This window comes from Micrasema longulum, unplaced genomic scaffold, assembly GCF_059751315.1.
Source record: "Micrasema longulum isolate JH-2025_06_02 unplaced genomic scaffold, ASM5975131v1 h1tg000056l, whole genome shotgun sequence".
Taxonomy (NCBI): Eukaryota; Metazoa; Arthropoda; class Insecta; order Trichoptera; family Brachycentridae; genus Micrasema; species Micrasema longulum.
Window position 1 is genome coordinate 1 of NW_028277263.1, and position 250,124 is coordinate 250,124.

General features: G+C 32.1%; 8 protein-coding genes and 1 long non-coding RNA gene across 15 annotated transcripts; 3 read left to right on the forward strand and 6 right to left on the reverse strand.

Annotated features, from left to right (window-relative positions):
- Positions 1-26,897: 26,897 nt before the first annotated feature.
- Positions 26,898-91,152, forward strand: Mct1 (Monocarboxylate transporter 1). Its single transcript, XM_088229821.1, has 5 exons — positions 26,898-27,493; positions 75,648-75,767; positions 85,557-86,723; positions 87,492-87,692; positions 89,115-91,152. The coding sequence occupies exons 1-5, from the start codon at positions 27,367-27,369 to the stop codon at positions 89,279-89,281; spliced, it is 1,782 nt and encodes a 593-aa protein (XP_088085947.1). The 5' UTR covers positions 26,898-27,366; the 3' UTR covers positions 89,282-91,152.
- Positions 91,153-94,940: 3,788 nt separating this feature from the next.
- LOC148285128 (visual pigment-like receptor peropsin) lies at positions 94,941-117,165 on the reverse strand. The gene is made up of 7 exons (XM_088229804.1): positions 117,030-117,165; positions 114,134-114,299; positions 113,071-113,198; positions 104,692-104,908; positions 102,321-102,405; positions 97,840-97,995; positions 94,941-96,533 (listed from the first exon to the last, which is right to left on the reverse strand). The coding sequence occupies exons 1-7, from the start codon at positions 117,109-117,111 to the stop codon at positions 96,393-96,395; spliced, it is 975 nt and encodes a 324-aa protein (XP_088085930.1). The 5' UTR covers positions 117,112-117,165; the 3' UTR covers positions 94,941-96,392.
- Positions 117,166-125,568: 8,403 nt separating this feature from the next.
- Positions 125,569-135,529, reverse strand: LOC148285129 (uncharacterized). 3 transcript variants are annotated; one of them, XM_088229754.1, is made up of 3 exons: positions 135,418-135,529; positions 128,307-128,491; positions 125,569-125,777 (listed from the first exon to the last, which is right to left on the reverse strand). In XM_088229754.1, exons 1-3 carry the CDS (start codon positions 135,512-135,514, stop codon positions 125,631-125,633), a joined length of 429 nt encoding a protein of 142 aa, XP_088085880.1. In that variant the 5' UTR covers positions 135,515-135,529; the 3' UTR covers positions 125,569-125,630. The 3 variants fall into 3 exon arrangements, 2 of the variants coding, with proteins under 2 accessions (XP_088085880.1, XP_088085888.1); XM_088229762.1 differs by lacking the exon at positions 135,418-135,529 and adding an exon at positions 133,863-133,973; XR_015822837.1 differs by lacking the exons at positions 125,569-125,777; positions 135,418-135,529 and adding an exon at positions 134,723-135,005 and having other exon boundaries at positions 128,350-128,491.
- A 6,417-nt stretch (positions 135,530-141,946) lies between these two features.
- On the reverse strand, positions 141,947-144,661 carry LOC148285130 (SET domain-containing protein SmydA-8-like). The gene is made up of 2 exons (XM_088229812.1): positions 143,491-144,661; positions 141,947-141,957 (listed from the first exon to the last, which is right to left on the reverse strand). The coding sequence occupies exons 1-2, from the start codon at positions 144,656-144,658 to the stop codon at positions 141,947-141,949; spliced, it is 1,179 nt and encodes a 392-aa protein (XP_088085938.1). The 5' UTR covers positions 144,659-144,661.
- A 6,643-nt stretch (positions 144,662-151,304) lies between these two features.
- Positions 151,305-165,234, forward strand: LOC148285131 (uncharacterized). Of its 3 annotated transcripts, XM_088229847.1 has the most exons (11): positions 151,305-151,570; positions 151,713-151,961; positions 152,664-154,129; positions 157,269-157,471; positions 159,497-159,590; positions 159,861-160,114; positions 160,271-160,387; positions 162,066-162,155; positions 162,557-162,689; positions 163,966-164,264; positions 164,368-165,234. In XM_088229847.1, the coding sequence occupies exons 1-11, from the start codon at positions 151,542-151,544 to the stop codon at positions 164,569-164,571; spliced, it is 3,138 nt and encodes a 1,045-aa protein (XP_088085973.1). In that variant the 5' UTR covers positions 151,305-151,541; the 3' UTR covers positions 164,572-165,234. The 3 variants fall into 3 exon arrangements, with proteins under 3 accessions (XP_088085973.1, XP_088085959.1, XP_088085965.1); XM_088229833.1 differs by having other exon boundaries at positions 151,305-151,961; XM_088229839.1 differs by lacking the exon at positions 160,271-160,387 and having other exon boundaries at positions 151,305-151,961.
- LOC148285132 (uncharacterized) lies at positions 157,504-158,905 on the reverse strand. The gene is made up of 2 exons (XR_015822868.1): positions 158,266-158,905; positions 157,504-158,156 (listed from the first exon to the last, which is right to left on the reverse strand). It is a non-coding gene; the product is annotated as an uncharacterized LOC148285132 (long non-coding RNA).
- Positions 165,235-165,390: 156 nt separating the features above from the next.
- LOC148285133 (putative alpha-aspartyl dipeptidase) lies at positions 165,391-168,831 on the reverse strand. Its single transcript, XM_088229856.1, has 3 exons — positions 168,126-168,831; positions 166,147-166,710; positions 165,391-165,610 (listed from the first exon to the last, which is right to left on the reverse strand). Exons 1-3 carry the CDS (start codon positions 168,224-168,226, stop codon positions 165,550-165,552), a joined length of 726 nt encoding a protein of 241 aa, XP_088085982.1. The 5' UTR covers positions 168,227-168,831; the 3' UTR covers positions 165,391-165,549.
- A 1,703-nt stretch (positions 168,832-170,534) lies between these two features.
- On the forward strand, positions 170,535-174,146 carry LOC148285134 (uncharacterized). Of its 3 annotated transcripts, XM_088229776.1 has the most exons (5): positions 170,541-170,570; positions 170,601-170,818; positions 170,904-171,145; positions 172,919-173,065; positions 173,891-174,146. In XM_088229776.1, the coding sequence occupies exons 2-5, from the start codon at positions 170,729-170,731 to the stop codon at positions 174,033-174,035; spliced, it is 624 nt and encodes a 207-aa protein (XP_088085902.1). In that variant the 5' UTR covers positions 170,541-170,570; positions 170,601-170,728; the 3' UTR covers positions 174,036-174,146. The 3 variants fall into 3 exon arrangements, 2 of the variants coding, with proteins under 2 accessions (XP_088085910.1, XP_088085902.1); XR_015822844.1 differs by having other exon boundaries at positions 170,535-170,818; positions 170,904-171,077; XM_088229784.1 differs by lacking the exon at positions 170,904-171,145 and having other exon boundaries at positions 170,535-170,818.
- A 24,008-nt stretch (positions 174,147-198,154) lies between these two features.
- Positions 198,155-204,286, reverse strand: LOC148285135 (uncharacterized). Its single transcript, XM_088229736.1, has 2 exons — positions 203,620-204,286; positions 198,155-203,217 (listed from the first exon to the last, which is right to left on the reverse strand). Exons 1-2 carry the CDS (start codon positions 204,284-204,286, stop codon positions 198,155-198,157), a joined length of 5,730 nt encoding a protein of 1,909 aa, XP_088085862.1.
- Between the last annotated feature and the right edge of the window lie 45,838 nt (positions 204,287-250,124).

A 250,124-nucleotide genomic window follows, 5' to 3' on the forward strand; every position in this document is an offset into this window, starting at 1 on the left:
TACGTGTTTTTATCTACCGCAAACATGAACTATTGTATTTTACAAAATTCATTTCGTATAACATCATTTTATTTTTATGGCATCTCAAACAAATTAATGAAATATTTATTCAAATAGAAACAACTTTTCTGTCACTATAATTAGGGTGATTCCTAAACTGTGTATTTGTTGAAAATGGTGTCGATGATGGGCAGTACCTATCTTTGTGAAAGTGCGTATTCGACAGTGAATTTTGAAAAATCTGTATAATATACAGGTCTTCACTGTCAAATAAGTCACTAACACACGCACTGCGTCTGGCAACACCTAATATTCATGTTGATATTGACAGAATTGTAAAAAAATGTTAATGTAGAAGTAATCAAATTAATTATATGAAAACAATGACATCCATTTTTTTTTGTTTTTTCTACAAAAAGTTGAAGTGTTTGTTTCTGCCGCCCTCCAATTTAGGTATTTAGTTATTTGGATTAGCCCGAAATCGTATCTGGTTTAGACAACCCTGTTTTACGGTGTCAATTTCGTGAAAAGCCTTTTCATTAATTAGTGCGAAAATTGTGAGGTTTGTGTTTCAATTCAATATACACAATTCAAGCAATTCAAGATACTTTGGCAAAATGTACTGTTTTTATGTATTTTGTCTTTTAAAATTAATTTAATGACAAACCTGTACATGTAATTAACTATGACCATCAAAAATGTTTTTGTGCTTCGTTTTTAATTTAAAGTCATGGTTCTAATCATCTAGTGGTAAAAAATGTATTTTCTAATGTTTAATTTACACGTGCATAAAAAAATATTAATGAAAAAATAATTGTTGTACAGTATGTGGTAGGTATGCTCAAAGTAACAAGGTTATAATGTTACTTTATCTTGTCGCTCTTTGGTTGTGAGCTCAGCGATAAGTTTTCATGTAAATTATTCAAATATGCGTACTTTTACTAGCAAAAATTGTCTGTTTTCTTGGTTCACAGACAAACACTAATAAATTGAAAAAAAAAATTAAACGTTCAAACGCACTGTTTATTCAACATTTTTTGTAAATTTTGACGAAAATACAGTAAAATTTTTAAACTTTTTTGGTGCAACTAGCCCTTAAGGTCCTAAAAGAAAGTCTTACAAGTCTTACAAGTCTTACAAAAGTTTCAAATTTCACAAATTAATATGGTGAATGAAAAAATTGACATTTAAACAATAATTAAGGTAATACACAGTGAGGTATATAACTTGACTAAACATATATGTTCCCTCAACCTGCGGCCAATAGGAATATATTTAATAGAACGGACCTTAGTCTCTTAAGAGCGTTCGCCGGCTACTTTTCTCCTCGAAATTACAAAAATGCCCGTTTAATGTACGCTAAGATACTGCACAAATCGATCTGGAAAAGCGACGCTTTCACCTTTTATTGGCAAGTAATATTCTTATCTTAATCAAAACATGTTTAAAATAGTTATTTCAATGTAAAAAAACGTCTTATTAATATGTTACAATTCGTGAGTTATCTCTTGTCTCCGTCCTGCTAAGTTAGTCGGGCGTAAAGCAAAACGACAAACTAAAGTGACGCGTATGCGGAAGGAAGCGATACATTGAATAGAACTTACGGTAGACAGATGTAAACAGTCCGTGATTTTTACTTTACTACTTGTTTTGCTTGTCAAATTCAACGTGATGATACTTGCTATCTCCGCTGGTCATTCCCTGTCTTTTGGGGACGACTTTTTATCTTGGATTTGTATGGGGTGTTATCTCTATATATTATATCTCAATGGTAATACAATATGTTTTAAACGCATATTTTTATGAGTAGGAAGATGTATGATTTGATTACAAGTTCTAAATGTAAGTATGACCTAATTCAGTGTATCGTGTTTGTTTGTCACAGCATGTTATGTCTCCGTCAGACATTATCGATCTTATCTTGTATTAGTAATCACAATACACTTTAATCAACAGGATGCTCATAGTTGGATATTAAATACGCCAACGTATTTAGTTCGATTACAGACGAAGGGTGCAAAATTACGAAATCGCGAAATAAGAGATCTTTTTTGATACTCAAAAGAATTTTAAAAACTCCTTTAAACAAGCTAATTTTATAATTTTATTTCATCTAAGTTATACCTGCTTTCAAATTAGTCTCCGAATATTTTAATTGTGACAACATCGTATCAATTTTGACGAAATCAATTTAACGCCAATATTTTTAATTAAAAATACAGTTATGTTGCTATTAAAAAAAAGGAAATTTACTATTTTCAAATCTCCGTTTCCTACTGACATTTTTGCTGTATTGAAGATGACATCGGAAAATAATCAATGTGTAAAAATTTTAGTAATTTTATGACTGCCATGCGTAGAAAAATGGTTTGCTTTCCTGCCAGTCTGTATTGATGCAAGCTTATGATCAAATGTTTTTTTACTTGTGATGTAAGAATTTTTGGTAACTTCACGATCTGATATCAGTAGAGCTGTATTAAAGATTATTGAGGTTATCATAAAATGTGTGCTTGGTTCAATTACTGAAGATACAAGTTATCAGATTTTATGATGAAAATGGAGTTGTAGTCATTTTTTGGCCCCGATTCTTACCGATAAAAAATCACAAACATAAACAATTTGATGTTTAAAATTTCCGGACATGGTCATTAACACGTTATATGTACATGACATATCAAAATGTATCATTATTTTATTAAAAGGTTAACGTTAAAAAAAAAAACATTATATCACTACATGGGCTATCTCTTTGTTTTTGTACCGAGATAATCCTTTTGATATTTTTCTTGCTTCTTTTTTCAGCTCAGTTGTGAAATAATCCATTCGCACATTTTAACAGGAATTAAAATGACACTATCTGAATATTGGAGTTTTTCCTTTTCTCTCCTCCTTTTCTAATCACTTTTGCTCTCTCATCTACTCATAACATAGTGTAGATTTAAGGTTTTTTTTTTTTTTTTTAATCTTTATTTTGTTTTTCAATAAGATAAAAATTAAAACTGTAAAAATTTTATGTCAAGCATTTTCAAGCCCTCCTTCTTTTTGCGTTTAGTTGAGGTAATAAAACTGCCAAATCTGCCCGCGATATGATGAAGATACTTTGAATAATTGACTTATTTGTTGTAAAATAATGAAGCAGAATACATTATTGATATTTTTTTTGTAGCGTCCTCGTGTTCTCCTTATTTGAAAAAAAACAGACACAACTTATGTTAACACCCAATATATCAATATTTAAAAAACATGGTAAATTTTGCTGGCGAATCATAAAAAAGAAAAGTTCAAACGAAAAATTACCTCAATAAAAGTAAGTTTTAGGTCGTTAGTAAAAAAATCACTTTTATTAATTATTTCAGTGGTGATTATTTTAGGTACCATTTAATAAATAACTTCATAGGTACAAAATCTAGATTTTGGTAGAAATCGTTAAAGGGGTATAGTTTTTATATTCTCAAGTAGAGACCAAAATACAGAAAAATATGAAATAGATAAAACGCAATATCTTGAGCCCATCTGACATTACAATTTTTGATCAAGAATTTTCAAAATGCCATTTATATTCAAACGTAAATACGCAACGTAAACCAAAAATCTCACCACATGTTTTAATGCGTCTTAAAAACTTATAGGTGCCACTGCTCATGATTTCCGTACTACATAGGTTAAATTTGAAAACTTTATGAATACCAAAAAGGTTATATATATTATTATATTAGGTTTCGGTTGGAAGAAAGAAATTGTTATGTGGCAAGAAACCCGCCACGTAAATAGGTTATTTCCACAAATCAAGAATAACGTTAAAAATATGTTAAATATTCAGAAAGAATTTTTACTTTTCTAATGATATGACATTCATCACCATTCATCAGTAGCGCTACAGCCCGTTGTGGGCCCTGGCCTCCTCCAGAGTTTGTCTTCATTCGTTCCTGCAACATGCGGCCCTTCTTCAGTTCGTCTGGCCAATCGCTCTATTGTCACTTTCCACACTATCCAGCCATCTTAATTTTGGTCTGCCTCTGCTTCGTATGCCTTCCGGGTGGTATAAAGAATCTTTTTTGGGGTACGGTTATCATTCATTCTGTGCACATGGCCCAACCATTATAATCTTATTATTTTGTTGAACTGTGCAATGTTGGGTTTGCCGTACAGTGCCTCTAATTCATGATTAAACCGTCTCCTTCACACTCCGTTTTGGTTGACAGCACCAAATATCTTCCTTAATATTTTTCTTTCGAATACTTATACCATATTTCATCTCTTCTAGTCATAACCCAGCATTCGGCACCATATGTAATGACCGGTCTGAAGAGAGTTTTGTAAATAATAGTCTTTGTTTTTCTAGTGAGCAATTGGATCCTAGATGTTTAAATAGGCCTTAATAGTATCTGTTTGCTGCCGATAGCCGTGCTCTAATCTTGGTACTATAATTGTTATCATTAATCATTTCAGTATCTAAATATTTAAAGGAATTGACAATGTCTATGTGGTGTGACCCAACGTCGATTGCCTGTTGTACATAGTTTATTTGTGACTTTCTTGCAAACATATATTTAGTCTTAGATGTATTTATTTTAAGACGATGATATGACAATCAATATATAAAAAACCAGTTTTCATTCATAATTTTCGGGTTTAAAAACGAGTTTACACAAAAATGGTAACAGTTGGCGTCATGTCACTATGATGTCACACGTAGTGCCCGCCGAGTGTCCTTCTAACATACGTTGTGTTCAAGTATGGCGCGGTAAAGTAATCCATGCCATCTTGAAAGAATGTACAGAATTGTTGTCAAATTAAATTTAATGTTTTGTCCAGGTAGCCCGATATCTCTGGATATTAATTGAATCAATATTTCGTGCCATCCTTTTCCATCGAAGGGAAGTAGTATTGCTAACCCTTGGTGTTGAAATTGTCAAATGTAGTATCTACTTACTAACAATCCTTTCACTGTGGCTTGATTAAATTGATGCAGTTAATAATCTTTATTATGCGGTGTTACGTGTACGATTATGGGATTTACCTTTTGGTGACCTATGTATAAGAAAGGCGTCGAAGTAAAGAAATTTTTAATTAATGATAATAGTAATCTAATTTGATATTATCAAACTTATAAAATTACTATAATGGACATAGACTATTGCAGTACAAGTAAATACAGTTTTTGCTATCGAATGATGAACAAGAATTTGTTTGCAATATGCTCATTAGGATGAATGACAATATCCGACAAAGGCCCGCTATATAATTTGCCAAACTCGGAGTAAACGGAACAGTGACAGTAGTAGAGTTGAAATCAATTAAAATTGCGATATATATATTTTTTAAAAGAGTAACTCGTTTGTTTGCAAAAAAAATGTTTCTTTGTACGAGTAAAACCGATAGAAAGACTCAAGGTCTTTAAAACGGTTTTCGGGTAAGTAGAGGAAGTACTTTTGCATGCCTTTTGTCCCATAAAGCACACAATATTTTGATTGCAGGTTATTCAAAATATGGATATTTTTAACCATTGTAGAAAATTTATCCGACGTCACGTCGTACGGAAAAAAAATAATACCGTATTCATTGTATTTTTCGGCTTTTTTAAAAAAGAACTTGTTGAACAATTTTTTTTTTTTAATCAATACAAATAAGCGGTTATGTTACAAACTACGTAATTTAATTATCTTAATGATTTTTAAATAACCATTTTTTTTCGGGATAAACTCATCAGTATACTGACTCGATTTGATTTCAGTTAGTAGTTAGTACATAAATATATTTAGGAAATGTAATAACAAATTCTTAAATAAACACGAAAAAAAATATTTGGTAAAACAGAGAGAAAAAAATATTTTTGAGAACGGATACGCCTACTATGCCTAGAATAATAAAAAATACGTATGTTTTGTACATTGCTTCAATTAAGACTCAATCTTTATTGTGCTAAATAAAATTTTGAGGAACCAAAGTTATTTAAATTATTGTCTTTTTAATAATTAATATAAGCAAATTTTAACTCTCACGGTACGCGTGTAGGTATTGATTCATTCGGCTGTGGTCTGATTTTTATAGATAATGTAATATTGATCCGTGCTTGAAATATAAGACGAAAGCTTTTGAGTAAAGAGATACTCACACACAAAAAAAAGATTAACAGTTTCTACCCCGTTTATATGACATTGACCGATTCTCGAAAAAACATATCGTTTCTCCCTTTATTGAAGAAATTTTTTGTGAGAGTTTTCTCTTTTTTATTTGTATTCCGATATACAAAATAGTACATATAAAAAAACATTTTCGGATATTATGCTTTACTAGAAATATATAACTTAACTATATTAAATTTTCTTTTTTAATTTTAAGGTCTATAATTTTTCTTCTTTTTTTTAATTTAAACAATTTTTTTTTACAAAAAATCCTAATTACTATAATTCATGACAATTCCCAAGTTTAAAATTTATGTGCCTTAAGATTTTTTTTCGGACTCTTTCTAGAATTTTTTTGTGACATTTATAGTATAGAGGTTATATTATAGAGTTATACTCTAACTTGCTTTTCACTAATGAAGTATACATCAACTTCAAAGTGCCTATGTTTTTGAATTCCTTAGTCACACGTAACACGAAACCCAACATATTCAGGGAGTTACTAGTTTGTTGTTTATGTGACCAATGAAGGATAATTTTTGTTCGAAACGAAACTCGAGTCGCGCACCTCAGAAGTTGAGAATAATGTTATATTACCCATCAGATAACCCATTGTTTCCTAGGAACTCTATCATAGACCCAAAGAGATTGTAAAATCGAGTCAAACAAGTACATTTTGACATCCAGCCACCTCTAGGTGAAGCAGGTCTCGGTTGAAATCTTTAACATTGAAAATGCAAAGCTGACTGAATAATCTAACATACTTCTGATTTTATTAACTTAACTATGATAACATATTGCAGTGATGTATGGAGGCTTTTACTCAGATTTTTCGCAACCAAATGCTGGCGATGTATAACGCAATGCACAGCAAAGCACGTCTAATTTTTAAGCACGCCATGAAACCTTTGTGACGCCCTGTTTTAGCCGGTGCGCTATCCGTAGCAACTGACAAAATAAAATTAAATGGAATTTCCGTTTCGTCACAAAACTTTTCCAGCGCAGCGTATTAAATATAGTTTCTCGTTTTGCGTATGTTTCCAAATTTGTAGTTAACAATAGTTCTTGGCATATTTTATCATCTTTGACGAACCTTACGCATGACAATAACAATGCTTCATTAGTTGATAAAGTTGCATTTTTTATCCAGCTGAATTAAAAATTGGCAAGTCTGCAGATGATTGCACAAGGATTAGGCAATGTTTTCAGCTATCTCGTAAATTCGCTTTTGCGCATAACTATTGCTAAAAAGTTTTTTTTGTATAATATTCAGATACCAACATAATATTATAATTCCTTAATTCCATACAAGTCATGGTCAAAATAGCTTTGTCTTCAAAGGTGTAAAAAATTCCAATTAACTAAAAACTATTAATAATAATACATCAATAAATAAATTTAAAGTAAATCTGAAGGAATTTTTTGAACACGTGTAAAAACAACATTGAATTTTAATTAGTATGAATGTATTATTGTTTTATGTTTTTTCTTTATATATCCTATGTTTTTCTTTTTCATTTTCTTTTTCATTTTCTTTAAATAAACAACTACAACAGTGTAAGTCACTCTCTAAGCACAAGAGTAAAAGTCTTTTTTTGGAGAGTTACAGCGTAACATTTACTAGATGTGTAAATGTAGACATGTTTAGAATTTTACAAAAACATGTACTTTTCATGAAATTTATTAATAAAAAATAAAAAATTTATAATAATAATAGCAGCTGGTTTATGAAGCACGGTGATTATTACTTATTTAACTGCTGGTAAAATTAAATCTTCCCCAATTGTATGTGGTTTGGTTGGCCTATTTTAGCAATCAACAACGAACCAAAAATAAAGCTGAACATTCATATTCTCGGCTACCAAATTTATGTAACATGATTGCTCTACCATTTTTTATTTTTTTACCCTGAATGTCTGACTATCCTGTGTAAATAACTAAAATAATCCTTAATTTTAAATGTGATGAAATTTTTTATATATTTTCCACTACTGACATGCAAGTACATTTTATAAGCGGAATTTTTTTTCCACACGAAAAACTGTGATTGATAATAAAAAATAATGTGACGTCATTTTGGATACCCGTACCGAGGACCCTTGACTTTCACTTTTACTTTTCAAATATTTTTACATATGGGAATATACAAAGAAGACTTAATATACTAACATAAGATAATCAACAAAACGTTCAGACACTTTTATTCAATACGTATTTATATTAATATTTCATTTATGTATACCTATATTTTTCGGACTCGTGGTGTAATGGTCAGCGCATTTGCCAACCATGCAAGAGGTCTCGGATTCAATTCCTGATATGGTTTAAAAGGGTTTTTACACTACAATAGTACTTGAAGCGTAAGACTGATCAACTTACCTTTATGTAATAAAAATGATCAAGATATGCTGCGATTGTTGTATCAATGCAGTGCCCTATGCACTATTAGGTGCGGAAAGGAAATGATGATAATGATGATACTATTTATACTAAAAAACGCACAATAAAAGAACAAAAACTTAACATAAACTATACATTTGTAGAGCAGTTGATTAAATATGAAGGTTTTGAAAAAAAAGGACAAAATTTTTGGTTTCTTTTATTAATAATTATATATATGTACGCGAATGTATGTACGTATGTGCATTTGTGTATGTACATATGTTCATGTGCGTATATGTACATATAAATATGGATGTGTGTGTGTATGTATATGTATATATTTATGTCAGTATGTTGTATGTGTACAATTTTATTAATTTTTGTTTCTTTTTGCATTTTTTGACTTACTGTTTCTTCTTCCTTTTTCTCTTCCTTCCCTATTTTCCCATCCCACTTCCTTTCACCCCTAGCGAACTGTACGTTTTATTTTTTATATTTTTCTTCCTATTTGAAACCCGTTATTGGTCTTGTTATTTGTTGTTATTATGTATGTGTTGTTTATAACTATGACTGTTGGTTTTAAAAATACAAAATATATATTTAAAAAATTAATAAAATTTCTGTGATTTGGAAAATACATTCGTCCATTTGAAAATTTGATTATTGTGGGATAATAATATTATCATTGGGTTCCTAAAAATCTTAAAATACACTATCCAAACAATGATAATATCACTTAAATATTGATAAACGATAAGAATTGTTTAAAAAAACAGAATTTGCATTTGGGTTTTTATCTTATCTTTTACGGTAAGCGAAATAAACATTTATGTTTTTTACTGCATTATTTGTAGAAATATTGTGTTATTTTAGTATATACGTATTTATATCGCCAGCTATTTTAACAATTTATTTTTAAAAACAAAGTCTTATTTTTAACAGGACTTTATTCTTAATTTTAAGAACTTCAGATGTGAAATATAAATTTAAACAAATAAAGCATCGATGATTTTAAGACAAGTCATGGTATACCTTATATATTTTAAAATTTTTCCATATTTTTATATCACAAATACGTAATTAAATGAATTTTTAAACTAAATAAACAAGAGCAACTTTGTTATTAACCACTTATTTTTTATTTCATCTACTGACCGGTTTCAAAGCTATACAAGCTTCTTTATCAAGGTATACTTAACAAATTGATTATTTCCTATTTTATTTTAACAAAATAGGATATAATTAATTGGGTCAATGTTTCATCTACCGTAAACCAATATATACACTCTACACAATTATTCATAATTCGTTCAATCATCTAATTGCCCATAAACATTCCGCATTCCATTTAATGATACATAGGTAAATCAACGTTACACTAAATAATACTCATTCAAAAAAATAACTTAATGCAATTAAACAGATTGCTAACAATAATAAATATGATTTAGATAAAATAATCAACAAAAATATCAATACAATTTAGGTTTGATTCGACTTTGTATTTTATTTTGACCAACGAGGGCTTTCGCCTAAGAAGGCATCTTCAGGACTGGTAAATTGTTTACAACATTTTGAATTTTCATAATATTTGTTATAAGTTTTGGGTGCAGGAAGATCACATTAGTATTTTAAAAAGCGACAGACAACATAAATATTATTACTGCTGGTTTGCAAAAACTGTTTATTTTTCGGAAAGTTTTAGACCGAAATTTGGATTAAGTCCTTGTAATTTTTATAATTCTTATTTAAAAAGTTAAAAAGGAACATATGGAATACGTAACATAATAGAATATCCACTTTTTAGCAGATTAACTTGGCACAGTACCTTGATTTTACTATAGGGAAGTTTATTTTTTAGAAACATGAACTAAATAAATTACTATTTTGATAATAATTTGTTGTTTTCTTGTTAATAAATAAAATAACTATATATTTGAGGCTCGAACTAAATAATATTAAAATATCGATAGAGAAAACACTTGTGAGATTAAAATCGAATGTAACAATATTAAATTAAATTAAAGGTATAAGTAAAGGGGAGTTCATACATTCTAATTGTTGGTAAATAAAAGCAATAATAATTAACCTATTCTATTCTACTTCCACAATAAATAAAGCTAATTACAAATAAGAAAAATTACAGTTATAACATTAACTAAAAATATAAAAGTACATTGTTATAGGAAAAAAAACATGTATACTTTATGTAAATATATTAATTCGTGAAAAATAAAAGATAAAAGATTTTTTGAAGTATTTCTCATTAAAATCAGATCATATAATATTTATTTGAGATTTGTAAAATTAATATAATAACCAAAACTGTTTAAATAATCACCAAATAACTTATTTGGTTAGCAAATTGACGATTATCCTAGATTCAGCTCTGATTCGATTATTTTATTTTAAAAATAAAATAACAATATTTTGAGGGTGCCCAAATCTTTATAGACAAATACTAGACTCCCCCTGATGGATCGATATAAATATATGTATGTTTAAGGTATCTCAAAAGGGGTGCAGAAATTTTATGAGATAGAAATATGGAACTCACTGCATTTACAGGGTTTACGACCTGTCGTAATATATAAAAAAAACGGATCTCAATGTGATGTTTTGTTATTTTGCGGCTTTTTTGAGACTTGGCTTCAGACCACAATTTTCATGTTTTTGGTATCGGCGTTTTAAATTCTATCACTTTTTGTATAATGTTTGAGTTATGATAAAAACATTATAAGTATGATTGACATCGTTTCGTGAATATTAAAGTGATATAAAAATCGATAAAAGAATGATTCCAAAAAAGCAATTATTTATGTTTTGTTTAGTTAACTATCGTACTTAATGAGGAATACTTAAAAATACTTTCGTTTTTATCATTACCAAGAAAAAGTTTTTTATTTCAAAACATGTTACAATAGTCGCAAGCACAGATATATTATATATATTCAGTGGTCGTAAGTAAGGAAAAATATCAGTACGCTAATGAATAACATAGTTTTAAAAATATTTTTGTCGACTGCTAAGCTAGTGCATAAAATAGCCTCGAGGGTGAATCGTTTGTTTTCTAGTGATTAGGGTTGGGATTCGAGTCCTTAAGATTTCCGATTTTTTGCAATTACTTTTTTTTATATATATTTTTTTGGTTGTATGCAAATACTACGGACGGATCAAAGAGATATTAAATAACTACAGTATCTCCAAAAACTCATATTTTCAAGGCCATTTCCAACTAGTTATTAAAATATAGATGGAAAATGGGAATCAAGGCAAGGTAAAACGAGGAGTGAACCACGGACATTTTGTTTTTATGTATTATAAGAATAAAATTTCCTTTAACCTTTCAATATTGTTTAATGAAAACCAAAAAGATTCCTTTTATATTTTAAGCAATCATAACCCGCCTTGATAAAACATTACGTTATTCATTTTCATTTCCTTAGTATTTTGACAGAAAAATTATTACCCGAGGATAAATTTATCAAACTGGTTTTCTTTTCATCAAAACTGACAAACCCTTTGTTGAGTATAACAAGAGTTTTGAAGAAATGACAGGATAAAAGAATTCCTATGACACTTCGATTCTTTTTTGTCATTTTAACAACACGTGTCACTTGAAGAATGCTAATATATCACGAATCACGAGACATGGAAACTTGTCAAACAAAGCCGTCTGTCCGAGCAAACAAAGACGTGTGTTGTTTTAATGGCATAAATTCGCATGTAATTTGACTTGCACTAATCATACTGATTTAGACGAAAATAGAATCTTTGTTAAAGTGTACGAAATATCATTTTATATGAACGAGGCATGCTAGGATTTATTGGGGTAAATATGTTGGGATCCCTGGTACCTATACTTATCTTTTTTTTTTGTTCCGCATTAGGAATATTTTTGCAATTACCATTGACACATTAGGTAAAACATTATCAACCCAAAATGTGATTTTAATCATCAATTCCTTGTTCGCTCCTTAAGAGGTTATACAGAGTTATGTTTTTTTTAATCCATGTTTAATTTTCTATGTACAAACACAGAAAATTTCAAGTTGATCTGGCGATTGTTTTCGAAGTTACATGCATATTAGTAAAGACGTGTCGTGTTTACCTGCCTATTTAAAGCACACGAGAGGGAAAAATGGTCCGCAGACAATACCAACTCGAGTTATTAGAAGCTGCCGAAGGGGTGAAGAATTTCTTATATGGCCCTGAAAAATTTAATCCATGTAAAGTGCTTTTAAAATTTTAAACGCGTTTTTCTCAAAACTGTGTTTTTAAAGTCGGTGATCAAGATTTCTCGGAAACGGCTTAACCGATCAGTCTCAAATTTTAATACAAGCTTTTAAAGTTCATTTTTTAGTAATTAATAAAAGGTTTTTTCTCACCGATATTATTTTTTATAAACAATTTCAGACCAAAATTTGGTGAAAAATTGTATTTTTTTGAAAAACCGCCATTTTGCCAAAAAAAATTTTTGCTTATTCCTTCAATTAATTAGAAAATTATATATATTAATTATGTACATTACTTTAGCGAAATCCGTTTGGTTTTTTTATTTTAGATGATCCAGACTAAATATAACGTGGTAAAGCTAGGGTTTCCTAGGACAGCGGTGACCGTATCTTAGCGGCCGTAGTGAACGGTGATGCAGTGGACAGCCGTCGTTACGGTGACTAGAGAGTGGTTTCTTAGGAAAACGGCGTTGTTAAATGTTATCAAAACCGTTTTCCTGGGAAACCACTCTCTAGTCACCGTTACGACGGCTGTCCACCGCATCACCGTTCACTACGGCCGTTAAGATACGGTCACCGCTGTCCTAGGAAACCCTAGCTTTACCGCAAGGCACCTTTCTTGAGAGGATCTCCCGGAGATCAGCTATAGCAGCTTTCAAAATTATTATTTTTACCAATAAAAAATGTTGAAATGTAGTAAAAAGTTTTTGAATTCAAAAGTCTTCTGAGGAAAAATTCTTGAAAAATCGCCTTTTTTGGGCCTCTTGACTGTATATAACCCCTTAAGATGCATAGGGAACAACAAAAGTAAACTAATTACAGGATTTATTTTATCTGTGTCCAGGCGGACGAAGAATACAGTTCTCTGAGCGAAATAGACCCAGAATTCTGGACAAGTATTTTTTACATAATGACTTGTTTCGAGTAAAGTTAAGTCCACCTCGTTGTGTAGTGGTTGGCGCGTTCGCCTACCATTCTCGAGGTCCTGGGTTCGATATCTGGCAGGGTGGAAGTAAAATTTTTTTTTAGGTTTTTTGAACTGCAATATTTCATTGTTTCTGGACATGCACCTAAAGCGTTAGACCGATCACCTAACCTTCATGTAACAGATGATTGCACTACGCTGCATTTGGTTTACCTATGCAGTCCCATATGCACCTCTTGGTGCGGATAGGGGGAAAATAATGATGATGATGTTATATGAAAGCAATAATTTTAGCCTTATGCTTCTGATGTCCATTCAGACATAGGACTAAATAAATTATATTTCTGTAAAAAGACAAGTACTAAAGAAATAAAAAACTAATACAGTTTTCATGTCGATCATGCCGGAAGTCAAACTCAGCACCTCAGCACGGTAGGAAAGTGTGATTCTTGCTACATTATAAGACAATAAAATGGTTTGATTTAAACAGGATTTTTATTCTTATCATTTAAAAAACATACAATCTAAAAAATCGCAGTAAATACGATTTCTGACAGGTAATAATAACTTCCGCTCCAAGGCGCACCCTTATGAATGCGGGTCAAGTGTTTTTACACCGACCCGAACAGACAACTACTGCCAACTAAAAATCAATAAATATCTTTCATTATAAAATTTCAAGAGCCTTTTATCATCCACTATATTTTTTTTTTCATTCAATCTAACATACCTATACAAGTAAAGAACCCTTTGGTATATAGGTAACACATAATGTAGGGTAACGAGAATGCCCGTTCTAGAAAACCTTCTTAAAATTGTGTTTATTTTATTTTCTTTTATATTACTTATTAGGGATATCAACAGAAATACATGTAAAAAAATATAACAAACAAAATATTCGAAGAATAAAATCAATGACAGATATCGACAGAAATACATGAAATACTCGTACAATACATGTTAGTGTGTTTGTGTGAGTGTAAGTGAGTGAGTGGGTGGGTGAGTGGGTGTTTTAATGAAGTGAGGGTGGACCTGTGTGTAAATATTATTGCACAATTTAGGACGAGTCCAACAGCAACAAACTATAAAGCCGTTTTTTTTAAGGATAGGCAGAGATGATAGAACGACATATCACTTAGTCTTTGCGTATTGATTTTGCTTCTCCTACATTCATACATCTTCTCATGCACGCCGACTTTTGACATGTCCATCTTAAAGTGTTTGTTGGATCTGGTCATGCCATGTATTTTTCTGTCTTGCTCTTTTTCTGCATCCATCAATATTCGCATGGTAAATATTTTAAGCCGTTCTTTCGCTGTCCAATCGCTCTACATGTCCAAACCTACCCAGAGTTCGTTTCTTCATTTTGTCGATGATGCTTATCTCAGTCTTACATAAAATACGGATCTCTGCATTGGTATTTTATAATAATAAAATGAAACGCCATGGTAAACACATTGAACTCAATAATAAATACAATGAAATTAATAGTGTCTAAAGTGAAAATATACGAATCTACAGAAACAAAATCAAACCAATTAATTGGATAAACAATTGTTTTCTTGAATGGGGATCCGGCAAATTAAAACTCCGCTTCATTTGCGTTGAAAAATATTTTTATATTATCTTGATAGAAAAATAACCGACAAAATGATAACACAACATCAATAAGAAATTGCAAGATGGTTTCCCTAGAATTGCTATCAGAAATAACTTTGATTTTACAAAGCTTCAATCGATGAAACATGTATGTATTATACTCGTAGAAGCAGTATTGCTTTACATTTATATTGATGCTTCTTTTTATTATAAATAATGCACCGATAACATTTCTTACTTTCACTTGCATATACATATTAAAATACAATTATTACTCATTCATTATACGCAAAACATCATACTTTGCACACACGAACATTGTTTTAAAATTCTGATGAGCTTGCCTTTATTATTTATTTCAATTTCTGAAATCATGCATTATTCTTTGTTTATTTATAACAAAACCTAAAATAAAATGACTTTCAAAATGCGAGGTCTAAAATTAATACTTAACACTAGTCTTTAAGTCTTTGGTGATATTTCACATTGATTATGATCGTTCACGTTTTCTACTCTGTAAAACATTCTTAAAATGTCTTAATTTAGCAGTTATATAATGTTTACAAATACTAACAAAATTGATATTTATTCACATATACATACACCCTCTCCCTCACTTTTACATCCTAACACATGCCCTCATACACGCACACAACCTCACCCAACCTCCTCTCTTCTATACCTACTTGTTGATGAAGAATGTGTTTTTGTGGATATCTATTATTTTATTTTGTTTTATTGAAATGAAGGGCACTTAGTGCCTTTTACATATTAGTTACAAATACAGTTAAATATACATACATGTAAGTATAATTATAAGTAATACAGAGCATTTTAAACAATATTATTAGATAACAAATTAAGAAAGTCTAAAAAAGATAAGCTAGATAAAAAAATTTAATATTACCAGTTTTAGAATTATCGAAGAAAAATTGTAATTTGGTATTGGAAATACTTTTAATCAGTTAAAAAAAAAACTAAGAAAACAATTTTGAATAACATTAAACGATAAAAAATAAATAAATTGTATGTATTATTATTTAAAACTAATACCTAGGTAAATAGTATATATTTATGTATAATGATGTAAAAATAAAATAAAAAATGATAAATATGATGTTATTGGTTTTATTTTTATTTTTTTTGTTTGTACATGTATATTTGTTGTATTGGCGATATACCAAATAAGTAAAATAAATAAATTAAAAAAATTAAAATATTAAAATTATCGTCCTATTTTCAAACAGATCTGAAAATTTCATATATGGCACTTATATTATTAGTTTTGTTGAGTTTTTTGTCCCTCGTGTCTACCAAAAAATATATCTTTTCGTGCCTTAAAAACACCGAGAAAATTAAAATTAAAGATTTGCTTTTCCACATCCAAATGCCTTGAGAAGCTTCTCATATTCATCTTTTATGGTAATGGTTAAATCTACTTTATCTGTCAAGTGACAGAACGTCATCCCTTGAGAGAAACCTTAAAGAATTGGGTTAGAAGGTTTTAACGATGACATTTCATGATTAATCTTGAGATGCTACAAGATTTTGGTTTCAAGTGATATAACGAACCACCATTGAAATACCTTTTAGTATTATTTGAATTAAATTAAGCAAAATATTCGTCAAACATTAATTTGATGAATTGAGTAATTTTTTATTTGGGCTTTAATCTAACTAATATGGCTAATCGGTATGTTATTAGAGTATGAAACGCGTGGCAGAAAAATTTGTTCCAAAGTTTTGAATATCTAACAAAAACAGCAACGAATGTAAATTGCTCAGGTGTCACTAAATGAAGTCAACGACAATGATTACTACGTGTTATAACAGGTGACGAAACCTGAGTTTACGGATTTCATGTCGAAATTGAGGCTTAATCGTCCCAGTGGAGGTATTCTGGATTGCCAAGACAAAAATTGCCGAGCGCGCCGAACATGTCTAACTTTAACGGCTGCCACAGACAAAGTAATCAATGAATACAGCTGAAAAATTTAGCATACTTCACGAGCATATATACCAACCATATAATAAGGAATAGTCCAGAAACTTCATACGCGCATCAAATAGAAGGCGACTAAACTACAATTAAAGAAGTTGTTTTACGTTTTAACCCATTAATTTCTTTGTAGGCGTCGCTCAGTACGCAACTCCCGATTTAAATTCAACTATGCCGTGTTGTGTCGTTTTAAAGAGTAGAAATACTGCTGAGATCTTAAAGAAACAGGATGGGATAACATTTTTTCATGTGTAAGTCGCAAGTGCACATGTAAGTAGGAAATGCATTACATAAAATATGAATTATTTTTCCATCTGTCAGATTATCAAATAAAACAAAATTGACGTTTTGTTTGTGTTGCCAGAGTAGTTAAATTTTTTATGCTATATTGCTCATCTAACGAGGAAAGTAATAAAAATTTGACCCCTCAGATTAAACAACGCCGTGGTGGACATTTGACCGAATTTATCTTTAAAACATCCAATATTATTTAACATGACATAAAAATATCCGTTTTATGTCAAATAAAAATTGTTATATTTTTTAAGTTCAAAGTTCATTAATTAAACTACTCTAATTAAAGGACCCTTTACTTATCTACTTTGATGTGTGAATCAATGTTTCCGAGTGTACAATAAAATTTTAGAGATATTAACAAATTGCTCTTTTTTATATGATTATCTTACATTTTTGGTTTATGATTATATTTTTTGCGATCTGGCAATATTACGCGGTGACTTCACGCGTTCGCTCTGCAAAAGTGAGGCAAATTAGGGGGTATTTCGGACACAGTCCGATGTATTCAAATATGATTCTACGATCCTTCTGGACTATTCTTAATTCTATGATACAAACATAAGAAAAAAAAATTGACAATCGGACTCTCCAAACCCACGAAATTAAAAAATTCCCTTTATTTTCTGAACACAACTCGTACGTATTGTATTATAGAATAATGGAAATAGTTTTTTTTTGATTTTTGAAAAATTCGACTTTAAATGAATTTACAGTTTCAGTAATCAAAAAAAAATCAGTAACATTAAAAATGGATGTAGATGACGTAGCACAAACACGTATTTCTTACTTATAAACATATAAAATACTGGCAAAAGCGTTACCGCATTATACAGGATGTTCTTTAAACCCTGTCACATCCGAAACCACGATGATCAGTATGGACAAAAAGACACATTAAAATATTGAAAAAAATATTTAGATCAATTTTTTTAAAAATAAAATTTAAAAAAAAACAAAAGGTTGCTTACTTCTTCAGGAGAGAAGTGAGGGAAGCTCGGTTGTCGTGGTATCATGCTCCCTCCTCCCCCTCTTGTTTCTCCCCTGCAGAAGTAAGAGTCCATTTGCTTTTTTGATATTTTATTTTTTAAATTTTACATGTTCTAAGAATTTATTTTAATGTGTCGATATGTCTTCTTGCTCATACTGATCATCGTAATTTCGGATGTTACAGGGTTTAATAAACCCCCTGTATATTTCTAGCTTGTAAAAAAGGTAACATTGAACAAATAAACACGTTGGTGTTAGCTTATAATACTATGTGTCCGGTCAACACGTTTAAACACTTAAAAAAGTATTTTTTTACCTTTGATTTTTGCTGTGAACATTTTCATTATGTGTTTTACTTATTAGATTTCCTTTTACCAGGTTTACATTAAGAAATAACTTTACCCGGTTTAACTATTTATAACCGATATAAAAAAAGCTTACTTTCAAAAATATTTATTACCTGGAATAACAATTCACAGGTTATTTCATGCTTATTTTTTTCAAACAGTCAACACTGATATGTGCGCGTGCGCAGTAATTTTTATTACAACAACAAACAAACGTCAAAGTCAAATCGAGACTACTGTCAGTGTAATGGAGAACATAGAGAGTACTACTATATCTTACTACTTGAAAACTTTTACTGGAGTCAAATTTAAAATCAATCTGAAAAAGCACATGATGACTGAACTAACTAGACTAGACGAGACATAAAATGACTAGATAATATTACATTTCTAATGTAACCCTAACGGGTTTTTTAAAATTGTAAATAAATAAAAAATAAAAAAAACATTTCAGATATTATTAAAACAAATTATCAAAAATCACTTGATTCGCATTGAGAAGGTTGCCGGACTTTAAAGTTGAAAAAAAGTCTGATAAACTATCCATTTTGACTACCGAAAAATATGACTTTTGACAGATCGCGTGCTTATTCCAGCGTTGTACCACATAATACGCAGGTATAAGTATAAGATTTAAACCGAGTTTAACTCTATGCGAGGTTTATAACTAATATTTTTTGCTATACCATCATAATTCTACTTCTATTCTCAATCTTAACTTTATACCCGATTTATAAGTAAGGCCCTATGAGTCCAGGCAGGTGAAAAATATCGTTAGAACCTGAACCACGGACGAATGTTTTCGACTCGATGGCTACACTGAGGTAAAAATCCAGAAAAAGAAAATCGAGCTAAAATCCATAGACCACCTCGTTGAGTAGTGGATAGCGCGATCGCCTACCTATGAGGTGCTGGGTTCAATTACTGACAGGATGGACTTGTTCCCGGACTAGCTGAAGCGTAAACATAACAAAACTGATAATGATGCACTGCAATTTATTTATTTATACTTTTGCATTGTATGTATTCTTTTTTGTCTACAGAATAATGTTACCTCACTGGCGAGTCCCGTGCCGAGGGAAACACTTTTAAAAATGTGAAACATGCCTAAGATTAGCTATTTAACAAAGTTAATATAATAATAACAATAAAAAAACGTAAATTATCCAATTAACCTAATTATCATTAACAAAATAAAAAATAAAAAAACTAAAACAATTATAAAAAATACAACCAATTGTATCAATGTATTACCCTTTGCACAACCTACTGGGTGTGAATAGGGAAATAATCAAAAAATTGTTTTAGTAATTTTTTTTTTTTAATAATGGATCACATGCCTTAACCTGTTATTAAGTTAAAACGCAATATTTTAGTACGATAAATATATGTACTCAAAATACTTCTTATCTTATTAGTAAAAGTTAAATATATTATCTTAATTAGATCCGATAAGATGTTCGTACCCTTAAACGCCGTTTACACGTAGACAATACAATATTTTTTTGTCCCAGGACTCGACTATTGTCCACACGTAAACAGCAATTTGTAGGCCGAAAATTGGCCCGAGACATTGCCACTGACACAGACGGGTATGCTATCTCCACGGAACAACGATTACCCCTACCACCGCGCGTGGTCGCCAGAGGTCACATTATCCTCGTATGAACACGCACAGACAGGACCTTGTGATAATAGCGATTTGCTCAACACCAACATGATCGTTTCTGTACATTTTTTCTGCCGAAAACGGAAGGCAGAATTTTTTTATTTGATTAAGTTCATTCTTTAGCAATTCTCATATGTCTTGGTAAAAAAATAATCATTTTTCGTGAACTCGCTCGTAACAAACGCCGTCGTGTATTCATTTTCACAGCGCTCACGTGTGAAGTGCGGAGGTTTTTTTGTATTCTCTCACCGTTTTGTCCCGCACGGACGAGGCTGTTCACGGAGCTAGGACAAGACAATATTGTCATATTAATTGTATTATTCACATGTTAACGGCCCTTTAAGTAGGTACTCCTGCGTTCATGCTTTAAATTAAATGAATAAATAGCTTATATTTCTAGTTCAAGCGAGAACATGTTAGAATGATTTTAATAAAAGCTACCTATTCTTTACTCTTAAATAAAATGGTATTATATCAAAGTCGTAAAATGACGACCCTGCTGATATTACGCAACGTATTTTAATTTAAAATCAGCGAGCAATAATAATTATTAGTATCTTAATTATTTTTTTATACTTCATAAAGAACAAACTATATTTATTTTTCAACCGAAAAACTGTTATTTCGACGATTTATTTAAGAACATTATATAGTTGTGTTTTTTAGCGTCACAGTTTGAGAAATCAAAAGTTACAAATATTGTATGTGCGTTCCAATAAACGGAAAATTTTAACAAAACAGATTTGTATTGACGCACGTTGACACTGTTGACCCAGATGTATGATAACTTAGCCGTTGACATGTATTCTAATAATATTATATTTTGTATATGACTATTTGGTACAATGGTGACATAATTTTAACTTTATATCAAGACGCAAGTGGATCGATTTCTAAAAATGATTTATTTGTATAAATATTTTAATAAATTGATTGTCTTCAAACGATTCTATTCTTGTTAGTGAAAAATTTACCACTCCATACAATTTGCTCAATTTTTTAAATTATTTACCGCCTAATTTACTAAAAACGATTTTTTTCAGTTTTTTTTATTTGGCAACATAATTATGCTCGCATTCATATTACAAGAAAATTTTATTCATGTACCACCAAAGAGACAAGCGATATTTATAAAAATTAACATAATTTTATAACAATCAAATAAACACACATTTTATCAACTTTATGACGAATCTGACTCCTTAGCATGTCATGCCCTCGGTACGTAAGTTCGTTCGTATCCCATATATCTATTTCACTTTAACGGAATCCAAATTTAATTTCGCTTTCGTTTTTACAATTTACAATATACAAACGAACAATCTGTGACTCTTGTGCTAACTACTCTGCCATGTAGGATAGTGGTTGGTATGTTAGACTACCTAGTATAAAAAAAAAACGTTCAAGGTTGTTAGTGCAAAAGTGAAAAGTACTTTGTAATTTATTATAAAAGACGAGTGATACTTAAATCCATATAATTGGAATAACCAGTAACCGGTTTTATGGCTTTCGCGACATATTTGAGACTGGTCAAGACCTAACCTAAAGACCAATCCACCAGACTGTAATTAAACAACCTCAGAGTGGATATTACTCATAAAAAAACCTTTTGTTAGTTCCGACGTTTGATTACCCATTAGTTTTTTATAACACATTTTTTATTTTGTTTGTAGTTTTAGATGGATACCTGAATATCATAAATCATATAAAAATGATGGGCTCTGTTTTTTTATAAGGCAATTAATGAAATATTTATACAAACTTGAAAACATACAATTTGTAGGTATCAGTTGAAACTATTTCACATGCATATAATGTATACAAATCTATAATTTAATATATCTTTATATAGAATCACACAAAATAAACGGACTTATATGCGTTGTTTTTTTATTTTTTTATGTTCTTATACAAGTTAGAAAACAATTAAAAATAAGTTGTAGATGGGTACTTGTTAATTAAAATTTATTCCTAAGATATTATTTCGCAAATTTTGGAGAGTATTTTAGTTATTATATATATAGTATTTTGTTATTTCGTCAGTATATGTTATAATCCCAACATATAATGGAATATTGCATTGCTCGAAAAAAAGACGGTTTAAATATGTCCGTATATTATCTGAGCATTTTCAATAAATGTATTTTATTAGCGAGGTTAAAATCTACTAGATATTTTACTATTTTATATCGAAAACAACGCGGCGTTTTATATAATAATGACACTAAGTACAATCAAATAAACTTCTAATAATATTTCATATTAAATTAGTAAGAATCAAGCCTTTGACCTTGATCATCGTAGCACAAAGCCATTACACTGCGATGTAAACAGGAAGTATTAGAAAATTAATTAATTTTGACTGAAAACCAGTTTATATTAAAATTTTGATAACTACCTAGTACCTAGGCAAGTGTTCATATTTTTATTGGTGTGGACTATTAAGTAAAAAAGCATATAGAACTGCGCTAACGATTATTACTACGTTTTGTAGGAATCTAATTTTAAGTTGATGTAACTACTTTTGATAGTACAATTTGATAGTAACTACCAGAAAAGGTATTTACATTCACATAATATGTACCAGGCTAGCACAACGTGAAAGGTTGTCAGTACAGAGGTTTGTAAACAAGTATGGCCAAAGAACACTTCATTATACAATTACTAAAATTTTTAATAAGATTCCTAAATTGGTTTTAAAAGAAAATGTTGGCAAAGCTTTTAAGAAAAAAATAATAAAATGATTAATGTGTAACAAAGCTTTGTATTGATTATCGTTTAATGTCGTCTATTTTAATTTTTATTAGTAAATTATATGTAAAAATTAGGTATTCTTTTAGTTATTAATAATGTTTATATTACTTTTTAAATTTATATAATTTCACTAACGTTTCTCTTTGTAAAGGAAAAATAAGAAACCTGCTGACAAGCCGATTTCGCGTTTTAGTGGGTTTCATTATTTTTCCTTTTATATTTTCTGCTCATGTTTTTACCTTCTTTAATAATAATTAAAAAAATAATTGAACTTTCAATCCAATTTCACTTTATATTTACACCTTGGGATTTCAGCAAATAATATCAGACTAGCGGGCAACAGGCGATTGTTTCATGCTAAGGAGTTCGGTCCTTCGGGCCTTGCTTTATCGTCCCTGCGGGCCTCAGTTGATGGGCCCTTCGAGCCTCATTAGAACTCGAACCTCTTTGTCACTCAAAATAACGCTGAGACAACAAATATTTATTAAAAAAATAATTGAAAAATCTGTCACTCAAAATAACGCTTTAAAAACCACACAGTTATAATATATTAAATATCCCGGCAGCCTCAATGGTGAAGTGTTTAAGACGCTTGACTCACGCATGGAAGGTTTCGGGTTCGATTGTTGGTGAGAACACAAACATCAAATATGATTAAAGCTAATTTTTTTTTTTTTTTTTTAATTACACCAAATGCCTTATTTAGATATAATTTAAAAGCAAAATTAAAACATTAAAATAACTGCTTTTAATAATGCCATCTAGCGGCTTATTTGTGAAACGTTAAAATATATAAGCTGAGATTTATATTAGCTAAGATTTAATATTATTTTATTTTTGATTATGAATTGAAACGAAAAACTATTTCCTAGAATTTATATAAATATTTTATCTGCCATTTGAAAGATGAAAAAAAATTACACGTCGTCATCGCTAGGCGTTTCATGCCTTTATACAATCTAGCGGCCGATCTGTGAAACGTTAAAATAAGTTCGGTAAGATTTTGGTTTTTATTATTATTTTATTATTTTATTTTTTTATTAAATGAAAAAAAAAGGTTTTTACGAAAATTTATACAAATATTTTATCTGCCATTTGAAACATGTGTAGGATCCCATCGCTATGCGTTTTATGCCTATATACAATCTAGCGGCCGATCTGTGAAACGTCAAAATATACACGCTAAAATTTTTATTAGTATTATTGATTGAAAAAAAAAATTGTTTTATCGGGATTTTTATAAATATTTTATCTGCCAATTAAAAAAAAAAAAAAATCATGGGTGAGGACTCGGTCGATATACACCTTATACAGGATGTTCTTTAAACCCTGTCACATCCGAAACCACGATGATCAGTTAGAGAAAGCAGACATATTGGCACATTAAAATATTTTTTTAGAACGACTAAAATCTTAAAAAATAAAATACAGAGAAAAAACAAATGGTTGCTCACTTCTGCAGGGGGGAAACGAAGGGGGGGGGAGGGGGAGTCTGAACTGCACGGCCGCGCCCCCTTCGCTAAATATTTTAATGTGCCAATATGTCTGCTTTCTCATACTAATCAACGTGGTTTCGGATGTGACATGGTTTAAAGAACACCTGTTTATACTAAGTTTTTGGCGACCGCATGAACTGGAAGCGTGGCGACTTCTGTAATCTGGCTACTCGTTGGTCGGGTGAGGTGGAGGTGGAGGTCTAAGGTCGAGGGTCCTGCAGCTGAGTTTTGCGGGCAGAATGGGCCCATACGGAGGACAGACGCAATCAATTATTTCTAGTCTTAGAGTAATAATATATAAGATTACGGAATGATAAATTATCGTTATTACTGTGCTTTAATTGCGCAGGTAAGAGGTACATGCTAATTTCGTAAAAAAAATTGTTTATTTAGCATTGTTATTTATATATAAAAATGAGGCGAACCCATAAAAAAGTCTTTTTTATAAATATCTCATCACAAAAAAAAAAAAATCTCCCCTTTAATTTGATCGTTCAATCGATCTAAAAAATGCAGTTGAATTTATATATTTAACAGATAAACTAAAATAGGTATAGAGTAATAATACAAATAGATTAGCATCTTAATTAACGACAAAGATCTTTGATGGAATAACAATATTGTATTATTTAAAATTAAATATCTCAATCATAAACAGAAATTGTTATTGCTTGGATATTTTTTAAACTTAAATCGGAAACCATACATATTTGCAAAATATCTTAATGTCAACTGGAGCAGTAATGTTTTAATTTTATATATTAGTCTGTTGTTTGTTATTATCATTTTGATTTCGTAAAAATGACTACGGTATGTACGCATCTTGTTTTTTTTTTAAACATTTATGCAATTCGTTTATTTGACGTTTGTCAATTTTTGCTTTTCGGAATAAAAAAAATACAGTTATAAATCATTTAAAAGGGTACGGTGAGCCCTTTCAAAGGGTTCAATAAAAGCAGGTTTAAGTAAGTGTATCCAAATGGATAAATACATAAGATGCATTTTACTAGTATTATTAATATTATTACAAAGAAAAAATGGTTATTTATGCCGGTTAACAGCGTAAAAATTTGGCACTATTAAATTAATAAAGTTGACATTTAATTGCACGTTGCACGATTGATATAATCAGTTTATTTTCAAACTAAAGTCACCCGTGTGTTAAAATACATATTGCTTTTTAAATTTATTTTATTTTGTAAACACTATTTACTATTTTGTTTTTTCAACGCATATTCTTTGTATAAAACTGTTGTGATGTAATTTGTTATTCCTTTTTTTATTTTTTTATTAATATTTAAAATGCTCATTTCTACCCAACATGTTATTTTAATTTGAAGGTAAAAAAATGTTATCCAGCATATATTAATAAAATAAAATAAATCCACTACATAATTAAAATATTATAAATACATTCAGGTAAAACAAGAAGCTCACAACTTTTAAACTACAATTATTATTGAAAATTCCCTTAAAATACACAATTGACGCCAATAAAATACAAAAATACATAATATAAATAATACATTTTTTTGACAACTTCGAAATTGGAAAAATATCATTTGACTAGATGTTTCCGTATTTAAATTTAATATCCGTTTCACGTTCAAATAAATAAAAAGAAGCCTCTTTCCCTTTGACTGAGTAGAATTTAAATGTAAAAATATATTTTATTTCACACGTCAATACGAGTCTAAGTTTTGAAACGAGAAAGTAGAGAACTTTATCGGAACAGTTAGACTCAACTATGTTTATGTTGCTTGCAAACCCGACGCCGACGGTTGGGCCTGGTTGCTGGTTGCGTACTGCGAATCAACACCATTTTATTAAAAAAAACTACTAGTGTAACAAAAGTTATTTTAATGAAAATTGGTTATTTCAATAACATAAAACTACAAAATGCACTTAGTGAATCAACATTATGATATTGCTAATTTACTTAATTATTATTCAATGGTGGTGATACGAGTAGTTGCCTTGCGCTGTTAATCTTTTCAACTGTACATTACCGTTTACTTGCAAAATTTCTTGTTACAAAGTAATCGTGACAATCTAAGTAATTATTATTTCCTTTCATTACAGGTTGCAGAATCGTTCGATCACCTGACGGCTGGAAAAACTACACATAATCTCACATCAGATCGCAGCAACACAGTCGATAGAACGCGCTTGAATGGATAAATCAAGCCGAGAAAATAATTCAAAGTGCACTTGCTCCGCGGATTGCCAAATGCGTCAATTCGTAAAACAAACGAAAATAAATTATTTTAAATAATAATATAATTATCACGCGATAATAAACAATGTGCAATGTGAACAGATAACCCACGGGGTAAAAAATATGTTTTTGTTTTTTTTTTACTTTAATTTTTTTGTTGCGTTTTAATCGCTATTTGATAAAATTAGTTTATTATTTAGTGTAGTTTTTGTGTAATCATTCAAATCTGCTCGTTGATCGATAAGTTGTACAGTTCTTAGCGGTGAATTTAAGTCAGTATAATCGATTTCGTAACCGTGATTTTGTGATTGTTATATTTGTGTGAGTGGCAATATGTCTCATGGAGTTATGGAGAAGAAGAGGGGGGAGGGAGAGAACGGGAGATGCTCCCCGCCCCCTCCCCCGGACGGGGGTTGGGGGTGGGTTGTCGTACTTGCATCCTTCATGATACACATCGTTAGTAAGTATTCAACGCGATTTTTTACCCTTTACATACCCTTTGACGACCTATTATTTCCCTTCGCGGTAAAAAACATTTTTGTTCTGAAGGTAATTATTTAGTACATATTTATTCATCTATGGTATAAATATTTACTTTTTGCATGTCATAAATGATATAAAATATGCAAAACAGAAACTATGGAAAAATATGGGACCTTTCGAAAAAAATGCGAAAAGATTTTTTTAATAAGAATATTACTGTTTTAAATTATCTACAAAATAAAATATATAATGTGCATCGGTTTGTATCAACATGCATGAAAAAGAAAAAAAATACTAATAGGGAAAACATGTTTTTTAAATATTATTAACGTTATTTTACCCAATAACCCGAAACATTTTATTTTTCATTTATTAAATTCTTGTAAAATTTTATTTAAAATATTATTTAATCAACAATATTTTGAGATTGTCTAAATTTTTGAAGACAAGCTCTTTAACTTCACAAACATTAACAGATGAAAGAATTGAAGGAATATAGATGTTCAAATATGGGCAGAATGGTGAATGTTACACTGTGTATAAAGTGGCCACTTAAAATAAACCTAATACTGCAATATAATTTACAAAGTACTAGCACTGAGTTTAAAGCCTTTTGTTATTGGATCCGAGATTTTATATATGTAATTGAAATTGCATCTCTAAGCGCCATGATGCTGATATAAATTAAAGTTTTATCAATTCGTAAAACCAAGAAACATAGACAGATTTTTTGGTCGACTTTCATATTTTTGGTTGGATACAAGATTTTTTATATCAAATTTGCACCTCTCAGCAAAATCATGTAAACTAGTTATAAAAAAAAAAAATTACGGCAGGTATGCAAGTTTCCTTATCAAGGTATAATTTACAAATAAGATATTTAATATTCAATAAAAAACATATTTTTTTAAGAATCTTGTGTAGTTTTTAAACAAGTAGGTAAAAAGGGGGTAATAAACATAGTTATTTATTTTATTTTTAACCCTACATAACCATTTGATTCAATGTGCTTAATTACATCAGAAACAAGCCGAAACAATTTTTTTTATGCATTAACGTTTGAAAGATTATATTATCTAATCAATCGTTACTATCTCGTTGACCTTATTTATAACATACTTAAAACATTATTCGTGATGATTTTAAAAACAAAGCAAGTAGCCAGTTATTGGCCTTCGCTATAACGCTATAAAACACATCGAGATAACCTCTAAAACTAGTTATATTACGTGTGTTGTTTATTTAATTATATATTTAAACAAAAAAAAAGAATAATAAAATAAATAAAGAATTAAAACGAAGACCTGTTGCGATAAATTCAATGAAAAATTAAAATTATCGTACAAAACCAATAGAATAAAGAATATACTTAATCTTGAAATATTATTATCCAAACATGGCTAATGGTCAATTATTTACTGTAAGTAAAGTGATATTTTTTTCGTTAGCACATTTTAATTGAGTATATATGCATTTGTCACATGTCATTGTGAAAAATCAGATTTAATAGATTATAAAAAAACAGATATTATACAAAACCTGTTCAGAAAATAAATGATCTATTTTTTTTTTTGTTGGAAAAAGTGTATTTGAAAAAAAACAGGATAATGTTAATACACGTGTTGACCATTTTTCCACATAATTGCCATCCCGTTTAATGCATGTGGCGAGCCGTGGCACAAGCTTTTTTATGCCCTCCTCGAAGACCAGCTTCTTGCCCCACTTCAGACCTCTTTCTGCACCTGCTTGTCTGTTGAAAATTTATTTCCACCCATGTGTGCGTTCAGGGAAGCCCGTCCTCACTTAGCCTTAGCCACCAAAGCGGTCATGGACTCATTTGGATGGGATGTTTAGAATCGCCCCCCTCATTCTCCTGAATTTGCGCCTTCAGATTATCACTGACTAAAACGGGATTCCCATGTCAAGGATATCTACCGCCAGGCAAAAATACTTCCTTTCAAGGTGATGCCACTGCATGACATAACCGATACTATTTTGAATATCATAATTTTTTCTGCTCACACAAATTTAAAATACACATTTGGTCATGATATTTACAACAATAATACGCCTGACTCGGGGAATCTTCATGTATCCAAGTTTCGCTCTACGAAGTTCGGCATAAAGTCTTAGGAAAATATTGGTTATTCCGAATTTAATAAAACTTGATGAGCTAAAACACGAAAAGTCGAATAGCAAATCCAAAAGTGTCAGAATGAAAAAATATACTTAAATCTTTTTGAGAGTGATAGTTATTAATGTAATTTATGTAGATGGTGTTCTGTATTTTATGTTTCTTTTATTACGTTTTCTTACTATTTCGGATGTATTAACTACGTGTGATATTACGTTTTGTCAAAAAAATGTTTTCTTTTTATGTACGGTCCCAAATATTTATTTCAATAATTTCTGGGAGTATAATATCTGCTACATGTATTATGTGATTTATAAATTATAAAATAAATGAAAAATATTTTTACCTCCCTGAAGACACAATAGGTGGAATTAAATTCTCAACCGACAAGCAAGTGCAGGTTTAAAAGTGGAGGAAGGAGCTCGCGGGAGAGTTCTTCGAAGAAGGCATAAAGCAGCTTGTGCCACGGCTCACCATACGCATTGAACGGGATACTTCGTTTTAATATAGTATAAAATAGAACTAGAATCCTGGATAAGTGCTTTTGAATCGATGACTACTATCTGGTACAAATCCTGATAAAGGAAATCGAGTTTGAAACAAGTCCTTCTCGTAATGCAGTAGTTTGTCACTAGCCTATCTTGCCTGAGGTTTGATTCATGCAAGGTACCTGAAGCGGAAGATTTATCACCTTACCTTCTATGTAACTAAAATGATCAAGATACGTTAAATTTGGAGCACCAATTCAATTCCAGTGCCCAATGCACGACTGAGTGTGGACAGAAAAATGATGATGAAAATTGAAAAAAATCTTTGTAGATTTTTTAAAGATTGCATCAAATGAACTTGATTAACGTTTTTATATCGTGTAAAAATAATATTGTTAAATGTGTAACAAGGTAATCGCATTATGTACTATATAATTAGCTTGTGTATTTCAATATAAATAAAATGCTTTTGTAAAGAATAAAATGAATACTAAGTCAATAATTTATCAATACTTATAAATTATTCATTCAACGCTTGAAATGCGATAAATAACTTCGAAGATTAATAACTATTTAATACACGTTATGCATATTTTATAAATAGTTATTTCTTGCTTGTAATTCATTTAAAAAGAGATAAAAACAGTTAGTATGTCACCACAACCTAAATCAATTGTTTTTTTTTTTTTGCGGTCAGTGTTTAATATTGTAGGTAATGTTTTAAACTAAAATTTATAATAAAACTTGAGTTTATTATTTGTTTAATTGCTTTTATATGTAAACTTATTGTATATTACAATTACTGAAATAAAAATCTCCGAACACTAATCACATATTTCTGTGGCTTCGGTCTAAAAGGGCCAATGTTGTAAATCACAACGTTACAGGAGAGTATTTTATCGCGATTTTCTGACGTTATAATGGACTGTTTGAGACGTTTGAAACTAGTATCAATAAAAAAAAAACCCATACGACATGTGAGTGTGTATATGAATTTGTTAAATATGTGTATTTTTTAATTGACGTAAACGCCCGACAAATTGATTGCATGAAATAAATGAAATCCGACATTGGCCCTTTTAGACCCAGGACACAGATTTTATAGTTACGTAAATGTAATCTACCCGGAAGAACTAAAGACTGCAAGAATAACTCCTATATTTAAAGGTGGAGATCGAACGGAACCTAGTAACTATAGACCTATAGCAAATTTAACTGTATTTAATAAAATCTTTGAAAAATGTATTCATAAACGATTAATGGGACATATTAAAAATCTTAATATAATATGCTTAAACCAACATGGTTTTCAAGAAAAAAAAGGAACTGGAACCGCTCTAGTAAATTTGATTAATTATATTCAAACAAATATGGATGCTAAAATTCCAACCACAGGAGTAATATTAAATTTTAAAAAAGCTTTTGATACGGTTCACATTGAGACCATGATAAAAAAATTAAATGATATAGGAGTAAAATCTCAAGAATACAAACTATTAAAATCATACTTAACTAATCGGAAGCAGTATACCTTTGTAAATGAAAAAAAAAGTAAAATACAAACAGTAAATTTTGGAGTCCCACAAGGATCTATTTTGGGTCCACTGTTATATATTTTATATATTAATGACTTATCACTGTATAATTTTAAAGGGAAAATTATTATGTATGCCGACGACATTGGACTTTTTTATAAAAATCAAACAGACGTATTAACAAACAATGACATAAACGAAGACCTTACTATATTGACTAAATGGACAAACACAAACTTACTTACACTTAATGAAAAAAAATGCAATATTATCCATTTTGAATCTAGAAAAAAATGTCACAAAGTAGATGCTTACATAAATAATGAACGATTAACTGAAATTGAACATGTTAAATACTTAGGACTAACAATAGACAGACAATTGACATGGACAATTCATATCAACAATTTAATTAGCAAAGTGGCAACTTTATCGAGTCTATTTTTTAAAATCAAAAACTTTGTTCCAATAAAGGAAAAAATTTTAATGTTTGAAGCATACGTTAAAACTAAAATATGTTATATGCAACTACTATGGGGAACAGGATATCAAAATGACATAAACAGACTACAAAGACAGCAAAATAAAATATTAAAGTTAGTATATGACCTTCCCTATCTAACAGCAACTAAAGAACTTTTTGAACAAACTAAACAATTAAATGTAACTGAACTCTTTGAACTAGAATCTTTAAAATTTATTCATAAATTAGCCACTGATGTAATTGTAGACGAAGAATTAAAACTTGAAAAAAATTGTAGTAAACATGAACACAATACGAGAATTTCAGAAAAATATCATATACAATCTTTTAAAACGAGAAAAGGACAATCGAGACTTATAAACCATGGACTGAAATTATACAATAAACTACCAGACAAAACTAAACAAAAGACTCAGGCAACCTTTACAGAAGATGTTAAAAATATTATTATTAACAGTAGAATTTGAATTTTTAAAAGTGAAAACCTTTTGTTAAATGTATGTAACCCGTAAGGGTTTATCAATAAAATTTAAATAAAAAAAAAAAAATAAAATAAAAAAATAAAAAAAAACATTTAAAATTTACATAAAACAGGATACACAAAAAAATATACAGAGAAAAATTATTACTTATTTATATTTTGTTGTATGTCATTATTATTTTTTTATTTACTGACCATAACTATTATAATTATAATATTACCCAATATAATTTTATTCTTACAAAAAAAAATATATATATATATTGGGTATGTAGAATATAGATACTTTATTAAAAATAACGTTTCTACCCCTCTCATAGAGAAATAATTTGTTTTTAGAGAGAGAGAGAGAGTGTAACATTAATTTGTATTATTTTAACAAGCTCCTCAAAATAAGACATACTCTAAAATAAACATCAACTTATTCTATGTGGAGTTCAAGATAGGGTGATTCTCATCATCTTTTGAAATTTAGATTAGTATAAATCATCATCATCCTCTTTTTGCACCCTGAGGTGCCAAACGGTACTGCATTTTTAAATTAAATGCCGTATAGTTCTATCAAAACACAAAAAAAATAAGGTAAGGTAATCAGCCTTACGCTTTAGGTGCCAGTCTAGAAACAATGAAATATTGCCGTTCAATAAATTTAAAAAAAATCTATATTTCACGTTCACCCCGCCAAAAAACGACCCTAGGACTTAATGAACGAAAAGCGAACGCGTCAACCACTATATAACAAGGTGGATTTATCTCCACTAGATTTCCTTAATGAAGATTTTAACCTGAGAGCAGTCATCAAGTCGAAACAGCTCGTCCGGGAATTTTGCTTTAATTTTTCACATGGAAATGTATTTTTCGTCTGCCTGGACACTGAGTAAATTATACAAAACCGTTTCATTCATTAACAATTTTAATCATTTTCATTTTCAAAATTACTTTAACCAAATAATTTATTCCTAAATTTTAATTATCCTTTCTCGTTTCAAAACAATATTTCTGCAAGAAAAAAAAAACAAATGTCGAAATTAAATGTTAAATATACATTTTTTAAGTTACCTACGAGTATATTGGTTTTAATTAAGGAATGATGACTATTGTCCATGCGATGATATTTCTTCAGAGAGTATCAAACATCTGTTTTTTCAGTGCCCATTTTTCAGTTGACAACGCCAAAATATTGAAGCAGAATTTAGGAAAGATTGAATATCCTGAACAGATATTCACATAGTCGTTTGAGTATTTATCACCGCCATTGTTCTTAGACTTTGCGACAGTGGCGATTGGACTCATAAACCCAATAAACCAAAATCAGTTATCAAACATCCCATTCCCAAGACAGAAAATAACGAATTTTCCCGAGTACCTTAGCTTTGTACATGACACGTTAATAAATACAGGGGTCCAATCATATTTTTTTTTTACAAAAACAGATCAGTCTTACGATTCAGGTGCCAGGACAACAATTGGACTGTTTTTTTTCAGTACGTTTAATATTAATAGAAATCGATTTCATGGCTGGATTTAAGGTAAAATCGAAGTCAAATATTCAGTTTAATTTTAACAAGTGCCACGGTGCAGTTGATAAAACGACCGACCTGACTGAGAAGTAGATGTCACGGATTATATTTCCAAGACAAGGTAGAAAGAAACAATAAATGAAGATTTCACTCAATGGGGAACTTTAGTCCTACGAGAAATTGGAAACAAAAAATGATTTCTTTTACGCTATAAAGTATTAAACTATATGGCAAGTTTCTAGAAAAATGTACGAATTTTTTTTTACAATATTTTAATAACCAGCGGGTTCGTGAACCTGGAACTAGTAGACATAAACAATCACATTATTTGCATAAGCGAATTATTCGATTATACACATAATCATAACCGTTAAGATACACCGATTATATATCGATAATAAGTCGTTAACAGTGATGCTCATAATGAGGAAGATTAGCCCTTCGGAAAATTGGATATAAAAGATGTTTAGCGCGGGAAAAAATAGAGCATTAAATTTCATGGCGAAATTTCTTGAAAATATATGAAAAAACAATAAAAAATATTTTAATAACGACGTCGCTAGTTTATATGAATCAACTAATGATAAAAGAGTTGAAAGAAGTTAAAAGAAGAAGAGGAAGAGAACTTTAGATAAACAAAACTTTAAAAAATCATAGCACTGATAATACGATGAATATATTTTATTTTTTTTATATTTGCAATATTTAATAGTCTTTGAAATTAAAAAAAAAAAAAAAACTACTGAACTTCTTCATTGATCTAAGTGTTGTGGTGCATATTTTACATCATCATCATTTCCTTTTCCGCACCTAGTGGTCCATGGGGCGATGCATTGGTACTCCAATAATGCAGCGTATTTCGATCATCTATTACATGAAGGTAAGGTGATCAGTTTTACGCTTTAGGTGCCAGAAATATTGTAATGAATCACTATTAACAAAAGAAACCTAACTTCCTTCTATTTCCTCTCTTTCTCACACCTGCTGACAAGCCTCTAAAATGGAGACTGAGCAGGTAACCATTTTTCAATGTTTTAAATTTAATTTCAGTCCAAATCTAGATTTTGAAGCTATCGGTTTGAATATGATAAATACGAGTATTGTATGTCCAACGAAACTTTACAAAATTTCACGAAAAAAAGTTTGAAATTAAACATATTTCCAAGGCACGTTTTAAGCGCCATTTGGTCTTAATAGCCAAATCATAAACTCGGCAAATGATGACAAATTCTCATACTCTGACGTCACCAGTCTTCGTAGCAACTCCGTAACAACGTCAATCTTATATACATCGTGGTACCTTTAGAATAACAAATATATGTACTCAAATATTGAAGATTTTTTATATTTTTTTAAACACAAAACCGGTGTAACAATCAATAATACACAATGTCAAAAAAACAAAACAACAACGCCAGATATGTTATTAATCATTAAATGTTAATATTTTTACGATATGCAGTATGAATACATAAATAAATGCAAAAAGAAGATAATAAAAAAGGAAAGAAATAAACGAAATCTTACTGTGAGCAAAACATATTAAATATGCCGGATTGAAGGTTATATCTTTATAAAAGATGACATGAAATATGTATTTAACAATGTGTTTTTACACTAAAATATTTTATGGTCCCTCCCTGGACATGAAGACTGATCATCTTACCTTCATGTAACAAAAATGATCAAGATACTCTCTGCGATTTATATACGAATCCAGTGCCCTATGCACTATTAGGTGCGGAAAGAGAGTGATGATGATGAAAGTTATAGTTTCAACCGAAAAATAACAATAAGCGTAATAACTGAGATGATGTTCTTTTTTTATAATTTTTATATAAATTTAAGCCTTTCAATACTGAATTAATTTCGGTGATTTTAAAAAATATTTTACAATTTGAATGAACACTTTATCTTAAACGAAGTGTTATTATCTAACAATATATGTTTATTAAATTAAATTGCAAGATTTTGGTTATTTGGGCTCATATATCTCTGGGGGTCAAAAGGTGCTTGCACAAAATAAATTAAAAAGCGCATCTAAATTGCAAAACAATGCGATGACTCGACTGGCCAAAAGTTGACAAGATTGAGGCGCACCTCAAAGGTAACAAAACTGTTAATAGTACATTTTTACAGTTGTGTTTCCAATATTCTCATATGGCGCAGAAACGTGGACAATTACAGACATACGCAGGAGAGAATAGATAGCATCGAGATGTAGTGTGGGCGTCAAATGTCAAAGATCCCATGGGATTTCTTCAAAACATAGTCAGACGTGACTCAGAAATTCCGGAGAAAATAATAATCACGGACAGTGTGCCAGGACGAAGAAGCAGAGACAAATCTACAATGCACTGCGATACGTGCGGCTGTAGAAAAGGGCGCAGAGTCCTGAAGGGTGGAGATGCACTGTCAATCGAATAGTTTGGGAAAGTAGCTTCATGACCCTTAGAACTGAGAAACGACAAAGAAGAACTTTAATTTAAGTGAAATATATTTAAATCTTGCCTCAAAAACCATTTAAAAGGACGAAAGGAATTCGTTTCGACGAACAAACGAGCCAGAAGCCAGGTGTCAAAAAAACGAACGTTTCTGTGTAATACCAACTACTAACAAAAGCAGAAAAAATAGAAATGTAGTTAGGGATACCAATAACAAAAAATGAAATTCGTCGTTTTTTATTTCCCGTAGGTACGACAGTAAATAAATCTTGTGTTTGAGTGAACACTCGGTCCGGTAGGGTTAAAATGTCTTAAAGTGGTCTTAAACAAAAAAGGTTTCAAGGTGACATGCAGATTTTAAGTGATAAGAAGTTTCTTTCAAAAGCAGAGTTCTGCAGAAAGGGGAAAATCTACACTGTAGCGCTGCCGTCAGAGAATTTTTAATTACCTTGACGGCACTTTTACAGAAATTCAATGTAAAAATTTATTACGATAGAAATTGAGAATATTTCCAGAAAAGTAAATTAGTAAGTCTAGGCATTTAATTGGATTGTAACCTTAAATAATACTCCTAAGGTTAAATAAGTTTTTTTTATACGTGAAAAAGATTTTTTGTAGGTACGTATTTTGGAAACGAACATGTTAGGCACAAACACAATACATGGTGGAATATTATATTTCCTTTAAGTAAAATAAAATTTAGTTTCCCCATAATTTCATTTATTGTTAACACGACCTTCCGCGTTCATATTTTGAAACTCTTACAAAATTAATCAAACGTAATTAAAATAGGTATCGAGGGTGAGTTTCGTACGTTTTGTCAAAACTGCTTACCAATTGAACGTAGTTATGCAGAAAGCAGCCAGTCCACAATTTTAAAAAATGAGATATTGATGTTATCGTGTGCAATCAGGTCAATTCTATGTTCTGCTAAAAACAGCCGGACCGCTTTCATACAAAAAACCGTAAAAATCACCGTCTGAAAATAGTGAATTTCTCAATTTGCAGAAAACACCCACAGGACTGGAAAAGTTCTTGCTTGTAATACCAAAAAACTAATGTATTCATTGTTAATCATTTGTCAAAGTCAAAAATATTCCAACTGTTGTGTAGATTTGATAATTCACTCTTCTCAAAAAGGTGCTATTATCTCAGTTTCACTTTTCTGGCTGCTTTCTGTATAACTACGTTCAATTATTGTAAGCCGCCATTATTAATTTACGATTTTTTTAAAGATACTTGGTTATTAAACAAGCAAAAAAAAAACGGTTTTCTAAATGGGGTCTAGAGTTCCAACCGTCCAAGCGCTCTGCAGCTGCAGAAAGTGTTGTAATCTGACTCCTATTTTAATAAACGTTTTAAAATAAAAAAAAATTAAAGTCTTTTCATTGTCAATTAAAAAATAATGTAAACGGGGCTAGATTTCTTAGCGTCTGTGTGCTCAGTAGCTGCCAAACTTACTGTAATCTAGCTCCCATCTGTTATTTAAATTGATCATAATGAAGACGTTCAGTGCTACGGGAAATAGGAAATAAAAATGTTTTCTTAAAAAAAATTAAAACATTAAATTGTACCGCGGAGATTTTTAAAAATGTATGAAAAATATTAATAAAAATGAAAAAAAATAAACAGTAATGGTGTCACTTGTTCTTCAAAATCAACCGATGATAGAGTGTTGTAATAAATTTGCGGTTTCCGGGAAGCCACTCCACCAATCACTAGAACTTACCGAAGAGAACTTGTGATTTTTCCATTTTGAAATTACTTAACTTTAAACAATCATAGCGCTGATAAATATTATATAGATACATACATAAATGTAATCATTATATGTATGAGTGTATGTGAGTGCTGATTCTTATTCTCAGAGGTGGGGGTCAGTGCTTTTCAAGCTCCCGACGTCACTGCGACCTGTGAATATCTATTGTGACAGATCCCTGTGAATAATAAGTACTGACAAATATATTTGATTTTTATTACTTTTTAATTTTTTTAACATATTTTTAAATTTGGATTTAAGGCCGGAGCCTTCTTAACAATCTTAACAATTTTACATCGATCGATGAGGTGGTTGATGGGTTTCCTCATTAAGGTTTTAAAAAAAAACTGATATTTTTTAAAAATCATTGTTCAATAAATCCACTTATATTCACTACACACTCTCGCATACATACAATACTCAAACACACCCATACACATATACACACACCTTAAATATATATACTCACCCTCACTAACTTGTACAATAATAAAACGGATACACTAAATTTTTAGTGACTAAAACTAGTACTTAGAGTAAATATTATTATGTTGTAATAAAAGTTATACTCATAATGTAATTGAGACACATTTAATGTAAATATATTTCCACCAACATATTGTAACCATTGTATAAATTCCATAATTTTTTTTCGTACAATTTTTTCTCTGTTTTTGATGAGTAATATTATTTATGATTATCTTATTCTGAAATTAATGTATCAAATGTTTTTGTGTACCAGATATTATGTTATTATCCTTAAATACTTACTGTAAACTAATTTTTATTATTTGTTTTAAACAATAATTTGTTAATACCATTTTTTATGCGTATAAGTATATGTATATTGATATTGTTTTTTTTTCAAATTCTTTACAAGTTATTTACAATTTGCTTTTTAATTCAATTAGTTTTCTTATATCCATATATTTTTTTCTTTTTTACTATATAAAGTTTCACTTTTTATTTTGCATGGCAGTATGCTTCTTATTGTTTCTACATGTATACGAAAAAGCGTTGTTTATTTTTAAAATTATTAATTACTATGTTTGTACTTACCTGTATATTTTTTGTAAATTCCCCTTGGGCGTATTGTAAAATTAATTAAATGAACAAATAATGTGTTTTGTTTTTACGAGAAAAATAAAATTAAAATAATACCATCGATTTTTTTTTATTTTGGCTTAGTTTAATAGTCTATAAACCAAAAAACATTATGAAAAAACAACTCAACTTCCTCAATGGAAACGCAGAACTAGAATCTATACCGTTCGTGCCCTCTGTACCAGAAAGACGTGTTGAGGTATTTATTGATCAGCACCCTTGAGGTGACTTTCACGTTAATGGCGCTAAATACTAAATTATCAAATTATCAAAGTGCATATATACGAGTACGTATACATAAAGCAGTCTGCATTCAATTATCGGTTTTCACAAATTACGTATATACGATCAGAACAGCATGCTTCTACTTTTTATTATTTGAACTCAGTGCTCTTGGCATCATAGAGTTAGAGACACGCTTTTTTTTGTAAAATGTATCTTTGTATGAATAGTGAATTTTTTTAATGCAAAAAAATCGTAAATGAGTAGAAAAAATATAAGTGAGATAATATGACAAACGAAAGAGAGTTTTAACAATATTTATAAGGGGTTTTATGTAAACAAAATAGAGGTTTTTTTAAAAGAAATTACCAGTGAAACCTCTATTTTAGAGGCTTGTCAGCAGGTAGGAAAGAAAGGATATGGAAAGAATTTTAAAATGAAATCACAACACTCAGACCAATTAAGAAAAAATATTGATAAGATTTTTTCTTGCAACTGGCGGGAATCGAACCCGCGACGCCAGTTTCACGATTGGCCGTCTAACCAACTTCTCCACGACGCCTGCCTTAAACATCTATTAAATAATAAAATTTATGTTTAATATATTTAATAAAATAATATGCCTGGTAATAGAAAAGTGCAAATTATTTTTATATGGGTTGTAGTTAGCGCAATTAGTGTTGTTTACATTTTGAAAAATACTGTGGATTGTGGCATGCACATCTAATACAGAGTATTTTGTATTCGTTTGATCTGTTATTTGAATTTAAATATTACATAATAGTGCGAGCCTTATATTTGTATCAATCTTGACTTCACCAATATGTATTTTCAGTTGCGAAACTAAAATGATTTAATTGATAATTATGTTTTACTATAAGTAATGATAATCCTTAACTAAGAACTTATACTCTGTGTAAACATTTCTGTGAAGTGAACATAACCTAGATATTCTATCAAGATAATTGAAATGAGTTTTAGTACATACCTTAGATTGGCATTTGTAATTCAATTACGTATTTCAAAGGAGAACGTAATTACGCATACATAATATCTAAAGAACGGATTTTTTTTTCAATTTATTTATATAAATCTTCATGTACAAAGAAAAAATACTGAGGTAGAATTATTGTTAAAAGCAATACGTCGGTCGGCGAGCATTAGCACCAATCTTCTAAATCATTTTTTTCCAGGAGACAGTAAAAACTGTTTTTAAAATCCAATCCAACACATTGTTTATTCCGATCCGTAGAATTGTTTTTCTTCAGAAAGGTTGCCTACTTTTGGACCCACGCGTATCGTATGATTTGTGCACATCCAATAACAGTGAATGCGGGCAACAAAATAAACGGAGCACTAAGCACAGTAATTTCTAATAAAAATATGTCAATCGAAGCTAAACTGGCAGTGCACAACGGAGTTTTAGTCCCAACACTTATGTATGGAAGTGAAACATGGAACTGGCAGAGGAAGGATGAAAGCCGAGTGAACGCGGTTGAAATACGATCTCTTAGACGAATGTGTGGGAAATCAATGTATGACAGGGTTACGAATGATGAAATCAGGCGAGAGTGTAAATGGTGTAGTGGTCAAGACGCTTGACTCACGCACGGAAGGTTCCGGGTTCGATTCCCGGTGAGAACACAAAAATTAAAAATGTGATTTTTCTCAAGCCTGGGTGCTCTGTGATGTAATTCATCACTGTAATTAGGCCTCCTGGCCTGTTGTGGTGCAAAAAAAAAAAAAAAAAATGTAAAATGTAAAAAAAAAAAATCTGAGACAAGTATAATTGATAAGATTAAGAAACGGTCTCTGAAATGGTTTGGTCACGTAGAACGAATGGACGACGAGAGAATGGTAAAACAAGTATATATGGCAAAAATGAACGGCAACGTTAGACGAGGACGACCAAGGAAGACGTGGCATGATCAGATAAACCAAAATCTTAAGTCTGGTCATGTCAAAAGCAGACAGAACCGAAGGGCATGTATGACAAGATGTATGAATGTGGAAGAGGCTAGGATTGTATGCCAGGATAGACGTGTGTGGCGGTCCATTCTCTCTGCCTACCCCTACGGGGAAATGGCGTGATGGTAGTAGTAGTAGTAGTAGTAGCAATAACAGTTATAAATCCCTCAATATGAAAGTATTATTTTGCCAAAATTGTAGGATGACGGTTATGCACACCAGCCGACGAATATTTTCCAGCTAACCAAAAAACAGACAAAATAATAGCAGGTCAAAAATTTGCACTAAAAAGTACATCAAAAACAAAGCAAACAAACAAACCATCACCCCGTTTTTCCGTAAGAGTAGGCAGACCACAGAAAGCCACATCACTCTATCTTTGCATACAGATCTCGTTTCGTCTACATGCGTAGATCTTCTCATGCACGCGCGCCGATTATTCCGACTTATGACATGTACATCTTCAAGAATTTGTTGAATTTGGTCATGCCATGTCTTTCTCGGTCTTCCTCTATTTCTGCATCCATCAACATTCACATTGTAAATATTCTTAGCCGTTCTTTCGCTGTCCATTCGCTCTACATGTCCAAACCAGCGCAGAACTCCTCTCTTGATTTTGTCGATAATGCTTATCTCAGCCTTACATAGTGTACGGATCTCTACATTAGTGCATCTATCGTACATAGCTTTACCACACATTCGTCTGAGAGATCGCATTTCTACAGCATTCAGCCTACTTTCATCCCTGTTTTTTCAAGTCCATACTTTGCTCCCAAACATCAGGGTCGGGAGCAGGACTCCATTGTGAACTGCTAATTTTGCCTTTTGCAACAAACATTTATTTGCCAAGGTTGATTTGTTCATATTTTAACTGAGACGGAGAAATCGATTCTAAAATTTATATTTTTGTATTAACCTATTTGTAAATGGCTCCATCAATTTTCGTTTGAAAAGCAAAAAAGTATACATGTGTTGCATTTTTCTCGGATCAATGAGTGATCTACAAATTGTTGACACTTACCTTTAATTTTTATAACAAATCATAATGAATTTTCACCTAGAATTTCACAAACAAACTTGAATGTTTAAAAACACTTTTAGAGTAACGCTCACGATTTTGCATTTATTTCAACTACTAAGAACCCATTTATTTTAGAATTCAATCTTTTAAAACCAGTTATTTTAACACGCAATATTTTGAATGTGTTCAAACTATTTATGTAAAGAATTTCTTTATCTTCGTTAAGCTTCGTCTACGATTATACGTAATACGACTACGTAATATTCAGAGTTAAGCACTTTCCTCGAGTAAAGGATATTATAATCCCCTCTGTCGTATGTGCCTTGTGCTCTGTGTAGGCAGTACAATAAGTTTCACAAGCGAAATGCGAAGATATTGATATTTCTGGTAATTTACTCAGAGAATTCTATTAGAGTGCATAGGTCTACTTTTATAATTTATTACTCTTCCCAACGCTTTTTTTGCTTTTTAAAATTAACGTTCTTAAAATTTTTCTATTCTTACAACTTCCGGTTTCTCTTTTCATTTTTATTATATTTGAACTAATTTCTTTAGCTCTACAAATTTATTCTTATTTTTATTAAATTATTAGCATTGCAATGGTATGCTGTGAACAATTTTATTATAAAGGGGGGTGGGTCAAGCAACGTTATATGTCTTGTGTACACTAGTGAAATTCAAGAAAAAGTTCTAATTTTAAAAAAATATAAATTTTATTATATTAAAATTAATTAATTATTTTATTATATTATTGAGACTAAGCCAATTTTATTTTTTATTTTTATGTATAGTATTATCAGCGCTATGATTTTATTTTTTTTAAGTTTTGTATTTCTGAAATTACTCCGCGTGCGACGTCTCAAGTTCTCTTCCGCTTCTTCTCGGTCAGTTCTGCCGATTGGTCCGCGAACGGTAAGTAAACCAGAAATCTTTCACAACTCTCTTATCATTGGTTGATTCATATAAACTAGTGACGTCGTTCAAAAGAGGTTCGCGTTTATTAAAAATAATTTTTTGAAATACTTTGCAGAGTAATTTAATGGTCTAATTTTTACCGCGCGTAAGAAAACATTTTTTGTATCCAATTTCCCGTAGGGCTGAAGTTTCTCACTGTGGAAACTTTGGTTTTAACTGTGATTTAATTGTAATAATACTCTAAAATGTCTGTTCTGGTATGGTTAATCCACACATTTGCGTTTCTTAATTATTTAATGCCATATTTGCATACTTATAGTTATATATAACATATTTTAAATATATAACATATTTATTTATTTAAAGCAGAATGAATCAGTAACACAAATATGTTGCCAGAATGACTTGTTAAATATTTTTGGTACAATTTTTGAAATTCGGCAAAACTGTTAGTAACATTCTGACGGGTATATCTTAGATTTAATTACTGCTTCGATTTTTCGAGGTATTGTGCCTTTCAAATGCCGGAGATCTTTGGGTATGAAAACCCTGAACCACGAGTGGATAATTGCCTAGATTTACTCCGTTTTTATTGCTTGGTTTCCGACGCGACACCAGTACTTTTAATTTCAACTACAAATTTTCAATAGGATTGTGGTCAGGACTATTGCCAGGCCATGGCAGGATAATTATATGACGGTTACTGAACCACCTATGGTTGCTTCGTGCGGTGTGACATGGCGTACCATCCTGCTGAAAGATGCACTGCTTAGAACCCCCTTCGAACAAATCACCGATAGTAGGCAGCAGTTTTGACTTTTTGAATTTATATATTTTTTGGCATTGCCTCAATGAGTGTCAGACATCCAACACCATGCCTTGCCATGCTGGCCAACACCATAATACTCACGGGGCGTTTTATGATGGCCGTGGTCGGCGTGGTGAACTCAGGCAACAAATCTTCGCCCGGTCGATGACGAACAAAACTGAAGGCATTACTATCGAAGATGCAGATTTTAGTTTTGTCATTGAAAATTTTCAAATCATCAAAACTTTACTAAGCTGTGTTGATAATCTAATTACCCAATTACCTACTGTCAACACAAGAGTTAAATGCAGAGCTAAGGAATGCGATAGTGCTGTGTACCAATTTAGAAATATTGATATCGATAATGAGTATGTCGATTAATTTCAACGTTGTTTTAAATTTTACAATTTATATCTTGGTTTACATAATGAACATGCAAAGTGATAATTATGGCACATTTTTTTATTAATTATTTCAAATATAAAAATCAAACTTGCGCGCGGCGCGGCGGGGGGAGATGCTCTTGCTCCTCACCTCAGTCCCCGATTGCATTCAACTCGCGCGCTATCTGTACACATCCACAACTAGCAAATGTGTGTGTATTTGCACAGTTCAATATGTATTTATTACGCAATGTTTATCATACGTTATCATTATTGTGATTTGATTAAAAAATAAGATCAGTAGGTTCTGTAATTAACCTATTTGCAAAATACATTTTTGATGTTTCTATTAAAAAAAACATCATAATAATCATACCTTATCACGCGCAAAATGCAGTGTATCTCGATCATAATATTATCGAGATACACTACATACATATTAAGTTATATGAAGGTCAGTCTTATGCTTCAGATGCCAGTCCAGGGACAGTGAAAGCACTCTTCGCATATCCGAAAACCGTTTTAAAAACTGAGTCTTCCTAACGGTTACGCTCCGCTCCTACTTTCAAAACTTTTGTTGTCAAAAATGTAGTTTTTAAAAATAATTGTAATTTTATAAACCACAATTTCAATGAAATTTAACTCAACTGCTTTCTTTCACTTGCATAATCCAGTTACAGTATTCTTTAATTAAATTGTTTTCTTATCGCCAATTTATTTTTTTTAGCAAAAATAATTTTTAGTTTTTCAATAAAATATTATGTTCACAATATAAAACACAATCAAATTTGTACCGTAAAATAATATTTACTCTACTTGTTTTAGGATAAGATTAACCAATATCTTCAGGATTATTATTTCAATAATGTACACAGGATCTTTTAAAATGAATGTATGCCCAATATTTTTATGGTTTTAAAAACCATTGACATTCTGTAGTTTATTTATTTTTTAATTTTTTTTATTTATTAAGAAGAAACAACAGTTTTTATATAGGAATAGAAAATATAAACAAAATAGTACATACATCCAGTTAAAGTTTTTCACAAATATAATGAGAGAACATGTTACACAGTAAAGTGAAAAATAATATATTATATAAGACATAAGAAAAAAAGGGAGGAGAGGGATTTTCATAATAAAGTTGACCAATTCAAAATGTTGATATTATAATAAAATAAACATAATAAAAGGAAAATAATCTTTTTACATACTGACAAATGTTTTATTTTACAGTGTTTCAAAAAATGTTTTTTTAAAGTCACAAAATTTTGTATTAAAAATATCTAAATGAGGACAAAGTGAATTAAATTTGAAGCAGTTACGATAAATAAACGATTATGATTTGATCATGTTGTCCTCAACTCAAATACTATGCAAAAAAGGCAATTGCACGTCTTGCTGATTATGCTTAGCTAAAATCGACCAAAATTCAGGTCTCGCTTTCCTGTTTTTTTTATCCCAAAACTAAGAAAGTAATCTCAAATAAAATCGAAAGAAATCAGAAAGAAGTATTCTGTATCGGCAAGTTTTGTTTGTTATTTTAATAGTTATTATATTTGTATACCTACTATACATACGACTGAAGATGGCAGATAAAACTAGGTGCCGTTAAGGGTTTTTAAATGGTCCTACCTCATATTAAAGACAATTTATCGATTAAAAAAAAATGAATGATAAAGACACGCCGACGGTAAAAATCTACTATAGTGTTTAAAAAATCATTGCGCTAGTGCCATAAACCTGGGAGAAAATACGGGAGTATGTTTTTATGAAGAAAAGACAGACCGCGTATCCTCTTAATACACCTTGTCTCTGGAAACGTCGTATACTAAAAGTTAACATATTACAACAGAGATGAAGAACATTTAAGAGAAGGTAATATTAAAGTCCAGGCATCTACAGGGCTTATGACCTGCCAATGGCTGGTTTAAGTGGCCACTTTACACACTGTGTAACATTCACCGTTCTGCCTATATTTGAACATCTATATTCCTTAAATTCTTTCATCTGTTGATGTTTGTGAAGTTAAAGAGCTGAAACCTTTTTTTATGCGGGTGAGATTCATTTAATTGAATTATTTCACCTACATACTAGGCAACGCCTGAAAATATTATTTTTTCAATTTCTATACTTCTTCATGGACCAGGTAATTTATCAACAATATTTTGAGTTTGTCCAAATTTTTGTACAAACTCAAAATATTGTATACTAAATGTGTAAGATCTTAATACTGCAATCTGCAATCATCTAGTTTAAAGTGCTATCGCGATGCGTACATTGTTTTTATAAGAATAACAAAATTAATAATTATTGAAAATTGAAATAGCTCGTAACGGTCCAAATGTCAAAGTTTGTGTACGTAATAGAACTCATAGATATTATGTTATATTTTTGACAAAATATAACAACAGTATTTGCAAAGTTGATGAATGAAGTTTCTAGCACAATATATGATAGCGTTATCAAGTTAATTTAATACGTATGTTAGAATCTACACACTTTATACATAATATATGGACGTATATTAAAATATATTATCTCATAGCAAACATGCGACCCACACTATTTATTCACAATCAAACAAAGATACATGATACATCTGTTGGCGAAAGTAACTCGCTCGTGACCGATGAGTGTCAACAGACATAATATATAATATAATATTATACATTTTATATGAGAGTGAATGTATAATATAGTATCGGATAATATAATTTTATCAAATAATACAAGATAGCATAGTAAAAATTAATTTATTTTCATTTATTTATTTAATCCAATATAAAATACAAATACATAGTTTACAAAAATGTTTTTACAATAGGTAGGTACATTCAATATGTATATTTATTTTTTATGGATATAGCCACTCCACTGGCCCACAGGCACGTTCCGGAGTGTCAGTGTATTATTTATTTTTACATAATTTCACATCAATTTTGTAAAAATTCAAAAGAAATATAAAAAAATAAAAAATTAAAACATACCTACACCAATAAAACGAAAAAGGATTTTCAAGAAACTAAAATTATATTCTTATTTATGAAACATATTCTTCAGCTTCCTGTCTAGTCTTTTTAGCAATCCATTTATGTACTCTAGCTTTGAAAATATTGTTTTTCATTTTGTTCGCCTATATGTACTTGCTTAAAAAGTAGTATAGCTTAGGGGCCAGAAAAGTATAATTTATTTATTTATTTATTTATTTCATTTTATTTGGGATTTTTACAGCTATTACATAAACAAAATAATTAGAAAAATCTTAAAAATACTAAAGCCAATTAAAAAAATCCACTGTAAATATAATGACACATAATATATAAGAAAAGAAGTTTAGTAATTGTATTTGTGTGACGTTTGTATTCATGTGTATGTGAATGTGTGTATGCGTGAATGAATGAGGGAGAGGATACATGTGCGTGTGGGAATGAAAGAGGGAGAGGGTGCGTTTGTATGGGTGCGTAAGTATGAAAATAATATATTTGCTTAAAACTTGTAAATTGTATTAAAAATGGTACAATAAAGAGCTTAGTAAAAAGTTAGAAACCTTTTTGTTAAAATTCAAATGACGAAATGATATAAATTGTTTTTTTTTATTTTTTTTAAGTATGTTAAATTTCAAAACCGTATTCTGAAGAAAAAAAAAGCATTTTATTTTTTAAATTTAACTGATACACATCGAATGAATAATGTGGGACGAGTCCTATACAATACAGTAGGTAATCACAAAATGCAGTAAATACGAAATAATGACAACAATAAAATAAGGATTGACAATACGCGAACGTTGATTCAAAACGAACACACAAATGCATATTTTATGCACCTACATAATATAAAAATAAGAATAACATATAAGTTTAATAGAAATGATTCGGATTATAAAAATCAGGTGTCACAAACAGTTGGCCCGCAGTACGGGGATACATAATTATATTAAAAGATCTTCTCACTATAAAACTTATATATGTTCAGGGATAGAGAGCAACGGAGAGGAGGATGCGGACAAAGACAATTTATTACCTATGGCAGTTTTGATAAATTTAATATTTTTGGTAAATATATCTATTTCGTTAAATTTCCTGTTATACGTATCCATAATACGGTTAATCGTAGCGTTTTTTGACGAATTTGTTCTGCATTTAGGTATGTGGAAAAGTTGTGTATAACGCGTTTGTCTCTGTGGTACCTTAAGATGAATGCGGTTAACCAATTCGGGGGAATCTATTTTATCAGATATTATGTTGGTGAGTAACACTATATCAGCTGTGGTTCGTCTATCAGCGAGAGTTTGGATATTATGAAAAACGCACGCTTGGCGATAATCTGGAAAATTGAGATGTAATCTACGGTTTAAGTTTTTTATAAACATTTTTTGAATTCTTTCAATTTTGCAGGAATGAATTTTATAATAAGGAGACCAGACAGGTGAAGAAAATTCTAGTAAACTACGAACATAAGAAAAATATAATTTTTTAAGAGTATCGGTATTTTGAAACGGTTTGCCTGTGCGTAGTATAAATCCTAGTGTTCTAAAAGATTTTTCAGTAATACCATCGATGTGACGATTAAAAGTTAATTTTTCATCTAAGAGGATACCTAAATCACGGACTGTTTCGACAGATTTAATATTTGTATTATTTAATTTGTAATTAAAATCGATGGCACGGGTCTTTCTTTTGAATGTTATTTTTAGGCATTTTTCAGGGTTAAGCGATAGTTTATTATTTAAACAATAAACCGACAGTCTAGTGAGGTCCTCCTGCATTTTATGACAGTCATTAGTATTTTCAATATTTAAGTATACCTTCATGTCGTCTGCATACATAATGTATTTAGAGTTATTAAAACAATCGCCTATATCATGAACATATACATTGAATAAAAGGGGTCCTAAATGGCTACCTTGAGGGACACCAGATGGAAGCAAGGAAAAGTCAGAAGAGTGCCCGCCAACGACGACTGCCTGACTCCTTTGACTGATGTAAGAACCAAGCCAACATAAGAGATCTCTATTAATTCCGATTGCTATTAACTTTTTTAAGAGGATTGAATGATCAACACGATCAAACGCCTTTGAATAATCAGTGTAAATAACATCAGATTGTAATCCCTTGGCCATATACTCAGCAATATCGGTTGTGAAGAGCGTTAAATTAGAAACTACTGATCGTTTCCGCATAAAACCGTGCTGTTCATTTGGGATGTGTAAAGCAACTTCAGATAAAAGGTGATTATAAACTAACATTTCAAATATTTTGCCAAACACTGGTAAGATTGAGACCGGTCGATAATTCTCAACTTTATTTTTGAGGCCACTTTTATGAATGGGAATGATAAGTGCTCTTTTCCAGTGACTCGGAAAGACTCCATCTTTTAATGAGCGATTGAATATAATTGTTAGAGGTTTGGCAAGTTGATTTGCACATTTGATTGCGAATAATGGAGGAATGTCATCGCTTCCAGCGCCTTTGCTAGAATCTAATTTAGTAAGAATTTTACGGACATCGTCGTAAGAAAAGTTAATTGAAGATGTAGCAACATTGCGTGTGCTTTGATGGAGTGGGGAGGTTATGCAGGCTTCATCGATCAAATTGCTTTGAGTATAGACCGAATTAAAATAATTAGAGAAGTGGTCGACTACTTCTTGGGCATTATTAGACACTTGGTTTTTATACTGCATATTCAAGGGAATGTTGTTAGAGTTACGTTTACTTTTAATAAAAGACCAAAAATATTTAGGATCGTTCACAATAGCTTTCTCACTTTCGAGTATGAATTTTTTAAAACATTCTTTTTGTAATTTTTTTTGCCTGGCCCGGAGCAAAACAAATGTATCATAATCACGTGGATTATTGTATTTCTTCCATTTTTTATGATATTTGGATTTCTCCTTAATAATTTTTATGAGAGATGAGCTGTACCAGCGAGGATATGAGTTATTTTTCAGTGTTTTTAGAGGTACAAACTCACTGAGAACATTTTTTAACTCTAAATAAAATTTCCGTGTTGCAGAATTCACACAATCACAATTAGAAAATTTTGTTTCCCAATCAATAGTCGAAAGAAAGGAATTAATACATTCAAATTCCGCGCGCTTAAAATTAAACGCAACACGCTCCACTTCAGGTAGTGTCCGGGCGTTTAAAATATTCAATTCAACAAGAAGTGCTGGATGATGACTATCCTCTTTTACCAATGTAATATCACAACGTTGAACCCTTAATTCTACGTTACTAAGCATTAAATCAAGCAACCTGCCATTTAAGTTCACTGTACCGTTATACTGGTGCAAGTCAGAAAATGACATGCACTCACTCAAAATATAATCTGTGCTACCTATGATATGAGGTTTAAGAGGTAGCGAAACAGGATCTCGTTCCCAAGTCATGTGTGGTAGATTAAAATCTCCCATTATTAGGAATTTGTCGTCAGGATTGTCGATGGAGAGCTGGTCTACTAAATCACAGAAATTTTGTAACTGAGAGGTGTGATTGGGGCCACCAGGTATATATACACATGCTACGTGAAGTTGATTGTTATGGTTAAAGTTACCTGAAGGAATGGTGACCCAAGTGCAGTCAGCCTCGCACTGCCAGTTGATATTGTGCTGGGTGCGTAGTGTACGTCGTGCTGCAATAAAGACACCACCTCCGCGAGATCGGCCGGTACTGGATATATCACGGTCACATCGAAACAGATCATATCGATCGTCTATTATTTCGGGGCCAGCTATACCATCAGTAAGCCAGCTCTCCGTGACAGCAATTATATCAAAGTCGTTATTAAGTACACTTTGTGAAAATTTCAGTAGCTTTGTTCTTAAACCCCGCACATTTTGATAGTATACGCTTAACTCGCCGGTGATGGGTAACTCAATAGTTTAAATAAACAGAAGTCAGCATAAAATATAAAATGAGAAATTACAAGTATTATATAGGTGTCGCACATTAAACATTCCATGTATATCAATAATATACCAAGTGTAAGCATTAGAGTAACATAGGCAAAATATAGGATGGTAGACCACTGGTAAATATTAGAGGTATAAAAAAGAAAAGGTATTGAAGTGGTTCTACTAGGAAAAGAAAAAGTAAGAGAATCGAAATAAAATTTTTGCAAAAATAGGATTAAGCATATTATGTATGAGTATGCGTGTGTTTGTGTTAATGTATGTGTGAAGTATAGTATGTAAACAAATATTAAACTATTTTTTTTTAAGTCGTTCTCCTCGCTGATTAGTATGGGTGGCGATTCTTCGTTCAATAATGCCTTTGTCCGTAATTTGTTTTTTTCTTTGGGAGCAGAAGTATTGTCTTTTGTCTTTGCCTAGTGTCGTAAATTTGTTGTCCGTCATTATGTCTGTCAGGGTTTTGATGGAAATGTCTTAAAATTGTCTTTACGTATATTTGTCTTATGTCTAGTACTGGAAATTCTGTAAAAAGTCTTTCTATAAAGTATTGGTAAGGCTTTTTGTTGGCTACTCTTAGTAAGGTTTTTTAGGCTTTTATTAATGGCTCTAATGTAGTTTTATTTCTTCCTCCCCATCCTATTATTCCGTAACTAGTAGTTGATTGTGCTAGAACATAGTATACAATTATTAAAGTTGCTTTGTTTAAGATGTTTCTAATGTTTTTACATAAATATATATAAATACATTGTCAATATCACCATTCATATCATTTCAGGTAAATAACTATAACTGATTAAATTTCATAGATTTTCACCACGACATGCACAGCACAATGAGTTAATATGCCGTATGTTCGCACTATTTCCCGACGCACCGGATCGCAAATAGCAACGAATGCAATATGGTACAAATTCTAAATAAATAACTTAATACATATAATACATATCTGCAAAGTCCATCAGAGATTTAAGAGTTGTTTTGGACTATAAACTGACATACAACGAGCATATAGATAATACAGTAAATAAATCACTAAAATTACTCTGCTTCATTAACAGAATATCCTCTGATTTTACTAATGTCCGTACAATCAAAACTCTTTATTGCTCAACTGTTCACCCTATTCTAGAATATGCCTCCGTGGTCTGGTCTTCATTCTATGTCAAAATCACATTTAATCGGTCCAACATTGCTTGCTTCAAAAAGTAGCGTGGATGCTTGGACTAGAGAGAGGTTATTATCCTTATGCTGAAATAGAGTCAATGTTAAATATTTCTAGTCTACAAAAACGTAGAACTAATATTGACTCCATATATATGTTCGGCATACTAAATGGTATAATCGATGTTCCATGGGACAAGTAAAATTCAATATTCCGATTCGTAGATTGAGAAACAATGAAGTATTGTTCATCGATCAGCATAGAACAAACTATGGCTTTAATTCTCTAATGACCCGTCTTTGTCGTATTGTTAACTCAAGACAAGATCTGGATTTTTTTGGTTTAAGTTTATAACGATTTAAACGAGCACTAAATAAATAGTCCAGATCTTGTCTCGATGTCCCTTATGTTTGTCAATGCTTCCTTTCTTTTTTTAATGTTTTAAACTATTCTTTTATTGAAATTTTTAAACCCTATAAATTGTATACATGGACAATGTCCGTTAATAAATAAATAAATTAGTATACCCACGAACAGGCTATGCCTTTGTGGGATATTTTTTTTGTTTACTTTTTTTACCGTTAATAAATAAATTTCAAATTTTACTGATAGCAGGATATGATATTTTATGTAGTTTCGATTGTCATACAGTTTGAAATGACGCAAGAAAAATGACAAAAAAGCGCAAAAAAAAATATCTTGATCATCCGTTAACCGAGGTTGAAATTAATTTTAACTGGACTAAAATATTTTATTTATTTATTTTATGCTATTTAACACTTTATATACATATACTATACATATAAGCGCGGTCTTAAGGAAATTTCTTCCTACCTACCCAAACCGTTCAATTTGAGAAAATTACAAGTACATGGACATATTGAATCTTACGATTTTATACAAAATTAAAAACAAAGATTAACAAAATAAAAATAAAATAACACTATACTATGAAGAGAGAAGAAGGGGTGGGAAGAAAAGAAGAAAGATAAAGGAACAACTTAAATATTTAGATATTGACATTTCAATCTTAAATTAAATGTACATTAGTGGGTATTCCACAATTGAGAAGCTACTACTGTGAAAGAGGAGGCGAGAAAATGAGAGCGACAAAAGGGTATTAAATGAGTTCTTTCGTTACTAGAACGAAGAGATAGCCTGTGTTGTTATAGAGGTTCAAAGAGCTCTCTAACATAAACAGGTGAAGTGGGATTATTTTAAATATTGTGAAGAAGTGATAAAATGCGAATGTTTCTTCTATGACTGATACTGAGCCTGTGTAGTTGCGTGCGGTATTCGGTTATGTGGTCGAATTTGCGAAGATCAAAGATATAACGTATACTAACATTTGGATAACGTACATCGCATAGTCAAGGAGTGGAAGAAGTAAGCTCTGAACAAATGTTTGCTTAACATTAATTGACAAGAAATTCTGTAATCTTTTAAGTGAGTGCAAACTGCTATAAAGTTTACGACTAACTTTGTTAACCTGATCGCGCCCTCCTAAATGCTTATGAACGATAATACCTAAGTTTTTGACTGGAGTCATGAATGGAATTTCTGTACCATCTATTTTAAAATGAGGAAGTGTGGAAAAATTCACTTTTGAATACATTTTTTTTACTACCAACAAGTATAATTTGGGTTTTTGTTGGATTTATGAGGAGTCCAAATAAAATAACAAACAAGCGGCAACATATACAGCCAGGAAACCTTAATGGCTAGATATTATGAAGACATAATAACTCAGTCGATATCAAAAGTGATCATGTTTACCTGCCTGACAGCTTTTTCTATCGGTATAGCCAGAGACTGGTTGGTTGGGAAGCAAAACAGTCTGTGCTGACGCTGTTGGAGATATTCATCAGGAACATCAAAATTGATACTCCGTAATGGTTCCCTAATAGAAATCAAGGCGGGAACCTCAAGCATGGCAGGGGAAAGCGCTAACCACCATACAAAGAGGTGAATTTATCACCACTTGATTATGTTTTTAGGGGTTTTTACCTTATGACGGATAATAGATAGACTAACCATACAAAAAATACTGTTACTCAAGCGATTGAATGAATGCCCCGAATAACAATAAATAAAAGAGAGAATCATTAATATTTAAGGCGGTCAAACATTTGACTCAATGTTTTTAAATATTTGTATGTGACCATTTACCGACTTTTCTATGTCTACCGGTTTCAAGACGTGTCCGTCTCTTCGTCAGCCATTTAAAGAAGACACCATTTAAACCAGCATGCAAGACCCTAGTTAGAAAGGACCATCATCAGCATTCCCTTTCCGTACCTAATGGTGCATAGGGCACTGCATTGGTACACCAATCGCAGCGTATCTTGATCATTTTTGTTACATGAAGGTGATGTGATCAGTCTTACGCTTTAGGTACCAGTCCAGAGACTATGAAATATTCTAGTGTAAAAACACTTTTTAAAATAATTTTATATATTAACCGGTTTTGATTTTGGGACATTGGACATAATTTTATATATTAACCGGTTGTTATTTCGGATTTTGAATCGGGTTGTGGTCCTGTGGCTAGTGTCTCGGACTCACGGATCAAAGGTCTGTGGTTCGAATCCCACTCTACCCCAACTTGATTCCCATTTTCTAATAGTGAGTTATTTACAACTCGTTGAAAATGGCCCTCAAAATTAAATATTTGGGTAAATCATAAGAACGCAAATATTTATTTTTATTTAAAAAATTTTTTTAAAAAAAACCATGCCGGGAATCGAACCTGAGATCTCTTGCATGGTAGGCAAACGCGCTGACCATTACACCACGAGACGATATTGGTACAAATAATAAAGGATTAAAAGGAAATAATTTGGAAATATTTTACATTAAGAAGCCTTTATAAAATAATGTTCCTTTGATCAATAATCGAACAACCTTTCAATATAGGTCATTATACGATGTTTCTTTGTTATAATGGTCACCTTATACCAATTGAACTCACGCCCCTCCCTTCATCCTCTCCTTCTTCTTTCAACTGTTTCTCCCACAACATCGAACCATTTCATAACCTAATAAGTGCATGTAAGGGTTGCCTACTAAATGCATGACATGTTGGTTTTATATTTTTGTGCAACAACTATGGTAAAGGTGTGTAATGGGTTTTGCATGCTGATTTAATTGGTGTCCTGACTATGAGACGGGTACGTCTCAAAACCGGTAGACATGGACAAGTTGGTAAGTAATTATATACAAATACTTAATCACATTTAGTGAAAGAGAGTAGTTCATATCGGTCAATAAACAATAATTTCACACATATGATAGCAGTGGAATAAACAGTCGATAAGAAAAATCAATTACACGTATCGTAAACTAATTCAAAGTATGTAGTCGATAGTTACATGTTTAAATCAGTGAACTTTATTATTACGAAACGTCACATGCAACAATGAATGTCTAAAGTTAAGTACTTAAAACAAGTGAGAGCGAAAAACATACAAACGCTATCATTGGTTCGGAGTTCAAATCACATCAATCAAAAATAATTAACATAAATTCTTGGCCAATGTCCCAAAATTAAAACAAATTCAACATACAGCATGCATGTAGTTAGAAATTGTCCGGCCAGAAAGTTCCCCAATCAATTACTGATCAAACATTGTGAACCATATTGAAGCGCGTTATCAATAATTGATTATGATTGTAAAATAATAATTATTGCTTTATTAATTATCTACTAGCTATTACCCGCTGATTTTCTCGCGTGGTTTTGAGAAGAAGTTTATTTTGTCGTTTAACAATAAGAATTTTCCGATGAAATGATTTCTTTTTTCATGATAAAAAGTAGCCAGTATCGATTGCCGGTCCTACAACTATCATTTTACAAAAAAAAACGACTATCCCTTAGTCTATGGCAACTTGGAATGGTAATTCAGTTTTAATATATATATTTATTTTCACTAAAAATTTTCTGGAGTGATAGGTATTTTTTCGGGATAAAAATACATAACTTGTGACACTTGTCAGCTCTTTGGCTATCCTTATGTATGTTTTTTTGGGATGAAATGTAGCCTTTGACACTTTTCGGGCCTTCGGCTATTCTTATGCAAAAAATTGCGTTACTTGGTTGCTCCATTGTGACGTAAAAGAAACACAAGAATCAGACAAATACACTTCCACAGTTATAATATTCGTGTGGATAACTAATAAAAATATATACATAAGGCTTATTTAGTAAATATATATTATATTTCATGTTTTTATTGAAGGTTATTTCAAATAGCCAACCACATAAAACTCTTTTGAACAATAATCTTTTGGGACCCGTGTCGGTAGAAATTAAATAGATATATGTTTGGTAATTCTACAGTATCTGATTGTTTCTTTAAAAATATAAAGCTTTGATTTTGCTTTTCTGTAAACTTCGCAAAATGCAGTTTCGATAGTATACGCGGGGACTGCTAAAACGTCTTTAAGTTTATATCTAATCGCCTCTTCTAAGCCAGGTGAGTGAATGCAAGTTGTTTATTTCCAAAATCCAAACCTGTCTTCGGGTCGTGAGCCGCGCCGCGGTGCCCGGCGTCCGGACGTCGACCCGCAACGCTATTTCGAACTGAACGCAGACTACAAAAGGTCTCCTAACTGCAGGCGGAAGTTGCAATAAATTCTCAAAGTTTGCCTAGAGTCCTATGCACCAACTCATTGAAAAGCTTATGGAAGATTTAATGAATCTACGAGGCAATTGAACGAGAAAGAAATTCTAGTAAAATATTATTATATTTGTCGTTTGGAAAACATTTTTTCTAAAACTAGTGTTTCAAATAAAATAATACAAGTTTTGATCTCTTCATTTCTTTTAAACCTGTTTAATGTCATATTTTATTTAACGCCAGGAAAGTTTGGAACAAAACTCTTGCTACACATAGGATTTCAACAGTTGCCAAACCTACCTATTTCCACATAAAAGAACAGCACTTATGAAATAAATCAATATTTTATGAAAAAATATTTTCAAATAAATATTATTTAACTTGATTGAGAGTTGTCAAGCCAAAATTTATTATCAGTACTTATTTTGATACGTTTTATCTGCGAAATCAAAATTGTTTGGTGTTAATATTATTTTATAATCCTATTACTCGTAATTCAGTTTTTTTGCACATTATCATTACTATCTATCTTGATATGATGATGCAGCGAATCTTGTTTTTTTTTTGTTTTACGAAGGTCATTAGTCTTACGTATCAGTCCAGGAACAATGAAATATTTTACAGTAAAAATATTTTTCAAATAAAATTTTATATCAATTCAAGTCACCGTGTCGGGAATTAAATCCGAGATCATTTGTATGGTAGGTAAACGCGCTGACCTTACGAGCACGATGTACATAATTGTATTAAAAGTGTAAATACGACTTCATGAAAATGGCGTTATATGCTCGTCTCTAAGTAGTTTTATGACGAAATTTCTTGGGGAGTGTACATGAAAATCTTAAATTTTCCCTATCCGCGCCCGTTTTTGTATGGACTTCTGTTTTAGAAATCAAATGTAGGATATTTCGATCACCTATTACGTGAAGATAAGGTAATCAGCCTTAAGCTGCAGCTGCTAGTCCAAGAACAATAAAGTATTCCAGTTTAGAACCACCTTCAAAACAAATATTTCATGTCAGGAGTTAAACCCAGGACCTCTAGCAAACTGGGCGAACGCACCGACAATTACACTACAAGATGGACATAACGTATTAAATAGACTTCATGAACTCGGAAATAGTTATTCCCACGTATCTGATATATTTAGTGTAGGGTATTGTTCCTATAGAACAAAACTTTAGAACTTTTTCAAAGATGGTTAGTGGTAATTTCTTAATATATATATTTACAGTTTTTTGTTCACTTTGCCTAGCTGTGTGAAACAGTACTTTTGGTTTTCTTGTTGTTTTACTGTAGAATGTTTTATTATTTAAACTTTCTACTGAATATGCTGTATACATTTAAGGTTAATTTTTTTAATATAAATCTTGTATAATTATTGGTTTAATTTTTTTTTTATAAAAATCTTGGGTATAAGGAAATTCATGTTTTTAAAAAATAAAAAAATAATATTAAGCCAAATATGTTAATATTATAATGTTTGTAAAAGAAAGATTTGCCGTGTATGTCAATAAAATAAAAATAAATAAAATAAAATAACGTCAGTAGATTCTCCTTAAGGATTTTTTCTTGATTGAAGCCGTCAAGTCGAAAACACTCGTCCAGAGTTTTGGTTCTATTTCATACACAAAACTGTATTCTTAATCTGATTTTTATTAAATTGTGTATTTTATTATATGTAATTTAATAAAATCTCTGAAATAAATTAAACAATTTTATGCCTTTAAGTGCTTGTAGAGGTCATAATGTGGTAAGTTAATTTGGTTATAAATATTTCTATACCTTTAGGTAGTAATATTCCACCAAAAATTTCTCTTTTCCCTGATCTCTCAAGGTTGGTTCACTTTGTTATCTTCGGAATTCCATCCGGGCATATTAAAATGATTTAACTGCCAATGACGTCAAAGGATTACTCTCATAAAAAGTATGAGGTATGCATGCCCTAGCTAAATTAGTAGGAAGTATATGAATAATTTAGGTTAATAGTAGTTTTTATTTCCTAATATTGATAATTATCAACTCTGATAATATTGACCCCAGCGCCGCATAATAATTAACATAAAGTTCAGTGATGGTAATCGTTAATAGCTCTGTTACAAATTAGTTTACGGTACTTACCTTTTTATCGAATTATTAATTAAGGTGCCTACTGCCTACAAAGCTACTCGATATTTTGCCGTCCACACATAAATATTGTCAAATAATGTCGATCTTAATATTTGGTAGCAACTTGCGACATTTGGCGATCAAAATTTGTTTCGCTTAACGATCGTCAAAAATGTTGAGTTCGTGTCGTTTTTTGAGTATGTTTCGAGATAAGGGAAAGTGATAAATGGTATTCTGGGGCTTTATATGTAGGTTTACCTTCATATTTTTAACGCCGCAACGAGACGACGCGACTTGTTATTTCTACACGTTAAATATGAAATAAATGTTTAAAACCCTCCAGTGGGTTGCAAGTTATTTAGAAAACAAGTAGGTATCTTTTTATGCTTGCTTTGATATTGTTGCCTATTTTATTAAGTATATTAATAATATTCAATAAAATTTCATTACACTGTTTTTAGGAATAATTCCACTTTTTAAAAATAATTTAATTTTCTCTCGTATATATGCCATTTGAATAGGAAAAACGTCATCAAGGTAACTTAGAAAAAAATAACGTAAATCCGAATTTTTTGTTTTCAAATTGTGACTTTATATTATAACATATTAAACATTTTTAATTTTAAAAAAGCGTGTTAAAAAATAATTATATTTATCAAAAACATTTTTTAACTGCAGAATTAAAATAATTATTTCTAATATTTTTTACATTTTACTAACTCTTATAGCTTGCAATGTCCAGATTATAAATAAGCAAACGACATTGAACTCAATTTTAGCCACTTTACCTCATTAAACACTTTCCAGATATTTAAAAATGTATCAGAAGGAAAAAGTTACCAATTAAATTGATTAAAAAGATACGAAAAAATAATATGGTATACAAAAACCTCAAAAACACAAATATCAGATTTTTCCTTGATCTTCAAACTTTTAAATTGCGATTTTTCAAAATGATGTTTTTAAGGATTATGAATTTTGCCTGACTGTGACTGTGACGATTTACCAGTTTACTTTGAAATAAATATAATATTTTTAATTGTAGTTATCAAAGTTATTTATTCAATTTCATGATAATCACACTCAACGTCTTAGAATTTCAATGAAATCGACTTAATCAAATATCTTTTATAGATTGCCATATGATATTAAAAGTTCTTAAAGACGAGTTTTTTACAAAACGTGCAAAAAGGTTTTTTTTGTAAAATTATTCAGGAAAAAACTGCTTACTGAATTTTAATGCCTTTTTTCTTCAGTTCCTATTCTTTCCAGACGACTTACCTTTTCTTTCTAACTTAATAAAAATTGGCTTACGCCTACGTGTTGTGTGGCCAAAATATTACGGGTTCCTCATGTTTCGTCAGCTTTATTTGATCTTATTGCCTTATACACTTGTAGGCACATCTCTTTTACTCAGGCTTTTCTTTTCTCTATTATTAAATTCCCCAACTGAGAGGGAAACACGTAAAACAAACGTGTTAAAGCATCGAATTATAAGGATTTTGTGAGTTATTTGATACTATATTACTTGTAAAGGTAACATACTGAAGTTTATTTTCATGTTAAATCGTAAAATAAAATAATAATAACTCTCTTCATATTTTTTTAATAAAATATTTGCGTTTTTATATTCCAATATTGGTTTCTTTTTCAACGAGTTATAAATAACTTACAATTAGAAAATGGGAATTCAGTTAGGATGGACAGGGGTTCGAACTTTGGACCTATGATCTGTGAGTCCGCAATACTAGCCTTGTTTTCTTATTTTTAATTTCTTAACTTATAACTCAGGTTTGTTTGGAATAAACATTGTTCAATCGAGTATTTTTTGGCATGGCCTATTAGGTGAAACAATTCAGTTATATGAATACCACCCATATCAATAAACGTTTCAGCTCTTTCACTTTATAAGTCAACAGATGGAAAAGTTGAGGAAAAGTGGATGTTCAAACGGTACGTAAAGTGGCCACTTACACCAGTTAATGACAGGTCATAAGCCTTGTAAGTTTCCAGAATTCCATACTCCCTTCTCAAAAATGTTTCCCCCTCAGTTTTGGGTTTTAGGATCTAGCAGGATAATCGACTGTGGTCTTTTTAAGGTACTTCTCTGCATTTGATTATGGTACAGAGGAAACCACGGAAAATAATTTCAGGAAAAAGCGGACTATTGGCCGACATCAACAAACTTTCTTTTCCATTTTTAGAGTGTTTGGCATTTATCGTATTTTTTTATATTTATTTCCATAATTACCATCACTATTTTTACCATAAATATATGATATAACCTCATGACTTAAACTCACGGTGGCCTTCTCCGTTGCAATGAATTTTAATCTTTATTTTTCCCTGGGGAGTGAAATATAATCTATTTTAGGAGCATTTTAACATACTCAAAATATTCTTGGTAAATTTTTTGTTGAAATAAAAATTTCAATTTAATTCCTGAATTCGATAGGTCAATATCACAAACATGAATTGAACTTCAGATGGAATTGATTTTATAACAAGAGTTTTCAATTAACCCGATTCCATCACTCAATATTGTGAAATGGTAGGGGAAATATTCAATTATATTTCTCACAAGTTTTGCCAAACGCGAGTTAAAATAAAAAAATTAATATTAGTATTTACTTATGAAAGGGATTCTAGAAAATTGTTAAAGCTTGCGAAAAATCCCCTTTAATGAAATTTAAGTCAGTATTTATTTAGTGTATAACCATTTATCGACTTTTCTACGTCTATCGGTTTCGAAACGTACCCGTCTCTTTGTCTGAAAAATAATTAAACCAACATAAAAGTCCAAATAATACTTATGATAAATGATTTTTCTTACATATAAAAAAATATAGACTTAAAAGTAAATAATAAAGAAATGTATTACATTAGGTGGGCTTTGAAAAAGAATGTCGCTTTAATCAAAAATACAATAACCTTATATAGCCCATTGTACAATTTTATATTGTATAAGTCACCTTATGCCTGGTAAATATTATACACTCCTTTCTTCTTCCCCTCCCTTTTCCCAACTATTATTTCCACAAGATAAAACATTTTTTTTACTGTAATTAAACACGTTTATGTTAGCTTTTTAGTAAATTTTTGTGCAGCTGCCCGTACAATGGTGAAGGTGTATAGGAGGATTTGCATGTTAGTGTAATAAGGAAGTTCTGGGGTACGGGAAATCGAATACAATAAATGTTTTCTTATATGCGGTAAAAATTAGAGCATTTAATTGTATTGACCGACCGAAGTTTCGGTTTCGGCCAATAAAACGAGTTTCGGTTACGGTTTTAGCCAATGATTGTCGGAAACTTCGGCTCAGCCGAAGCCTGCGGTTGGGATGTGTCGGATTACGTTCGGCTGCACTCGGGCGCATCTTATGGCTCGTGAATCTAGTGAGTTCTAAGATCTTTTATATTTCCAATTTTGTAATTCTGTAAGTTAATAAGTTAAAGTTTCTATAGCGTACATTGAAGAACTGTTACATATTAGTTACATGTATAACGAATCGAAAAGCGCTAAAAATAAACAAATTTACTTATTTATTCATTCGATGTGTATCAGTTAAATTTTTAAATAAAATGCTTTTTTTTCAGAATGCGGTTTTGAAATTTAACATACTTAAAAAAAAAATACAATTTATATCATTTCGTCATTTGAATTTTAACAAAAAGGTTTCAAACTTTTTACTAAGCTCTTTATTGTACCATTTTTAAAACAATTTACAAGTTGTAAACAATAATTTTTTTCATACTTACGCACCCACACACACGCACCCTCTCCCTCATTCATTTCCACACGCACATGTATCCTCTCCCTCATACATTCACGCATAAACACATTCACATACACATAAATACAAATGTCACAGAAATACAATTACTAAACTTCTTTTCTAATATATTATGTGTCATTATATTTACAGTGGATTTTTTAAAGATTTTTCTAATTATTTTGTTTATGTAATAGCTGTAAAAATCCCAAATAAAATAAAATAAAATAAATTAAATTTATGTCATTTATTTTATTGTTTATTTTAAGGACCTCTTAAAATAAAATAATGAAAATGCCTAATTTTTGGCGCTTTGGAGTGAGTTTAAACATTGAATAAGTTTCAGTTGAAATTCTTGTTTCAGTCGGTCACTATTTTATTGTACGGCGAAGTTTTACGAAAATGTGTGAACAAATTAACTGCTTTGAAGGACGTCACAAGTTCTAGTCAATGAAACAATTAATTATAGCATCGACATGAGGTGTGATTGATTTCTGGTTTCCGAGAGACCATTTTTTTCAACGTTTAGTCTATTTCGACAGCTACAAGCATCGGCAACTTACCGATGCCGATGAGAACTAGTGACGTCGAGTAATTTCAAAATTAGAAATCTTAAAAAAATCAAAACGATGAGAATACAATGCATAAAAATACATATTTTTTCATTTTGTCTGAGTTTGATAGTCTATCAACAAGTTGAAAAAGCCACTGAACTTCTTCATCAGTGTCCTGGCGAAGAACCCGTTAGTATTTGCCAAACCTTAAAACATACGGTTGAAATACATAGAAAAGTCGGTAAGTGGTCATATACAAATATTTACTAACTTTTATCGAAACCTTTGACCGCAAAGTTAATGCTTTAAATAATAATAATATCTTCTTTTGATTTCGTACTATTAATCAGAATAACAATAAATTAAAAATAAATCGGTGACACAGTAGGATATTGATATCTTAAGATATATCGTGCGATAATTACTTCAACTAGGTAGTGTCAGACAGAAACAAGATTTTCAGCCAAAACCGAAACTGAATTTCGGCTTATGTTATAATTTCATCAGAAACCGAAAACAAAAATTATTTAAATTAGTGAAAAGTTATTTAAAAACACCCAAAATCAGGCGTTTTTATTCTTAAATCATACGAGTTTATTAAAATAAGTGTTAAATAAAATACACAATTAAATGAAAGGCATACATTTAATGGATATTAGTTATGTCATACATATAACTTATTTAAAACATTTAAGTTTGTAAGTGAAAATTCTTGATTGAAATTCATTGTATTTTATTATATAAATAAAAAACGAGTGATACTTTAAACAAATTTGAACAAATTTGTGGATTAAAGTATCACTCGTCTTTTGTTTACATGATAAATGTAACTTTTTTGTAAAAGAACTTTAACTTATTCAATAAAAAGGAATTACTAAAATATAAATACGAAATATTTTGAACCAACTAACAATAGTCAACAAATCAAAAAATACATGTAGTTTTTATTTTTTTATGTAAGACAATAGCAATATTGTAACTAGTTATTTGAATGGACAACAATCCAATATCTCAATTTTTTCTCATTACATTGAAAGCCATCCCCGAATTCGTTTTTAAGAATAAATGTCTTTCTTTGGATCCACTCATTTTTTTTAGAATTTCGTATTTATTATATTTCTTCCTCTTCTAACCAAATTCAGTTACATAAAACGTGAACAAATATTTGTATTCACAACTTTTAATGTCCCTTTCACTGTCGCTCTAAACCCCCCCTCCCCCCCTCATCGCCTACAAAGTTGGGACAACGGGAAGTATAAATAAATCAATTAAAAAAACCATCATCCAGTTCAAGCCCTTTGAAGTCGACAGTGATAGGAAACGTCAGTAACTACTCTTTGGAGCACCAGAACGCCCCCAGGTGACCCTCAAGGCCGGTCACCGGCGGCGCACCCAAAAGCAGCAGACTTACCCAAAGACTACTGGTTGCAAACCAACTTTTGCCACCATTCATACCTACTCAATCTGTAATTAATTACCCGAGTACAGCTGAATGTAATCCGACACTTCCCGATTGCAGGTTTTAGCTGAAACGAAGTTTCGGTCAATTTTTGTCCGAAACCGAAACCGCAGCTGAAACGAATTTTATTGGTTAAAACTGGCCGGAACCGAAACTGAAACTTCGGTGTAACACTACAACTAGGTAATTTCAAGATCAGCATTTTTGAGATAACCACTAACAACACATATTTTTATCCTCTTTCACGAATGCTACAAAAGTCGTGATACATTAAAATCATATTATGATTTCCTTAAAACATTCAAGTTTACTAGTGAAAGTTCATGAAAGTATATGGATTTTTTTTTTTTTCAATCCATTTGAAATCCACAAATTTGGAATAATGGTTATTATGGTTGGATCATTCGTCTTTTATTTCCATAACAAAATATTTTTTGACTTCCTACAAATTTAAGAAAATTTTGATAAAATGTTTATTTTATTATTTAATTGAGTCATGAAAACCTGTAAACAGGTGGAATCGTAGTTTATTTTGACATTTCAGCCACAAAATATCCATTATGCTTGTCGTGACATAAATAACACCAAAAAATGATTGACGTGACATTGAAAGTTTGCCAACTAGACTAATCTGTACCTTGGAGGATAAAACACGGAGTCCACTTTTTGCCGTTTTAAAGTTAAAAATGCAGAAATTATTGCAATAAGAAATTTGCAACTTTTTTATTTTAGGATGTTTTTATTTAGAGTCTTTTTATTTGAGAGTTTTGTGTGTTTTTATTATGTTTTAAATGCATTTGATTTAATTTATTTATTTATTAACGGACCTTGTCCATTTATACAATTCATAGGGTTTTAATATTACAAAAAAATAATAGTTAAAAACGTTTTTTAAAAAAAAGAAGAAGCATTGACAAACATAAGGTGCATCAAGACAAGATCTGGGCTACTTGTCCCAGTAATAATGGAACATAGATTATACCATTTAGTATGCCGAACGTATGTTTGGAATCAATATTAGTTTATTGAATTATGTTCAATAAAGCATGTTTCAAAATTATATAAAATGTCTCCCTTGGCACGGGACACCCCAGTGAGGGGAACATTATCAATATTGTTAAAAAAGTCATACATAATTTGGAAAAGAACAAATAAATAAAAACATAGGGAATAAAATACCAAAATCCACTTTCGTTTTAAAAATGCTCTTTGAAGTCGAAATCTGACGTCCAATTTGTTTTAATGCAAAAAACCTCAGTAGTCACTATTTTAATATGCACTATTATTTTTTTTTTAAACATATATTTTACATTAAAAGTTCTTTACAGTTTCGACTTATCTCATTTGGTTCAAAAGTTGTCATGTTTTGGAAATCGCACAATCACAAAATCTTGTTTCTGAACATTTAATGTAACTTCCGTAGTTTATCCTTTAAGGTACAGCTATTCCCTAGGCGTTCCTAATAATCTTCAGGTGGTTCTAACTTTTCAGCAACGAAACATTTTTAGTATATACACGGAGAGATTTTATAATTACTTGTTCAATGTATAAACCACTCATGTTTTTGCTGGAAATTACGGTCTAGTCTAGATTACTAAAATTTACTGTCGGCACATATTTTTTTCTCGTTTGATTTGTACATATTTCCTTTATACTTCCCAGTTTAAGTTTTCTTATTACTTACATAAACTAGTTGTCATATTTTTACTCATTATACTTAATCTATTTATCAACAGTATTTTGAAATATATACAAATCTTTGTAGACCAGTAGATAGATACTGGATTCTAATCCCTGAGCAGTTAAATTTTTCTCATGTGAATTGTCAAAATTTACATGTATTTCAACAGATTTTTGAGAACGGAATACTGAAGTCTGGGCATTTGCAGGGATTGTGATTAATCGTTGACTGGTTAAAGTGGACACATTACTCACTGAGTAAAGATAAACATTTTACCTATGCTTGAACATCCGTATGTCTACAATTCTTAAATTCGCGATATAAAAGAGCTGAAACTTGTATTGATGTGGGTAAAACTGCAGAGTTATTTGATAAATTAGAATGGTGAATATTGCACAGTCTATAAAGTAGCAACATAAACCAGTCAACAACAATTCATTCATCCCCTGAATACCTTTTATAAGCTATAAAAACTTTACCTGGCAACATCTAAATTTTCTGCCTCCATCTTAGGTTGTTATAAATTATTATATCTAGGTTATATTTGATATTTGTGTCCGTTACACCTTGTAAACGAATACATTAGTTAATTATTTCACTCATACACATAAATAAATAAATGTTTTACTATCTTTTTACCCGACTCTGGCTTTGCTTGGTATCGAGTTTAAATAAATTTTCATCGCTTATAAAAAAAATATAATACCAGTTATGCATTCTTTGTTGTCTTAACCTTTTTTAAAATTTTTCAATTGAAATATTTAAAGTTAGGCGGCCTCCGTGGTGTAGTGGTCAAGACGCTTGACTCACTCACGGAAGGTTCTGGGTTCTATTCCTAGTGAGAACACATAAAAATTAAATAAAAAAATTCTCAAGCCTGAGTATTCTGTGATGTAATTCATCACTGTAATTGGGCCTCCTGGCCTGTTGTGGTGCAAAAATAAATAAATTAACTAAAATAATCTATGTTGTAAATTTTGTAAATTTTTATGTCATATCATGTCGACCTTTCTAGGTATCTAAAAAGGAATCTCAAGCATCTAACACAACACACATTGAGAGGCGGACTTATGCCTTTTCGATTTCCTTTTTTCAGGAGTTTTACCTGAGAGTAGCAATTAAAAAATATATAAAATTTAAATATTAAAAAATATATAAAATTTAAATTTAAAAAAAACACAAGTCTGGGATTATGGTTCTATTTCACACATATAACATCCGCTCGGACAAGGAAACATCTCTCTAACATTCGTCTTATTTAAATTTTATTTATTATATATACGGCATAAGCCAATTACAAAAGTTACATGAAGAAACATAAATGTAAGAAACTGAACAAAAAGAACATAAAACTATGTAACAAAGACAAACAAAGGCAAAACAATATTGGTATACAATAAATTCATAAAAACGAAAGACATAAGACTTCGAGCTAAACCATGCCAATCCAACTTCATCCCACACTGTTTAGTCACGAAGAGATCTACGAAAAGCCGGAAGATCTATCCCAAAGAATTCCAAGTCGTGTGATGACTTGACTAATCTACACATTCTGGACATTGGGGCATAAAAACAAAAGTTGCTCTTAGAAGATTTTATAAATAGCAGATTTTGACTTCTAGTGACATGGTTGGGAACATGAAAAAAAATTGATTGCAACAGAGATGGGACATCACTTATAGCAATCAGTATTTTGAAAATGCATATTAGGTCCATCTCAGTTCTACGTCTCTCCAATGAAGATAGATCAAGAGATTGCTCTATTTCAAAATAGGAATAATTACCCCTTTGCAACCCGAGCAACCATGCCACTTTTCTTAGAAAACGGTGTTGGACAGACTGAATATGGTCAATATGAGTCCTGTAGAATGGAGACCAAATAGGAGAAGCGTATTCTAGATGGGGTCGAACTAGTGAGCAATAAAGAGTTTTGATGGTATTAATATTTTTGAAGTCCGTCGTCACTCTATTGATAAAACCGAGAAGTTTGAGAGATTTGTTTAATACTGATTTGTTAATGCGGTTAACATACATGAGATATTGTTGACGGTATAAATTATTCAAATATATTTTTTTCAATATTTGTACGTGTTATGTTCACATAATATAATTGATGAACAATATATAAACGTAAGAAATTGTGAGTATTATACTTATGTTTTATGAATTGTTTGTGAACCATAAAAAAAAAAAAAATTAACCACTATACAGTATGAAATATGCTGAAGTCATATCCAAATTTCTAGTTTTAATGAAGCAACGAGGACATAATACGAGTATTTCAAAATCCACACTGATTTAATTTTAAAGGCACGCAAAGCTGAATAAAATATGAACGTTGAAACTGTTTTATGTAACTAGGATTTCTGAAAGATTTTACGAGGAAACTTTACTGTGAGTTTAAAGCCACGGCAAAATAAACACGAGTGGTGGGTATTTTACTATTTTCGGATAAAGAATTAATCTTGCCTTGACAAACAATTTTAAAATTGGACTAGTCCAACTTGGCTCTAGGGTAGCATCCAAAATCTTTTTTTTTCAATTATTTTTACAGATGCAAAAAATTACGATTGTAATGGCTCCGTGAGACCTCGTATTTTAAATAACCTGAAAACGGGATTTCTCGAAAACAGGAAAAACGGCACGTATTACGTTACCGTGTTATACTTAGCACGAATTGTTTTTAGAAACGCAATCAGAGGGCATAACATGAGACGTCAAAGTGAAGTGGCACTAACTGCGAGCCGTTTTTATGTGTTCTTTTTTAATAGTGAAAATCATGAATTAAAAATATTTTTTTAACTGACAGCTACATCATTGGAATCTGTGAATATTTAATAAAGCTTTAATGTTATTCCCGATTTGTTAAAAAGCCATATTTATTTTAAAACATACATTTTTATAATCGTTAGGTATTTTTTTCTTGGCAAGTCGGTGGTTATTTTTATTTTGTAAAAAAGTTAATCAACCTATAAAGTAAACAATGTTTTCAAAAAATATATATTACAACAGAAATGCAAAACATTTTCGAGAAGAGAAAACATAAGTCTAGGCATCTAGAGAGCTTATGCCCTGTTATTGGTTGATTTAGGTGGCCACTTTACACACTGTAACACTCACCATTTTGCCTATATTTAAACATGTGTAATTTTTAATTTTTCCATCTGCTGATGTTTGTGTAGCTGAAACCTTTAATGATGCAGGTGAGATTTATTTACATACTAGGCGACGCCTAAAATTATTTAAATGTTTTTATATTGAAAAATATTTTATTGAAATTTTAAAAAATATAAAAAAAAATCCCTTCTCCGAAATGTTCTTCATCTCGGTTGTAATATGCAATAATTTAAAATAAAGATTTAGATTACTTAAAACTCTAAGAATAAAAAAATGGAAGAATAAAAGGTTATTCCGAAATCGCGAGTGCGAACAGATGAAGATAAATAACGAATTAAGAATAAATGAATAGAAATGGGGGTGTAAAGTACAACTTCTAAATAATACATACAAATTACGGGTTAAAGTACCAGAGATTTATTTTATACCTGAAATATTTTTTTTAGTTAAATGGCACAGAGTTATTTTATTATTGTACATTCGAGTTCACACACAAATGCCTACTTATTTTAAAAATAAAAATAGTAATCGAAATTGCAATAATGTTAAGATAATATTTTTAACCAATAGCCTGATCTCTGTGTCCAAGCAGATAAGGAATATAGTGCTGACTTGATGACTGCTCTCAGGTAAAAAAACTAACGAAGGAAATCGAGTGTAGATAAGTTTTATTTTTTATTTAAGGAATAATCCGCTAAGCTTCTATTTTGTAGCTTTGTCAGCAGGTGGAAAAGAGAGGATATGGGAGGAACTGAAAGAAAATTACACCACAACACCCAGATCAGTTAAAAAAAATCTGTCTTATATTTGTTCTCGCAACTGGCAGGAATCGAACCCGCGACGTCAGTTTCACAGTCGGCATTCTAACCAACTACGCCACGGCGCTTGTCTGCATCTTTGTGTACTGGTTGACCCGTTCGCCTTCTATTCTTGAGGTCCTGGGTTCGATTCCAGGCAAGTGGATGTGAAAATATTGATTGATAAGGTTTTTTTTGAAATGCTGTTTCTCATTGTTCCTAGTCTGGCACATAGAGCATGAAACGATGATCAAACTACACTGGCTGTACCTTATGCACTACTTTGTTCAATAGTAATTTAAATAATAATAATCAATAAAACTGACTGATCATAGCCTGATACGCAGCAAGGACAAGGAAATAACTACTTAACCGATTTACTCGTACATGTTGTTTTTTGGGAAATGGCGAGCTTTGGTATGGGCATGCTTGTGATTCTTAGAATCTTCAATTGGTTAATTAGAAAAAAATTAGGACCGTTAATGTTTTATTCATCGTTCACCAGGGCTGAATTCGATGAGAATGCATATTATACTAAAAAAATCAAAAGATCTTACTTTTTATATAAAAAAAGTTTGTTTTTGAATTTTTAAAAACAACGTTCGTTTTTTATGGCTCCCGATCAGTCTCTCCCTAAATTCCTTTTAATTTGATGGATTTTTTTTTTGGACTATTGGTAATATCAACTGACATTTAATCCTTTTTTTATATCGTATTTCTACATAAAGAGCACCTCTGTTAGTAGAAGAGTAGAGTTCGACATTTATAAAAGGAATTCTATATTTGAAAAATGTTTATTTTATATTTTAGAATTCAATCATTTACAAGTACCTAGGTATCTACTTACCAATGAAAAGTTACACTATCTTTTTTACGTTTATCCGAACGGTTTTTACACGCTTTCACGGCACAAAAAGGTGTTTTGGTTTTGAAATAAATGTCAAGCTTAAGTCAAAACCCAGATGGCGGTTAAAGAACGACTAAATACGCGTTGGGCATGATGGAATGTTTGGGCATGATGGAATGTTTGGGCATGACTGAGGTTAAGGGTGCGTCTATGTGTTTTAATAGATTGATGATTATATTAAAAAACATCAATCCTGTTTTTATGTTACGTAAAATAATTATAAAGTAAAGTTTTAAAAAAAAAACTGAATAATGTTTAATCTTAAGAGAAAACTCGGTTTTACTTTTCTTCATACAAACGTATTTTCTCCCTGGATTATGGTACTAGAGCATTGATTTTTTTACACAATAAAGGTTTTTACTATTTACCATTGACGTGTTCCTGTTGCTTTGTTTTTTTTAACTAAATTCTAAATTATGGGAACTAAAATCATCCGAAAACTCTTAATTTGTCCGCTGTCTTCGGGCGCGCGTTACAAAAATATGATAAATGTTTTTGAAAAACAAAAGACGTACCAATACTGAAAACTTTCTTTTTTACTCTACTTTAGAAAAAGAACAAAATCAGTTTATTTATGAGGTGTGGAAAAGGGAACAACATAACGTTGATTGTGTCTATTTTAGTGGGGCATATGATATTATAAATATTGTTGATATGATATGATATGATGATTCATATGATATTATAAATATTGTTTATAAATCCACCTGGTATAAAATATAGAAAATGAGAACAAATGTCCAGGCGTTGCCTAGTATGTAGGTGAAATAATTCAATCAGATGAATCTCTTCGCAACAATGAAGGTTTCAGCTCTTTAACTTCACTAATATCAACGGATGGAAGAATTTAAGAAATTTGGATTTTCAAACATATCTAAAATTGGGAATGTTTTATAGTGTGTAAAGTGGCCACTCAAACAAGCTAATGACAGGTCATAAGCCTAGACTTCTATTTTACCTTCTCTAAAATGTTCTTCAAATCTGTTGTAATATGTTAAAAAAAACATTTGTAATTACTAAAATTAAATTTAAAAGAACGATTTCAAACAAAGACAGAAATTTAGTCCTGGTATAAAGTCACGTCTAGGCATAGTGGTAGAATACGGATGGGAATACCATCTTTATTCAGTATGCCTAGGCGTAACTTCATACCAAGTTTATAAGTAAAGTCCACTATTTCGTGCGACATAACCAACTTCCAGAGCCAACAATATCCTGAATTGATCGTTCTCACGATTGAAATAATTGCAACTGATTTCCGGGTAATTTAATAAGTGTTGTGGAGACTTGTTAATAATTGCAGTGTAGCCTTGTGTTCCCAAATAATTACTGTGCACATTTGCACATGTAAGAAAATTGTGAACGATTTGGCGGAGATTTGAAATATATATTTTAAATGACAGCAGATTGTGACAAGGCAATCATGCGAAACCATAACACTAATTCAGAGCTTATTATGTGTCTTATTATATGTTTACGAGTATTAAATCATTCAAAACACCCACAGAGTGTTATAATATTTACTCAGTGTTATAGAATGACGTTTCGAAATCAACGTACATATTCTGACATAATATAACATACGAGATGGTGTTATGGAAAAATCTTACACGAACCTCAAACTGAGATAATTGATGTTTAAAATCAGGCAAACTTATTTAGCTTGGCTGTTACGTTTAATACATAAAAAATACAAAAAATGTGATAATTTTTTAAAATTTATTATTTTGAAATATAAAAGTTGAACAAAAAGAGGGAAAACACATTTTTATAGAACATCTGTTACCTTTGTAATTAGAATAACGCAAAAATGTTTTAAACAATATTATTTCTTTCAAAAAAAAAATATCATTAATCCATATTTATTTTTAATTATCTAAAGTGAATATTTTATTATGATGAAAAATTTTGTGTCAAAAATAAAATAACATTTAAATAGGAGCTTCGTGTTCTAAACTAGACGTTAAAATACCTTGGGATTTACTACCAATATGAATTCCCAAATTACAAAAAGTTAATTGCTGTTTGTAATAAACAAAGCTTGTCGGCAATTTTGTCAAAGAGAGCGTGTTTTGCGGGGTTAAAACAGTTTTGCTATGTTATTATCAGGTTTGCCAAATATTAATCTAAGTTCACAACAATACGTTGTTGTAAGTTCAGTTGTGTGGTTTTTGGTTTGACACATCAATGTTACAGATAATTTATAAGTTTAAACTCATCAAACTATTTTTTCGAAGTAAGAATATCACTTTTATATTATGATTCTGACATTAACTTATTGACCTAACCGCAACTGGAAAACTTTTTATACAAACTAAGCAATTAAATATAACTGAACTCTTTCAACTAGAATCATTAAATTTTATCCATTAACTATCCGCTAATGTAATTGTAGACGAAGAACTAAAACTTGTTAAAAATTGTAGTAAACATGGACATAATAAGAGAATAACAGAAAAATATCATACACAACTCTCTAAAACAAAACAAGGACAGTCGAGACTAATAAACCAGGGACTGAAATTATACAATAAACAACCAAACAAAACTAAACAAAAGACTCAGACGAATTTTTTCAAAGATTAAAAAAAAATATATTTTGAACAACACAGTATGAATAAAAAATGTATTTATTATTTTTATACAATGAATGTAATAATCCGTAAGGGTAAGTAAATAAATTTACAAAAAAATTAAATAAATTAGATCATCTTTGAATCATTGTTTTGATATTTACGCACATTTATATAGGTAAGATGATCGATTTTACACAAGTGGTGCAATATCAAGCTGTAAAATTAACAACAAAAAGTACAGTTGTTTTTAATTTTTTTTTTCTTTAGTTAGTTTAAATAACATAATATTTATACTATAAACATTAAATTTTTAAATTACTACTTAAAAAATTAAACTATTCAATTAATTTATAATCCCTTCGCTTTCAGAAATTTCAACGAACATTTTCATTCTTTTATACATTGAAGAATTTTGAAATGATATATTTTTACAATATGGGAGTCTTTTTTTTATTTAATTTTAATAAATACACGTATATTTCTACTAAAAATTACAATATTTGTTTATGGGAGTTTCTCTTTTACCGTTTTGAAGTTAAAAATTAAGAAATGATCGCAATAAGCTGTTTTATACCGAAGTCCATTTTCGTCGTAAAAATGCTTTTTTAAGTTGTAACAAAATTTGAAGGCCACATTGTTTTAATGCAATTAACTTTAGTAGTCCCATACTATTTAAATATATTCTGTTTTTATTAAAATAATCATTGTATTACATTGAAGGTTTTTTATATATTGAAATTATCTCATTAAAGTTATAATGTTTTGGAAATTGCACAATCATATAATCTAGTTTTCTGAACATTTTGTTCAATGTGACTCCTGTGGTTTATCGATCGTTAAAAGTATAAAATATATTCTAACACATACAGATATTAAGGCTGTCTGGTAAAACGCACGCAAAATAAGGAAATCATACGATTTTGCCAATTTAAAACGAAGGTTTTTTTTAAATAGCGCAATAATAAAAAAATAACACCAAAATTAAAAAACCATTGCCGTATTTTCCAGTATTAACAAATAAAAAATAAATTAAATCATAAATTATTGAAAATGTATTTTTTTAAATCAAGGCGACCTCATTCTAAATGTTTGGTTAAATTAACGAATATTTTGTTAACAAATCTTTCTTATGTTCATGAAGTCCAAAATAACGAAGTTCTAGCAATAAATTTTAATATTCCCCTTTTTTGTTTCAGCTGATGGAATGACATATTCCTTTGGGATCTTTTACGTGGAGTTTCTGGAATATTTTCAAGAGGGAAAGGGAAAGACAGCGTGGATCGTTTCCATCCTAGTCGGTGTGACGTTATGTTCAGGTAATTTATCGAAGTTTTACCAACTTTATATTGAAAATAACCAAGTTAGAAAAGTTAGCACAAACCACTTTGCTTAATGTAAAAAAGAATGCCTGAAACCACAGGTTACTTGGTAATTTATAATCCCATTATCCGAAAGAAAATTCGAAGTTGTTGGAAAAAAGTCAATTAAAAAAAATATAAAACACTAATTCATTGAAATTAATTCCTAAGTGACTAATTACTTGAAAAGGTTGTTTATCAAATGATTCAACTGGTAATCACTTTTGATATTCAATTTTCGTAGAGTTCAAAAGAGTTTTGAAATATAAGCATAAATACGTTGATGGGGAAAGCGATTTTTGCCTGCGCTTTCGGGGCGCGAAATCTCGGAGGCGAAGTCATAGGGCTCCTACGATATTATTGAGTGGGTGGACTATAATTTAATGGAAATTAGTTAGTGTTCTCATGGCGAAGCCTCTAACAAGGACGGTTTACTAAAAGGGAAGCCATTTACCTGTTCCAGTCGTTTTTCGTTTCTGCAGCCGTTGAGTCCAGACACTTGGCACTATGGATGCGCCACCAAATTTGCGTAACGCAGAAGGCCTTCTGCAGCGAGCTTCTGGCACTACACTGGCGTGATTGGATGGACAATAAATATAAAACGGCGCGGCGATTAACGCGAAATAATCACGTGGACGCTCACAAGGTCCGGTTATTGCGGGTTATGAAGGAATACTGAGTTAGAGTAAGCAAAGGTTATAGGTAGATTAGATTCTGAAATTGTGACAATAATCGACACTACAACGTTAATGTAAAAATATGTATTTAATTAATGCAAAAATTGTATTTGGTAGTAATATTGTATTTTTATTTGTTATCTAGATAATTTTATTTTTTTTAAATAACAAAGAACAAGTTTCTTATTTAAAGCATTAACTTTGTGGTCAAACATTTTACTAAATGTTATTAAGTATTTGTTTATAACCACATACCGACTTTTCTATGTCTACCAGCTTAGAGTCCGTCTCTTCATCAGGACACCAATTAAACCAACATGCAAACCAACATGCAAAACCCACCATCCACCTTCACCATAGTTGTTGCACAAATAAAACCAACACGACATGCATTTTAAAAAGCACATGCACTGATTAGGACAAACATGAACTGATTAAATTTTACAAAATATTATATTTTGTTTGAAAAAAATAGTTGAAAAAAGGTAGAATCGATGGAGGAAGGGGGTGAGCTTTATAGGTTTAGTGTGACCATTACACTGGAACATCGTTTTAAGGGTTGTTTGATTATTGATCAAAGAAAAATAATATTTTAAAGCTTTCTTAATGTGAAATATTTCCATTATATTTACTTTTAACCCTGTATTATTTGTATGTAAGATTTCAACTCCTGTATTTTTATTAAAATCGTGATTTAAATTCATCAGGTAATTTGCGAATTGAGAGAAATTATTATTGTGAAGACACCTCATATGTTATTTAACACGAATATCAAGTTTCTTCATTACCTCTACATGAGAGAGTACGGATACTACCTATTGCAGTACTCATCATCGTTCCTTTTAGGTATGCTTGGTATCAAAAGTTTGCGGGCCAGAACGAGCATTGCCTAGCTAATGATGGTCTTTAAACTTCTGAATGGGTCAATTTATAATCCCAACATTTTGGAGCGCATAAACTTATATTTACCGAGCAATATCTAAGAGTTAAGCAACACAGACCATTTGTTCTTCCTGATTGCAGGACAAATTTAGCGTTTATATTAGAATGTTTGTTGAACAGCCTACCGAGAGAGGTGGATCTTTTCCATGCACATTAAATTGGCAGTAGTGCGGTATTGTACATTGAAATAAATTAGTAAATATATGCGCCACCATACACAATATTTAATAGTTTCAAATAGTATATAGTGTAAGTTCTTCTGTACTTTAGGAAGTGTTTTTTACATGGAATACTCAACAAAATATTGGTTAAGTATTTAAAAATGTTAATGTAAAACCTTAATTCTTGTATTTAAAGTTAGTAATTAAATGAAACGGTTTCAACCAAAAAAATAATGTAATTTTTTTTTTTAAGCAATCCATTCCAAGAAGGACGTTACTCTAAATTAATTACTACTGTTTTCTTTAAATTCATTTTCATGGAAGATGTTTTTTAAAGTTTATGAAATTTTCCTATTATTGTGAGATCGTTTTAAATTAAATTAAAGTGGGGAAAAAAATCAAATCGTTTGTTGTTTATTAACATTTTTTTTTACCTTGAATGCTATTATTTAAAAGATCATAATAGTGGAATGTATAAACACTAGTGTAGAACGTTTCAAAAATATTTTTCTTAACTATTATAAGTTATTTTAACTTTTTTTCATTTCACATTATTTATTTAGACAGTTGACTGCTTAGTCAACCGGTTTGTATTAGCCAACCCCAATCTTCAGGTCTCATCTTCACCGTCAAAACCTAATCAGCACACGATAGTGCATAAGCCTCTGCATTGACAAAATGGAGTGTAACTTGATTATCTATTACAGAGGATGGTAAAGTGATCAATATTACGCTTCAGGTTTCAGTCTAAGGAAAATTAAATACTTAATCGTAAAACCACATTTAAAACCAATATTTCAGGCTGACCTTCCCAGGAATCGAACACGGGACCTCGAGCATGGTAGGCGAATGCGCTAACCACTACAGTACATTTCTCCATTTGATCGAAAAAAACTCGTCTAAGATTCTGATAACATTACATAAATAATTGTTAACAAATTACAACAGGGATGGAGAATACCTTAAATAAGGGAATATGGAAGTCTAGGCATTTACAGGGCTGAAACCAACTAGTCCAAGAAGAAGTTTAAAAATTGAAAAAATATTTTCAGGCGTTGCCTAGTATGTGAAATAATTCAGTCAGATGAATCTCTTCACAACAATAAACGTTTCAGCTCTTTAACTTCACTAAAATTAACAAACGGAAGAATTGAAGAATTTGGATGTTCAAACATAGGCAAAATGGTGAATGTTACACAGTGTGTAAAGTGGCTACTTAAACCAGCCAATATATATATATATATATATATATAGTTGGATAATTTATATAGCGCCATTTTTGTGAAAATCACCTCAAGGGCGCTGTACAATTAATAAATATCCCAGTACGTCTTGCAGCTACAGACCGCATGGACGGTTGGGATTCTAGTTCCTCGTTTTCAATTAAGATCAATAAAAAAATATAACAGATAGGAGCTAGATTACAGGACGTCTTGCAGCTACAGAGCGCATAGACAGTTAGAAATTTAGCCCCCATTTACACATTTTAAAAATTGACAAATAAATTGAGTGTATTAATGATACTAAAAAAAAATAAAATAATATGAATAATAAAAAGGAGTAAGATTACAACACGTCTTGCAGCTACTAAGCGCATAGACGATTGGAATTCTAGACCCCATTTATAAAATTTAGGTATTTTTAAGTTGGTATATGAAAGCTAGATAACCAATCATCGTGCAGCTACAAAGCGCATGGACGAGTGGAATTCTAGCAAAGTTAGAATGATATCAATAAATTTATAAAAAATAAAGCATAGTAGTAAGTTTGTCAAGTGTTCATGCCAAGAACTAAGCAATAAAAAACTAAATAAATAAAGCACTGTATCAACTCCATGACAGGTCATAAGCCCTGTAAATGCCTAGTCTTCCATATTCCCTTATTTAAGGTATTCTCCATCCCTGTTGTAATTTGTTAATCTTAATGACTCCCAAAGGGGTTAAATCCAGTCTTTTGTCTACGATCATTTGGACAAACTCAAATATTGTTAAAAATAACTGTATTTCTAATCCGCTCGAACACAAATCATCTTTAGGTCTGGATTGAAAAAATCGCTAGAAAACCTTTTAAGTTCTGGGCTATTATAGGAAACATGCTAATAAAATCATTGTTTTTTTATTTTGTAAGCAATTTTTTTATGCATGAATCAAACGGTCAATGGTTTAAGCTAAGTTATTTTAAAACAGGTTTCATTTGCGTCAAATACCTTAATAAATTGACTATATATTATCATCAAATGTAATTAAATACATAATGAATATTTATAACTAAGCTACTTATTCAAATTTTCTAATTAACCGAAACATGACTGATATTTGAGTACTTAATAATCCTCCTGATTAACAGCGCAAAGCCTAAATTATTACTCTTACAATTACTCCAAATCATTAAACCTAAGTTCTATATAATGACTTCGTAAAAGGGCTTGAAACAATGTAGTTACTTTAAAGATACTAGAAATAGAGATAATATTTAATTAATAAATACAGTTGGTATAAAAAACATGTATTTGTTTGAAAAATTAGTGTGGTTGAGTTCGACAATATCAGTTTTATGTGGTGTTAAAAAAGGCTGGATGATTAGTCCCGCGCTTTCGAGGCCTGGGCTGCAAGGGCCCTTAGGGTCGGCTCGACCCAGTTTTTTGGTCGAGGTTTTCCTTCCCTTAGCCAAGTGGAGATTGGTTTTGAGGCGCCGAAGACTCGCCTTCACCCTTTGCCGTTTGCTACAGTTAATGCTGCATTGCCCGGTGGCCGCCACGAGGAGGTCGACTTGCAGGATGGAGTATTTGTGCAGTATTTAATAGATACACCTTATTGGCGTCGGTGTATCCGCTACTACCTAGCATGCCGTTGACCACCAATGCCAGTTCTCCTATATGGGTGCGAATCTTGGCACCTTACCAAAGCTCAAAACACCAAATTTCTGAGTTTTGAGAGTAAGTGCTTGAGAAGAATATTAGGCATAAGGTGTTTCGATTTTACAACTAACATTGAAGTCCGAGAACGGACGCAGCAGCCTCCTACAACGAGCGTCTTGAGGATGCGGTGGTGGACCTGGCTTGGACACGTGCTGCGCATGCCTCAGGAGAACCTAAACCCACGTTGCCTTTTTTTTAAGCCTGCGGGATCACGCCGTCCTGGAAGGACGTCAATGACGATCTTTAGACTTTATTCGGCGGAATTTAGGGACGCTGGATTGACAGGGGAAGAAGTGAGAGTGTTGGCTGGCGATAGGGTCTCCTGGAGGCAACTGGTGATGTCCACATGCCCCACTTAGGAGCGGATGTGGAAAAGAAGAAGTATTTCATAGACCTTTATTACTTCAAAAATGTAAAAAAAAGTGACATTTCCCTATTAGTTGGAGAAAGCCATACTTCTCATTACCAAATATGTAAAGTGTGTGGCTTTTATTATTTTGGTAGAAACTCCCTCTTTTTATGCATGATGCTTAAAACTACTTCGTTGGAGATTCGGTCAGCCCATGAGATTCGCAGCATTATTCTGCACAACCATAGTTCGTTGCCCTCAATTTCGTTTATCCTTGAAACTTTGTGAGTCTTCCTTCCTCCACTCCATACAGTAGCACCGGCAAAACGTAGGCTTTGATTGCTCTCTGTCTTGTTCTAAGACTCAGATCTTATATTATTTAAGGGTATTTATAACATTTGCTTATTTAGATGGATTTGCTTATGAATGTTGATAAATCGAAAGTGATGGTTTTCGAAAGGGATGAAAATATAACTAAATGTGAGATCAGCGTGAACGGAGATATTCTCAATCAAGTAGAAGAATTTATGTATCTGGGAAGTATGTTTACTGAGGATGGAAAGACCGAGAAAGATATTGAAAGGAGGGTGAGTGCCGGGAACAGGGTGAAAGGTGCGCTGAAATCTACTTTAACAAACAAATGTTTATCGCAGGAGGCTAAACTAGCAGTTCACAACGGAGTTCTAGTGCCAACTCTAATGTGTGGGAGCGATGTATAGAATTGAAAAAATTAAGATTACAGTGGGTTAAATGCTGTCGAAATGCGATCCCTTAGGCGAATGTGTGGAAAAAGATGTATGATCGGTGCACAAATGTCGAGACCCGTAAACTGTGTAAGGCTGAGATATGCATTATCGACAGAATCAAGAAAGGGGTGCTGCGTTGGTTTGGACATGTAGAGCGAATGGACAACGAAAGAACGGCTAAAAGGATCTACGATGCGAATGTTGATGGATGTAGAAAACGAGGAAGGTCGAGAAAGTCAAGTCCATCAAATACTTGAAGATGGACATGTCAAAAGTATGAATAATCGTCGTGAGTGCATGAGAAGATGTATGAATGTAGATGAAGCGAGGTCTGTATGTCAAGATAGGGTGATACGGCGTTCTATCCTCTCTGCCTATCCCTACGGGGAAACGGCGTGATGGTTTGTTTGTTTTGTTTGTTTGTATTTTTAATTTTTATAGTAAGTGCATTTGATTCTCAATTTCGCTTTAAATTTATTTATTTCGTATTTATGCAATTAAATTAAATAAATAAATCCAGTATGTTCAAATTCTACGGTTCGATTCCCAGCTAGATCAAAATTAAAATATTTGTTGACTGATATCATAACTAATATAGACAGATGCCACCATTTTAAAGCAATAATTCACAGACAGTATATATCTACATGTGACGCCGTATTAAATAGACTCCGGGAACTCGGCAATAGTTATTCCCACGTATCGGATATATTTAGTGCATTGTTCTTGTAGAACAAACCTATTGAACTTTTTCAAAGATGGTGAATGGTAATTTAACCTCTAGTATAATTATTACACTTATGAAACTATGCTTTATGATTTTCTTGTTATATTAATCCTTCAAAATATTTTATCATTTAATTTGTTTTTTACATTTTCTTAAAAATTGTTTTAAACTTCTACTGAATGTTCTAAATCATATTTTTTGTAAAAGCCATTTTTGCCGTATATGTTAGTAAAATAAATTTATATTAAAGATAGCTTGTTTTAAAAGGAATAAGGAAATGTTGGTATTTACGAAGCAAGTAGTCAACAAGAGTAAAGGGGAATATATAAGGTTTTTTTTTTTTCTTTATTATGGCTTTTACCATTCTTGGTAATACTAGCCAGAAACAAATATGTAAGGTATATAAATTTGTAATGTAAGGTTTACTTAAGTTTTAAATTTGGCGGGAAGCATTAGAGAAAGGAATTTATCTGATCGATGTGTTATTTCTATACAAAAACTTGGAATTTAAAGAATTCGAATGTCAATTTTACTAGACATTTATGTGCGGTAACGTGCGATACACTAAACATTACACATAAAATCAATACAATTTGATTACATAGCTCAAACCCAAAATATAATATTCTTATCTTGTTTCAATGATTGAATAGTTCATGTATGCATTTAGTATTTAGATATCGGAAAACATTAAAGCGTTTATATAAGCAGCTTAGATCATACTCAATAATCCAATACGCCTTTTTAGTGGTGCGCTGTGTCTAAATAAACCAATTGACTTTGTTATTAGATATACGATATACCTATTTATTATTAATTTGATACGGACCATCAGACGATAGAAAATATGTAAAGATTAATTTATTACCTATTTTGAGTCAATATTGCCGAAACCAAGTGAGAATTATTACTAGGGCCATCACAAATAAACACCTTGCGAGAATTTATCTCACATAAACTTCTAAATGTAGGTTCTGCAGTGCAGATGATAAAACACATTTACGTTGATATGTGAATGTAATCCTTCATATCTTAAATGAAGCTGCATCTTCGGTGGACCATTAGTTAAACCTGAGGATGAGTGTGTTCGCCCTCTACCTAATAGCACGATACTTTAAGGCTGTAGTCGGGTAAAACGCATGAAACATGCGAAAATCATACGATTTTGCTAGTTTAAAACGAATGTTTTTTAAAATCACTCAATAATAAAAAAGCATAAATGAAATAAAAACCATATTTTTAAAGATATTTCTTTTAAAAAATATTCTTAAAAGTTTAATGTGACTAAAATATAATTACTTTTCGACCGGCAAATTACGCCATTCCAAATTTAGCCTAAACTTAGGTATCTCGATTCTCATTATATAGACTAAGTATTGAACCAAAAAAAAACTAATTATTTAAAGATAATAAATTGAATATTAAAATAGCGGAAAAAAATCTTAATTTATCTGTTTTTGAAAAGAAATACAAGCATTTTAAATCACATAAATTTTTGTGTGATTTTTCTTTATTTCTACGTAAAATTGTGCCTTCGATAATAATACTTGTACTTGAAAAAAATAAATATTGAAATATTTTAGTTGAAACCTTTTTTTATAGAATGATATTATCTTTTTTTTCAAGAAGATAATTCTGGTTGTAATATTCAATTTCAAACCACATCTTATTTAGGTTTTTATTACCTTCATACCGGTACCGGCAAAATCGTATGATTTCCTCATTTTTCGTGCGTTTTACCTGACTTTAGCCTTAAGTACCTGGGCTTAGAGAAAGAGATTTTTAGCCTTAGATATGAAAGCACTTACTTACCCTCAACTTAGTAGCCTGGCTCTTTAAAAGATTAGAGGAAAGAATTAATCTATGGGGCCCCGTCACAATGCATCTATCTACACAAGCGCGATGACGTAAGGAGGTTATTCATACCTACACGAATAATAATAATACATCATTTGTAAATACTGGTAAACTAGGGTTTTCTGAGAGATATTTAAACAAATTCAAAACCACTTTGAGAAGAAAACGCAGAAGTTTAGTCACTTACGGGGTTTTAGCCTTGTCAACTGTTGGTTTAAGTGATCGCTTTACGCATTCACCATTTTTTTTAATATCCCTGCCAAAAAATCAACAGTTGAAAGACCTATGCAAATAACAGTCCTGGATTTTTATCAATTACGCTGTTGCTAAATGGATTAACTTTTTATTATTATTTTCAGACTTTCAATATATTTAAAGAGAAAAAAAGATATTGCGTCAGATTTTTTAAAAGCTTGATTATTTTAAATACTTTTATCTCCGAGAGCAATGGAAAAATTCGATCTGAGATCTAAAATATAATCTTACGCAAACTTATTTACGTACATACATATAAATATTATCGAGAATGAAGTGGGAGTATTGTCAGTACAATTCGATTAATTTACAGCTTATGTACTAGCTAAACCCCGAAAATATAAATACTTATTTTCTTCAGCTTTCTTTGTGCGCAATTATTGTGTTCTGAGAGAAGTATTATTCACTCCGTTTATAAAATGAACGAAATAAAATATAATTCACAAAAATGAATCAGCTAGACTTCGTTTCCTTTATACTAATTTTTGAAATATAATTAAATGTTCATATACATGAATTTATGTGCTTTTCTTATGCTTTTTACTTTATATATATATATATTTACTGATTTAGCTGCTGATTTTTTTCGTCCGTCTTCTGTAACCTCAAATTTGAATTGTCCACTCCATAGTGTATTGTAGAGTTGCAGTAAAAACGACTAAAATAATTCATAGGGAATTATTAAGATTTCACAGGACATCAAACCCGAAGTCCTATGCGAGTAGTCATTGTGTTGGCCTTTGTCAAAAAGAAGCCGTTGTTGCCATTTTAATATCATCCGTCACGTCGTATTAAAATTATATGTTTGTGAATGACATACTATGTCAAGCATTAAGCTAGTTATTTCTAGATAAAATATTAAAATAAACAATGCATGTATGAATTTATTTTTGGCATGCTTGACAACAGCGCTGTGATATTTTCAAACATAAACAAAGTTGTATTTACAGAATCATTAAACAAAAATGTTTAATGTTTACTCGCAAAATACTATTTTCGTAAAAAAATTACCGACAGCTTGTTTGCAGAGATGAGTGTGATAGCCGTTACTATTTTGGTTACGATTTGTGGAGTAAAATATTTACAATTCACTGATCACGTGCTTTTCATTTTCAGGGCCGATATCGAGCGTGTTCGTGAACTGGTATGGGTGCCGACTGGTGGCGATGTGGGGAGCGGTACTGGCATCCATATGTGTCATCATCAGTGTGTTCGCTGCCAACGTCGTCACTCTCTTTATCACCATCGGAGTAGGGGCTGGATTCGGCTTCGGCCTCATCTACCTCCCAGCCATTGTCTGCGTCACGGTGTACTTCGAAAAGTACCGATCCCTCGCTACCGGGATAGCTGTTTGTGGCTCCGGAGTAGGAACTTTTGTGTTCGCTCCTTTGACGGAGATGCTCATCTCTGAATATGGATGGAGAGGAGCCATGTTAATTATAGGAGCGATCATTCTCAACTGCGTGATATTTGGAGCGCTTTTCCGACCTCTAGAAACAGAGATCCCGGATGACTTCATAGAACCACCAACAGAAATGACTCTACTGAGCACAGAAAAAGTTCACGAACTCTCTCGTGGATCGCACTTAGACGTCACTCCGATCGTGATAAACGGAGACTCGATACAGCGATCTCATAGTACAGACCACATGAGAAACCATTTGAGGGTCCAAGGTAATGGACGACCGAATGGCCAGATGCCTACAAATGGAAAGCTCAAAAATGAAAACGACACGGCGCGGCTGGCACTCAGCCAACCTATGCTTAACATGACAGTCGATAACAGAGCAAACAGAAGCCAGTCCCTGAGACGGGCTGGAAGTGGGGTAATGTACAGACCAGATATCTTGTACCAAGGGAGCCTCGTGCACCTCGCGAGTCACAGAAGGGGAAGTTTGACCCCGGAGGAAAAAAATCTTGTTGGTAAATATGGCTCTAGGTCGAGCGTGAGGTCACACGTACCCCCACCTGCTGGAATACCAACAACTAAAGATTTTAAAGACACCATTCAGACTCTGATAGATTTCTCATTACTAACAGATCCAGTATTTATAATCTTCACGATATCAAACTTCCTAACGAGTATTGGTTTCTACATTCCTTATGTGTATATAATAGCGCAATCTGATGAGTTAGGAATCCCAAAACACCTCTCGTCATATCTACTGAGCATTATTGGTATAGCTAACACATTAGGAAGAATCATATTAGGATACTTGTCAGATAAGCCGTGGATCAATAGATTGGCCATTTACAACTCATCGCTAACAATTTGCGGTTTAAGTATGTATTTTTCAATATTTAATCCTTATTATTTGTATATGTCAATTGACTTAAAAACGTGAATTTAAGGGTGCATGGAAATTTAATATATTTTAATTCTTTAAATGAATCCACCAAATATCATAATATTAAGTACATTTATTACTGTTTTCTGTAGATATTTCTTGTTAAAGTCCATAGTTAATGATAAAATCAAGGTATTGTTCTAAGTTAATCTGCTAAAAAGTGTATTGTCCACTCTGTTACTTCTTCAATATGTTCTTTCCTTAACCTTTAAATAATATGAAATATTAAAATTACTAGGACTTTATCCCAATTAACTATCCGAAAAATGAACTGTTTTTGCAAACCAGTCGTAATAGTATTTATGTTGTCTGTCACTTAATAAAATACTTATGTGATCTTCTTATACCTAAACAAATATTACAGAAGTGCAACATGTTGTAAACAATTTACCAGTTCTGAAGACGCTTTCTTAGGTGAAAGCGCTCGTTGGTCAAGATGAAATAAAAGTAAAACTGTTCCGAGAAGCTTCATTGATAATTGTATTTATAATTTTATCTAAATCATTAAATAAACGTACATGGCATTACATCTACATTTATTTTTATCAATCTCCAGCTTACCATAATTATGCTAGATTTTAGTCACACGAACATTTCATTAGTTGATTGGTCAATTCTAAACAAATATTTTTAAAATAAATAAGTATAATTAGGTATTACAAAAATAAAGGACAAATAATTCAACAAATTTATTTTTTTTCAGGCACCTTATTGAGCGTCTTTTGCCTCGACTTTTATTCGCTAGCGGTGTATGCCTCCGTATTCGGGTTCACCATCGGGGCCTATGTTGGCCTTACTTCTGTGATCCTGGTGGATCTCTTGGGGCTGGAAAGGTTAACTGACGCATTTGGAATGCTGCTCCTCTTCCAGGGAGTCGCATCCGCACTAGGATCTCCTGTTGCAGGTATTCGCTTCCTTCGTATTTTCCTAATTCGAGCACTGGGTACATCACTCATGCAGTGTGACTTCGTCGTTTTTATTTTTACAAAATTGTATATGAAAAGTCATATATTTGAAATACTGCATTACAAAATAAAACGGGAAAAAGCACTATTGATATTATAGGGTTGACCCAGTCGGAAACCTAATCCTGTATTGATAACACGGTTGCCCAATGCCCTAATACCAACTGAAAATAAAATTAAATACGTATAGTATTATGAAAATAATTAATTACCTTCTATTACTGCTACGTAAACATTTATGAATTACTTCTTAATTTGCTAATATAAAAATATAAGCCAAACTCTCAATTGGTAATATTATTATTTATTTTATTAATGGGTTTTGTAAATTTTTTACATGGAATGTATTATCAAAATAAATGGAATAATAATTAAAGAAACAGTATAAATAACCGATATTGTTTAAATGCCGAACGATGTGTTTTAATAATACGTCACTCGTCGAATATCATGCAAAACCCGTTGATTATTTTGATTTTTGGAAGCTTTTTTACATTTTAGAAATCCGTCATATGGAATAAAAAAATGTATTTCATCGTGTGTTCATAGCTCTGAAAACTTTTGAATGAAAACCCTTTCATACGGTATAACACCGATTCAAACTAAAGAGTACCCAAAATAATATTGAATAGATCCATTAGTAAAACCCTGCGTCATCTTTTTACAGTCATCCGTTTAGTTTTTTATGATTCTAGGCTGTCCTCTGTACTCGGTTAATTTGCCCTCCTCATTTCTCCCTTTGTAATTTTATAATAACGGTTTTGGAAACACAAACTCATCGTAAAAATAGTTCATCTATAATTCTTAGAAGGATATTTGTCAACGTGGGTTTTTAAAGTTTTTATGTTTATGTATTTTTTAATGAAATAATAATTACAATTTTAAATAAACACAAAAAAAAATAGACAAAGTGTAAAAAAATGTTATTTCATATTACGTTATTTTAAAAATGGTATAAAGAACTTATATTAATTTACATCGTTACATTAAGTTTCAGGTAAAAACATAGTTTTGGAGTAAATTCCAGGGTTGAAAAGTTGTAATATTCTGTAAAACAAGTAACGTTCTACAATGAATTTAAATATTATTTTTTCATTTCATCAATTTTATGATTTAATTTTTATTCTTATCAAAATGAAAAATACCTTACTATTATTTGATAAGTTCATTTGTTAGTTTCGATAAAGTACCTATTTTTTTAATGTATTTTTGTGAGTATATTTTTAATTGATTTTCGATAGTCAAACTCAGAACTTTATGATTCTCAAAAGGTTGCCCGATTGCTAGACACTTTGAGACGAACAAACTCTAAATAGTTTTTACATTAATATTTGTTAAATCAATTTGTTGTTATTTTTCAGGTATGCTTTATGATGCTCTGCAATCCTATGATCCTGGCTTTTACGTAGCTGGGATCGCCATAACAATAAGTGGTGTTATGCTGTTTGCCATCCCCCCTTTGCAGAAATTACAGTTGAAAAAGGCAAGAAGAATAGAAGTCGTGGAAGATGGACCGGAAGTTATGTAGAAGGAAAATTAAAATAAGTACTTAATAAGGACCAAACATAAAGTGCCACGATTTTCCCACCATAGAACTGTGCTGAAAACAATTCATAAAAATGTGACTATGAATAGATTAATGATAAAATCTTCGTATATTTTTGTGAAATTATATCGTCGTATAAAAACAATGTTTAAGTTAAGTTTTTTTTATTTCTAAAAAATAGCATTAACGCGTCCTTTTTCTATTCCATATTATCTACTTCAATTTCCTACGCCATGTTTGAGATTGATTTCAAAGACTGAAGCTTTTATTGGGATGAACGAAAAGTCTTATTTGTACACAATATGCTATTTGCTTTATAAACATTTGTTGGAAGAATTGAAATTCTAGTGTCAAGGAAACTTTTTATTTTGTAAGTTTTAAAGTGTTTTAACGAAAGTGCCTTGAAAATAAAAGGATAAACTAACTCGGGACCGAATTATTAAGAAGAATTGCAGCGTAAAAAATGTTTAAGTTGAAAAGAAGTTTTTTTTCATAAAAACATGTTTAAAAGTGATAGACCAGCATATTCACCAGGGGAAAATATGAAAAATGAAGGATCGATAAATAAAAATAATACATTTTGTATTTTTTAAACTTTATTATTTTATGTACTTTTTTCTAAGAATTCGTGCTAATTGCTTTTTTTTAGTAATGCTAACCATCCCTTAATTTATTTTTTTTCCATTGGTATTATAAAAAATACTTTTACATTTGAAGGTATCCTTTGACTTTCCATTGTGCATTATCTAAAAAAAAAAGTTTTTTGCAGTAAAATTTTAATTGTAACGATTAACCATAAAGTCAGTGCCTCAAATATAAATTCTACTATTTAAAAACTCTTTATTTTGTTTTTAACAGCTCACAAAGTGGAAACAGTATTTCACATATTTGGATTAAAAATAAATAAAATATGTATGATTTCAAACCTATTAAAATTATTTCGTTTCAGGTATTTTTCGAAAAAAGCCTTCGTTTATTAATTAAAATACCTGTTTTTCACATGCGTTTTTTAATTTAAAAAAATATATATTCTGTGGTCCAATTTCATATCACCTTTACTATTTGTTTAGACATTATAATGTTCACTGACAGTTTTACAAGTCAAAAAAATGTATCATATTTGTAATCTTTTTCGGTACTAATAATTTAAATTTAAAATCATCATGGTATTAAATATATTGTATGTACACGCTTTTGAAAAAAGAATACGTACTTACCTTTACAGTTTTTAAGCTTTATTTATAAAAGAGTTTGTTAATAATGTTTCCAGTAATATACAAAAAAAAGGTTTTGGCAGTAATTTAAAAAATACCCATATGATTTGCAACCTTAAGAAAATATTTATGAAGTGTTTTAATATTTTTTTTCAAGATTTGGATTTGGAAAACATTTGGCAATAATTTTAAAATTCTATTAATTTGGATTAATTATAACGAATATAACATTTTAAACATCCTATTTTCCGATTTTAATATTAACATATACCTCATTTTTTTTGCATGCAAATATTAATTTTCCCTTAAATATTACATTTCTTATAAATAGAAAACTTAAAAATCTTTTTTCTCTAAAAAAATTAAAACATGTATTACTTATTCAATTTAAATACACATTCTCAACTATTGCAAAACGATTATTCTTGCCTTTTACGAGTAGACTTCAAACGGAAAAATAATTAGATGAATTCCTTACTAGGAAACAGTAACAATAACAAACCATTTTATTATACATACATAATATTTATACATAAAAAAATGCCTTCAATGTATCACGATGGTATTTTATTTAATTTTACGTATTATAATACGAAATATGTACAAATCTGTAAAATAAAAACTGTTTATTTTAATGAATAACGTATTTTATTTTGGCTGGCTAAAATCAGTTTTAAAATATCGTCGCCTTATTAATATAGTTTCCCTAGTGAAAAACATTCCATAATACCTCTTTTACAAAATACCCTTTCTTAAGAATATCCTTTAAAATTTGTTGTTTGTCTGTTAATTGATATTTCCAAAAAGTTTCATTCACCTAGCTGAAAAAATGTTGATACTATGGCGACGCAAATATATACTCGTATTTTTAGCAGAAGGAATTACAACCAACTCACTGTGGATAGCAAACTCATTTTATAATTTAAAATTTTTAATTTCCTGAAAATGAGACGTTTCGCGCCTTGTTGGAAAAACGGCATGTATTACGTTATCGCCTTACGCTTGTACATAATACTTGTTAAAAGCCCACTTGGCGGGCATGACGTGACACCAACTGCGAGCATATTGTGTGTTTTTTTTTAAACTCAAAAATTATCAATAGTTTTTTTATACATTGATACCTAGTTATATCAAAACGTGTAGTTGTAAAAATCGACTCTTAACATTCAATATCTTTTTAACGTTATTCCCCGTTAATGTAAATGATATGTTATGTTTTTTTTTTTAAATACTGCTTTTAAGCAAACATAACAGCTTTATTTACTTCATAGGCATAGTTCAATTGATTTCGTGAAATCACGTACAGCCGTTTCCGCATAAGGGTAGGAAAAAAGAATAGCACAAAATATTACTCTTTATTTGCAGATAGTCCTCGCTTCCTCTTCATTAATACGTTTTCTCATGCATGCACATGAAGAACGTCCTAAATTGTAAAGCAGATATTCCATATATAGGTGGAATTATTAATTACTAATAAACAATTACTAACACCATGTAAATGTATAAATTCATATTATAGGTGGCTCTTGACCAATGACCCTGACAGTGCATTTCTTAACATGTAAACCTATAATATCTGTATGTATATAAAGTGCAATATTTGTACGTATGTTGAACCCATTAACGTGCAATATTTGTACGTATGTTGAACCCATTAACGTGCAATATTTTGCAAAATAGTGAGCTTTACACTGGGCATTTTTAAAGCTCCTTATATCTTAGATTTCATAATTGGAAAAAAAGTTAGAAGCACTTTTATTCATCCGTCACCTTGGCTATATTCTATGAGAATGCATATACCAAAAAATGGAAGGATGTTATTTTTTAGTACACAAAAAATGTGTTTAAATGTGTACAAACAACATTCGCTTTTTGTGGATCCCAATTAGATTTTAAACTCAATATAATTTTTCCACATTTATTTATTTTTAATGAATTTTTTGGGAATACTGAAATGATTTTGACTGACATGTAATACAGATTTGAAAATAGTACTTCAACATAAAGTGCACTCTTGTTTTTTTTCCCCTTTATTAGGATTTTCTATCAAAACATGATAATATTACCAAAAACAAATTACATGAATTTATAAATTATAATAAACATAACAACAACACAAACAGAAAAGAATAACAATACGAACACAAACAATAGAAAACAAAAATATATTTACAAGCATAACATAAAATGATAATTGTAATAAAAATCGTATAACTAAACTAACAGAATTCTATCAAAGAGTTGGTGAGAAGAGCAGAGTTTGACATTTGTAAAAAAAGTCCATATTGGAAATGGAATTATTTGAATTGAAATTCAACCATAAACAAATACCTAGGTACCTACTTATATCTACTTACCAATGAAAAGTTTCACCGTCTTTTTCACGTTTTCTGAACGGCTTTTACACGCTTTTACGACACAATCAAGCATTTTGGTTTCGAAATGAATATCAAGCTCACGTTAAAATTCGGCTGGCAGTTAAAGCACTTTACGGATTATGTGTATTGTCTTCTCCCTCTAACGCGTGATTTATCGCCATAAAACAAAGTCAATTTCGCTCAATCCACGATTTCTCAAAACTCAAACTTTATATGGATGCCTAGTGCGGCCCCGACATATTGCACGTAATCAACTGTAATTATCAACAGTAAGCATACTTTAATTCACAAATTTATCTCCTAAATTGAGAAAAAATAGTATCTGAAGTAAATATTTTGATATAAGGAATGTTTTTAAGCAACATAATACACGTGTCGGGACAATAAATGCCAAAAATAAATGTAAATCATGTCAAAATATTCGAAATCAAATACCTGTGAAAACTGTCTCCTTTAACACCTTTGACGCTTCTACTGCTGCAACCAAATATACTGCAATTCACCATGGTGGATTTTTATTTAAATTAACGTAAATATCCAAGTAATTTACAGACGAAGCTAAGCACAGCTACAAAAGCATCCGATCGAACCGTTTTGTTTATGTTGTCAAATAAAACAAAATGGCCACCAATTGGTTGCTAGCCAACAAACCAACATTGCTTGCGTTCTATGAAACATAGTGTTAGGGCTTCTCTCGAACTCGGAGGATTGTTGTAAACTTTTTTCACGATGTTTCGTGATATACGAGTATACCGTGAAACGTTAGTTAATTAACAGACAAAAATGAAATAAATTGTGCAACCGACTTTATGTAGCATCTATGATATTTTTAAGATCGTTGTCGTTAATAATTCAATTAGGAAACGTTATTTTCATCTCCAATTAGAACAAATGTTCATAACTTTAATATTTTGGAAGAACATTTTAAAAAGGAGCATGTTTTGGTTAGTGGTTAGAGCAGGCAAATCCTTTCGGCCCTGTGACAAGAAAAGAAAGTCGTCTGATAGAGTCGATCTCGCTAGATTTTTTGATACACGTATTGAGTAAAATATACATACAATGTTGCGATGAATCCCGGTTTTTTGCATTACATATTTTAAATATATATAATTCGCAGTGCATTGCACTTATGCAAAAAATAAAGACACTGCCTTTGAATAATATCACATTGTTATGGTATTTTAATTGAAATATCTCTTGAATAAAAATGCATTTTAGCTTTTGACAAGTGTTACGAGTGTTACCCTATCCTTGTCCGAAGAATTATATTGCCCAGTGGAATATAAACTCGACTACGCAGCATGACTTCGTAATAGAAAACACCCGAGAGGATATATTTTACCTTTGTGCTTACCTCTTAAAATAGAAACATGCATTATAAATTATACTATCCAAACAAATAAATAAATAAATTTGTATCTATATTTATTCTTTATAATTCGTAGAACGTTGTATCGTTGGAATCAAAAGACTTGATGTTATATTATAATGCAAATGTTGTTTATTGACAAACTCAAAGTCGGTGATGCAATTCAATCATGATCTACGATTGCCTTGATCCGGGAAGAAAGTATACTCTTCCAAAGGTCGGTTTACTGGGGCCCGATTACAATAAGAGTCATAAATTTTATCAAAACCAAAATATGTATACAATTTTTTTTCTAAACATGTTTAATTATAGGTTACAGACAAAGACATTTTAAATGTTCATGCAAATATACTCATTTTCGTACACAAATATCGGTTTTCTTTATACAGTTAAAGATAACTCTGTTAACTTCCCATTGTAATCGGGGCCCTGGATTTGGTTCCTGGCACCATGGCGGACATCAATCACCCTGATTTTTCTTTTGAAACTATTCTTAAAGGTGTCAACTTGGACGAGAGGAAACTTAGTTTTAATGTTTGTGTTAAGTGTTTGGTGACGTCCTTCACTAGAGCCAAAAAAAACCTTTTTTTAGCTAGAAGATGAATGACCAGAATCTGATGCGAACATTAAATGCGGGATCTGGGCGTTAGATTTGTGAGCATCCTGACATTTCATGATCTCATAGTGGCAATCGGTGGTAAAGCATTGAAGATGTTAGGTTTCGTTCGGCGTACGACCAGGATTTTCGAAAATACCCGCCTACTGAGAACTCGTCACAACTCCTTGGTGCAAAGTAGGCTCGAGAGTGGCTCGATAATTTAGAGGCCACATGAACTGAAGTATTCTTTTATGAGAGAGACAATCCAAAATAAGTTTCTCAGATATCTCTACATGAGAGAGTGCGGGTATTATCCTTGGCTCTACCCGACTAGTTCCTCCAGGGTATGCCTGGCTATAAGAGACTAAAAGAAATGTGTATTTTACTAGACAATTTTATCGATGGTTACTCGGAATGGTCGACAATTCTAAGAGCATTGGTTTGCATGTTCCTGATAATTGCATGAGATAACGTCATCATAGATTGTTTCATATTCTAATATACAGAATTAATCTGCCAAAGATTATGCCTGTTGGAAGCGCTACTGCAATGCTGAACAACATCGCTTTGTATGATGATCTATCCCACGTATCCGAAGGGGTTTTCCGGAGCAGGATTCTCCTACTACTTTGACAAGAGCCTCGTTTATGTTTTTTTTTTCTATTTATAATACGTACATCTTGAATTTATGTTTGTAAAGTATACGCAATTTTTTTTAATAAATCAATCGATTTGATTAATGTCAACATGTTACGAATTAATGTAGTAGAAATTGTATAACATTGAAGGTCACACCGCACTAGAATGTCACTGCGCGGCACGTCGCAGTGACGGTTAGGTAATCATTGTTGCTAGGAGTGTAAATTGATAAGGGTTATTTATTTATTAAAACATAATTGAATACAGATTTACATCGTGTGTATAATCACAGTAAGTGCTTCTAATATTAATTGTTTTTTCAGCCAGATTTAAAAAAAAATATATTATGATCAATTCACTCCTTAGCAAAAACAATGGCACAAATCAAAAATGGTCGTTTCGACTTATGTGTTCTATCTGTGGCTTTATTATGTAACTAATTCGTTTCGTAAATTCATTTGTATCGTATAAGAGGAAACGAGAGCGGAATACGACTTTGATTGCGTTAGAATGAGATGGATACATGACGAACAAACGAACTTACGAAACCAAATTGTGACAGAATAAGCCTGCTGTATAATTAACGACACAATTCTTTAAAATATTGATATGGCCATAATAAAATAAATGTCAATGTAATATTTTTGAAGATATAATAGTGCACAGTGATTATTACGCCATTGTTATTTCTGAAAAACATTTAAAACTAGATGCCACAAGTGAGAGAAGTTGTACTTTTGTTTTTGGGGATGAATGTTAATTTACTTATACGGAGGATGTATGCGTAACTTCTCTCCTGTAAAGATGAGTGTTTTGAGTTATGCCACTGTTATTCTCGGGGTTTGAATTGATTAAGTAGTTTTTTAGTGACATTATGAGTTTTTTTAAATATGTTTTACTCAGATATAGGCCGGAAGCCGTTCGTCTTTCTTGTGCCTCTGATTATTCCATAATCTTTCTTACACCGCCCAAGAAGAGAAGTTCTTATCCGAGGTTCACTCGCTAAGTAACATAGAACTGGTACCACAGTAGAGGCCTAAAAGATTACAAATAAATAAGTAATCAAGCATATCAATATTAATTTAATCGAACTATCGAAAGATTTTCATTGAATTATTTTAAAGTTTAGTTCAATATAATATGTATGTACATTAGCGGGCTTAATACTATAATCAATATCTTCCAACCATCCAAAAATAGACTGGTGTTAGTTGACACATTACAACAGAGATGGAAAACATTTTAGAGAAGGTAATATAGAAGTCTATGCATCTACAGGGCTTATGAGGTGTCATTGGCTGGTTTAAGTGGCCACTTTACAAACTGTTTAACATTCACCGGGGAGTTAAATCCAGTCTTTGTCTACGAAAATTTCGACAAACTCAAAATATTGTTGATATATTCACCTGGTTCATTAAGAAGTACAGAAATTGAAAAAAATATTTTTTTTCAGGCGTTCCTAGTATGTAGGTGAAATAATTCAATTAGATGAATCTCACCCGCATAAATAAAGGTTTAAGCTCTTTAACCTCACAAACATCAACAGATGAAATAATTAAAGGCATAAAGATGTTCAAATATTCAGAATGGTGAATGGTGAACACAGTGTGTAAAGTGGCCACTTAAACCAGCCAATGACAGGTTATAAGCCCTGTAGACGCTTAGACTTCTATATTACCTTCTGTAAAATATTCTTCATCTCTGTTGTAATAAGTTAATATTAACAGCTCCCCAGGGAGTTGAATCCAGTCCTTGTCTACAAAAATTTGGACAAACTCAAAATTTGTTGGTATAAGTTGGTCAATATTTGTAAATATGGTTTTTCACAGCTTTTTGTTAGTGGGCAGACAGTGGTGGACTATTTAGAAATGCTTATATAACATTATGAAGAGGCATGCATTGGTTATGGGATTAGGTAAGGAGTTTGGAAGGAGACAGGAAGACAATCCAGGAATGAAGAGTAAAAATAAGATTGAAAATTTGTTTTTTTGAGGGGACCAGAGAAGTCGTTCTTTTTTTCTGTCTCCGTGGAGATGGAAAATAAATAATAATTTCGGGAAAAAAAAATCTATTAATATTCAACATGGTTTTCGATAGTTTTTCTTTTACTTCTGGATTACTTTTGTTTAGCACAAAGGTGTCAAGGCTAGGATAAAATACATAATCAACGGATTGAAGAATTGAAGAAAACCAGACAAAATGGTAAAAGTTACAGTTTGTAAAGGGAACACTTAACGTCATCCAATTACAGGTCATTTGCCCTGTAAATGCGCAGACTTCCACATTCCTTTCGCAAATCTGTTCTGCATTCCTGCTTTTCAATTTGTATTTTTAAAAAATACCTCTGCTCCTAGAGGTGCTAAGAGGGCCAGGGCTGCAGGAGGAGAGCTGGATAACCAATTCCCCCAAGCGTATCCTCCTCCTCCTCCCACCCACACTGCCAGAACAGCCTGTGGAGTCCAGAGAAGCAGCATCAGGCACGTCAGACCAATTGTGCTCTAAACGAAAAAAAATGTCATGTATGCACAATGAGATTCATTTTACCGTAAATTTAATGTACAATAATCATAATACAGAAAACATTCAAGTTTGTTAGTGAAAGTTCTTGGGGAAAATTCATTACTTTTTATTATAATAGAAAAAAAAGACAAGTGATTCTTTAATCCACAAATTTGGCATCTTAATTCTGTGACCGATTTAATTGCTACGCAACATACTTGAGTTTTTTTAAATTCCGAAATAAATTGTAATACAGGTAGATAAAATTAAAGTAAAAACCCTTATAAAATTTAAGTTTGTAAGTGAAAATTCTTGATGGAAGTTCATTGTAATTTATTACAGAAAATAAAAGACGAGTGATACTTTAATCCACAAATTTGGAATATCCGGAATGTTTGGAATATCAAATTTGAAATATAACAGAAAATTCTCGAAATTAATAGATTAAAAAATAAACCCGACGTAGAATTACTTAATGAACAGCTTACACACGTGTATTCCCCATTACTAAACCCATTGTAATAATTTTACTAATAACTTTTTACAGTTTGTTTTCCATAAATTGACAGAAATCAGACTCATGAAGGATGGGACAATTAAAAATAATACATATGCAATACTTAAACTCATTAGAAATATCATTATATATCCGGATAAATCATATTGAATCGGTGCAACATCGTTTGCTAAGAAAAGTAGCATGGATGATTGGCCTCGAGGGGGGAGACTACACTTACGGAGAAATGGAGTCAATGTTAAAAATCTCAAGTCTACAAAAACGTAGAAATAACATTGACTCCATATTTATGTTTGATTTGCTGAATGGCCTAATTGATGTACCATCGTTACTGGAACAAGTGGCATTCAATGTTCCGATCCGCCGGTTGCGAAATAATAATGTGCTGTTCCTCGATCAACACAGCACAAACTATGGCTCGCATGCACCAATGTCCTGATTGTGTCCGGATAGACCGGATCTTGTCTTGAGGTAGTAATTTTTTTTTCGTCCTAGCTTTAATTTGATTTATTTATATTTTATTTTATTAGTGCCTGTATTTATTATAAGAAATTGTATTTACCATTGTTAGAATGGACTGCACAAGTCCATCAAATAAATAAATAAATGTCAACTCATTAGTTAACCTAAAACACTTTGTAAATGATCTTTAAGACAAAAATAATTTTATTTACTCTCATGTAATTTTTAATTCTCTATCCTTGCTCTCTGTTTTGTTTAAATACATGGAATTTCTTAATAAAGATACCAGTCTCGAAGATGTCGCGAAAGCGATGAAACTGGTCACTAGATATTCCAAATTCATGGATTAAAGTATCACTCGTCTTTTATTTTCTATAACAAACTTATTAAATTTATTACAGACCGGTTTCTGAGCTACTACGCGCTCATACATTACATCGCATACAATGTACATATATATTTTATTTTTTTCGTACCACAACAGGTCAGGATGCTTATGATGCTGAATTACAGTACAGAACACTCAGGCTCAAGAAAAATCAGAATTAGATTTTTGTGTTCTCATCGGGAATCGAACCCGGAACCTTCCGTGCGTGACTCAAGTGTCTTAACCACTACACCACGGAGGCCGCCTTAGGTGCACACTGTTACTTTCGTAAATCAGGATGGTATTCATTTGTTAATAATTATACCATGTTGAAGAAGCGCGTAATAGCTCAGAAACTGGTATGTTATAAAATAAATAATAAGTGGTTAGAACTAGTGTGTTTTTATTTTTATCCTTATTATGTAATAAATAAGTAATTTAGGATTTTACGTAGATATATTTTATTGAAAAAATAAAGCATACTTTAACAAACTGTTTTAATACTGAGTTAAATAACTTTGATGCATTAACAAACAGTATTTTGAACAAGTACGTCTAAATCTTTGTAGACTAATACTGGAATTAAACCCTTTAAATGATCTTAACATAGACGAAGAAATTATCATTGATGGACAACACGACTGAAATTAAGGAAACATTAGGGAGTGGAAATCTTGGCATTTACAGGGTTTATCTATATCTAAATCACATGCGTTTTTTAAGTGATCAATTTAAGCACTGCGTAACATTCACCATTCTGTCTAGTGTTTTTTTTAATTTTGTTTACATTTTTAATACAACGGTAAAGATATTTTATAAAATAGTTATGTATCCTAAACTCCATAATACCAAGAGACTGCGTTGAGTTCGGATACAACATAATGGAAAGTGGAAGGATACATAATATTTAAAAAATAAATTATGAAATTACAACGTAAACATTATGCGCAAATTGCAAAGCGTGGCTCTCAAGGCCCTCTACCTAAACCTTTTCTATGAAGATCTGAGTGAAAATTATTTCTGAAAGCGTATTCTTCTTCGTCTTTTCGGTTAAGATCGATTAATCAGGTATCAGCTAAAAGCTAACTCCTGAGACTTTGAGTTTCAGTTGTTCTTCCCTCTCCTTGGTGGTCTTCCGGGCAGACGGCAAACGGCCGGGATTTCGTAAGCAATGGTATAGCGGATTTTGGAGCTGTCCATTAATGGAATTACTGACGTAATCTCTCCAAAATTTATTTACTATGCACTGGGTATCGCAATCCCGTCTAAGTTCTTGGCTCTAGATTCTACCTCTTTGGGTTTCCCTGCGATTGCCTTTAGTACTTTCATCTCTGATGTTCTGAGCAGTTATTTGGTTTTTCTATTTAGTTTTCTATTTAGTTTTTCTACTTGGTTTTTCGTATTTTTTTATTTTCTCTCTATCTATCCGCGCCTCTATTGTATACACCATAATCGGTCTGACACACGTTTTGTATAACCGAATTATGTTTCCAATAATCATGTGTTAATTGTAATATATGACATTTCTTAGGCATCCAGATGTTTACTAACTGAGATGGATATGTTCTCATCATCACTATGGCTGCATCACTTGCCTGGCATATGATGTTAATGCCCTTATCTTCCTTAGTAGATTCACTACTTTTTTCATTCTTAAAAGCGTTTTTTTTATATATCTATTCTGCTTGTGTAAGAAAAGGTTTTTGGCGTATATATTGTTGTGCTACATTTAGTTATAAAGGTGCAAAACTTGCTTTGTTTTTTGTTGTTTTCAATGTGTGTTATTTTTTTAATGTTAATATTACTTATGTCTCGAATCGAGTTCTTGTAACTCCTGGGAAGGTAAATCAACGTATAATACTTGTAAAATACTTTGTGTTTTATGATTTAAAAATAAAAAAAATCGTTTTTATATTATCATAAACAACAGGCAGTATCATGCGTGCACCATATTATTAGTAAATGATTTTGTCGGTAACATAATTGGTACTATTTTAATAATATTTTGAGCTTGTCCAAATTTTGGTAGACAAAGACTGGATTCAACCCTCTGGGAGCTGTTAATATCAACATTTTACATCAGCGATGAATAATATTTTAGAGAAAAAACAAACAAAAAAACAGATCAAACAGAAAACATCAACAGATGAAAGAATTGAAGGAATATAGATGTTTAAATATGGGCAGAATAGTGACCGTTACAAAGTGTGTAAAGTGACCTCTTAAACCAGCCAATGACAGGTCATAAGCCCTGTAGATGCCTAGACTTTTATATTACTTTCTCTAAAATATTCTTCATCGCTGTTGTAAAATGTTGATGGTACTTTATTTATAGTCGAGAAAGGCAAGTGCGGAGTTTTAGTCCTAACACTTATGTATGGAAGTAAAACATGGAACTGGCAGAGGAAGAATGAAAGCCGAGTGAACGCGATTAAATAGCGATCTCTTAGACAAATGTGTGGGAAATCGATGTGTGACAGGTTACGAATGATGAAATCAGGTGAAAGTTTAAATTTGAGTCAGGTATAATTGATAAGATTAAGAAAGGGTCTCAGAGATGGTTTGATCATGTAGAAAAAATGGATGACTAAAGAATGGTAAAACAAGTAAATATGGCGAAAATTTACGGTAACGTGAGACGAGGACGACCAAGGAAGACGTGGCATTATCAGATAAACTAAAATCTTAAGTCTGGTCATGTCAAAAGCAGGCTGAACCGAAGGGCATGTATGACAAAATGTGTGAATGTGGAAGAGGCTAGAAATGTATGCCAGGATAGACATGTGTGGCGGTCTATTCTCTCTGCCTACCTCTAAGGGGAAATGGCGTGATGGTAGTAGTAGTAGTAGAGGCAGGCAACTAAAAAAATACACAAACATACTAATTTTGAGATAACAATCTTTTTTTTCATTGTAATCGGTAGCCTGAATCGTAAATCATTATTATACGAGTATTTACCTACTTATATTTATATTTACCTTAGTTATAGACCACTGTTCCCATTCTATCTCCGAACTTCTTATTATTCTGTTCAGATTAATTGCCTTCCATAGTGAAATGAACCTAAAAAGGAAATAAAATCAGAAGAAATAATTATTTTTTAAATCTCAGAATTTTTTCAATGCCGCAATAAAAACTGAAGGAGTTTAAATACCGTAGTTAATTTATTTTTGATGTCTGTGATGCCAAAAAACAGGATATATTTTTTAATTAACTTACTTTTTGCTTTTACATTTTGTTTCGCTAATTTATTGAAAACTGAGGGTTGTACAATCTTTTTACAAGTACACGATCATTGATCACATGTATTTATGTAGGCAATTAATACAAGGCAGCAGCGTTAATTACATACGTCATAACGCACGTGTTTCGAAAATAATTTAAGTTTACAATTTACACCATTTAATTACTTATGTTTGATTACCGATTACGGATTGATGAACCCGTATTTAGAATGAATATATTATGAATATGATGTGTTTTTAATAATTGTACCACCATGAGGGCTAACGCAAGTGGTGAATTGCTACGCTTAAGAAAACAACCCCTCGATTTCGCCGATTTTCCGCTCAGTTTTGCCAAAAGGAAAATAAGAAGCAGGACCCTTCAACTCTGGAACGATCGCTATTTGAGTGAGACAACCGAAAGTGTAACTAAAATGTTTTTCCCTACAATTTTTCATGCCTATGATTTCAGAAAAATGCAAAATGCTGGCTACGAGCTCACCCAGATGCTTACGGGTCATGGTGGCTTCATGAGCTACCTGCATCGCTTCAAGCTCTCAGAGATCGACAGCTGCCCATGCGACGATGAAACTCCTCAAGATGTCCCTCACCTGTTGATGCATTGCCCCTTTTTCAGCTTTCAAAGACAACAGCTGGAGGCGCGATGCAGAAGCTTGAGTGAAGATCTATGCGACATCCCATCGGTGATAGGTAATAAAGAACTCACACGAGAGGTAGTATTATACATGATCAATAAAGTGCAGACTATTGGTAAAATAAACCAAAGTAGGGAAGAAAATGCCAAACACTCCTCTAGTGGAACGAAAGGCCTGTTGACTACTGCCAACAGGCCGGCTTCTCCTGAAGAGTTTTAAGTGGTTTCCTCTCCACGTGAGCAAATGCTGAAAAGTTCCTGATTAGCCCACATTAATGTATCCCTCCTGATCTCAATAGTTTATATAAATTTTAAGATATTTGATTGCAGAAAAATCCACTTTTTGAAATATAAACCTTGTATATTATAAGCAAGGTAAATAATAAAGCAACTCCCATATAAAAATATAAATAAAAAAGTGGTGAATTGACTTGTTTGTAAGCTACTTGCACCGTTTTATACTTTCCGGCATCATCAGTTGTCATTGTGATGATAAAACCCTTTAAGATGTTCCCTACTTGTTGATGCATTGCCCGCTTTTCAGCCTTAAAAGACATAACCCGGGGGCGCGATGCTGAAGCGTCAGTGAGGATTTAAGGCGCACTCATTCCGTCGTCAGTCGCATTGACTTATCACAAGAGGTAGGATCTTACGAAGTTAGAAAAGTACGGGTAATAATGACATCGGATGACAGGATGCATAAGAGAATAACAGTATAGTGATAAAAGGACACAAAATGCCGTGATCTTTTCAAGTGAAACGGAAAAACGGCTTCAAAAGTCTATTAATCCGGATTATATCTACCAAATCGTTAAGATACGCTAAGATTGGAATATGAATTCAGTGAACTATTCATTATTACAGTGCGGATAAGAATTTTTTTTGTGTTTTGTATATAATAAAATAAGCAAGGCAAAAAATAAACAAGTCCCATATAAAAAATGGGGTTCAAACTGCCAGTAGAGTCGCAATAAGTCACATCTTGCTGGAGGGTGTCGTTAGCATCCACGTCGCGAACCCCGGGCAATTTTATTTTTTTAAATTTATTTATTTACATACATAAGTTTACTGTACATTATTTGAGACATAAGTCCCAACTCCATGTGTTGAGATGGGACGATGGGATCACACTCCTAACTGTGTGATCACAGCAAATAACGAAAGGATGAAAAGCGAGTTTCTGGCGCCTCCAAACCAGAACCAACCAGCTAAGGGAAGGTAACCTCGATAGAAAAATCCACCAGAAAAGGCAACGGAAAACCACTCTGGTCATCTTTTCCCAGGAATTACTATGGCGAGTACATCCAACAAGCAGTTGTCTGGGTCTCGGAGTAGCGCAAGACCGAGATGCGTTCGCTGAAGCGATCGCCAACATCGCGTCGGGGAGACCTGATAAGGCACCGCAAGATAAAAGAGATTTCACAAAATGGGAATGCTGATAAAAAATATTTATGAACATGTTTTACTTACATAATAAAAACGGGAAGTACACCAGCAAACAGGACTAGAGGGATGTTGAAAGCAGCTTGTTTTTTGCTGCTGAGTCTCCAATCTAATGAGCACGATGTACCACTAACATCACAACCAAAAGCCCCATAGTTCAGTAATGGTGGTATAGAAAATCCGACGGATAAGATCCAACACAGGCTTATACAAAAGACGTAGAATTTCACACTCAATTCTTTCCCTGTAAATATAAATATTTTACAGTCAACAATAATAAAACAATGCCTGTCACTCGTGATACATCTGGTGTTCCAATGCAATGTCCTATACAAAATCAAGTGAACATTAATGACAATAATGATGCCTGTGACTATGTTTAAATGTTTTTGGACTCGTAGGTAAAAGATTTTGCAATATTTTTTGTCCTTAGCCTGGCACCTGAAGGGTAAAACTGGTTACATTATCTTCGTGAAACAAATGGTAGAAGAACAGTGCATTTGGTGTAGTGATGTAACAAATGTGCGACTTTGGATATTCGCAAATACGAATACAAATATTTGTTGCCGACATTCGTTGCAAATGCGATATTGACTTGCACGAGCCCGTCGGTGCTGGCTGTTGCCGGTTGGCCTGCGAGTAAGTTTGTTTCAAAGTTCTGTAAAATAATCAAAGACTTTATATTTTAGTTATCTATCAAAAGCTAAATGTTGAAACGTCAGTTTATTCTTCCTTCTGTCTGAAATATTAGTAGTTAAATATAAGCATGTTATTTATTTTATTATTTTAGTCAGAGAGTAGGAGAAATAAGATAATTTTGTTTGCATTTATTTTATTACGGAGTTTCATGAAAATTGTTTAAAGACTTTGTTTATTTGTTATTCAGAGATAAATATGAAATACTGTGAGTAGAAAAATACAATATTTAATAATTTCAACTCAAGAAGACTGCTGAATGGTTAAGTTCCTATCCTAGTCAAATAAGATCTACGTCAATTTGTGTAAGTAAAATACTTATGTTTTTGGGTTTTCGTCAGCAAAATTATTAATACATTGTAAATTAAGGCTGGACAACTTAATAAAAGAAAATTATTGAATTGTCTAGTTTTTTTTACAATATTTTTTCCTCCAAAGAGATAAACTTTTAGTAAAATAATATTCGAAAATCATTCGCATATTTTCTGCGGATTCGAATGCGAATGCGAATACTTTGAAATCAGCAAATATTCGCAAACGCGAACGCGAATACGAATATTCGTTCCATCATTAATTTTGTGTATTTATACAGTATTCAATGGACCGATGGCTTAGTATAGAAAAACGATGAATAATTAGTAGATTTTATCAAGATTGTTTAATAAATTAATCAAAATATCACTAGCTAAATCAGCTGTTCTAAGAAATACTAAAAAACTTGAGTAGTTTTTCAGGCGTTTACTAGTAGGTTAAATAATTAGGTAGAATATGTTTAACCTACATGAGTAAGGATTTTATCTTTTTTACCTAGCAAAAATCTACAGATGGAAGAAATATAAATGTTCAAAGATAAATACGAAAAGGATTTAATACTCTCCTTTCAAAAATAGTATCCATCTCTATTGTGATAGTTAGGTATACATTTTCTTCGGTATTAACTAAATAAAAAATCAATGGTGGTACATATCGTCAATAGCCTATGACGCACAAAATCTCTTAGACATTTTGAACAAAATATTTTTGTTTAATCTGAACAGCAAACTTTCTGAGAAAAACACGCTTAAGTCGCTTAATCACTTCCTTGTAAATGTTGTTTTCCAGTTCGCTGGATAGAAAAATATTAAAACGAATTGATGAACTTATTTTAAGCACGATTAAATGTGTTCGGCTATGATTCTTAGGGGAATAAATAGACGCTAAAAAATATGAAAAGCTTCCTTCGTCAAAGCCAGCAACAGTTGTTTTGACATACCCTCGAGAAGAGGGATAATATATTTATTTATTCAACCTTCGATAATAATGTATTCTGATGAAATGATATTACAGTCCTCCGGTCCTGTGATATAACTTTACTGACCTGTTGTATAATTTTCTCATACGTGAAGTATATTAAGAGGACCTTACGAATCAAAAAGTAGAATTTTTATGAAAAATTATGAAAAATTATTTTTATAAAAAATCTAATAATACTACAAACGAGTAATATAAAATAAGTTTTTTTACATGCGGGCTTTGATGGTATTATGTTACTTGCATTATAATAAAAATAAAAATACAATTTCTAGCTAACCATTGACTAAAACAACTCGTTTCAGCAATTCTTAGATGCTACTTATGATGCTTAATACATCAACTACAAGGTCATTATAATTAAGGAAAAAAGCTTTTAAATCGTAATGTACTGTATTATTCTTTTTTTTTGAAGAGAGAAAAACTTGAGTTCTTATTACTTACTCAAATATTTAAATTTTCAGACCATTTCCTAAAAGTAGTAAATAACTTGTGCTGGAAAAATGGAAATCACGTTGTGGTAGAGTGGGATTTGAACCTCGGACCTTTGGCATTTGAGTCCATAATACTACCATGGGACCACAACCCCGTATGAGTATTATTTCATTGAATAGTTTTTCTTTTTTTCTCCCTTTTTAAAAATGTTTTTTTTTAAATTTCAAACCATTTTATCTGGTTTGGTAGAGTTTTTAGTTCTTCTTAATACTATTTTTTTATTTTCGAACTATCAAAAACAAAATTAATATCTGTTCATTATTTTACATGTGTGTACAATATTATGCATGTACTCTTTTATTTGAATCTTAATGAGGAAGTACAAAAGTTTTCTTTAGTTTTTTTTGTCAATGGACTATTAAACTAAGCTAGAATTATATTTTTTGCATTTTTATACATCGTATTATTAGCGCTCTGGTTTTTTTAAGTTTTGTATTTTTGAAATTACTCCGCTTGTGATGTATCCAGTCTTCTCCCCCTTGGCCAGAATGGCCAGTTGACTTACCGTAAACCGGAAATCCCCACTCTCTTATCATTGGTTAATTCGGAAGAACTAGTGACGCCGTTAACAGTAGTTCGGTTTCATTAGGGTATTTTTTTTCAGACATTTTTAAGAAACCTTGTCATACAATGCTCTTATTTTTACCGCGCCTAAAAATTCATTTTATAAATTAAATTTTCCGTAGGGCTGAACTTCCTCATTAACACTAATGTCTTATAACCCGATGACTTACTATTATTTTATATTTATGTTTTACAACAGAGATGAAGAACATTTAATAAAATGGAATATAAAGGTCCAGGCAATAACAGGGTTTATGACCTGTCATTGGCTGGTTTAAGTGGCCACTTTGTACATTGTCTAACATTCACCATTAATATTTAATAGTTTATCAGGAAAAATATGTTTTACTCGGTTACGTTTTTTTTTATTTATATAATTAATATTGTAATACATAACTTGTGTTTAATAATTGCCCGGATAAAAATATATTAAACAATCAGGTAACACACGTTCATTTTCCTTTATTGTATCCATTAAAATACAAACAATGAAACTAATCGATAAGAATTATCTGCCGGGATTTTTTGCTTTCAGAGAATTACTTCATTACCCCCGGGCCCGGGGACACAGCTGTCGATGGAACTACCAACCAGCGGCCCTTATTATAGTTTTAATAAAATTTAAATACATGTAATTCAAATACATTTTCATTATAAAACTTCATAAAAATATTAAATTTTCACTGGTTTTTATTATCTGTATTCAAACAAAACTTAAATTGATACAAATATTATTACTTTATACTTAAATTATTTTAATTTTAACTCTTTTATTTTTGTTCCAATACATGAAAGTGCTGGATATGAGACAACTGTTCCTAAAATAAGCACTTACACACTTCTAGTCGAACAATATTGAGAGGTATCAGCTAAATGTCCGTACGAGGTTTTTCCAGAGCATGAATTATGTCTTACCCAAAACCTGTACGACTTTTTCTCAGAGACATCTCTCATTTAACGCACAGAGAGTGTTCAATATTTTGGAAGAGCGTATTGAGGTCTCAATGACAAAAACTATTTTTAATTAAGGACTGGATTTCTCTTAGTGGGAGGGATTTGCGTAAGAAACTCAAAAATATTCGCCATATTCGTTATGAGTCAATTAAATTATGTTATGTACTCGTATCGTAGTTACATTTTTATGACAAAAAATATTCAAGTGATCCCAGATTTGAAGTCGTATCATGGTAAACAATATACCCAACTTACATAGTTACCCATCAAAGAATTTTGTAATGAATTTCTAAATAGTAAAAGCGTCAAATTTTTCTTTCATTACGATATTCGAAAAAAAGGGAAAGATAAATTCGATTATACATGAAAAACAAGCTTTCTAGAAATTACTCTTAGAGCTTTCTTTATTCAAATCCTTATTCCAAGGTTATGAAAATAATCCTTTAAAAATACATTTTGTTCCTACAAACGGTTTGACATAATTTGAATCAAAGAAATGGAATGGTTTCTAGAGAAGTAAAAACTTAATTATATTTACGCTGCAAATTTAAAAAGAAAAAGGAAAAATGTTCAATTCAGGGAATAAAAATAAAATCAGTCACTTAATATGTCAGCATAGATCATAGGAAAACTTAAGAAAACAAATTATTATTTACGAGGTGGGTTTTACATACATTCTCTTCTTATGTTTTTCGCACAAAGCAAACGTAATAATGTCAATAGGTATTGCTCTGATAAAAATACATTTGAACTTGGGAATTACGTATAGACGCCATAAGCGACTATCACTACTTACTACAAACTATTCTTCTTCATACATAATATCTTAATCTTATAATTAAGATAAAGAGCAATAAGTCAGAGAATGTATATATTACAATATTATGTCCCTGTTAATACTTTACGAATTATTTATTTATTTCTCTCTGAATCAATTATACGATACGCCATAACTTCCTGGGGGTTATCAAGTGAAACTAAAATTAATTTTATTCAAATTTTGAAAAATGCAATAATCAAATTGCTACTATATAAAGATGTATACCGCCAGAGGCACAATATTTCAAATCATTGATGTAATAATCTGTAAATAAATTATCTGTTAGGGCTCTACTTTGGTACTTAATTTGTCAGCATGCGTCGCACTCCGAGTATAAACACAAGTTGGTACATGATTACAACACCAGGTTCACTAGTATGGAAGGGCTAGCTGTTCCTAGATATTGCAATAAATATGGCAAAAGGACACTGCAATACTAAAAATACTGAGTTAAATACAGGAGCGAGACGTTTGGTCAAATTATGGTTAATAGAAAAAAGTTTTTTGTATTAGTGATAGTTTTTAATTTTTGATATTGTTATATGTTTTTCAAGTAAAATTTTTATTAATGTAGGTTAAGTGTGAATAATCGATGCAATTTATAAGAACCTGCTGACGAGTTATATGTATGCAACTCAGCAGGACTTTAATTTAAGACTATTTTGTAAATATTTTTGAAAAATTAATAAATAAATAAATAAATAAAAATGACAGGTACATAAATCACAATGGGAAAATAATAACTAAATGAAGAAGTTTAGTGGTCAACAATGTTTTGAGTATGACCAAATGCTTGCAGACTGGCTGGATTTCCGCCTTAGGAAGTTATTCATATTTAATTTAGTTGCAACAGAGAAGGAAATCATTGTCATTGGCGTTGCCTAGTAGGTGAAACGGTTCAGCTGGATGAATTTAACCCACATGATAAAGGTTTCAGCTCTTTTACTTCACAAAAGTCAACTGATACAAAAGTTCAGGAAGTGTGGATGTTCAAAAATAGGCAGAATGGTGAATGTTACGCAGTGTATGAATTGACCACTTAAACCAGCCAATGACAAGTGATAAGCCCTGTAAATGCCTTGACTTTCCTTTCTCAAAAATTTTAGAGATTCATAAGAAAGTGGGAAAGGGAAAATTTGGAAGAAAGTTATGAAAAATTCACCACAACACCCAGACCAATTTATGAAGAAAAAAATTCTCGGATCTTTCACTAGGGGGAATAGCTTTTTGTAACTAGCGGGAATTAAACCCACAACGCCAGTTTCACAGTTGGCTGTTCAACCAACTAAGCCACGACGCATGTCATGTGTTGTGATTTTGAAATTACTCCACCTGTGACGTCACAAGTTCTCTTCGCTGAGTTCTGCTGTTTGGTGGGTTGGCTTCCCGTAATCCGGAAACCTATCACAACACTCTCATCATCGGTTGATTCGGAAGAACGAGTGACGTCGTTCAAAGTAGTTCATTTTCATTGATTTTTTCATACATTATCGAAAAACTACGCCATACAATTAAATCCTTTATTAGTAAACGCGCTTAAGAAATCCATTTTTATGTCCAATTTCTCGTAGCACTCAACTTCCACATTGTAAAATAATCGTACGTGCGAATGAAAAGTGACTGAATTAATGGATATAGAATTTTTTCGTTAGGACATATAAATACTTCGTTTCTTTTTATTAATTTTGTTTTTTTTTTTTTAAAGTTCATGTTAAATACATTTATAAAATAGTTAATGTGTATTCAAATTGAGAAAGGAGATAATAACGTTTAAGTTAAACAAGTTTTCCTGTGTTCGGGCGAAATAAAGAATATGTTTCTGTGTATGAAATAGAAATACAACCCCAGACGCGTGCTTTTGACTCTATGACTACTCTCAAGGAAAAATCTTGAGGGTAAGGAGTAGAAATTAGTCCGCCTCGTGAGTGAATGAGCTTTTGCCTACTATGCCTAGGATCCTAGGATGCCGGGTTCGCTTTCATGATACTTATTAGGTGTTAAAATCCCTGTATTTTTTATTAAAAAATAAACACCAGAAACACAAAAATATGGTAAAGGTTCGATATTTAAAGTAATTTTTCGGTTTTACAAGATATTCTGTTTGATTTAACGTGATGTATATTATTTAGATTATAAGCCATCAAAATGAAATGTCAAGTTGACGAAAGTGAGCATTTTCAACACCTCCCTCTGTTCGGGTTCAATCGAGGGAATAAAGCTGCCAAAGCTGCTAGCGATATTTGCACATTTTAAGGTGAAGATGCCACGAATTACTGACTAATTTGTTGCAAAATAATACATTATTGACTAAATTGTTGTATTTTTTTGTTGTTTCTTCTTGTTTTCTTCATTTGGCAAAAACAAATATCCAATTTATTTTCCTGAACTTGATTTGAAGCGTGTTACTGATCATCCTCCATGTATCAAATAATCAAAATATGAAATATCATCGATCTTTTACCGCATAGGTTCTCGTAATACTCCATAAAGAACTCGCACAAGAGGTAGTATCTAACATGGTCAAGTTAGTGCAGGACATTGTTAAAATTAATTACCAGGACATTGGTGACTCATTTCACATGAAATTTATTACATATAGAACGGCTCTTCTTCTTTATTTTATTGGTAATAGTTCTAGGTAACTATTTATTACTTTTGTTAAAAATTTGTTTTAAACTTCTTTTTTAGTGTTTTTTTTTCTTTTTTCGTTTCTTTTCTTAATTAATTTATAATTAAAAAATATTACTCTTTATCATTTTTTTTACATCATTGTTTATTTTTCTACATAAACATGTACTATTTACCTAAATATTAGTTTTCAATAATAATACATATATAAATATATATTTTTTAATGTTATTCAAAATTGTCTTCTTTGTTATTTTTTTTAACTGGTTCAAAGTATTTCTAATACAAAATTATTTTTTTTATCGATAATTCTATAACTGGTAATATTTTATTCTTTTATATAGTTTATATTTCGTAGACTTTCTAAATTAATAATATTGTTTTAAATGCTCTGTATTACTTAAATTAAGCTTACATGTATGTATATTTAATTGTATTTGTAACTAATATGTAAAAGGCACTAAGTGCCGTTTATTTCAATAAAAAATAAAATAAAAAAATAAACCAATGAAGGAACCGAAATGCCGAACACTCTTCTAGTGGAAGGGAAAGCCTTTCGATGACCGTCAGCAGGCCGGCTTCTTCTGAAGAGTTTTAAGTAATTTCCTCTTCACTAGACCAAATACTAGAGAAGTTCCTGATTGGTCCACTATGGAATACCCCTCCTGATTCCGACATTTATAAAATAGAAGCTTATTTAAAGCAGAAAAATCTTTGTTTTTATATTATAAACCTTTTACATAATAAGCAAGGTAAATAATAAATGCAACTCCCATATAAAAATATAAAAAATAATTAAAGATACGCTACAGTTGAAATACCAATGAAATGTTCGATATGTGGAGAACAATGTTCTATAAGCAATGTTCTCTATGAAACCTTGGTCCAAATTCGCTGAACTGCACTATAAGTTATTTTAAATTGTTAATTAAGTTGTTTCAATCTGATATATTTCTTACCGTATTTCATTTTCCTGGCGAGGAAAAATCTCTCAAAGCACAGTAGAGTTAAGGCTGCCATTTGGAAGACTCCCAGAAGTTGATGCATAAATGCATATAGCTGACAGCACGATTGTCCAAATAACCATCTAAATAATAATGCACTTTCGTTTATATTAATCACTGATAAATGAAAGTTCGCTTTTATTTTATTGTCTCACTTTTTATAAAATAACTTAGTACACTTTCTGGATTACTTTTGTAAAAAAAAGCATTACTTTTTTTTGTAATTTATTGACAATTCCTAACGGAATTATTTATTCACCCTCTAACGAGCTTATTTCTTAGTAAAAATAATTCAGTGTTAAAATCATTCATACGACACATTAAAAAATAAATCGAAAGCGGAACACTTGTTATTTTGGATGGATACAGAAAATTGCTGTAAGAAAAAAAAACTAATTCAGTCGAACTGGGTAGTGCCCAAACAGCAAACATAAAAAAACCTACATCTTCAGCAATTATCTCGCCATTTTCTTTGCAAAAAAAGTTATATCATAGTAATTTATAATTTCAAAGGTCATTATTATTATTTTTTTTAAAGATGTTTATTTATTTAAATGCCCCGTGCCTTTTTACATTTATTAGTATGAATTAGGAACGTAAATATATAAATAAAGTTAAAAGTGAGAATTACATAAGAAAGACTAAAACAAAGATGTACATTATATACACACACATTTTCTTACATAATCACACACACACAACCTTCACCATATAAACACACATAGCACCCCCACTACACACCCCCGTAAAAAGTCATTATTTTTTATTTGACGGTAGTTTTTTATTATTATTTCAAAGGCGGTTTTTTTAGGAAAAAAAATATTAAAGTTTTTAATATTAATCCAAATATTATTTTTTAGACTATTTGAAGTGGTAAAATGGGAATCAAATAATGGCAGTGTTGGATTTGAACCTAGAATCTTTTGATCCACGAGTCCACAACACTACCACCTAAACGAAAAAAAAATGGATACATTAAAATATTAAAACCTAATAAAATATGTACATATTTTCTTACCTTCCACTAATTGCAGAAGGCCCCGCAAAAGAAAATCCTCCCAAGATGCCTCTAGCCAGACACGCCGTGCATAAATTAAGTACTAAAAGGTGACTCTTGAACGAGAGTAGGTGGCTTTGCACAAAAGTTATGATCATCCAGCTATTTAATAGAAAACCGCAAAGACCTACAAATATTAAAACATTTTATTCGCCTGAAACAAAAATAAAATTTATATTTAAAGCGCTCAGTTTGTGATTTTACATGTTAAATACTTTAACAACGTATTTTATTTTACGTAAAACCTTTCATTTAATACGCGTTCTTTTGTCGAGGCTTTATCAAACGAATTATTTTTAATCTTATCAAAGCTTACACCAAATTAGTACCTTAAATACACCTGTGTTCGCTGTTTCACTTTTAGACTACCGATTTATTGAAAAAGGATAAGAGGAACATAGGAAACATTTGAGGACACATTTCTTATAATTGTTATGGATAACTCGTGTAACGTTATTTTCATAAGACGAGGTCGTTTTGTAAAAGTAATTGAATTTGACTTAAATTTAAAATAAACTTTTCAGTTAAACAATTTATTATATCCTACAGATTTATTAATATGATTCTGATTATTTAACATATGTAGTAAACTAATGTTATTTTAATAATTAATTTGGTAATAAATTAAGGTAAAATAACTATGAACCGTTTCTAGAATTTTTAATTTTTCAATAAACATCACATTTTAGGGCAACAGCGGAAATATTTATTTTACTTATGTCATGATAGAATTGGTGTTTAAAATGAAATAATAATTCAATAAAATCTTCTTTTAAACAAAAAAGTTTTTTTTTTCATTTTAAAATGTTCACTAAAAATCTTTCCCTATAATAATTGTAACTCAGGAAAAACATATTCTACAGGACTTTAAAATGTAGCCTGATTGCTTAGTAGGCGTTTTTTTTAAATAATGATAAGGAATTATTTTTAACAGAAAAAACTATAAGTATTTATTTTATATAAGTTCAGTTAGTTAGTTCATAACGTCTGAAGAACAAATATAAACTTTTAAAAACATTTCTAAAGAACATTTAAAAAAAAAATAATTTGAAATATATGCTTACCATAATAATAAAAACTTAAACAATTAAAAATATTTCCTTATCCTTCTTTCGATTTGTTTTAATTTGATAATTTATCATAACCAGAAACCGAATATTAAAAACCATTCAGTAACTATATGAAAAATACAAAGAAACCCCCCCGGTGATTTAAAGGAAAAGAATTAAAACAATCCTGAGATAATTTAAAAAAATATATTTTACAATACCTCAGTCTTTTGAAAGTAAAAATCAAAAAAACATTTTTACAATTCACATTTTTACCTCTCGTTAAAACACGCCAATTTTCCGCAAATTTATTTCACTCGTGAATGAAAGAAGTTTCCTAATATTTTGAAACAATATGTAAGATTGTTTCTCAGAAAATCGAGAAGTTGAGTGAACTTACAAATTTTAAATTTAAGCAGCCAAGTTCTGTCATGACTAGAATAAATGATAATATTCAGTTCATTATTTCATGAGTTTTACATAAAATCTTTTTTCTTATCTTTAGCTTTAGATATGATATTTAAAAAGAAAAAAGAATCTTACAAAAATGTGGAAATTAAAATGCTTCTAGCGATCACTTTTGTAAAGTGTATTTAAAATTAAAATAAAATAAAACACAACGTTATTTTCATAAGTTTGCTAGTTCAAGTTTTTTTGCACAAGATTTCTTTTCATTTTACATGTGCATCCGATGGTATCTTTAAAAAAAAGTATTTTACTCTCTACTATCCTCAAAGATGTGAAACTGCATTTTTGTTTAACAAAAGCTATTTATATTTTTTCTTTCACTTGTTTAGGAACTGTTGGCCTGTTACTCTCTGCATCAAGTTTCCCTATTAAGAGGCGGACTGCCAGCTGTCTTTTCGTCTTTTTGGAGGTCGTCCTTGAGGTCTGCTTTCTCAAGGTAAATTATTAATTGTTATTCTTAAGGTCCTTGATTATGCCATTCTGGTCACACGATCTTTCCAGAAACTTCTTCTCTGCTGTCCCCATATTACATTATCCTCGACATGGCATATCTTGTGAATTTCCTCATTTTGCTAATTCGAAGGATATAGAATTTACACTTCAATTTAATTTAATTTGTCCCATGCAAGATTGTCCAAAATATAAATGTTGATTGGTATTAGTTTATGTTAATTTTTTTTTTTTTTTTAACCCAAAGTTCTGATACGCAACAATTGAAAACGCATGACAGCTTGCCCACAACATACCGCATATCTCATCTAAGGACGTAAGTCTCCTTGGAGGTGTCCACATACACAGAAAAATTGCTTGTTGCCGAACGAGAAAAGCTGCCCTAGGGACCTCTCTGTAATCTGGTAACCTTAGCACTTTTGTGCTGAAAGAAGGTAATCCAGAAGTAGATAATATGCTCTTGATTAGATTGTGGAAAAAGGGGAAGTGAATTTTTCACTGATAGGAATTAAATTGGTTGCACACGATTATTTCGCTGAAATTATTACACTTTGTAAAAGCCTTGAAATTGTTTTTGGAAGCCACCAGATTTGTATATCCGACAGGGCCTATAACAGCGTGACGGATAGTAGCGAGAAGCTCCATTCAGTATTCGTATAGAGGGAAAGGGACAAGACCACAGGATGTGTTCAGAAATTTGATTAGGATATCCGCAGCAGCACGAAGGTGAATATTTTTTTTTTTAAACGCATGACAGTATTTTTTTATTAGTCGTGAATTGTTCATCACTATGACTTCCTTGATATACAAATTAACTTAAAATAAGCCTACACCGCATACGACGAGACGCGCAACGTTACAAATAAAATACAAATCAGTTTGTTTCTTACCAAATACTATAAGGCACGCTCCCAAAAGAGTTTTATGAGAGTTATCTAACACAAACCACGGACACTCGAAATAAGGAATCATTTTTTTATCTATCTAATTCAGGGCGCCGAAGACTTTTCGATGCCCCATATGCTGTCTGTGTCCTCAACTAAACTATACTGAAAGAGTCATCGTTCCATGTATCACTGTTTCTCCATTGCTCACACTTAAAACGCTCGAAAATGTTAGCAGATGAAAAAGTTAAATATTTGAATATATATATGCAATTTCATTATGGCACAATTATTAGTGACCGACCGAAACAAGATTTTCAGCCGAATCCGAAACTTATTTCAATAAGTTAAAAGTTATTTAAAAATCCCCAAAATTAGAGGTTTTTATTGTTAAACCTTACGAGCTCATTAAAGTAAGTGTTAAATAAAATACGCAATGAAATAAAAGGTATAAATTTAATGCGTAAATTTGTACATTTTTAGCACGTTTTGGTTCGTTTTTATGTTATAGTAGTATGGTACACTAGTGAACCTGACAGGCGTTGTCCTGCCCAAACATTGGCTTGTCTGCTATTAGCTGGTTCAGGAAACGTTTTTTCGATATTCAAATTTTCGATAAAGTATATACTAAGTGACATTTAACATTGAGATCTCAGTGCCACCTACCGGGTCCAATTGTGAACCTAAACCATTCAAAGACCCACACAGACACACAAAAAAACAAAATCGGTCCAGCCGCTTAGGAGTTCAGTGACATACACACGTACAGATGAATTATATATATGTAACAGTTTTTCAGTGTACGCTATGCGATGTTTAAGTTATTATCTAAAGGGGAATTACAAAAAATATAAATACGAAAGACCTTAGAACTGACGAGAACTTAGAGTCACGAGCCATAAGATGCACCCGAGTAGAGCCTAACGCAATTTGACACATCTTGACCGCAGGTTTCGGCTGAGCCGACGTTTCGGCCAATTTTTTGCTGAAACTGAAACCTCTGCCGTACCCCATTTTATTGGCTGAAACTGGCCGAAACCAAAACATAGGTAGGTCACTAACAATTATTCATTTTTTAATCCCGACTTGCTAGAAAGTTCCATGTTAAGTAGGGACTCTTACATACATTAATTTAAATCATATACAGCTGGCTGTATTAATATTTTGATATACCTACATATTAATACAAAAGATACGCGACAAAAATAAATAGGTATTTAATATAATATAAAAATACAATACACTTAAGTAATTTAATAATAAAGAGATGTAGCAACATGTAACTAAAATTTGAAATTCGATTCTTTGATAATTCTATAATTCAATTCAGAGGTAGGCGCCGCGGGCTGTGGCGCAGTTGGTTAAGCCGCCAACTGTGAAACTGGCGTCGCGGGCTCGGTTCCCGCCAGTTGCAAGAAAAAAATCCAACAAAGATTTTTTCTCAATTAGTCCGAGTGTCGTGGTGTATTATTCATAACTTTTCTCCGTATATTTTCTTTCCTACCTGCTGAGAAGCCTCGAGAATAGAGGCTCAGCGGGTTATTCCTTAGAAATAATAAAAAAATGCCAAAAACAATTATTTAAAAAAAAATTAGTCTTCCTTAAAACAAAACAGTGAGGATGAAATGAAAATCAAAAATATCGTAAGTGTAGAGGTAAGTTAGTAAAAAAAAAAACAAAACAAGAATTATTGAATTCAGTTTTTTGTAAAGTAATTGAAAAGTACCTTAAAGACAATTTTCTTTATTTGTCCGAGTTGTCCGTTAGTTTGTTTCATTAAATTTTTTCTTGCCTTTTCCTAGTGGCTTTTTTTTTCGTTCTAACGCAGTTTAAAGCCAATCTTTTTACGTCAGAAAGATACGAAAAATTTCATTTCTGTTTGAGAATATATTTTAATTCGTCTTTCTCCTTGGAATAATACTTTGAATTAAAACCATTTTACATTTATTAAAAATACGTTTTCTTAGTCATTATGACTAGCAGAATAATTAATTTTACTATTTCAAATATTCCGAATTGAAATAAAATTAATGTGGTTACACAAAAAATATAGTTAGCTAGGTATACTACATCTTTTGAAAAATATTGAATTTCTGATCAAACAGTTGTAACGACTTTCGAAATATACAGTTTATAGTTCGAAGGTTCGAGGTTACTCTTATTTTGTAACTCACTTTTTACGAAGAGTTGGGTCGAAAATATCTTCATTTTTTTGTTTGTGTTTTTAAAATGTATGCATGTGTGGTTTTTCTAGAAATTTATAAATGGCAGGGTACTTTTTTGTCCAACTTTTTGTTATTTTCTTTGTAAATTGATTATAAATAACAAATAAATTTATTTGATAAAATTTGTATTTAAAGCACCTAACTTTGTGGTTATTTATTATAATATAATAAATTTAAAACAACTTTGTTTTTAACCACTTATTTTTTCTACCGATCGGTTTTAAAGCTACACAAAGTTCTTTATCAAGGTATACTTAACTTATGAATTCTATCGTATTTTATTTTTACAGTGATAACTAAATATTACATTATTGATACATATTATGGAGCTAATAAGTCAAGTGTTTTTGTCATATTATTTTTTTAATGACGGGAATTGTGAAGGATTTAATATTAGTTATCACTGTAAAATTAAAAGGGATAGAATTCATTCTTTGATACCGGTCAGCAGAAAAAAAATACGTGGTTAAAAACAAAGAAGCTTTGTATTTATTTTATTAAATTTAGTTTGACATATCCTGACAAGCTTTTTCCACGATAGTCTTTATAAGACTTACCAACTAGAAGGAGCAGCCAAACCTAAGAATAAACAATTATAGTATTTACATAATCTGGGGTTTTCACTTTTAAGCTACAAACATCAAAGATACTTTTAGATACAAGACAAATATTTTGTTTTCAATGTTTAAAATATATATTTAAGAACCAAAATGTATTTACAAGTAATTCAAATAGATCAAGTTAAAGAAGGAATCTTGTGTTAGAAATACTACATTGTAAAACGAGGCTAGCACAGGGACATGCATATTTTATGGGCCCAAAATTTTTAAATTATTTTTTTACTGATAATATTTCATTGATCCCAATCTTTCAAAAATTTTCTACTTTTAAAAGACACGCACTATCCTGGATTCAAACTAAAGATATGAACTCTTTTTTTCTATAATGTATTTTTTTGCCCTTTAATAATAAGGAATACTTGCATGTTTTTTTATATTTTTTCATTTCCTTATTTATTTATTTTTTTATTACTATAAAAATAAAAATAAATACCTTATAATCTTTTACAGAATATTTTCTTTTTTCTTTTTTATGTCACACAAAAATATTATAATTGTCTATTTATTATACGAGTGAAAATTCACAAACATTTCTTGTATACCCACGAACAGGCCATACCTATATGGTTTACCTCTTCGTTCTAATTCTCAAGGCACTCTCTTAATACCCATCCACAATTTCTCTTTCTTCTCTAACTCATAGTGTCAATGCGGCTCAACTGTGGAATCATCTCCCATCCACCATCAAAGATGTTACTACATTATCTCTGTTTAAATCACGTCTGAAGAAACATCTCCTTTCTCTTACTTAATCTCCCCTCCTTCCCTCTTTCCACTTTTTTCCCTTTTCTCATTTTGTAATAGTTTTGATTTAAGGTAATTTATAAACAAATACGTTTATTTCTATTTTTATATATCTTTAGCATGTTAATCTTTATTTTCTATTGATTGTGTTATGCAACTTGAATTATAAAAATAAATCTATAATTTTAGTGGTTGGTTGGAAGAAATTGCCATTTGGCAATAAGCCCGCCAATATACAAAAAACATTATTTACAAAAAGTTAAATAAACATCTTTGTGGGATTTTTTGTTAACTATTTTATTTCCTTTATTTTTTTGATACTCATTTTTACCTTTTATGGATATTGTAAAAAAAAATAAAATTTAATACATATTTTTTTAAAGTACCCTATCTTACAACAGCTAATGATTTATTTGACAATCACTGGTTTATCTAAACCTGTCTCGACTTTATAAAGGTTCTAGGATACTCAACGTGAAGAAGACAATAGGAAGTAATCTGAGAACAGGAGGGAAAGACAAAGAACTGGAAACCGCAGTAGTATCTACGGTAAGCGAAACGAACTTCATTATTTGACGCTGCTGGAGATTTATTTACTTTGTCACAAAATGAATTAATTAAATTAGGTACTATGCGCCATGCGGATTACTCTTTCTGAAGTTCTAATTACAATAATTTGGAAACGCACTCAATAATTGGCAGGTCCTGTGGTGTAATGGGTAAGACGTTCTAGCGCACGGAGGGTGCCGGGTTCGAATCCTCAAAATAGTAACCTTGAGAGCATTTTATTTCTGCCTATAAATTATAAGTGATTATCATTGAATACGAAACTTGAATCAGCTTGCCCACCACAAAGCACAGATAGGAATTGAAATCAATAAAAATTACAGTAATGTAGTGAAAATGAAATTTAAGATATTAATTTGGTATTGTATTGATTTTTTATCTTATAATTTCGATATCATTTACTTATTTTTTGTTTGTTTTTTATACATTTTAGATATTATACATCTAAATACTATTTTAAAACATAAATTATATGATTTTTTTATTTTCGGTCCTTATATTTAAGTTAGTAGTAATTATTATTATACAAGTATGTAGTGTTATCATATGTTTTAATGTAAAGGATCTTTACTGATAAGCCATATTAGTTGGCTTGGTGAGTCTTAAAAAATAATAAAAATGTAATATTTTATGTAAATAATAAATAAATAAAAAAATCATGAAACACGCCATATCGTCGAAACTGCGTTTGGTTCACCAATGCCTTTGGACCATTGCATCGGGTGCAAGTTGGGGTATGATATTGTGTAAATACTATATATTTATGTGAAAAAAATATTGTCAATTTTTGGTTAAACAAAAAAAATAGGGAAATCGATCAACTGGCTCTGTTGTTATACATACTATTTTTTGAACATCAGATTACATCCATTTGCGTTGGCAAGTGCATATAATCCACTTTTCGTGACTTTATTGCATATGACGGCAATTTTCCGTTTATGGTGCATATTTAAGCATAAAAAGAACGATTAGTTCTTTGACAAAAGACAACATTTTGACATTTCTTCGTCACAAAAGAATTTCAGTGAACTCTTTCATAAGAAAAAAATGTAACATTAATTATAACACGCTTTAGTGAAATATCAGGGCCCCGATTACAAAGGAAAATTAACAGAAATATCTTCAACTGTACATAAAGAAAAACCAATATTTGTCGTTGAAAATTAGTATATTTGCAAGAACACATATGTATTCATTTTAGTTTATTTGAGATTTTTACAGCTATAACATTAAAAACTTAGTAGAAATATATTAACAATACTAGAGCCAATTAAAAAAATCCACTGTAAATCTAATAATACATAATATATAAGATAAGAGTTTTCGTAAATGTATGCGTGTGACGTTTGTATTCATGTGTGTGTATGTGACTGTGTGTATCTGTGAATGAATGAATGAGGGTGAATGTGCATGAGCGTGTTTGGATGATTAAGGGAGGGATTAAAACTTGTAATTATATTGACAAGGGTACAGGAAAGAGCTTGGTTATATGTTTGATTATAAAAAAATAAAAATAAAATGTTTAAACTTACTTACTTTTGAAACTTTTTGTAAATATTATAATCAAGAAATGTTTTAATTGTATTTTTAAAAGTATGGTAAATTTCAAAACCTTATTCTGAAAAAAAAAAAACATTTTATTTTAAAACAAAATTGATACACACTGAATGAATAATAGAACCTTCGTCGGTACCCTATAATTGAACATGTTTAGAAGTAAAAGTTGTATGCATATTCTGCTTTTCATACAAAAAACTTAATTTTACTTTTTAGATAAAATTAAAGATAAATGTTAACTTCCCATTGTAATCGAAGCTCTGAAGTAATTAAAGCTGTAGAAAGGAAATCTTCCTTTGTGCAATTCAACAGCAATAATAGAAAAATGTTTGGGCTAATTTGCGCACTTCCGCACTCGTTTTCTGTCAGTGTCAGGAATAAGCTAGGCGCGATTTTAATAAAAAATCCGGGGTTTGAAGCGATAAAGAAGATTAATACTTTCATTAACAGCGCAGACCGAAATTTCCCTGAGGCGATTACGGCAGATACGGAACAAAATTTTAGATGCTGCCCTGTGACATCAGTAGACATAAAAAGACCAAAATTATTAATAAATATTCATGAGAGCTTTTTAATTAATAAATAATAATTCAAATTAAAATACACGGTCTTTTTATTATTTTACGGATTGGGAAATTTGGTTATTAGAATCTGTTTCACTAAAAATAGTAATAATACTATTTGGGTAACGTTTTTTCTTAAACCTATAAATTGTATAATTTATTTCAATTGTTTATCCTTAAAATATCAGAGTAATAACGTGCTATAGCTATAAAGATGTTATTGAAATGTTTAGAGCTGGACGAATAAACACCTTCGCTGCCCTACTTCGCCAAAGAGCCTGGAGCCTATGGGAACGCCTGAAAAGCTCTAATAACGAAATTCTCCAAGCCACTGCAGGGTGGATATGCTAAGACCACCATAAGTGCTGCATATACAAAATTTTATTTTATGTTTATATTTATGTTTATTGTTTTTTTTTGTTTAAATTTATAATTATGTTCATGTTCATATGGTAGAATTGGCTATGCACTATATAGCCATTTTACTGGAATAAAATAATAATAATAATAATAATAGAACAAAGGCGTTGTATGGTTTGGTTTTTGGTTCATTTTTTTGCTGTAAAAGCTAACTTCGTGATGATATCTGTTCTCATAAATTGAGAATAGTCCAGAAATCGTATACGCACATCAAACAGAAGGCGACTAAACTACTTATAAATGAGTAGGTTCACATTTTGACCCATTAGTTTCTTTGTAGACGTCGCTCAGTACGCAACTCCTGATTTGAATTCAACTATGCCGTGTTGTGTTCTTTTAAAGAGTAGAAATACTTCTAGGACCTTAATGAAACAGGATGGTATCACATTTCATGTGTAATTAGCGAACGAATGTTTAAGCAGCAAATGCATTACTTAAAAAATTATTTGTTTTTCCATCTGTCATCTGTCGGAAATTTCATCAGTGTAGCCAGGGTAATAAATTTATTTACCCTACTTTGCTCATCTAATAAGAGAAATAATGAAAATTGGGCCTCGGATTAAACAACTCTGTGGTGGACATTTGACCGACATTATTTTCAAAACATCAAATATTATTTAACATGATATAAAAATATCAATTTTATGTAAAATAAAATTATTAAATGACCCTTTACTTATCTACTCTATTGTGTCAAGCAATATATAATAAAAAAAATTTAGAGAAATTAACAGATTGCTTTTTTTTACCTTACTCATTTACGTGTTATGATTATTTTTTTCCCATCGTGCAACATTACGCCGTGACATCACGAATGCGCGCGTTGAAAGTGGGGCATAGTGGAAGGATTATTGGACACAGTCCGATGTATTCAAATATGATTCTACGCTCCTTCTGGACTATTCTTAATTCTATGTCTGTACCTCAAAGGATATAACACGAAAGTCCAATTTTTGCCGTTTAGAAGTTAAAAATTCAGAAATTATCGCAATAAACTATTTTATACATGAATAAAACACCAAAGTCTACTTACGTCGTAAAATTTTTTTTTAGGCTGAAATGAAAATGTGATGTCCATTTGGTTTTAATGCATAAAACATTAGTAGTTCCAGATACACTATTTTTATTTGTAGGTGCTGGTATTATAAAAAAAAAAACATTATTTTACATGAAAAGTTCTTTATAGATTGAAATTATCTCATTTGGTTCAAAAGTTATGATGTTTTGGAAATTGCATAAACCCAAAATCTTATTTTGTGAACATTTCGTTCAGTGTGACTTTCGTGGTTTATCCTTTCAGGCAGAGGTCGGCAGACTGCGGCTCGCGAGCCACATGCAGCTCTTTAGCAGGGGCGAATCGTGTATAGATTCGACTATGCGCAGCTTACTATTATATTTGACAATCTTTATTATTTTACTGACTTTACTTGACTTTATTTACAGAAAAACAAACAAATAATTTTTGTTTCCTATAAATCATTGCCACCATTCGTATGTTACTCCAAATATAAATAAAAATATTGATAAAGCACACCTAGCGCCAGCAATGAGCCAAGGAACTGATTACTCTAGCTTATTTCTTCATACAAACAAGTGTACTGTATTTTGAAAATATTAAACCCAGTAGCGGGATTTTTCTCCTAGAATAAACTTGCAGATTACAGATTTTTTTTTAAGATTCTCGATTTGGAGAACAATATTTCAAACATTATTTCTTAAGGGCTATTTTTCTTTGAGATGATACTTTTGACATGTGTGACTTGCAACACTTGTGGCGCTCGACGCGTTCGTTTTTGGCATTATTGTTTGTATATATTTCACGGTTATTAATAAATATGAACGAAAAATATAAATATGATAGCTTGTTTATTTGTACAAAATCACTTAAAATTAAGAATAATATTACGATAATCACAGGCTTTTTTCATAATCAATAAGTTTCTGAATATCAGTAGAAGCGAGGTCTTTTCTGATGTGCAAGTCCTTCGGTGCCAATACATCGTGTTTGAGAACATCGCAGTAAACGTTCATGATTTCAACGATTTCCGTCTCCAAATCCTGAAAAAAACTAATTAAATTAGTTATAATACAATTTTTTTCATTCTTTTAATGAACAACCTGGTATAGGAATTAAGTTGAATTGAATTAAGAATATTTTTAGTATATCGAATGATCTGCAGACAAATAGGTTTTGGATTTTACCCTCTAGGGATTGTTAAGGTTTCTTTTTTTATTACTATTTGTTTGCTGCATCATATCATATTAATTTGTATTTTTTTAGTGATCCCGTGTACGTTGGATTCGTTCCGACGCTTCGGCTACCATTGCAGGAGCCATCTTTAGAGCAAACTATGTTTGTAGCTCCCTGGGAAAATTTATTATAAATTCAACGTCAGTAGTATTTATAATAAAATTTAAAAAAGATCTCCTTTCATCCGGATTGCCAAATATCCGTATCGTTATCATGAAGCAAAAACTAAAGGAGGTGATGTAATAACAAAAAGGGGCGCTGGCGACCGGCGCATTTTTTCCTCAAAGCCATTAACTTTACTGGGCATGTCTGAGTAAGTTTTCAAGTGATAACGTCTGGCACTCGTTAATCCGGATAATTGGGGTTTTACTGTAATATTTACCTACATGTAATGTTTTTTTTATTATCGATAAACGCCCATGGGGCGTCTATATGGATAAGATTTTTTTTAAACACAAATAATGTACGAGTATAGATATTAACATATTACAACAGAGATGAAGAACATTTCAGAGAAGGTAATATAGAAGTCTAGCCATCCACAGGGCTTATGATCTGCCATTGGCTGGTTTAAGTGGCCACTTACACACTGCGTATCATTCACCATTTTGCCCATATTTGAACATCTATATTCCTTCAATTCTTTTATTCCTTGATGTTGGTGAAGTTAAAGAGCTGAAACCTTTATTTATGCGGGTGTTTCACCTACACACTAGGCAACGCCTGAAAAAAATTTTTTTTTTCAATTTCTATACTACTTCTTCATGGACCAGGTGGACATCAACAATATTTTCAGTTTGTCCAAATTTTTGAAAACAAGGAATAGATTTAAATCCCTAGGAGCTGTTAATATTAACATATTACAACAGAGATGAAGAACATTTAAGAGAAGGTAGGTTTCAGCTCTTCGACTTCGACAAACATCAACAGACATCAACAGATGAAAGAATTGAAGATATATAGATGTTCGAATATGAGCAGAATAGTGAATGTTACAGTGTGTAAAGGGACAACTTAAACCAACCAATGACAGGTCATAAGCCCTGTGGATGCCTAGACTTTTATATTACATTCTCTAAAATGTTCTTCATCTCTGTTGTAATATGTTAATAATAACAGCTCCCCAGGGAGTTGCATCTAGGCCTGGTCTACAAAAATTTGGAAAACTCAAAATGTTGTTAGTATAGATATTTTATTTTATTTATTTTATTTTATTTATTTAGTTTTTGAAAGCAAAACAGACATACAAAATTAAAAGATGCACACAAAGTAACAGTAAATAACTAGATAAACTTTAAAAAAATTGGATTGAAAACTTACATTTTATTAAAATACGAAGATAGTGACGAAAAAGATTGCAAAAATATTTAGATTTTGGGAAATATTAGAAAATTTGTTGATAAGGATTCGTATAAAAATATTTATAACTCAATTATTGAACCACACATTAACTACTGTAGCAGCATATTATTTTTATCAAACCAAGAAAATTTAATCATACTAACCATATTACAAAACAAAGCTTTAAGAAATTATTTTTTTAAAAACCGATACACAAGTGCAAATTTGATGTTAAATGAAAGAAAAGTACTAATATAAAAGCAAATATTATTTTACAACACGATGATATTTGTGTATAGTATAATTAATTTTAAAAAAACAGAATTTTTAAAAAAACATATCAAAGTCAACATAAATTAAAAGTTTCAAAAGTAAAGTCTCAAAATCAAATTTCATATAAAGCTCTAAAAAAATGTTATGATTTGGGAAAAAATATTTATAATTAAAAAATATACATCAAAATTTAAACAGCTTATAAATTAAATATGTGAATATTGTTATAATAGCTCATATAAGAATATGTTTATGTGTGCCGTATTTTAAAAATCAAAATAAAATAATTAAAAAATAAATACGAGTTTCAAATAGGAAAAATAATATTAAAAAAACGTTACATGCAGTTCACATGGAGTTAAAGGTAATATGATAAAAATAAGAAGGAAAAGGTATAATAATAATAAAAAGTTTTAAAAAATTCAAAATTAACATTTTTCGATCGAGTTACTCCGTCGCAATTTTTAGTATTTATACAAAGCACTAGTGAAAATAAATTAATTCACTTATTTCTCAATAAACACCTTTTTAAAAAATATTAGTCTAGATGGTCTACTCGGCAAACAAAAAAAAGTATAAAGCTTCACAGTTCAAAGCAATCTATTGTACCATTTGAAAATTAATAAAAATATAATTTATTGCGCTTCTGCTCGGAATGGCGAGATATACCAGTGATGTTAAGCTATTTTATTAGAGTTAAATTATTATCATTATAAATGAACCTGAATGTTATCCTCTGACGGATGTTCACGGTCTTCGAGCCTGATGAGCGTATGCAGCAGGCTGCGCTGGTACTGCAGCGCCACCCGCGGGGCCCGGAGCCCCCGCTGCAGCTGCAGCCGCCCTAGGGGGCGCAGCACCTCCAGGCAAAGACGCCTCACGCGCTGTAGCCACTCCGCACTCAACTCTAGAAAACGAATGAAATAAGTAACAGAAGTAAACAAACCTTAAGAGGATATGCGATGAAAAGAGGTTTGTTGAATAGGTATAAGAATATAGTTTTTCTGACCCTCTCCTCTCCGAATACTGTGCGAAAAAACTACTGCACATCGGACTGATTAAGCCTAACTATAATTAATTTAATCGAGGTCTCGTATTCCTGTTTTCGGCACTCAGAAACTGAACCCCACTCCAACTAATTTTTATTTTTTGAATTTATTTATTTATCAACGTCTAAATACCGTATAATACAACTAAAATCCCACCAAGCCACTTTTTGTAACTTGTTGATGGAGATTGTTTCTAATATATATACGTAAATTTTAAGAACGTATACAAAAGGGAGACTTGACTTCTTTTTTTTTACATTTTCAAAGTAATAAGGTTCTATGAAATACTGTACAGTATTTTTTTTTCTTTTGCTACTTATAAGTAGCTTAAACCAAACCATTCAATGTTTATAGAACACCGTCACGAATCTCGACGTCACAACTATCAATTCCAAACATGTCGCGTTTTTCTAGTGACGTTTTTTTTCATATTATCTTTTGAGTTATATATGAAAACATTTCTTCATACTGATTTTGAAAATACAATTGACTATTCTAAATCTATTTCATATATTTTTATCGGTACCCAGATTGCGTGATATTTCTCTATTATATTCAAAAGAAAAAAATATGTACATTTTATTTAATTATTCTAAATGTATAAAAATTCAATAAAGTAGACACGTAGACAGAGTTGATAGAAATTTCAAAGTCGATAAACTTTTTATAAAAATAATAAATATAGAAGCCAATGACAGAATATACGAAATGTAAATGCTTTGACTTCCATACTAACAACTCAAAAAAGTATTTATCTTTGTTCACATACCAATATTTATTTATTTATTTATTTATTTATTTATTTATTTATTTACGGACAAAGTCCATTATAAACATTACAATTAAAAGAAATTTTTACAAAGGAATAAAAAAATATAAGGAACAGAAATAAGCAGCAAAGACAGATGATAGATTTTTTAGATTAAGTAAAAAGCATAGGCTAACTATACAGATTCTTTAGCTGATTTGTAAAGAAAAACATCCTTACACCATAATAATCAAGATCTTGATGATCGTTCACCCGCCTGATCATTCTGGGCAAAGGCGACTGTGCACCATAATTGGTCCTGTAGTGACCGAGGAAAAGCATTTCATTATTTCTTAGTCTACGGGTGGGAACGTTAAAAAGAATCTTCTGCAAAATTTCAGGGGCATCAATGAGACAGTTCATAATTTTATACATGCAGATTATATCTGCAATGCATCTGCGTTTTTCAAGACTTGATATGCTTAAAAACCTCTCCATATCAGAATATGAATAGTCTCCTCTTTCCAATCCCATCTTCCATGCAATTTTTCTTATAAAACGATGTTGAACTGATTAACATTATATATTCTAAAAATATGAATTTATTTTGATTAGAATTTTATTTACAATTTTCACCAATTATAGAAAAATGTTACTAAAACATAATTAAAACTAACTATCCATAATTATGAAGATTGTAAGTTTTATTTATTTAAAGTTATAAAAATTAAATTTAAGTGAATTTACTACTGCTAAAAATAATAAATAAAAGTGGAATAAAACTAAATATTGTGTAAGTATTTTTTTATAACGATAATCAAAATGCACTTCCGATAAGAAATGTCAGTAGAAAAAAATAATAATTTCTGTTTTTATTGCCCTTACTATGTCTTGTTATTTTTTTTATTTACAAACATTTTGTTACATGAATATCTAGTGTCTCCCAGAAAATCCCTATTAAATATAATTGTATAAAATGTAGCTAAGTACACTGAAAAAATGATACACAACTGAAAATGTTCGGCTATATAAACCGGTATAGCAACAAAGAATATTTATTTCACCGGAGCATTTAACATCAAACAAGATTTATGTTGCCATCAAAATATGGCCAGTCAAACTGCGTCGAAACGAAACGAAACGATGCCAATTTTCACGCACGTGTTTGTCTGGCGAAATCTTATATTTTAGCCAGTTAGTGTAGTAAAAGAAGGTAAAATGTAAAATGCTTATTTTGTGAGGTTATTTCAAATCTTAATTTTTTTTTTTAATTTATTGAAATAAAAGGCACTTAGTGCCTTTTACATATAAGTTGCATATAATAAAATACATACATGTAAGTAAATTAATAAAAATGTAGTATTTAAAAGAAATTATTACTTAACAGTTATTTACAAATTAAGGAGTCAAAAAAAAGATACACGGTTAAAAAATAATATTACTAGTTATAAAAATACTTGAAAATTAAATATTTGGAGATAGAAATATTTTGAACCTGTAAAAAAAAGAGAAAAAAAAAACAAGAATGCAACACATATTAATAAAAAAAAATTGAAACAATTTTGAATAACACTAAACGTAGATTTTTCTTTTTTAAATTACATGTATTATTATTGAAAATTACTACTTAGGTAACTAATATAAATATACATATAAATCCATACTGATAAAAAAGATTCATAAGAGAAATATTTTGTACTTTAAAATAAAATCCAATTTAAGAAAAGAAAAAAAAAATAATTAAGAAATTTAAACAATTTCGAAGAAAAATTTTGTGTCTAATCTGTATTCTGTATGTTATTGTTCTGTACTTTCTTTACGAGGATACGCATTTGAACATAATTTTTCTGTCACTATCTCGCAGATGCCTCCCCGATATTTTGCGTAACTACGCACGTCTGACTGATATGCCTAGCTAAAATCGACAAAATTGAGGCTACGTTGTCTCGTTTTTCGCACAGCAAAATTAAACGTATCATGTTTTTTTTTATTAAAGAGCATCAGAATGAGATTTTTTTGTTGGTATTTCAAAATTATTTATCATATTTGTATACAGTACGTCCGATGATGGCGGATAAAACTTGCACTTTTTTTCAGTTTTTTGATGATCCTAGCTCTCATATGAAACAATTTGCTAAAAAAGAAAACTATGGAGACTCGCCGATGTTATATATCTATAATGTTTATAAAAAAATCATTGCTCTTGATCAGGAAGAAAATACGGGAATACGTTTGTACGAAGAAAAATCAGACCGCGTTACCTTTTAAGACACAGTAATATGGGTTTTTAACTGCAATTTTATTTGAGAATACATATGTAGGTCGAAATAAACCTAATATTTAGATTACAGTATGGAGATTTTAAAATAAATACTCCAGTTAAAGTTCGCAAATGTGAATGTAGAATATATAATGATAAATTATGCTCACAAAACAGATTTACCTTAGGATGTGGGCGGGTGGTTTAGAATCATGCTTCGTTATTTGGCAGTTGAGGATTTGGATTTGGACACATTTAACATTTTGTTCTACGTCTTTATATTGTTTTACCGTGAGGTAATTTTACATCACCGTTTTTCCTAATTAAACAGTTATAATGATGCGATTTTTATAACATACTAATATAAATATACTTAATATAATTTACCTACATAAAATAAATTAGGTTTTTTAAAAGAAAAATATATGCGTTCTTACGATTTAGACACATGTAATTTTTTTGAGGGAATTGTAAATAATTCACTATAAGATAATGGGAATCATGCTATTGTAGAGCAGTGTTCGAACCTGGACTTGATAATTGAGTCCAAAACACTACAAATGGAATACAATCTGGTTCAAATATTCTGATCAATTAGTAAATAAATATTTTAAGCACTTTGTGATTTTCCATGTAAAACAATTGACGTAAATTTGTTTTGGTTCAATTAACAATTTAATGCCAATCAAATGATAATAAAGTTCAAGCGATTTTCTCTTTTTGTACTTAATTTTTTTTTTTTTTGTTATTTTATTTTACAATACGCCAAAGAGACATTAACAAAAATAATTTAGTTAAGTTCACACATAATTAAGAAAAAAATAAATAAATAAACAACACCGTGTTATTTCTCAAGACACGTAGAAACCAAAAAAGCAAGCTGCGATGTAAAATCAAAAGTAAAACTATGCGTAATAAAAAAGATAAAAATATGGATATAATGTATCATTAATAGTTAGGTTTTTTTTTTGCACCACAACAGGCCAGGAGGCCCAATTACAGTAGTGAATTACATTAGAGAACAACCAGGCTTGAGAAAAATCACATTTTTAATTTTTGTGTTCTCACCGGGAATCGAACCCGGAACCTTCCGTGCGTGAGTCAAGCGTCTTGACCACTACACCACGGAGGCCGCCGGTATAAAAATATGCAAATATATATACTTATTAAACATACAAAACAAATTAAACGTTATGCCGTTTCCTCGTAGGGATACGCTGAGAGAATAGAACGCCCCACAACTCTGTCCTTGCGTACATATCTCGATTCTTAAACATTTATAAATACCTTCTCATACCGAAATAGATAGTAAGTAGATATATTGAATTTAGTTTTTGCGACTAGCGAAGATTTTTCAAATAAAAATGATCGAAACTAAAAAATGTACTTTACTATTATGTATTTAAGAAAGAATTTTCATTTTTGTTTAAGTAAAAAATTTAGTGTTTTTCTTTTATTTATTTTTTAAAAATATATATATATTAGCGTTCTTATAACTTACCCAAATATTTGAACTTAGGTGGCCATTTTCAACGAGTTGTAAAAAACTCACTATTAGAAAATGGAAATCAAGTGGAGGTAGAGTGGGGTTTGAACTTCGGACCTCTGGTCCGTGAGTCCGTAACACTAGCCACGGGACCACAACCAGATTCAATCATGGCTATGATTTTTTTAAATTGTGTAATTTAGAAAATCCCATCGAAACGTTGAAATTCCACCGTCCGCGAAGTCACGAGTTTAGGTTGATGAGTGATTCTGACATTTAAAGGTTGAGCCCCGTGCGACAAAAAACACTAAAGTCGAAAATCATGGCTTTCCCGGAAACCGTAAATCTGTTGCCACAACATACTTTAGAGTAATAAGTAATAATACGATACCGGTTAATAGAGTCGCCTATAAGGACAAAAACCATTCTATGATTATCAACTCCGAAGTTAGCTACAGTTAATAGCAATACAAAGGGCCGTATGTACTTAGGTTGAGAATTGTAAGCGCAAACCGAAATCATCAGTTACACGTTCGTTGTTTAACTAAAAACGAATCCATTTTTTTAACGTTTTTGTTCTAAGCAATTAAGGGCTTCTCATTACTCTAAGATAACAACTCTATGATTGATTGGTTATGGACATATTAACACATGTCTGTAACCTGTGACCTTTTATTAATTAAATACAACATAATCAAGAAATTTCCCACCAAAATTTACTGATTTAATTTTTACCTGGTGAAAAAGACATTTTTTTTGTATATCCCGTAAGCACTGAACTTCTTTATTAGTATTGCCATGTTATTATCCTTTATTTTTTTAATACTCTGTTTTACCTCTTATGTATATTGTAAAAAAAACAACAAAAAAAAATTGAAAAAAAATTAATGAAAAAACATGCGTTATTTTTTTTGACCACTTTTAATATAGAATTATTTACCAGTGACCAAATTTTTTTGGACTTATTATGTATAATTGAAATTTTAGTAAAGAAAATCAAACTATTTTTTTAAAAAAAAACAAAAAGGGCCTTTGTTATATGTATTAAAACGGAAACCCGTAATAAAATAATTTTGGTTAAAATGTTTTTTTAATTCTTTTAATCGTCGTAAAACTAATTTATTTTTAAAATGCATGAGGTTTTATTCAAATGAATAATTAATTCAGTCAGATCGTGGTACCGCTTTATGTTTTATTGATTTAACATAATAAAACGCTGTCAAAACAATTATGCGCTCCGTTGCAACCGCCTTCGTCGACCGCTCAAAATAAATCCAATATCCATAAACATACTCAGACATAGATAAAAGATACACACATATGTACAATTTGCAAATGACATACTACACAAAACAGTTCAATAACAGCAAAGATGGAATCTACTCGTATAGATGCGTAATATAGGTACAACGTACTATACAACAGACCAGACGAATTATTGTCTTTGTTTCTTAATCACAAATCACAAGTACATTCTTGGCAGTTACAACGCACTGCACCGTGGCCCGATAACTTTGCAATCCAATGAAGCGTACACCAAGTTCGCAAATAATAAGTTTTATAATAATATATAATTGTTTGCATTTTTTACGTACGATTGCGGTAGACCGAACCACCGACTCACTACAGTCAAACGGCCTGTACGTCCAGAAGACCCCATTGCACTGATCAAAAGAGACCGATACGATACACTTCGATCCTTGATACGTTTGTAAAAGGATCCGATTGGCACCGGAGCTGCACTAGTGCTCCTTCTCTCAAAAACAAACTGTTAATAATATCCGCCGTGAGCCGCGAGCGTTCGCCACACACCGCCTCATATTGGACAACAGTCATTGTACTTCAGAAATTTTCCTATTTTCCGTGACTGGAAAAACAAAGAACGCTCGCCTGCATTTTAACCTCATGAATATTCAACGCTGCTATAGTCAGTCATCGCAACGTGCTGTTAATGCAATGATACGTACTTTATTATGCATGCAAGTGTGTACGTACATATATGAATGTACGAGTATATTGCACACATGTGCATAGGTGTTTGCACTCTCATTTTCCGTTTAAATGCCACGTGTAATTTCTCCTTGAAAAATGCAGATATTAAAATAGCCGCCACAACAAATGCGCCGCAGATAAACAAAAACAAAAAATGTTTTCTCCAGACAAGTCGATTCCGGATTAGTCCATTGTTGTTTTTGTTTATACATATCAAGGCACGTCTGTTTTTACTCGGAAAGTTATTTACAACCGTCATTTTTTTATTTACACAATAAAGGAGATAGAATCACCTTACCTTGCAGCATTGGCTGGGAGTTCGTGTACACTTTTTCTAGCTGCCGCAATGTTTTCAAGCGATCGACCCTTACGAGGACTGCCACCTGTTTTAACATTCTGAACGGAGCCAACAGTTTCAAATTTATTAATCAAATTCTCCACAGCGGCTCGAGATGGTGCATAATGATAACCGAAAAATGACAGTTTTGAACCGTCTCCGAAAAGTTCTCACCATTTCGGTAGTGTACTTTCCCCATTTCTACCCGTTGTTCGACTAAAAACGCTGCATGACTTTTAACCTCAAACTTTGCCAACGACACATGCGAAATATTTGCGTTCCATATTTGACACAACGAAAATTATTCGAAATTCAAAATTCAAGTATGTTTTACCCAATGCTAATATTTTTTTGCTTCTTTGTTATTTTAAAAGTTTTACATTATGATTGCTGACCATGCAAGAGGTCTCGGGTTCAATTTCCGACATGGTTGACTTGAAAGTTTTATTCAAAAAAGTGTTTTTACACGAGAATATTTCATAGTCCCCGGACTGGTACTTGAAGCCTAAGACTAATCACTTTACTTTCGTGCAGCAAAAATGATTACGAGACGCTAAGGTTGGACTACCAAAGCAGTGCTCTAAAAGTGCTTCATACAAGAGACGTAAATAAACTTAAAGTGAGTAGAATATTTCTACACAGTCCACACCATCCTATATGTTGCGAATATTAGTGTACAAAACATTCAATGTAATGAGCTGACCAAACATTATTTTTTATGGAAAAATTCAAACAATATAGAAGTTCAAATATAGGCAGAATGGTGTATGTTATACAGTATGTAAAGTGGCCAGTTGAACTACCCAATGACAGGTCATAAGCCTTGTAAATGCCTAGACTTCTACATTCCCTTGTAAAAAATGTTCTTCATTTCTGTTGCAACATATTAATACATTTAAATAGTTTATTTTTCCAGTTATGATAATCTCATACAACAGGTGCCATTCAGCCTTGGCTTGCCAATACAACAAACGATTGTGTCACTAGCACAATTCTTAAACCCACCTATTCACAATCACAACTCAGTATCCGGATCAACTTTACTATTTATAACGTCTAAGTTGACACACATTTGATCAAATAGGAGCATGGCATATTTGAATCGTTTCCCAAACATGGATTTCTGTGTCCAGGCGTATGAAGAATATAGTTCTGAGTGTGAAATAGAACCAGAACCCTGTAACAGTGTTTTCGACTCGATAGCTGCTCCCAGGTAAAAATCCCGTGTAAGGGAATCGAGCGAGGAAAAGTCCACCTAGTTGTCAAGTAATTAATACATTCGCCAACAATTCTCGAGGTCCTGAGTTCGATTCCTGGCAGGGTGGAAGAGAAATATTGGTTTTAAATATTGTTAAAACTGCAATACTTCGTTGTTTCTGGAATAGCACCTTAAGTCTAAGACTAATCACCTTACCTTGTGTTACAGATGATCGAAACGTAACCCTTGGTTTATCAATGCTGTGCCCTATGCACTTAACTGGATGATGAAAGGGGGATATGAATGATTTTATCAAGTATTATATCAATCAATAAAATAATCATAAATACACATTAAGCTACAAATAAAAGTAACTTAAGACGAATTTGAAATATAAATAATAAATAAAATAAAATTTGTCTACAAAGCAAAATAGGAATATTTAACAAATATCAACAGAGATGGAGAATATTTTACAGAAGGACACATAGAACCAGCACCAATACGACCGAGGAATTCTTAATACAACGCAAAATGAAAAATTCAATAGAAAAAGTTTTTGAAAACTTTCCCTCCGGAGTGCATCTAAAATCTATATTGTGCCTAAGAGTAATCTGTTTGATCACTGACGTCTTTATTTGAAGAACTATCACTATTTTTTTTTTATTATTTCTGGTGGATCAAACCTACTTTGCATCTCCTAAAATAAACAAACGAGGAGACACTTTGTCAATTGACTTTATCTAACTAAATGTTATTAAATATGTGTATATAACCACTTCCGACGTTTGTATGCCTACCTTTTTCGAGACGTACCCGTCTCTTCGTTAGGACACGAATAAAACCAACATGCAAAACCCACTTTACACTCTCACTATAGTTGCACAAAAATATAAAACCAACATGCCACGCATTTTAATAAGCAATATTTACATGCACTGATTAGATTATGAAAATATTTTATGTAGTGGGAGAAATAGTTGAAAAAAGAGGAAGAAGATAAAGATATGGGGCGTGAGTTTAATAAATATAGGGTGACCATTACATCGGAACATCGTAAAGTGGGCTATATTGAAAGGTTGTTTGGTTATTGATCAAAGGAACATTATTTTTTAAAGCATTCCTAATCTGAAATATTTCCATATTATTCACTTTTAACCCTTCATTATATGTATTTAAGATTTTAACTTCTGTATCTTTATTAAAATCATGGTAAGTGGTTAAATACAAATAATTAATCACATTCTGTTTAATGTTTGACCACAAAACTAATGCCTTAAATAATTATATAAAATTTTAATAAAACTTTATCTTAACCTTAAAATGAGGCGAAATATTTGCTACAGTTACTCGGCGTAGATTTTTTTTACATTTGTGCCAATTATACATCAGTACCTTAGAGGATAAAACATAGGAGCCCACTTTTTGCCTTTTTGAAGTAAAAAATGCAGATATTATCGCAATGAGCTATTTTGTGTGAATAAAATACCGAAGTCCAAATTCGACAAAAAATGTTTTTTTTCATTTGAATTAAAAACCTGAAGTTCCTTGTGTTTTAATGCAAAAACACCCGTAGTTCCAGATACGCTATTTTAAAATGTACTTTTATCATCAAAATGATAAATCTTTAAATTTAAAGCTTTTTATAGACTAAAATTATTTCAACAATGTTTGAGTATGTCCAAATGCTTGCAGACTGGTTGGATTTCCTCCCTATTCATATTAAAATTTATTTCAACTGAGAAGGAAAACATTTTTGAGAAGGGAATATGGAAGTCTAGGCATGTACAGGGCTCATGACCTGTCATTGCCTGGTTTAAGTGGCCACGTTACACACTGTGTAACACTAACCATTCTGCCCATGTTTGAACATCCACATTTCCTCAACTCTTCCATCTGTTGACTTTTGTGAAGTAAAGGAGCTGAAACCTTTATTATGGAAAAAGTAAAAGAAGAAGTACGAAAATTGGAAAATTGTTTTCAGGCGTTGCCTATTAGGTGATTTGGTTCAGCCGGATGAATCTTACCCCCATTTATTATTTCATTTGGTTGAAAAGCTATGATGTTTTGGAAATCTCACAATCCAAAATCTTGTTTCCTGGACATTTCGTCCAATGTGACTCCCATGGTTTATTCTTTAAGGCACATTATGATGTAATCAAGAATATTTTTGAATGAACAAATGTATGTTGAAAACTCGTTTTTTTATCATTTCCAAAAACCCTCAAGTTTTCGGTGCTGGGGGATCTCCCTGATTCATATTTTCATTTTGTTAATGTGACAGTCATAATATTTGTTCCTAACTGAACCAACATATTTTTTTATTATCGTTTTGTCTTCCATGTATTTTTTTGTTTAAAAACATACGTATCACTCAAGTAGGTACATACATTTGTTTTATTACTCATGTAATTACAAAGTCATGTAAAAACGCGAAAAATATAAAAAATAAAACTTGTTTTTTTGTACATCGTTTGATTAGTTTTAACTTGACTTAAGCCATGGTTTCTATGAAGTCAAACACATTTTTTTTTAAAAGAGTTATAATTGTAAATACATATTGAATATTACTTTACATACATAGTGAATATTACTTTACTTTTATTAATAACTTTTTGCTTATAAGAGATAGACCCCCCCTTTTCAAAAAAAATTTTTTTTGCGATATTTTAAAAATGTATTTTCATATTATGACAACACACATTGTATAATTGAATAAATACGTAATCTTGGAAATAATAATTTTACAGTATACACTGGTGTACACCGATTAGCCGAGAGTCAACTTCATTAAAATTGTAACTAGATAATTAAAATAATTTTCATACTCGGCGTGGTGACGGGATAAGTTGTTTATTACATAAATATTGCAATACCTGCTTCGACGTTTCGTAATAAACCAAACCCTATGAAATCAAATGCAACCTTGTTATTAATTTGAATTATTTTTAATCACTAGTTACTTATATATACTTAGTTACACCAATATACTTGAGAAGCAATATTGTTGTAAAAAATAGAAAAAAAAATGCAATCGTTTGGATTTAAAATAAGAGTAAAATTACAACACATTATCTATTAGTCTAAGCTTATTCTAACGGATGTTAGTAAATATTAGTATATAACTACTTATATACTAATACTTACTTCTACCTCCTTCCCTTCCCAAACTCCCACCCCCACCCATGCTCTAAAATACCACTAAATGTTATTAACCTAATTTTTAATGCATGTTTGGACACGGTGGTGATTGCATCCTTCTATTACTCTGCATGCAACTTATGTATTTTTTCGTAAATACTATGTACCTATAGGTACTACGTGATGGTAAAGGTGAAGTGTATTTTAATATTTGCATGACGTTACATTTAATATTTGACGAAGAGAAGAGTACGTCTCGAAACCAGTAGATATAAAAAAATAGTACCTTATTATATTTTTGAGCACGGAACGCTTGTTTTTTTTATGAGTTGCCTCCATAAAATTCTTAAATTGTCACCATAGTTTTCCTATCCATACCCAGGGTGCATAGGGCAACGCATTGTAATATCAAATACAAAAAACAACAGCGTATCCCAATCATCTGTTGCGTGTAGGTAAGATGGTCAGCCTTACGTTTCAGGAGCCAGTCCAGCGACAGTGAAATATTGCTTTGTAAAACCACCTTCAAAACAAATGGTTGGGTGCTAGAACTCGAACCCGGGATCACAGGCACGTCAGGCGTATTTAAGTAAAAGACTTCAGGAAAAAAAATATAATATGATAATTATAATCATAACTATACTAAAATTAATATATTACAACCGAGATGGAGAACATTTAAGAAAGGATGTTAAAACATGGTTCAGCCGGATGAATCACCCACATAATGAAGGTTTCAGATCTTTTACGTCGCAAAAGTCAACAAAAGCCACTTACAACAGCCAATGAAAGGTCATCAACCCTGTTAATACCTAGACATCTATATTCCTATTTCGAAAATGTTTTCCATCACTGTTGTAACTTATTAATTTTAATAACTCCCTAGGGCATTGCCAACAAGCCAGAAGAGGTCATGAGTTTAAGATACCTGAAAGTAGAAATCTAAGGTCATAGCGATTTGTATACTGAAATCCGAGAACAGGTCAACAGAGCATCAACTGTGTCGGGGTGTCTGAGGAATGTAATATGGAGAAATAAGAATATGCGAACTGATAGTAAGGTTAGAATTTACAAGATATGTGTGAGGCTCATCACTTATCATGACGTATGCTGTGGAAGCGCGGGCTGACACTGTTCTTATCAATGAGCCGCTCAGAACTACTGAAATGAAGGTTTTAAGCTCTATTTTCTGTAACACATATCTTAGAATCTCTTAAAAGACTATTAAGAAGAACTCCTTAGGAAGATGAAAAACTCTTTAGGAGGATGAATCCAGTCCTTGTCTTAAAAAAAATAGGCAAACTCAAAACATTGTTGAATTCCAATATATTTTTTATACGTATCGGAATGCTGGGTTGTGTATATTTTTACATATTACATATATTGAGTTATGTGAATTCAAACAGTTTCATTTAACAATCTGCTTGGCAACCGATAGAAATCGTTTTCTTTTAATTTTGAACAAAAGATAATTAAATTTTATTGGCAAGCTGCACCAGACATTTCCGTAAATACATTATTACATAATATTACGAATTTGGTTTACCAAAGAATATATTGAAACGTTTTATTTTATGGCGGATTCGATATAAAAGTCATTGATGCAATTTCAGTAAAAAATTCTATCCATTTTAATACATTTTTCACGGTTACATATTTTTTTAAATTATTTTTTTATTTTATTTATTTATAAAAACGCCCAATGGGCGTTTTTAAGGACACGTGTATGCATATAAAATTATAATAAAAGAAAGTAAAAAGTTACAATAGCATACAGAGTGTTCTTTAAACCCTGTCACATCCGAAGCCACGATGATCAGTTTGAGCAAGGAGACATATTGGCACATTAAAATATTTTTTTAGAACGAATAAAATCTTAAAAAATAAAATATATGAAAAAAACAAATGATTGCTTACTTCTGCAGGGGAGAAAAGAGGAGGGGGGAGGGGGGAGTCTGAACTGCACGGCCGCGCCCCCCTCGCTTCTTCCCTGCAGAAGTAAGCAACCATTTGTTTTTTTTTCTATATTTTATTTTTTAAGATTTTAGTCGTTCTAAAAAAATATTTTGATGTGACAATATCTCTTCTTTCTCATACTGATCATCGTGGTTTCGGATGTGACAGGGTTTAAAGAACATCCTGTATAGTAGACTAGGTAAGATCTGAAACAAATAAATAATATAATTCAATTAGATGAATCTCACCCGCATAAATAAAGGTTTCAGCTCATTAACTTCACAAACGTCAACAGATGAAAGAATTGAAGGAATATAGATGTTCAAATACGGGCAAAATGGTGAATGTTACACAGTGTGTAAAGTGGCCACTTAAACCAGCCATTGACAGGTCATAAGCCCTGTAGGTGCCTAGACTTCTATATTACCTTCTCTTAAATGTTCTTCATCTCTGTTGTAATATGTTAATAACTTTAGATGTTTCTATCATCGGATAAAACGGTTTAGGTACTCGTATACCGTCCTTTTTTCTAAAAACTTCCTTTAAACTTAAACATTGCTGGGGATGGCGTGGCGGTCATATTGCGCATTGGCTCAGTATCTAGAAAATACGCCAGACTGAACATTAAACATCCATCAAGTGCGTTATCATGATTAAATAAATATACGCTATGCACATGTCTAATGTCTGTCGACTATCGGGATCTGGATGCGAATTAATAACAGTATAATTTACAAGTAGCCGGAAATTCTAAATCTTACTCTATTATCTCTCACGCAGATATCAATATTTGGAAATTAATCTAAATAAAAATTATGATAAAAATATATTAACACATTAAAACAGAGATGAAGAACATTTTAGAGAAGGTGACTCCCCAGGGAGTTGAATCCAGACCTTGTCTACAAAAATTTGGACAAACTCAAAATATTGTTGAATAATATATTATGTTTAACCTACACATCAAAAAGAAAATTATTTAGTGAAAGAATATTTATTGTTTACAAAAACAAATAACGCCCGATTTTTTGCAAAAAATCGGAAAAAATTTGAAAAGTCGGAAAAGACCATAATTGGTCTAGTTACAAAATGTTTAAAATTAAAACATGGTTTCGTTTTCGTCAAAACGATAGTTTTTCTTACTTTTGTCATACAACTTATTATGTGCATTTTTATGAAAACGGAACAATTATTATTTTATTGATATTTAAAGCATTAACTTTGTGGTCAAACATTTTACTAAATGTTATAAAATATTTGTATTAAACCACTTACCGACTTGTATATGTCTACCGGTTTCGAGACGTACCCGTCTCTTCGTCAGGACACCGATTAAACCAACATGCAAAACCCACTATACACGGGTACGTCTCGAAACCGGTAGACATAGAAAAGTCGGTAAGTGGTTATTTACAATTATTTAATATCATTTGGTATTTTTTATATTTTTTTTATGGAATAACCCGCTAAGCCTCTATTTAGAGGCTTGTCAGCAGGTAGGAAAGAGAGGATATGGAAGGAGGTAATGAAATATACACCACAACACCTAGACCAATGAGAAAATATCTTTCTTGGATTTTTTTCTTGCAACTGGCGGGAATCAAACCCGCGACGCCTGTTTCACAGTTGACCGTCTAACCAACTGCTTCACGGCGCCTGTTAACAAAACATGTTTTAACTTAATTTTATTTTGGTGCCACTAGCCCTAATACAAACATAATATAATTCAAACGTATTACCATTCCAAGCGTATCCTTCGATCACTCCAATGGAACTAATGATTCGGCACCTCAATTCCAGCACAATGTGATTCGATTCTGGTAAAAATGTAATGAGTTTTTGAGTTATAAAATTATATATTTCGTTTGGATTATTCATATTAACCGATCCTATTAAACCAGCTAAAGCGTTCTGTAAAGCTCCAATTTGTCGAGGAGTCACCTCTAAGCCGCAAATCTCGCAACACCAATTGGAGGAAAAATCTAAAGGGTCTGTTGGTAAAATAATTCCTTGACAAGACCTATCTAAACAGCGCAACCCAGAAAGGTAAGTGCCAAATTCAGTTTTGTCGGAACAACGCGCACATTTGCAGAGGAAATGTTTTGTGGTCATCAAATGATGTCTTCTAGCCGGAGTTCCTCTCAATAAATTAGTGTAAAATGTAAAAATTTCCGAGCCTTTCGGAATAAAAGAAGTTGATCGAACAAACATTTGACCAAAATCGTCGAAATCAGTTCGAATATTTGGAACGCAAGAGTGATTCATTAAAGCAGCTACTGGAAATAATCCACGCAAATCTGCATGGTCAGCATTCTTCGTAGTCAGTAACATTTCGTAAGCATTTGCATCAAGTGCACAACATGCTCTTTTCATTATAAACTCTTCGTCCTTCGTAACAATAAAATGTTTTTCAATGAAACTTGCTTCCGAGCCGTGTCTTGGCGAGTTGTGATAAGCCAGGCACAGAAGAAACTCTTTTTCCCGATCGTTCAGAAGTAAAGCTCTCAGAGGTACTAAGGTCTTGGCGAAACTTTGAGGATCGAGGCTGTTCCGAAATCCTGTAACATTCCATGCAGTTATAAGTTTGCACTCGGATTTGTGTGATGAAGAATTCTCGCAAAATACTGAACAAACCGGCAGCCCGCACCCCATGGAACACGTTCGAGGGATGATTTTAGAAGTGTAACAACAAACGCAACCTATCGGCGAATCGGGTGAGTTTCTAGGACCCATTATCAAGGGGTAATCTACGAATATCAGTTCTCCAATAGCGATGTCCTTATTGGCAAACACGCCCCGACCTTCCAAACTCGACTGGTTAACAACCAATTTGTTAAGTGATTTATTTTCGATTAAAGAATCTAAATGATCGGTCACTAATGAATTTATATTGGCTAGATCAGACATATTGCTTTGCCTAGGAGCACGCGACGACTGAAAGATCAAATTAGATTTTTTCATAAATGCTTCGAAAATCAGTTCACGCGGGGATGGCTTTCAGAGCTGGATCAAAATTAGGTAGGTAATAGTTTTATTTTTAAAATGCATTTATTAATTTTATCCTAAAATAAATTGTACAATATAAATCTTACGTAGGTAGTATCAATTGATTAATATTTATAATCTTAAATAAATACTAAACGTCACTGATCATCACAATTTATTATAATAAACGCATTTATTTTATTCCTTTACGAAGTTTACACTGTCTTATACTTATTTGTATTGATATTTTACTGCACCCAATCGTTAGAGTAGGAATAAAAAGTTTTTTTTTTTTTTTTATCTAGATTCGGATCCAATTGTGGTCGCGAAGGCACGGGCTAAAGGTTTAAGATTCGAAGCCCACTCAGTCACGTATTGATTCCAGCATTGATTTTCTATCACAATTATTTCTAATAATTTATTTATTTATATACTCATATACGCTCAGTGGGCATTTTCAAGGACAAAGATGTATGCATAAGAAATTATTTTAAAAGAAAGAATATATAATAATAAATCAAAAGAACACAAATATACACCTTTGTTTAAACTTGCGACAAGTCCGTACAAGTTTTTTTTCAAAATATAAATACAATAATCTATGTGATAGTTATATACGAGCCACAAACAAACTATAAGGTGTAAAAAAAGTTTCAGTGCATCAATTTAAAAAAATTGCGCTAAATAAAAAAATAACCTGTCAGGTACTTTAAAAAACCGAGTTCGGACTTACCTAAGTACCTATTAGTGTAAGTTATAAAGATAATACAAATTAATCAAATGACAAAGAAAAAATAATTATTCATTTATTAATTTCTCCGTCTCCTTTGAGATAATTGACATGTTTCTAAATTGATTTATAAAGGATAATCAACATAGCGCCATTTCTGTGAAAGTCACCTCAAGGGCGCTGTACAGTAAGTATCCCAACATGTCTTGCAGCTAAACGTATTAGGTATCTCTGTTGTATCGAATAATTAAATAATGAGTCGAGAATATTATTTATTTATTTAGCTTTTATTATTGAGTATGTAAAAAAAATTGTCAGTAGTAAAATAAATTAATGAGATGTATTCTAGAATTGACATGCTTTTTGAGCGGTGTCAAATTCTAGAGACTTTATATATTTTTTCCGACGTGAAATTGACAATTCTCGTAACAGTTTCTCAGAAAATATAAAGGTAGCCAAAAAAATGTCCAATAACCATATTTTTGAAAATGAAATATAAATACATGTTTCACTTTAATATAAATAATAATTGAGGCGGGTTGTAGTCCGGAAGTAGTGATGCAGACTCCTGATCAGAGCTCCGAGGTTCGAGTTTCACTCGTTTTCCGTACACGATTTTTCTAAAAATAAAGTATTTGGATAGGTACATCATGTGAACGCAAACATTTTTTATTTTTTTTAATATAATAAAGCGTCGACTCTAAGTAACTATTTTCTTAAAAGGTTTCTAATACGGAGTTCTAGTAAAACTAAATTTATTTATATTTTACAGATTTTGTCCAGTTTCCGGACTCCAGAACTGGGCTTGCAAAAGACAATAAACATTTTTTTTAAAAGGCAAGCAGTGAATTCAGTGCAAATCTTGACATCAATGGTGTCATATTGAGTGTTCAGAAGCCAATAATATTAATTTTACATGTGATTATTGCATACAAAATATAAAAATCCGAGTATTCTATATTAGTAGGAATTTTTTGTGAAAATATTTTTTCTATTGTTTAACTTTTGTTTAAAATTATGACACTTTTAGATATTTTTTTTATATTTCGAAAACGTAAAGCTTTTCCACATTTGGTCTATTTCCTCTACCTTTAGTGTACCTATCTACCGACAATTTTTACATGAACGTTTTTTTTTTAATTATTGATATATTATATCATTTATTGTGTTTGCAGATAATTGGTAAAATTCTATATTAAAATTTGGTAAGTTATCCAAAATAAAACACTTTTATTGTATTTTATTCTATTTTTTTTTAAATATAATATGTGAGGCGTTTCGTTTTGTTATAATGTTATAAAACTAACTTAAATATTTTCAAAGTTTCCTTATATACTAACAATATTGCTATTTAATGATATAGGCGCATAACAGTATTAATAGTTTATGGGGGGGGGGGGGTATTTAACAAATAGTGTTATAGACCAAGAAAAGTAACATTAAGAAAAATCAATTATGATATATTGAGTACATTTTATAAGGTACATTGTGGATATATTGGGAGCATTATTTAAAATATTTTAACAATACAAAAGAAGCGTCACATATATTTTAAAAAAATAAAAGTAGAATTAAATTCAATAAAAGTGTTTCATTTTGGATACCTTTTCCAATTTTATATTATTACTCTAGATAATCATTTATACTTTATATATTTAAGAACTAATTTAAATCCGACACTGTTTGCTAATTAGAATCTCAACGATATTTCTGTCTCAATTAATAATAATAACGCGAGTCTAAAGTAGGTAGGTGGGTATTGAAGGTAATATTTGGTAATATATTTAAGTATATGCCTACCTTTATCAACATTATGCACTCACGCATCATTACTCTAAATTTAAATGCATACATACATGTATCATATTGACCACTCACTTGGCTTATCTCCACCAATCAATTGGCTAAGTTAAAATTTACTAACGGAAAATGAGAATTTAATTATTATGACATGTTGTGTTAATAAATCATTTTAATTATTTAGTTTAATAAAAATAATCAATATTTATTAACCATAATGTACAATGTCAAACATACAAAAATAATAACAAAGGTATACTTACACAGTTAAATGGTAGACTTATTGCCACTAGCAATTTCTTAAAGTCTAACCAAAACTAAATAAAAAAATACAGTAATAAATAAAATAAAAAAATAAATGAAAATTTAAAAAATTAAAAAACATTAAAAAAAGTTTAGAAAACACAAACAGTGGAAATATTATACAAAATTATCATGTCTATCATTTACATTAATTATATTTAATAATTCATTTATTATATTGCATCTTCCAAATATTCATTTTTAGTATAGAGACATTTAAGAAACACTTTTAACACTCCAGCAAATTTGTTAATTCAGTTTATTTCCTTATTTTTTTTGGGAAGCTTATTATTAATTTTTACTGCCACTATTTAATTATTTATGTGATTCAAACTAGTATTTATTTGAGAAACGTGATAAAAATACCTTAGTACATGTCATGAGCCAGTCCAAATGAAGTGGTCCAGTTTGAATCGACCTGTTAAATTAAATATCGCAAAAACAAAATATATTAACTTTGGGAGAAAAAATATACCCTAGAGATACAATATGAATATTGATAATTCAAATATAAATTCTGTGGATGAAATAAAGTATCTCGGAGTTTACTTAGATAGATATTTGAATTTCAAAGCCAGTTCTATATGAAACAAAAAACTTTTCATTTATGGGAAGATTACGAAATTTAATAGATGTAAAGAGTAGTGTTCTTATCTATATAACAATCATATGGCCACACATAAATTATTGTACTTCGATTCTTTTTTTATGTACTGAAGAGGAATTTAAAAATATACAAATTATTCAAGATAAGGCGATGAGGATTATTTTTAAAAAAAATATGTATTCTAATTTTAAAAATATTAATGTTCATAAAAGTTTATATTAGTTCTTAAGATGTTATGAACCAACTTAAAAAGCATAAATAAATGTTGGTAGTTCAAAATAATAATTATTTAATTTATTGTTTTTGGTTTTCGCGTGCCTTAAAACTGCATTGACAGAATAAGTATGCTGTTCATCGTTAATACACAGAACAGCAGGCTTATTCTGTCAACATTAATTCCGTTTCGTAAGATCGATCGTTCGTCATAAATCCATCTCACTCTAACGCAATCAAAATCGTATTTCGCTCTCGTTCCCTCTCATACGATACGAATGCATTTAAGAAACGAATTAGTTACAGAATAAGGCCACAGATATACATATAATTTCATTCGAAAACAATGGTAGATAATTAGTTATATACATGTTTTCGAAGGTACATAATAAATAACACTGAACGCCTGTGTTTTGGCTATGGTAAAGAGTAACACAGAAATATGAACTAAGAAAATACATATGCTTCTTAGTTTATATTTCTCTTTCACGTGCAAAAATGCTTGCATGTCGTCGGCCTAACCTCTAAAACTCGTAAAATCCTAAAGATGTTTTTTTTTCTGGTGAGAGTAAACACAGTTTTTACTTTAGTAGCAAATTGTAGTGAAGTTTTTTCGATATTTAAAAAATAAGTATGCAACACTGTACTAGCACAAAACGTAAAAATACAGTTCTTAATCATTTGTGGTTTTGCGAGTTTTAAAAGTTAGGGTGACGATTTGTATTTCTTTAATCATTTCTAATATCGTTGATGCCATCATAACATTTTGCTATATCTGAGATGCAGCTAGTAAGAGAGAAACGTATAATTTTACTATACACTAAATTTCAAATTAACAATTTTTAATTTGTGGCTAAACTGTATTTTTTTTAATGCATACATTTAATAAACGTTCTCTTAATTTAGTAAAATTATTATGTTAATTAAAGAAGGTACTTTTCAAAATAGTACTTCTTTAATTAAAATGTCTTGTTCTTATACATATTCGTTCCATAATATATCGTAAAATTTCGCATTTTAAAGAGGATATTTATTTATTTATTTTAATTTCAGTTCACAAACAGTAAAAGATACCACAGTATAAACACAATTTATAAAATAAAAAAATAATAACACTAAACATCTTTCACCAATTATATGTGAACACCAATAGTCACAAAATAAAAATTATATATTGACCAAAATTTAGTTTTCATTATATATTATTAAAGCAATTATAATTTATGTAAGATTAATTTTAATAAAATTTAATTTAAGATAGATGCAATTTATACAATCGAATATAATTTTACTAGATTATTAATAAAGTCTCGTAGTAGTAATAAGTTTTTTTAAATGTATGTCAATAAATTATAGTAATAATAGTCACAATAAAATATTATAAATTATAAGCAATGCGTACTCTTATTTAGTGTATCCGTTTTATTATTGTTGTACATGTTAGTTAGGGTGAGTATATATATTTGTAATGGAGTCTTTTTAAAAGTTTATTTTGTAAAGTCTCTACGCTGTTTTTGTATTTATCGTATTGTGGACTCCAAATAGGTGACGCATACTCCAGCGTGCTTCTACATAATGCATTATACAGTGTTAGGATTGTGTTCATATTTTTTAATTGTTTACTTATCCTAAGAATGAATCCAAGCATTTTAAATGATTTGTTTATAATAAATTCAGTATGTTGGTCAAATAGCAGTTTAGAGTCAAGAATTATGCCAAGATCCCTACATTGAGTTTTAGAACAAATGTTTTCATTAGATAATATATAAGCAAGAGATATTTTTTTTGATTTTCGAGTAAATATTAATGGGAAGCATTTGGATGTATTCAGTCAGGTATTTTAAATTATAGATTATATGATTTTGTTTTATTCCATTCGTGAATTCATCGGTAAAAACTATAATAATGTACAAAATTTTTATACTGTTGGAAAGTTTTAAAAAATTGTTTGCTTATTAAATTTAATTTTTAATTGACTAAATATATTCTTAATTGATAACATCTTTAAAAAAAACAATTTTTGTCTAAACTTTCATAGAAAAAAAAAACCCAACAATTTACAAAAGTCTCGAAACCCTAGATTTCTAAATAATTTAATTTTACTGCCACTTTAAATTGTTATTCATACGTTAGAGAGCTGAAGTGTGTAAGGTGGCCACTTAAGCCAGCCCATGACAGATCATAAGCCCTGTAAATGCCTGGACTTCCATATTCTCTTCTCTAAAATGTTCTCCATCCCTTTTGTGATTTTTGTTTGTTGAATTATTTTTTTTGGTAAAGTATAAAGTTATAAATGTTTTGTACAAACATAGTTCATTAATAATCTCATCTAATAAAGTGAAAACTTATGTCAAACTTATATTTACTCTATTACATATATTTATATATACATAAACAAAAATTAATGCTAAACATAGGGTTGTGGTCCCATGGCTAGTGTCTCGGACTCACGGACCAAAGGTCCGTGGTTCGAATTCCACTCTACCCCAACTTGATCCCATTTTCTAATAGTGAGTTATTTACAACTCGTTGAAAATGGCCCTCAAAATTAAATATTTGGGTAAATCATAAAAACACAAATATTTCGTTTTTTAAAAAAAAAAAAATTAACTCCCTCTCTAAACAAAAGTTTTTACTCTATTAGAAAAAAATTCCGTAAATATTATATATGTACCAAACATTCCTAATTTTATATTTATTTTGTTGACAATATTTTATCTGTACACGTAAAAAAATGTCATTACAAAGGAAGAGAGAAGAAAATACAAAGGAGTATTTTTAGTGGGTAAATCAAAATTTTTGATTTTGAAGTTACCCAAAGTATGTAAATCCGCCGTATAAAAATAACTATTTGCCCCGCAATAAAATACTCATTATCATTGTCTGTTGATTATTGAGCCATCTTGCTTTAATCTATGGTAGTTTTTCAAAAATGGCTGATCGCTGACACTGTTTCTGTATTTTGATTAAATAGAGTGTCAATGAGACTTTCCATGAGCTACGTTCTTGTTTATAATGTCAAAACAGGGCAAGAGGAAGATCACTGTTGAATTGCCTAAAGTTAAAGACCTTTCAAATAGACCCAGTGTTTTTGAACGGTTAGGAACTAAGAAAGCGGCAGCGGCCAAAAAAGCTACTGAATTCTGTAGGCAATGGGCGCAACACGGAACCTGCCCTTACGGTAAAACTTGTAAATTTGCAACTACACATACATTGATTAGCCCTTCTAAACAACGCGCTGCTATTAAAGACTCTTCAGATGTCAAAAGGAGCGTTAACAAGGATGACCCAAAAAGTCGATTACATTCCGCTGTGGTTGTTAGGTCTGAAGCAGAATGGGACACTTGGGACCAAAATGACTTAGAGTACGCGGACGCTGATGTTTTAGAGAAACGTCGTCAGCAACTTAAACGTGAATTAGAAATTCAGTCTAAAATGGATTCTGGAAAAGATCACAGGAAGGAGAAGAAAAAGCCCGCCCCAACGAGCTCTTCATCCTCCCGTAGCTCGAGCACAACCAGTGTTTCGAGCACCTCTTCCGGAGGCAGCAGCTCCTCGTCTTCTTCTGCCAGGTATTTAATGTTATATTTCGCCTGCCATCTTCGAAATACTTCTCATTTTAAGGAATATAAAAACTATCGCTTTTAGAGATATCATTTTTATGCATTTATTTCATGGATGGATGATGAAGTTCTATTTCTCCTACCATCTGCTTAGTACTTGTCACTATAAAAAACTGTTAAAAGGTTTAGACTAATAATGTAAAAAAAACAAAGTGGATGAAATTATATCATACATGATGTTGCTTTCCAACTTAAAACAAAATTCATGTTTACTTAGTTCATCGACAGGCACTAGCACATTAAAATAGTCTATTAAACATTCAAACGCACTGTACATTCGTCAACATTTTTAAAAGGTATAATATTCTGAAATAAATGTTTTTGATAGTGTTTTTAAACCAGTCAAGTTATCAAACATTTAAAATGATATTGAAATTTGATTATTACAGATAGTGACAGCGTATAGACGGAACAATTGCACAAAAAATATGTTTAAGTTGACTTTTTGAACTACTGTGTTCAGATTAAGTGGGAGTAAGCTCAGATAATATTCTGTGATGGTATTTTAGATTAATTTACATTACAAAAGAATTACGAGAATTCCCTATGCATAACTGTGGATTGTGGATTTCATTTAAAATTATTTTGGTCATTTGATTATTAAGTTTATCTTCTTGGGTATCTTATTTTGGTTTTTAAATCAACTTGCAGAGAAGCGCGGAAGAAGATTCGTAAACCTAAATCAAAGCGTAATTCAAGCTCATCGTCTGGTTCAGATCTGGCATCAAAAAAGAAGCGTCTCAAAGGAGATTCCGTTAAAAGGGATAAGTCTGCTGCATGTAAGCGAAATTCTTTAAAAAAAGATAATGTTCGCGCAACAAAAAAACATGAAACTGCTTCTGTTAAGAAGAAAGTAATTACTAAAACAGCATTGAGCAAAAAGTCTTTATCGCCAGCTAAAAAATCTGGTGGAACTCCTCCAATCAATAACAAAAATATTCCTAAAGGATATATTCTTACAAAACACACCTCTCAAAGTAAGTCTCCTACAAAAAAAGACAAAACTAAAAGTACTTCGCCTCACAGTAAAGATAGGGAAAAAGAGAAAGAAAGGGAAAAAGAAAGAGAGCGTATGAAAGAAAAAGAGAGGGAGCGGGAAAAGGAACGAGAGAGGGAAAAAGAAAGAGAAAAGGACAGAAGAAGAAGCAAATCTCCCAAATCCAAAGCACGTTCCCGCTCTCCCATCAGAAGGCATGATTCACATCCGCCAAGGGACCCACGAAGGAAAGACAGTCCTTCGAGGAGTCGTGGATCATCCTCTCCTAAAAAAAGGCCTAGTCATCAAGATAGCTCAGATAAACATAAAGGTAAATCTCCATCCCGGGACGATCGTAAAGATGATAAACGTAAAGATAATAAAGATCGCTCTGTCGAACGTCGTAAAGAGAAACACGATGACAAAGATAGGCATGACCGCGAACGCAAAGAAAGACTAGCCAAAGAGGCTCAGAGAGAAAAGGAGAGGGAAGATGCTCTAGCTAGATGTCAAGAACGCCAACGGGAAAGGGAACGAGAACGTCTCAAAGAGCAGTCGAAGAGAGAACCTGATTCTAAAAGAAATGCTGGTCGTGGTCGTGGAGAACGAGACAGAGGATTAAACAAAGGCTTAAAAAAGCCAACTCCTGATAAGCCGGTAGAAAGGTTATTACCGAGACCGGAAGAAAGATTAGCGGCACTGGCTGCAACTAACAGGAATATAGGACTCGAAAGAGCAATTTCCTTAAACCGAGATCGTTCAGAAACTAGAACTGAAAGAAGTTCGAGGAAAACTGATAGATCAGTTGACCGAGACAGAATAGATCGTGTATCCAAGCGACAAAGTGACAGACGCAGCAGTCTCGATAGGGCTGAGCGTAGTGAATACAATCATGGTATCGAACACCCTTACGATCATTCTCATTCCATGGATAGGAATTACGATCGACCAAATGAGAGATACGATGATATGATGCCACATGATCGAGAGAGAGAGCGCTCACCTGGTGCTTTCCCTGTGCAGAGAGACCTTCACTATGACTCTCCTTATGACATGCAAGGATCTCACAGTCGTGGATACGGGGATCCAGATGATCGAGTTTATGATGACCATCTTGATGATCATCATGGTATGGATAGAGGTAAGAAATTGTTATTTAAAAATTTAATTTCTCTAATGCCTCGTGGTGTAATGGTCAGCGCATTTGTCTAGCATGCAAGAGGTCTCGGGTTCGATTCCCAACAAGGTTTATATGAAATATTATTTAAAAGGGTGCTTTAACGGCTAGGATATTTCATAATCCCTGGACTGGTACCTGAAGCGTAAGACTGATCACCTTACCGTCATGTAACAAAAATTATCGAGATGTTTGAATCTTTAAAAACAAAATGTAATATACACCGTCTCACGTGGATATGTTCCATGCATGGGTGGATGTATTGCATAAAAATCTATTCAGGATATAAAAAATAAATAATTGTTTATAAGTTTGTTAATTTATTTTTTAAAATTAATTTGAGAAAGGAGGGCTGCGTTGATTTGGACATGTACAGCAAATGAGCTAGAGCAGATTGCTAGAGCATATAGGACATGCTCGACGGATGCACTCCCGGCTCTAACGGGCTTGTTCCCTTTGGATCTGAGGGTTCAGATCTGCAAATTTTCACTTAAAAAGAAAGCATTCCTCTGTTACTGGTGGCGTCTTTCTACTCCCAACTGGAGGAATGTCTCAATTGAATATTAAAAAAATATCTTTGAATGCTCTTCTTGATGCTTGCTTCAGGCAGGGTTTCCTTTCTTTTTTTTTCCTTCAATCCTTTAGCGCTTAAAATCTTTTTGGGTTATCCCCGATCACTGGACTAGGCAGTTTTTATCAGGTAATGGTAAATTTAATGACAAATTATTTGTTTTCAATATTGTGATTCCCATTCGTGCTGCTGCAAATATCCTAGTCAGTCTTCTAAACACATCCTGCGGTGTTGTCCCTTTCATCTCTCTATGATTACCGAATGGAGCTTCTCGCTACTATCTGTGGCCCTGTTATAGGTCCCGTCGGATATGCAGATCTAGTGGCTCCCAAAAATAATTTCAAGGCTTTTGAAAAGTTTTGTAATCATTAGGGCGAATTGATCATGTCCAATCAATTTAATCCCAGTCAGTGAAGAAATCACTTCCCTCTTTTCTCAATTCAATGATGTGCATATTATGTGCTTCTGGATTACTTTCTTTCAGCACAAATATGCTAAGGCTACCATTATAGAGAGCTCCTTCGGGCAGCTTTTCTTGTTTGGCAACAAGCAACTTTTTCATGAATGTGGGCACCACCAAGGAGACTTTAGTCCTCAGATGCGGTGTGCGGTATGTGGTGGGCAAGCTGTAGAGCAAATGAACAGCGAGAGAACGGCTTAAAGGATTTCATTATTCCCTTTCCACACCTAACGTGCATAGGGTGCATTGGTACATCAATCGCAGCGTATCTTGATCATTTTTGTTACATGACAGTAAGATGTCAGATCAGTCTTACGCTTCAGGTACCAGTCCAGGGACTATGAAATATTCTAGCGTGAAAACACCCTTCTAATAATTCATTCATATCAACTTTGTCAGGAATCGAACCCAAGACCTCTTGCATGGTAGGCAAATGCGTTAGCCATTACACCACGAGGCCAACTTAAAGGATTTATGATGCGAATATTGATGCAGAAAACGAGGATGAGAAAGATATGGCATGACCAAATTTAAGAAATACTTGATGAGGGCCATGTCAAAAGTCAGAATAATTATTGTACGTGCATGAGATGTATGAATGTAGAGGAAGCGAGATCTGTGTTCAAAGACAGAGTGATATGTTGTTCTATCCTCCCTGCCTACCCCTACTGAGAAATGGTGTGATGGTTTATTTGTACTTTGATTAATCAATTTCAATAAATGGTAAGCAATAGATACACCTGTAGGAGGGGGAATTTTAGTTCTCATAAAATACCACCATGATTCTTCGCAAATGTATCTGGTTCTACCGTTACGTATTGTTAAATTAATGTTAAAAAAAATTACATTCATATTACGAAACAGTGTAAGACAGGACTCCGGTGTATGCCTACATAGAATGAATAGATTTACTAAGGGCCGGTTGCATCAAAGTTGGTATAAATTTAGCATATTAGTTAAGGCTCAAAATCTGGTAACTGAAAAATTCCGTTGCATCAACATTATTTTTGTTAAGTTAAAGTTAAGAATGTTGCCACTGTAAAGGTTCAAGTTTCACCCTAAAAATTGTTGGGATTTTTGCGCAAGCACATACGTTTATTTACATGTAGCAATACACATGCCCCGCGACGCGTCTTTGGCACAAACGTTTAAATTTCATTCCAATTTTCAGTGTGTGCGAAAGGGCGAAGCAACACTGCGCATTCGAAGAAGAAAAAAACAAAAGGGACGTCGTCCTTTTTAAACTAGATAAAAATTAAAAGAGCAAAAGCTAAAGCAAAATGAAGAATTTTTTATTCTAGAAATAGAGCAAAAAAATGACATTTTTCGGGCAACTATGGCAGCCTTAAATGCCCAGAAAGAGTTAGCTGAGCTCGATCTAGCTCTATTTAAAAATAAATAAACAGCATTTCAATACAGTGATGATTTAGATTTATTTTACACCACGCCCGCTGATGATCAAGTCCCGTGTTTTGAAAAATAATTAACAATTAAAAATTCAAATAATTATTAGTTATTCACTTTTTTGACATTCGAAATATTGCGATAAAGTCGGACTCTTCCCACAAAAAATGGTCCATTCGTGATTTGAACAGTTTTTTTTTTCGGTTTAGAATATACTCGCTGATAAATTCGTCATCGGAAGACAAAAAATCAGATAAAATTGACATTTTGTGCAACTTTTCACAGATCAATCAATGGATTTCAACACTCACGACGCTTTTTTGACAGATGGCAGATCGCATTTAACTTTTTTTTTTTTTTTTTTTTTTTTAACTTTTTGTACATAATGATTATTTGTACATTGGCGGGCTTATTGCCAAATGGCAATTTCTTCCAACCAACCAATTAATCCCCCCTAGCGGCCGGTTAAATAAAAGTAACTTTTATTTGACTTTAGCCCTGACTTTAACTTAACTTTTGTCGATGTAACCGGCCCTAAATCATTATAATAATCAAAATTTTCTGTGTTTTGTCACTTTTCATACAAATAATGAGTATAAAAATGTATGCTATGCTGCACAGTAATTTTCCTATTATATTACATCGTATTAATCCGCCCCTTATCACAGGTTTTGTGGATGATAGGCGAAATAGAGATTGTGGTAGGCGAGATGAACTTTCGTGGGACGGCAGAGAGGCTTCAGTTGACCAAGAGAGACAATATATGCACCACGGTCAGCACCCACATCCACATAAAGATTGGGATAATGAGGAATATGGAGATTGGAACCGCCAAGACAGACATTGGCAGCACCGTGAACCCCAGCATCAGGTATGTACTTGTATTATTTGACTTGTAATCATACTTATAGTGGTGCTAATATGACCCATACATTATAATGTTCACGAATCTGATATATTTTATATTTTTTACAAATAGAATACAGAACATCAGTTATGTGATGTGATTTGTTAATATTGCTGTAAATTTTTTATGTTTAGCATTTGTAATAATATCAAATATTGTTAATATCTTTGCATATTTTTTTTTATTTGAAATTTAGTTATTTATAAACCCTTTTGGATTGCATTCATTTAACAAAATAATTTTTCATTTTCAAATTCATATTCTATTGTTACTCTAATATTTTTAACATTTCTTTCACAAATAGAAATAGGTTGTCGTGAGTCTTTTGTTTAGTTTTGTCTGGTAGTTTATTGTATAATTTCAGTCCCTGTTTTATTCGTCTCAACTGTCTTTGTCTCTTTTTTGAATGCTGATTATGGTATTGTTCTGATATTCTCGTATTGTGTCCATGTTTAATACAATTTTTTCAAGTTTTAGTTCTTCGCCTACAATTACATAATACATATTGGTTTAAAAGCTTTGCACATCTGATATGTACCTATGTTATTTAGAAAGTATTTTATTTATTTATGCACGCCCAGAGGACTTTTACATGACAGGTACAAAATTAAAATTCAAGTGTTTCATGGCATAACAAGACAACATTTAACTAACATTTCAAATAAAACCACAAGTTTAATATTATAAAATATACTTTTTTGGATTGATAAAATTTGACATGTTTTTATTTACCTTTTAAACAAATATTGTTTGATGACAATTATGAAGAGATATCATTTATAAAAAAATTGTAGTTACCAACTTGTGCCAGAAAGAAAGACGACATGTAGGTCTAATAAATATGTATATAAGAAACAGTTTTTTGTTTTTTTTTCATGTTTCGAATTACATTGCGCTTTGTATATATATATGAATAAAGATAAAATACTACATAAAAATTGACAAGTGCATACAGTAAAACCCCTAAATTACATTTTTTAAGGGACTGACAAAAAAGTTTAAATGAGTAAAAAAAATAATGTATGCAGCAATGTTTGAACCATTTTTTTATTGCAATTTTTTTTATATCATATTCATAAACAATAAATGTCTGTATAACACAATAAACCGTCTTTAAAATTACAACTAAAACACAAAAATGGCGGCAATAAATGTTCGTAAAACACAATAAACTGTTTGCAAAATTACAATCGGGTTGTGGTCCTGTGGCTAGTGTCTCGGACTCACGGACCAAAAGTCCGTGGTTCGAATCCCACTCTACCCCAACTCGATTCCCATTTTCTAATAGTGAGTTATTTACAACTCGTTGAAAATGGCCCTCAAAATTCAATATTTGGGTAAATCATAAGAACGCAAATATTTCTTTTCACAAAAAAAAAAAAACAATTTAAAAAAAAACTCAAAAATGGCGACAATAATTTCGATTATCGATTTAACTTACCAAGAAGTTTGTATAGTGATAGAAACTAACTTCAGACTCTCGAGCTGTCAGTTTTCAATGCGGGTTGCAAATTTCTCCGACATAATTTGCGGGTAAAAAATAAAACTGGGTCTTTAATGAACTAAAAGATTCAATGTCTGGACTCTTTCTAGATTTAAACAATCACTAAGATAGACCGGATCCTGTCTTGAGGTAGTAATTATTATTTAATTGGTTGTCGTAGCTTTAATTTTCTTTAGTTGTGTTTTATTTCAGTTGTACCTACATATATTATAAAGAAGTGTTTTAACCATTATTAGTTGGACTAAATAAGTCTGTAAATAAATAAATAAAATTCAATGGGACTACAAAAATTAAACATAAAAAAAACGCAAATTGCAGGGACGTAATTTTTGATTTTCACTGTAATTAAATGTATTAGATTTTGTTTATATATAAAAAATATTTACCTCATCATGTATTCCAAAACGATTGTGTTAAATAAAAAATAACATTTATTTTATTTTTTTAAACAAGGACAAATTAATTGTAATTAATGTATTTTTAAGGTCCATGACTGGGTAGATAAAGATCGAGAAATGGAGGCACCGTGGCATGGACACCGCCAGCAACCTCCTGGGAATGGAAGAGGTCGTATGCATGGTAATTATATTATATTTCTTACATCAGAAATGATGATAAAAAATGTAATTATATTGGTAGATAAAATGACATATATAACCACTATGGTCCATTTCTCTTTCAATTTATTCCGTAAGGCATATGCACTCCTAACTGCATCCATATTGCTGAACAAAGCCTGGTCGTGTTTGAGAGATACTGATATCGGGATGTGTTTTATGTGGATTTTGTAATTATCAAAGAGACAAGGTAATCAGCCCGAGTTCATTTCTACAAATGTTTTTATTTCAGACGATGGTGGATATAGGGGGCGAATTGATCACAGAGTCGATCAAGGTCCCTCACATTTGCATCCTCTTCCTCCTAAAAGAGGTTTACCCGTTCGGGATGGACCTACAGAACAACCTGATATAAAGAAGACACCGACTAATGTCCAAAGTGCACCCGCAACAGCCCACTCCACTACAGAATTAGAAGATCCTCCCATTCCTGATGATCTCAGTGAGATCAGCGATGATCCTGATGAGATCCTCAACAGGGATGATGTAAGTTTTTCTTCCAATGCACATGGCCAAACACACTTTCCTTCCTAACATTTACTCTGCTTAACACATCTCTAATATTGGTTAACTAACGGTGAATTGATCATCATCTGTTTTTGTCTGGTTTTTAATTTTCATGGCTTTCCCTAATTGGTGCAGGAAATATCAGAAGTAACAGGACCTGAAGTATCCTCAAGTGTCCCGCTCGAACCACATAACACAATTGATCCGTATGGGATGATTGGTCTGCAACCATTCAGGCCTGATTATGAACCTGTAAGATTTACATCTCCAAATATCTCGCACTTTCTGGTTTTCATTGCATGCTTTTCTAACTTGTGGTTGTATATTGTGGCATGTTTATCCCATATGCTATTATTATTATATTGAAGGTTCCATTATAATTTGATTTACACATTTACTAAGGTAATCAAATTTTACCTTAGTATGTGGAACAATTGTGTATGTACAGGCGGGCCTCGACTTTTGCACAATTTGCTTTATTGAACATTTTTTAAAATTATGTTTTTACAGATTTTTATTGATAATGCAAAAATTGTTCACTTCCATGCAGTCGCACGCATTGCCGCCTAGAGTATCAGACTTCTCGGAATTGTTATGACGGTGGCGAGTTTCGAATGTCAAATACACTTAAAACATAAAACGATCATCAAGATCTTGATTATTATGGTGTAAGGATGTCTTTCTTTACAAATCAGCTAAAGAATCTGTATAGTTAGCCTATGCTTTTTACTTAATCTAAAAAATCTATCATCTGTCTTTGCTGCTTATTTCTGTTCCTTATATTTTTTTATTCCTTTGTAAAAATTTCTTTTAATTGTAATGTTTATAATGGACTTTGTCCGTAAATAAATAAATAAATAAATAAATAAATAAATAAAACAGCTTTAGTCTTGCGTTAAGGTCCGTGTCAATGTGTTATGTGTTTTGCCAATTTATTTGTGTATATTTAAATATTTTGCTCATATAAATTCACATACATGAGTGAGAAACGGAGAAACTGCAGTGTTGATAAGAATAAAAAAAATTAAGGACTCTTAAACTAAATACGATTGAGACATACATGAAAATAATTAGACATTCTAATTGCGGTGAATCATTTGCTTTGATCGGCCATTCGTACGATGTAAACAGGTCTACGATATGTTAAATTTTGAAAAACGAGAATAAAATTAAGGAATACGTTTAAAATTGTGGGAACATGTCTTTAAAGATTGTTTCCAAAAGACGCGGTATAGTAATTGACGAAATGGAAAGATCTTTGTCATCGAGAATCGGCTGACGCAGATAAATATGCGGCAAATTGATTTGTTTCCTCGTCGTCCAAAATTATTGTTCGCCAAATGTTCAATGTAGATGAGCCATGTTTATTTTGGAAAAAAATGCCTAATCGTACATTCTTATCGAAGGAAGAATCAGTCGCCTCTGGGTATAAACCTTCTAAAAACTGATTGTCATTGTTTGTTAGTGGAAATTTAGCTGGTGATTTCAAATTGAAGCCAGTGTTAGTTTATGAAGAAATTTTTTTCATCCCTCAACTTTCGAACATTCTACATTTGTACACATTTTCAGGAACCAATTATGTGCTTAAGTCGAGGGCCTACTGTATGTGTTTTTTAATATGTGCATTTGTATAATGATTTGAAAATCTATATCTAAAACTATGATTTAAAGTGGACACTCATATTGAATCTGTGGGTGTGATACATATATATTTTTATAGTAGCCTTTGATTGCACATCCTTAACATGTGTTTTTTTTTATCATTGTTTTTATTTTATCAGGTATTCATCTTTGTTGCACATAGATAGGATCTAAAATTTCCCCATAAAAACGAAGATTTTAACATTTGAAGCGTTATGTAACCGTTACTTTTAAATTGGAGAAAATACATTTATATTCCAATTATTTAACAAAAAACATGTATTTTTAGATGGTGGAACAAGATTTGGAAAAACCAGCAACCAAACCTCGTATTGAAAATACAAGTAAAAAAACTGATACTGTTCTTCAAATAAAAAAGGTATTTACATCACTAAGTATGTGAATAGTTTAACAATGTTTTAATTTGCATTTCGATGCAATGCGCTCCAATCATTATACAGTAACATCAATTTTGTAAAAAATGTAATATTGCAGTATCATCGACAGTATGTATGTATCTCAGCGAACAGCATTACCTTTACTTAATGAGTTTGTCTGGTTAACTAAATTTTATGACAAAGTTTTTATTTCACATTAATGAATATTTCTAATAATGTTAAAAATAAAACTAAAAATTCACATTAAACTTTCTAGATTTAAAAAATTCACATACATATCTACTTTGTAATTTTTTTTTATATTTTTACTCTCATTATTAGATAAGGAATGTCGACTGATGTTTTTCTGCTTGGCGTTCATTGGTTTGTTTCTGTTTTGTAGGAAATCATTTCTGCTCCCTTGGAACCTAAATCTGAACCAAATCAGGAACACCATGATGGGGAAGAAGCACTTGATAATCTTGATTTTGAAGAAATATCTGATGGAGAATTGGAAGAAGAACAACGGTTCAAAGGTCAATTATATTTCAATTTTTAAAAAAAATCCTATGTATTTTTCCATAAAAAATTCGCCATACAATGAGGAAGCTTAGTGGTATTTTATTTATTTGTTAATAGACTATTAAACTAAGTCAATTAAAAAATATACAGTTTTCTGTATCGTATTATCATCACTATGATTTTGTAGTATAGTAATTTTAAAATTACTCCACCCATGACGACATCTGTGAGTTGTGCTGACACAAAAGTAGACCCTGTAGCTGTCAAAATACATAAAACGTTGAAAAAAAAGGAAATCTATCACAACACATAACAATGCTATAATTGATTGGTTCACAAGAACCTGTGACATTTTAAATAGTTCATTTTTATTATACATATAAACCATTTTTACTGATTTTTTCATACGTTTTTGAGAAACTTAAATGCTCTAATTTTTACAGCATGAAAGAAAATATTTTTGCATCCAATTTCCTGTAGCACTGAACTTCTTCATTAAATGTTTGTTTCTAATTAATTTTTGGATAGCATTAATCTTCTTCATTCAAGTTTCTTATTATACTCGCTAAAAGCTCACGAACATGCTAATTTGTTTTCTATTTTTTATTTGAAATTAACAGTTTATCACTTTTTTATTAACTATTTTACTGCGACAATATTTTTAACTGTTTAAGACTCTGGCTAGAAATGCACAATTAGCATTAAATAAACCTTTATTTACTCTGAGAATGGCTATAAGTTATATTTTGTGCATCATATATCTGACTTGGGTTAGCTTAGTGTGGCCACAATATATCTGTATCTCAGAGGCAGACGGATGCAAATCCAGAATTGGATGAAATGTCATTTCGATTTTCGTATCCAGTTTATGATAATGTCCATTGATTTCGAAGAAATGTAAGACTTATAATGAAAGAACCAATGTATTAAGATACTGAAACTACAAATTAATGCCATAAATTATTAGAAATCACTTAGAGAAAGTAGATTCTTTAAGCTTTTTTTGAACATTTGACGTTAGTGTTTGTATCCGTCTGCCCCAGAGGTACAGATATTAGCCTTGTCTGGCTAACTTAACTTTCTTAAGAATTCCACGCTGATAAATAGTAAACAAAATGTATCATACATCTTGAAAAATCTCTTTGGATAAGTTAAAAATTAATTGCATTTTTGGAATGCATGATGTCAATTTATTTTAATTAACCTCATTCAATTCATTTATATCGATTATTGAATTTTATTATTTTTCTTAGCTGCTTTACATAATATTAATTAATCCTAATATTTCAGGCTTGGGTGATGCTCTAGGAGTGGACTGGGCAAGTTTGGTAGCAGAAGTCCGCGGTAAGAAGGACAAGGATGGCGCAAGGGAGTGCGACTCGGGTAAAGAACAAACTAGAGCCCGGCAGTATTGGCAGCCACAAAAAATACTGGCCCGTATCGGAGTGTCCGTTTACATGGCGGGTGAACAGATGATTGATGAAATTTTCAACAGTAAAGTCAATGTCAAAGTGGAAGATCAGAAAAAAGAAGAACCCAAAGTTCAAGCCCCAGCATTTAAACCGGCACATCCAGTAGCTTCCATTCAGGTAAGAGTTATTTGAAATATGTACATGCTTTTAAGCAGGAAAAAAAAATGTACTAGGTTGTTTCTCTGTAACTGGCAAATAATATTATTTTTATATCTAACAGGTTGCAATGAAAAGAAGGAAACAGCAAAGGCTTTCCTTGTTTGGCACAGGAAATGGATTTACACGAGCACTGTGTGCTCGTCAGGACTTGGCATTGCGCCGGCACCTTTGCAACCTTCCAATTAATGAATGCGGTCATGAAATCCACCCCCCAGATCCGCATCTTTTTGAAATGGCACAAAAGTTATTACAAAAAACTTCTTGACATCAAAGTCCACCATAACAGAGTGGAAAAAAAATGGATGTATAATCCTGACTCAGGCGAGACAAGTAAATTACCAAGTTATGCGAAGTAACTTTTTCTCATATAATGTGATTTAGTGGTGATCATCTTTTTGTGATTTCAAAATTATAATACATTTTTGTATTATTTTCAAAACTTAAAGTTGTGAATTTATTTTTATGTGTCAAATAGCAATAATAGTGACTTAGTTCTTCTACTATAAAATTGTATGTATAAATACATTTTGAAGAAGACTCTTTACCTAGTCCGATCATAATTATTATAAATGGGTACAGTAAGATCATAATTATTAACTTAAAAATAAATTATTATTGCTTCATAAAAAAAAATGCTATCAATATTTAATCCGAGAATAGTTGTAATATTATTGTACCCTTCATGCTTAGTTCCTAATGCTAAATGTTTGTGTTAAATTAATATAAAAATGACAAAATCCAATAGCACATTTAGAACTTAACGCAATAACTAAAAATACATATATTCAATTACATATTTATCAAGTTTTGCCAAATTATCAATGAATTAGTTTGGATATTTTGAATTATATATTAATAATAATTCTTAATGTGGTAGGATGCAGTAGGATACAGTAAATAAATACGTATATGTAATATATAATGGGAATTTAGAATGAAATCAAATAAAAAAAACATTAAAAAGAACACAATAATCGGTGAGTTTGGCACATAAATTGGACCATTACTAATCATGTAGGATTTTCAATAATTTTGTTGATTCATTACTGTTAAAATATGTTTTGTATAGAAATAAAATATAATATTAATAATTATTTATAATTCAAAATCAGATTATAACATGAACATGTTTTTAGAAAATCGTGCACTACATAGTAAATAAATATGCATTTAATAAAAGTATTACAAGTTTTGTTGTTTTTTTAAAAAATAATATTACTAAAATTGTCAAAAAATTATTTTTTTATCCCGATAAAAGAGATGAAAGATCAGATCCCACCTCAAAATCCTGTGATGACTTTCCACTGAAAAAAAAAACCAAACATAGCGTATTAAATAGGATACTTGCATCTTAAATACTTTGTAGTTATATCGCTTAGGCAAAAACATCCCGTAAGTTGTTTTTATTATTTATGCAGGACGATGAAAAACTGTTCACTTAATTGAATTATAAGGAATCAAACTTTAGTTTAAAGGCAGGCTTTATGTTTATACATTTTATTTTCAGGTGTACTTTACTTGAGTTTTTTCGATAAAACAATTTCATCATCTCGTAAAAAGAACAAAAAAGATTTACTCAGTGTTGTTAGCTAAACAACAATATGTATCCTTAAACTTTTATTAACAAATTTGGAATGGCATTAAGTTTGCTGTTTTCATTTATTTAGTTATATTATTTAAAATGGTTAAAATCACAATGTTAGTGCTTCAAATATTAATTTTATTGAAATAAAGTTTCAAAGTACAGTTACAACACCAAAACTAAAATTATTTTACAAGTGTGTAGAAAATGTGAATGATAAATATTGAATAATTATGATACATATTTTAATCTACTTACGCAGTGAAAAGTTTAGCAGATGCCACTCCTTTAAGTGTCGCTTCGTTTCCTTTCACGTATAATGTTGCGCCTTCCTTTAAACCCAGTACTGGGCCATTTCCAGGAATATCTAGATACTGCGCAATACGCTCTTCCCTCGTTTCTCCTTGGTGAGTGTCTCCGGCTGCTGGTTCTACGTAGTGAGGATTTATATTAAACGGCACCAATCGCAAAGCATCGAAACTTGGAACGTGAACTATCGGCATATCGTTTGTAGTGCAGATATTAAGTGTAGCTACGTTAGTTCCTGCGCTGCTTCCCATATAAGGAATTCCATCTTCTAAGATCCGATTACGAATAGGTTCCAATAGATTGTTCTCATATAGTCCTTTAAGTAATTGGAAGGTATTTCCTCCCCCTATAAAGATAGATTGAGCAGACTTAACAGCTGATACGGGGTCCTCGTATGTGTGTATTCCTTTAACACAATATCCCCAATCTTTAAGCACGTTTTCCACCTTATTTGTGTAACCATCGTGATCCCTTAGGGCATACGGTATGAATAAAACCTCCTTCACATTGTTTCTGTAATTTATTGGTTTATTGACATGAATCTTTTTATAGCAATTCTTCTTAAGTTGTACTCTTATTTTCAGAACTAAATATAATCTTTACTAGGAAAAAATAAGGCAGACTTTTCTTTATATTGATATGCATCAAGACAATGTTCTTAGTACATTAAAAAAAATGTATCTTTAACAATATACTGAAAAATGGTAGAGTAAAAATTTTACTGTTCACTTTACAAGTTTACATTTTAAAATAAAATTGACAAAATGCAGAATTTTCAAATGTTTGTATCTTCCAATCATGAAGGATTTTGAAAATTCTGGTAGAGTACAGTACAATTTCACATGTACACCAGGTTGTGGTCCTGTGGCTAATATCTCGGACTGTCAAAGGTCTGTGGATCGAATCCCACTCTACTCCAACTTGATTCCCATTTTCTAATAGTGAGATATTTACAACTTATTGAAATGGCCCCCAAAATGAAAAAATTTCATAAATCATAAGAACGCCAATATTTCTTTAAAAAAGGAAGTTCAGTGTTACGGGAAATTCAATATAAAAAATGTTATCTTCTATGCAGTAAAAACTTTGTACGGCTCAAGTTTCTCAAAATGTATGGAAAAAAAAAACTAACTTCTTTTGAATGACGTCGTGAGTTCTTGTTAATCAACCAACGATAAAAGAGTATTGTGATGGATTTCCGGTGGTTTACGGGAAGCCAATTCATCAATCGGCAGAACTCACCGTAGAAAACTTTTACATCATAGGTGAAGTAATTTCAAAACAGCAAAAGTTCTAATATTCATAGGACTGATAATACAATAGATATTTATTTTTTTCAATTTGGCTTAGTTTCATAGCCTAGTAACAAATAAAAAAATTAAAAAAAACCAATGAACTTCTTCTTTGTCTTGTAAATAAAATCAGTGCGGAAGCACTTTGGTATTAAATATTTGTTTATAATATCTTGTGGGATTATCATTATATTTATGTAAATCATGCTGATGAAATCACATACGCTGTTAAGATTTTGATTAGATAATGAATTTGGGTAATTTATTGAATCAATAGATTATCTACTGATTTATAAAGAAATGCATGTGATTAAATTATTATTATTATAAATACTCGCAGCTATTAAGCCGATGCGTGCACACCCAATGTATGGTGTTTTAAAAAGAAAACATAAATCCAGGTGGGTTTTGAACTCGTTAACTGAGCGTGCACCAATCACTTTCTCGGGAAGGCCATTCCATTGCTCCACAACTCAGTTTGTCAGGAAGTTGTCCTTGGGGTTGGATGAGAAGGAGGTACAGTTTAATTTTACCGAATAACCATTGAGTGAATTAATAGTGAACATCGATTTCAACTTCGGTACATTATATTGCTCGTTAAAATTTTGAATATTTGTTATTTTACATCTTACTAACCTGTCAAACAAATCTTGAATATCTTTTCTAGCATATTGTAAATATGTGTATCCATGTGGTGCAGATGCTGAGAGTAGTAAAAGTTGGCGTTTAGAAAACATCACAAAAGTAAAATAAAACACTCAAGGTGATATTTTCCTTATAAACAGATCTCACTACCATAAAGGCATTCAATGCAGTACTCTGTTACGAATATACTAATAACTTTATCAAGAGAAAAATATAAACGCTATCTGGGTGTTATCAAACGCACAAATACATAAGTATTGCATTGAATACGGTACCATTATTTAATATTTTGGTTGTGTAGGTATAGGTACTTAAATAAATATTTCATGGTAGGTACCTAATACCATTGTTATGTCAGATAATAATAGAATGTATAACTTAATACATAATATAATAGAATTTGTGACCATATAAGATAATAGATAAAGTAGAAACTTGTCAATTTCACGTCGATTTACGAGAACTGATAATAATCATGAAAATCAGCAAATGATTAAATATACTTTGTGACTAGTATTTTATTTAAAACTATAGAATGTACGTAAAATGTGTGAATGTGGGTTGTATAATTATATTTCTTCACTTATTGCCCAGACAGACTTATTTGAATTTTGAATTAACCTCAAATCCATGACTTAAGGTACTCTAAAGAAACCCGTGAACAGGGTTGCCAGACTATTTTTTTATTTTTTATATTAAGGCAATTCATCCTAAGAAGGATGATTTCTAGGGTTGCCAGACTAAATCAAGCGAAAATAGGTAGATTCAGAAAAATAAATCGGTTGATTTTGGAGAGGTGAGGAGGGGGGAAGGAAGGCAAAAATAAATTTGACAGTTGTTCATAATTAAAGCGTCGTTGCTTTAAAAAGTCGAAAACGCATGATAAATGAACAATTGAAAATTAAAAGGACTGCAATATGTGAATCACAAAAATATATTGATTCCGGCTTGCAAAACTGGCTCAGAATACAAGTAAATTATGTTTGTAAAATTTATGGTCATGATTTATTATTATGCGACAATATTATATATTTGAAAATGACCGAGAATCACCATTCACCAAATCATTTCATTAATATATCATTCATTATATACTTATGTACGATAGATAAGTAGTTTTTTTAACAATCAACAGATGGTAACCTAAATGAGCAAACAAACCATATATTTTTTTATAATATGTGTTCGTTTTATTTGTATCGAATATTGATCTATGGAAAAAATGAAATGTATAGAAATCGGTAGAGTTTCAATAGAATTCGGTAGATCGGTAAATTGCTCCCAAAATCGGTAGTAATGGCAACGCTGCCCGTCAATCACCGAACATCACCACAGATTATATAGGTATACTGTAGGCAGCGTTGCCAGTACTACCGATTTTTCGGTAGATCTACCGATTTTAGGAGCAATCTACCAAATTCTATTGAAATTCTACCGATTTCTCTACATTTCTTCGTTTTTTTTTATAGAACAAAATTTCAATACAAATAAAACGAATAGATATTATACTAATTCATTGTTTGCTCACTTAGGTTGCCATCTGTTGATTGTTTAAAAAATTCCTTGTCTATCGTACATAAGTATATAATGAATTATATATTAATGAAATGAATTGGTTAATATTGGTGAATGGTGATTTCCGGTTATTTTTAAATATATATAATATTGTGGTATGATAAATCACAATTTTGTTTGACAACAAAGTTTGACTGATGATTGTAAAAATGACCAGGACATAGAGAGACAGAGAAGAGCTATCAGTGTCAGGGCCTATATGCTGCAAGACGCTTCTACCTGCAAAAAAAAAACTATTTTTACCAAGTCATTGACAGGCTTACATTACACAATACTTGAATTTCTACAGAACGGCTATTTATATACATCATCGAATATATATTATGAAAATACATTTAACTGATGTATCTGTATGCATAAAAAATAAATACATGGGTAACTTATTGTAATTTAATTCATTTATTTCCCTACACACACTTATATCAAAATATTTATGCCTGAAACCCCTAAAAGGTTTGTATGGTTACACAAAATACAGTATTGTTGAAATATAAATTAAAATATCAATTAAACCTCAAAGAAATAAAACAAGATTTACCTGTATTCTGGGCAAATTTTGCGAGCCGAAATCAATATATTTTGGTGATTCACGTTTTGCAGTCCTTTTGGTTTTCAATTGTTCATTTATCAAGCGTTTTTGACTATTTAAAACAACGGCCTGAGGTGAAATGGCGCTTAAAATTTGAACAACTGTCAAATTTATTTTTGACTTCCCCTCCTCTTTTCCACCAGAATCTACCGATTTATTATTCTGAATCTACCAATTTTCGCTTGATCCAGTCTGGCAACCCTGGTTCATATGTTTATAATCTGTGGTCGGCCGTATGTGTATGTGTATAGTCTCTGGTCGTCCGTTTACCGCAATCACATGTCACTTTGCCTTTTTGTTATTTTATTGAATTTTAAGGTTATCTGTCAAAACCGGTCCAAAAAAATAATAAATGTAGAGTGGATAAGATATTAATCTACCTTACAAGATACAAGTATCGTAATCTGCAGTTTACTGCAGGTGTATCACCATGCTACAGCCTATAATGCACATTCTGAATGCGAAGAAAATTGTACTCGCTAGCGCCTCACCAAGACGGCAGGAATTGGCAAAAAATATGGTAATTTAATCAATACGTTTCTACTAAATAAAACACACCCACGTCAACGAAACATCTAGTTCTAGCTTATTCGATTTATTTTTAGGGTTTGAATGTACTACTCTGTCCTTCCAATTTTGAAGAAGATTTAGATCCCAATTCATTCAAAAGTGTAGAAGAGTTCATAACAGAAACTGCTCTTCAAAAGGTGTTAGAAGTAGATGGAAGGCTTTCTAATCAACAGGACGTAGCCGACGTGGTGATTGGAGCAGATACTATGGTAACATTGAATGGAAAACTTTTTGGCAAGCCAACAGACACACAGGATGCATTCAGGATGTTATCTCAGTGTGTAAAAAAATTCAAATATTTATTAAGAAATATTTTTTTTAAGTATAAAAAATTCCCAAAGAATATACAAATTCATATATTTCTCTAAAAACTACAGATTGATGAGAACTTTGGAAGAATGTAAAATACTAGAATTTATTTTTTACTTTTAAACAAGACATGCTTATGTTGACTATAGACAGATTTATTTTATTTTGAATTTTTGCAGCTATTACTCAATAATAAGTACAAATATGATAACAGACTGCCGCACATTTACAGAGACTGGACCGCTGTGCATGTGCAAACTACGAGCCCACTGCGTGATATCGCATGATTCGCCCATTTCACACCACGGCAAAAGTCTACACGGCATGTTAAAATACAATACGCCGGATCGATATTTATTGTTTTACAATTATTTTTTTATTTAATGCCTGGCAAAAGCAATTACCAGTACATCACGAGACCGACTAATTTCCCGTCGTTTTCCTTTTGCAGGATTTTTACCTGAGAGTACTCGCTAAATTTAAAAAATGATTTTGACAAAATTACCTTTGAGTTACCTAAAATCTCTTTTGTTAAGTTTTACTATATTTTTTAAATTGGGTTGTGGTCCTGTGGCTAGTGTTGCAGACTCAGGGATCAGTCGGAGGTTTGAACCCCACTCTACCCCTATTTATTAACCGAGGCATTTTTATTGATACTTTTATTAAAATCATTAACTATGCAGTTTTATAAAAAAAAAATGAAAAACATATAAATAAATATAATAAATTTAAATAAGTACAAACGAATCTAATACATATCATTCCACTATAATTTTATTGTGCCATTTAGATTAAGATGATATATGTGAAATAGGCTATTCTGTCAGATATCACGCGGCTGGTTTGTTTTTTTGAAAATTCTAGTAATAATGAACAGACTTTAGAGTCAATTAAAAAATCCACTGTTAATCTAATAAAACAAAATATATTAGGCGTTAACATAAGTTGTGTCCCTTTTTTTCATATTTAAAAATGAGCAACAAAAGTAAACAAAATAATAAAGGTCATTTGAAAGAAAATATTCTACCCTACAAGAAATTGTGTTTGCTTTACCTTGCATAAATCATTTATTTGATTACAAACTTTGAAAATGGAATGTCAAGTAGACGAAAGTAAGCATTTTGAACACTTCCTTCTTTTCACATTCAATCAAGGAATATGAGATAATACATTATCTACTAATTTATTGAAATTTGTCCTGTTGCTCTCTTCATTTGAACAAACGCACAGAACTTATGTTAACTCCCATACTTATGGTAAAAGTTTTATAATTAAATTTTTATGACGGTTTTTGAAAAAGGCGTTCTTATTTAATTCTGACCTCGATAATTATCCTTAATTATTTTACAGCAAATTAGTCAATAATGTATTCTCCTTATTTGTATATCACAACACAAAATCTTGTAGAGCAGAAAATTTTCTTTCGAATGACGTTATAACCTTTACCATTTTGTTTTACTTTTGGTGCTTATTTTTATACAAGGAAAAACTAACAGACATAACTTAGTATCTTAATACCTAATAGAAGTAGAGAATTTACGTAATTGTGTGTGTGTGTGACCTTTGTGTGAATACGTAAGTAAAAAATGTGTGCATATTTTAACAGAAAAGGTATAGGTGAGGGCTTAACGAGTAGTTTGATTGTTTACAAATAAATGTGTTAACATATTCAAAGCATTTTATAAAAATGTTTTTAGTCATTTTATCAATCAAATTTTTCATTAAATGTATATGATTATAGGTTAAATGGAAGAAGTCACGTTGTTTATACAGGTGTTGTGGTTAAAAATGGACCAAAAATTGTCAAGTTTTGCGAAAAAACAAATGTTTTCTTTGGCCAGTTAACGGACGAACAAATACATGCCTATATTGCTACTGGAGAGCCAATGTAAGTTGAGTACATTAGAAATATTGTTTGTCTTACACTTAGTTTCTAATCTTCACTTTCTTTGCAAACTCTTAAACAATTCCACTCCTAGAATTACTTAAAGTTCGATTCCTGGCAGGGTTACTGCAATTTTTCACTGTCCCTGGGCTCTAGCCCTGAAGCGTAAGACTAATTACCTTACTTTTCATACAACAAAAATGATTCAGATACTCTGCAATTGGAGTACAAATGCAGTGCCCTATGCCACTGGGTACAAATAAGAAAATTATGAATCTTTATTTATTAGTTTGAAAAAAATATATTTGAGAATACATATTATGTATTATCATAAATCACAGTAAAAAATGTTTTGTTACACGCCATAAAAATTAGAGCATTTAGTTGTAACGCAAAGATTCTTAAAAGTGTATGAAAAAAACAATAAAAATGATTTTAATAAAAACAAACTACTTTGAACCACGTCTTCCAAATCAACTTACTTCTGGTTTACGGGAAGCCAACTGAACAATCAGCGGAACTCACCAAAAAGAAGGCGAAGAGAACTTGAGACGTCACACATGTAGTAATTTTAAAATGAAAATACCTTAAAAAATCATGGCACTGATAATACGATAAACAAAAATTAAACATTTTTTTTTTGGCTTAGTTTAAGAGTTTATTAACAAATATTTTTAAAAAACCACTGAACTTTCTTATTGCTAATTAGGTACAAACATCCCCATTAATTTAGTATGTTACACGAGTTCGGCTATTTATGGTACTCGGGATATGCTGATATCTGGTATAATATGAAATATAATTTTTTGTACTATTTATGTTTTACAGGGACAAAGCGGGAGGTTATGGTATCCAAGGAATTGCTGGAGCTATGATAGAACGAATAGAAGGGGATTACTTCACAGTAATGGGATTACCTCTTTACAAGCTGTCTTCAGTTTTGTTCGACATGTTTTATGAAAAACAGGCTTAGTGAATACCAAAAATAATATCAATGGAATATAAAAAGTGAAAATAATAGATAATTTACCATATAATATTGTATATATCAATTTTTGTTTTTGAAATATAGAATGAAAATGGATAGTTTTTTTAATGAACCAATTTGTATACGAACCATAATATCAATATTTTATTATAAAAGTTATTAGTTATTATGAATTAAATCCAAAAGCTCCTTTTCACTATCAACTCTTTGGCATTATCAATCCCTTATCCGCAACTGATGTCTGATGATGATTGGTAAAATAAATGCAACGTATCTCGATCATCTGTTACAAAAGGTAATAAAAACCAACCTCTAAACAAACATTTCATGGCGATTGGCCTAAATTAAAAGCACTTTAACCAACTTTGTAAAACATCATTGGAAGAATGACAAAAGAGAGAGGATGTGATATAAACATACGAAATGATTACTATGACTGCCTCCTGCATTAGATGTATCAATTAATTTTTAACACCAATTTAGGGGTATTTCAGTCAGCCAGTTTAAGAACTATCTGGATGCTTGATCGCAGACAAAAAGCGTTGCATGAGATATAGGCACATCACCAAAGGCTGCCTGTCTATAACAAATAATAATATTAATGTTTTTATTTAAATTAACGTTAATTTTGTATGCAAAAATTTCATTTTGACAGGAAAGCTTATTTTTCCTTTCTTTCAAAACACTTACGAATATTAATAGCAAATTTTGTGTAAGTTATTTTTGAATTGGTTATCGAGTATTTTATAGCGAAATACTTTATTTCTTAAATATAGATTTAAAACTGCAGTTGATACATTGTATCGTCGTTGCACATCAAAGATGGGCCATGTGACTCGGAGCACATTCTGAGAAAATCATAAAAATGCGACTTTTTGGCACAAAGTAATTGATATTTTAAATAAATATATTATTTTATTTAAAAACACTGTATTTTTCCAACTTCGTCCATACACAGAAGTGTTATTTTCGGTTTAGTGTTTTTTTTTTTAAATAGTTTTTATCGATTTTCTCAGAATGTGCTCCGAGTCACATGGCCCATATTTGATGTGCAACGACGATATATTTTTTCTGTGTACCTGCCTGCATAGAGCACTGCATGACCCGACAAGTATCGGCACAGCAGCTGGTAGTACCACGACAGAAAAACTACTATGGTGACTGAACAATGGGTAGTGTAGTACCAAAACTGTACAATTTAATACCAGCTAAAAATCGTGAAGAAAAAAACCTAATTTCATTTAAAAAAATAGTCAAAAAATTATTAAACAGCAAGTGAAACTTAAGTGTATAAATATATTTTATTCTTCAATTATTATTAAACTATGTACTTGTAGATTTAAAAAAAAAATGTAATGTAACCCGCAGACAAGCTTCGGCTTTGCGGGAACAAAAATACAATTATGTATGTTACTTATTTGTTAAAATGAATAAAACTTTAAAAAAAAAAAATTAAAAAAAGCAGCAACACCAAAATTGTGTCAGTGCAACAAAATGTTTTTAATTACATGATCGTTTGAAAAGATAATTATTTTTATAAATATTAAATAACATTATTGTTATCTTGCCCTAATTTTTACTTATTCCTTTAAAAAGTGTAAAATTTTCCATATTATTTTTTAAATATCGCCTGATGATTGCCATCTATCAAAACTACTACATAATAGAAGTATACATTGAGTACATAATAATACATACATTGAACCATAGATGGCGTTAATCTGCATAATTAACTTTATTCCCATTCAAACGCACTGTAGGTACCTTTATAACCTTGGAGATGAGAAATTATAGCAATTTTTATTTTTAAAATATCTAAATGCTCCATAAAACGATTTTTTTTTCAAAATGCTCTTTTTTCTGCTATAATATATTTTTATTTATCTCCCATGCAGACCCAGTTGCTAGCTCCTGTGATATTTTTTCGACTTTCATTTCAACCGCGAAATTTGTAAAAAAAAAATAGATGCTTGCCTGCTTAATGGTTCATTAGGTTTTGAAACTGAAATGCTAGTGAGATAAGCTGCCGAAACTCACCCTTAATTATAACGTTCATTTTCTAAATCTGCACCCAGCGGTGCATAGGACACTGTATTCATGATATTTCGAAACAAAGTGTCTCGATTATTAGATACATGGAGATAAGATCATCAGTCATACGTTTCAGGTGGCACGGTGGCAGTCCAGGGTCGCAATTACAAACCCTATCTCCATCGTCACATAGAGACAGTATAAAGTGAAATTGATATTTATGTACGAAAATGTGTATATTTGTATGAAAAGTTGAAGTATCTTCGTTGGTAACCTGTAATTGAGCATGTTTAGAAAAAAAATGGATGCTTGTATTTTTTAAATGGAAAACTTAATTTCACATTGTTAATAAAATTGAAGATAAATGTTAACTTCCCATTGAAATCGGGGCCCAGGCGCTAAATACTGTAGATCTAGCCCTGTGCCTCGATTATGGACGCTATCTTCATCTGTATATATCAAGAGGGTATACTTAACTTCTGTACTATCTGTATCTAAAGCTAGGGTTTCCTAGGACAGCGGTGCCCGTGTTTTAACGGCCGTAGTGAACGGTGATGCGGTGGACAGCCGTCGTAGTGGTGACTAGAGAGTGGTTTTATTTTTTAACGGTGTTATCAACACCATTTTTATAGGAAACCACTCTCTAGTCACCGTTACGACGGCTGTCAATCGCATTAATGTTCACTACGGCCGTTAAAATACGGGCACCGCTGTCCTAGGAAACCCGAGCTTTACCCCAGTATGTTTTACCTACTTGTCATATCGACGTCATATGATCGAAACAAGCCAATGGAATGACCGCAAACAATTAGTCCTCGTTCCTTACGTCATTAACATTAAACATAGTTCGCATTTATAGTTTAAATAGGCTTCTGTAATAAAAAGTGCTTACTTCAAAGCAATTATAAACTACAATAAATCCTAATTCAAGCAAAAAATGCTCGCTTGAACATGAATTTTGTATGACTTTTGGAAATCACCTAGACGGTACGCTTATTTACCGATCGACTACAAAGCCGGCTCCTTTAACGCCTCGATATATACACTCGGAAAGATAGTAAACAATATAATAACTAAATATTTTTTTTGGAGTGGTAACTTTTAACGCTTAGATTCTCATATTTGTTAATAGGACATAATCTAGTGACACTATTTTCACATCTAGGCGTTTGTTTTTATTAAAGTGACAATTATGTCGGAATTTAATTCGACTTCAAAATTTGCTTATTTCTCTCTCATATTTTTAATAGGCTTTAAAGAAAAAAAGTGCCAACCTTTTGAGGTTTTTTTACGATTAAACATTTTAATTAATCATAATTAAAGGAAAAATTGTTCGGTGGAACAAAATTTTTGACACTTTTAATGCGTAGATAAAACGTATCGAGGGATTCTAGACCCGCTGGTATAAACCGATGTACTTACATCAAAACTTGATCGGTAGTGTACCTTTATAGTCGGTCGGGAGACTTTTATCTTCAACTATGATGTCATACTGAAGCTATGTCATTTTAGAGCGTAGATTTGTGTACCGTGACGTACGCTTCCCATTGTTTCATATCGATGTACCTACCCAAAACTTGAAGGTGGGTGGTCGGTAGTATATCTTTATAATCGCCAGAGGGAATTTATCTTCAACTATACCGTCAAGGTGAAGATATGACGCCTTTATCTTCCCATCATAATCGAGGCCCTGGAGCATCGATCTGATCTGAAAAGAGGCCACAGGACCTCTAGAACGTATCCGGGTTAGTGGAACGGGCTTTCAATGTTGGTCCGGCCCTGCTTTCGATCAATTTATTATGTTACCAGTTAGTTTCGTAAGTACCTAGACTTCATTCCCGGAAGCATCGATACCAGGACTCGCCTGGGCACCCCACGACCCCACAATGAACGGGAAAAGCGCTCGCGGAAGGCGGATATCCGATAGTTTGCATAAAATGGATCAAATACCAAATAAAGGCGGGAGTTCCGTGACACGTCACAGTATCTGACGACAATAGGTAGACCGAGTGCTTGGTAATTAGGTAAATATGTTTAATGTTTACCCAGTAAAACTATCCTGACAAGGATGTGGTTCATTTTGTTCAATAGTTTTATATTTCAAAAAACTTCCAACTTAGTTCCAATAAAAACTTCAAATACAACACGGAAACATTAATATTATCATCATCATCATTCCCTTTCCGCACCTAATGGTGTATAGGGCACTGCATTGGTACACCAATCGCAGCGTATCTTGATCATTTTTTTGTTACATGAAGGTAAGATACAGTTACAGTCTTACGCTTCAGGTGCCAGTCCAAGGACTATGAAATATTCTAGCGTGAAAACACCCTTCTAATAAATATTTTATATCAAACATGTCGGAAATCGAACCCAAGACCTCTTGCATGATAGGCAAATGCGTGATCTTTGAATTTTGCGTCTTCTTTCAAAGCATTGCCTTAATTTAACGGTTAATCCAAGTATCCGGATTTCTGCATATCCGGATAACGTCTGTCATTCCTTATTCCGGATAATTAGAGTTTTTTTGTAATCAATATAGCCAGAATAGTCTACTTATGCCATATTCTTAAAGTTAAATTATAATAAATAAGTATTTAATGTCTGACAATATTTTGAGTATGTCAAAATGTTTGTAGACTCATACCGGAATTTAACCCTTTTGAAACTTTATATAATGAGACCAATATCTCAACAGAGACGAAGGAATAATTTAGGAATGTGAAAATCTAGGCATTTTACCAATACAGGTACCTACAACTTTTGAAAATTGTATAGATCTGGAAATCACAAACATTAGGCGAAATGGTGAATGTTACACTGTATTTGAACCGGGTTGTGGTCCCGTGGTAGTATTGTGGACCCACAGACCAAAGGTCCGAGGTTCAAATCCCACTCTGCCACAACTCGATTTCAATTTTTCCAGCCTAAGTTATTTACGACTTTTAGGAAATAGTCTGAAAATTTAAATATTTAAGTAAATAATACTCGCAAGAACTCAAGTATTTCTTTTTATCCTAAAACAAATGTAAAGTGATAACTTGAACCAGCTAATGACTGATCATAAGTCCCGTAAATGCCGGTTGCGAAATAATAATGTGCTGTTCCTTGATCAACACAGCACAAATGCACAAAGGCTTGCATGCATCAATGTCCCGATCGTGTCGTATTGTAAACTCGAGAAAAGATCTGGACTTTTTTGGTGTAAGTCTTTATAGATTTAAAAAATCACTAAAATGAATAATAGTAATAATTTTTAATTTTTTGTCCTAGCTGTAATTTTATTGAGTTGTATTTTATTTTATTAGTGCCTGTATTCATTATAAGAAATTGTATTTACCATCGTTAGAATGGACTGCATAAGTCTATCAATAAATAAATGCCTTGACTTCCATATTTCCTTCTCAAAATTGTTTTCTTAATAATTTTTAATATTTAATTAAAAGGGTACCTGGGTTGCACCATGGTTGCACATAGTCGCGAGTTAAAATTTCAAATAGGTGTCGGCATACTTATCTCAGGTACCAAGTATAAAATAATTGTGCTATTTATAAAAAAATGTAGACCAGTAATGACGTATTTTTTTATTCCCCCAGGAAGTGCAGGAAGAGGCGACACGGTTGATGACGCTGCGCCTTCCTTTGTTTTGTTGTTCCGTTTCATATTAATACCGCGGCCTAAACTATAGAAATTATGTTAATGTATATTTAGAACAATCAGAGTATGTAATACTATGGACATCGAGCAATGTGTAACGTTGTAGACCATCTGAATTAATGAGAAAATTCAGTATTTAAAAAAAATATATATTTGTCAAACTAAGCCTAAAAATCTTATTTATAATATTAATAAATTTCATAGAGTACATGTTTTTAAAAAATTCTAAACATATCTACTTTTACACATCTAGAAAATGTTATCACTGTAACTCTCCAAAAAAAGAGACTAACTCTTGTGCTTGGAGAGTGACTTACATTGTTTTAGTTGTTTATTTATAAGAGTTTATATAATTTTAAATACGAGTACATGAAAAAGAAAAATAAAAACATAGGACATATAAAGAAAAAACATAAAACAATAATACATTCATACTAATTAAAATTTTATGTTGTTTTTATACGTGTTCAAAAATTTTTTTAGATTAACTTTAAATTTATTTATTGATATATTATTTTTAATAGTTTTTAGTTCATTGGGAAGATTATTATATTTTTTTACACATTTGAAGACAAAGCTATTTTGACCATGACTTGTTATGTATCGTATTATTCATCATCATCGTTATTACCTTTTCGCACCTAATGGTGCATAGGGCTTTGCATTGGTACACCAATCGCAACGTATCTTGATCATTTTTGTTACATGAAGGTAATGTGATTGTGCAGTCTTACGCTTCAGGTCAAGGGACTATGAAATATTCTAGTGTAAAACACCCTTTTAAATAATATTTCTAATCAAGCATGTCGGAAACGAACCCGAGACCTCTTGCGTGGCAGGCAAATGCGCTGACCATTACACCCCGAGGCCGACAATCGTATTATTAGCGCGATGATTTTTTAAAGTTTTGTAAATTTGAAATTACTGCGCGTTACAAGTTCTCTTCGTTGAGTTCTGCTGATTGATGAGTTATGCTGACTGGTGAATTGGCTTCGGTAAACCGTAATTCTATCACAGCACTCTATCACCGGTTGATTCGGAAGATCTAGTGACGTCGTTATTCAAGAAACTTCGACTTTCAATTCAATGCTGTGATTTTTTACCGCGCGTAAAAAAAATTATTTACATCTAATTTCCCGTGGTACCGAACTTCATTATTTTCGAGAATTTAATATAGAAGATTATTATTGTAGATATTTTCCCTTCCCAAAAACATTTTCCATTTCTGTTGAAATATCTGTAAAAATTGATAAAGTCTCTAACTCTTTAATTTAAAAAAGATTTTTTCTGCCAGAATCCTAATTTGTCATTCTCATTTTGTGTGTAGTTTACACACCGGAACTTTTGTTTACACGAGAGATACGTTCCATGTAGTAGTAAAATCAATTTGATTAAAAAAAAACTAACTATTTTGAATGACGTCACGATTTCTTCCAAATCAACTAATGATAGTGTTGTGATAGATTTCCGGTTTATGGCAAACCAATTCACCAATCAGCAGAACTTACCGAAGAGAACTTGTGACGTCACAAGCGGAGTAATTTTTTTTTTTTTTAAATGTTAATTGAGATTAACTTGTGACGCCATTTTAAGTACCTAGTCAATTTTTACTAAATTATTTTTTACATACATTTTAAAGAAACTTCGCCTTACAATTAAATGGTCTAATTTTTACCGCATGTAAGAAAATATTTTTTATATCCCATTTCCCGTAGCACTAAACATCGTCTTTGTTGGGAAGTATATATAAAGGTTTATACAAATTTGTAGGATTCCTTGGTTTGTTTTCCAATTTTTATGTGCCAAAAAAAAAGTATAATTATAATGTTTATTTATTTATTTTATTAGTGTAAGCGGCACAAATGCCTTTTATAAACATTAACATAAATGCATTTAATATAACAGTGTTCTATTACAAAATTATGAAATACTATAATAGCAATATATCTATACATATTACACAGTTATTTTATACATTGTAGTATATAATAACTTCGCGATTTTTATGGCTAAAAAAAATATATATAACGCGGTATATTTGAAATAACAAAAATCATAAATTATTGATTTGTTCATATTGTTATTTATTATTAATATTTAGTACATTGAGCTTAATCATCATCATCATTCCCTTTCCGCACCTAATGGTGTATAGGGCTTTGAATTGGTACACCAATTGCAACTTATCTTGATTATTTTTGTTACATGAAGGTAAGATGATCATTCATACGTTTCAGGTACCAGTCCAGGGACTAGAAATATTCAAGTGGAAAACATCCTTTTAAGTAAATATTCATATTAATGTCGGGAATCGAACCCGAGACCTCTTGCATGGTAGGCAAACGCGCTGACCATTACACAACGAGGCCGACAAACCTACATAAAAAAATACAGTAATAAAGTTTCATAGCGTTTTAAAAATATATTTCAAATGTAATTTGTATTATATTATTACTCCGAAGTAACACTTTGGCCACGGTCTTTTCAATCACCTGTTTTAAAACACGACACTTTTATTTTTTATTTGTTGCGTTGAAAGACGGAAAATGTTAAAATTAGCCGACCGAGAGGACAACTGAACGAAGTTATGCAGAAAGCAGCCAGCCATAGAAAAGTGAAATTGAGATAATAGTACTTTTATGAAAATAGTGAATAATCAAATCTACACAACAGTTGGAATGTTTTTGACTATGACAAACGATAAACAATGAATACATTCGTTTTTTTTTTACATTGCAAAGAAGAATCTTATTATGTATTTGACCAGTTTTAATGATTTTTAAAGTACCGTAAGATTTTTCTAGTGCTGTGGGCGTTTTCTGCATATTGAGAAATGCCGTTTTTGTGATCGACCTGTTTCCAGAAGGTAATTTTTACAGTTTTTTGTATGAAAATGGACTGTCTGTATCAAGCAGAACATAGAATTAACCTTACTGCACCCGATAACATCAATATAGAATTTTGAGAAAATTGTGTACTGGCCGCTTTCTGCATAGCTACGTTCAATTGTCTTTGAATTCGGTGATTACGGAAGCTGGGGAGATGCGTAGGATGGACCACACAGAAGGAAAGGGTTAAAGTTGAAAGGAAGTGAGGGGTAATTTTTATTACATCCTCAACATGTGGCGGGTTATGGGGGTATCTAGCAGTGGCGAATGGTGATTTTATTTATAGGTTAGCTATAAAAAAATATCATATATTTGTACCTACATAGGAGGTACATAATATAATGTAAGTAATATGTGCTAAAAAATGATATTTTTCTGTGGTTCTGTGTCATACAACAACTCTCATCCATGACATCAACTCAAATTATGTAACTTCGTGATATATTATATTATATAGATATATTATCCATTACTTTAATAAAACGGCCGCGTCGAGCGCTATATGCCCTGTAATATGACGCATGAAAGTAATTATGATCTTATGTCAAAAGTACCATCTCAAAGAAAAATAGTCCTTAAGAAATGATGTTTGAAATACTGTTTTCCAAATCAAGAATCTTTAAATAATTTGTGTAATCTGCAAGTTTAATCTAAGATAAAAAACCCGCACTTGGGTTAATACATTCAAAATATAGTATACTTATTTGTATGAAAAAATAAGCTGGAATAATCAGCTGGTTTCTTGGCTCACCGCAGGTGCTGGGCGCACTTTATTAATATTTATATTTATATTAGGATAAAAATACAAACGGTGGAAATGATTAAAAATAAATGGTAATTATTTATTTGTTTTTCTGTAAATAAAATTACAATAAAACATTATTATGGTTAGTCAAATATAATGGTAAGCTGAGCATATTCGCTTCTATACACGGTTCGCCCCTGGTATCTAGTACCTACCACGTACCACGTGCTGTACTAAGTGGTGAGTAGGGTATTGGGATGCAACGTGTTCTCAATAAGAAAATAAATGGACAAAAAACATATCTTAAAATTGTCAAGTTTGTCATTTCTACTTGTATACCTATTCTTCCTCTTGCCCGTTAAATATATGTTTTAAATTTAAACCTCATGCATGGTAAGTAAATGGCATAACCACTGGTGCACGAAACGGACTAATCTGCGATCAATTTCCTTATTCAGGATACGAGAGTATTCTTCTACTGTACATTCACGGAAACTGGACCGCTGTGCACGTGCAAACCACTAGCCCACTGCGTGAAATCGCATGATGGCATGATAATTTCTGAAATAAATTTATCAAATATTTTTGTGAACCGTATATTATATTATTATCTTATTATATACTTACTGTGAACTAATTTTTATTATTTGTTTTTAACATTAATTTGCCACTACCATTTTTTTGTTTAAATTCTTTACAAGTTATTTACAATTTTCTTTTTAATTCTAACAATTTTTTTTATATTCATTTTTTAAAAAAAATATTTTTACTATGCGAAGTTTCACTTTTTATTTTGCATTGCAGCATGCTTTTTTTTGTTTTTACATGTATACCAAAAAATGTGTTGTTTATTTTTAAAATTATTACCTTCTATGTTTGTACTTACCTGTATATTTTTTGTAAATGCCCCTTGGGCGTATTGTAAAATTAAATAAATAAAATACTATACGGCGGATAGATATTTATTGTTTTACAATGATTTATTTATTTAATGCCTGACAAACGCAATAACCAGTACATCATGAGACCGACTTACCTCCAGTCGATTTCATTTTGCAGGATTTTTACCTGAGAGTACTCGCTAAATTTAAATAATGATTTTGATTAAATTATCATTAAAATCTTATTTGTTAAGTTATACTATATTGTTTAAATCGGGGTGTGGTCCCGTGGCTAGTGGTGCGGACTCACGAATCATAGATCCGAGGTTCGAACCCCACTCTACCCCAACTTGATTTCCATTTTCTAATAGTGAGTTATTTACAACTCGTTGAAAATGGTCTCCAAAATTGAAATATTTGAGTAAATGATAAGAATGCTAATATTAAAAAAAAACTATTTATATTTTTTTTTGTAAAAGTCATTAACTATGGAGTTTTATTGAAAAAAAAGAAAATTATAAATATGATCAAATTTTAATAGGTACTAACGAATTTAATAAATGTCAATTCAGTATAATTTTGCCGTGCCGTTTAGATTAAGATGATATGTGTGAAACTGGCTATACTCCTTCGGATATTACGCGGCTGCGCTGGTTTGTTTATTTGGAAATTCTTGTAATGATGAACAGACTTTAGTTGAAAATACTAGTCCGACGGGGTTTTTGTTATATTTTACACTGGCAACTGTTTTTTTGATTACGCCCGGACAGAAGACAAAATACATTTTCATACTCCAATATTAAAATGAGGGTTTTTTATTGTATGTAAAAATAAATTCGTAAACAAATTTATAACACAATGAAAATCATCCATAGATACCATACCTATATTCATTACGTAGAGGTACATTTATGTTTTTGTAATAATTTATATGCATTATACCACTGTGTGTACAATAATAAATATAAAAAAAATACATATTTAAGTTTTCCAGTGTCAGAACTGATTGCTAATTAATTTTAAAAATAAAGCTTTATAAACACATTTATTTATTTTATAAGGAACAATTTGTTATATTTCTAAGTTTAAATCTTTAAATGTTCAAAGTTGGAAGTTGAGGTGCCAAATGATTGGGCGGCGCTCAGAGCGGTCCACCAATCATCAAACACCAAAGACACGCGCGAGCACCGGATACAGAACACACTGTTTTTTTAAATTTGTTTTGGTCATTACGACTCTACATAACTAAAGAACGAATATTTTCTTTCTAATTTTTATGTCTTGGTCCACATGGTTCTATTATTTCAATTGAAATAATAGTACAAAGTGCACCTAACAGGAATAATATATTTAGAAAACTTTCGTTGGGTACTTAGATTTTAATTCTAACATAATCATCACCATAAATTATCTTATCTGTGGAGCATAAGTGTACCAATAGAATTATAGTTAAAACTATGCTAAATAATCATTTGTATTTACCACGGCTCCACATTTTAGCAAACAAACATGGAAATTTAGATTTATTTCATTTATCTTTATACAAATGGTTAAAGGTTAAGTATTCAAAAGGTTATAAATTAATTTGTGTAAAATTTCTTAATATTTTTCTTTATTTACTATTTTTTTCTCTCATGTATCTCTATAATAATGTATAAACTTATATGTATGCGTGTATGTTTTCATATGTAAATTTTTTTCTATGTACCATATACATATGTTGGTACATTTCCTGATTTTTACTTATTCTTTTCTTTTAGCTTTTCTTATGTTATCTTTAATTTTAACTAAATTTACATACTCATGTTTCACTGCTGCACTTAAATGTAATTTATAAAATATGTAAAAGCCCATAGGGCGTGTAAATTAATAAATAAATAAATTAATTAATTAAAATCATTACTTTTTAATAACTTATTTTCTAAATTATAAAAATGTGCTTAGTGTTACATTTGTTTTACTGTTTATATTATGATACATCGCCTCTGTTACTACAATATTTTTAATATTCAAACTATTTGTTTATTTTTAATTTGCTGCACACCTATACTATAATTTCTTATTTGATTTTCGTTTGTTATTTCTTTATTTTCTGCTGATTTTATGTACCCATATTTTCTTCACTGGTGTACAGGTGTTCTGTATTTTGTTTCATTATAATTGTTTTTGATTATTATTTTATACTTTGTAAGCCGTCGAAAGAATAAACAAATAAATCATGATAAATCGATCATTTGTCTAATTGAGAAATATTGTTATTAAAAGAATTGGACCTAATACATGGTAGTCAAGCTGTTAAGTACTATATTTACATTTTTTATACTTGCAACTCATATAAGGGTGTAAATATTTTGATCCTACCTACATTCTTTCTCATTTCAATTTGTTGTCTTACAGTCCTGTGAAAAAGTCATTGTGTCAAGTGTTACGCTGATAAATCTGTATAATATATCTGCATCTGCATACTTTCTGTTTCGGTCAATTAGTGTTCTAGAAACAACCTAAAACATATGTAAATCTCATCCTACACGATACTGGTAGGTATCTGGGCAATAGTCAACGTGAAGTGCTTCATAAAAGAAAAACGAAATAATTTAAAAGTGAGTACACATTTCTATAGAGTCCACAAAATTCCTTCTGATATCAGTGTACGAAGCCTGAAAGGTAATGCGTTGACCAAACACCAACCATATTTATAACAACCAGCTTTGGAAATGGATTTTAAAATTCATTTGTTAAAATGTTTTAGTGTCAAAAAAACCTACTACGTTTAACTGAGGAAAAAGTATTCATATTTTCTTATAAGATTATTTTATTTTTATATCTTTTCAGACGCCATGATTAGCCCATCAAAGTTGTTTAGTTCGATCATGTCATCATTCTGTGTGTCTGTGATTAGCCAGCAAATTAGCAGGAATAGGGAAAAACAATAACCCCGTAAAACATACAACCTTAGAAAGACGTTCCATTTTAGTGAATTAAAAAAAAAATCGCGCTTTATAGAGAAGTTTCACAATATTATTATCATTAAAAAAATATTGCACGGTGATCTTATTCTGAAGATAATCCGTTTCGTAAATTCAGTCTAGAGGGAACTCAGGGAATTCAGAGAAAGGGTATGAGAGGGAACGAGAGCGAAATACGATAAGTGACGAACGAACGAACTTACGAAACGAAATTGTGACAGAATGGGCCTTACATATTAGATTTCCTTATACCAGGTTTACATTGAGAAATAGCTATACCCGGTTTAACTATTTATAGCCGATATAAAAAATCTGACTTATAAAAATATTTATTACCTAGAATAACAATTTACAGGTTATTTCATGCTTAATTTTTTTAAACAGTCAACACTGATATGCGCGCGTGCGCAGTAACTTTTATAACAAAAACAAACGTCAAAGTCAAATCGAGACTACTGTCAGTGTAATGGAGAACATGAAAACCATTAGAAAAAGAAATACAAATTGGTAAGAAGAGGAAAAGGTAAAAACGAGTTCTTTAGTTTATTCGTGTTTCTTTTTTATTACAATTAATTAAAAACATACAAACATATAACATTTCAGATATTACAAGATACCAATTATTGAAAATCACTTGAATTGTATTGTGAAGGTCGCAGGACTTTGAAATTGTTTAAAATTGAAAAAAAATATGTTAAACTATTTATGAAGAAAAAAACACAAAATTTAAAATAATGGTCAAGACATATGTGATAAACAATTTATAAATTAAATATATTTGCAATGTTATTATTACAACACACATAACAATATGTATGATATGTGTGCCCTACTTTAAGATTTAAATAAAAATAAAAAAAAACTATCCATTTTGACTACCGAAAAATATGACTTTTGACAGATCGCGTGCTTATTCCAGCGTTGTACCACATAATGTGCAGGTATAAGTATATATGGTCGCTATCCCAGATTCGAACTAAGTTTAACTCTATGCGAGGTTTATAAGTAATACTTTTTGCTATCCCATCATTATTCTACCACTATTCTCAAGCTTAACTTTATATAAGTAAGGTCCAATAAGCCGCATGAACCCTAAGTATGTCATCCTTTTGTTTCGTAAGTTCTTTTAAAGACAAACTGAAAATATTGTGACTTAAAAATCAATTTACAAAATACAATATTTTTGGTAAAAACATACTATCTTTATATATAGTGCAATGTGCGTGTGTATCGTGTACGTGTGGATTGTGGCAGGATATGACCCATTGAGCGCCTTTGATGTCTAAAGATCCTGTAACATAATTATGTACCCGCGTTATATTGTGTGGATGTCCCGAGCAAGTGCAGTGAGGATCCTTTGTCCCACGTGGGACAATGATCCTGTTTACGGAAAAGCGGGGCATTATTCTAAAGAAAAATACTTTATTACGCAGGACTCTACAAAAAATGTTAGATAGCAAAAATGTAGGCATTATAGGAGAGAAAAAGGTAGGCATGATAGGAGAGTCGACACCACTATATCCGTGCACATGTTACTCGTAGTTAATTAAAATCAAACTAAACAATATTTTTTAAAGGTATATTTGTTTACTTTTTTCGGGATCTTTATCTGAGGTTGATCTTTTAATTAAAAACACTCTTACAGGGTTCTGGTTCTATTAAACATACATAACTGAATTCATTATTCCGCCCAGACGCGGTTTTTTTTTTTGTTTTAGTACGAGGCACTAGATTTTTGAGAAAGAAAGTGTATAAAAAAAACAACAAAATATTGTCGATACACTTGTTGACTATTTTTCCATCCCGTGTGCATGTGGTAAGCCGTGGCAAAAGCTTCTTTACACCCTCCTCAGTTGGAAACTTAATTCCACCTATGTTTGGTGATATGATAATCTGAAGGAGTCAAGATATGGGAATACGGGGTGGTTCTAAACATCCCAATCAAATGAGTTCAAGAGTACCACACAGCCACACAGCCTTAGCCACTAAGACCTTTAGATTATTATCTTTTCACCTCCCTGAAGGCAAAAACCGGTAGAATTAAATTTTTAACAGACGAGCGGGTGCAGAGAGAGGTTCTGAAGGGGCAGTTTTTCGAGGAGGACATAAAGAAGCTTGTGCCACGGCTCACCACATGCATTGAACATGATGGTGACTATGCGGAAAAAAAGTCAACCGGTGTATCAACAATATTTTGTCCTTTTTTTTCATATACACTTTTTTCAATATATAAATCTAGTACACATGCTTTTTAAACATAGCTCGTAAAAAAATAATACAAATACAATTGTATCTTATGGAGTATTTTTTTTTACTAACTACTTACTAGTTCTTCTCCCCCTCTCTCTCTTTCTCTTGCTGGTTTTAATCCTCTAAGATGGATTGTATTGCAGTAAAGCTCTGCATCTTCTGAGCCACTCCGGTTTGTCCTGTGCGACCCCCTTTAGTTCTTCATATGAACTGCAGCTCATAATATCTCCATACTTTATATTTCCTACAAGTTTAAACGTTGCTTGTAAATCGTGAGATATGTTTTTTATTGAAATATCACTCGCTGTTTGTGATTTACGAAAGCATAGGCTTTGGCAAAGCTGTTGACCTGCCACTGTCTGATTTAAGCGATCAGTTAATAGGTAATGTGGTGTGTTAATGTCCACGTTAAATAATCCATACTTTTTGTTTTTCCATATCGACATATTGAGAATACTGTTGACTAAAAATATATAAAATACGTCCGCTTCGTAGCCTAAAGATGAGCAAGTTTGGATGCTATGCAAGAGATCTGAGGTTTGAGCCCTGATATGGTTGATATAAATATGCATTCAAAAAAGTGTTGTTATACAGCTTACATATTTCTTGAACTGTTATCGAACATCTCACTTTCAAGAAGAACATAAAATGTCACCCAAAACAGTGCCGAAGAGCTAGTTGCATAAGTAATATGTTTAAAGTTAAATAATTGTTGCGTGTTTGTCAAAATATGCAAAATAAGTGGTTTTATTTGACTTTTTCATGCGAATTCTTTTGTCCGTTTTGACGAAAACGCAACAATTATTAAACTTTGAACTTTTTTTAAGCAACTGGCCCTAAGTGGAGTGGAAAACTTTTGATATCTGTCAATAATCCGTCTTCTCCTTTTTTTAGCTAGCTAGTTTTCTGTGGTTTTCTCTTCATAAGGCAAATGCGGAGAAGTTCCCTAACAAAACAAAAAGAAACAAACCATTTGCAGTAAATGTGAGCTTAAATTTAGTTTTTAATTACATAAGTCCTTTCCTAAAAATGTTTAATAATTAAAATGTCCCTCAATCTAATACCTACCCCTACCCAGTATCTCTGTTCCGAGATCTGTAGTATGGACGTGAAATTATGTTTTAAGTCGTTGCAAAGGGTAAGTCGTGTTCTGAAACCCGTCGGCAAATGAAATGAATTATTGTGAATTTACACATAGGTAATAAATATGCAGTTAAATTATATTCCTTTGAAAATCACAAGGTAAGTGCTTCAATTATAAAAAAAAAACATAGAAGATCGATAAAAAAGTAGTGTTTTGAGTCAATAGGGGTGATATTTAAGGCATTCATCTGTTACACAATACTCCATAAAATCTTGCGTAATCTCGCAGCAACACATTCCTGTAAATTATTAACGGTAGGTTTGCGCTCAATGAACTCGATAATGGCCGAACGCCTTCGCATTTCCACAATAATACGAAAGTTAAGCTGATCAGACAATGGTAGGTAGCGTAAAGCGTAAACTCTGCACACAATGTGAATAAAGTATCCGTAAGAGAGCGGAATCGAGGTCCATTTCCTTTCTTTTGTTGATCTTGTCACCTAACTTCTTTGTCGCCTTTGATTCGACACGGCCGAAAGCGAACGATGCGCGATGATTCAAAGCGTGGGTGTATTAAAAATGTTAAATAACTAACTAATAATCAATATTATTCAGAGGATGGCCAAATCTCTCTAGAAAAGCGTAATATTCAAACCTTAGTGGGTTACATTTGATCACGATGTTTTTCCCCTTATTGAGGCCTTCTACCCATCCATGATAATATCGGATGGAAACAAGTTACATAATATATTTTCAAATTATTATAAGATACCGTAGAAACAACAAAATTATAAAAGTACAAAGCATAACAAAATGTACACAAACAGAAAAATAAAGAATAATTATTTATTTATTGAAATCTTCAAGTACAGATAATAAGTACTGTGACAAACTAATTGGTAAAAGCAATATCTTCCAGCCAACCAAAAAACTGATTGGTCCAAAGGAGTTGGTCAAAAATTTGTACTTAAGAACGAAAATATATGTCGAAAGATACATACATGAAAATAACGAAGTAATTAAAAATAACAGCTGTTTATAATATCTGCTGGAGATAAGTCTTGCACATTTTTATTTAAATCAATGTACATTATGTCATACATATGAAATGATAATAAATGTAAAATCAAGTAATGGATTTGGAAGGAGAGAGATAGAGGAACCAAGGAAAGAAGTAAAAATGTATTTTTTTTTTTTAAATACAGGAAGGTCAGGAGTCTAATGATATAAAATAGTAATGTTTTAGGCGTTTCTTGAAAGTGGCTAGAGGAGGTGCATTTTTTATACATAAGAGGTAGTTCATTCCAATGTCTTCACCTTGCACTCGCACCTTTAACAGAAAAGGAATAGCTGAAAAATTGAAGTGTTCTCTCCCGAGAAGAGCGAAGCGAAAGACTAGGATCAGGAAGGTACGATTTAATGAAATTCTCCGCAAGATGTTTTGGCGCGCAAGAGTTGTGAAGAATATTATGAAGAAGTGAGAGAGATTGAAAGTTTATTCAATTATGTACAAGAATAACATAGGTACAGTGTTCGTCGTTATAATGTACAGATAACTAAAGGAACATAAATTGAAACGAACACCATTTGGTGGTGCCTATTAAAAAGGGAATTTGCAATATGTTTTAATAATTTAAAAGACAATATAATATGAGGTATTTTACATTACTTTCAATTTACATTTACGATTTGTTTTTTAGTCACGATGTTTAATTTTATAAAAAAATATGTACGTCATTATTTTAGAAATTTACAACCACAATGAAATAAAAATTTCAGCCTTAAATCAGTACGTGGTCGATAATAAGTCATTGTTAAAAATAAATAGTAGGTACCCATTATTAAATATTTACTATTACATACAATTTGAAAAAAAAAAAAAAAAACAATATCAAACCAATCTATCGAGTAAGAATCTTGAATTCAGTTCCCGACATGCTTGAAATATTTTTTTTACACATTAAAAATGATATTTGTTATATTTCACAGTACCTGGGAGTGCCTTAACACCAACTTTCCTGACTATGCTGAAAGTACTATATGAAGTATCATTGAATAAAATTTCTTCAAAATTCAAGAATAATCCAACCGGGTTGTGGTACCGTGGTAGTATTGTGGACTCACGGACTAAAGGTCCCAGGTTCAAATCCCACTCTACCACAACTCGATTTCCATTTTTCTAGCACAAGTTATTTAAGACTTTTAGGAAATGGTCTGAAAATTTAAATATTTGAGTAAATAATAAGAACTCTATTATTTCTCTTTTAAAAAAATAAATAGAAAAATGTTAGACCAGTTATTTTTGTACAAACGAATAAATATTCCCGTGTGCCACTAGACAGACAAGACAAAATTTTCTGTTTTATCAACTAACTTTCTATAGGTACAATACATAGAACATGCGAGTAATATAACAACAGATTTACCGAATGAACGTAAATTTAAGTCAAAAGTCATAGAAATATTTAAATAATTGTTATTATAATTTACATATATTTTATTTCTTATTTTCTACATTGGTTTTAATTCAGATAATTTCAGTGTAAAGATTTTTTTTGGTGTGCATGGGTGTTCTACAGTAATGAAACGAAAAAATTGACAATACATTTTGTACATACCGTTTGTTCACCTAATAAATTTGGTCAAATATTTTTGGTCTTGATTATCGTAGGCAACTGAAATGGCTCAAAACTAGACTGCGGAGAGACTATCACTCCCGCTCACTTCTGTTCAATGTACTTCATTGTCCTAACGCTCCTATATACCCGCGTGAAATGTTTCAACGCTTATCAGTTTATGGTTTACCTCTTCGTTCTAATTCTCAAAGCACTCTCTTAATACCCATCCACAATTCCTCTTTCGTCTCTAACTCATATAATGTCCATGCGGCTCGACTGTGGAATCATCTCCCATCCACCATCAAAGATGTTACTACAGTATCTCTTAAATCACGCCTGAAGAAACATGTCCTTTCTCTTCCTTAATCTCTTCATTCCTCTTTTCCCTTTTTTTCCTTTTCTCCATTGAGTAATAGTATTGATTTAAGGTAACGTATAAACAAATACGTTTACTTCTATTTTTATATTTCTTTATTTTATTTTATTTTTATTTTATTTTATTTTTCTCATAAAAACAAAACACATTATAGAATTTATACGGTGGTTATAATATATCGGTATAAATATATACATTAAATGTGTCTCAATTACATTATGAGTATAACCTTTATTATAGCATAATAATATTTACTCTAAGTACTAGTTTTAGTCACAAAAAATTTAGTGTATCCGTTTTATTATTGTACATGTTAGTGAGGGTGAGTATATATATTAAGGGTGCGTGAGTATTCTGTGTATGCGAGAGTGTGTAGTGAATATAAGTGGACTTATTGAACAATGATAATAAAAAAATATCTGTTTTTTCTTTAAAAACCTTAATTTTTAAACCCTATAAACCACCTTATCGATCGATGTAAAATTGTTAAGAACGCTCCGTCCTAAAATCCAAAGTTAAAAATATGTAAAAAAAAAGTAATAAAAAAAAATAATTATAAATATGTATATATGTAAGTGCTCATTATTCACAGGAATCTGTCACAATAGATATTCACAGGTCGCAGTGACGTCGGGAGCTTAAAAAACACTGACCCCCACCTCTAAGAATAATAATAAGCACTTACATACACACATACATATAATGATTACATTTATGTATGTACCTTTATAATATGTAAATATTTAGGTTGATTATTTTAGAACATCAATTAGAACATCAATATTTTAGAAGTTCATATAAAATAAATAAGTTTAATATAAAAAAATGTATATAAATTGGAATATGAAAAATCTTTACAAAACTACCTTTAACTTTAGCATTTTAATCTTTATTTTCTATTGAATATGTTGTGTAACTTGAATAATAAAAATACAACTATTATTTTATTTGTTGGTTAGAAGAAATTAGCCCGCCAATGTACAAATAACATTATGTATAAAAAGTTAAATAAATAAATAAAAAGTGCGGTTGAATTAAAAACGATCGATACGTTGCTATCGATGTTTTCAAACGTGCTGAGCTGATGGGAACATGATGATGATATCAAACCTGGCACCATCTTCTTCTGCAGCCTTATTCTCTCCAATGCTGGACAAAGGCCTCTTCCAAACGTGTCCATTCCTTCCTATCACCCGCTTTCATCATCCACGTTTTACCGGCAATAGAGGCAATGTCGTCGACCCATCTTTTCTGTGGCCTTCCAACACTTCTTTTGTTTGCCCATGGTCTCCACTTTATTATTCTGGGTGTCATTTTGTCTCGCCAAGTGCTCTACCCAAAGCCATTTTAATTTCGCTGCACGATCTATGATATCCACGACTCCGGTTCGGCGCCTAATTTCTTCATTTCTTATTCTGTCTCTTAGACATACACCGAGCATCTGTCTTCCCATGGACCGTTGCGTGCATTTTAATTTCTGGCTACTTTTTTGTGTTATAGACCTGGCACCATAGTGTCAACCTAAATTACTAATAATTTGGAGTGTGCCGTTATGTTCTGGTCTCAAGGGCGAAGAGAAACACTAGAGTCGTTCGAGTTCGTTACATCTGACATTTTCTAGGTAAAAAATCAACAATGCGATTAAACGTTAAGTGTCCTATTACACGATGAGGTCACGTGGAACAAAAAACAAACAATGCACGCTATTATTATGAACTTACCTGTAATTACATGTCAAACTAATCCATACCGAGTATATCAAATGAACGCAGTTTTGCAGAAAGCAATTTTTCCGCAATTTTCGAAAAATTAGACATTGGAGCAGTTCAGGTTTTTTTTATTCACTGGTGATTTGGATCATTTTTGATATATTGATTAATTAATAAAAATCAGGACAGAATATCTCAAAATACTGGAAAAGTTTTTTTTTTAATAACTGATGATGACATGAACGTATCTTAGAGTATACCAGAGTCATTCCATCATCCCGAAATATTTTTTTAAAGTTGAAAAAATCCTTTATTAATCGTTCATCAACTGGACGGTTCACCCTATATTTTTTTACAATATTTGAGTTTGTCCAAATGTTCGTAGACAAAAGACTGGGTTTCACCCCTCGGGAGTCATAAAGATTAACAAATTACAACAGGGATAGAGAATACCTTGAATAAGAAAATATGGAAGTCTATGCATTTACAGGGCTTATGACCTGTCATTGGCTGGTTTAAGTGGCCACTTTACACACTGTGTAACATTCACAATTTTGCCTATGTTTAAACATCCAAATTTCTTCAATTCTTCCATTTGTTAATTTTAGTGAAGTTAAAGAGCTGAAACCTTTACCGTGATTTTCACAAAAAATGGCGCTACATAGATTATCCGACCATACATATATATAACATACATCAGAGTTTTACTAGGCCTGGCTGTTTTCTGAAAAATGCACGTCTTAGGTTCTGTGGTCAGCCAGACTTAAAAAATCATTAAAACTGGTCAAATACATAATTTAATTCTTTTTTGTATTATAAGAAAACAAATGTGTGCATTATTCATCATTTGTCAAAGTAATAAACATTCCAACGGTGGTGTAGATTTGATTATTCACTCTTTTCACTAAAGTGCTATTATTTCAGTTTCTCTTTTCTACTGCTGGCTGCTTTGCCACAACCAAAACAATGAGATGGTACCTGGTAGTTATCGCTCTTTTTACGTATTATTGCCAAAGGTTTTTGGAGTTTGTGACGCTGTGGGGTAGCACGGAACAATCATTAAAGTTTTCATTTAGGCTCCATATTACCTATCTATTATATTGTGCTTTCAGTCAGTCCATCGTGTGTTGTCACATTACACAAATAAATCAAAAGATAATTTTGTTGCATGATTTATCTAAGTATTATCTTTTATTTGATGATCCGAGCCTTTTGCTCACCCAGTGATTTGTCTGCCGTAACCTTAAACTGGAATAAATAAAATAAAGGTTCGAGTCAAATTTAAAAAAATGTTTTTTTACAATAAACAAAAGCGACGAAACAGAGTATTAAAAAAATAAAGCATAATTACATAGCAATGAAATACATATTAATAGTAATAATAGTAAACAAAAAAATCCCACAAAGGCATGCCCTGTTCGTGGGTATACAAGAAAATGTTAATGAATTTTTGCTCCTATAAAAAATAATAGACAGTTATGATATTTTTGTGCAACATAAGAAAGAAAAAAAAATTTTGCTGTAAAAGATAATATGGCATTTTTTTTACAGTAATTAAAAAAGGAAATAAAAAATATTTAAAAAAAAACAAAAATATTCCTTATTATTAAAGGGCAACAAAATAAATCATAGAAAAAAAGATTTCATATCTTTAGTTTGAATCCAGGATAGTGCATGTTTTTTAAAAGAAGGAAAATTTAAAAGTATGGAATCAATTAAACATTATCAGTAAAAAAATAATTAAAAAATGTTGGGCCTATAAAATATATATGTCTCTGTGCGAGCCTCGTTTTACAATGTCGTATTTCTAAAACACGATTCCTTCTTTGACTTGATCTATTTTAATTACTTGTAAATAAATTTTAAAATTTAATGAAGTTTTAAATACTTTAAACGTGAATTTAAATGTTCGTAAGACGTGTTGACCTTTTTTCAAACTTATTACCCCATTTAGTGCACGTGACCAGGACGCGGCGATCGGTGTAATAATAATGTTTCAAATTTATCGTTCCTTCATTTTTATTTTTTTGACAAAAGATTTTTTGGGATAATGTGTTATTATGACCATAGTAAATTGACCTCTAAATGTTTTTTAAGACAGTCATTTTAAATTTCTTTAAATGTTACCTCAAAATGAATATTTTAGGTAATATTTTTAAATGACTTTGTAACGTACGCGTTACCACGATGAAAGTTTCGCCGGTTCGTCACCCGCGTCTGCCGCAGTCAAGCTTCCCGGCGTAAGTGGGAAGCCGCCCTCCCAGACAGAGCCAAAGACAAAGTCGGAAGGTAGGAGCACAGCTGCGCCGACCGCAAGTCAACCTCAATAGCCCTGAAAAGGACTTTCCACCCGGTCCAAGTGGTGCAGAGAGGCGAAGGCAGTCAGCAGGCAGAGCGGAGCGAAGAGCGAAGTGCAGGAAGGCGAACAGGACGGAGAACGGAATAAAACACGTGTGAACTGTTCAGAGTTAGGAACTCAACTGATTTAATATTTCCATTTGACCGCCTTATAAAGCGGTGCGCGTCGGGCTCCGTGAGTCGGCCATCCCACCCGCGCCGGCTGCCTCGGAGTGGTGGGGGTAATCTTTCCCCGCCACTCGCTACATGCCGCCGGCCGCAGGTGGCGTAAATACGGGCGCTCAATGCCCGTACGGGCCATTTCGTCGGCAGCCGCGACGCGCGCAACATGACATTTACATAATATATTTTTATACATTTTATTCATTTTAACCTAGCTATTTTTCCCCGGTAATACTGAGGCCAGGCTCGAAAGTGACCATTTTATCTTTATTGAGAGCCCAGCCATCAGTTCTATACATTTACCGGGGATCCTTTCTAATTATTGTATTATTTTAATTTATTCGATTTTACGCGTCCGGAACACTCCCCCCGTGCAGCTAGTCTGTACTATTTTCCTGCTGGGCGCGTTGTTCCTCTTCCTTCATTAGTACGGCGATCTTCACCGCTGGTCTGGTGTAGGTGCCGTTGGTGGTCCGCACCTCGACGACTCGTACTTGTCCGTCAGCTGCTGGTTCTGCACGGGTGACTCTGCCGCGAGGCCAAGAATTCCGCGGCAGATTTGGGTCCATGATGAGCGCGAGGTCCCCGACCTGTATTGGAGGCGCGGGCTCGCGCCATTTCTTCCTGTGCGCCAAGGTGGGAAGGTACTCCTTCAGCCATCGGCGCCAAAACATGTCGGCCATTTTCTGGGCGATCCTCCATTGCTTATGAAGGCAGGCCCCTTCTTCCTTTTTGTTATAATATGCCAGAGTTGGCTGTGTATTGGCTGACCCGAGCAAGAAGTGGTTCGGGGTCAGCGGTGCTTCGTCGTTGGGCTTGGTTGACACATGCGTGAGCGGGTGATTGTTCACGGTGTACTCTGCTTCAGCCAATATGGTTTTGAGGGTCTCCTCTCTTGGAGCCTGCTCGTTGAGGGTTGCGTGGAGGGCTCGTTTTACAGATCTCACGAGTCTTTCCCACGCTCCCCCCATATGAGGTGATGAGGGCGGAATGAATTTCCACTCAATTTTGCGAACTGTAAGTTCGGCGAGCATTCTGGGGTCCGCCAGGAGCTCGTCTACGGCCTGTTTCAGCTCTTTGTCCGCTCCCCTGAAGTTGGTAGCGTTGTCCGAGTATAACGCGTGTGGGCAGCCTCTGCGGGCGGCCATCCTTCTTATGGCCATTATGGCGGAGTCGCTTTCGAGGGACGACGCTAGCTCCAGGTGGATCGCGCGTGTGGTGAGGCAGGTGAACAGTGCCCCATAGCGCTTTTCTTTTCTTCGGCCGTTGGTGATCATCATCGGCCCGAAGAAGTCAAGCCCGCAGTGCGTGAACGGCGGCGTCCTGAAGGCCAGTCGGGCCTCAGGCAGTTGCCCCATCAGCGGGGGTTGGGGCCGGCTGCGCAGCGTTTTACACAGCGGGCACCATCGTGTTATCTTCCTCACAGCCCCGCGGAGTCGCAGGATGAGGTAGCTGGCTCTCAGGTCGGCGATCGTCCTCTCGACTCCCGGGTGGCCACCCTTCCGGTGGCTGTGCGTGATCAGCAGCCGGGTGTATGGGCAGGTCCCGTCCATGATAGGCGGCGCGCTGCAGTCCTCTGCGAAGCTCTGTGCCGCTTGGATGCGCGTTCCCATCCGGATGACTCCCTCTTTGTCTAAGAAGGGTGCCGCTGCATGGAGGCGGCTGTGCGGCGGGATAGGCGCCTTTCGTCTCAGGAGCTCCAGCTCTTCTCCGAAAGCCGTCTCCTGGGACCGCTTCAGCAGCATGATTTCTGCGGCCCGTGTTTCTGAGGCGTGAAGTTCAAAGGTCCCCCCTGGGGACGGTAGGGACTCGTGGCGGCGGCATCGTGCGATGAATCGCAGCACCCATGCCGTCGCCCTGACGAGTCGGGTCCACGACGAGAAGCGCTGCACCTGGGGTAGGGCCTCCGTCCGTCTGATGTGGCCCACGAAGTGGCGGGGTTGTTTCCGCTCCAGCGTCTTCTCGTCCGGTTGTTGTAGTAACTTCTTCTCTTTCGGCCAGTCGGCTTCCCCTTTTCTCAGGAAGCCGGGGCCTCCGAACCATAGTCCCGACCTCGCAAGGTCGGGTGGGCCCTTGTCGCGGGTCCCTATGTCGGCTGGGTTGTCCTTGGTGGGGACCCATTTCCAGTCCCGTACGTCTGTGAGCTCGTCAATCTCGCCCAGCCTGTTTGCGACGAACGTGCTGTACCGCAGTGGGTCGGTTCGCAGCCAACACAGGACCGTGCTCGAGTCCGTCCAGAACACGGTTTGGGTGATGAGAGCTCGACTCTCTTTTTTTATGGTGGCGGCCATCCTTGCCGCTAGTAGCGCTGCCTGGAGTTCTAGTCTAGGCACTGACAGAGGCTTTAGGGGGGCCACCTTGCACTTCGCCATTGCGAAACTTGTGGTGTCGGCCCCCACAAAGTATGCCACTGTGCAGCATGCCTGCTCTGACGCGTCGCAGAACACGTGCAGTGTCACGGGTTCTTTCTGCCCTTGCAGCGAGCATCTCGGTATTGTACAGCCGTTCGCTGCCAGCAGGTCGCGCCATTCCAACCACTTTTCGGCGTGGTCCGGTTGCAGCGGTTGGTCCCAACCTGTGTTTGTCCTCCAGATGGCTTGCAGCAATATCTTCGCCCGTATCGTGAGGCACGCAATGAAGCCTACTGGGTCGAAGATACTCATGGCGGCGCTCAACATGCCGCGCTTGGTGGGTCGCTCCGGGATGGCTGCACTTTCGGCTCCGTGCCGAAATATAAATAGGTCGCTCTTGGGATCCCATACGATCCCGAGGACCCGCTCCGTCATTACTTCTTCCCCTATGGTGACTGCTGTATTGGCCCGGTCGTCGGCCTTTACTTCTTCCAGGACATCTGGTTTGTTTGAAGCCCACCCGGTGAGCCGGAACCCGCCATTGCCGAGTACGAGGGTAACATCTCGTACCAGGCTTGCAGCTGTTTCTTCGCTGTCTGTGGCGTCTAGGTAGTCATCCATGTACATATTGTGCTCGATCGCCTCTGCTGCGGCGGGAAATTCTTTCGCGTGTGCTCGTGCGACTGTGTTTCGCACGAATTGCGCGCTGCTGGGTGAGCACTTCGCTCCAAACATCATGGACGCGAAGACAAACGTGTCGGGCTCCTGCCCGTCCTGCGTCCGCCATAGGAACCGCTGCGATTGCTGGTCGGCTTCCCGGATTCTTATCCGCAGGAACATCTCCCGTATGTCGGCCGCGATGGCTACTCGTCCCTCTCTGAAGCGGATCACGTTTCCGAGGAGGGATGAAAGCAGGTCAGGTCCCGTCAGTAGATGGTCGTTCAACGCCGTCCTCTGGAACTGGGCGGCGGCGTCGAACACGACCCTTATCTTGCCAGGCTTGTTGGGGTTTGTCACCGCGAAGTGGGGCAGGTACCATTTGCGCGAATGGTGGGCGTCTACCTCCTCGCGGCTTAGTTTGACGGCGTATCCCTTTTCAATGTAGTCCGCCATCTTGGCGCGATATGCGATCGCCAGTATCGGATCCTTCCGTAGTTTATTTTCCAGGGAGTGCAGCCGCTTCATGGCTGCTTGCCGGTTGCAGGGCAAAGAATCTCCGTCTTTCGCCCACAGTAAACCGGTCTCCCATCGTCCGGATGGTAGTTGTGTGGTTGAGCTGCTCATGAGCTCCGCCGCTCGCACATCTGCGGCGCGGCAACGTTCCAGGGTGGTTACACCTAGCGAGTCAACGGCGAAGCTCTTCTTTACCAGTTCCGCTAAGTCCCTTTCACCCTGGCCGTCTGGGGGTAATTCAAAGGCGGGGTGCACAGCCCCGCCGTAGGTGACGGCTCCTAGGGCCGTCTCGATGGTTAGCCGCCCGTCCTCTTGTAGGACTGGCGGGCCTGTAGATACCATTAGGGTGGCGTAATCAAGACCGATTAACATCTTCGGCTTGATGCCTGGCCCGTGTGTCTTGGTGCTCTTTCGGTTGCGGTGCGGCAGATCCATGACCCGCACCGTCTGTGCCTGGACACCAAATTCTTTGTTTCCTTTAACGAGGATTACGGATACACGCTGTGATTGTAGCGTGTCCGTGTTCCCACTGGCACCGATGAGTCTCAACTCCTCGCAGGCCCCGGTGGCGCCCACTGCACGGGCGACATCCTCCTCGAGGAGAGTTACCGATGAACCCTCGTCTAGTAGTGCGTGGATCTCCATTGACCCACGCGGGCCCTTCAAGGTTACTGGCACTACCTTGAAGGTCACTGGGACTTCCGTTCGCCTTGTCAATAAGACTTGCTCGTTCGGCGTACTGTCCACTCTCTCGCGGTGTAGCGACCGATGATGCCGCCCGTGGCACTCGTCGCACTTCGCCGCTTCACAGGTGGTCGTTTTGTGTCCCGGTTCCAGGCATCCGTAGCACACGAACTTGGCACGCACAATTGTCCACCTCTCCTCTACCGTTTTCCGGAGAAACTTCCGGCATTGTCCGAATGCGTGTCCACTCATGTCGCAGAACAGGCATTTTTTGTCCTGAGTGAGAAACACGTGCCTTTCTTGGGTACGCCTTTTCTCCACTCGGGCGGGTTCCGTGCTGATCCCGATGCAACCCGCATTCGGTATTGCACCGGTCAGTCTCGCTAGCCACAGTGCCAGATCCCTGGGGGTAGCTTTCCTCACGGTATCCGCTCGTGACATAATCCACATCATCCTCTCGACTCGTGGCAGCTTCTGAGTCATCTCGGACAGAAGCTTCGGGGAGGAGAGGTGGCTTCCATCGAGGCCCTCTACGGTCGATACGACGTTTCTTATCGCGACCGCGTAGTCCGTCAGGGCCTCCAGGGATGCGTTGTCGGCCAGTTTAGGGAGTTTTCTTATCCGCTCCAGTACTCTGTCCACGACGATCTCCGGGTGTCCAAAGGCGGCCTCTAACATCTTCACAATGTCCGGCACATTTCGGGGATCTACCAGCAAAGACGACACTGTGGCCTTGGCCCGTCCTGTGAGGGCTCGTTGCAGACGGAGAATGTTCTCCGCGTTTGTAAGGGAGCACATCTGTGTCGATTGATCAAATTGCGCCTTAAATATTCGCCATTCTAGCGGGTCGCCGGAGAATTGCGGTAGATCCCTAGCGCCGGTTTGCCTCGCCATGAACGTGTGCCACTCCGGCGGCTGTCTGTATTTCGTCACAGGCTCGCCGGTGGCACCCGGCGGCATGTATTCCGTGGGTAGCCCCTCTTGTACCCACGCGCTCACCGGGTCACGAAACTCGTAGCCCCCCAGTGGTATAGTACGTGCCGCTACGGGCTCGCCTGGCCCGGCGGCGTAGCGTACGTCGGCGTCCTCCCTTCGGCTGTGTGCAGGTGGCGCCTCATTGTCCCGATGCCGCTCATTGTAGCGGCCTTGTAAATGTGCGTTTGTCGCTCCGGCGTAGGCCGGCTCAGCGGCGTAGCGTGTGTTGGCGGGCTCCTTCATCCTGGAGTCCGTCTCTGCGACCGGGTGCCTCCGTGGCACCCCGTCTCTCACCCGGCCGCTGTCGTAGTGGCTCGGCGGAAATGTGTACGCCGCTCCGGTGTCCTCCGGATCAGCGGCGTAGCGTGTGTTGGCGGCCTCCTTCGTCCTGGAGTCCGCCTCTGCGACCGGGTGCCTCCGTGGCACCCCGTCTCTCACCCGGCCGCTGTCGTAGTGGCTCGGCGGAAGTGTGTACGCCGCTCCGGTGTCCTCCGGATCAGCGGCGTAGCGTGCGGTGGCGGCCTCCCTTGCTCTGAAGGCTGCTTCCGTGTCGGCGACAGGGCGCTTCCATGCGGCCCCGTCTCTCACCCGGCCGCTGTCGTAGTGGCTCGGTGGATGGATGTACGCCGCTCCGGTGTCCTCCGGATCAGCGGCGTAGCGTGTGGTGTGGCGTGCGGCGGCGGCCTCCCTTGTGCTGAAGGCTGCTTCCGCGTCGGTGACAGGGCGCTTCCAAGCGGCCCCGTCTCTCGCCCGGCTGCTGTAGTAGTGGCTCGGCTGCTGGATGTACGCCGCTCCGGTATCCTCCGGATCAGCGGCGTAGCGTGCGGCGTGGCGTGCGGCGGCAGCCTCCCTCGTACTGAGGGCTGCGTCGGTCCTAGACGCGTCCGACGTCAGCGGCAGCGGCTTGTGAGCCGGTTCCGACGTCCCGTGCGATGTGAGGTCCCTCTCGATGGTGGGCGTGAGGGGGGTTGCCATGTCTCGTCTGGCGTCCTCTCTCGCGTTGGCGGCCTTCAGCGCGGTGATGATCTCGTTGAGGCTGCTCACCTGCCTCTCGTGATGCGCCTCGCGTTCCTCCATCTGTCGGCGAAATGTCGCCGATGAGATGGACCGCTCCGAGGGTGCGGATCCCTCGTCCGAGTCCTTTTGTTCCTCCAGAAGTCCTTGATGAGGCTCCTCCTGGCAGTCGTGTGAAGGCCCTGGCTGGGGCTCCTCCTGATGTGCTCGTACAGACCCCGGTTGGGGCTCCTGAAGCTCCTCTTCGTGCTCCGTGCCGGCGTCTCGACGCGTTCCCGAACGCGTCGACACAGGCGATCTGTTGACCGGCATGCTGTAGGTGTGTTGTAGACTGGAGACCACTGGCGACGATCCTTAGCTCCGAAGGACCAAATGTAACGTACGCGTTACCACGATGAAAGTTTCGCCGGTTCGTCACCCGCGTCTGCCGCAGTCAAGCTTCCCGGCGTAAGTGGGAAGCCGCCCTCCCAGACAGAGCCAAAGACAAAGTCGGAAGGTAGGAGCACAGCTGCGCCGACCGCAAGTCAACCTCAATAGCCCTGAAAAGGACTTTCCACCCGGTCCAAGTGGTGCAGAGAGGCGAAGGCAGTCAGCAGGCAGAGCGGAGCGAAGAGCGAAGTGCAGGAAGGCGAACAGGACGGAGAACGGAATAAAACACGTGTGAACTGTTCAGAGTTAGGAACTCAACTGATTTAATATTTCCATTTGACCGCCTTATAAAGCGGTGCGCGTCGGGCTCCGTGAGTCGGCCATCCCACCCGCGCCGGCTGCCTCGGAGTGGTGGGGGTAATCTTTCCCCGCCACTCGCTACATGCCGCCGGCCGCAGGTGGCGTAAATACGGGCGCTCAATGCCCGTACGGGCCATTTCGTCGGCAGCCGCGACGCGCGCAACATGACATTTACATAATATATTTTTATACATTTTATTCATTTTAACCTAGCTATTTTTCCCCGGTAATACTGAGGCCAGGCTCGAAAGTGACCATTTTATCTTTATTGAGAGCCCAGCCATCAGTTCTATACATTTACCGGGGATCCTTTCTAATTATTGTATTATTTTAATTTATTCGATTTTACGCGTCCGGAACAGACTTTAAATGTTTCATTTTCGAATACAATTTATAAAATATGATATTTATTATTTTCCGACGAAGTTTAAATGACTTGGAGATATTTACAGATTATCTTAAATTTTTTTCCAACATCATCATTCCTTTTCCGAACCTAATGGTATATACCTAAAACATTTTAAGTAGAAAAGGCGTGAAATAGGTATAAAGAACATTAAGGAGAAACATTTTATGTTATATAACAGAAAATATTGAGGTATGAAAAGCTTTAGATAGGTATACAGTGTTTACAGTAAAAAATGAGATAGGTATAGAAAGATTTAGGAAAAGAAATATGTTAGCAGGAAAACCGTAAGACAAAGAGAATTATAGGTAGAAAAAGCTTTAAATAAAGTAAGCTTTAGATATCGAGTGCAATGAATAACGCAGGAGTTCGACACTAAAAGCTCTAAATACATATATTAATATTAAGGTAGAGAAAGCTTTAGATAGACAAACCGTTAAATATCTTAGGATGTATGCAATATTGTTTTATTTGTCATATCGTCACCCGAACTTGTAAAACTCGTCCACAGTGGTCAAAAATAATATTTTGGCGTTTTCCCCTTAGGATATTTATAATCTATATTTATGTGTGTAAAACTTGTATATTCGTAAAGTGTTTCATTACTAAAAAAACTCTTCGTTTTAATTTGCTAGTATAGTCCTTAAAATAAAGCTCGATTAGAATGACAGTTGTTAGCAAAAGTGACGGCATAACTTTGTAGTAACGACTAAGGAGTGATATATTGACACACGAAAAATCAATCGTATCTGGGCATGTTAATTAATTTTTTTAATACGATGCTTGACATATAAATAAACATAATTATATAAAATATCCTTTTTTTATAAAAAAAAAACCAAAATAAACCTGATTATTAACGACGTTCTTACAAGGTTGTCATTTAAAAAAAAAATAGAGATGGACAAATTGATCAATGTAAATCGATCGAATAAAAAAAGAGTTCATTTAATTTTGTTCATGAAAAAAAGTACCAGATGTCTTATTTTGAAGTGAATAATTGTCTTTAACACACTACAATAGGCTTGTTTTTGCATTTTTATGTCAATTTTCGGAAACAGGGTTTCACGTTTGAATGAAAAAACTGATAAAATCGATTTGATCGGTACATGATCAGTGATCAGTACTTTCCCATCACTAGTTACATTAGTTTGGCGCTGTCATTTTAATCAAGCTGTATTTTAAGGACTTTCAAGTATAACCTATTTTTACTCTCTTCAATCACATGTGGTTGGGTTGTGGTCGTGTGGCTAGTTTCTCGAACTCACGGACCAAAGGTCTGTAGTTCGAATCCCACTCTACCCCAACTTGATTCCATTTTCTAATAGTGAGTTATTTTACAACTCGTTGAAAATGGCCCTCAAAATTAAATATTTGGGTAAATCATAAGAACGCAAATATTTATTTAAAAAAAAAAAAAAAAAAACATCATTATAAACTAAAATTTACTCTAAAACTTTAACCCTGAGATTTAAGAGTCGAAAATAGGTTTCGTGTTTATACATACTTTAATTTTATTCATATTGACAAAAAATATACTTAATGCAATAATGTTGTAAGGGTGTAGTGGGTGTACGTACTGTTTATACTACTTAAGTTAAGTTGCTTTTATACTCTCTAGTAAGGGTAAGATAATGTAATGAAAATAAAACTCCATCAACTGTGAATTCTCCCCCTAATTTATATGAAATTTTACTCATACTTAAACTTGTTAGTACTTACTTAAGTACTAACAACACGAAATATATTTTTTACATGAAAATATAAAATACGATATAATTGTTTTACTCTTACAATGAGATACACATTAAAATACTTTATTTAAAATAAAACTTAATTAAAATTTACAAAACTTTTTTGAGTATGTCCAAATGTTTGTAGACAAGGCTGGATTCCACTCTCGTGGGAGTTATCAAGATTGAAGTTTATTGCAACAGGGGGGAAAACATTTTTATTGTATTTTCAAGCGTTGTCTAGTAGATTATATAATTCATCATCATCATTATTCCATGTCCGCTCTCTAGTTGGAGCATACGGCATTCGCAAAGAGCCTCCAGGCATCTCTGTCAGATGCCAGTTCGTATGCGTCCTTCCAAATCAGGTTCGCGTCCCGTAGTTCTGACATAAACTGTCGAAGAGTCAGCAGCGGACGTCCGGAACATCGAGAACCTGATGCCTTGTAAAGTAGACAGGCGCGGTCAAGGCTCTCACGGGGCATCCGCAGAATATAGCCCAGCCAACCGTATCGCCTCCCCTTGATGACAGTTGTCGCTGGAGTTTACTACGTCCGTTCTCTTATTTCCTTATGCCTTACAAAGTATGTGAAATAATTCAGCCAGATGAAACTCACCCACACCAATAAAGGTTCAGCTCTTTTACTTCACAAAGGTCAACGATGGAAGAGTGAGAAAACATAGGCAGAATGCTGAATGTTACACAGTGTGTAAAGTGACCAATTAAATAAGCCAATGACAGGTCTAAACCCCTGTTAATACCAAGTCTTCTATATTTTCAGCTTAAAAATATTTTTCTCTGTTTTCTTCTATATTTTCCCTCTCTGTTGCAAATAATTTCAAGTTAAAATTTTATTTACAAGCTATTGGAAACATAAAAATTATAATATCAAAAACTATTTTTTATAGGTTTTTTCTACCATAGACTATTTATCAACGTTTATTTAAATTTCACTTGTTTTATCACTTTTTAATGAAAATGGTTGTAGGTAATTAACTTTTAATAGTTATCATTACTTATTGATTGTTTGGGTTCGATTCCAGGCAGCGTGGACGTAAAAAAGTAGATTTTAAACATATTTTAATTACAATATTTTATTGTTCCTGGACTGGCAAGACTGATCACTGACCACTTAGCCTTAATATAACAGATGATTGAACTACGGCGCATTTTGTTTACTAATGCAGAGCCTTGTGCACCAATGGGAGCGAAAAGAGGATGATAATGACTTATTGATTAAATTGGCATTCACTTAGTAACACAAATAAATAAATATGCATAAAAAAAAAATTAAATTAATTTATATAACTTTGTAAAAAACGTAAATTAAACATTGTTATTGCCAAATTACATTTTTTATTTAAAAAAAATTATTTGTGTATTTTTCCATACGTATATTTACATAAAATTTTCATTACAAAAATACACTTAAAAAATACATATTAAAATGAAGCCAAACCGTAATTTGGTAAAAATGCCCACAAAAACTTCAGCGTCTGAGTGTGGGCCATTCTTTTTAAAATAATTTATAAGGTTATCGTATATAAATATGGTATGACATAAACATGAAAAGAAAAATTAGATTAATATTTGGTGCTATTACAAAAACAGGATTTTTTAAAATTATATATTTATTTATTATTTTTTTAAACAAAGATAGCCTAGCTGTTCCTTCCATGCCAATCCAAGACTTCAAACCTACTTTAAACTGTATCAGAGATTTAATGTTTTGTATTCCTTTAGGTAGGAGATTGAAGGACCTTGGACCAACATGTAAAGAGTGCCTCTGTGCGAACTTAGTTCTGCATCCTGGCACTGACAGTACACTATCGGATCTATTTCTAATCCAATTTAAATTATTTCTAAATAGTTCCCTGTTTATGTGAAAATATTTCAGGCACTAAAATATAACTATTTTTCTAAAACTAAGGAGTCCACTTTCTACGTATGGTTCATTACTAGGAAATAGTCTATGTTATTTGTTCATAATCTTAATTATACTATTCTGTGCTATTTCTATTGAGTGACTATGCACGTCCAAGACTCCTCCCCATCCTATTATACCATATGTGATTTCTTCCAACTAACTAATACAATGAATTAAACGGGTTATAGTCCCGTTGCCAATGTTGCAGACTCAAGGATCGGAGGTCAGAGGTTCGAACCCTACTCTACCCCAACTTGATTACCATTTTCTAAATGTGAGTTATTTACAACTCGTTGAAAATGGCAACCAAAATTGAAATATTTGGGTAAATTATAAAAAAGCTAATATTTCCATTTCTTTTCATAAAAAATAAAGTATATTTACAAATTTCAAGTTACAAAACATATTCAAGGGAAAATAAAACAAAAGATAGTAATAACTTTATTTGTATGTAAATTACATAAAATCAATACTATTACTCAATGGGAAAAGGGGTAAAGAGGAAAGAGAAAAAAGAGATAGAATACGGAAGAGAAAAGATATGTTTTTTCAAACGTGATGATACTATAGTAACATCTTTGATATTGGATGGGAGATGATTCCGGAGTCGAGTCGTATGAAACATTATTTTTAGAAATAAACATTCGATCATCTAAGGTATTGACGTATCGAACCAATATAAATGAAATAAAATGAAATTAAAACATTGAACTAATGCAACATTACAATTGCATTGTAAAAGTCCACCCCACGTAAAGGAGAGAGGTTCTAATTTTTAGAAGGGATAAATAAGTCATTTTAAAATAAAATGAAGCGTAAAAGTAAAATATGTACGTAGTAAAACGATAGTTTTACAACACCGATAATTAATTTTAATATAAATAATATTAATATCAATTTATTTATGTCTCATTTAAATTAAATTATCTCTACTTATACCTTACACATTGTTAAGTAGGTGCACCGTGCGTAAATATTAATGTTTTATAAATGGACCACGCCTTTGGCAAATGGGTAATGGTGGAAAAATTAGGGTGCACGATACCGCACCCTACTAATCATGATTTAAGTAAACGGTAAATACCTTTTGTACCCCAAGTCAAAAAAATCTATACATACCAACGTAAGCATTAAAAAGTAATATGAGAAGATCATGCGTTTATGATTCGTGTAATTATTTAAAGTGCTTTCACACTTATATTATGTAAATTACGCAGACATACTAAAGTTGACGTTTATAACCGAGTTGCATTGCTATGCTAACGATTGAGAATCATTCCGCCATGAAATATTTAAAATACATTCAAATAAATTAATAGTACTAATAAAAATCAATTTATAACAAAAAATATTGCAGAGAACAAAACATTTCCAAATTTAATTTTTGGGAAGAACCAGAAAATTTGTTGATATTGGTTCATGTAAAATCAATGAATCATTTGTTCTCTAAAATATTTTTCGTTTTTATTATTATTATTATTACTATTGTGGACAATATAGTATTATTATTGTGGACAATATAGCGCCATTTTCGTAATTAAATACCTCAAGTGCGCTTTTCAAAGTGATTCAATAGAATTTCTAAAATTTCAACAGAGAGGAAAAACATTTTTGAGAAGGGAATATAGAAGTCTATGCATTTACAGGGCTTATGACCTGTCGTTGGCCGGTTTAAATATGAACAACTCCCTAGGGAGGAAATCCAGTTAGTCTGCAAGCATTTGGACATACTCAAACATTGTTTTATACATACATTGTTTAGAAATGTTAATAATTAGTTTATATTTAAAGGATAATTAGATATAAGTTTATATTAGAACATCCATGTATTATGTTTGTACTTTTTTAAAAATAAATTTAAAAAATATAAAATGGAAATTAATGAGATGAATTATCTAGTTCCAAAATTTTCTACGAAATATCATCATTAACACCACCCCCCTTTCCGCATCCAGTGGTGCATAGGGCATCGCATTGGTAATCCTAATGCAGCGTAGTTCAATTATCTGTTAAAGGAAAACATGGTGATCAGTAATATCTTTCAGATGCCAGTCTAGCAACGGTGAAATATATATAAGTTAAAAAAACCTTTTATAATAATTTGATTTATGTCCACACTACCAGGAATCGAACTTACGACCTCAAGAATGATAGTCGAACGCGTCAACCACTGCACAACGAGGTGGACTTATCTCCATTCGACATCTTTATTCAGGGGTAATATTTCAAACGTTCTCGCGTAGAAAATACTTAAATACGAAAATAATTCAAGCGTTTTCTACGACCGCGAGAACAATTTAGAATAGTACCGCTGGACTCTTACATGAGAGCAGTCGAGTAGAAAAGACTCGTCCAGAGTTCACGAAAAAAATATTTAGATTAATGTTACATTTTGATGTTTTATCAAAACATTTATTTTTAGGGTCATTTTCTAATTGTAAATAACCGAGATGAGATCAACTACAAACTAAAAAATACTTCCCTTTCAATGGTTTCGTCAATAAAGGATCTTGGAATTACTTTAGATAGAAAACTCTCCTATCGTGAACACATTGATAATATTGTAAACAAATCTCTCAAACTTCTCGTTTTTATCGATAGAGTGACGGCGGACTTCAAAAATATTAATACCATCAAAACTCTTTATTGCTCACTAGTTCGACCCCATCTAGAATACGCTTCTCCTATTTGGTCTCCATTCTACAGGACTCATATTGACCATATCGAGTCTGTCCAAAACCGTTTTTTAAGAAAAGTGGCATGGTTGCTCGGATTACAAAGGGGTAATTATCCTTATTTTGAAATAGAGCAATCTCTTAATCTGTCTTCATTGGAGAGACGTAGAACTGAGATGGACCTTATATGCATTTTCAAAATACTTAATGCTTTAAGTGAGGTCCCATCTCTGTTGCAATCAATTTCTTTTCATGTTCCCAACCGTGCCACCAGAAGTCAAAATCTGCTATTTATAAAATCTTCTAAGAGCAACTTTGGTTTTTATGCCCCAATGTCCAGAATGTGTAGATTAGTCAATTCATCACACGACTTGGAATTTTTTGGGATAGATCTTCCGGCTTTTCGTAGATCTCTTCGCGACTAAACAGTGTGGGATGAAGTTGGATCGGCATGGTTTAGCTCAATGTTTTAGGTCTTTCGTTTCTTTTAATATATTGTATACTATTATTGTTTTGCCCTTGTTTGTCTTTGCTAAATAGTTTTATGTTATTTTGTTCAGTTTCTTGCATTTATGTTTCTTCATGTAACTGTTGTAATTGGCTTAGGCCGTATATATTCTTTATTTACATTTAAGTCAAGATTGAAATGTCACTATCTAAATATTTAAATTGTTCCTTTATCCTTCTTATTTTCTTCCCATCCCCTCTCCTCTCTTCATAGTAAAGTGTTATTTTTTTTTATGTATTTTTATTTTGTTAATCTTTGTTTTTAATTTTTGTATAAAATTGTAAGATTCAATATGTCCATGTATTTATAATTTTCTCAAACTGAACGGTTTGGGTAGGTAGGAAGAAATTGCCTTAAGGCAATATGCCCGCCCTTATATGTATATTTATTGTATATGTATATAAAGTGTCAAATAAATAAATAAATATATGTATAATAAATGAGATCGGGCCTCGGCCCTCTTGATCCGGAGTACGCTATTACTATCATGTGACCACAACCCGTATTAATATTCGCCTTAGTAGTTGTTATATTCTTAATATCTATTCAAAATAGTTTTCTGACTAAATAATGTGAGTACTTAATCTATGCTTTTATGCCTACCTGCTCTACCCCTGCTCGAATTGCTACTTCCGATTCTGTTTTGTTTTATTATTTGGCGAATTTTTGTTCCCTATTCCGTTTCAAGAAGGAAACTGAAAACACTAAAAAAAATCCTGCTAAGTCATGATTTTCCGACTTAATGTCAGTCAATCATTTTGAAATTCCTCAAAACATATTTTTACACCCAGTGGATTAAATGAACGTACGTTATACAGAAAGCAGCCAGCCATAGAAAAGTGAAATTGAGATAATAGCCATTTAGTGAAAAGAGGGAATTATAAAATCTACACAATAGTTTGAATGTTTCTGACTTTTATAAACGATAAACAATGAATACATATTTTTTTTTATTTATATTACAAACAAGAATCTTATTGTGTATTTGACCAGTTTAAAAGATTTTTAAAGTACCTTCAGATTTTTCTAGTTTTGTGGGTGTTTTCTGCGAATGGAGAAATGCCGTTTTTGTGATCGACACCTTTTTCCGGAGGTGATTAATACATTTTTTTTATATAAAAGCGGTCTGGCTGTTTTCAGCAGAACATATAATCGACTTTACTGCACCCGATAACATCAATATCTCATTTTTCCGAAATTGTGGACTGGCTGCTTTCTGCATAACTACGTTAAAATGTAATGTACGTTATTGGTCGAAAAATATTTTTTATTGTTGTTTAATTTAACACCAGTACCTATCTACTATAAATTCGTTTTCAAAAACGCTTCTTGTGTTGTAAACAAAGTGTTTTTTGCCAATAATTCTTAATCAAAACCGTTTTATTAGAAAAAATCATAATAATCCGTCAACTCAATTTTTCGATTACAAAATTGAAAATTCACGTATTTTTAGTAGTTACCATAATGCTCTATTCTCGCTAAACTAAGAAAGTTTAGTGCTACGGAAAATGGATGTAAAAAATATTTTCAGGCATTTGGTAAACATTAAAATGTAAGGTGAAGTTGTTAGATGTATGAAAAAAAATGAACCACTCTGAAACGTCACAGGTTTACGTGAAAACGACAGATTTCCGGTGGCCATGGTTTTCGACGTTTTACGAGTTTAGACGGGTACCGGGTTTTTCTTTAAATGTTAGAAAAACCCTTTCTTGTGTTACTACAAAATTTAAAAAAATCACAGGATTATAATTGATACGTTGAACAAAGAAAAATGTTCTTTTTGACTTAGTTTGATAGTTAAAAATTAAAAAACCTCTGAACTTCCTCTTTATTTGATTTTCAAACATAAAATTTAAGTTGACAAATAGAATTTTCCATCGTTAGACATTTATAATTACACAAATGTAATTATTAATTAAAACGCTCTTTCTATTGTCCCTAAGATAACATCTTTAAATGGCGATCATCTGGATTCAATAACAGTAAATTTACTAACGTACATGTTTTCGTTTCGGCTAGATTAAGTTGAAAAATTGATCGTAATTTTTTTAAATACTTGTTCAGAGAGCTTTTAGTAGTTTAGTACTTACTACTTATACCATAATGGCATTATAAATCTGTTTTTGATAGTATAATACTCGAGTGTTCGAAGCGGGCTCATAACATTTTGGTAAGTACCTGACAATAATTCAAATTTAATGTTTTTATTGACGCTCACGCATGAAAAAATTACGGCCCACGACTTCTGTGGGAGTATCTTCCTACGGACTCCTACGTAGGGCCTACACGTAATGACCAAAAAAGTCTTCAACTAATTGACTGGTGCCTATTAAAATACTATCGTTCTGCAATAATAGCATTCTGGCGCCAATGTGTAAAACAAAAAATACATACTTAGTCACGAGAAAGGTGGGCAGGTATGCTGAGATATTTCGTAAAAATTTACAAATATTAAACAGGCATTCGCAAAAAAAAATCAAATGAAGATAGTCTCCACACATTTAGTACGACGATCAACATTTCATCACAAATATACAGTTTTAAATGAACACAGTTTCATTAATAGATAAATGTTGACTTGATTTTTTAATAAAGACAATGATTTTCACTTCTCACATCTTCGAAATTTGCATTGATTAAAAAGCCAAGAGATAATGTAACATAAGCTGAAGTGAACCGTATTCAAATCCCTTCATAAAATGGCTTCAAGATGATTATCGGACCTCTGTATTAGGGAAAATAAATGTCAAAGAAAATCTACTCGTAGGTCAGCATTTGATTCAGTGGCTCAATCCCAAATAACGTGCTAATAAGCGACGTGATAACCATTTTTCACCATGGTTGTTTATCGTATTCACGATCACAATGTAACATCAGTGAACATCTAATATTAAATATCAAAATATTTACGTTTCGCGACGCATAATCCTGCTGCGCAATCACATATTTGAATTAAAAATGAGTAAATATGGAAAATATTCCAAAACTGCTATAATTATTTATTTATTTATTATTTATCATGCTATTTATTGCATTTAAGCGGTGGTTGGCAAGCGGAATGTCAAGGAAAGCAGTCGCCATAGTAATTGTAATTTAATTTTCCTTTTTGTATTAAATACTCTTTACTATTTTGCAAATGCAATATGTTGTATTATTTTATATAATAAACGCCGATTTTTCTCCAATGAACTGTATTTATTTACGAGGAAAACAAAAAACAAACCGACACGAGCGTTGACTTAGACATTACACACGCGTTGACTTATGACTCCGATAACTTATGCATGTTCATTACTGTTCATTGTGATCGCTTAAATGCTAAGCTGTTGTAAAGCACGTCGATAGTTATTTGTGATTGAGCTACATGAAGAGAAAAACTTATCGAATTCCGGTGCTGCCCAAACTCTAGGTTCGGAGATCGTGCCTTTGCCGTAGCCGGCCCATCTACCTGGGGTGGTATCCTGAACGCAAAAGCGCTCATAAAAAACGCATTTTTGAATCCTGAATTCCTGCACCGAATGGTGCATAAGAGACTGCATTGGTAAACGAACAGCAGCGCATCTCAATTTTTTTTTGTTACATGGAGGTGAGATGATCAGTCTTACACTTCCAGCGTCAGTCCAGGGACTATGTTATTGCAGTCATAAAACACCTATTAAATTAATATTTAATATCAACCGCGTCGGAATAAACCCTAGAGAATTATATTTTACCAAGAGGAATTACGTCGGTAGAAATACTTTTATTCAAGAGTGATAAACGTCACGTCAAACAAATCCACAAGTAACATAATTTCTTGATGATAGTTATCATATGATTTTAAGTAAGAGATTGAGAACACGATTTATTACTATTTAACCGGGCCCTCTTAATTTATATTTTAGAAAATAAGCACGTGCCTAATTATGTGGCTATTTATTTTCCACAACTGTGGGATGAAGTACCTGCATACTTAGATTGACCGTCTGCGCCTCCTACGCGACTTAGCACCTAGGAACGAGCCCTTGAAATTTCAAAATCGAACGCCTTCTTTAGACTTCGGCGAGGCACATTGCATAAGCAGAGGAATAACATAATTTTAGCGTTAGCATCGTGAATTCGTAATTGATTTACAATATCAGCATTTAACTCATTTGTAAAAAAATAATAACGAATATCGCGAGACTTCAGAGTTCCACTTTTTTCGACAGGTACACAAATTTAAAAAAAAATATTTCAATTAAAATCATTGTCTTTGACAAAAAGTATGTTTTAAAATATGTAGACTAATAACTAATTTCTTTGTTATAATTTTGATGTTAACAGAAGGAAAAAAAAATGGCTATAAAAAATGAAAGAACTACTTTTACACAAATGGTAAAGTATCGATTAGTTGATAAACATGGAATTTATGAAACTCTCTTTACTTTTTTCCTCTTACCCCGTATTCATGTACATTTTTATTTTAAAAAAAAATCATTGGAAGCAGTGTGTTTAGGTCAAGGAAAACTGTTATATTTACAATGAAATATGTTTTCTTCTTCTTCGTTTTTAATGACCTTTTCACCTCATAACTGGGGTGTTATAACCAGTGTCGAGTTTTCGTTTTTTTTATATAGATATTCAGACATTTGTTAGTAATATACAAGTAAGTGAGTTAGTATTTAATGAAAACTTTATATATTTCCATAATAATAACTATTTGGCGGCCTCCGTGGTGTAGTTGTCAAGACGCTTGACTCACGCACGGAAGGTTCCGGGTCCGACTCCCGGTGAGAACACAAAAATTAAAATGTGATTTTTCTCAAGCCTGGTTGTTCTGTGATGTAATTCACCACTGTAATTGCGCCTCCTGGCCTGTTGTGGTGCAAAAATAAATATAAAATACGAAACTGCAATTTAATACTACATATTTAAACAGAATTTTAAATTCATGTTTATTGGTAGGAACAGGAGAGGAAGAATATGATTAGGGAATGGGGTGTTAATATCAGAGAGGTCGGGTAGGAAATGAAGATAATAATCATTTATGGTTTTTATTTTCTCCTCAAGCTGACATTCGCAGATGGCAGAGTCCTGGACATGTGAGAACCATTGCAGCAGTGCTCAATGCGCATTCTGCATATGTAGAATGTCTCCATCTTTAGAATCACTTTAGTTGGAAAAGATGTCTACCCTTGGCTTGGGATGTGGCTACTGAATATTCTTGCCATATGAAACATGTCTATCTCACTAAAACTGCCGTAGTAGGTACTCGTAGCATGTATTCTTCGAAGAGTGCTGTTATTCATGTCATTACTATAAGCTCGGAATGTCAAAGAATACAAGGTTTATGAATAGTGAAAATAATAAAAAGTGAAAACTGAAATAAAATAAACTGGATCGTAATTCTTGATATTTATTTTTATAGATAGAATTACTTATTTTGACAAATTCAATTTACAATTTTTTATGGTATTTATTCATTATTTTGTCTTGGTAAATAAAAATTTGGTCGAAAAATAATCTCCACATTAAAAAAATAATAATAGACCTCTACTAAGTACTGCCTTAGAAGTAACCATTATTGGGTATGGCAGTAGATAAGTATAAATAATTTAGCAGCACCACAGCACCGTGGAAAACAAAAATATTGATAACCATATCAAATAATGGGCAATTAGCAATAGCATTTTACATACTAAGGATATTTTCACATGCCAATGAAATTTGAATAGCATTATTTACAATTACTACTCTACACTCTACATATAGTATAGAAAATACAACGTTTTAATACTAAAGAACACTAATATTGGCTTATTCCTAAAAGGGCAATTTCATTTCAGTTGTTGCATTTTTTTTATTGCTCGTCGTTGCCTTATGGGCCTTACTTTTTAAATTAATAATGTAAATCTGGACCACACCTAGTAGAAAAAATTACTTCGGGCATTTCTAGTACAGCGTAAATTACGTTCATTCATAATTTGATGTACAGTCGAAATATTATTACTACGAGAGTATAACACTTCGATAATCTAGATTAGTGTGTGGGTGACAGATTTGATAGTAATTGTATTTCGAAATGGACAAATTACCAATGAAAAAGAATTTGACGCAAGTACATTTAACAGGATACGCAATTATGGTTATTTAAATAAAAACAGATTTATTATATTCAAAATACACGAAATAAAGACGCGATAAATTGTTTTAATTACAAAAAATACGGTGCAAAAAAATATTAAATGACTATTCAATATAAAATTTTAGGGAATAATGAATTCCCGAAACTTGTATTCAACTAATATGAAATTCGTGTTTGGCGTAAAAATACTAAAGTGTTATGTTAATTTATTAAGTTCTCCAAAATAAATACATACATACAAGACGACGACATAATATTAGTCAAAAATGCTGACATACATAAATATAACACCAGACAACAAAAACACTATCATATTGAAAAAGCAAAGACAAACACAGGACAGTCAAAAATACTACATAATGGACTTAAACACTACAACGACCTACCTTACTACTTGAAAACTTTTAATGGAGACAAATTTAAAATCAATCTGAAAAAGCACATGATGACTGAACTAACTAGACTAGACGAGACATAAAATGACTAGACAATATTAAATTGCATAGAGTCATATACTATTAAGCGTGTTGTCCAGATGTTTATTGAAAAATATGCTCATGTAATAATTTTTCAATTTAATTTTTGCTATTATTTAATAATGTACATGCTTCCACTTTTCATTAATTTGTATCCCAACTCATGCAGGGCTCTTGGCCTTATATAGTAAGGGATACGTTATTATAAATATATTTTTGTAATATATGTGTTTACATGAATAAATAAAATAAAATATATGAAAAAATCATACATATACCCAATAATTGGTTAAGATTCATCCCTGTTATATATTATGTATCAGAAGACATGGTAAGAGAGCCGTCGACATAATGTAGATAGTTTTCTAGAATTTTCCATACAAAAAAATAATAGTTCTTGTGATAAAGCGGAGAAATCTCCATTTCAAGCAAATCGGTTCTATATTTGATTCTGGGTGAAACTAAAATATTTTTCTTGAGCAGCCGGAGGAGGAGGCTCAATTTTCTACCAACACTTATTATATGTCCTGTGGCTAAAGCCGTGGACCCACGGAATAAAGATTCGAGGTTTGTACCACGCTCCATCACAAACATATTTCCATTTACTAATTACTAGTTATTTACAACTCCTTGAAAATGGGCCCAAAAATTGAAATATTTGTGTGAATCATAAGTATGCAAATGTTTATTTAAAAAAATTGTAGTACACAATGCATTTTACTTCATATTTAATTGCCTAATTTACTGGTATTTTTATATACATATGAAACAAAAAATAACCACCGTAATTGAGCATTTGATCTGTTGCAGTTCTAAAAATGTAGTGATGTTGTGTCGCAGTTTTCAGGTCCTTGGTTCAAGCCGTGGTCTTCGACAATTTAATTCGCATTTTCTAGCACAGTTATTTACGACTCATCAAAAATGGCAAACAATTTAATTTTCATAAATTTGTGCCATGACCGGTATGAGGAGTGTTTTGTAAATAATGGTCTTAGTTTTTCCCGAGAGCAATTTGGATCCCAGATGTTTAAACAAGCCATGATAACATTTGTTTGCTGCCGATAGCCGTGCTCTAATCTCGGTACTATAACTGTTATCATTAGTTATATCAGTTTCTAAATATTTAAAGGAGTTTACAATGTCTATGTGGTGTGACCCAACGTCAATTGCCTGCTGTGCTTAGTTTATTTGGGACTTTCTTGCTAACATATATTTAGTCCATAGAGAGAGCATCATTAATGTCATTCGACCCTTAAAAATAAAAAAAATAATTATTGTTGTTTATTTGATAAGTACCTATATATCAACTTGATTTACCATAAAACGCTTGAATTGTAATTTTAAACCTGTCGTGTAAAAGCCCTCTGGGCGTATAAAGTTAATAAATAAAACAAAATTCATTTTAATTATTCCTCAAAATAAGTTTCAAATATCTACTTATAAGTTTATTAATCAATTTGGAAGCTACATACATATTTAAATTGTATGAAGTTTTTTTTCTTTTCTGTTTCTAGGCTTGCGTGGGCGTAAGCTAACGATCGGCAACCAATGGCCCGCGGGCCACATGCGGCCCTCGAGGTGTCTCGGTGCGCAAATTTCCGTTTTATTGCAGATTTATGCACCTAAGACAGCCTTTCAAATATGAAAAATCGTTGGGTTTTAATGAAATATGGAAAATTTACATGTTTTTTTCGAATTCAATAAAAAAACATTTTTAGTAAAGCAATAAAATCTTACGTGTCATTAAGATAGTCCGCACAAAACTAAATTTAGGTGTCTTGACCTGGAATCTAAAAAAAATAAAATTATTAGCGATTTGCAAATTAACGTGATACCACATTAAAAATGGCAATTAAGAAAAAAACTAACTCGATGGATTTCTACGGGAGTTTGCCTTATGAAAACTACTAGGAAAGAAAAGCTCGCTTAGCAGAAAATCACATATTTTGTTGTGTATATATTAGTGAGTAAATTTCATTAATTTTAAAAGTAATTCAGAATATTACTAAAAAAAAAACACTATACGGTTATCAAATTGACATTTAAACGTAGTATTGTTCAAAAATGTAATCTAATGTAAGTACTCTAAATGTATGTTATTATTGTTTCATTTAAAAAAAATATGGATATATATTTGGAGACGAATATTTTTATTTTATTTATTTAACTTTTCGTAACCAATAAAATAAAAGTTATATTTTTATAATTCAAGTTAAAACATATTCAATAGAAAATAAAGATAAAAAAATCCAGAGATATTTAAAAAAAAAAAATATTTTAGGTTTACTGTAATGACAAATGACCCAAGTGCGGCCCGCACTAGTCCCCTAGTAAAATATTTTGCCCTCTTACAACAAAAAGTTACCGACCTATGGCGTAAGCGATCAGGGAAGGGTATAGCATCCAATGTTCCAATATAAGAAGCCTTTGGCTTTGACGGCGCAAAAGGCGTTAGATAGTTGCCCAATTTAAAAAGGTAAAACATTAAGCACCTCGCTTTACTGCATAATCAAAGTGGGTAGACAACGGTGTTGTTTAAACGGACAGTTAGTTAAGTGGGCGTCATTCATAAACTCATTAGATAGAGATTTAGGTTAGGAGATTACAGAGATAAACGGATTGGTTGCATTATTGACTTTTTACCTGTACCTTGTGAGGAATTTAATAAGATAATCTTTGTTTGTACTTTCTTTTTAATTTTTATGCCGTGTCAACACAATGATTGTTTATCTAAATTAAATTGCAATTCGATCGAATCTCCAGGCGGAAGGAGAGTAATAAGAAATATGATAAAAACATGAGACACGTTTACTATGCCGGATGTAAAATATCAAAAGATTTCGTGACATGTCAGGTAGCACTAATCAGTAACGGAGGTACATATTTAGGAATTTTATTTTAATGTTTTTTTTTAGTTTAGTTTTTAAAATATTATTTTTACAGTGTATTTTTTACATTGTTAGCACGTGCCATATCCAATTATACGCCATACGCCAAATCCATAGATTGGATGGACACACCTCTTTCATTTGACTTCTAAGCAATCAGAATGTACGTATTTTTTAAATGTATGATGATGATTGTAAAGATGATGTAATGATGATTGTAAAGAGGTTGTAAAGATGATCAGGACATAGAGAGACAGAGAAGAGCCATCAATGTCAGGGCCTCTTTGCTAGCAAGACGCTTCTTTCAATGCAGTAACGAAGTGAAGAAAATCATCTTTACTTCGTATTTGACGTCCATGTATACAGCGGAACTATGGAACAATTATACGCAAGCAGCATGGAATAAATTAAGGGCACGTATAATTCATACAGAAAATTATTCGGATTGCCTAGGTACTGCAGTGCCTCTGAAATGTTTACAGCTGGACGAATAAACACCTTCGCTGCCCTACTTCGCCAAAGAGCCTGGAGCCTATGGGAACGCCTGAAAAGCTCTAATAACGAAATTCTCCAAGCCAATGCAGGGTGGATCCATTCAACGTTGTTCGAGCGATGGCGCGATATGCTAAGACCACCATAAAAAATCTAGTACTAATGGATGAACATCTCTGCTGGCGAGCTCATACTAATGAATTAAGCCGCAAAATATTTTTCAGTCTACACTCACTTAGAAGGTTGCAAAAATTCTTATCCATTAGTACTAAATGCACTCTTGAAATCATCTCCCATCCACCATCAAAGATGTTACTACATTATCTCTGTTTAAATCACGTCTGAAGAAACATCTTCTTTCTCTTCCTTAATCTCTCCTCCTTTCCTTTTTCCTCTTTCCTCTTTTTTCCTTTTTCCGATTGAGTAATAGTTTTGATTTAAGGTAATTTATTAACAAATACACTTATTTCTATTTTTATATATTTTAAACTTTTTAATCTTTTTTTTCTCTATTGAATATGTTCTGTAACTTGAATTATAAAAATAAAACTTTTATTTTATTTGTTGGTTGGAAGAAATTGCCAATTGGCAATAAGCCCGCCAATGTACAAATAACATTATGTACAAAAAGTTAAATAAATAAATAAGTGCTGCAAATATAAAATTTTATTTTAAACTTATATTTATGTTTATTGTTATATTTATATTTATTGTTATATTTATGTTTATATTTATGTTTATGGTTATGTTTATAATTATGTTCATATTTATATGTAGAATTGGCTCTGCACTATATAGCCATTTTACTGAAATAAAATAAAATATTAATAATTATAATAATCATCACATTCATCATCATCATTCTCTTTCTGCACCTTATAGTGCACCAATCGCATCGTACCTTGATCATTTTAGTTTCATGAAGGCAAGATGATCAGTCTTACGCTTCAGATACCTGTCCAGGGATTATTAAATATCCTAGTCGTAAAAACACGCTTTTAAATAATATTTCATGTAAACCATATCGGGAATCGAAACCGAGACCACTGGCATGGTAGACAAACGCGCTGACTACTACACCACGAGGCCGACATCATTATTTAATCAGCTATTAGTTAACTAATATTTTTTTGTAATTACAGTAAATATTTTTTAATCAGTTTTTTTCGATGATGATTCATTACGAACTTCTAAAAAATTATAACAAGCTCACACACAGCCTTTCACCGGGGCAGTTATGCACGGACTGAACTGAAATTCACTGCGCTCTGTCTAACTCTGAAATAAGGAACTGCGTCAGTCTGTTGGTTCGTATAGGGCGGTTGCCTATTACTTAATTCACAAGTTCGCGCATGCCCAAATTGAGATTTTTGTTAGCTCCGTGGAAGAAATTCCAACAAACCAATACATTATTATTTTAATACTATACAAATATTGCGACTGTTTTATAACACATTTAGCATTTAAATCGGTTGACACGATTCAAATATATTATTAACTTCTGCGAGACGTTGCATAGATGTATAGTGCTATTAATCGTGTTGTCCAGATGTTCATAAAAATATATGTAAAAACTTTTATTTGTAATATTTTTTATAGTAATATTTATGCTTTCAATTTTTATTATTTTGAATCCCAACTCAACACAAGGCTTTTGGCCTCATAGAGTACGCGATACGTTATTTTTTTATAAATAAAAAATAACAAAATAAACTATGAAATTAATATAACTATTTTATGTTGGAATGTGTTAACAATAGGCACATATTTTACCAATGTATCAACCTAATGCTAAGTGACTCCTTCCTTAATCGAAAACCTTACCGCACGCACGCCCCTGATAGCATTATATTATAATAATAAATTATTCATCGTCTAATTTTTAAATATTCCTGTTGGTATTATTTATTATTTTGTAATGTTTTGAATCAAAACACAGGTATTTTTTTTCGTCGTCTTGCTCAATGCTAAGTGGTATTATTTTTTTTTAGTTGAAACTAAAAGATATAATTAAATAATTCAGTGAGGTAAACCATACTTAATCAAAACAGTATTTGTTTTATAGATTGGTTAGACATAAAAAAATATTTCATTGTGTCAAACAAATAATTATAAAATCAGTAATATTAATAGTTGATCTACAACATTATTAGTAAACATTTGTATACGAGTATATTAATAGTTTGTATAAAACATAAGTACTAGCTAAATTAAACCTTCAAAGGATGTGTTAGATACATTTTAACAGAAACGGAGATCCCTTCTTAAAAGGGAATATGGGAGGCCTTAACGATGGCATTTAATAGGCTTATATTGGGTTTAGACAACCACTTTACACAGTGTATTATATTTTGACGTAATTATGCAAGCTAGCAGCTAGCCATAGAAAAGTGAAACTGAGGTAATAGCACGTTTGTGAAAAGAGTGTAAAATCAAATCTACACAACAGTTGAAATGTTTTCGACTTTTGACAAATAACGAAAAATAAATAAATATACAAGTTTTTAAAAAATATTACAAACGAGAATCTAATTACGTATTTGGCGGGTTTTAATGATTTTCAAAGTACCGTAAGATTTTTCTAATACCGTGGGTAAAAAATTTAAAATTATTTTTTTTTTTGATTAAAATTTTATGCAAATTGAGGAATGCCGTTTTTGTGATCGGCACTATTTTCAGAAGGTGATTATTACAGTTTTTTTGTATGAAAGTGGCCTGGCTGTTTTTAGCAGAACATAGAATTGACCTTACTGCACCCGATAACACCAATATCGCCTTTTTTTTTAAATTGTGGATTGGCAGTTTTCTGCATAACTACGTTCATTTACCATTCTGCATAAGTTTGAAAATCCATTAACTATTTCTAGACTTCTATATTTCCACATCTTGATAAATATATATTATTCACATTAGTAGATTGAGTTTTTCTCCTGACATTTCTTGGTGGAACTGCATTTTAATTATAATAATAAAAACACGTAAATAGTTTTATTCTACTTTTATTGAATTTTTACCAATGACCCTTTTATCTTTATTATTAGTGAACAATTATCGCATATTTAAATTATTATAGAATGCAATAGAACATTCATCTCTGTTAGCTATTTTCCTAATTAAATTACTACAATCTCCAAGATATGATAGCTAGCACTTGCACTTGTATATAACATAGAAATTTGTTTAGTCTCCCACCAATCTGACGATGTCGGTCACGACGAAACCCGGTCACTGGTAAAAATTAATAAATAAAAGTGGAATAAAACTGTATACGTATTTTTATTATCATTCACATGAGTTCTTTTCATTTCTTCATTTCTCTTTCAATTGTTGATTTGTTTACGTATATATTATATATATATATTTTTTAAAAGTATATTCATAACAAGTTGATGTGATGTGAGGATACAGTTTTAAGTAAAATAAAATGTTTGATACATGGAATTGCCAAATGTATTATTCCACACAAAAAAATATCCACAAAATCATCGTGAATTGTAAAAACGAAAAAAATGAATGAAATCAACATTACTTTATTTTATTTTATTTTATTTAGAAAACATACAGTCATACAAAATAAGTACTAAGAACAACAATTTTTTAACATAAAAAGACCAATTAAGTTTTCATAAATTAAAAAGATATAAACATTAAATGTGACAAAAAATAAAAAATAAATAAGAATTTTAAGGGAGAAAAGGATAATTGTTGACATTTGCGTTTTCCATGGAGGTAATAAATTAAAATAAATAAAAATACCGAATGTACACTCCGAGCCATCCACGCACACACATGAACGCACATATAAAATATACACAAACATATACATTACATGTGGCACATATACATAGCATAAACCACTCAAGATGTACATTCAGCAACTATCCCAAATAATCGACCCCATGAAGAAATTTTCTGTACAAATGCAACGTGCAGTTAAAAATGTCTACATCAATACTGAGTCCGTTATAATTTCTACAGGTACGTCTAATGAATGAATTCGAGGTATAATTGTTTTTACAAGTTGGTACATAAAAAAGGGAATTTAGTCTAGTATAGCAAAGAGGACAACGGAAACCAATATTTTGTAAAAGATACGGCGAATCAACTATGTTATTGAGAATTTTGAAAAGAAAAATTAAATCATATCTAAGGCGCCTTTTTTGTAGTGATTCTATATTAAAATTGATCAAAGATTTTGGATTATCGAATAAAAAACGAATTTGTGTCTAGTAAAGTCTTGGTCACGATAAATATACAAAATATTGATGGAAGAATGCCACAAAATGCCGAACACCAGAAGTGGAACGGAAGGTGGTGCTGTCAATCAACAATCCGTCTTCTGATGAGTTTTCTGATGTTTTCTCATCAAACGAACAACAGCTAAAAGCCATTAAAACAGGCCTACGCCGATCGTTTCACGATATTCCACAAATGATTGTGTATTTTTAAAGTTCGTTAAATGACAAATAGATTTGCATTTCTTATATGAATAAAAAATTCCTGATAGAGCCCATTGTAGGCAAAGTGAACAAACAGTTTCAAAGGAGAAGTGAACTCATGGCTAATATTACATTTCTGGAATCAGTATAATCCAAAAATCTTTTTTCCTGGTGCTTTATATACAAAACATCCATACTAATTAAAAATATCAAAACAGTTTAGTGAATAAAATATTATGCTTCTCTCAATATTTATATGTTTTTTTGCTTAAATTTACATACATTGTCATAAAACACATCAGCGTCGGTAAATCGAGTGTTATATTGCTCGAATATTCTAGGTATTGTAAATTGTTTAAAACGATTGTTGTGTAAAACAGAAGTTTTTGTCTTTTCGGTTAAGATGGTACACGGAATGGAAGTCTTTCAAGTAGATTAGGGGAATCTATTTTATTATTTATTCATTTGTTTAAAAATAATTTGTCTAACGTTATTCTTCGATTTTTAAGCGAGTTTATTCCATGGTACTGCGTACTCTCAGCATAGTTAGAGAAGTTAGGTTTAACTGGTATTCGACCTGTTTAAATCATTTTTGTTGGACCCTTTCTAGTCTATTAATACTTACATTATAGTAAGGTGACCATATAGGAGTACAGTATTATAGCTGGGTAGGAACAAATGTTTTATAAAGTTTTGCGGATGTCTCTGCATGTTTAAATGGTTTCGATACCCGCATGATAAGTCCGACCATTTTATATGTTTTTTTTTAGGACAGATTCAATATAAATATTAAACATAAGTTAAGTTTCAATAATACCACTTAAGTCACGAATTCGACTATCTGTAATAGAAATAGGGGTGTTATTGAAAGAGTAGGGAAAGCTGACCGTCATTTGTTTGTGCGAAGTACAAAATGATTCACATTTACTTATATTTTATTTCTGTAAATTTTGCTTGCAATTCTGAAAAAGTCTCGAGATCTTTTTGCATTTTTTTGCAGTCAGTGTGAAATTTAATGCGGGCGTAAATTTTTATGTCATAAGCCAAGGAGATGTAATTATCATATTTAAAACATTTGTTTATGGCATGAGCATATGCATCAAAGAGTAAAGGCCCTAGGTGAGAACCCTATTATTTTTAAATAAACTTAATTTTACCTTTTTATTTTCATTATTTTTATACGTATGAATTTAGATATTCCATTTTGTAATGTACATATGAATAAATAAAATTGGAAAAACAGAATATCTACAAAAGTTTTACCATTTTGTTAGTTGGTTCACTTCACCCGCAATGGGCTCAATTTATGTCATGGGTTATATGATAGCACGTAATTACAATATCATAATACCAAGTAGTTCATTTTGTTTGCAGGTAAAACTGGTTCATACTCAGGACGTTATCCGCATTCTGCAAAAGTCGCGGACAAAATACGTATTAAAGGCAAGTAGCGCATACATAAATAGATAAACTAATACCGGCTACTTCATATTTCTGATATTACCGGTTCAATGACAACCAATAAGGTATTCATATTTCACCGTAGCGCAATAAGGATATTATTTTCTTTTACCCGTGTCGCTGGTTAGGTATGTGTTAGTAGGAATCACAGACAAATAACATATCGTATTATAGTGTAAAAGAGGATTTTTTTCATGTGCATAGAAACAGGATACATAATAAGAAAAAAACCCACATAGACATAGGTCGGGCACAGGTATAGGTATAGTACTGATTGTTAATAGTTAGCACGAACCTATGCCAAAAAATAATATGCAATTTATATCACGCGCAGTCCGTCCATAGTTTGGATATAACTAATGCTTCCCTAAAAATTTGACTATTTTCCTAAAACTATCAGTACTTACATATTTTTTGTTGATTCCAATGAAACGGTCGCCCAGTAGTAAATGCACAAGTCCACACGCGCAAATTGAGATCTTACAAGCTCTATGGAAGCAGTTCTAGCAAACCAATCCATGTTTATATTTCATATATTGTACTGTTTTATAATAAATTGAGAACTTAAATTGATTGACACGGTGGTATAATAATATTAAACCACGGAATGTAAATGTTTTTTATGGCATAAAATTGATTTTTAGTCCATTTTAAAATGTTTAACTCGAATTGCTATGTTGGTAGTAGGTTCATATTTTACATATGTACCTAGTACAAAATGACTGCTTCCCTAATCAATAACCTCACCGCACGCCCCTGATTTATATATACCAGTGGCAAATGGTGATTTTATTTACACGTAAGCTATAAAAAAAACATATTTTTGTACATACATAGAAGGTACATAATATAATGTAAGTAATATTTTCCATAAATTGATATTTTTATGTGGTTCTGTGTGATACAACAACTCTCATCCATGAAATCAACTCAAACGATGTAACTTTGCGATGTATTATATTATATAGATATATTATACATTACTTTAATCCATAACTCATTTAAAAATAAATAAAAAATAGCACTCTGAATTCAGCCGATATTAGGTATTCAATTAAAATGTCAACTGGTCGAATTGTTCTGAAATTAACAGTTCGAAAAACGGCCGCGTCGAGTGCCATATGTCCTGTAATATGACGCGTGAAAGTAATTATGATCTTATGTCAAAAGTACCATCTTAAATAAAAATAGCCCTTAAGAAGTAATGTTTGATATACTGTTTTCCAAATCAAGAATCTTCAAATAATTTGTGTAATCTGCAAGTTTAATTTAGAAGAGAAAACCTGCACTGGGGTTAAGACATTCAAAATATAGTATACTTATTTGTATAAAAAATAAGCTGGAATAATCGGTTTGTTTCTTGGCTTATCGCAGGCGCTGGGCGCGCTTTATTAATATTAATAATTATATTAGGATAAAAATACGATCGGTGGAAATGATTTAAAATAAATGGTAATTATTTATTTGTTTTCTGTAAATAAAGTCACAATAACACATTATTATGGTTAGTCAAATGAAAGTGCATAATCGCTTCTATACACGGTTCGCCCCTGATATGTACATACATACTACATTCCGCAGCACACTAGAATACTATTCCATAATTTGGGACTCTTCTGAATCAAAGCACACCCTTAAAATAAAGAATATTGAAATTGATTTTTGTGATACTTTTATGTTAAAGAAAGTAATAATTATCCATTCTTGTATTCATTATTTTTCCTAGCAGGGATGCTGGATTACAACACCCTCGAATCTCGTCGTTAATTTTTTTGGGAAACATTTCTATTAGCTGATTTCAGGAAGTATATATAATCCAAGTATACTGAAATAGTACTAGAGCGAGATTTCGTTCACTGCACTTTACGCGTCTAGAAGCCGTACAAATGCAAGCCAGAATACACCCATTAACAGGACAATTCGCTTGCTGAAAACGGCTTCTGCGGTCAATCAATTTTTCTGTACATATCGGCAGTTTAGCAGCTACCTGCCTTATATTCATTAACTTCTAACTTATATTTAAATTCTGCATTACGAGTTGAGTTACACAATTCGTAAAATAATGCAGACAATTCGTAGAGTAATGTACCTTGTACCTACCCACCCGTTTAAAAATAAGTTTGACTGGGAATACTGCCCTGTTAAGGCTAAAAGAAGTATCTGCTGAATTGAAAATTTTACAGGACATTACTGTTCTATGCTTTGCCAATGTATATCCTTCTTAACATATTTTTTTACAAGAGAATATAATATAATAAGCAGAATTTCTCGACGCGTAAGATATCTATGTACATAATGTTTGTTTCAGTTGCTACTGATATTTGTTCTGCCCTTCAGTAGCTTTTACTTATTTTAACCTTGGAGGGCGATTTAACAATCGTAATAATATTGTTGGCACGCGGTCATTATTTGCTTCTTGTTATTAGTTTTGTTTCATATATCATTTATAAATGCCGGACTTACGGCCGGAGATATTTGAAACATTATGATTTTTATGAAATCGATACGGTTGTGTCATTGAAATGGGACATTCGGAGATATAAAATAACAAATTGCATCCGGTTGACTATTTGATTTATTTGAAAAAATGATAATGGATACGCGTGCTCTTATGACATTAATTAATTTATTTTAATATTCTTGTACGTAGTAAATGTTTAGATTGGTACATAAAATTATACTGAAAAAAATGATATTATCTTTAATTCTACATAAAATACACAATTAAATGAACACAGTTCATTAAAATCTTTATTAACAAAAAGTTTTCATATAAATCATTGGTTCACTGACAGCCACTAAGACATTAATGTAGGCATATTAAACATTCGAACTCACTGAACATAGTTTGATAATAATTAACATATTTCTAAGACACTTGACTCACGCACGGAAGGTTCTGGATTCGATTCTTGGTGAGAACACAAAAAAAGCGATTTTGCTCAAGCCTGGGTGTTCTGTAAAGTAATTCACCCATGTTATTGGGCCACCTGGCTTGTTGCGGTAAAATCAAAGAAAAATACAAAATATTCACTTCCACAAAATGTTAATTTTTTAAATATTTTTTTATATTAGTGAATTTTAATGCGTAATATTAACTAATTAAAGGAAATAAAATAAAAATAACAAAAACCCAAATTGGTTAAATGTGTGTACTGTTTATGAAATTTGTTCTATTGGCCTTTATAAATTGGTTATGTTTTTTATGATTATTTTAGTTTATTATTGTTTATTATGTTAATGATAAATAGGTTAATTGGATTAATTACGTTTTTTATTGTCATTATTACGTTTACTTTGTAAATAGCTAATTTAAGGCATGTTTCACATTTTGTAAAATGTTTCCCTCGGCACGGGACACCCCAGTGAGGGAACATTATTCTGTATAAAAAAAGAATACAAACAATCTAAAAGTACAAATAAATAAATAAAATTAAATATATACTTTACTGGTATGTATTCCTTTCATGAAACGACTAAGATATCTCTCGGACCTCTGTATTAGGGACAATGTCAAAGAAAATCTACTCTTTTCAGGATTTGATTCAGGCAGAGGAAAATTTGTCAAACTCCGGGGTTGTCCAAACACTAGGTTCAGAGATCGTGATTTTGCTGTACCAGCCCTTTAGTATAAAACCAATTGCATTCACACTTGCAAATCATCGAGCTCAGTCAGTTTAGATGATCTAAATTAGATCCCAATTAAAATCTCAATTGTTTCGTTTATCGAACCCTAATTTAAAAAATCAGACAATTTTATTTGTAGTGCTAGCTTAGTTAAAATGTAAGTACAGAATTGTTGAGGGCCTTTAGGAATTTTTTCAGAAAAATGGCTCCCAAACCCGGGGGTATTGCCATCTTAAGTAAAATCCTTATTATCTTTCTATGATGTTTTGTAGTTATATTATGTAGTAATAAAAGTTTGGAATCAAACCCATCAATCCGCAAGCATCATTAATTAGGTGAGAGTAAAAATAAAAAAGGAATAATAATTAATTAGAAAATAATTAGTTCTGTATTTAAACTAAAACCAGAATCCTGGAAGAGTGTTTTAAACTAACAGGTAAAACTACTGAAGGACGAAATCGAGTGGAAATTCCGCCTCGTAGTTCATTGGTTTACTGTGCACAAATATTTCATGAAATAATAATAATAATAATAATCATAGTTTATTAACAAAATAACAATTACTTTATCTTTTACAGATACACTTAAGTAATAGATTTCTCTGGATCATGTCTAGTCTGCCTAACTAGGTACAACCTGTTTAAAAGCAGACATTTTTATGCAAAAATAAACAATAAGATTACTAATTACTACCTACTAGTTTATTTACTTTACAGGTATACAATATTAATTTATACCATTTATTAATTAAGAATGTATTTTGAGTAAATTTTTCAATTTTTCTCGACCTACACCCAGTAACCAATTTTTTACATTTTTAAAATTGAATCCTGGTCATGGTTTTACAAGGTTCAGGTAACATATTTAATATTTAGTGACCCAGAAACCTGAAATTTCTTTGCCCGAATTCAGAGTTTGTGAAAGACCCCATGACCCAAATATAAACACATATTTAACATGCATTTGCGCCTACCACGTTGGAAGTCCCGAATTCTATTCCTGGCCAGGATAATATACATATATTTGTTTTAATAATTTGAATGTGTTTAAAAACAATGTTTTATTCTCCCTGAACTGCCTCCGAAGCGTAAGAATGATCACCTTACTTTTATGTACGTAACGAAAGATCAGGAAAAGCTACATTTTGTTTACCAATTAGGTGCGGATAAGGGTATTATGCTTCCATTACAAAGAATTTCAAAACAACATTTTTTTTAATAAATAAACAATAAACTATTGCTGCCTTTATGCTTATTCAGACAAGATGTTTATTTTAGAGTAAAACAGTATATTCGGCAGTTAATATAAAGCAAATGACAGAGAGTATACATATTTTTACTTGACGTATCATGCATATAAATATAACCTGTACATTAATTTATTTACATTCGTATGACATAATATGATGTATTCATGAATACAATGAAAGCATCCACCCCTTTCCCAAAACTGTTTATAAAGACTTGTGTCTTTCTTCAGTTTCGCATATCACTATCATTTTTTTGAAAACTAAGCGAAAATTTAATATTTCTTTACCATCAAACCGCGAAAATAACAAAACAATGAAACTTTACAAGCTTTTAGTGTACCCCTCACTGCAGTATTGTCAATTTGTGATCAATAAAATACACATGGTCAGCCTTTCCATCACCTTTTTCCAATTTCCCAGTGTGACAGTGAAGGAATACAGTGTAAGTTCCAAATTGAGACCGCAGCCGCATGCTCCAGATCCCGCTTCGGAAAGGAAAAAGAACGTAGTAATACAAACTATTCATGAATAGTAAAAATATTCAAACATCAACTGCTCAGGTGGTGATATACCCAGGAATGAGATTTATTATAAGATGGTTCGCTTTATTATATTGGCGGTAGATACAAACACAATGAAACAACTTGATATTATAATTACTAATTTGTGTAATGATTCAGTTAGTCAAGGTCCCCAGGTATTCGCAGGTAGCTGAGATCCGGTGTGAACGTACCGATTATTTATGATCACAAAAACATTAATCAGCGAAATCAACGTAAATTACACGAAATAAACATACATTATAGTACTTTTTTTGTTAAATTATTTTTTCTTCTACTACTAATTCCATAAATAAATTAATGCTAGTTTAAACAACATTTCATTCGTTCTCTTTACAGAAAATCATTCTGGTTCATACTACCCATCTTTTGTGACATAATCAAGAATGAAGCGAGGGTAATATTACTTAACTAGTTTTCCTAAGAGACATTTTTTTTTATATGGAATCGAAGGATTTAGTGCCTTTTATGTAAATAAACATTGCAAAGACAATTGCAGTAAATTTGAAAACAAGTTTGCTGTCAATAAGGTAATAAGGATTTTACTTCTAAAATACGCAAAAACTTCATTGATAAATATATCAAAAATCAAAGAAAACCCTTTTAACTTCATGCTTTTTAATCTCTGGTTCGCGATATAACACGCAAAGGGTGATTTCGACAATTATACATATCTTGCACTCCTAAGATTGGCCAATTATTGCGCTGAAGATAATTGACAATGGCTGAGAAACTGAGAATGTTCACAGATATAAACAATACAACAGATCGTACTGCATACAGCTAGCATAGTGAGGTTGGATAATGCTATTGTTGACTGGGTTTCTAATGCACAGTTTTTCTCAATTCGTTTATCAGTAGATTCAAATAGCGCGTACACGACTCGTGCAGCTGATTACTGCTTTATGGAAGATTACCATTCACTGAAAGTTTTAATTGCAACGTTATCCATCCAATAGTTAAAAGCATATTTAGTTAATTGCAGTTAATTAGTATCAGTTTATTTGTTTTGAGTCTCTGTACAACGCCAAAATATTATAAATATTTGCAATGTTCATACTAATAAAATCATCAAGAATCAGAGGACTGTTTTAGGAGTACAAATCGGCTGAGAAATTTGGTAGTAAAGTAATATGTAATATTCAAATATGTCTGTAGAGCTATTAGTTTCCCCAAATAAAATAAAAATAAAAATCAAATATACATATTGGTCTTTGATGCACGTCTTTCTGTGATGCCTTTCACATTTGTTTCTGTTTTATCTAAATTCTTCATGGGCGGAGACTCGACCATGTTACCCCTCCAAAATTTGTGGCAATAAGAGGCAGAACTATGTGGGCACTATCTTCTACAAGAGCCAGTGACAAATACCTAGCCGAAGCGTTTCTTATGAAAAATGTTCCCTTGCGAGTACCTTGTACCCCCATTATAAACTTGGGTACGCTTATGAGTTGTTATAGAAAAAAGTTCAATATTCTATTGTATAATATTTCCCTTATTGGTATTAATACAGCCGTTAGACTAAGACTAAAATGAGTTGATTATTATTGGAAGTGTAGCAAACTTGATTTAATTTATGACTTTTAATCTGGTTAAATACAATTCATTATAATGACGAAGTTCAGTATTACAAAAATATTCCAATACAACTTTTACTAAGCTAAAACAATTTGTATGATGACAACTTGATTATTTCATTTTGTATATATCAGAGAAGTTTCGCCATAGATTTAAATGCTTGAAAACAAAACATTTAAAAAATAAAACTTCGGGGAGCCCTAATCGTCATCAATACAACGGAACTCCATCAAGAGTTGTCAATAAAAATATACATCTTTGCAATGTGATGCCTACCAACTCTATACTGTTTTTTGTTTGTTAAAAAAAGGCATGAAACATATAAGTACATATTGTTGCACCTATAAAATTTTAATTGATGTCATTACAAACTGAGCCAGGTGCTTCTATCGCAAGTAAGCTGTAGTAAATTTGTACTTACTATTTTACAAATTACAAATCTTAAAATTACATTGGCGATACCTCGATTACATCCGGTCAATTTCTTCACCGGATCAATGTTAAATTCAATCTCAACATAATATTTTTTCTATCTTCACTAGACAGCATGTGATTATTTTTAAGGTAGGTTTGAAGATTGCCTCTAGCTAAACTTTTTAATGCTGCTTCTATCAATATAATAACTTCAACGTTTATTATTATTTACAAATTAAATTTCAACAATAATAACAACCATTGACTATAATTAAGATTTAAACTACCAATGTTTAGATGTATCACATATACAGAAAGCAGTGATATATTTTATGTTTATTTATTTTTAATGTAGAAAGTAAGGCTATAGTTTTTTTAATACGTTATTGTGAGTAACGACTTTAACAGGTTTTCTTGCATTTATTTGGTGTTTTGTTGCGAATTGTATTCTAAAAATTACTGCATTACATTTTTAAAAAATGTATACCTTAAATTAGCTTATAATTAAAATTAGTACATAAACAATAATTACACTTACTTAAATTACATATCTATTTAAATAATCTTACAGTTAACATAACATTTATTTTTTAATTCATTCAAACTCTTTTCATTCTTCATCTATTCAGGAATCTCTTACATTTAAAAACCCTTATAGATAATGTAATTTCGGGATTTAAATGGCAGTCCTATTTTTTTTTATTTCTAATAACATGCTTGTGAATGTGTTTTTTTAAATTATCACGTATTTGGGCCTTCGATTGTTAAACAAATAAAATATAAAAACAGAATATAGAAATAAACACTTCAAATAATATACAGTAGATAAACGAGGGAAAAAAATCATGAAAAGTATGTAAGTACATATTATATCACAATGGTTTCATTCAATGAACACGCTAACATATTGTATAAAAAATAAAAAAATCATTAAAAGGAATTAAAAAAATCATTAAAAGGAATTTAATGTAATATATATCAGTATATTAAGCATATTGTTATAATATTGTATTTTAGCAATACAATTTATACTTTACAACGAAATGAGACAGAAATACTTACAACAACAACAAACCATCACGCCGTTTCCCCGTAGGGGTAGGCAGAGAGGATAGAACGCCATAACACTCTATCTTGGCATACAGACCTCGCTTCCTCTACATTCATACATCTTCTCATGCACGCACGCCGATTATTCCTACTTTTGACATGTCCATCTTCGAGTATTTGATGGACTTGATCGTGCCATGTCTTTCTCGATCTTCCTCGTTTTCTGCATCCATCAACATTTGCATCGTAGATCGTAGATCTTTTTAGCCGTTCTTTCGCTGTCCATTCGCTCTACATGTCCAAACCAACGCAGCACCCCCTTCTTGATTCTGTCAATAATGCATGTCTCAGCCTTACACACTTCACGGATCTCGACATTTGTGCACCTATCATACATCGTTTTACCTCACATTCATCTGAGGGATCGCATTTCGGCAGCATTCAACCTACTTTCATAATTATTCATTCCATACTTCGCTCCCATACATTAGTACTTACACAAATACTTACACTAATGATAAATAATAGGGCCGTCTCATTAACCACTGATAAAAACTACTGTGTTATCAAATGGAGACGATATAGTTAGCTAGGCCCAATGAATGCCATGGATGCCTTCCGGAAACTTAACCAAGCTTGCCTACTTTTCCAAGGCGTCAGGTTTATGAGTCCTGAGGGTTCACTGCTGATATATATGCTCTGGCCTGGATATTTTGAGATGTAATTTACGACTGTAATAAATGTGTTTATTTATCATAAGAAAAGCATAGAATCCTCTGCTCATAGCAACCCTCTGCTCCCGACCAGTAACATTATTCTTGAACCAACTATGAAGATTCCCAACTATTCCATACTTTTCTAACTTTCTGATCAAAAAAACGTACGTATATTCAATTCAGTTACAAACAACAATTTCCACTGTGATATTTTATAAACAGTTAATAACAGCAATTTAGATTATGATTATTATTGTTTTTAAAATTTATTTAACTTTGAGTCTTGGTCACAGGGTGAGGAGGGAAGTAGGTCTCCAGGATCCGCCTCCATCTGCCCCTGTCTCGTAAAACGCAAGTCATCGTTGGCACCAACTCAGTTTATATTGTTATCAAGGGTCAGGTAAATTACAAAATTTAAAAAAATGTAAGTTATGTATTGAATCGTTTTTTTTTCTATAATACTCGTAGGTAAAAATACTATATACACTAACTTGAATCATTACCTACGGCAAACGATAAGCATGGCGTGTTTTATCTTTGTACGGATATGAGTACTTACGTATGTAGATCACACATAAATAATTTATGCATTAATTTTCCTACTACTGATAATATAAGTAGTTTTATTTGAAGTTTAAGTTATCATGTCATAGTTATACTTCTTTTGCTGTTGATTTGCATAGTTAAAACTATGACAAATACTTACATATTCCACGGTTCCACATGTTAGCAAACAAACATGGAAACTTAGATTGATTTAATTTATCTTTATACCAATTAAAATCATGACTTTTTAATCACTTATTTTCTAAATTATAAAGTGTTTTACTTGTTTTACTGTTTACGCTATGATACCGCCTCTGTTACTTAAATACCTTTTTATTTAAACCCTTTATTTGTTTCTAAATAACAACAGGGATGGAGAATACCTTAAATAAGGGAATATGGAAGTCAAGGCATTAACAGGGCTTATGACCTGTCATTGGCTGTTTTAAGTGGCCTTTATTTGTTGTTAATTTGCTGCTTACCTATGTTATAACTTCTTTTTTTATTTATTTTTTATTATTTCCTTATTTTATGCTGATTTTATTTCATGTATCTATATTTTTTATACTGTGTTCAGGTGTTTTGTTTTATTGTACTTGTTTTTCAATATTATTTTACACTTCGTTGAAGGCGTAAGCCGTCGAAATAAATAAATAATAAAGTTTAAAGAGTTTTACATTAATTAGGTCACATTTAATTAATATTTTTAATACGTAAAAACAACAATTATATAAAAAAATACCGAAGTGCAAAAAATAGTAAGTACTTCCAGTGTTTTTTTTATATATTATATTATAGTAGAACATGTTACATAATGAAAATGAAATAAAAAACTATTAGACAAGAATAGAAAAGAAGAGTACAAGAAGGTTAAGGGAGAAGAAGGATTTTTTATTTATTTATTTATTTTTTTATATTTATTTACAATTTTAAAAAACCTGTTAGGGTTACATAGAAATTTAATATTGTCTAGTCATTTTATGTCTCGTCTAGTCTAGTTAGTTCAGTCATCATGTGCTTTTTCAGATTGATTTTAAATTTGTCTCCAGTAAAAGTTTTCAAGTAGTAAGGTAGGTCGTTGTAGTGTTTAAGTCCATTATATAGTATTTTTGACTGTCCTGTGTTTGTCTGGCTTTTTCAATATGATAGTGTTGTTGTTGTCTGGTTTTATATTTGTGTATGTCAGCATTTTTGACTAATATTATGTCGTCGTCTTGTATGTTTCCCAGTGTTATTTTGTGCACAATTTTTAAAGTCTCAATTTTAGTCAAGTAGTTTATGTCAAACTGGTGTGTTTTTTTGTACAGTTCAGTCGTAGAGGTCAGGTAGGGTAGGTTGTATGTTAGTTTAAGAATTTTATTTTGTTGTCTTTGTATTCTTGTTATGTCTGTCTTGTTGCCAGTTTCCCAGAAGGCGATCATGTAACTCAATTTACTTTTGACATAGGCTTCGTACATCATAATTTTTTCCTTTCTTGGTATATAATCTTAAATTTTAAATTTAACTGACCAATTCGGAATTTTTTTACTTATTTATTTATTAACGCCCTAAGTTAATTTGCACAGTTAACATACATGTTATCTGAACAAAAAAGATCTTGTATATATAGAAAATAATACTTAAGCTGAAGACATAAATAAATACAGTAAATGAGAATAAAGGTACAGAAAATAAGTCTTACGACCGCTCAGTTTAGCCATGGCGTTCCCCACACTCTTCTGGACATTAACAAGAGATCTGCGGAACGCAGGAAGATTCAGTCCAAGAAACTCCAAGTCACTGGAAGATTTAACTATTCCGCACATTCTTGACATTGAGAAATGAAAGACGCAGTTAGATTTGGAAGATTTGACGTGCAAAAGATTGTTGTTTCAAGAGACAACGGAAGGAATATGGAAGGAGATTGTATATAACAGAGAAGGGACATTACTTATTTAGTTCAGTATTTTCAAAATACATGTAAGGTTCAATTCTGTTCTACGGTTTTCCAACGAAGACATTTGTGAACGTTTTCTATATCAGCATAAGAATAGGTTCCTCTAAATCGAGCAACCATGCGAATCTCCTCAGAAAACGATGCTGGACGGAATCCAAATGGTCAATATGATTCCGATAGTACGGAGACCAAATTACACTAGAATTTTCTAAATGGGGACGAATTAATGATAAATAAACATATTTAAATGTACACATCGGGTAGTGGTCCCATGGCTAGTATCTCGGACTCACGGCTCAAAGGTCCATGGTTCGAATCCCGCTCTACCTCAAATTGACTCCCATTTTCTAATAGTGAGCTATTTACAACTCGTTGAAAATGGCCTAAAAAACTAAACATTTGAGTAAATCATAAGAACGCAAATATTTCATTTTATTTTTATTTATTTAATTTTTTCAGAAAACATGCAGTCATACATATAAGTATTAAAACAACAATTTTTTAACATAAAAAGACCAATTAAGTTTTTATAAATTATGCAAAAGATTATGAAAAAACATTAAATGTGACAAAAAATAAATAAATAAATAAGAATCTCAAGTGAGAAAAGAATAATTGTTAACATTTGCGTTTTCCGTGGAGGTAATAAATTAAAATAAATAAAAATACCAAATGCACATTCCGAGCCATCCACGCACACACACATGAACGCACATATAAAACATACACAAACATATACATTACATGCGGCACATATACATAGCATAAACCACCCAAGATGCACATTTAGCAACTATCCCAAATAATCGACACCATGAAGAATTTTTTTGTATAAATCAACGTGCAGTTAAAAATGTCTACATCAATACTGAGTCCATTATAATTATTAAAAAACAAATTAAACACTGAAAAACATTTCATTATAAAATGTTTTTATTTTATTTATTTATTTTAAGCTATTTATTGAGAACTCTTGATAAAAAAATGTGATTTGGTTAGAACTATTTTTTATGTGAAAACATAAGTTATTACATAATTGCAATTTTATTTGACAGACAACACAGTGTCAAAGGAATAATAAATTATTAAAAATGAATAATCGTATAAATATTACTGTACACGTATTACGTACTCGTATATTTAAAACTTTACATCTATCCTATGCACCATTATATAGAAATAAATACTTTAAATAAATTTCTAATACCATTGGATACATCAACAATCTTGACTTTGTAGTCGGCAGGTTGTTATTAGTTTTGATAATGTAGTTACATACTCTACATGGTACATGGTACATAGTACCTAGTACCACGTAACCGAAGCCCTTGTTTTGTATGATATTTATCCATGAGTATAACAAGATTATAAGGGTCTTTTGATATTGGGTTACCAAATATTTTACCATTATTTTTTACGTTCTTATGTCGCATTTACCCATGAATAACCTAATGGGAATATTTATATGTACGCGCGAGAAGATAATTCTAAAAAACGAACAGCTTTTAAAAATATTCCTTAAGGAGTAAAATCTGGCAAAAAATTAAACATACTCAAAATATTATGGAGCAAACAAAAAAACGCTCAAAGAAGAAATACATTTTCCAGCATTTCCATGGTGGAATGTTTCTGTAGAATATCACTCGTATCACCTACCTTTCAATTTTCTAAAAATCAATACACAAATAAATTGATAGAAATACGGATATTAAACAAAGGCAGAGCCGGGATATTTTTGGCAATTCATCCTATGAAGAATTGTTTTTGCAGAATAAGGAATGTTACACAATATGTACGTAACTACTTAAACTAGCCAATGATAAGTCATTAGCCCTGTAATTAGGATGATTACCACATGCGAATAATATAATTACACTAAACCGCCACTGCTAGACACTAATATTTATCATTATCAGAATTATCAAAAAATATAAAATAGGTACTAACCTCACGCTATCTACCTATAGGGAAAGGCAGAAATAAAGGAATGCCCACGCGTACTGAATTTTTTTACAATTTTTGTTTTAAATGGTCTTTATTTTTGGGAGTTTTGCACCATTGGGTATTTACAGCGTCGCGTCGTAGCTAGACATATAGCGCCACTGGCAAGATTAGAATTTTGCGCCTCCGAAAGAGAAATGAAGGCTATGGATCTGCTGAGGGGGCCTCTTTGAGGTTCGCGCCCCTGGCCCTAAAACAGGGAAGTCAACTTTTTTCCGTTTCGTAGTTAAAAATGCAGAAATCATCACAATAAGATATTTTATTCGTAAATAAAACACCGAGGTTAACTTTTGTCATATACGTGCTTTTTTAAGTTGAAATAAAAATCTGAAGTCCATTTCGTTTTAGTGCGAATATCATAGATACGCAATTTTAATGTGTACTTTAATTATCAAAATAATCATTATTTTACTTTGAAAACTCTTCATAGATTGAAATTATCTCATTTGGTTCAAAAAGTTATGAATGTTTTGGAAACCGCATTCAATCACATAATCTTGTTTCAGAACATTTCGTTTTTTTAAATATTTTTATACATAGTTGGGCCCGTGTATTAAGTACGTTCATGTACAAGGCTAAGGTACTCGGAAAAAATCGTTTTTGTTTATCTTGGAAATGGGATGTTTGATCACTAATTTTGGTTTATTACCTTTACGAGTCCAATCACCATTATTGCAAAGTTCAAGAACAATGGCGAAGAACATTTCGTTTAATGTGACTCCAATTGTTTATCGCGGTACAGAAATAAATATTACCGTTCTTATTATTTGACCAAAAAAAATATTAAGACTCGTCAGCAAATAATGTGAATCGGGCTAGTAAAGAGCTGGGAACGAATACGTGTCTGGATACCGAAACACTACCACGGGATCTCAAACAGACCTACCTGTACATTATTTCAAGCTCAAATGTATCACGTCAGTGTTTCTCATGATATCAACTTATAATCATTCCAATTACATGTAGGTTTTGTCGGGTCGGACATAACCTGTACACATAATACTTAGAGTGGTCACAGGTCGCCGATATAACTACAGGACAGGTACAGATACATAAGAAGCAGTAAGCTTGGTAATACCCCAAAGAATTACAAGACGAGATACCCCAAGTATAATATAATACAAGATATGTATATCAAGTTTCCCACCGATGCCGATGGATGGCGATGCGGTTATAGGGCTCGAGGAATGCCGGCATCACTTACCTTTGTGAGAAATTGGTCAACTCTCGTTTCTGGGACTGGGTATGAGAAACCCTAACGGGTTAATCAACATGCTTGGATGCCTATAAAAACTCTAACCAGATACTAATGTATCGTTATAAGGTGACAAAACAGTTGCACTGTGACATTTTTTTACATACAACGCAGTACGCAGAACCAACAGCCCAATTTTGATTATAAAATATTGAACAAGAGGTGTATCATGTTTGGTAATTACGTTTCATTCATTTTGAACGCTTCATTTTATTTTATTTGGGAAACCAACAATTTTGATACATATCAATGGCGAACTATCCAAATAAGCGAATATGCACAGCTTACCAATATATTTGATTTTCAATAATAATGTTTTAGAGTAACTATGTTTACGAGAAAGTAAATAAAATAATTCAACAATATTTTGAGTTTGTCCAAATTTTTGTACACAAGAACTAGATTCAACTCCCTGGGGAGCTGTTTATATTAACATATTACAACAGAGATGAAGAACATTTAAGAGAAGTTAATATAGAAGTCTAGGCATCTACAGGGCTTATGACCTGTCAAGTGGCCACTTAGGCCACTTTACACACTGTGTAATATTCACCATTCTGCCCATATTGGAACATCTGTATTCCTTCGATTCTTTCATCTGTTAATGTTTGTGAAGTTAAAGGGCTGAAACGTTTAGTAGACTATGGAAGACTATAAGAAGTAGAAAATAATTCAACAATATTTTGAGTTTGTCCAAATTTTTGTAGACAAGAACTGGATTCAACTACCAGGGGAGCTGTTTATATTGACATATTACAACAGAGATGAAGAAAATTTAAGAGAAGTTAATACAGAAGTCTACTAAAGGTTTCAGCCCTTTAACTTCACAAACATCAACAGATGAAAGAATTGAAGGAATAAAGATGCTCAAATAAGGGCTGAATGGTGAATGTTACACAGTGTGTAAAGTGGCCTAAGTGGCCACTTGACAGGTCATAAGCCCTGTAGATGCCAAGGCTTCTATATTAACTTCTCTTAAATGTTTTTCATCTCTGTTGTAATATGTGAATATAAACAGCTCCCCGGGGAGTGAATCCAGTTCCTGTTTACAAAAATTTGGACAAACTCAAAATATTGTTGATAAATCCACCCGGTCCATGAAGAAGTATGGAAATTGAAAGAATAACATTTTCAGGCGTTGCCTAGTATGTAGGTGATTAGATGAATCTCACCCGCATAAATAAAGGTTTCAGCCCTTTAACTTCACAAACATCAACAGATGAAAGAATTGAAGGAATATAGATGTTCAAATATGGGCTGAATGGTGAATGTTACACAGTGTGTAAAGTGGCTATTTAAACCAACCATTGACAGGTCATAAGCCCTGTAGATGCCTAGACTTTTATATTAACTTCTCTTAAATGTTATTCATCTCTGTTGTTATATGTTAATTAAATAATTGTTATTTATTATAAATTACCACCACCGTTTATATCTTCCCACAAAAATAAATTTCTTTAAAGTGCGCCCAGTGCCCAGTGGTCAATTCGTTTAGCTTGTTTTAGTTTCTCTCTTAAAGGAATACAGTGTTAGTTCCAAATTACTATACTCCCCGCTTCGAAAGGATGAAGAACGTAATACTAGAACAGTATTTATATAAATAAAATGAACAGCAACGAAAAATCTTATATAAATTTTAAATAAGTAATAACACGAAGCAGCAGGCAGATGATTGTACATCCAACTTGTTTCCATAAATATGAGTCAATATTATACTTACTTAACACTCCTTATTTGTCTTAACGTCTCAATTTCTTAGAAAATTAATGGCGATTATTCACGATTAAATTCAACATAAACATGGGCAGACTTAAATAAATACATTTACATCGTATTAAAATCAGCGTTAATTTGTTGGTCATTTTATCATAAATTTTGCGGTTGATCAAAAATCGGTAACTACCGTCCAGTCATTTTTGTTAGGCTTGAGTTTTACATATAAAGGTCCGCCTACGAAAGAAATAAACTTTATTGAGTAATTCGCCATACAAGGCATTGTGATGCAATCATCTGTACATTTGCATGTGTTATATCACATCCGACGCTTAAGAGTCGTGTCTTTTGTTTCTTGTAGATAATAGACCTTAGTTTTGAAAACCATATCCCTGATGATGGATATTATTATTTATTTATTATTATGACTAACGGCCGTAGCCAATTTGTAAAAAAAATAAAGTTAAAACAAAGTTATATCATAGAATAAAAACACAGTTAATTAAAACATTTGAGTTTTATTTATTTTTTTATTTGATTTAATAGCATAATTATACATTTTTACAATGAAAAAAAAATTCACTTGTTATATTTTTACTAAAACTAAAATCCCAGCAAGCCACTTTTTGTAGCTTGTTGGTGAAGATTATATTTATACTGACTTAATAATATTATTTACATTTATAAAAACAATGAATAACATATAAAAATTAACAGCCGGAAAGATCAGAATAAACATGTTTATACAAATAATAATATATAAATTTATTTTTTAAATACAAGAAAATACATGAAAAAATAAAATATGTACACCTAAGCTACTATTCATATATAAACTCTTGATCGAGTAGCCACTCTCTTATTTTGCTCTTGTTACAATGTGAGTTAAATTTAAGTTCTTTTGGTAATAAATTAAAAATTCTAGGTACTAAATATTTGAGAGTTCTATTTCCATATTTATTACACACTTTTGGTACTACCAAGCCATCATTAGACGTGAAGCGTGTATTATGGTTATGTTTGAGAGGAAACTTGAATGTATTACTATGAAATTGTTCCAAAATGATGCAAAGCCACAGTAGTCCTCGAACAGGCAGAGTTTTGATTGTTTTGTACAGGAGATCATTATTACTTCTTTGTTCGTAAATCTCTGCAGGTACAATTCGCTTAACTATAGAATACTGTAGACCCTGGATCATTTTAATATTAGTTTTAGTCGAATGTCCCCACGACTTGTTTGTAAGTGAAAATTCTTGATGGAAGTTCATTGTAATTTATTATATAAATAAAAGACGAGTGATACTTTAATCCACAAATTTTGAATATCCAGTGACCGGTTTCATCGCTTTCGCGACATCTTCGAGACTGGTATCTTTATTAAGGAGTTCAATGTATTTATACAAAACAGAGTAAGGATAGATAATTCAAAGTTATATGAAAGTAAATTAAATAAAGCAATTTTTATCTTCAGGATCATGATCATTTTTTTTTCGGGTCAACTAATGAGTTGATATAATGCTCTATTAATGAGTTTAAGTATAAAACACAGTTAATTGTTATGGTTAAACTCAATAAAAGTAATGTTTAGTAAAAAAAAAAAAGATTTATACTAAAAAAGTATAGTACAGAAGAAAAGTAGTAAAACATAGATGCATTTTAGGTTTGTAAATCTTACATAGGCACACATTATTAGGCGCACAAACTCAGCAAAAATAAAAATAAATAGACATTTATATGTGTATGTTATACAAACAATCTGAATCTCTGGTTCATCGGTTATTGTTGCAAAGTCAGAAGTATTATATTTTGAGTTGGCGTTTATTTTGTGGAATCCCATAGATTTTAATTTGAATATTAAAATCTAACACCGATTTGAGTCTACTAATCTCGTTGATTTTATTTTTAAAACAATAACAAAAGATCGAACAACGGCTTTAAAAATATAATAAATATTAGACTCAAATCAGTGTTTGATTTTAATATTAAAATAATAGTATGATATTATGCAACGCATAAAAAGGTATTTAATACAATATACATACCTATCGCCTCTAATGCCGGTAAAACATGGATGATGAAAGCGGGTGATAGGAAGGAATGGAGGCATTTGGAAGAGGCCTTTATCCAGCAGTGGATAGAATAAGGCTGAAGAAGAAAAATAAAAACATACCTACACATATACATATTTGTAAACATTTAAAACAAAGGCATTTTTACGAAATTAGTAAACAAATTCCGTACTATGCGGACGATACGACGCATCGGACTATAAGATGCACCCCAATTTTTGGTCGAATTTTTAAAGTATAGAAGTGCGTCTTATGGCCCAATACATGGTAAATAAATTCTTTGAAAATGACACTAATCGACAAAACTTTCAAAATTTTGCCAGTTTGCGACTACATTTTTACAAACAAACAAACCAAAAAGATGTTTGACGAGAGAGGGGATAAAACACCACTTTAATGTATATTTGCATATTGACCTCGCTTCCTCCACATTCATACGCTTACTCATGCACCTACGCATCACGATTATTACGACGTTTGACTTGCCCATCTTTATGTATTTGTTGAATTTGGTCATGCCAGTCTTCCTCGTTTTCTGCATCTATCATCACTTGCATAGTGCATCATTTTAGCTTTTCTCTCATTGTCCATTCGCTTTACATGTCCAAACCATCGCAGCACTACTTTCTTACATAAATACATACTTTTATGAAAATTTAAACACGATTGGATCATTCAACGTAGACTTCCTTCTCATCATCCAAGTGAATAAGTGCACCTTATACGGATCGTCAATATTTATTTATGATTATTTTTAATTCAACCGTGGGTGGAAAAAGTAACTTTTTTGGGGGCGTCAAATAAGATAAGCGTAATTTATGCCATGTTTATGGTATAAAATTTAATTTTGAAAGTATTTTGACAAGTGTTTAGCCTTTTAAATTTATCGTACCTTGTATTACTTCATTTATGCCCCCGTCATGCCCTTGGTTTATGTAATAGAAGAAAGAAATAGTTTAATAATTAACCAACTGAAAAAGATATTCAGTTTAAGCTAATGAAATATTTCATTTCATTCAGTATTTTGGCATTGACTTTGCGACATTTAATTATTTCTTTATTTGTAAAAAAACTTTGTACATATATTTCAACTCGCTGTTTTGTTTTCATTATATTAGGATCTTATTTCTACTTTATCATCAGTGTGTTTAATTGTAAGAAAATAATACTGTTGTCTACAAAAAAAAATAAAAAAACTTTATTTTGCTCTTCTGTAAAGTTGCTTGGTATTGCTTGGTAACTTTTTCCTTTCCAGCGTCGATATGAATAAAAACTGTTCAATTGTTAATGTGCATAGTATTAATATTAGTATAATTATCATTTCTCGTATTTAGGAAAAAAAAATTCTTTGTCATTTTCCCTCAGTTGATAGATAAACTTTCTGTCTTTTGATTGAATAAATATATACATATTATACATACATGCATTTGCATATAATATTCCTAAGCAGTTTTATTTATCCATTTAAAATCTTATTTTATCTGTGGAATGTTTTGCGTTAGTTAAGACATCTAAAACGAATGGACGGCAAAAAACGGCTAAAAAGATTTACGATATGAATTTTAACGAATGCCGCAAACAAAGAAGAGAGAGAAAGACATAGCGTGCACATAGCGTAGACATCCACAGAGGGTCGAATACAAACTCTGTTGGCTTATGTATAAGTCACTGCACAACTCGGCTCCGGAATATCTAAGGGAACTATGCATTCCAGATGAACTAGCTGACAGGCGTCTCACGCTTAGATCAGCTACGTCTACGGCGAGAGGAAAAGTTATTATACCTCTACGCAAACAGCGCACTAAATTTGGTGAGCGCGCATTTGCGGTCGCAGGCCCTATGGCATGGAATGCTCTCCCAGCAGAGGTGCGAGGCTGTGAAAGTGAAGTGATGTTTCGGAAAAAACTTAAAACCCACTTGTTCTCTAAATCATTTGAATAAATCGGTAGCACGTGACAACAAAATAAATTATTTTAATCAAATTACAAATTTAAAGCTTCAATTAAATTAACTTAACAGTAGAATCACCATGTAAAGCGCCCTTGAGGTATTTTATTACGAAAATGGCGCTATATAAGTTATCCACAATAAATAAATAGCGTGACCAACTCCAACATGAGAAGATGTATGCATGTAAAATAAGCGAGGTATGCATGCGAAGACAGAGTGATGTGGCGGTCTATCTCCTCTGCCTACCACCCCTAAGGGGCGTGATCGTTTGTTGTCGTTGTTGTTAGAGCCAGTTTGGAAATAATGTATTTTTTTTCCCTCGGCACGGAACACCCCAGTGAGGGAAAATTATTTTTAATTTTCAACAAAGAAGTACAGAAATTCTAAAATAATAAATATAATCAAATATTACAATATTTGAGTTTGTCCAAATGTTCATAGACAAAAGACTGGATTTCACCCCCTCGGGGGTCATTAAGATTAACAAATTACAACAGGGATGGAGAATACCTTAAATAAGGCCTAGTATGTGAAATAATTCAGTCAGATGAATCTCTTCACAACAATAAAGGTTTCAGCTCTTTAACTTCACTAAAATCAACAGATGGAAGAATTTAAGAAATATGGATGTTCAAACATAGGCAAAATGGTGAATGTTACACAGTGTGTAAAGTGGCCACTTAAACCAGCCAATGACAGGTCATAAGCCCTGTAAATGCCTTGACTTCCATATTCCCTTATTTAAGGTATTCTCCATCCCTGTTGTAATTTGTTAAAAATCAAATATAATTAAATTATTCAATGATATTAATAATTAGTTCCGGTTACGTTATTAATTACAAATGATTAATCAGATTAATGTTTCCTGAGACGATCTGCAGCGGTATAGTTGCCTATTTTCCCACTAACCTTAACATTACATTAATTTAAATTCTAGTTTCTACTTTGATCTGAAATAATATACGGGTTTGTGCGAAATATTGCCAGTCCCAATTAGATCGCTTGGTTTTAAAATCATTGAAAATTCAGCTTAACAGTTAGATGGAAACTTAATTTCAACGAGGCGTTCACACTGTTCAACTAACTAACTACTAACTTTTCGAACAATTTTTTTGCAAATAAATATACACGTTACTCTTTGTGTCTGAGTAAACTTAAGTATACGAAAAAGTATTTGTTATAATTAAGTAAACTCAAAGTTTTGCACAGCTTTCTATGATATATCACACCCACTTCTAAAAAACCATCTCAAGTATCCCAATAAAACTCTCAATTTTAAAAATAATCGACTAATGGACGTTCCAGTTTTTAAATAATTGACAAATAGTAAATTCAACAATTAATATTTTCTTTAAGAGTTCTAAAGCCTTTAATACTTTAAATATTATTTTATGTTTTAAAACATTTCCCTTTCAAATCTTAAAGCCTTTTTTTTAATAAGGGAAATACTTGAGTTCTCATTATTTACTAAAATATTTCAATTTTTAGACCATTTCCTAAAAGTCGAATGTAACTTGTGCTGGAAAAATGGAAATCTAGTTGTAGTAGAGTGGGATTTGAACTTCGGACTTTTGGTCCGTGAGTCCACAGTTTTGTATTCATCGTAGTCAGCGCGTTTGACTATAATCAGAATTCTATTCCCGGC

Excerpts from the sequence above, each read along its gene's own strand:
- Mct1 (XM_088229821.1), top strand. The coding sequence starts at position 27,367 with ATGTCTCATGGAGTTATGGAGAAGAAGAGGGGGGAGGGAGAGAACGGG. Across the intron at positions 27,494-75,647 it reads CTTCATGATACACATCGTTA|CTGATGGAATGACATATTCC; the intron begins GTAAGTATTCAA and ends TTTTTGTTTCAG. Across the intron at positions 75,768-85,556 it reads CGGTGTGACGTTATGTTCAG|GGCCGATATCGAGCGTGTTC; the intron begins GTAATTTATCGA and ends TTTCATTTTCAG.
- LOC148285128 (XM_088229804.1), bottom strand. The coding sequence starts at position 117,111 with ATGATTCCTTATTTCGAGTGTCCGTGGTTTGTGTTAGATAACTCTCAT. Across the intron at positions 114,300-117,029 it reads AGCGTGCCTTATAGTATTTG|GTCTTTGCGGTTTTCTATTA; the intron begins GTAAGAAACAAA and ends TAATATTTGTAG. Across the intron at positions 102,406-104,691 it reads GTACTTCCCGTTTTTATTAT|GTTCATTTCACTATGGAAGG; the intron begins GTAAGTAAAACA and ends TTTCCTTTTTAG.
- LOC148285129 (XM_088229754.1), bottom strand. The coding sequence starts at position 135,514 with ATGTTAAAACAGGTGGCAGTCCTCGTAAGGGTCGATCGCTTGAAAACA. Across the intron at positions 128,492-135,417 it reads CTCCCAGCCAATGCTGCAAG|AGTTGAGTGCGGAGTGGCTA; the intron begins GTAAGGTGATTC and ends TTCGTTTTCTAG. Across the intron at positions 125,778-128,306 it reads CGTCAGAGGATAACATTCAG|GATTTGGAGACGGAAATCGT; the intron begins GTTCATTTATAA and ends AGTTTTTTTCAG.
- LOC148285130 (XM_088229812.1), bottom strand. The coding sequence starts at position 144,658 with ATGTCTGATCTAGCCAATATAAATTCATTAGTGACCGATCATTTAGAT.
- LOC148285131 (XM_088229833.1), top strand. The coding sequence starts at position 151,405 with ATGTCAAAACAGGGCAAGAGGAAGATCACTGTTGAATTGCCTAAAGTT. Across the intron at positions 154,130-157,268 it reads TCATCATGGTATGGATAGAG|GTTTTGTGGATGATAGGCGA; the intron begins GTAAGAAATTGT and ends CCCTTATCACAG. Across the intron at positions 164,265-164,367 it reads ATCCAGTAGCTTCCATTCAG|GTTGCAATGAAAAGAAGGAA; the intron begins GTAAGAGTTATT and ends TATATCTAACAG.
- LOC148285133 (XM_088229856.1), bottom strand. The coding sequence starts at position 168,226 with ATGTTTTCTAAACGCCAACTTTTACTACTCTCAGCATCTGCACCACAT. Across the intron at positions 166,711-168,125 it reads ATTCAAGATTTGTTTGACAG|AAACAATGTGAAGGAGGTTT; the intron begins GTTAGTAAGATG and ends AATAAATTACAG. Across the intron at positions 165,611-166,146 it reads TCTGCTAAACTTTTCACTGC|TGGAAAGTCATCACAGGATT; the intron begins GTAAGTAGATTA and ends TTTTTTTTTCAG.
- LOC148285134 (XM_088229776.1), top strand. The coding sequence starts at position 170,729 with ATGCTACAGCCTATAATGCACATTCTGAATGCGAAGAAAATTGTACTC. Across the intron at positions 171,146-172,918 it reads GCATTCAGGATGTTATCTCA|GTTAAATGGAAGAAGTCACG; the intron begins GTGTGTAAAAAA and ends ATATGATTATAG. Across the intron at positions 173,066-173,890 it reads ATTGCTACTGGAGAGCCAAT|GGACAAAGCGGGAGGTTATG; the intron begins GTAAGTTGAGTA and ends TATGTTTTACAG.
- LOC148285135 (XM_088229736.1), bottom strand. The coding sequence starts at position 204,286 with ATGCCGGTCAACAGATCGCCTGTGTCGACGCGTTCGGGAACGCGTCGA. Across the intron at positions 203,218-203,619 it reads CGCCGCACGCCACACCACAC|AGACGGACTCCAGGATGAAG; the intron begins GCTACGCCGCTG and ends ACCCGGTCGCAG.